We start from the raw sequence: 288,358 nt of genomic DNA on the forward strand, positions 1-288,358 counted from the left end.
GGGAGCACATCCTGCATTGTGGGTATTATATAACCATCACAGAGTTGCTGGATCTTATGAATGATGTATTTGCCACCCACCCTACTCCACTTGAATTAGTTATGTACTATGATCAAGCGATCAGAAAAATGAGACTTAAAACCAGCAATAACTCTTATGCTTTTTATACCCATGGTGAGTTAGCCTATATTTTGTGAATGCTACCTGGGTCCTCTGTTAAAAAAACACCCTTCCCAGCTGATATTACCAGAGGGTTCAATTTGCTGTATGTCTACAAGGACATTGCAGAACATCAGCTTGCCAGGGACTTTTCGGTTCCTTTACTGCTCTGCCTCCCTGTCCATGGGAGCAACAACAAGTATGTCACCATCACATATGACAAGCCGCATTATGTCCCCACGAGTCAGCACTACATTGACACAATCAGCATTGAAATAAAGATGGATCAAAATAAACACGTTTCATTTCACTTTGGTAAGGTGATCGTTAAGCTTTACCTATGTCCCCAGAAGACTTTGAGATTTTAAAATAAGTAAAAGCACGATGGTGATGGTAAAAAACTATGGGGAGCCTAACTTGTACAGAAATTATTATAAAGCCCAGGCCAGGTATGGTCTTCCCAGATATTTAGAAAAGCTGTTCTGCTTTTCAGAAGGGGTCTGGAGATTATTAAGCCCTACACTAAAAATGCAGCTCAAAACATAGCCAAAGATGTGATCGGTCATGTCTCCCAAGCTGTTCTGGATAAGGTGGTCAAGCCAGCAAAGCAGGAGGGGTCCAGCCTCATGTATATTCAAAGAAGGAGCCTTAAAAGAAAAAGAGACGCACCACGCTCCAGACGTACAGGACCTCCTCAGCCCCTTAAAAGGAAGAGGCTAAGTCAATGGGGCAGGCATACATGAAAGACCAAGAAGCAGCCTGGGAGAAAGAAGGAGCACTTTCCTGGAGGAAACAGAAATATATTTTAATCTCCATGGCCTTTGTTCACTGCGGGTCTCAAGAATGCACCAAATCCAAACTGGATGTTTTTCAAAATAGCCCCTACACAGACCAGCATTGAGAAAAGCCTGTATGTTGGGATCCCCCCACTCTCAGCTATTACCAAGTCTGGACCCATTGTCTTCTTCATTGCTGGAAATAGTGAAGATTACATGGATTTGAACAACATGCTGCTGTACCTTTGCTGCAAGATTGTAAAAGCAGACAGAGCCAGTCTTGATGCTGGGGCAGCTGTGGGTCTGGTGAATTACCCGCTGGCCTCTGTCTTCAGTCAGCTGGATGTCACTTTGGGAGATAGACTCGTAAGCCAGAGCAACAACTGTTACCCTTACCAAGCCTTCATTAAATCAGTCCTCAACTACAGCGATGACACCCTTGCCACCCAATTATCTGCCGACTTGTTTTACAAAGATACCCCATGACATCATGAAACAGTTGCACAGGATGGCTATAATCACGGGTTTTGGAGACGGGCAAACCTGACAGACCAGAGCAAAAAGATAGATTTGCTTGGCCATCTCCATAGCGATTTGTTTTTTTCTAGAAAAACTGTTGCTGAATGGCATGGACGTGAAAATTAAACTGACACGCAGTAAAGATGCCTTCTGCTTGATGGGGGCCACTGTGGCTGGCCAATGCAAACTAAAAATCACATCCATCTCACTTTTTGTGAAAAAAGTGAAGGTAGCCCCAGGCATCCGACTGGGCCACATGGAGGCCTTGTGTACAGCCAACGCTAAATACCCCATAGACTGCGTGGGTATGAAAGTGTTTAGCGTTCCTGCCAGCAGCTGTCAGCAATCAGGAGAATCTGTTTCTGGGGCAGCTGCACAAACTCATTGTCGTCAGGTTCGTGGGTAATTATGCCTTTAGTGGGAATTATGCTATGAATCCCTTTAACTTTAAACATTACAATATTAATTTTGTTGCCCTCTACATCGATGGAGAACAAACCCTGACAAAACCCCTACAACCAGATTTTGAGACTGGTAACAGCATGAGAGAACACATGCAGCTCTGGGCCCTGATAATCAGCTGTGAGGAGTTTGCCTTGGGGTACACCTTGTTTGCCTTTGACCTGTCTCCTGACCAGAAGTGTGCTGGTCATTATTCGCTGATTAAAACCGGGAACCTGAGAGCAGAAATATGCTTTGCTGACACTTTGCCCACCACAGTTAACATGATCGTGTATGGGGTCTTTGACACCATTATAGAAATAAATCAGAGGAGAAACGTCCTCTTTGACCACATGTGAAGATGGACACCGAACAGCTCACCAGGGTTTTGTCCTCAGACCCTTATACCAAAGAGACTTTCTTAGATGTTTTCCCCTGCGACTGGCTTCCTAAGAGTTGACTGTCTCAAGGGCCCCTGAGCTTGGTGGTCAACATGCACCCGCATAATCAACCCGGAGAACACTGGCTGGCTGTCTACCTGGAGGATCGGAACCGCAGGGAGTTTTTTGACTTGTACGGTCACCCCTCAAACAGCGCTCTCTTTCCTCAAAGCATTACGTTCTTTTTAAACAAGAATGCTGCCGACACTGCTTTTCAAATGAAATGGTTGCAAGACCCCCAAACTGTTGCCTGCAGATACCACTGTGTATTTTTCCTGCACCACTGTAGCAAGGGGCTATCATTTGAACAGATTTTTTAATTGTATTATTCCGACGATTTAGTACAAAATGATAGGATGGCAATGCAGTTTGTAAAAAGTAAATATAAAACTTTCCGTGTGGCTGGGCCTGCTCAAAACATGTTTCAACATCCCAGACATGCATTTCTTGCTATGACTTTCACGAACGCTTTGTCTAAATAAAACACTCAGTTGATTCTGTGTAAATAAAGCTGTTGCTGTTTAAACATTTGTGTGTGTGTGTGTTTTCATTTAAAAAATCCTCAGTAGCAAAATTTGTAGCAGTATAGAATAGTTTAATTCAAGTGTAAAACTTTACATGGAGAGCCAGCGGCTTTTAGAGACAGTTTTTTTGCTTCTTAGGCAGTGCTGTTGGTGTTTCTTGGTCTGAGGCAGATGCTTTCAGGTGTTCCAGATGATCATGATTCATGGTGTTGCCCATAACAGAAGATGGTACGTTCAGCTCAGCCATGGCTTTCATAAAGATGTCCCAACCTTTAGGCAGACATTTACTAGACCTGGCGTGAGTCTGAAAGGTTCCCCGAACTAAGTCAAGCATGTTGGAACCCTTGACAGGCATTCCCTTGTAGACAAAGCCCCCTCGATCATCCCAAGAAGAAATATCCTTGTGCTGGATCAGCTTGGTGAGCAACGCTTTAGCACTTTTCCTGTATTGTGTATACACATTATCCGACACTTCCTGAATGACGGGGTCGTAGCTCATTGGGGTTTCTAGGGGGTTTCCAGCTTCTAGGAGGGTCTGTTCTGACAGAAACAGGGTTAATTTCCCTCTGTCCAGATCACCCTGCTTTACATAGGTCAGGTATTTCTGAAGCACAGTGGCATACAGTTTAGCTTTATCACGTTCTGCTAAACCCAGCCTTAGGAGAATATCCCTCATTTCAGCATCCAATAAGCGGGTTGCCTCAGTTCTGATATTTTCCTGAGGTTGTGGGGGAGCCCTTAATTGCTCCAGCTGATGTCTGGGCCCCAGGTCCTTTTTTTCTGTGTGCCCCATTGCTGGTTAGTCAAAAGCCCCATAATTAGAGGGAGAGCAAAACTTAACAGAGGGCCGATAAATCCCCCAGACTGTTTCACCGGCTGTTTATTTTTTTTAAGAGACAATCTTTTGTTACTTAGCTTTTTTATGATCCTGTGTCTCTTTTTCAGCATATGAATTTGATGCGGTGTCAAAGGGATGTTTCCTTCTAAGGTGTTCAGAGCAATTTCTGAAATGGCCGCTACTAAATCGTCAGAGGCCAAGCAGAGTATATCCTTTCTCTGCTGTGGGGAGGATTGAAGAAGCAGTTTTAAGAGAGCCAAATTTCTGTTTACATGGTTAAACATGTTTCCCTTCCACCGGTTTGAGAGCTAAGAAGAGGCCACTGCTACATTATTTCTTTTTATTAGCACCCACTGTTTTTTTTAAAGTATAAGCAGCAGGTTATTCAGGAGGAAAAAACCCAGTTTATCTAAAAGCATCCAGGGTAGAATCATTTAAATCTACCACCAGATACCCATAAGGTGTTTTAGCGGCATCCTCAAAAGCTTCTAGAAAGAATTGGGCTTTACCCGGGTACATCTCCCGTGCCAGGAACACCATCTGAAGTTTATCCTTGGGGTTTTTAAACAAAACCATGTATTTTGTGTTAAGGGCAATGGTGCAGCTCTTTTTCCCTTGACAGAAAATGTTTTGAACTATATACATAATGCTAAGATTTCGATGATGCACGTACTTGGTAAAGGCTTTCTTGATTTTGCCGCTGTCACAAGCAGAGTCCATCAAAACATCTACCACAACCATATTTATTTTATTAGGAGTAAATAAACAGTCGTCATTGAGACTGTCTGGTAGACCCTCCACAAATTTGATAAAAGGATATTTACAAAACAGTTCTTCATACAAAGGCTGCCAACAGCTATAGCACCACGCAATTGTCTCAGGCATAACAGACAACGTTCTATCAGCATGATCCAAAAGGTTTTCTATAAAGTAACTTTTACCAAAGTTGCTAGGGCCTGCCAAAATCATAGAAAAAGGGTGCTTCCAGTGCATATCCATGTTCAAAAACCATAGGGGAGACTGTTAAAGTTTTCTGTGAGGGCCCTTTTGTCATAAATGACTTTCTGCATTTTTCCCCAGGCTTTGGTTTCTATCATCCACTTGCTTTTGTTCCTGACAATAGAGTGCTGTTGTATCACAATTGTTTTAGGGGTGTCCCCAGTGGGGTTTGCCCCATAATCTAGGACAAGATCTCTCAAGGTTTCAAAGTTGACTTTTTCATAGTTGGCCACATTCAGGGTAATTCCTTTGACCTTCAAGTAAACCTTTCCCCTGGACAACTTGGACCCGCAGGTTTTCAGACCGGCCAATGCAAACTCCGTGATGTGTTCATCTGGTGGGATTTTGCTGGTGAGCTCACCTAAATAATTGCCTAGAGGGCAGTTCCAATCTCCCTCACGGCTCCCAGATATCATGGAATCCGTGGTGTGGTACAGACACCGGTCTTGCAAGCTGTCTAGCAGCTCGTACAATTCTAAGCATGCATAAATGGTGGTGAAACAGGCTATAAAGATGTTTGTGTTGCCCGAGAGCATGTAACACTCCTTGGCATGCTTTCAAGACACGCAGGCTGTCTCATCATCAATAAGTTGCAAGATGAAATTTCATAGGTGGGGAAAAGAGGTAGCCAAAGAGTTCTTCAGGGTCTCTCACGATGCTGGTGTTGGGCAAGTTGGTTCTCTGGCTGAATTTACCCCACAAAGAATTTAGAAACAATTTTGCTATTTGGCGCTTTGTGGGGTTGGGTTTTATATGCTGTAGATGTAAGGTCACACCTTCTTGAGTACTAAGTATTCCTTCATTTTGTTTAAGGGGTAAAGACTGGTAAAATCATAATAATGTATTTATTCGCTGGGTTTAGTTTGGTAATATAGACAGATGGCATAAGTTCTCCCTTGAAAAAGAGCACCCCTAGGCACCAGTGGAGAAAACAGCTGGGTTCCGCTTAAAAAATCTGCCAGCTCCCCATCCATTTCTACCAGAGCCCTCCACTCATACGCCCAAATGATCCCAACAGTAAACCCCTCTCTCTTGAGATAATCGGTCTTGTGCAATGCCTGGCAATTCAGAAACCCATAGGTGGTCCCTGTCAATAGGTTCTGGTCTTTCTCTATGTAGCAAGTGACACAACTGTGGAAAAAAAATCCGTTAAATTCAAATGCTGTAGGTTCCCCATCAATGTTGGCATAGCCATCTAAAAATTAGGGGCCTACTTGAAATTCCCCACCCTGTAAGGCATGTCGAATTTGAATATTTTCTTTCTCTGAAATGTACATTAGCCACCGGATAGATGGGGTTGAAAACCTCTTTTCTTTCTGTGATAGTTGTCCAGGGGGGAAGCGCTATGGTCTGCAGTTCCAAAAATAAAAACCTGTACATGGCCATACAGATGGGAGGCCAGCATGATATATTGGAAAGGATCTATGCAGCATTCTATGTTTTGGAGTTCACCATCTATTTTCACTTGGTCTACCCGCCGTGTCATTTTCATAATCTCATCCCTGTAGAGGCAGCACACCTCCTTCAACATTTTTACGTCCTGCTGGCAATAATAGGCCAGCTCTTTTTGCATGTCAAAGGTCTTATTGTGGTTATCCTGATACCACTCTAAAAACTGTTCTCTCTCACTGGACATCGTATTTTCAACACCGTAGTACCTTTAGGACAGGCCCCACATAATTTTGGTTTTATGTTGTGTTAAAAAAATGTGGGAAATAACCTTTGCATCCTTCAAACCCCATTGCCTGTGGAAGCCTGCTAAGTTTCATTGGCAAAAAGTTTAAAGAATCTATGAAATGGATGCCTAGCCTGTTCACTTCTATGCACATGAGTTTACTGCCCTGGGTGATTAGCTTCATGCCCATTTTTTCCTTCAATAACTGGCTAACAGCTAAATAGCCATCATAGCCTTTGGTGTTGTGAGCTATGAAGGTGTAATCCTTAAACTTTTTATCCATAAAGACCTTAATAAAATCAGACAGATACTCTTTGCCCTTAAACCCCCAAGTGCTTTCTGGCTTTTTGGGTTTAGCTTTACAAGCCTTTTGGGGGTTTTTGCCTGCGGCTTTCTAAGGTTTTTTTCCCCCTGTCTTTAGCTCCTTTGCAAAAATGTAGTTGGGCACATGCATCCCCGTCTCCTGCACACATAAAAAAATGTACCCCTCGCCTTCTTCAGGCTTTTTAATTGGGCGCATAAAGCACCAGTGCTTGTTTACATCTGTGATTTTCCCATAACACTCTTTGCACTGCCTCCCTTTGCACTCGTGCTTTTTGTTCACATAAGATTTACACTAACCGCACAGAGTTTTAGTCAGACATTTGATCCGCTTTTCAGAGGCCAGGGCCATGTGCTTTTTAAAGCACTCTTGGAATGACAGAACAGCTTACAATTAGGGCACCTCTGTGTCTTGCCCATGTTTTCAGCACAGTTTGGGCTCAGGCAGAGACGACATTGGGACCTGCATGCATGGCTATGGCTGTATAACATCTGACATATATCACAATAATTTCTCATGCCAAACACCTTTTTCACATCCAAAATACCATAATAATGTTCACCATGCAGCAAAAGAAAACAGGTGTTGGGCTATCTGGGTGTCCCCTGTGTTTTAAATAAACTCCACCCATTTTTTTCTTTATGCATTATTATATGAATGTTAACCTGTTCAAGGTCTTCAAACAAAGGTACTTGGTAGCGCATAACCTTTTGATATATAGACGTGCCTAATTTCCTGTACAGTTCTTTGGCACCATCTACCAGTTCGGTATCTGTGGCCCCTCTACATTTTGTAACAGCCAATAGACTGCCTGCAAAGTACAGGTTAGTATCATAGGTATTCAGGTCGATTAAATACTTCTTCTTTTTAGCAATGATCTGGGAATAGAGCTTATGGCTCTATCTTATGGCTATGGCTTCCTCTGCCCATGCCTCACAATGACCACAACCAGCTGAAGTGTCAAATCAAGCAATATTTCTCTCTGGCCTTGTAACAGGTTACTGATCCACTCTAAAAACAGATCTGGGATCATCTGGTTTAAATAAATAGATCAAGAGTATAAACAGTTTGCCATGCTATCTGCCTGAATACATAACTGGGCATAGTCACTGGCCGTGAATCTCTGGCGGAGTTCTACTACAATTTCTTCTACCCCTCTGCTTATGGCTTTGAATGCTACGTGTAATGGCACATGCTCCAGATTCACAAAAAGGAACTCCTCTGTGTACCTCATGCCCCCAAACCTGGCTGCAGACCACTCTTGCCTTCTCACCCACACCATATGTACATCTGGTAAAACATCCTCGGCTGACTCAGGAGGCTGGGGGGCATTTGAGGGGTCCTCGAAAGTGCCTTCTACACCAGATTCACTAGTCCAGCTCTCTGACTCTTCAGGTCTTGGTGAAGGGCCAGGCCTGGGAAGCCGGGGAACATTTGAGGGGCCCTCTAAAAGTCTTCCTAAATCATATTCTCCATCCTATCTCTCTGGCTTCATGGGTCCTGGTGGAGGGTCAGGCCTGGGAGGAGCCTTCTATAGTGCCATTACTAGGGGATCTCTTATTTTTTCTCAACCAGTGTTTAGCCTTCCCCATGCTCCTCTTTAACCAGGCCCTTACTTTTCTCCCCGCGGGCCACTTGCTAGTTAGCCATCCATTCTTACCCCAGGGTTTACCATGACTCCCCCTCTTATGATCCATGCCACAACTGCTGTCCAAGTTACAGACTACCTCATCTCTGAATAAAATTTACCCTTTTGCTCTAGTAGTAATCATGATCTTTCAAAGCACTCTGCACAAACTTTCTGAGATGTGTACGCCTGCCATCACCACCCCAAAACCTACCCTCTTTTTTTCACAATAAACATGATCTTTCAAAAAAGGAGAAAGACTCTACTCTTTCTCTAAAATGTGTGAGCAACCAGTCCTTGGTTGCTTATTCATGGGGCCCAGATCACCTCTTTTGGGGGTATAAATCCTTGTGTTTTTACATATGGTTTTCTCAGAGGTAGGTGGCGTGTTTTCCTCTGAGGAACCATGCCCTTCTGTTCTGTCCTGATGGTCTTCTGATCCTTGGGTGTTATGATCTGCAGGCTGAGCATTTCTGTGGGGTTTTTTTAATGTGTTTTTAGAGGTCTCCGCCCTGGCCCCCACTCTTCTTTGGGAGTGTTGCATGTGATCCCTTAGGAAATATAAAATTTACATCTCAGCATTGAGAATTCATTTTCCTCCACACTACAAATTTAAAATTTACTTAACCCCACCCTTTATATTCACATTCATGGTGGGGAGGGGAACTAATTCATACATACACAACTTCTCCTCCCACAAGAAACATAAAGTTTCAAAAGCTGATTTCAGAAAATTTACCTTTTACTACTGGATAAAAACATGAATGTATGTGTTTGTTCTGCTTTTTTACTTTAGAAGAAGAGGTTCTGTTTGAAAACAAACAGTTATGAACAGTTGTTATAACTTAGTGTGCTTATATTAACACAGCCACAAATAACCCACCATTTTAAAATAATTTTTACTTTGCTGTAGTAAAATTCCATGTGGCTTTCCCACTAGATAAGCTTCTGTAATATAAATGAAATGATACAATAAGTATGTCCTCTATATTAAAAATTAAATAATACAGTCAGGAAAATAGTGTATGTATGAAGTAAAATATAACTTTTAAAACAGAGTCACCACTAAAAGATAACTTCAACCCTTTAGTCTTAAAATATGTAGAGATCTGAATACACAGGTCAGCTTTTTTGCTGTCTGGTTTATATTTACAATACACATCCCCCCACCCCATACCATACAAAACCTGTAAGGATATATATTTTTAAATCAGTCTTTATTTCCATCAAAAAGTTTTACAATATTTACTAGTTTATTTTGTTAACCCTTCTCCTAAGAAGGTTTTTTTTTACAATTTCTAGTAACCATTAAGTCTCATTGGCTTTATCTTTACAACCCCCCCCCCCACATATGTATGTGATTAGAGATCCAAGACACTAAAGCAAATGCTAATCTACCCAGCTGAAAACTGTTGATGTGCTTTACCAGGCCCTCACCTCCCAACAAAATAGCAAAAGATGTAAACCCTGTTTTAAACTGTTTTTCCTAAACCGCTCTCCTAAGCAGGGTTTTATAATTTCTAGTGCCAATTAAGCATTCAATATGGGATATGAGAGGTTTATCTTCCTCAGTGATCAAATCATAAAGAGCAGCATTAGGATTTTCTGCAGAATACACAGCATTTAGAGGCTCTCTAATCTGAAGTAAATGTTTCTTAGTAATTCTGAGAATGTTCCTGGCAAACCCAATGGCTATAACAGCATTGAAAATGCCATCAAGACATATTTCCTGGCAAAGTTCCTGAATTGTTTGATTTATGTCTTCATCTAACCAGGTAACACAATCTTGAGAATCGCCCTGGTCATGAATGCAACCCCAAGGAAACATGCAGAAGAGACTTCATGAAGATTTTACTTTCTTGATGTGAAACAGGACCTGATGATTCAATGCCTACTTGTCTTCTAAACTCTTCAGCCTCATCTGGTCTTTGTTCTCTGCAGAAACATACACTTCCTTCTGGTGTCAGCTGTATGGGTGTACTGGTGAGCAGGTTTTCTGGAGGCATTAAAAAGGCTTCATCTAACTGCAAAGGAGTTCAAATAAAAGCCTTAGTTAGCTGCTGTTTAATCAGTCCTTAGCTACTTCCAAACACACTTGTGCTATGAAGTGAACCCATACCACCATCAAAATCTAAGTGCCCCCCACAACCACATTTCAAGTCTCTTACTAGCCTCTCTTCTTCCACAATGACCTCTACTTTGCATGCACGCTCTGGCACAAAGATACCATCTTCCAAATTCTCAATGTCTGCTTTGGGGGCCTGGGCCTGCTCCATTTGCCTGTTCACTGGGGTTTCCTGAACAAGGTCAGGCATCTCAAAGAGTCTTTGGGCTAGGGGGCTGCCCTCCTCCTCAAAACTATTTCTACAATAATGCTTTCTATGTAGCCATCTAATAAGTCTTGGAGTTGTGGTGAGGAGACTTACAGGCATTGTGAAAGAATCCATATCTGCCCCTGCTTGCCTTAGCATGGTCTCAGACAAACAGAGGGCTTGCTTGGGAAAGCAGATAGACCTGGTGGGCTTGCAGTCTAAGCCCCACCCCTCCACTCGCTCCGGTTGGTTTGCAATTGTTCTTGGAGAAGTCTGAGGCCTCTGAAACCCCTGCCAATTGATCAGGGGTGGTGGGGCAGGTTGTTAGAGGGGTCACATTCCCCCACTGCTATCCCATAGGCCATGGCCGTGCCCGGGGGCTAGAGCAGTCTGGGGCCTGATAAGTTATAACTTTACGACGTGGTCGAGGGCGGGTCTTGCAGCATGATGGGGTGGGCTTTGGGGGGCTGCATGGGCTGTCCTTCTGATGTCATGAACCATGTGGTGGTGGTGTCACACACCATGCAACTGGGGTGGGAGATGGAGTTGCTGATGTCACACATTATGTGATTGGGGATGGGGATTGAGTTTGTGATGTCACACACCATGTGACTGGATGGGGTGCATCTTTGTGATGTCACACACCATATAAGGGGGAAGGGGCGGGGTGATGGGAGGGTGGGAGTTCTGGTCCCGCCCACCTGTCACATTTACATTGAAGGGCAATGAGCCTATATACTACTTTAGACATTTGAGTTTAGGTGTAAACAAACAAAAGGCCAGATCCTTATCTCCTACTCCCCTTCCTTCCCTCACCAATTGATGTGAGAAACTCCCCAAGAACACCAGCACCTGGTAGAGCTCTGGCTCCTTTGCCCCTCCTGCATAAGGGACATATCAGTGGTACATAGGGGCAATAGGCAGAATTCACTGCAGGGTCTCAGGCTATGCCATGCTGATACAGGGCTGTGGGGAACTGTTACCTACCAGGTAGAAGAGTTTGGCCAGTTTGATTTAATCTCCATCTGGGCTGGTGTAAAAATTGTCTGAGGATTAGTGGGGGTTGTAATGGGCTTTTTCATGTCTCCTTAGTGTATTCCATAGAGATTGAGTGCAGCAGAGTAACCAGGTAAAAAATGTGTTAATATTGAAGGGAAAAAAAAATCCCTTCATCAAATAGCCTTTGTACTATATTTGTGCTGTTATAACCCCTTAGCCCTCTGTCTTCCATAGAAAAAGCTATATTTCTAACTTAAAACTTTAATTTTTGAAACTAGAAAAAAGTTTTGTTTTTTTTAAATGCCAAGAACATTTAAAAATGGAGAAATATTGATGCCGTCCTTATACATCATAAGGGAGCAGTAAAATTAACAAACATATTTCCCCCTTTGTACACAATGCATACATGCAAAGAGTGTAATTGCTCTGACATAGGATGACAGATGCCTTTTTAATAGCTTTAAAAAGTGAAGGAGAAAAGCTGTTCTAATCTATTATGTCTGTATGATGCTGAAGCCAAGTGAACTAACTGCCCTACGATGCTGAATGAAGCAGTTTTGTTACCTCTGTATCTTAATCATGAAAACTTAAACAGCTGCAATCTTAGCATTTTACATTATCCTTTCATATTGCTAGAATTGTTCTATACCTGTCCATGGAGTGCTGCATAATGCAACACTGACAACTTGTCCAGTTTTCATCTATCTTTTTCTCTCTTGGGTCAGTCCTGTAAAGTTGACTTTTTTGGGATTATATATCATAATTCATGATTGATAATGTTACATATGTAAAACTCTCTTGAAGCTGTGTTTCAAAGTGCATGGGTCAAGTCACCAGCTGCTAGAATATTCAGTTTAAATTTCCTACAATTTGCAGTTTACGAGGAGATGCCCATTAATTATGATGTCAATTTGTTCATGTTACGCATGTCTCTGTAAAATAGACACCCATACATATACCATAGGTGTTGCTAAGCAGCAGTATATTATTAGCCCACCTTTAGAAAAACTACTCCATATTCTCTTGTTCTAATACATTCCATTAAAAGATCCCTCCCTGCTCTTTATGGTATGTCACTGTTCCACATCAGGCCCTTGGCACATAAATCCTTAGGGGCATGAGTCTTTTATTTGTTTGACACTGCTTGCATCTATTAAATATAATAAGCATATTTACAGCTAGACCTTACAAAAGCTAATCATTATCCTGTTACAATGCAGCTCCAAAAAATCCTCTCCTTCAAAGCAGCAATGAATACTCTCTTGGTTTATTATAATCTGTAACACAGTAGTGTTAATCTGGGGGCGTGTGTACATGATGCATGCATGCACATCCTATGTATGTATATGTATAAGTACGTGTGTAGTGATCATTGTATGAATTAATACAATAACTGGTATGTTAGTTCCCTCCCTTGGCACCTTCCCATACTTTGCATCTTGCCAGGGGAGGGGGAGGGGTGTGCTGGGTGCTGCCAACCCCACATGGCACACTGTGGCACCTCTCTGCCCCTCACCTCAGCTTGCTCTCTGTGCCTGCTCCCAGGAGCGGGGAGGCGAGGGCAGCAGTACCGCTCAGTCAGGGAGTGGGGCAGGCAGCTGCCACCGCCCCACACAGACGTGCAACTGGCTGCAGGAAAGCAGAGCAGAGCGCAGCAGCAGTGGTACAGTGGCGGCCACCTCATGCAACCCCCCCACCCTCACCCCTGCCAGCCAGCTGGGCTGTGTGTGTGTGGCCTGCAGAGGCTCAGCTGGCTGGCACCCCCCTGGCTCTGCTCCTGGAAGTGGGCACAGAGAGTGAGGTGAGGTGGGGGGTAGGGAGGCGCCACAGCATGCTGTGTGGGGCTGGCAGCACCCAGCCTGCTCCTGCCCCTCCTTCGGTAAGAAGCAACGTATGGGAAGGTGTTGAGGGATACACCGCCGCCATGCCCCAGGGTGCGCTCTGTCCCTGCCTGCACATACCCCCCATTCTCTCCCCCCATTCTCAATCTGGCCCCCCCTAGCCCCTTCTCTTTCCCCCATCTTGCCCCTTTCCCCCACACACACTTACCTTCTGAGGTGTGTGTATCTGTCTGTTCCTGCATGTGTGTGTCTGTGTGTGACTGTGTGTCTGTCTGTGCCTGCATGTCTGTGTGAGTGCCTACATGTGTCTGTACCTGCATGTTTGTGTCTATGTCTGCGCCTGCATGTGTCTGCATGTGTGTGTCTATGTGTGTGTGTCTGTGCCTACGTGTGTGTGCCTGTGCCTGCATGTGTGTGTCTGTGCCTGCATGTGTGCCTATGTGTCTGTGAGGCTTGGGGCTGTTGTGGGGGGAGTGAGGGGCACCAGCAGGGCTGAGGAGGGGGCTCTGAGGGGCCTTTAATTTTAATCATGGATTTGGAGGGGGGTTTCAGAGAATTTGCGCTTTTTTATCAGTGAAAACCAGGATCCCTGTTAATGAGTTTTGGTGAGCTGTGAAGCGCCGCAAGCAGTTGTGACTGGCGAACTCAGACTGGTGGGGTAGTGGAGCAGGCCACGGGAGCGGCAGGGGGGGTTGCAGCTGGTTGGCAGTGGTGGGGGTGCAGAACATTTACAGCTGGCTGGGAGCGGGGAGGTTTGCAGCCTCCCCACTACCAGCTGGAGTGCCTGGCCAGCTGCAACACCCCCACCCCCACTTCCAGCCAGTTGCAAACCCCATCCCACTGCTGACTAGCTGCAAACCACCCCCCGACCACCACCACTCCTGTGGGATGCTCCATCACCCCACCAGTCTGAGTTCTCCAGCCACGCCTGGCCGCAAGGGTAGCCCCAACCCTTGACAGGTACCCTGCCCGCTAGTTGCCATTTGGGACTGGAAGTCCTCCTGATCTTTGCCACTGGAAGTCCCTCCCTTTGCCCCAAAAGTACTCCTTTTGAGAAGCAGGGGGTTGCCATCTTGGACCTTGAAAACCCCCCAAATCATATACAAGAAAATCAACTGTAACTTATTTTAATTTAATTTAAAAATATTTTTGTCCTGATTGATGTGTGTTTGCATAGTGTATGTAGAGGGGATTGCATAATAGCTCAAAATACAGTCTTACTTTTGTATATTGTATGTGCAGGGGGTGGGAAAGGGGGTGTATGGGGCGATGTAGTTGGGCAGTAGGAGTGTGTGTGTGTGGCGGGGTGTGGGAGTGTGTGTGGGGTGTGGGATGGGTTTGGGTATGGGTGGAGGTATGGTGGGGGTGGGGTCTGTGGGAGGGTGTAAGTGTGTGTGTGTGGGGGGGGGGGTGTCCTCAGTGTACGAGTCCCTGGAGCCACATGTGGTGGCAATGATTGGGGCTAGCCCTGCCTGACCCCATAGTGTGCAGCTCCCCATGTTCCCACCCCAGTCCCTGGCCGCAGGTGGCAGCAGCATGTGGGGCAAGCCCCACCTAGCCTCACAATACACAGCTCCCATTCAAGTCCCTGGCTGCACAGGGTGGCAGCATGAGGGCCAGCCCCATAGTGCTTCTGCCCGAGTCCCTGGCCTTATGCGGTGGCAGTATGCAGGGCCAACATGACCCAACCCCATGGTACGCACCTTCCTACAATCCAGCCCAGGTCCCTGGCCCCACATGGTGGCAGCATGTGGGGCCAGCCTGGCTTGGCCCTGTAGCGCACAGCTCCCCATGCTCCCAGCTCCTTTTCCTCCAACCAGAGACCCTGGCCCTGGGCCTGGCCCAGTGGGGCCTTACCTGAATTCCCACTCTTGCAAGGAGGGAGGCTGAGAACAGCCACGGGGTGGCCAGGCAAAATCTCTGTCAGGCAGAAGCTTCTGGTCTCCAGCACCCCCTGGCTTGGGGCTGGGGTGGGGGGGGTTGCTTAGCAACCTGAGCTGCCCCTCCTGCATGGAGGCAGTAGCTTGCTGTGGGGCAGCTGAGGGCTAGAGCCTGTGGTCATTCTTTCGGCTTACGGAAGAGCCCCATGGGCTGGATGGAATCACCTAGTGGACTGGATCTGACCTACGGGCCGTATTTTTCCCACCCCTGACTGATTCTGTCACACAAGGTTAGGCCCCAAGACCCTTGCAGGGACAGTAGTAAGGTTGTTAGTTCTTTACTGTACATAGTTTATATAAGTTCTTGTAGATAAAGTGTTTCATATCACAAGCCTCATCAAGATACTATCAGTAGCTCACTTGTTGCTGGAGGCACAAGCTCCAGTGCTCAGCCAGGAGCTGTGAGAGGGTTAACACAAGACTCCATCCATTTGGTTTGCTGAGCAGACACCAGTGGCAGCTGCATGGTACGCACAGTGTCTCCAGGAGTGCTCCTTCTCTAGCAAACAAAATGGCTTCCCCATTTGGGGAGGGGGGAGGGCGGTATTTTGGGGGAGAGATCATGTTATATATAAGAAAAATATGGTATAAAATGCTTCAAATTCTACCTTCCAGCCTCATTTCAATCACTTTTAATTTACAGCACAGCAGCACAGTTCCTTCCCAGGAAGAGCATCTCAAAATTTGCCAGAGCCAATGCTGCTGCAGCTCTCCACTGTTTGGGGGTGAAGGGTGGTGAGCAAGGATCCTTCCATCCCTTTTGGCCACGTTTCCCTTCGGAGAACAGCGGAGTTGAAACTGCATAGCCTTGTTGCCATCTAAACCCCAAGTTTCTGTTCAGTACTGGGAGAGGGAATGAGCATACATTTGTCAGCAACTCATTTATTGCATTCCTAGTGGGAGCAGAGAATGGACACTTATCATTTCCGCATCCTCCCATCGGCACCAGTGTTTGACCAAGTAGTGCTGTGAGAAATGGCCATCAGAGAGGTGTGTCCCATCATCCAGGATGTGCTGACAACACAGTACCTCTGTCTCTCCACAAGAGATCATAGACAGATTTGCTTTTCTAAGGGTTCCACACTGCATCAGATGATGCCTCTGCACATCTTGAAAATAATAGCGCAAACTAGTACTGAACTGATTTCCTACAGTTAGGTGTTTCTATCTTCTGTCATCTGAGAAATAGTTGGTGATTGAACTGCAGAACTGGCCTCATCTTTGTTTCAAAACTCCTAGGGCAGGAGTGGGCTAGGCACACAGCTCTAAAACTCTGCCTTCAGCATTCAAATATTTGAATGGGTGAGTCACATTGCTGAACAGCCAGTAGCACCTCCTGCACTGCATCTTCCACTGTGGAATTGCCTAAGCTAAACTGGCTGGTGAACCAGAGACGGAATAGCTAGGGCATTGGTTATGAACATATGGCTGTACATGGCACTCTGTTCCAGTCCACAAAGGAGCTGAACAACTCCAAGAATTTGTGGGAGGCCTTAACTCTGTGGCATTAGGAGCGCAGCATGCACTGGACTCCAGGGTTGTGCAAAATTTCACCAGCTGTTTCATTACGATGCTGTTTCAACTTGTTTTGAGCTCAAAACACCAAGATCAAAATGAAATGAAGGGCTTCGAAACAGCCTCAAAACAAAACAAGGGCAGTCAAAACTTTCCAAAACTTTTGAAATGTTTCAAGTTTCAAAGCTGAAGCTGGACTTGCCTGCAGGAAAACAGAAAGTAAGGAGAAGGAGGGGGAAGAGGGGGGAAGGACACAGTGAGGATGTGCCTTAACACACATGCTGGAAAAGAAGCTCCTGCAGGTAAGGAAAGAAAGGCTCTATCACAATTTGGCTGCCTGAGATGCTGCTGATGCCACTGTGCTAGTGCTCACTACGTTATTATTTTACCTGTTGTCATTTAAAGTGGTAGACTGGCCTGAGACTGTAAGAGAGGAGGAAGCCTCATTGGGGCACACTGCCATGTCATATAGAGGCCCCAGCACAAGTGAGGCCGCGCCTTACACACACACACACACACACACACACACACACACATCACGAGTTTTGCTTGTCAGCAGCTTGAGGTGCAGTTTTCCAGAAACCCCTGCACCTATCTCTTTGAAAGCTGGCAGGCTTCATGGCCTCAGCAGGGACTACGATGCCTGCAGTTTTCACCCCCCAGTGCCTTCACACTTACAAGTGACATGAGTTTTGCTTTCAGGACTTTGAGGTACAGTTTCCCAGAAACCCCTGCATCTATCTCCTTGAAACATGGCAGGCTTCATGCCCTGAGAAGGGGCTACCATACCTGCTGTTTTCATCTAAATCTTCCCTAAAATGACAAAGTTATAGACAGGTTTGTGCTTCCCCATTATAGCCTATGAGCTAAACAGCAAAACAGTGTCGAGAAAACGAAATGGAACAGTGCTTTCAAAACTAAACAAAACTTGAAAGGAAGTGATGTCCTGTTGAAACGGTGAAAGGGACATCTAAATGAAATGGTGCTGTTTTGCACAGCCTTACTGGACTCACCTATGCTACTGGATTAGGAGCCAGAGGGCAAGCAGGCGGCAGGGGTGCATTATGGACTGGAAGTGAAATTGATGAGACTTTGGCAATGGAAAATGAGCAGTTGGACTGGGGCTCTGCATTCCAAGAACAAGGGAGGAGGGAGAGGAGGGGAGTCCCCTGGGGGTGTGGTCAGTGTTTTCAGTGAAATCAGTGTTTTCAGCTGTCCTTAGGAACCTTTAGAAATTGGGTCCTTGCAAAGCATGCTGGGATCACTGCACACCAGTCCTTTGCCTGTGGAGTACTGGCAGTACATGCTGTTACCACACTGGCACTGCAGATGACTAGGCAGGTGAAAACCTATATACACATTTCATGCTATGTTTTGTGGCACAGCAAATTTTCTAGAAATTATTGATGCTTCAAATGTCAGTCTGTCCATATTCTAAGTCCCTCTTTTCCAAAATTTTGTCTAATATGCATGACCAGGAAACTGCTGTATACTACTACTACTACTACTACTAAAGACATGCTGATTATTGCTCAGAGTTCTGCCCTTTCCTAGTGGTTTAATATTTTCACATTATTTTAGCATAAACTGAACTTTAAGAGTGTGCACAGACATTTGGGAAGGTTAGGGGGAGGTTAAAATTGGCCACCTGATCTAAGGTAAGTCGGGATGGAGGGGAGTGCTAGTGGGGGTACTTGAGGAGATTGGGGGAGGCAAGTGAGGTTTGTGGGGGGGTTTGGGGAGAATGAGTGGGCAAGTGGGTCCATGAGGGGGCTTCTGGCAATCAGGGGCAAGTGGGACCTTTGGGGGGCTTGTTTGCCTCGAAGTCTAGTGGGGGCCAATGGGAGATTGGTGGGGTCCAGAAGGATTTGGCAGGGGAGAAAGTGGGGATCCATGGGGGAGGGGGAGTGGGAGGATGGGGGGCTCTCTCCCCCCCTAGGATCAGGGGATATTTTTAGCCCTGTGACCCACCCCGCCTTCAGATGAACAACCTCCCCTGGCAAACCAACCCCCCCAATCCCTCTTGCCCCTCCCCCCATCCTGACTTATTCTCCAGCTCCTGGCACCAGCAAATGCCAGTAAAACCAACACCCGGAGCAGCTTGTTTGGTGAGCTTCGGGGGGGGGGGGTGCTGGCTAATTCATATGGGGGGTTGTCCATCTGGGAATGGGACAAGAAGCTGGGGGCCTAAGAATAGCCCAGTGCCATGGGTGGAGGTAGCAAAAGCGTAGCCGTGGGGTTGGCACCAGTGGCTGGACTTTCCTAGCCCCAAGGCTGTGCTGGGAACTGTACAAAACTTAAACTAAATCAGTCTCACCAGACCCAATCTAGGTTAGACTACCTCCAACTAGATCTAAGTTAACTTAGATCAGGACAGCCATTTTTAGTGATCTAACCAACCTATACTCCTGTACAGTTCACACTTAAATTGACTTAATGCATGTGTGGTATGGCAGAAGGCACAATTGTGTGGAGTGCCATTAGAACCCATCTTGCCTTAACCTGCATGTGTAGAGGGGCCAGAAGTGTGATTTTATTCCACCCTCTTCAGGTTTCTGAAAAACTGTTCATGTGAAATGTTGGTGGATCCTTCTCTCCTTGCTGTATTTTTGTGACTTAATTTTAAGGTTAAGGTGATAGCACATTACAAAATAATACAGGTGGCTGGTGCTGCCTTAGTCAAGGGTGGCACATGCCCCCCCTGCAACCAGTCCCACTGACCAGGAGGTCGGGGGGAGACCTGTGGCTGATCCTTCCGACTGGGGGGAATCCCCCCTGGGTGATCCCACAATGGCCGATTACTGCAGCCACTTTAGGGAGTAGCTGTGGTTGCTTCTGGGAGCAAGCACCAGCCGATCACTGCAGTCACTCCCAGAGCAGCTGCAGCCACTTCCGGAACTGGCTGCAGTGATCAAAGCAATTGGCCAGCGCTTGCAGCCAGGGCACCAGCGCTCCCGCCTGTATTTCATCCCCATCAGGAAAAAAGGAGGATTAAGCAATCAGGTACAATTAGTTCCAATTAAAACAATTTTGCAGCTGTGAAAGGAGACATTTTTTGTTTCAAGGGACTCTTTCCTCCCAGTATACTTAGTGAGAATCTGGTAAATGGCAAAAAAAAGAGGCTGAAAAATTACAAACCTTGTTCTTGTTTAGCACGGTTAATTTTAATATTTGTAGTTTGCACTGCAGATCTGAACAGATATTAAAAAACCTCCAATTCACTTGAATTTACAGGAGATAATGTCGCACTGTTAGTGTTAGCGGTCCTCATCCCATCTGTTTTCCTTCCATGAAGAAAAGGTGTTTGTTTATACTGAGATAAAGAGTTGGTGTTGATGTCAAATATGAAAAAGAAAGTTATTTTAGAAAGTAACTTTCAGTGGAAGACTATATTTGAAGGATTTAAAGGTCTGATCTTCAAAGAGACTTGAAGATTTCATTCCTTATGTGGGCATTGTTTTGCATGGACAGCATTTAGGCAGCCAGCTACCTAATTTTCTGGTGCTACTGGGTAGACAAACATTTAAATGCTTCGAATTCACAATAACATTCCAGATGCAAGTAGCTGCAGGTTTGAAATTGGAACTGTAATGTTCAATATTTTGAGATTCAAATGCTAAGTGCATGTCCATGCCATATGGCAAGTGCACTTTGGAAGCCCACAGGGAAGCATAACATATCTGTTCTGTGTACACTATCCCCTGGAATGGATGCTGTTGGGACTGTTTATGCATTTTGCATTTGATAATTTTGGCTAGAAAGCAGAAATAACCCTGGCACTGGGGTCAGAAGCCAAGACTGCTCCCTGCATAGAAGTGCATTCCTCACAAAGCACAGGCAGAAGTTATATTTGTCACATGACTGGCCCCCTGAAAGTGCTCTACAACCATGGCGTGACACGTGTATGGCTGCACAGTGCTTTAAAAGTGTCTGATCACTTGATAAATTAACTGTCATCTAATGCGGGATCAGATGAAGGCTCTCTGAAGTGGGGTGCCTTAGGGAAGTTCTGTTCCCTAGGGTCAATCCTTTGCACAATCAGGGCTGGGTTGATGCAGCTCAGCCCTGCCCCTGGTGCTGTCTGCAGGAAGGGAGGGGAAACTAGCTGCAGGCTGGGCTTAGCCTGGCCTGAGCTGGAGGGGAGATGGATTGGAAACCCCTTCCCCCCACCCCCCATGGCTCTCCTCTTCAGCTCAGGCTGGGCAAATTCCAACCTGAAGCTCACTCCCCCTCCCTTCCTGCACACGGCACAGGAGCTGGGGGGGGAAGGGGGCGGGGGGAGCAGGACAGGGCTAGGAGGGAGAGGCTGCAGGCAGGCTCCTTTTGCTTGATTGGCTCCAAAGTGGAGTTTCCTCCCCCTCCATCCCCACCCAACATGCAAATGTCTGTTGTGTCAGGGGGGCCACTCTAGCTCATGGTGCTTTATGTAAAAGCACCATGAGTTAAAGCAGGGACAAATGCATCTGTCAGCACCTATAGAGCTACAGAAGTACAATCCCTCTTGCTTGTTCTCATCCATGTACCTAACCCTCTTGGCTACCCAGTGGCTCAGCTCTACCAGGAGAGGTGGACTAGACTATAGCCTAGTGATTAGGGACATTTCCTGGCAGCTGTGAGATGTGGGCCTTAAAAAAACAAAGAACCTGAAAACTGCAATGTGGGATAGAATGCACATAATTGCAGAGATGCTTGAATATTTTAAATTGTCCACAATATTTGAGGAAACCATGTCTGTTAAGTGTAACATTAGAATGACGCTCACATAGAATTCTGAAAGAATGTAATTCTATTAAGCACAAAAATGACTATATGAAAAATTTAAGCCAGTTGATTATACTTACTCTTTTGTAGGTACTGATCTAGCCTTAATTGAATGGTATTCTTTTTATTGGCTAGGTTTAGGTAGGAGAACACTTATATAGGGAATAAGAACAGGCAAATGAATATTAATTAGAGTAGCAACTATTGGAACATTTTTATCTTTTTTTTTTTTACCTTAGGTAAGTTTTTTAAAATTTTAGTCAAGTCATAGAGTTTAAAACGCAGGAATTGCCCGCTTGCAAGTGTACCTGGTTAGTGCTATTTAGAGATTTAGTTTTGAAACTAGAAAAGAAGGTCCTTTCCCTAACAGGATGGCTACCTGTTAGATGCTTTTTTAAGACTTTAGGATTTAGCAATTTTAAGATTACCTTGCTCTCAAATTTTGATAAGATTGTTATGCCTTGAAATAAACTGTGCATTATATAAATTGCAGTTATTAGCTTGATCTGATTTATCTGTATTGTTTGGTCATTTATGTTTTTTCTACCTTCTATTGAATATACTATTTAAAAATAGGTATTCATATGTTGTGAGTATTTAAGTTCATGGTAACAGCTCTTCAAAACTTTCTTAGTTTTCAGAATCCATCTGGGGGTCAACACCATACAGAAACCTGGTGCTGCAACTTGTGCAGTCAGGAAGGACATATGCTTCCGTTGTTGGCTTGGAAATGGTATTTAAAGGTCTGTTTTTGGGAATTGACTCATAGGTATAGATATATGCATTAGAAAGGGCTCAAGTTAGGCAGCAGGGGTTATTTGATTTCTAAGAAGCCTGGGTTTCACACATACAGTTTCTCCAGCCTTAGAGGCAGACAGGCTGTCTAACACAACAAGGCCAACAAGGACACACAGCCTGGGAACCAAGGCAGTATGTACCATACTGCCCATAACATGAGATTTCATAGATTCATACATTCATAGGTGTTAGGGTCGGAAGGGACCTCAATAGATCATTGAGTCCGACCCCCTGCATAGGCAGGAAAGAGTGCTGGGTTTAGATGACCCCAGCTAGATGCCTATCTAACCTTCTCTTGAAGACCTCTAGGGTAGGGGAGAGCACCATCTCCCTTGGGAGCCCGTTCCAGACCTTGGCCACTCGAACTGTGAAGAAGTTCTTCCTAATGTCTAGTCTAAATCTGCTCTCTGCTAGCTTGTGGCCATTATTTCTTGTAATCCCCGGGGGCGCCTTGGTGAATAAAACCTCACCAATTCCCTTCTGTGCCCCCATGATGAACTTTTAGGCAGCCACAAGGTCGCCTCTCAACCTTCTCTTGTGGAGGCTGAAAAGGTCCAGGGTCTTTACTCTCTCCTCGTAGGGCTTGGCCTGCAAGTCCTTAACCATATGAGTGGCCCTTCTCTGGACCCTCTTCAGGTTACCCGCATCCCTCTTGAATTGCGGCGCCCAGAATTGCACGCAGTACTCCAACTGCGGTCTGACCAGTGCCCGATAGAGGGGAAGTATCACCTCCTTGGACCTATTTGTCATGCATCTGCTGATGCATGATAAAGTGCCATTAGCTTTTCTGATGGCTTCGTCACACTGCCGACTCATGTTCATCTTGGAGTCCACTAGGACTCCAAGATCTCTTTCCGCTTCCGTGCCACCCAGCAGGTCATTCCCTAGGCTGTAGGTGTGCTGGACATTTTTCCTCCCTAGGTGCAGCACTTTGCATTTCTCCTTGTTGAACTGCATTCTGTTGTTTTCTGCCACTTGTCCAACCTATCCAGGTCTGCTTGCAGCTGTTCCCTGCCCTCCAGCGTGTCCACTTCTCCCCACAGTTTTGTGTTATCCGCAAACTTGGACAGAGTACACTTCACTCCCTCGTCCAAGTCGCTGATGAAGACATTAAAGAGTATCGGTCCAAGGACCGAGCCCTGCGGGACCCCACTGCCCACACCCTTCCAGATCGAAACCGACCCATCCACCATGACTCTCTGGGTGCGACCCTCTAGCCAATTCGCCACCCACCAGACTGTGTAGTCATCCAAGTCACAGCCTCTTAACTTCTTCACCAGTATGGTGTGGGATACCGTATCGAAGGCCTTCCTGAAGTCTAAGTATATGACATCCACCCCTACTCCTGTGTCCAGGCATTTCGTAACCTGGTCATAAAAAGAGACTAGATTAGTCAGGCATGATCTGCCTGCTACGAACCCGTGCTGGTTTCCCCTCAGCATAATTTGTCCTGCCAGGCTCTCGCAAATGTAAGCCTTGATAATTTTTTCAAAAATAAGTGACCCCAGCTATCAAGGTCCCAGAGTGAGGGACCTGAGTCCTGGTTTTGGGGGAACAGACCAAATTAGGAGATGACCTGGAAGGCTATGTGGATGTGTGACCACGGAGAGACAACCAACCAGAGATAGCCACAGGAAAAGAGTCATCAGGAGGGAAGGAGAATACAAAAACAGTGACTTGAGATTAACAAATGGTCCCTACCTTTGTCTTCTCCCTCCCTTTGTCCCACCCCAGGTTCCTCCTCTCTGTCCCTCCTTTTGTCCCATCCCTCCCCATCCTTCTCCCTGAGAGGGGTCCCCATACCCATTCCCTGGGAAGGTCCCTGAGGCCACCATGGGCAGAGGGTACACACCAGCAGCCCATCTCATGCACCCCACTGAAGGGGGGTGTGAGACTCAGCATCCCACCTCTGGAATGCTGACATCTGATACCTAAGAGAAAGAGCCTCAGAGTGAAGTCCGTGTCCTGACCAGATGTATTTTGACTCTGATGACAGCCCTAGGATTAGGTAGATATATAGAACTGCTTGATAATTTGTACTGCTTCTTTTCTGCTATCACTGTGTATCAATAAATTTGTCTGTTATCAAATAGAAAGGTCATGGTTGGTCTGAGGGTGGCCCCCCTTCCCAGAACAAGGTCTCTGGGTCCTAAATCCAGAGTGCCCCAAATCATTTGCAAATACAGTGAAAGAAAGGAAAGCAGGCCAGAGCCATCAGGAGAAAAGGCAGAAAGACAAGGGGAATGGGTCCTAGGATAAAAGGGATGACAAATTTGAACCACGATCAGGTGGGGGTCCAGGTGGAGGGGGCATACAGGAAGTTGGGATAATGGAGGAGGAGAGAGCATACAGGGAGTTGGGATGAATTGAAGAGCAAGGAAAGAAGAGAAGTGTGAGGGACAACCAAAAGGGGAGGGGAGTGTAAGGAAACAGACTAAGAAGAAATAGAATGGCAGAGGGGAAAAGGGAGGAGAAAACTAGAGGAATGGCAGGTACAGGAGACAAGGAGCTACCAGAGGATGGCAAGGAGAAGACAGCTCCTGAAAAGTGTGGCCATAAGTCCTTTGAAGAAAGCTCACCCTCACAAAGGCTTGAGTGTACAGATGGGCCTGTGTAAAGGTGAGCAAAATGGGCAGGAGGGAGTCAGGGGGAAGGGATATTCCAGAAAATAGTTAAGACAATAGAAATGAAAATCAAGGTGCCAGAAGTAAAAGGCATGGTAACAGAAACAAGTTATGGGAATGGAGATAAAAGCCAAGGCAATGGAAAGGAAAGCCAGGGGAACAGAAATGGAAGCCACCACAAAAGAAATAGAAGGCAAGGCAACTGGAATAAAAAGCAAGATAATGGGAACAAAGGTCAGGGCAATGGAAACAGAAGGCAACACATCGGGACAATGTAAATGAAAGGTGGGGAAATGAAGGACCAAGAAGGTTGAAGGACCCAGGCTGTTGAGGGGAAAGTGCAGTGACAGGGGATGCTAGGAAAAGGGACTTGTTTAGCCTTTTTTCATTGTTGGTGGGTGCTGATGCTCTTAACAGTAACCTCTGTAAATGTGCAGAGCATTTTGAATCAGTAGAGCTGGGTGGGCATAGGGGCATTCTTGGATGATGTAATGGCAGACGTAATCTACCTCCAAGTGGGTGTGTCTACACGTGCACATTTACTGCTCAGTAACCAAAATTCCTGTGCAGTATGGGTGTATGCATGCCTGTACTGCACAGTAAATATGGTGAGTTATGCCAGCTTGAGTGTAAATTTGATACCTGCATCATGCAGGTATCAAATTTACACCCAATTAGTTACTGTGCACTACCACACATGTAGATGCATTACTGTACAGTAACCCAGGGAGCCTCCCTGCTGGGTCTACCTAGCCACTAGGGGGCTGGTCTGAGTCCAGCCCTGGGGCTCCTGGCTGCCCACCTCTCCTGGCTTCAATTTGGGACTAAAGTTAATCCCAAGGGTTGGCCATGTGGCCAGAGGCTGGAGCTCCCCTTGGTAGCCACAGGGGCACTGACCTGAGACTAAATTTAGTACCGGGTCACCTGCCCATGTAGACACCAGCCTATTCCCACTTACTGCACAGTAATTTACTGCACAGTAAATTTTAGCTGGTGTAAAGACACATGTCTCAAATACCCAATATGTAGTATCTCTGGGGACAGAGACTATTTGGCTTATCAGAAGTGATGGGGCCCTGGCCCTTTCAGTGGTAGGGGAGCAATGAAAATAGAGCAGCAGGGGTCACCATACTGGTAAACAACACCCACTGCCCTCTGTCTTCCCCCATGCCCTGCAAAAAATATAGACTGCTCAGTGGAAGTGAGCCTCAGGCTCTGACTAAACGAGCAGGGCTGTGCGAAACAGCACTGTTCAGATTTGACTTCCATTTTGATGGAACAGTGTTTTGTTTCAAGTTTTGTTTTGTTTCGAAAGCACTGTTCCATTTCATTTCATCAAAACTGTTTCACTGTTATGATTTGCCCTGGATCCCGCACCCTCCTCGGGTTGGCTCGTGTACGGGGCCTGGAGCATATCAGCTCATGTGGGGACCTGCCTCTGCCTCGGGACAGGAGGCTGGTGCTGCCGGCTGTTGATCTTCCTGGTCCTGGGTGCGGGCTGCGCCCAGTGCCTGTCCCAGTCGGCAGCAGCAGCCTCCTGTCATCTGGCAGGCAGATCAGGGGCCCGCACCCTCCAGAGGAGTCTGGCCCAGCCCTGCAGCCCTCCCGGGGGTGCAGGCAGGCCCCCGATCTGCCTGCTGGATGACAGAAGGCTGCTGCTGCCGGCTAGGACTGGTGCTGAAGCCAAGTAACCCTGGCTTAGAAACTCAAAACGTTTCAAAACTTTTCAAACGTTTTGAGTTCCCTTATTTTGTTTCAAAGCTGTTTCGAAGACTTTTGTTTTATTTTGATTTTGCTGTTTTGAGCTCAAAATGCATCAAAACAGCTTCAAAATGAAACACTAGGTGAAATTTCGCACAGCCCTATAAATGAGGTAAATTTCTTCTATGAATGTAAAGAAAAGGGAGAGAGAGAAGCAGCCATGGAGCAGTGGAAGGACTAGTACCTTGTGTTTCTTCTTTGAGAAGTGAGGACTACCTGATTCTTTGTTGCCAGCAGCCCTGAGTGAATTACAGAGCTTTTAGGTTGGAATATGTGAGGTTTGGGTCTTTGAATCGATTACCTAAGGTTAAGGTGTGCTTTTGCTTTTTACTTTGATAGTTTTAGAAGAAGCAGCAGCAGCAGCATATGATGGTGATGATCCCTGGATCCTGTGTTCTTGGTTGCTTGATTCTTGACCCTGCTGGACTCTGGCTTTTTAGAATTTCCCCTTGGATTTGGTAATTTGGACGTGGACACACAAGCTACCCATAAGAGTGAGCCTGTCACTGGGAAGTATAGCTTGTTGTAGGATATTGATTCAGAGGGACAGCAGCTTTGAGGAAGCAGTTTTCTTAACATAGAATCATAGAAAATTAGGGATGGAAGGGACCTCAGGAGGTCATCTAGTTCAAACCCCTGCTCAAGGCAGGACCATCCCCAACTAGGTCATCCCAGCCAAGGCTTTGTCTCGCCAGGTTTTGAAAACCTCCAAGGATGGAGCTTCCACCACCTCTCACGGTAATCTGCTCCAGTGTTTTACTACTGGAACAGATTACTAGTGAGAAAGATTTTCTTTATATCTAACCTAAACTTCTCTTGCTGCTACTTGAGACTGTTGCTCCTTGTTCTGTCATCTGCCACCACTGAGAACACTCAATCTTCATCCTCTTTCAAACTCCCCGGTCAGATAGTTGAAGGGTGTTATTAAGTCCCCTCTCAGTCTCCTCTCCTCTAAATTAAATAAGCCCAGTTCCCTCAGCCTCTCCTCCTATGTCATATGCCCCAGCCCTCTCACCAATCTTGTTGCCCTCTGCTGGACTCTCTCCAATTTGTCCACATCCTTTCTGTCAGTGGTGACATGTAGGGGGTGCACCGGGGTGCACATGCACCTCCTGAGAGTGCTGGTGCACCCCCTGACTGGCTGCACTCATGGCTTAGGTGGTGGGCAGGGGGTGGGGGCAGGCAGGAGTGCTGGTACACCCCTGCGAGTGCCAGCCAGGGAGTGCCCACCACCACTTTTTGAAGCAGCTGCAGTGATTGACCACCTTGTGATTATTGGCTGCAGGGGGACCCCCCCCATTAGTGAGATTGGCTGTGGGGGACCTCCCCCCAGTCAGCGAGGTTGGCCGTTGGCCCCCCCCCAGTTGCTGATTGGTTGCTGGGGGGGCATGTGCCCCCCTGACTAAGGTGGCAGCACTTGCCTATGCTTTCTGTAGTGCGGGGTCCCAAAACCGAATACACTATATGTTCTGTGAATATAGTCTATGAACACAGCATGATATTCCTGTAATTCTGGTGTTTATGTTTAATTAGGACCCAAAGATTGGTTGTGGCTATAGGAGTGGTTTGGAGCCATGGGTGTGCCTGACAGACACCCAGTAGGAAGTCCCCTAATGAGGGTCAGGAACAGGAGCCAGGGTCCCAGAGCAGGTGACAGGGGCCCATAAGCACATGAGTGCAAGATAGGGCTGGGACCCAAAAGCTGAGGTCCTGGGCTAGGGGGCCCAGCTACAGAAGGGGCTGAAGCCAGAGAGGTGGAAGCCCCCCAAAAGGTATGAGGCTTGAGGGGCTAAGTGCAGAGTCAGGGAGCCAAGCCCCTCCCAACACTGACTGACATTTGCAAGGCATGGGTATGTCTATGGGGGTGGTTGGAAGTCATGATTACTTCCCCTAAGGCACAACTGAGGCTGCCCCACATAGGAGACCCACCCCACGGAGTTTGGAGCAGAGAAGTTCCAAGGACTGTACCCAGAGGAGAGGCACCTAGGAAGAGGCTACTCCAACCTCTGGAGGCAGCCTCCCCAGTTAAAAAAACCCTAAAATCAAGTTGTGGCAGGTGAGAGATAAGTGGTATGGGGAGGCTGAGGAGTATGGGCAGGCAGGTCTGTCACACAGTGGCTATATTGTACCCACTGGAACAGAGAATCTATTTCTTGCTGCATAAGACTGTCATAAAAGAAGTTCCTGAAGAGGGACAGGGCTGAGGAGGTGGCAGAGATTACAATTTGATGACATATAATTCCTGGATGACCTGGATAACACTGGCCTTTCATAATTCCATCCCATGTCTTCTTGTAAAACAAATTACTAAAAATTGGGGGGGGGGGGGGAGGAATAAAGGTTTCTGAAGATCAAACCTGTGACTTCTGGTAGAGATTCAGCTAGGAAGTCATGGTAGTAGGAGCAGACTTATTTTAACTGTTTGGTTGTTTTTTGGTAATAGATACAAGATATTTCTCTTATGAGGTTACCTGAGATCCTGTGCAACAGCAAGCAAATTGATTGTCTGGATCTCTGTAAATAAGTCAGATAGACAACCACAAGATTATTTTTATAATAACTTCTGCAGCAAAATACCATACATCTATATCTGCTGTACCCACAGAGATGTTTTATCAACAACCCAGTCTCTGTCACCATTACCTAGGTGAGTGATTTTATTAGCATAGCTATGGAGCCACATAGTGAAGGAGCTCTCCTAAATATCACATGTGCAAATGAAAGAGTACTTCTTAACACCAGACCACACATCTTATCCTTTTCCTTCTGGAAATGTCAGAGTACAGCTTCCCAACTGTTCCCAAGGTCATGTAAAGAGGATTTCCTGTGGGGTTAGCCTCTGCTCTGTGGACTGCGACCTTGTAGTGGTAGAGAAAATTGCATGTTCCAGTGATCATCAGAGCTATCTTGTCTGCAGTCTTGCATTTCTGGCAGGGTCACCCATAGGAAACAGGCCTAAGAGGAGGTTCCAGACAAATTATGGTCCAACCCTAAGTCCTCAATGGCGGATTGGGTAGAAGATGATGTCAGGATCTCAATGGCTGTAAAGTCAGCAGAAGGCTGCAACATGATGGAAATCTCCAGTCATCAAGAACCAGCTGTCGAGAATCAGAGCAGCTGCCGGCAACTGCTTTCTGACTCCCACCGGAGCAGTAAAACTTTCGCCTTAACAGGCAGGTGAAATGGAGTGAAATTAACCAGGCACAGACGCGTGTTGGTTACAGGAGATTGTTTACTTACGTCGCCCAGATAGCGACGTGCGACGCAGGCTGAGCCTTTGTTCCGTTACAGTTGCTTCGATTACAGTCAAGCGCGTATGGGTTCGGGTTACAGTTCAGCAATGACGAACGTGGCGCCGGAATGAGCTATCGGGCCTTCAGGGCTTTACTACGTCAAGATTAACGATGACGGGGAGTCATTAGTGGTTGATCAGTTCACCAAGTCACTCTGGTGATGAGCTCAGGTTTCTCCTCAGAGATTTCCCCAGAGTTCTCCGACTTGGGCGGAAGCTGCTAAACTATTTACGGAGGTATCTAACGGAGGTATCCAATGATGGGCTGCTAAGTGGAATCTTTAATTTTTGGCAAAGCAGCAGTTCTTTGTGCTACCAGGTTGCAAGGTGGTGGGTCAGGTTTTCTGTCTGTTACATGCGAGGGGCCTACACTTGTTTCTTGACCAATTATATACAGTTTTCTCTCGGGTTTTATTTCAGCTGGCCAATTACTTACAGTTCTCCGCCAGGGTTTTGTTTCAGGAGTTTCTGGCAAGGATTTCTTTTAACCCTTAATTGACTACTGTGTGCGAAGTGAGGATGATCTGAATGGTATCTCTTGCTAGTGACATGGGCACCAATTAATTGGGTTGTGACACCAGCTTGTCAGTCAACTTACAGAGCTCCCTGTGGGCATCAGTAAATTTCTTATGACCCTCTGACTTAAGCTCAGCGGCAACCAGTTTGCCACCATCATCAGTATATATGCCCCGACGCTCAGTGCTAACAGTGATGTCAGTTCTATTCCAGCCTTGACCATGATCTGTATAATGCTCACAAAGAGGACGAGATCATTCTCCTTGGTCACTTCAGAGTTCCAGGTCACACCTGACTCTGGTGCTGAAGTGGCATCAATGGTAAGGAAGGAGCAGCAAAAGCCAATTTCAGTGGCATCCTTGTCCTGAGCAAGCATGTAGAGCAGGGTCTTGTTATCACAAGCAACATCTTCTGACAGAGTGACAAATACAAGACCACCTGCAGGCACCCTTGGTCTAAGCACTGGCACTGCCTCAGCTATATTATTGTTAAAGCCCATGATCAGAAGGATGACAGTATCACACAAGCCATGTAAGAAACTGATAACTGATGGACAGATAACTTCTTCCCAGATCCATTATAAACATCCAGCTTGCTCCAAAACACTAAAAACAGCCAAAAGCAAAGTGAAGGTTTTTTAACATCAGATCTCTTCAAGACCTGAAGGTCTACAAGGATCTCCCCAAAAAACTCCCTGCCCTGCCCACAAAGGCAACATCGAGGAACTCTGGAAGGGGTTTAAAACTGCCATCCGTATGGCCTGTGCTGAAACCATTGGTCATATCACCCATTGACACCATGACTGTCCCCCACCTGATGGAAAGCAACACCAAGATCCAAGCCCTCCTTGACCAGAAGAAAAGGTCCTATTCTATTACACCTCATCTCAGAAGTAGGAAACATATCAGCTCCTCAAAGCCAAAGTTCAAAGGATCAAAAACCAGTGGTAGCAACATAAAGCCAAGGAGTCAGCTCTATGTTGGCAAACGTGATATGCAGTTTTTTCGAGGCAAAAAAAATATTTAGAGTACAACCTCCCTGTCACGGTGGGGTCCTATAGGAGGGACATGATCTCCTTAAGGCCCTCTCTCCGTGCCAATTCGGCCCAAGGGCACCCTCTATTCTCAGCCGCCACGTCTTTGATGTTCAGTAGGTTCAGGAGGCTGCCTTGCGTCTCCTTGGGCACGTAAACTCCTGGACCCCTCGCGGGTCTTATCTTGCACCCATGGGTGCCTTGGGGCACCCTAGCCTTATGGGCTATGCGTGGCTCCTACCAACCCCTAATACCACGCCCCAAACCTCGCTGATGTACTGGACGTTGGTCTGTCAAAATCAACTCGCCCGTTCTCCCGGGCCTTCTCTGTTGTACTGCCCCCTCCCGAGCTCTCCGAGCCCAGTTGGGGCCTTCCTGCAATGTTGCCCCACTTCTCTGGGGTCTTCTCTACAATAACCTAGCCCGCTCCAGGACTTGCTTCCAAGTCTCCAGCCCTCTAGGCCCACCGCACTGCTACCCTCTCTTATGCGGGCTCAACGCACTGCTATCCCCTTTAGCTGGGGTCCACCGCAGCACCTTACCCCTGTCTGAGGTCTACCGCTGTGCTAGCCTTCAACCGGGCTTGCTACGCCCGTCTTGGGCTTCTCAATAAGGCGCTTCCCTTTCTTCGGGGTTCGCCACACCCACCTTGGGCTTCTCAATAGTCCCCCCTTTCTCTGGGACTCTATACGCCTGCACCGGGCTCCCCAATAATAATGCCGCCCCCTCTCTGGGGCTGGCTGTGCCCATGCTGGGCTCCATAATAGTGCCGCCCCCTCTCTGGGGCTCGCTGTGCCCACGCTGGGCTTCTCTAAAGTGCGCTCCCCCCTTCCTGAGGCTCACCACACCCACGCTCGGGCTTCCTAGTAGTGCCTCCTCCTGGGGCTCGTCGTGCCCGCGCTGGGGCTTCTCAAAATGCCCCTCTCTGGGGCTGGGGTCTACGCACCCCGTAAGTTGCGCCCTTACTGGCGCCGGGGTCCTCACACTCTCTTGTGAGTCCCCGATGAGGCCTCCTCCAACCCCTAATAGCCTCACCCAAACCACCGGTGTAATATCACAAACACAACTTCAAGCCTCCTGGCTATAACTCAAACACAACCTAAAGCCGCCTGGCTATAACTGAACATCGTTGCTTAACTCCGCTCGAGCGGTACTTGCTGTTAGGCTTCTCTCCGCATCCTAACTCCAGGAGCTCCTGTCCCTCTGGCTGCTGGCAGGGAACTCCTAGCCTGGCCTTGACTCTAGGCTTTATAGGAGCCAGGCCCTGCCCCCTACAGGCAGCTGACTCTTATTAGTTGCCCTGGCAACCCACAGCTGTACTCATTATTGCTGCTAGGGCTTTTCCCCAGCGGTTTTCCTCTCTCTAGGAGCGGGGCAGGGAGGTGCGCTGCAACACTCACAGTCTGGAAAGAGCATTTGAATTGCTCCTGAACCATGAGTTCTTCCAACACCCTGAAAAGGGATTCCGCACCCACCCTCCTATCCTAGAAGAATTCTGGTGTGTCATCAAGGAAACCTAGAAAACAAGGCCACTAGGTCAGATGGCATATCTGCTCAAATCTTCAAGGCTGGTGTTGAGGAAGTGGTACTGAGGCTTTTCAGATTTGGAACACAGAGATCCCTGGGGACATGAGGAATGCCAACATCATGACTACCTTCAAGAAAAGATACGTCTGTGTGCAGGAACTACTGAGGTATTGCTTTCCTTTCCGCAGCAGGGAAAATCCTTACCCATGTTCTCCTGAGGTATCTCCTATCTCTTGCTGAAGAAGTCCTGCCAAAATCTCAATGTAGTTTTAAAACATCCCACAGGGCAATTGAGAATTGACACAAGCTTTGTCAAGGTCCAAGAAAAGTTTCAAGAACAACATCTGGACCTGTAAATAGTTTTCATTGACCTAAGTCCTTTGACTGTCAATCGCAAATCCTAGTGGGAAGTACTGGCCAAATTTGGATTCCCTTTAAAACATTTCAAGGTCTGGAGGTTTCTCCATTGACCTAATGACTGCTACTGTTTCTTTTTAGTAAATCCAAGACAGATCCATTTGTCATCTGAATGGAGGTCAAGCAAAGATGTGTCATCACCTAAATTCTGTTCTCCATTTTTTTCCTGTAATCTTGGTGCTTTTCAAGGACTGCCTTCCTTCCAGAATTGATTTGAATACTGAATGAGGGGCTCCTGAATCTGGAACACTTTCACTTAAAAACCAACGTATTCAAAGCAACCATCCTTGCCCTTCAATATGCTGACAACTCTGCCATCCTACCACACGTTGAGGAAAACCTTCAGACCGTGTGGGATCTCTTTGCAGAAGTCTTCTGAACTTTGGGCCTCTCTCTAAGCATCGGAAAGACTGAAATACTCTGTCAGCATGCTCCAGGCTATGAATACCATCAAGCGAGATTCTGGAGCATAGGTGGTGGAAGACTGGGGCTAATGGGTCTCAGCCCCCTCAAACGCGGATCAGCAGGCAGGACCACAAGGCAGACCGGCCGTGGGCTCCAGGTGGCTTCAGCAGGGGTGGGGAGTGGCATGCGCATAGCCACAATTGCAGCCCAGCATGTGGATCACTGGATGCCCAGCACTGCAGGCAAATACCAGTTGATTCTATGAAGGGGTTGGGAGGCTGATTGAGGCCCCTGTGGTGAGGGTGGGAGTGGGGCACGGGTAGGGGCAGGGGCTGGGGTGAATGGGGCCCTGGCTTGGTCAGGTGGTAGGACAATCAGAGCTGGTGTGGTTTTTCTAGGGGTGCATGGGGGCTCCTGCCACTGTGCACAGCCCGGCAGAGGCCCAGGAAGCATGTGCCCTCCCCGATCTGTGTGCAGGGCGGAGGCAGCTGCCACTCTGTGCTGTGCTTTGCACCCTGCTGCAGCTGGCCTGGGAGTAATGTGATGCTATGTGCCTGCTACCACTAGGCTGCGCTGTGCCCCTGGCTGCCTGGAAGCGGGATGCTTGTGTGGGTCCAGAGGCAGCTGCAGTGGGGCACAGAGTGCAACATGCAGTGGCAACTGCCTCTGCCCCAGTGGTGACACGTAGGGAGTGCATGGGGGTGCACATATACCCCCTGAGAGCGCTGGTGCACCCCCTGACAGTCTGCATTCCCTGCTTAGGTGACAGGTAAAGGGGCAGGCGGGAGTGCCTGTGCCCCCCATGAGAGCACTGACTGGGGAGTGGGAGCACTGGATGTCCCCCCTGGGAGTGTTGCAAGCTTGGCTGTGGAGGGGGGAGCCCAGTCAGCAAGATTGATTGCAGGGGGCCCCCCTGGTTGCTGACTGGTCACTGGGGAGGCATGTGCCCCCCTCGATTAAGGTGGCACCAGTCTCCCATGCTTTGCCCCATGCACAGATTGGGGTGGCATATGCCCTCCTGGCCCCACTGGGGTGCGCACAGAGGTGGGAACCCCCCTGCACCCTTTGACGAGCCATCTTGGCTCTGATTGTCCCACCACCTGGCCTGGCTGGGGCCCCAGCCCTTGCCCCTGTCCCTCCGTGTGCCCCGCTCCCTCCCTCACCACAGCGGGGGCCTCAATCTGCTCTCCTCATGCCCCTTCGCCCTCCCCCCACTCCTTCCCCCACAGACTTACATGCTGATGGGGAGCACACCTAGCACCCCCAAATAATTTTTTCTCCCCCTGCTTATGCTCTGGAGGTAGTCAATTTATAAAATTTATATCTGAAGAGATACTTGAAGGAGAAAAGAGACACAGAGCATTTTCATCCCAAAGTCAGACTTAGCAGAAAATAGTTGTCATAAACATACTATAATGTTGCAAGGTGCATTTGTTCCACTAATATGTAAACTCTTTACCAAGGTTTTTAGTATACTATTGCATATCTCCTATTCCTTCCATAAAAGGTTTTCTAGCTCTTCTTGCTGTTCTCAGTTCCTGAACCCTCCTACAAAATAATCATGGTTTGTTTGTTTTATTTTTTTAAGTGTGCCAAGATTGAGTCATAAAAGTCTTCTTTTCTTGAGATGCACTAATTAATGACTTACAAAGAAGAAGACTGAGGACGTGGAGGAGGAGTAATCGATGTTTGTATCCGGTGGCATTCGGGTTCAATTATACCACTGGAATTTGAAGCAGCAATGTTTTAAAGCAGTTATTCAGTGCTACACATGTCATTTATTCTGGAGTAAAGACTGCCAGCAATCTAAGCACTTATTACCATAACAGTATCCCTTTTACTTTTAAGATTAGGTTTTACTTCTTGAAGCAAGAGATGCAGATAATTGTTAATTAACAGCAACTGACAACAATGGCATAGCATCTAGATTCTGCTTTAATACTTATATATTGCTGTAGTCATGTCATTGCTGTTTAAGAGGCAGTGTACCTTACTGGAATCATACTGAGGCAAACTTGGCATATTCCTTACTTTAAATTTCAACTTATATCTTCCTAAATAGATGATGAGAGATTCTCACTCTCATTGTTTAAGAATCATGCAGTTGCTTTTAGCCAAATTACTAAAGGACAAGTATTTTCTTACGTCTACGTGAAATAGAAAATCTTGGGTATTATCCAAGAATGCTAAACTCTGAACCTTCATGTCACAACCCAAAGGTGTGATTTTTGTTTTTGTGTGTGCTTTGGCACCACTGAATTATTTTCCCGCCGTTTGAAGCTTTCTTTGCAGGGTGCATTTCTTCTTTGCAGCATAGAAATGCACGTTGCAAGGAGTTTCCGCCATTTGTATTTAAATTCGAGCCCCATTATTGGTTGTTTTTAAATTATTCCCACGTGGTGGCTAGCGATTGGCTTGCTAGCCATATAAGAGGCTTGGGTGGTTTCCGCCCAAGTCGGAGAACTTTGAAAATGCTGCAGAGTGCCTCTACAGAGATTTGACCTGAGGCTGCTGATCGATAGACTGATCACCTATCAATTCTTCTCCCCGTCGCCGAGCGCAATCCTCGACGTATCCCTCTTCCCTGCGCGCAAACAAGGATCCACGGAGCCTCGACAACTCCGTGAGAGTGAGAGTTTTGTCCGAGTCCTCAAACGGGGATTTAAGCGGAGCTTTATCTGGGAAACTTTCCAGCCTACACTGCGACCATCTACGGTGTAAATAAACAATCTTGAATCAACCACTAAGCGTCTGTGCCTAATTCTAGCGTGTCGCCTGCTTTCTCTGACCCAGCGTATCCGGGCTGCTGGCCACAGCCCGCGGCATGAAAAAAGGGCCCCGGATCGCTCCCGGCCCGCACACTTCATTGTTTCTCTAGTTTTGTATACAACCTTCTCACTCTACCATGCAAACATAATTTTTCAGAGTAGACCCTATTTATTGGATACCTAATAGCCTATTCTTTACACTCCTTGTTCAATGAGAGTGAAGGAATTAAAAGAAATAAGTAATTTAAGTTATTCAAGCCTGTAGGCTTTGTTTTGAACTCTACTGTCTGTTTATTCTATTTTTTATAATAGGTTATACAAATAGACCAACATTGTCATGCATCTAAAAATAAAAATATGAAACAAAAACATTTTTTTTAATGTTTTCCTTTACAATTTATGTACCTCACACACCATTCCTACTACCTGGCATTGCTTAAGAAGTGAGGGATCCTTTACCAATGGCTAAGGCAATAATAAGGTGAATCAAGTATTAAGTAACTCTATTTTCTGTTATGCTGTCTGGTACAAGTACATCCAGGACACTTGTGTATGTGAAAAGACTCTTCTCAGGACAGAGAACTTTAAAGAACCTGACTCTAGGAGACAGTGATCTGGATTGTATTTGGATAGGAAATCACTTTCTGTGCTCAGCAACTGGACAGTTCAGGTGAAAGAAAGAAAGAAATGCTGAGATGGAAGCTTCTTGAAAACAGAGTATAGAAAAGCACGTGGGAAAAGAAACCACTTTCCAGGTACAAATGACTAGAAGAGGGACATGCAGTCAGAAGCTTCTGACTAAAGGGAATATGCAAGAAGCAAATATATTTTGTGGGGGGGATATATTTTATTGGACCAATTATATAGTTGGGATAGAGCTAGGCAAGCTTTTGAATGCAAGACATTCTTCTTCAGATCTAAGAAGTAAAAACCAGCATAACATAATAAAATACAGTTGGAAGATGGGAAAAGAAATTCATCACAGCCCATGAAATGGGAGGCGTGTTTTTCTCACCTTTTGTGTGTGGGAAAAATTCAGGAATCAGGTGGGTTATAATGTGCCGTAAAACCACTATATGTGTTAAATCCTTGTTTCTTAGTGTCTATCCAGCGTATGAATTTTTGCTCCCAAGTTTACCTTTTAAAGGTGTTAGGTAGATTTTCCTTGAGCATGAGGATAGGGAAAGGGAAGAGGTCAGAAAAGGAGTGGTTGTTCTGTGAGAAATGTGCTCCAAATGGTTCATGTGCATCTCTGTCCTTTATATTTTTTCTGTGAGAGTTCATTCTGATGTGTAGTTTCTGTTTAGTTTCACCCACATACTTTCCAATAGGGCATCTGGTACTTTTTTATGTACGTGTACTTGTGGAATTCATGGCCATAGAAGGTGATGGAGACAGATTGCACAACCAGGTTCAAAAAAGGGAGAAGATAAATTCACGGATGATAGATTTATTAATGGCTATTAAACAGAATGGTTGAAGATGTTTTTCTCTGGCATCTCTGAACCAGTAATAGTGGATGCCAGTGAGGGAACTGAATAGGGGATAGATCACTCTAGAGCAGGGATGGGCAATTATTTGGGCTGGAGAGCCACTTAGAGAGTTCTGGTGAGCTGTAGTGGGCCAGGTCAGCACCACCCCTTTCCCCCAAGCCAGGTCAACACTCCTGCCACCCAATAGCTCACCAAAACTCCCTAAGTGGCTCTTCTCTGCACTGGGCCAGGTGGCTGGGATGGGGCCACGTGTGGGCAGGAGCAGCATCTGGGAGCGGGATGGGTGGACAGGTCCAGGATCACAGGGCCATGACAATGCAAAGCCAGGGCCTGGGGCAGAGTCACGATCTGCCCCCCAAACACCCCTGTGACAGGTGCTGGTTCCTTCTGGGTGCCACCACTGCCAGCCCCGCTGCCCAGGCACACCAACCCACCCTCCCCATACCCACTACCAAGGGCAGGACCCATGTGGGCAGGGTGCAGTTTTTGGATGGGATGGGGCTATGGCCAGGGGCATGTTGGGAGAAGATTGTGGCTCTGCCCTGGTCCCCAGCCCCATGCTGTCACTGTCTTGCGATCCCAAGGTCTCCATGGAGGCCAGCCAGGACCAATGTGGGAAGGCCATGTGGCCAAGTGGATGGGATGGGGCCACAGGCAGGGAGCTGTGTCCAGGAGCAGGATGGATGAGCCGGGCTGGGACCTTGGGTTGGTAACAATGTGAAGCTGGCACCTGGGGCAGAGCCATGATCTGCCTCCTGCATGCCCCTGCCCATGAAACTGGCACCCATTACAGGGCCATGTGGGTAGCAGGTGGTGGATTGCAGCTCTGCCTTGGCCGCAGCCCCACATTATCACTGCCTCATGATCCTGGCCCCACCCACCCATCCCACCCCCAGATGCTGTTCCCCACCTGCCTGCAGCCTCATCCCATCTTTCCAGTTGTGTACCCTGTCCATGCAGGTCCCACCTCTTGTGGTGGGTGAGGGTCAGACAGGCTGGTGTGCCTGGGCAGTGGGGCCAGGTCTGGCGGCAGTGGCACCCAGGAGCTGCTACCAGGGCTGCCAGGAAGTGAGTCCAGCCACTGTGCTGTCCCAGCCTCGCTGTGTGTTGGGGCAGCAGGACTACAGCCCAGGCTGCCCACATGCCTGAACTGGATGGGACAGAAAGACCTGCTGTGGGCTGGACAAAATCCCTTTGCGGGCTGCTTTTTGCCCTCTACTATTCTAGACGTATCAATTCAGTGCTCTCCCACTGTAGCATCCACTTCTGCCGCTGTCAGAGACAGGATACTGGATTAGATGGACCATTTGTCTGACCCAGTATGGCACTTCTGTTCTTATTGGATCAGATATATTACATTTTGGAAAGGCACATGGCAGGAACCATGGATTCTGATAATTTCATTATGGGGGTGCTGGTTGTAGTAGCAATAGAGGTGTTGTTGACAGGTCAAGCACTTCTTACTAAGACAAGGCTGTCTGTTGGCCATAAAAAGGGAATAGACACAGTAGCACTTTAGCTGAGTTTGTGCAATTAGAGTCATATACGAAGCTAAACATGTTTGCCATCTATTCCAAAGCAAACAGAACTAGTAAACACATTATGAATAACAGAAAAACAAGTTTTATGTATACTTTTGAAAAGATGGCTTTATTTTACAGCAGGATAACTATCATTATATTGTTAAATCTTAGTGAAGGCAAGTAGTTTTTACTAGGATCTAGCAAGGCAGGTCAATAGTACACACCTTTTGTGTGGGTGACTACCTACTTTAAGCACAGTAAAATTACAGTGCCTTGTTTACACTAAGATTTTTTTGTGGTGGAATAGATAATGCACATACTTCACCCATAGTAAACATGTGTCATCTTTTTAGCAGTAAACACTTGGCCGGTGGGGGAGGGGGCGGGCGGTTCTTTGATGCTAAAAAAAGGGTGTGGGGGTGGAATTCTTCAATGCTAAAAGAAGCATCAAAGGGCCCAATTCTGCTTTCGGAGGGAGGGCGAGCTGCTGGTGGGCCAGGCAGCCCTGAGCTGCTGGAGGGCCTTGTCCTTCCCTCTGTGGTGGCGGTTAAAAAGAATAGCTATACAGTTTTAACTGGAATTACAATTGTGCATTTGTGGGTTATATAAATTTATATGCTAAAAGTTGGTCGGGCCATGGCCTGGGTGGCCCACCCCGTTCCGCGACCTATATGCGGAGGGGCTGGCTGGGGTGCGAGGATGCTCTAGTGTGGGGCTAACCAGCAGGCAGCCCGCGCACTGAAACACCCTCATGCCTCACCCAGCCCCATCAGTGTTTAGATGTGTGTTGCTGTGCAGTAAATAGCGCTGTCACAGAATAGTACTTGAATTTTCAAGTACTAACCTACAGTGCTGTCTATTAGTTTTCTGTGACCTAAAAAGGCTGTTCGTGTAGACTTGGAGACTTTAGTGCAGAGCTAATTAGGCAGTTCTGCAGTAAATATCTTGTGTAAATGCAACTCCTGTTATGGTCTCACTAATCACAGAATCTTAGACAAAGGGCTGGAAAGACCTCAGGCAATCATCTAATCCAGCAGTTGACACCCATTTTAGGCTGCAGACCAGAGTGACTCAATTCAGGTCAAAGCCAGGTGGGTGCTAGGATCCAGCCGCCACTGCTACTTTTCCCTGTGGTGACTGAGGAGAGTATCTGTAGCTGGCATTTCTCCCCATGGCAGCAGGCAAAATCAACTACTGCCAAAGCCTCCTGTTGCTGAATGCTGAAACCCTGCATCCATAAGCCAGATCAAATGGCTCTGTGGGTTAGATCTGGCCTGCAGGCTGTAGGTTCCTGATCACTGATATAATCCAAATCCTACCCATTGCTCAGGACAGGAACTTCCCTGTCTACATCAGCTTTACTGCATGTTTATCTAACCTGAACTGTAACAATTTCCAATGATGGATATTCCACAACTTTTTTACATTACTTGTTCCAATACTTATGCAGTCTCATAGGGGGCCCATACACGAACAGTGAGACTGCTCCAATGCGCTGTAATTAATCGATTAATCGAGTCTGCTGGAGCGTGGTAATTACCGTGTTTCAGAAAACTCCAGTGTCTCATGTATCAGCCTCCACATGCTTAAAAATGGCTGCCAGGGGTGCTTTAACTAAAGCTTGTTCAATGAACGCCCGCCACCATTTTTAAGCATGGGAACACTGATAACTGAGATGCTGTAGGCTCTTTAATTAGATCAACTCTCAGAGCCACTCTAATTAAGGCATTTCCCCCCACCCCCCCCACTCCCATAGCATGTGTATAAATGCCCTTAGTTGAAAAGTTTTTCCTGATACCCATCTACTTTTCCTGTCCCCAGTGTACACTGAGACTAGCTCATGGATAGATCTAGGATTTTGAAAAAATGGGTGCACATCGTGTGGTGTATTATCACATATAACCCAGTGCATATTTTTATCCAGTTAAAAAGAAACTAGAAGATTTAGTAATAAGCTCATGGCCTAAGCCTGTATTATCTGGTTTAAGATAGGAGCAAAAACAATCATAAATGTATCGGGATGTGCATGGATTTAGTAATAATTTATTATGGATAAAAGCCATAACAAATTAGGCAAAAAAAAATCAAAATATGTTGTTTCATTAGTCGTGTAGCTGTCAGAATTAAATGCCTATCTCTCTTCTCAGATTCATAAAACATAATCTAGCTTTCTTGAGCGTTTTGACAGTGCAGCCAATACTTCAGTGAAAGTTATTTCCACACCTCTGTTAATGTTTTTAGCTAGAGTTAAAAACAGTCTGCAGGGCCATGACATAGGAGCTACCTTACCAGTAGCTGCCAACAGAATGCAGAGATACAGAATAAAGGTTAATTTGGTTAGTTGAGCATTAAGACCATTTAAAAGGGGAGAGGACCATTAACACCCATGGAATGAAGAGTTTAGAAGGAGCCAGGTAGGTTATCATGAGTCATGAAGTGACTCCTTCACTGCTGCTTGAATAGAAATCCTGCTGCCACTGCCAGGCAGTTGGTTTTAAACTTTGAGTAGACCTGGAATCAAGGTGGGGCTCAACTGCACCACTGCGCACCCTTGGATCTGCTCCTGGAGTAGTTGATCACCATAATTTTTTTAATGCCCCCTTTTAAATTTGAAAACTGTTATCAAATCCCACCTCAGTCATTTCCTCTATAGACTAAATAATCCCCTTTCTCCCAATCTTTCCTTATATATCATTTGCTAGGGCTCTAATAAGGTTTGTTGCTTGCCATTGGCTGCTTTCCAATTTTCCCACATCTTTCTTGAAGGACAGTGCCCAAAAATGTGGACATGCTGTGTCTGGAGGCAGTTCTTTCTTTCTATCTAGTATACTTGGTACAAGGATTATGTTTGTTGAGTTAGGTACAGAATTGTAAAGGAAGTTTATGTTCAGTTTACCTAACATTCTACAAGCGCTTGTCTACATGGGGAAGGTAATACTTAGTAAGCTAGGGTGTGAATTTAAAGCACAATAGTTACTCCGCACTCACTCCTTATGTGTACACTTTCTCTGAAATTCTTACCAGTAGAGAAATAGCCTCAGAGCTGAAGCGTGCATGCATTCCAGTCCCCTGGCTGGAGAGCTATGCGGATGAGCTCTCTAGCCAGGAGGCACTAGAGCACTGCTCCCTGAGCTATCTCTGCCCTTATGGGAGTATATTGCCTAAAAGCCTGTTCTCTCCCTTGCCTGGGAAGGAAGCAGGCTGTCAATAGGCAGCCCCTTGGGTTTTAAATCACCTAATGTGCATCTAGATTGACAACCCCCACAGTTCCTGGATCCAGCTCCCTGGCTTTTAAATCATCATGTGTGTCACCCAGCTGAGCAGCACCTGCAGCATTTAAAGTCTGTGAGGACATGAATCGGAGCATGGGGTTGGCATTTAAGCCTGATGTCTGGGAGCTGGGGCCAGGATTGCTTTCCCTTTCCATGGGCTTTGAGATCTCTGCCTACACCACTCAGCCGGGCAGTGGAGGCAGCACCTAAAGCTCAGGGGACCAGAGACCTGGGACAGAGATTGCTTTCCTGTCTCTAGTTCCTGGGCCTGTGAGCTTTTCAGTCCCTGAACCCAACACCCAACTGGGTGGCAGAGAGGCATTTAAAGCCTGGAGGTTGGGAACAGATGCAGGGAGATGTGGCTGGGCTGGGGTGGGGTGGGGTGGGGTGGGGTAGAACTCTCCAGTGACTCCAGAAGGCCTTCAGCCCTAGTTGTATCTGCTTCCCCCTACTGTACACCTTGAACCATAGGAGTGCACTGGGCAGGGGCTCTTTTCCCACAGTGGCAACACTTCTGAGGCTCCAGAAGAGCTTATGGCCCATCCCTTGAAGAGAGGGAGGGAGGGAAAGCTGTGGGATACTGGATGTCCTCAACACCTGAGAGAAGTGTACAGCCATTCAAGTTAGTGCAGGAGGGAAGAGTTCTTCTTGGTTGGAAGAGGTAGACATTTCTTCCAAAAGAACTATGTTAATTACACAAGGAAGCCCTTGAACAGCTGTACCCTCTCTTTTTGTGTGGGAAGATTTTCTCCTAGACAAATATAGTGCTTGTATGTGGCCTTAGACAAGCTTTTGGATACAATGTATTCTTCTTAGGTCTATTATGAATTATAAGTTTTTGTTTATATCATGATATTGGACAACATGGGAACAAGAAAATAAATCTTTGTACAATTACTATTAGATAGGGCGAGACTGATATGCCAATAATGTCATAACAGGGGACCCAACCAGTTCCAAAATCCACATGCTAAGACAATTGAGGAAAGCCACATGAAGGAAGCTGCATGTACATAACAGCAAACCTGAAAAAGAAAGGATTTTAAAAGCAGTGTTTAGAATAAAATTGCTTGAACAATGGGATGTTTTCCTTTTGCTAAACAATATGTACAGTATAAATAGCATAAGTCTGACTGTGACCATATGTTCGCTATGCAGCTTTACCTTCTATTGGTTCCTGTGCTTAAGTTGTTATCTTATCTTGTACTCAAAGCCATCAAAGATCTGCCATGTTGGGTTTTGTCCATGCCATAAAAAATTATAATCATGCTAATAATACCACATTAAATAAAATTTATTTACTCTAGCACAGCTGTAAAGCATACTACATGAAGCATCTCACATGAAGATCTTTGTCTTTCATCAATTGTTCCAAATTGACCAGTTTCTCAATGAATTTGAAATTGTAAGTTCATAAAAGGAAAGGGAAGGGGGAAATCAAATGGCCTAGAAATGAAGAAAGGTACCCTATATAATTTATAAATCTGTAGAAGTAGCAAGAGTAAGTATTAAATCTGGGTTGACAAACATTATATCTTTGTCTTCAAGTACCACAATAAATTGCAATAATTCAGACTACAATCATGATCAAACTCTTTTTTTCCTCATACAACAGACATAGCAAGAAAAATTTTTATACTGGGAAAATTTTTTATAACCTAAGCTATCCCCTTTCATCCCATTCACTTAAAAGAACTTCCACATCTAGAAAATAGGTTAGCTTTAGTTGTCATGTGTTTAATAACCTTTTAAAATGACATGTCTAGAACTCATTAAAGTATCTTGGTGACAGTGAAAAAGGAAACACAAGTGTTTGTGGGATGGAGTATACAAAGCAGCTATAGACAAAATATCCATTAAAACCTTTCTTTAGAGATGCACCAAGAAGGACATGATTTCACCTGCATCAGTTATCTATGCTTCTGCTGGAATGACTATCTATGCATCTAGAACAATGGCAGGCAAAATCCTGCTTGCAGCAGACTCCATTTCCCAGCAGCCCCTGCCTGTGTCACTGCCTCTGGTTTCCATGGAAACTGCTGCAGCAGCCAGGCTGTGAAAGCATGGGGCCAGAGTTTCCATGGAGACCAGCCCCAGGAGTCCTGGCAGGTCATGTGGCTGGGCAGGGAGCTGCTTCAGTGATGGGATCTTGCAACGTAGCCTGGAACTGGGGCAGAGCTGTGATCTGGTGCCCATATGCCCCAGGCAGGGGTGTACAGGCAGTGGATCATGGCTGTACCCCAGATCCAGGACGTACTGTCACCACTGCAAGATCCCAGCCCTGGCCATGGAGCAGCTCCCTGCTCTGCTGTGTGCCCTGCCAGTGCTGCTGGGGCTGGCCACCATGGAAACCCTGGCCCCGCGCTGCTGGAGTCTCTTTGGAAACTGTCTGCAGTGACATGGGCAGGGGCTGCTCGTAAATGGAGTCCAGCCACTGGCTGGATCCACCATTTTGCCCACCCCAGGCCAGAAACAGAGATCTTTTCTGCATGAATATTTGAATGCCTTGCTTGATCATGGGTTTTGGGAAAGTCTAATAAAGAATAAGATTAACTATTATAACTGTTATTATTATTATTATTATACTATTATTATAATAATAGTTATAATAGTTAATCTTATTCTTTAATAATGCTGTGACTGGTCCCAGGAGAAGTAAAAAATCAAGTTCAGTACTTTCTTGAAGAGCCTTTTCTCTAGGTTGAAGGTGAATAGTGACCCACGTTACCAGGAATGGCTGTGTTTACTCACCAGTAACTAGCAATATTTATTCATTTATTTATTGCTGAAAAATTACCATCCACCAGCTCCTCTGTTTGCCAATGAATATTCTATGACTGAGATAACACAAACAAGTTAAACAAATAGCATGAGAACGATCTTCCGAGGTCCCTTCCAGCCCTAATGTCTATGCAATCTCTGATGAACACTAGGCAGCAATGGGTGTCTGGCTAAAGACAGCATTGGCCAAGGGTTGGATACATGCTGAACTACGGAGACAGCAGGAAAGTGAGGAGAAATACTGGTGATCAATGTTACTTCAAATTGCTAAGTTTACCACATTCACACTGAAATGAAGACTGGCATTGAACAACATGAACACAGTATAGGTGTGTCCAAAAATAGCAACTGTCTTGACAGCGTTCAACCCATTTGTTGCACATTTCACAGGGGGGCATATCGAGCACCTGCAGAAACTGCTGGTGGGGATGGCCTTGAGAGGGGGGGGCGTACCACCCTCCCCGTGCTCCTCCTATCAGTTGCCTATGCTACAAGCCATACCTAGTACATTCACTGAATCTTCAAGTATCAATTACTGTCTCAAAGCAATTAATTCCTTTGGCATGGTGCAGATTTATACTTTTGTAGCTGGATTTATGAAGTGGTGGAACAAATGGAAAGTCTAACCATCACCAAGAAAAGGCAAGTCCAAAGAATAAAGACCCAGTCACTGACTAAATTGCATTCTCATGAAGACCATGAGGGGTCTATATTTAAATTATAGTAGTTTTTGCAACACAGTAAATCTGTCTGTTGCTGCTGCTGAATGAACAGAAACTAGGCTGGCTGCCAGGACATTAGCTAAAGCACTAAGCTGCCTCAGAACAGCCTTTTACATGAAAGCTGTGCAGCAGAATGCTGCAGAGATTCCAGTAGTGCAATACCTTTCTCTAAAGTACAGTACGTGAAAGGATTGGAGACTTGCTGTTACCATGTTCTTGGTGTAGAAGATTTTCCTGGATCTGATAAGAGGTCAATTGGATGATATTAAAAGGGTAGCAAAAGGCACAATGCCAGATGTGGCCCAGAAGCATACCATTAAGGGTACCAGAGATGGCTGGAGATCCCTACTGATGATTAACTGATGACTGACATGGTCTTTAGTGGTTCACAAGAAGTTTGGGTTGAGTCATTCCCTGGATAACTGACCAGGTTCATGCTTCACTGCAGACAAGTCAAGCAGCTCGGTGAAGATCGTTGGAGGATTTTGCATTCCTGCAGGCTGCTGATCATGATGCAACACAACTGCAACTCAACATGGATGCGGTGTCAGCAGGCAGCTGCAGAATTTTGATACAAACAACATGGGTAATTGAGTTCTTGATTCCCTATTGCATCCTGATGCCAAGCAATGTGTGCAAGTACAAATGAGATATAAAGCAAAAACGCTTAGTTGAACTGATAACTTTCAGAGTAATCACTCAGAATATTATGAACTTTGTCAGTGATAGTCTGAAGAGAGCATTCCTTTGAATGTGTGAAAATGGACTTTCTAAAGAACTGCCTCAAATAAAAAATGCTGCAGAACAATATCTTGCCATACTCTCTAAGAGGATAAGGATGCTAACTAAATTATAATGTGTTTATAATGCATTATGCATTTCTAAATTATAATCTATATATTTACCACACACAGATCAGTGCTGATTTTTACATGTCTGAAATGGCCCGAAGCTCTTTATATACTTTTTTTTTTGCATTTTACTGCATGGACCCAGAGGTATATATATTTTTATATCTACACAATATAATGCATCATTTTGTTTCCCATTCCTACAAAGGTTTGAATATAATTATGACTACTGTGGGAAAGCTAATTATTGATATGCCTGGAAATGACATGTAAAATGTCATGTAGGCTGCAGCATTTAGTTTAACAAATTACACAGAGTGGGTACGCTGGGCAATGTGTAAACATGGGTATGTAGGGTGCCCAGTATCTTTTAATGCAGTTGCTTTTAGAGATTAGTTAACTAGCTTTTACCCATCATAGAGCAGAGGCATAGCTACATCTAGATCATTATCAAAAGGTATCTCCCATGCATTTGAGCTTTGCTGGATGTCCCTTTTTCACGTTCTCCTACATGTCAGGGTGTTTTTAAACCTCCCTCAGAGGCATGGGGTGTTGGCTACAGCCAAGGTTGGGGACTTTGACTTGGGTGTGCCATTCTGCTACGACAAAAGTCGGAGGTTCCTGGCCAGATGGTCTTGTCCCTACTCCCTGGGTCAGACCCATCGCTATATTTGGGGTCAGGGAAGGAATTTTATCCCATGGTCAACTTGGTACCAACTGTGAAGGGTTTTGCCTTCCTCTGTGGCCCCTCTACCCATGAGCAAATATTGACAACATGTCATAGGAGCATGAATGACTGGTGCCTCCTGAGACTGGGGGGAAACAATTTGTGGGTGGCGGCAAGTGGTGGCATCGGCTGTGGGCAGGGGAGGAGTGGTGAGTGGTGACCGCCTGCAGAAGCCAGCAGCGGTGGTCAAAATCAGGGGGGCACATGACCCCTAGGCATTGCCTATGCATAGGAGCAAGACCCTGGCTGTCATAGGTCCCCTGCTTCACCTGTGCAAGGTCAGGGCACTGGGCCTGTGTTGCCTCAGGCTTGACAGTAATCTTTTGCAGAGCTAACTAGTTTGAATGGGATGGTTTGGAGAAGACTGATCCTGCCTCAGGCAGGGGCCTTGCCCACCCCACTGTGTCAAAAATCACGAGACAAACTTAGAAATCAAGAGATTTGGAGTGTAAATCATGAGATGCTATTTTTGAAGAGTGTGTGTGTGGGGGGGGCATTATTTGTGGAGGTGTGTGGGCGTGGGGGGGGTTGGAGCCCGGGGAAAGGGGGTCCCTGCACAGCTTGGCAGCGTGCAGGGTACTGCAGGTCAGGAGTGAGGGGCAGCAGGGTGGGAGTGAGGGACGGACACAGACACGCACACACACAGGTAGCCGCCCGCGGCGCCAGTGCACTTTGGGGCCCCATTCACCCCAGCCCCACTCCCGCCCTCACTGTGCGGCCTCGATCTGCCCCCCTGCACCCTCCCCGCCTGGGCTCTCTCTACCAGAACATCACGAGTCCGAGGGAATCCACATGGAAATCGGGACTTCCCTGGTTTTTCCATGCGAGGTTGAGGTCCCTCCCCGCTTCTCTGGGGTGCGGGACTTGCATGCCACTGCCCAGCCTCAGAAACCCCCTGGAGCGGACTTTCCCGCCCTTCCTCCCTTCCCTTCGCCGCCTTTCAGCTCGCGGGGCGGCTGCATTTCAGCGACTGCCTGGTCGTGCCCGGCTTCGCCGTCCGAGGAGAGGCGCGGGTCTGCTTCCCGCGTCCCGCCCCGCCAGCCCGGGGCGCCGGTGCAGAGGCGGGGAAGGGGCGTCCCGCTCCCGCCCCCGGGATCCCCCCGCCCCGGGGACGCCCCGCCCCCCCCGCTCGCAGTCACGCGCGGCCCCTGCCCCGCGGTGACGTCACCGCCCCGTGCCCGCCTCGCGCGCCTGGCTCAGTCTGCGTGTGCAGCCCCGTCCCGTCCTGTCCCGTCCCGCCCGGGCAGAGCAGAGCAGAGCAGAGCAGAGCCGCGGCGGCGCCGCCCATGCTCGGGCCGGGGAAGCCGTCGGGGGTCGGGGACATGGCGTCCGTGGGGGACTTCCGCGTGCTGAGCGCCAGCGTCCCGGCCACGCGCGTGGAGGTGTCCGTGTCCTGCAGGTGAGCGCGGAGCGGGCGGCTCGGCCCCGGGCGGCGCCGCCAGCTCCTGGGCTCGGCCGGGGCGAGGGTCCTGCGGGCGGGCGGCTCCTGCCCGCTGGCAGCAATGGCTCTTTCTGCTGGGAAGTGCTTTAAAGTTTCCTGGCAGCGGCTCGCGGGGCGGCTTCCTCCTCTCCTGGCGGCTGCAGCCCCTGCGGGAGGCGGCTGCGTTTGCTCCGTGCCAGGAGCGGAGGAGGGAGGGCGCTTTGTCCCTGGGGCTGGTTTCCTCCAGGCTCCCTCTTCCCGCAGTACACCGCGACCTCCTGGCGGACGGCGCTCAGCGGCCCCTGGAGGGGCGATAGCGCGGGCTTGAAACCTCAGTCCTCATGTTTGGAGAAACTTCAGGCTGGCCTGGCAGAGGTGCGCGCCTTCCGCCGGCGAGTCGGGCCGTGTGTCCGCGCAGTGGGAAGAAGCTCGGTCGGGGCGGGGGGGGGGGTCGTCGCAAAACTGGCTTTCATTCTCACGGCTGTTCGGCTGCAGGGCACCTGCTCTGTCAAATGTTCGTAACGGCATCCATGGGAGGGTGCCAAGGAAATTCCCTGCTAATCCTGACGGCAAACGGAACTCTGGGGTGGCAGCAAACCCGTCAGAAGTTAAAAAGAATAACTTTAGGGCACTGGGTTAATGATTAACACCATTATGACTCCTCTGTACTGACATTTATTGGCTAAAACTGCCTAAAGTAAATAGAATTCCAGGATAAAAGACACAAGTGTGAATTGGGAAGATACTTAAAATACTTCTAAAAATATTGCTTTGTAATTAGGAACTGCATTGGTTTTTTGAAAGTGCCTTTACCTGACATATTTAGAGTAAAATACCTTGCATGACACTATCACTTCCTACTTCCTTAGAGTTGTGGAACCAGTCTGATAACTAGTTTATCATACTGATTTACACATAACAGAACAGTAGTTTGTGTGTGTTTTCAATCCCATCCATCTGGTGTCTCCATTTTAGCATATCGAGTAACTGGTGTGTTAATCTACTTCCACTTTGCTCATGTGGTGCTAGGAGGCTGCCAGTAGAGGCAGTGTGCTCCATTCTTTAAATTAACAGACTAGGAGTCAAGACACCCCGTTCTATTCCTGATTGCTCATTAAATCATTGCGTGGTCCTAGTCAGGTTGAAGTGATGGGGTGACCAGGTTAGTTTATCTCTGTTTGTTCAGCCTTCCATCTATAAATTGGGGCCCTTGATACTGCTATGCACATATTGCTTATTTGTGCAAAATTTAATTTGTTTTTAAAATGGTGATGGATGTCAGATAGCATTTTTTTGGCATTTGTTTTCAGGAAGCTTTTAAAAAGTAGATACTACCTCCTACCCACTTTCTAAATATAAAATGTCAGTACAGACATAAATCAAGTGCTGTGCAACTGTTTAGTATCGAACAATTAAGGAAAAGTTCAGAGCAGCTATGGGTCTGATAGAACACAATGTATGTGTAGAAGTTGAGGTACCAGATGTTTCCCCATTGTACATGTTTAAAAGGAGTATTGTAAAATTCTTTGGGGAACAGTGTTCATTTCCACATACATAGCACACAATTCACTGTAGCATCTAGGTGCAGAATTTTAGTTGTCTGCTAAGGGTGGGGTGCAAGGCATGTGTCATTAATTTATGCTATAAAAATGTCCTCTCTGCTTCAAATTCTGGCAGAGAGCAACTGGCACTTCTCTGATAGGATTTCAGGTTAGATCCTCAGGGTGGATCTTCTCTACTTTAACCTAGTTACAAGATACACTTTCTTCATTCCAAAAATCATTGGGTGTGCTTCTGCATGACACCTGGATTAGAAACCAGGGTTTATGCCCAGTACTCTTGACATCTGGGTGAGATGTGCTAAGCAGTAATCTAGTGCAGTGCGGAGCTAGCCTTTTTTGACAGATGTCCCCCAGATTAGTTTACACTTTCCCCAAGTGCCATTCCAAACTCCTTCCCCTTCCTAATCTGCTTTCTGTTCCTGCTCTGGGTTCCTTGCCTGATCTGCTGCTCTGCCTTCTGCTTCCTGCCCTATCTGTTACTTCCTGATCTGTAACGTACCACACACAGGTTTCCTGTGCCACTCGTGATGCTTACGGTTCAGGTTGACCACCTCTGCTCAAGTGTATGGCTTGTCACAGCTTCATTCCATATGCAGGAAGGAAGCAATGGCTGATGCTGTATGCTTATTTGGCTTCCAGATGCCTATACCCTGATAATCCAGCAGGTCCAAGCTTCATACTGAGGTCCTCTGATATGGGAACCAAGGCCCTTCTACACATTACAGGTATTGTGCAATAAACTAATTAATTGTGCATTTACCTTAAGACCCACTACATGTGCAAAGTAGCTATCACATGATGGAAAGTTCCAACCAGCTGTAAAGTTAGACCTAAAAAATGTGTAGTGTATAGCTGGTTGCTATCGAGCGTTAATTTGCATGTGTAGCAGGATCTTCTCTGTAGTTGGGAGCCCATCAGCTGACAGGGCTCCCAGCTGCAAGGGTGCGTCATGCCCAGCATGAAACCCCTGAGCCTTGGGGTTTGTGTCTGCTGTGATTCCCCAAGGCTTGGGCAGGGGTGTGAAGCCACTGGCCCACATAGGGCTCTTGGTCCCAGCACCTCAAGAATCAGTTACAGGACTCTTGGTCCTGGCTGCGCATGGTCCCCACAGCTGGGAGCTTCCTCAGCAAAGCAGGCTCCCAGCCATTGGAGCCTGCTTCTTGCCAGTACAGGGGGTGCCCAGAACTGGGCTCCCCCTATGCCGGCTGATCCCACAGTTGCACCTCTTGTCATGTGCTTATGGCATGGCAAGAGGCTGAACTGCATGGATCACGCATTAGATCCAGTTGCACCTTTACTTGCATGTGTAGAGGGGGCCCAAGAGGTACTTTCTCACTGTGATTTCTGTGCCTTGTTGTAGCATTAGTCTGACTTGGTAATCTTATTGGACTGAATCTTTCACTGGCATTGACTAACACTGTTGGTACTGGTTAAGTCTAGACTATCCTTAAAGACTAGATAAGGGGTGTTTATTAATAGTTCAGTATCCTGGATGATGATATGGAAGTGCACACCTCAGCACCTACTCCTCACTTGACACCACTGCCCTCTGCACTGATTTTTTTTGTGTTTTAATGGAAAAACTCAGATATGGGCTTTTTAAATGAGAGAATTAATAATTTTTTTTTCCCTTTTAGTAAGAGAATTTGGGATTTTTCAACAGAGACTATCAGGTTCCCTGGTTATAACCACCAGGCTAGAGAGAGAAACCATTTGTATTTTGTGCCTCAGAGAATATGTAAGTGTTCTGTCTTCAGCAAGAGAGACTAAGGGACACCATCCCAGAATACGTATCAGTGGGCAAATCTACATGTGCCTCCCACAACGCAGTTGTTACTGCACCATCATTTAGCGCCTGCTTTAGGAAGTACTAAATGATGGCTTACTGCACCATCCCAGTGGCGCAGTTATGTAATGGCTACATTGCTGTAGCAGCGTGCTATAGTGAGGTAGCTTGTCACTGCAGCAACGTGGCATCAATGTCACGGTTTGCCTGCCGATGCTATATCACTAGCGACAAGCTGCGTCATTATGGTGACATAGTGTCCCATGTAGATGTGCCCAATGTGTTGCTTAAGGCACTCTTGTGGGAGATAATGGGTCCTGTTCTCCTCAAGCAGAGGGGAATTGAGCCTGGATCCCCTCTACATCCTTAGCTCATGTCCACTAAGATACTAGATGAAATGGGGAATATCTTTTCCTACAGTCTTTTTTTTTTAAATCTAGTGCTTCATGTGCTTTGCCTATGTTACAAAGAAAAGAAAATGCCTGGAAAATAAATGTTCTGTTCCATAGTAACAAAAAAACACCTTGTTCAAAGTTGGTGGGGGTTGATAAATATTTTGGAGCCTTGGAATGGGAGACCCACAAACAAGTCATTTCTGTTTCAGTCGGAATTTATTTTTTAAAATTCTTTCTTTTCTTTTTTTCTTTTTCTTTTCTGGGGGCAGGGTTCAGCTGTTGAAAAGAGAAATCTGTTATTCATATGCTCCTGTTTCCCAAGGCTGCTAGCACCATTGGCCTTAGCAGTTTATATCACAACATCTTCCCGTTTGAACATAAGATCCTAGAACCAGTGGGCTTTGAGTTGTCATGTTCTGAAAGTGGGCATGCCTATCAAAGAGATCAACTTTCAAATATGATTTTTTTAACAACCTGGATGCTGGGAGAACAGGGACAGTGTTCCAGACTGGTACTTTTTTTCTGTTCTACCCCTCATGATGCAAATAATAACAGAGACTTGGTGGGAGCTCACATGACTGGAGCAGTGTCATGGATGGGTACAAACTGTTCAGATAGAACAGGGAGGGGAGAAGAGGAGGAATTGTGCTTTATGTAAAAGAGCCGTATGATTGCTCAGAGCTCCAGAATGAAACTGGAGACAGGCCCATTGAGAGTCTCTGGGTTAGAGTTGGAAGGGAGAGCAACAAAGGTGATGTCATGGTGGGGGTCTGCTATAGACCCACAGGCCTGGAGGATGTGGTGGATAAGGCTTTCTTCAAACAGCTAGTGGAAGTTTCCTGGTTCTGATGGGGGACCTCATTCACCCTGGCATCTGCTGGGAGAGCAATACAACAGTGTGCAAGCAATCCAGGAAGCTTTTGGAGAGAATTTGGCACAACTTCCTGGTACAAGTGCTGGAGCGACCAACTAGGAGCTGTGTTCTTCTTGACCTGCTGCTCACAAGCAAGGCAGAATTGGTGGGGAATGTAACTGTGGATGACAACTTGGGCAGCAGTGACTATGTGATGATTGAGTTCAGGGTCCTGAGGAAAGGAAAGATGGAGAGCAGCAGAGTAAGGACTCTGGACTTCAGAAAAACAGACTTTGACTTGCTAAGGCAGTGACTCCCAACTGTTTTTTTGCTGCGAGCCTAAATCTAGGTTGTGACCCCTGTTTCTGACTCACTCATGCCTGGCACCAGCCAGGCTGGGATCGTGGCGGGCAGCGGCGGCAATAGCCATATGGGGCCATGCACCGAGAGAGCCCTGAAGGCAGGAGGAGCAGAGCGAGGGACAGAATCCCCGTGACCCTGATTTGGGTCACTCCCCGAGGTTGTGCTAAGGGAATTCATGGGCAGGATCCCCTGGGAAGCCAGTCTGAGGGGGAGAGGAGTCCAGGAGAGCTGGCTGTACTTGAAAGAAGCCTTATTGAGAGTGCAGGAACAAACCATCCTGATACGCAGGAAGACTAGCAAGTATGGCAGAAGACCAGCTTGGCTTAGCAGGGAACTCTTCAGTAAACTAAATCACAAAAAGGAAGCTTATAAGAAGTGGAAATTTGGAAAGATAACTAGGGAAGAATATAAGAGCATTGCTCGGGCATGCAGGGATGAAATCAGGAAGGACAAAGCACAATTGTAGTTGCAGCTAGCAAGGGATGTGAAAGTATGGGTCCCTTACTGAATGGGGGAGGCAACCTTGTGGCAGAGGATGCAAAAAAGGCTGAAGTGCTCAATGCCTGTTTCACCTCAGTCTTCACAGGCAAGGTCAGCTCTCAGACTACTGCACTGGGCAGTACAGTTTAGGGAGGAGGTGAGCAGCCCTCGCTGGTGAACGAGCAGACTAGGGACTATTTAGAAAAGCTGTATGTTTACAAGTCTATGGGGCTGGATGGGGTGCACCCGAGGGTGTTAAGGGAGTTGGCTGTTGTGACTGCAAAGCTACTGGGCATCATCTTTAAAAACTCATGGCGATCAGGAGAGGTCCTGAATGATTGGAAAAGGGTGAATGTAGTGCCCATATTTAAGAAAAGTAAAAAGGAGGATCCAGGGAACTACAGACGAGACAGCTTCACCTCAGTCCCTGGAAAAATCATGTAGCAGATCCTCAAGGAATCCATTTCTAAGCACTTGGGTGAGAAAAAGGTGATTAGAAACAGTCAGCATGGATTCACCAGAGGCAAGTCATGCCTGACCAACCTGATTGCCTTCTGTGAGGACATGACTGGCTCTGTGGATGTGGGGAGACCGGTGGATGTGGTGTACCTTGATTTTTAGCAAGGCTTTTGATACAGTCTCCCACAGCATTCTCTCAGGCAAGCTAAGAAAGTATGGGCTGGATGAATGGACTGTAAGGTGGACAGAAAACTGGCTGAAGCATTGGGCTTAGAGAGTAGTAATCAATGGCTTAATGTGTAGTTGGCTGGCAGTATCAAGTGGAGTGCCCCAGGGGTCGGTCCTGGGGCCGGTTTTGTTCAATATCTTCATCAGTGACCTGGAAGATGGCATAGAGTGCACCCTCAGCAAGTTTGTGATTCTATGAAATCAACTCAACACTGTTGAATTCAATGCTGCTGCTGCCCACCTCTTTCTGAATAGGTTAGTGGTTGGAGCACTTGCCTAGAAGGCATGAGATCTTGGTTTTAAGCCTCCATGAGATGGAGGAGTCATTGAAGAAGTGAGAGGTGTGGGTTCAAATCACCTCCTAAGGTGATTTGAACCCACACCTCTCACTTCTTCAATTACTCTTCCCCTCCCAATCACCACACTACAGAATGGGCCAGGGGAAGATGCTCTCCAATCCTTGCGTGGAAGCTGAACCAAGAATGAGAGTCAGGGGGCAGGAAAGCTCTTGTGAAAACTACTGCAACCTCAGTTACTTGTCTAAAGCTGGTTCTCCTGGCAGAGGTATGCTAAAACAACTGTTTTCTATTCATTGTAACCAGACACTGGTCCTTACATTTGTTATTTCCCTGATTCTCGGTTTGGAGAAAGTGATGCTGCAATATACATTTTAGTAAAGAACTTAATCATGCCCACCCTTAATCATGCCCACTGTTCATCTGGTGGGGAAATTTCCAACAAGCAGGAATATACATGGCCCTTGAAGAAAAGTGTCCTTTGCTTTTTATGATTTGTCTCCCTGTATTGCGCCTTCCCACTTGGAGTTCTTTATAAAATCAGCAATATGAACTTAAAGGAACAGGAACTGAGGCAGTACAGAGGATGGCATTCCTTGCAGAGTAGGGCAATAGTCTCTCACACAAGACTATTTGTATATCTTGTAATGGGTATAAATTTGCAGGACTCCAAAGTCAGAAACCAGAGGTCCCATCTCCCAAAACTTGAAATGGGTAGAGATGATCCTGAACAACAGTCACTGAGGGCTAACCTCTTGATTTCTTTTAAGGAAAGGATGATAAGCTCATGGTAAGAGGGGAGGAGTGAAGAGAAAAATGTGTGAGTGCTGTAGAGAAAAGTGCCTTGGCCATAGTCTTCATGAACCCCTGAAGAATCCATTGCTTGCAGTCTCTTTCTCTCTCTCTCTTTTCCCCCCCATCTTGTCTGAGCTTTTATTTTCTCATTTAAAGTTCCAGACTTTTAAGTGTTACAATTAAATTTTTAGTAGGTAAATATCTTGTATAATGTCTTATATATAAAATAAATAAATTTTTTCAACAATTTTATTGTCAGCCCTTCAGAATAATGTCTCCATATCGTATTAACTTGTAAAGGTTGCCTTTATAAAGTGACAGAATGAGACAGAAATGTAACCAGAAAGTGCGTCCATGGCAAGAAGACAGTGGCATTTCAAGCAAAAACCTGTGTCTCTGGTGGACACAAAACTACAAGGAGCCACTGAACAGGCCAGATAATGAAATATTTAGACAGGCCAAAAATAGACTTCTTCACCTCTGTGTTAGCAAGCAAACCCTTCTCTAAACATCAAGAAGAGTAACTGGTAGATTTCTCTCAGGTCAGCTTGGAAAGGGTACTTTTTGCTTTGTTCCTACTATGTTTTAATACCCAAATTATCATAATGTGTGCCCTAGAAGTAACTAAGAAAATCATAGTTTTCTAATCTTCTTTGTCCTTGGCCGACTGATTTTCTTTCAGGTAGATTTGCCCTCAAGAAATAGGCCTAAACTGTAAATAGGACCAAGGTACTGAAAACCTAGTTTGTAACCTGATACTCTCATCCATGTGGTGTGAGAGGGGTTATCACAGGGGTGGGCAGTTGTTTTTGGCTGGTGGGCCACGTGGGCAGTTCTGGAGAGCTGTCATGGGCCAGTTAACACCCCCCCTCCGCAACAGCCAGGAGCCTTGCGGCTTCTCCCTGCCACCGGAGCCCAGCAGCAGCTGGGTGCACAGCCCCAACCCACCCCACACCCGCTCTGGACTCACCTTGGCCATAGTGGGCCAGCCAGGACCCATGTGCACAGCCCCCACCCCTGCCTTGTCACACCCCACTCCTGCTGCGGACTGGCCTGCTCACGGTGAGCAGTAACAGTGGCCAGGCAGAAGCTGCTGCTGAGCATGGGGAAAAAGCGGTAGCCTCTCCCTTGTTGTTGGGGCTCTTCTTGCTGTGGCTGCCCAGAGCCCACGCTGTCCTGCAGGTCCTCTCCACTGCCACTGCTGCCCTGTTGGGTGGCCTGGAGGCAGCACTGGTGGTAGCGATGGCAGAGAGGAGCCACAGGGTAGACTTGGTGCAGGCTCTGGGGGGCTGCAGCAAGAAGGGCCTAGCAGCGGTGAGGAGGACAAGGCCACTTTTCTCATGCACCCAACAGTGCCTTCTGCCTGGCTGCCACTGCTGCTGCCACCGTTTATCATGGGTGGGTGAGTCTGGAGCAGGTATGGGGTAGCCCAGGGTCAGGGGTGTGTATGTGGGTCCTGGTGATTTTTTTTGGAGTGGGTGCGGGGTGGGCTGAGGCTGAGTGCCTGGGTCCCTGCCAGTCTCCCTGGGGCCAGAGCTTTGGCTGGCGCCAGTGGCAGCCAAAAGGAGCTGCTACCACCTTGGCTGCCTAGAACTGGAGTACAGCTGTGGAGCCACCCCAGCCCTGCCATGCACCTGGGCCAGATGGTGCCTGGGCCAGGTGGAACTCAGGGACCCAACGGGGGCCTGATTAACTCGCTCCCTGGACCCGATCTGGCCTGTGGGCTGTATTTTGCCGATCCCTAGGTTATCAGCTGTGATAGTATATTCTGTTCCTGATATCCATTGCTGTCTCTCCATGAATTCGAGTTCCGTTTCATAGACAGATGTGAAAATTAGCCCATAGAAAGGAACAGAAATTGAAAAGTGTAGCTCACTCATGTTCTCAAGCTTCATCCAGATAACTGCCCTTGTGTCTTGGCTGTCGCTCTAAAAAGCCAAGTGTCTTCACTTAGCAGATTCTTTGATTCCGGTCTTTTCTTATCTATTGAGATGAATATTTAAAGGAATTCCAAGACTTGCTAGAAGGTTTATCTGTGTGCTATGGAGGCTGAACACAGTATCATATAATCATAGAAAAATAAGGCTGGAAGGGGCCTCAGGAAGTCATAGTTCAGTGGTTCTCAACCTTTATTGTACCAGGACCCGTTTGTAAACATTGATGGCCAGTTCCAGCCCAGTAAATAGTTTAAGTAGAAAGCAGCCCTCTGGCCCTCCTGGTGCCTCTCACCCCCAGGCCTCAGCTCCCCAGTGTGTGGGGTTGGGGGGGCCCTCAAGCAGCCCCTTGCAGGCTGGAACTCTGCCAGCTTGCTAGGGAAAACACAGGGTTTCCCACATTTCTCTCCTGTAAAGAAGTCAAAGCAGGAACATCTCTGTCCATACCATTCCATTCAAGTCTTTGTCCAACCTGTTCTTAAAAACTTGCAACAATGCAGATTTTACAGCATCTCTAGGTAATTTGGTTCAATGCTTAAATACCACCAGACTAAGACCATTCTTCCTAATATCCATCATAAATTTCCCTTATTTCACGTTGAGACGATTACTACTTGTCTGTGCTCTCTGGACTCTGAATCATTTGCCATCTTTTTTTATAGCAACTCATCACGTAATGGAAGTTTGTTATTAAATCCTCCCATGGTCTTTTCTTCTCCAGACTTAAATAATCCCAGTTCTTTCAGCTTTTTCTTTTCCCCCCCTTTTTTTCCTATTTTTCTACTTCTTTTTTGGATACAGTACTCCAGGTGAGACCTCATCAGTGCTGAACATAGTAGAAGAATTATTTCTGTGCACCCCCTGTGCACGCCTAGAAGAGGTATTACGTTAGTTGGACCCGGCTCACCCAACGTCTGTATAGATTGGGCGTTTTAGTGATGGGGTTCTGGTGCTTTTATCTAATAGCTGATTGAATTGGCTTCAGATAAAAGCACCAAAAAGCCCTGCTGAAGTGCCCAATCTATACAGGCATTGGGTGAGCCAGGACCAACTAACACACTGCTTCTTCCGGTAAAGCATGTTTTTTTTTTTCCACATCTGTCAGCAGGCAAATAGTCTTTTATTTGGGTGGAGGAAAAATGTAAGTTTAGACTTGGTAAAGGGCATTCTTGTGCTTTTATGCAGAAGAAGTTAGGGCTATCTGTTCTTGGGAAATAGTGGCAGGACTCTGAGAGGCTAGGTTGTAACCCAGTGTGCAAGAAAAATGACTTGTCTTTTTCTTCTGTCTTCAAATAATATGGTCAGTTTTTCTTATTTAATTCTTTTCTCCTATGTAATAAATTGGCTTGTTGATATTCCATACTAGCTCATTCTTTGGAAGGGGAGACCCAAAATTCTTTCACAACCAAAAGAAAAGCTACCTGGAGCTGGCAGAGGTCTCCCTGCTGCAGCTGTAGGGTCTGGCATGAAGGCAGTGGAGCTGAGGCTTGCAGTGATAAGGAGTTATCCCAGGGCAAACCTTGGCCTGTTCCTTTGAACAAGCAGTGGGGCGTCAGGGAGAAACTTGGGGTTCCCAGGAGTTCCCTGTAGACAGGTTTGTGATTATCACTTTTGTAAATATAGGTCTAGAAGTATCTCAGATTGGGCACTAATCATTCAGATGTTCAACTTTAGTGGATACTTATGCAAAATTTGGCTTAAATCTCTATATTTTAATTTTATGTCTGTAAAATAAGATTCGTTCTTTTGTGTATAAGGAATGATTTGAGGAGAAACTCAATAATGGGTGAAAGGCATGTGGATGCTAGAGTGATAAGCACAATAGAAAAGCTTGTCAAGGCAATACAATTTTGCATAGTGTGCGTGGGAACCAGGTATTAAATGAAGAGGATAAAAAAAAGTTTTAAGCAGCTATTTTAATCCCTAGGCACCATTCACAATGCACATTGAATAAGGCTAGAGGTTCTGTGGAAAAAAATAGTATGCAATCATGTAAGTAAAAACTGTACAAGACAAGTGCCTACTTATAAGAAAGCAGAATTATGTAGCATGGGTAACATTTGTATTTTGGTATTTCATAGTATGTGTGTTTATTTCTCCAAAAAAAAAAAATTAATGCTTTTTTTTTTTTTTTTTTTTTTTTTTTACTGTAATTTAGATGAAAGTGAGTGAAAATTATTGGTAAACCAATCCTCCTGAAGTTTTATTGAAAAATTATTACAGTTTGCTTTCACAGCTGTTTTAAAACTATTCATACATTTTTTTCTCAAGTTCAGTTATATTTTTCTTAACCAGAGTAGACCAAGAATGAGTAAAATGTTTATTCTTATAGTTACCTAACTAACCTTCACCAACTTTCCTGATGCAAAAGGTATCATGAAGTATTTTACAGCTGCACTGCCCTCTAGGGACTGAATCAAATTCAACCCAAATGGCATTCAAGCTCTTACAAATAATTTTCAGGGAAAATGTACGATTTCCTTGAAATGTAAGAGAAGGATTCTTTACATGTAAAATCAGTATTTAGTGAGTATAAGGGGAATATTTAAATGACTGATGGAATGTTGGGGGGCATTAGCAGTAATGAAGAGCCCTGAAATATTAGTGGATTGGAGTAAAAGAAATAATGTGACATTTTAATAGTACAGAGTACAAACTCATGCACCGAGGACTATTGCCAAGATGCTTTACTATAAACTACAGGAGCTTATGAAATGGAGGTATCGAAGGAGGGACAGTATCTCAGTGTAGCAGTTGAGTACAGGATGACATTGAGCTGCCAGTATGATATAGTTGTGATAAAGGCTAATGCAAATCTAGGAGGTCTTAGGTTGAGGTACTTTTAATGGAAACCAGGAAGTTTTTAGTATCATTGGGAATGCCTTATTGTGATGTTGGGCACAGCTTTATGGACAATTTTGGTCCCAAAGATGAACTTAAATTGGAACAAAAACAGAGCAAAGCTGTTAAGATGACCTGGAAGAATGGAGAGCTTGGTAGATGGTGAAAGAACTTGGCTTGCTCTGTTTGTTTGTTTGTTTGTTTGTTTGTTTGTTTGTTTTAAGTTCCTAACTCTTGAATGTTTGACTTTTGTAACTTTGATAGTCCTTATATTCGTGATTCTTATTCAGGGTGCCTTGAGATCCTTTCAAGGGTGCTGCTGGCTGTTGTGCAGTGTTAGGTGTGCAAACATGATTCATAAGATAAACCCAGAGATTTCAAATAGAAGTCCATAGTGTTAAAAACATTCTGACTTGTGGTCTTTCTGAGTTTTTTGCAACACAAGAATTACTCTAATATTTTTCTGTAGTGGAAAAAAAGCAAGTAAAAACTAAGAGCTGGCATTTTCTCAGGGCTTCAGTCTAAAAAAGTTGAGAATCACTGCTTTAAATGATGTACATCTGTGCATATGTACTTACAGAACCCCTGTCCCCCACACAAAATAGCATTTCCTAGAGAATATTGAAACACACTTTCTAATATGTAAACCTGTGTAGAAGACAGTATGGCAGTATAGTTTGAATATGTTAGCTTTAGAGAGATTAGAATGGTGAAAAAGTCTAAGTTAATTTTGGCTTGGTATGTCTAAAAAATGTCTCTTGCCTTAAGTACACGTAGGCCAGTCACAATGATCAGCAGCACCCAAGCTTTGCTTAAGATGTATTTGACAGGGAATGGTGGGAAATTATTACTCTTTTATAAGCATACTTGGGTATGTAAGTGCCAGGAAGGGAGAATTATTTACTTTAAAGGATATTACTGTTATAAAACCAAATGGGTAAAAATTAGTCATGAATAAAATTTAAACCAGAAATTTAGAAGGTTTTTAACCACCAGATGGGTGAAGTTTTATGTAGATTCCCAGTCACGACAATAGGGGCAAGGAAACAAATAGCTGCAAGATTGAGGTATTTGTACCCCAAAGCCTGCAAAGAACAATTTTTCCAACTATTTAGTTGGTCTAATAAAAGTTATCACAGTTACCCAAAGAACCTTCTCTGCCAGACTGAGGTAGTTGAATTTATGGAAGGGTGTTACGTAGATTACAAGTAACCTTGTCGGTAGGCTACTGATAAGAGAAACAGAAGCAGTCTACAGCCGAACCTTTTATTTACTTGCACTTTAAAACAAAAACAAACATTTATCCCAAAGTCCATCTGGCTGCCTGTGACAGCACAGCATAGATTCATAGATGTTAGGGTCGGAAGGGACCTCAATAGATCATCGAGTCCGACCCCCTGCATAGGCAGGAAAGAGTGCTGGGTTTAGATGACCCCAGCTAGATGCCTATCTAACCTCCTCTTGAAGACCCCCAGGGTAGGGGAGAGCACCACCTCCCTTGGGAGCCCATTCCAGACCTTGGCCACTCGAACTGTGAAGAAGTTTCTCCTAATGTCCAGTCTAAATCTGCTCTCTGCTAGCTTGTGGCCATTATTTCGTGTAACCCCCGTGGGCACCTTGGTGAATAAAACCTCACCAATTCCCTTCTGTGCCCCCGTGATGATCTTATAGGCAGCCACAAGGTCGCCTCTCAACCTTCTCTTGCAGAGGCTAAAAAGGTCCAGGTTCTCTAGTCTCTCCTCATAGGGCTTGGCCTCCAAGCCCTTAACCATACGAGTGGCCCTTCTCTGGACCCTCTCCAGGTTATCCACATCTCTCTTGAAGTGCGGCACCCAGAATTGCACGCAGTACTCCAACTGCGGTCTGACCAGCGCCCGATAGAGGGGAAGTATCACCTCCTTGGATCTATTCGTCATGCATCTGCTGATGCACGATAAAGTGCCATTAGCTTTTCTGATGGCTTCGTCACACTGCCAACTCATGTTCATCTTGAAGTCCACTAGGACTCCAAGATCCCTTTCTGCTTCCGTGCCACCAAGCAGGTCATTTCCTAGGCAGTAGGTATGCTGGACATTTTTCCTCCCTAGGTGCAGCACTTTGCACTTCTCCTTGTTGAATTGCAACTCATCTATACTGGCTGAAGAGACTCAAGAGGTGGGAGGAGGGCAGCATACAGATTAGCAGCAGGTCTTCTTGAATTTTCTGAGTTCTCCAGGTTTCCTTACGGCCTATACCCAATATTTATAGATGGCTGGTTTTAATATTCTAATAAATGATCTTTAGTTTTATTTAATTTTTTTTGTTTCATTGACACTTTTGGAACTGGACTGAATCAGATCTCTTGTGAACTTGGGTGGTGTCAATCAGTTGGGATTTATATCCTTGAGAAAGTAAAAGGGAGGGCTTCTTATCTCCTTTCCTTCTCCATTGTGGAATGCTGTTCAGCACTGGTCTGTTTCTTCTTTACCTTAGAAGTTAGAAAGTTTGACAGGGAATGGTAGAAAATTAGGAAGTTTAATAGTTTAATACATTGATGATGTGTAGGGGGTGTACATGGGTGCATGTGCACCCCCTGAGATTGGTGGTGCACCCACTGCAAAAAGCACTACCAATGCTGCTGGTGCGCATGCGGGCAGTCGTCACTTGCTGCCCCCCTCCCTTGCCGCTGACACTGGGGGTGGTTCCCAATCACTGCTGGCTGCCTCCGCTCCCGGCGGGTGGTGCCTGTGGGTGGTCGCCGGCTGCTGGTCAGCACTTGCCACCTCCCCCTCCCTCCCTCCCCTCCCCCCAGCTGCCAACAGCACCATGGCTGCCTGTGGGAGCTCGCTGCTGCCAGCACCGCTGCCACCCTTGGGAGCTCACCGTGCCCCCCTACCCTCCAGGGGTACGCAGCGTTCATGGTCAAATACATTTGGTTACATCAGTCGCTACTATTAATATTTTAAGGTTAAAGCTATGATATTGTATTTGGACTGTATCTTCCTTTATAATAATGTCTCCTTTCAGCCCTTGTGCTTTGTTTAATTATAGCTCATTACTGGTTTATTTAGACATTAGTTAGATGGCTTCCTTTACTTTGCTGACCAAGCTAGTTGCCACACCTACAAAGGTTCATGCTGTGGTCACTCAGAAACAGGCTCTGGGGCTTTCAGCTTAGCCACACTTCTGCAGCTTAGCCTAGGCCCCTTGAAAATGGCCAAGGCTGACAACAAGGGGTAGTATGATATCATAGGAATGATCTGCTATGTTAGATATTTAAAGCTTGTAGCATGAAGCCCATTCTGAATTCAGTTCCATTCCTTTGTTCATCTTACTTCCTCTTTAGTTTTTAGAATGCTGATAGTATCTGTACTGTGTTATATTATATTAATCCTATGCTTCAGGATGGATGTTGGTAAGATTTTTTTTCTACCTTTAATACATCAGTTAGCTTCTCATACTTTTGCTTTCCTCTGAAGCATTAGATATCAGCTGAGCTAGATGGGAGATTGGCTGTGGTATGCTGGTGCTTTCAGGTTGAGGAACCTGTCAGAGACCTGACTGGTAGGTCTTTCTCATGCACCTAGAGTTAAACCAATTGTCAGGTTTAGAATCAGGATGGTATTTTTCCCCAGGTCAGATAGGCCTAGGAGCGGTTTTTGCATTCCTTCATCACATGGAGGAAGTTAACTTGGTAAGATGTAGGCATGTTTGCTTAACAAAACAAAACAACAAAAAACCCCACAGTATGGCATAGTCTGAAAGTATTGGTCTCTAACTTTAGTGTCTTCTGCTTTTCTCCTGTGGTTCATTGTAATCTTTTAGGTTTGAGGGGTTTATTTGTACTAAAGATCGTAAGTTTGTCATGAGATATTTAGGGGGTGTATTGCATCTGAAGCTTATGGGAGAGCAGGTACTTGTGGATTCTTTTAGAGATTAAACACTGATTATATGGGTCTATTCCAGTCCCCTGCAATCATAAGAAACCAAGTGGTCCCTTCCAGTCTTATGAATATGTAGCTTGAAAAAGGATGGGCCAAATGGCGCATTTGGGTGATTGTTTAATGCAATCTGAGAAGCTGCAGAAATTGAGGGCTCTCACTTGCCATGATGGAGTAAATGTAATGCTCTGTTTCATGTGTTCAGTTAAAATCCGAGAGTGCCATGCTCTTCAGAGATTGAAGTTTGGTGTGTAGAGCATTACTCCAAAATTTGTATTTAAAAGAAAGCAAATGTAAGTTAAAATAAATATTTCCTTTCTAATCTAGGTCAATGTTTATTAATCCATGAATAATGCATGTATTACCCTTAATCCATACAAAACAAAATAGGCTTCAGTGATTTTTATTTTCTCCTTACCACAATGACTAACTGAATCAGTGAATACTGTAAGACTTAAGGTCAGACTTAATCATGCATGATGATAACTTCAAATTTTAGGCAAAACCTAATAAAAGAATAGAATAATAGAACAATTTTGGGAAGTAAAGTAAGCTATATACACACATTTCATTGTTTGGATGATGAAATCTACTCTAAGCTTCAAATAGTTCTCAGTGAATTAAATGATAATATTCAGCAAGCTAAATACAGCTCACTAGGGTTTTTCCTCAGCATATGATGATGTGTGGAGAGGGGACCTGGGGGATCTATCGTATTCATTGTACAGAAAATGAAATCTTTATTCTTTTACTGTAAAGTGCCCTGAGCCTTTGTTGGGAAGAGCAACATATACATCTAATGAATATAAATATAGCCAGGTGCCTTTAACCCACCTCACACATTTTGTAACTGGAACTTCACGTGTCTAAACCATGTGGTATTCCTGGTAGGCCTCAGTCTTATACCAAGTGTGGTGGGTAGATTCCTTTATCTTCCTCTCAGACTTTTAACCCAGGTCTATAAGCATATAACACTTTATCTCAAGGTTCAGTAAAAACCAGCCAGCTCTTCTAAGGATTGTTTAACTATAACAAGTATTAGCTCCAGGCCTTTGCTAACAAAAGGGAACTTTCCTGCTTCCAAGTGAGATGATTCAGATAACTTCTTCCCTAACAAAGCCAGAGAGCTCTTGGTTTAATTGATTAATTTCATGCAGGATATTTGATCCATAGCTTAACCTTCTGCTATGGTTGATTTTTGCCTCCCTTCCCTCATATCATGTATAAATATGATGTTAAAACAGCTAGTATTTGGCATAATCTAGTGCAGTGGTTCTCAACCTTATTTGTACCCTTTTGTCTCGACCTGCTGCCTCCTATCCCCAGGCCCTAGCCCCCCAGTGTGTGGGGTGAGGAGGGGGGCATGAGGGGCCCCAAGCAGCACCTTGCAGGCTGGAATTCTGACAGCTTGCAAAGGGAAAAGCCCCAGTTTCCCACATTTTTCTCTTTTAAAGGAGAATCCATTTTTAAATTGTGTTTGCATCCCTTTCATATATTCTTGCGACCGACTTTTGGGTCATGACCCACAGGTTGAGAAATGCTGATCTAGTGCATTGCAAAAGGGCAGGAGAAAAGGTCTTTAAAAGTATTTGTTTAATTTGGTTCTCCGAATCTTGAGAGGGATGGTTTACTAGCATATAGGGATGGCCAACCTGTGGCACAGTTGGCATGGGCAGCCTTTGTGTGTGGCACATGGCAGATCAGCGAGGGGGCAAGTTGCAGAAAGGAGAGGAGTAGATTAGTCAGGGAGTCCAGGGCACAGAGTAGAAAGAGCAGCAGATTTGGAAGGGGCAATGATCAGGGTGGCACTTAGTGGGCACAGGTCTTAATTTGTGGCACCGGCAAAAAAGATTGGCCTGCACTGGAGCGACATCTGGAAAGAAAAAGTATATTGGAGAGAAGGAAATCTTACATGCAAGTTTGCGTGCTATATGTTTGTTACCAGTTCTTTACATTTAAAGTTGTTCAGCTTTCTAATATAGTTTTTAAAATGTTTCTCACCACTGCGGACAAGGTTCTTTGGGTAAATCTGATATCTTTTATTGGATCAACTCAAGCAGTTGGAAAAATTCTTCTTAAGTTTTCAGGTACATTTACCCTTCATCAGGTTGATGAAGTGTCTGCAGACCAACACAGCTCTCATCTCTTCTGCCTTGTTCTCCTTTTCTTTTTAAAATCTTTTCTGTCTTTCATATATTGTATTTTCCTGCATAAAATATGCAACTGTTTCCCCCAAATCAAGTCCCTGCCCCAAAAATTGGGTGCATGCATTAAGTGGGGAAGCTGATTTTCTGCTCTGGGTTGGAAGCATCCAGGTTTATTCCTGCTCCACAGTGCAGCAGTTGAGGGAGTCAGTTGACTTTGTTCTTCACTCCACAGGTATTAATGATTGTCTCTCCTTTTTAATGTTCTTGATGACTAATAAAGCTAACTTTTCCAAAGGCAATTTTGCTGCCTGTTAACTGCTCCTGGTATTTCTTATTTTATAGCTTCTTTAGCTCAGACTCTAGCTCTTTAGCACAGACCCTATAGCTCTTCAGAATAATAGATCCACCCATGAAGACCAGTCTTCAGCAGCAGCTAGGGCTTCAGTTTTAGTTATGCAGGAAAGGGAGGGAGATTCAGCTGAAGATTAGACTCTGTCCCTACTCTGTGCACACATCTACATGAGACGCTTGATGCACAGTAGCCTAATAACACTTTACAGTAGTGTGCCAGGCAAAAACCATAATATGCTACTGCTCAGTAGTATTAGGCTACTGCACAGTGTGTCACTAGAAAACCATGCATTGGCGCTACTGTGCAGTAATTGTTGTTACTGTACATTTACTTAGAACTTTATTAAGCAAGTATAATGAACATGTAGACACACCCAGTGTACCCATAGTTCTTGGGGGGTGGGATCTTTTTTTATTTATTTTTCCTTTCAAAAACAAGGTGCATATTGTATCTGGGGACATATCACATGTCAGAAAATGTAGCAGCTTTCTTGCATGTATCATCATCAGGGACCTGCCTAAATCACAGTGAGATTAAGGGATTTTTTGTGAGTTACTTGCTGGACATGGAGCCAATTTTGTGGTCTTTTCAAGGTGAGCCACCCCTCCCTCTTCACCACTGATTGGCCAAGGGTCCCTAGCAATCCTACCCTTTGCCACTGATTGACTGAGAGGCCAGTCATTCATCTTCAGACTACAGTATTGCGTCTGGCTTCTTAAAAGATGGCGCTGCAACTCTTTCACTTTCTTGGGTGGCGCCTTCACTAAGTCTACTTCACTAGCTCAGCATTTTAATAGCTCTCTCTCTCAAGCCATGTGTTCTATGGTTGCAGGGATTCCTGCACTTTCTTTGTGTTCTAGGAAGCTTTTTGGGGGAGGGGGGTGTGATTCCACACAAAATTGCGTGAAACACCATTTTTCACAGTGATAGTGTAACCTGCCGTTTTTTTACGGATTGTGCAAAAATTGCAAAACTGTGATTTAAGTAAGTCCTGAATCATAATATATATTTCATTTTCACTCTCCTTTCCTTTCTTCCCCTCCCTTCCTTCTTAATAGTATTCTGTCCTAGCTTTCAGTGTCTCTTACTTTTGTTTTGTCACCTTTATTTATTTAGTTATTATTTTACTTCTAAACACATTGTCTGTTTCCTTTTCCAAGTTCTTTTTGTCTGTCTCTTACTTCTAGGTCTGTTTCACTTTCCATCAGTCACATCCTTTCCTTTGTCACCAGCCCCTTGGACCAATTCTGTTTCTTTTTCTTTCTTCCCTGGTAGCCCTAGTTCTCTTCCCATCAGCTTGTTTTGATTTTCCTTTAAATGAATCACTGTGGCTTCCCCATTTCATGCAGTATTTACATCACTCCTTCACTCAGTTTGCCATATCCCAGGAGTATGTAGTATAACCTGTAAATTCTGAGATGAGGCCCCTAGTTCACTCTTCTTCACTGGGAAAGGAAAGGAAAGCATGAGTGGATGATGTCTGGCTTCTCCCCACTTAACACTAGGGTCAACAGACTTCCCTATGTCACTTCCTGGGTTAAGGTGTATCAGGATTACAGGAGAAGAAGTTGGAGGGAGCATGCCAACATATCCAGTCGTGATATTCCCCTGCTAGTATTTTTCTTCCTGACCGTGCAAAGTATCCCCCATTGTACATTCCCCCACTGTACACTTGTCCATAATGCTCTGATCTTTAAAGGCTAAACTGCTTCATAGGATCAGGCTGATACTACTATCCAGAAAATCAGTGTTGATCAACAGCAGCGGTGGCAGAAGCTATTTTGGTTGGGTTTATTGATTTTTTTGCCATTGTTGCAAATTTTCAAGGGCTAGATGAAGGAAAATTGATAAGTGTTATTTTCTGTTAATGAGTTTTTGATTTGTTTGTGACAAAAAATAAATCCTTGGAAACGGGAAGTTATTCTCTGTGTTTTAGGTTTAAACATACTTTATGTTTAATTGAGGTAGCAGTAGAGGAATGGCTAGAACAGGAAGTCAGTAATGGACTGTAGAGCCTTCATCTCCAATTTGCTTGTTCACATGTGATTCATTAGTGAATTGGACACCCGATCATACTGTGGTAATGAGTTTTGCCTCACTCTCTTGTAGTGTGACCATCTTTGCACTGTCATGAATACTGTTTGGCATATTTGGCTACGTTGAAGACTTCTAAGATTCCAGTCAATGTTGAGATCGAATTACTTTTAGAAGTGGTCTGTCTAGATTGGGAATTGGGACAATGACAGGATAGTCAAACACTGCTGCTTTATGCTGTACCTGTTTGGTGAAAAAGTAGAGGATAGGGGGAGTGGATTGGCCCGGAGCAGCCTTTTGGGCACAGTCTCTCTCGCCTTCTGAAACCAAACTAAATGGGATAGAACCTGACCCACCCTGCTAACTGCCACAGCTCAACCCTCTCTCCTTACTTACGCCTCTGAGTTTCTTTAGATTAATATTAGAATCTTTGACTTCAGTGTATTTTGAGCCTGTGCACAGCAGGTATCCTGGTAATAGCTCCATCAGATGGTGCAACTTCTGTGCTGCTTCCAAGTGAGTTCTCTGCTGGAATGCTTGCTGTGAGTAAAGAAATGTTGGCTGTTCAACTCAGGATGACTTACATGCATGCAGATGTGTTTAAAAAACAACCACATTTTAAAAAGTTGCAGTAAATGCATTTGATTCTTTCACATGCCACAAAAAGAAGCTGCTGACGGGTCTGTAAACTGACTTAAATGCTTGTTCAACTGCTTTCAATAGTCTTATAGTAATACACGTATGTCTGGTTTTATGGTGACAGACCTAGATATACCTCCTGCCCCACACTTCTTGCCTCCCCCTCCGAAAAAGAAACACAATCCTTCCCTTTTTTTTGAATAAATGAAAGTACAAGTTGATCAGTCTCTCAAAAAATCAATTTAGCAAGATTCTTGAAAAATATAGTGATGTGTTTTTTGTTTGTTTTTTCTCATTAGGTGTTGTGGTTTTCAGAACAGTTTGTAATTAAATTATTTCTGTTCCTGTGGTATGGAACCTAACATTTAAAAATGTATATATTTGGTGCTCCAGCCTCTTTCCTCTTCGTGGTATTTGGGTGTAGAAACCCCATTTTAGATTGGGGGTGGGCAAAATGTGGCCTGCCAGGCCATTCTATCTGGCCTGTGGGGCCCCTAAAAAATTTAGAAAATTTATCTGTCCCTGGCTGCCTTGTCATGTGGCCCTCGATGGCTTGCCAAAACTCAGTAAGTGGCCCTCCGCCCAAAATAATTGCCCGCCTCCGTTTTAGATGCATCAGAGCTGTGACAAATTTAAGAGGATGTTAGTGTTGGTTGATCTGGAGTGAATTGGATACATATGAAAACTGGAGGAAAACAAACTATGGCCCTTATGTAACTTCAGTAAAACTATTTAAATTATTTATGTTTTGACTTCTAATGTACACTTTCAATACTGTTTTCTTTAATGAGATTACTTGTATCTGTCTCTTAGCAGAAGTGTCATTTATGTTTCTTTCTTTGACAGAAACCTGTTGGACAGAGACACATTTTCAAAATCTGATCCGAGTAAGTAAAAATTATTTTATTGCTGGGTTATGTAAATGTGAGGTAAATATACAAAGGTATTCAGTTATAACAATTCAATCTATTTCTACCAAGGAGGCAAATCAGTATATTGCTAGGTTATATATGTATAGGTTTTGTGATGTAGACCAGGGATTTTCAACCTTTTTTAACACGTGTACCCTTTTGGTCTCAAAGTTTCAGCTCATGTACTGTACCCCTTTATTTTTTTTTCTTGTTTTTAAGCGGGGAGGGGGCCAGATTGTGGCCTCCGCAGTGAGGGAGAGATGGGGGCTGGGGCAGATGCTGCATAGGCAGAGGGAGAAAAAGTTATTTGGGGGGCTGAGGATGCACGCACACCTCCATCAGGTAAGTCTGTGGGGGAAGGGTTGGGGCAGATCAAGGCCCTCGCAGTGAGGGAGCAAGGCACAGGCAGGAGCAGGGGCTGAGATGAATGGGGCCTGGCTGGGGCCCCACTCACCGCAGCCCCTGCTCCTGCCCCGCATTCTCCCTTACTGTGGGGCCTTGATCTGTCTCCCCGCCCCCTCCCCCGCCATGGTGGGGAGGGAGGGAGTGGGGCTGCAGCTGGGGATTGAAACCCCCTGGGTCTGGGTCATGGGACAATCAGAGGCCGGCAGCTTGTCCAGGGACTGGGGGGGTTCCCACTGCTGCGCGTGCTGCAGGGGAGCCAAGAGGGGGCATGTGCTGGGGCAGGAACTGCATAGCCAGAGCACGGTGCGGGCACGGGGAGTGGGGTGGTGGGAGGGGCTGCAGCCACCCCAAAATTCACCACAGCCCCACCCAATACCCTCACCGGGAACAACCCCGCACTGCTCCGTCCTTAGCCTGCAGCGAACGTGCTGGGGGAGATGTCACCGCACCCATGCCCACCTGCCTGTGATTGCCCCCTACAACCTTTCTAAGTACCCCCCCAACAACCCCCGATTTAGACAGTTATCTGTTAGGAACTGGACGCAGGATACTAAATAGTCATTATCTGATAAGGTTTGATCACCACTGATGTCACCAGTATTTTTTTTTCAACCAGTTACATCAACTTTAAAGGCTCTGTATCCCATTGTCAGTTGAGCTGTTGAGCTGTCGTGTTCCCTTGAAGGGTTGTTGGTTTGCCGGAAATTAAGTGAATTCAGAAATCAATCTCTCTCTCAACAAATGATATAGGGATTTTTGTTTAAATTTCTTCCTACTCTTCCTAATGCTGTAATCTTAAATCTAAGCCAAAATATGAAGAATAAAATCAAATGGAATGCAAATCTGTGTTAAATTGAAATGCCTTTGGGTACTGGGCAGCATGGCATATGTTGTTTTTTTTTGTGTGTGGGTTGATGGGAAGCCCCCAAAGCCATGATTTTTTTGGGCGCTTGCCATAGTAGAAAAAGATAGTACACCTCCATCATCACCCTAACCACAAGTTAGTGTAAATTGCAGCTAGGTAGAGAACCAACTTTTAATAATAAACAGTCAGTAGGTTCTCATGCTTCCAGACATAAACTTGATAGGATCTACTTCAGCTTAAAGTACTGATATTTTTTCCAGCATATCTTTTGGCATATGCTTCCTGACAGTGTGGAACTAGATTTGATGTACCACAAAGATTTGGGGGTTTTTTTGTTAGCGTTCAGCAGAAGGCCTTATAGGTACTCTGAGTACTTTTTAGGTATCTGTTAGCTCATACAAAAACCCATACAGTACTCAGTTTCTTAGAACTGTATACAGTTTTCTTTTTTAAAACAATCTTCCCATGAAGGCACCAACTCCTATGTGAATTTTATTTTGAGTGGAGATTGGCTCTTGCTGAAATTGGAAACTGCCTTCCATGTGCAGATATCAACTTGAGCAGCAAGAAAAAAATACTGTCAGTTATTTTTGTCAATGTATATGCAAAAATAAACACAGATTTAAAGGTGTGTATAAACATCCTGTAATGTTGAGCAAGGAATAGTGTCTCCAACATCGACGTGTGCGGTTGTATGTGTTAAGCCGTTTCCAACAGGACGGCTCTGCCTGCTTGATTATCGGAGCAAGCAGAGGAGGAGTCAGGTGTTGCTTATAAAGGGCTGAGAGTGCTGCTGGAGGGAGACTGGCTCCTGCAGCTAGCTCTGAATTAATGACATTGAAGGTTTGGGCTTTTTATCCCTGAGAGAGGCTGGAGGGAAATACCTGGGAGCTGTTACCCAAGATTAGTAGAAACAATAGGCTTTTGGTGTGGTTGCTTCTGTTGCTGTTTTGGGGTTCTAAGTGTGAAGAATAAAATGATGCCTAAGAAGAGATTTAAGTACGGCAGTGAATCCTCTGTAGAGGAAAGTAAAAGCTACTTGCTGACACCACAGGACATACAGTTCTACCTAATCCTGGATTTGCAGGATTCATATTATCTTATTGCCTGTTTTGGTAAAAGGAAGATTGTAAAATGTCGCCTTTGAGGATTAACTGACTCTTCAGCAAAGCAACTGTTATTTATGCTCTGAACATTGTAGTTACTTGGGTCCCCAAAGGAGTAAATCTAGGATTTCAATAGCGGTTCTCCCAAACGGTTTTTAAAGCTAAGCAAAAAGCAGGATGTTTACACAGGGCAGTATATAATAACATGTAATGAGAGGTTTACCGAGGAAGAAAGGTTTTGAGTTGAGCTGTTTAAGTAATTTTCTGTGGGGCCTATTTGAGTGTGGGTCAAACAAGTGTCAAGTAAGTGGGGTCTCTGTGCAAGGGAAGCACAGCTGGAGGGGGCTTGGTAAGCTCACTGCCCAACACGATGGAGGGGTGCTTGTGCTGCATGCACAGCAGGGATGGCAGGAGTATAAGGGGCTTGTGGCAGAGCAGGGTGTGGTAGGAGCCTGGGAGCTTGTCTGTGTGGCAGCAGCAGCTGGGGACTCATCTGTTAGGGACAAGCTTGTGCTGCTCACACAGCAGGGAGGTTGCATATGATTCCCCACAGCATGTGCCCCATATGATGTGTAGCCTGGTGCCTGTGACTGGTGCGGCATGTGGCCCCCAGCCACTCTGAAGTTGGACAATCTTAAACCATCAGGAAACAAACTGTATCTTAGAGGAAATGTAACTGATGATTATGGCACCATTCTGTAGGTCTTAAATTCCTACCCAAGTCTATTAACTTTATTTATTGAAGCTACTGGAGAATATAATAGCATACTCAGTTCTTGAGAATTTTTTCTTTCATAAGAGGCTCCTACAGATGTTTCAGTTTTGTCTTCAGGCTGGGCTGGCCTTGTGGGTGCCACATGGTTTGGTGGTCCACAGCTTCCCCCGCCCTCATCTTCCCCTCCCGCTGACGAGCCTAGTTTAAAGCCCGCCAGAGGAGATCCGCCAACCTAGAAGAAAACACACGCTTACCTTTGGGGGACAGGTGAAGCCCATCCCAACTGAGCATGTCCCTCGTCGTGATGTGCGGGTCGTTGTCCAGGAAGCCGAAGCCTGCCTCGAGACACCACTGCCGAAGCCGCCAGTTGGTCTCTGATGCAGTTCTCATGCCGTCTTCCGCGTCCGTTCACTGGTAGGATGGAAGAGAATACCACCTGTGCACCGAACTCCCTCAGCACGCTGCCCAGAGCACTGTAGTCCGCCATCAGGTGATCGGGGGTTCTCCTGGCCGCATCATTAGTACCCACGTGGACTAGGACCATGGGGTAGTAATCGGTGGTCTTGATCCTGGCCTGGATTACTTCCTTCACATCCCAAATCTTTGCTCCGGGCAGGCAGTATACCTCTCATGCTGAGGGGTCCTGGCGACAGATGGGCCCTTCTGTACCTCTCAGGATGGAGTTGCCTATGACGAGCACTCGTCGCCTCCTCCTCTGGGTCTGCTTGGGTCTCTTGTCCTGTTCAGAGTGTGGAGAATGTGGTGTTGCTTCCTGCCCAAGGGTTTCCTCCTCTCCTTCCATCTCCTGCAGGGTCTCCAGGGCCTCGTACCTGTTCTCCAGTCGGACTGGAGGAACTGGTATCTGTTCGCTGTGAGCAGCTCTGGTCCTGGAGGTGACCATCTGCCACTCTGCTGTGGAGGGCATTCCCCGGGCTGCTTCTTCCTTCGGTGCCTGGTCCTGCAGGGAAAGGAAATAACTGTCAATTTCATCCTCCGCCTCCCTGTTCCCCCTCAGCCTGCTAACCTCCTCCCGGAGCTCCCTCACCTGTGCCTCCAGAGCCCTAAGAGGGGCACCTGCCGGACAGGTGTGGGGGCCCCCAATCTCTGCCCCCCCCCGGCCCTGCTGGGGATCCCCCGCAGGCCAGGAGGTAGGGGGACATCAGCTCCCCCATGGGCTCGGTCTGGGTGGAGGCCTCAGACCAGCCCCGGGTAGGCTTAGCCCCCTGGGCAGAGGCCCTAGCAGCACTCCTCATCGACACCATTCTATAAGCTGCTGTTCGTAGATCTGTCTGGTGTCTACGCCCTACCCCTACAGGAGTCTCTCTCCTGGCCCTTTCTGCCCACCTGCCGGCGCGAACGCCTGCGCAAATGCCGGCGCGCTCTTACAGAGCGCGCCTGTTTGCGCACTCTGTTCGCGTTGAGCGGCTTGGGAGCGCAGCTCCCTACCGGCTCAACTATATGAGACCTGGGGGGCTTCCCCTCCGGATCTGGCTCAGCTGTGCCGGGTCCCTCTGCCCCACTTACCTTTGGGGAATCAGCTGTTGCTGCCCCTGCTGCCGATTCCTCTGCCGCTGCTGCTGCCGCCGCCTCTGGTCAGTCAGTTGGTAAAGTTGGTAAAGGGGCACACGTGCATGCAGGACACACGTGTGCCTGGCTCCTCTCCTTCCCACTGCTGGTTCCCGAGTTTCTCTCACTGGACCTTTCTGCCTAGGTCCATTGTGCCGGAACTGACTTCTGGGCTCCAGCTGTTGTCTTGTCTTTATCAGTCTGGGCCTCCAGCCTTGGTCTCAACTGCTCAAGGGCTATGGTTTCAGCCTCTCAGCATGGGCCCTTGGTCCTTTTTCTGTGCCTCTCAGACTTCTGGCTCTCTTGGGCTTTAGGACCCTGGCCCCATCCTGATTCTCAGCCCTCTCAGGCAATGGTCTTTTCTGACCTAGGCTCTGACCCCTTCCTGGTCAACGTCTATTCACATGCTGAGCTTGGCCCCTGGCAAGACTCACCACAAACACTTGTCCCTCAGGCACCACTGGGACCTCCATCCTACCCTGTTAATCCCGTTCCCTCCTCTGGTTTAAACTATACTAAAGGGGTAAGCCCTCCAGGTGTAACTAAACATTTATATCTTCTGCAAGCTCTCAGCTCTTTCCTTTTAGTCTGTAGGGTAGCGGGTCCCCAGGTAGTCTCCTAGCTACAGTCATCATAGAGTAGCTCTTCCCCTGGCAGCTTGCATGGACAAACTGCCTGCTTGGCGAAACCCTGAGCTTATATGCTACCTAAGCTCAGCTCTCTTCCCTCCAGCCCCCACAGGTGTTGTCTTTTGGGCTGGCTAGCTGACCTCCAGAGCAGCTTACAGTTGTGGAGCTAGGAGCTATACCCTTGCTCCCTGGTACTACTGCAATTCAACTGGCTTTGCAGTAAGCCCTCTGCTGTCCCAAGCAGTCTCTGCCGTATTGTATTACTGCAGAGCAGCAAGCTCTGTAGGAAGCATTGCCAGCCTAAAGCACCTAAGAGTAGCAGAAGAACAGGCTGCTTAAGGAGCAGACTATCCTATCTGGAGCTCTCATTACTGCTGGTGTTCCCTTAAAGTAACGGGGAACCTCGGGCTCCTTGTTAGGGTTCTCCGTCTCTCAGCCCTCTAGCAGACACTGCCATCCGTCATGCCACTGCGACTCATCTTGCCCCCACTCTTCTCCCCTTTCCCTTGGGCAGCTTTTTAATACCTGGCCACAAAGATTCAGATATCTTCTGAAGATATATTCTTGTATATAGTAATGTTGGCAGGAGTGGTGAGAAGCCCTATGAGCCAGATCCAGAGGTGTGATCTCAATCTACCAGAAGCCCTTCAGTGTGGATCCTGGCCCATGAGGAACCCCATAGTCCTGATTTAGCCCATTGTCATTTGACTTTGACACCCCTGCTTTAGGCAACCCTGTAATGGTTTTTTTTTAGCTATTTCACCATCTGTTCCTATATTTGTTTTTCATCCAACCTACTTGTTTATTCCTCTTAATGTGTTCCTCCTTTTTGGGACAGTCTGAAGATAAACTAGTTAATGTTTGAGTTTCTAAGATGGAGGCTATGAAATTATGCACTTACGTGACTTTGAACATATCACCTGGTTAGTTGGTGGCAAAATCAGAAAAAACAAGGCAGAAATACTGATTCCCTATCCTCTGTTCTAATCTCCAACCCATGTTTACTCTCAAAATAATTATGCTGGCTCTGCAGTAGTACATAACTAATGAGCTGTTTCCAGACCTGTATTGCTATCTTATGGTATAATCTGAGGAGTAACATTTCTCATAAACACAGTTATGATATAAGTTCTTTTCTCATAATCTTCTCCTTTCTTCCCTTAATAAAATGTTTTAACACATTGATCCTTCATGGTCCTTCTTCTGTGCTTATGGAAGTTTCTGCTTCCACCTTTTTCATTCCATTTTTCACTATGATCTACTGCAGACATAGCATGGAGCAAAAAATATTTCTTTGCAACATAAAGAAAATCCAATTTAGAGATTGTGTGATCCTGTTTCCACTGAAGTCAGCATAATGGCTTTCTTTAACTTCAGAAGTGGGATTTTATTCTTTGGTGTTCAAAACTCAACCATCTGTCCCTAATTGGGTGGGACAGTCCTGGAATGGGAACCTCAAGTTCTGGTCCTGGGCTGCATGACTCTGGGACAGCATTTGTCCTGGATTCTCAATATCGTGTGGGGATCCAGGTTTCCCTTTGCAAGCTGGCAGCATTCTAGCCTGCCTGGGGCTGCTGGGAGCAAGATGCAGGGGCCTTCACATGCATGTGCGCACCTACACACATGGATGTGGCTGGGAATACAGCCAGGCAGTGTGGAGAGCAGCTCCCTGCAGGTAAGTCTATGTGGGAGGGGAGGAGTCATGGAGGTATGCAGATCAAGGTCTCTGTAGTGAGGGAGAGAGTGGGGCAGGGGCTGGGGATGCTGCCCAGCTGGGGTGGTGCATGGAGCCTGGGGTCAGAGTGGGGAGCAAGATGGAGTTGCAGGTGGCTTGACTGGGGAGGGGGGAATAGCTCCCTGCTGTTGCATGCGCCCCATTGGGGGGCATAGAGTGGCACATGCCCCTCAGATTTGTGCATGGGGCAGGGCAAATCTGGGCTGCCCACTGTAGGCTTGGGGTCCCTGCCCTGCTGCCTTTCTCTTGGGAACCCCATGCCAGCAACGTGCCCCCTGCTCACCCAGCAGCAATGGGGGCAGTGGCAGTGTGGCGTTTTGCCCCCTACTGTTGTTGGGCAGGCAGGGGGTGCATGGCCAGTGTGGGGTTCCCGGGTGGGAAGAAGGCAGGGAGAGGAGCCTTGAGCCTGCAATGGGCAGCCCTCATCCACTCCTACTCTGCTCATCTCTGGTCTGTCTTTTTGGGGTTTATATGAGAAATTTCTTGGAGTAGAAAAGTTTGTTTCTTTGTTTCCAACAAAAATTATAGCATATCTCTGTAACTTAGAAGGGTGTCTGCATTAGGGATAGATTGCTTTTCAGTTGCTGGCTTCAGTTTATTTCAAGATTGTAGTGCATATTCTAGTTAATTTGTAAAGCTCTTTGATGCAGATGAGTTCCCTAAATTCAGTGTATATGGGATAACTTTTACTGTATGCAGTAGTGCACACAAGGCCCAATTCCAATCCTTCTTCCTTTGTGATTCTTTCTCTCAACTGGTTAAGAGTATACAAAGTAACGTGTAGAAATTATTTGCGAAGCTGAGGAGTCTGTTACAAGAAGCAGAATTATGCTGTAAATGCAGTTAGGAACAGCTCATAAACACACAAAAACCTCACTTCTGTTTATTTTTTCTTCCTCCTTTTTTAATTTGCTGGATTGTTTTACATTGCTGAGACAACATAAACTATTTTAAACAAATTTTATGTTTATGGGAATCTTAGTTAAAAAGTTATAAATATTAAACATTGCATCACTTATGTGTTATTTATAGTAGAATAGAGATTCCATCTACCCTGGGGTGGGCAAAATGGGGCCTGTAGGCCAGATCCGGCCCACGGAGGGACTTTGTCCAGCCCATGGTGGGTCCCTCTATCCTGCCTGGCCCAGGCACTGTCTGGCCCATGATATGTCCCACTGCCCCCTGGATATGCAGTGGGGTTGGGTGGCTCCGTGGCTGGATTGCCTTACTAGGTAGCCCAGGCAGCAGTGGCTCTTTCTGGCTGCTGCTGTCACTGGCCCCAGCCCTGTGGTACTGGCAAGGACCCACGTGCACAGCCTGAACCTCAGCCCATCTTGTACCCACTCCAGACTCAGTAGAGCAGACCAGCTCCAGACCAGCCAGAACCTGCACGCACAGCCCCAACCCCAGCCTGCCCTGCTCCTGCTCCAGACTTGCCTGCCCATGTTGAGCAGCAGGAGCAGTGGTAGCGGCTGGGTAGAAGCTGGTGCTCCGCATAAGGGGGAAAAGCAGCCTCTCCCCTTTGCCACTGCTGGACCCTTCTTCCTGCAGCCATCTGGATCCCATGCCTGGGCTGCCCTGCAGCTCCTTTGTGCTGCCACTGCTGCCCTGCTGGGTGGCCCAGAGACAGCGCTAACAGCGGTGGAGAGGAGCTGCTGGGCAGCCCAGGCATGGGCTCCAGGCAGCTGCAGAAAGAAGGGCCCAGCAGTGGTGAAGGGCAGGGGTCGCTTTTCTCCTGTGCTGAGCAGCAGCAGCTGCCTGGCCACTGGTGCTGCTCAGCGTAGGCGGGTGGTCTGGAACAGGCCCGGGCGGCCATTTCTTTCTCTTTAATTCTCTCCTATCCTGAAGGCAGTGTGATTTATTTTAGGGTAATTATGTTTAGATTAACTAGGATATTCAGACTGTTATTTCCACTTGATTTTAATGAAGCCATGCTTTTATCCAATTTTACATCTGAGGAGTGTCAAGAGGTCCAGTAGTGTCACAGCCCATTTTTTAACTATCCTTTTTCTGAGCTCCGTATTGCAAGGACTAGACCATATTGTCTGCTATCTCGATACATATCTTAAGAATTAAGTGCAAGTGTTTTTATATGTGTTGTCCTAGTTAGTAATTTCAACTGAAATATAAGATATTACAAAATATATTTGTTTAAATTTAAGGTTGTTTAAATGACGAAACATTTTTTCTTTTCACAGTCTGTGTTTTATATACACAAGGTATAGGAAGCAAAGAATGGAGAGAGGTAAGTTTTATGTGTTTTTTTTTCCCCTTAATTATTTTAATTAGTGCTGGTTGGCTTGCCAGTCTCATATAGCTCCCAAGGGTTTAACTTACAGCCCCCGGGCTCCCACTCTGAGTACTGTGTCCCATTCCTTCTGCTTCCTATCCCTGACAATGGGGGCAGAGTGATACAGCCAACGTTGACGAAGGGTCTTGTGGGGGACCTGGTGACTGCATAGCTTGGGAGTGCCAGCACACTGAAGTGATGCTTGGGAGCATATGTAGTGCAGTGGGGACAGGGGGGTGCTGGCACTATGCATGGGGGGCATTGGGGTGCCCACTGAGTGGTGTGGTGGTGGGAGGGAATCACATGGCATGGTGTGGCATGCAGCCCCTACCCACTCAGAAGTTGGGTACAGTTCTGGAGCATCTCATTAATTTCAGTGGACTATACTAAATATGTTAGAGGTCTCTAAACAGTTTCTAGAGGACAGATGTATTGTTATGCCCTTCTGGGCATTGTTATTAAATAAAATGTGTTCGCTTACCTTCCTGGACACAACAGAGAGATATTGTTGGAAAACTGTAAGGAAGCAAAAATACTTGTGTTATGCCTGCTCACCAGTTAAAGGATTTGATTTTTCAGGACCAACAATCTACAGTCCTGAACCCTAAACCAGTGATGGTTGATGGCAGGGGTGGTATGACAGAGGCTGGATCATGCTAGACATGCCCTGTTTCTATTCTCTCCCTCTAAAGTACTTACTGCTTGCCACTATTGGTGACAAAGTACTGGCTAGGTAGACCATTGGTTTATATTTTGGAAATATTTTGGGTAAAAATTAGTAAATGATAACTACACATTATATTTTGAAATATACCACTATTACCAATAATACTATACTCCTTCTGGGACTAATCTGTAGGTTCCTGGCTAAAGGGTGTTACTCCTACACTTAGGGTCAGACTAATTGATTGCCCCATGTGGGATCAGGAAGGAATTTTACCTTGCTGTCAGATTGGTATGGACTGTAGGCTATTGTTGTCCCCCTGCCTTACCTGTGGCAGGTTAGGGTGCTAGGCCTTGTTGTGTGACAGGGTTGACTGTATAGTGTTATTAATAGTTTAGACAAGGATTTGTGTGGGATAGGGATGATCCTCCCTCAGGCAGAGGCTTGGATTAAATGATCTCTGGAGGTCCCATCCAGGCCTACTTTACTATTATTCTTTGATTCTTCGGTCCATTTGATAGTGACCCATTGGAAGCTCTAAGATGTTTTTGATCTAGCAGGGGAATTGTACAAGTCTGTCAATTAGCCTAAGATCTCCATAATGCTTTTCATCATTAGTTTCTTTCAGAATTGGTGAAGCTCTACTGTGTTATTGTGAAAGGCCATTATATCGTCTTATTTAAACCCTGAATCACTAAAGAATTACTTGTTCAATTTACAGTCATCCTCTTCCCTTAGTTAGCTAAACAGAAATGTTTAGATCAGATGTTACTTCATTGATAGTAGGCACCAGAATTATTGTCAAAAGCCTTGAATCATGAGGAATCCCCTACCTCAGTTTGGTTGTTTCTTTTATGCTAAATTCAGGATCATTGTCTTGAGCAGGGGTTGGGAAGATGAGCTACAGGCTTTTAAGAGCAGTTCTGCCTTTGCACTGAAGTAGGGCTTTCCTGAGGCTATCTTTCTTGCCCTATCCCTTAACTATAGCACCACCTCTACCAATGACCACTTTTCCCTTGTTAGTTCAAATTCTGACTATTCCTAAACATCAGGCTCCACCCTTTGCATCTCTCCAGTTCCAGTTCCTTCCCATCCTTCATTCCAACCTCCATCCAAAAACTTGTTGCCCACTGCCAGTTGATTTTACCACCCATTGCCAGTTCTCCACCCCCTCTGCTCACTCGCTGCTGTTTCTAAGGGAGGTTGATGACTTCTAAGGGAGTTTTAAGGGATGTATCTGTCTAGTGTTGTAGCCATCTTAACTGTTTTACAATAAAGTTTTAGCTGTATCCTACTTTTTTGTAACATAGAGACTTTTTTATGTTTTACTTGTATTCTGGGGCTGAAGGGTAAAAGGAATTGTAGAAAATCAGGGCTGGAAGGGACCTTAGGAGGTCATCTAGTTCAACCTCCTACTCAAAGTAGGACTAGCCCCAAATGTAATCCCAGTCAAGGCTTTGTCTTGCCGAGCCTAAAAACCTCTAAGGATGAAGATTTCACAACCTCTCTGTATAGCCTGTTCCCATGATTTACCTCCTCATGAGAGAGTTTTTCCTAAGTTCCTAACCTAAACTTCTCTTGCTGCAACTTGAGACCGATGCTCCTTATTCTGTCATTTGCCACCACTGAGAATAGTATAGCTTCATCCCCTTTGTGTAAACATCCTTTAGACGGTTGAAGGCTGTTATTAAATCCCCTCTGTCTTCTCTTCTCTACTTCCACTTCCCTCAGTGTCTCCTCATCCATCCTGTTCCCCAGGCCACTAACTGTTTTCATTGCCCTCTGCTGGACTCTCTCCAGTTTATACACATCCTTTCTGTAGTGGTGGGGGGCTCAAATCTGGATACAGTACTCAAGATGTGGCCTCGCCAGTACCGGAGAGAGAGAATAATCACTTCCCTCGATCTGCTGGCAACACTTTTACTAGCGCAGCCCAGTATGCTGTTAGCCTTATTTGCAACAAGAGCACACTCTTGGCACATATGCAGCTTTATGTCCACTGTAACCCCCAGGTCCTTTTCTGCAGAGCTGCTTCTTAGCCAGTCAGTCTCCAGCCTGTACTGATGCGTGAGATTATTCCATCCTAAATGCAGAACTCTGCACCTGCAGTTACCGAGCATCATGACATCTCTTTTGGTCCAGTCTTCCAATTTGTGTCTGTCTCTCTGAATCCTAGCCCTACCCTCCAGCATATCTACTTCTCCACCCAGTGTGGTATTATTTGCAAACTTAGTGAGGGTGCACTCCATCCCATATTCCTGATAGTTGGTGAAAATACAGAACAAAACTAGCCCCAGGACCAGCCCCAGGGGCACTCCACTTGATATGAGTTTCCAACTAGACATCAAGTCATTGATTACTCCTCTTTGACCCGAACAATCCAGCCACTTTTCTATCCACTTTGCAGTCCATTCAAGATGCTCCTTATTCAAGCAGTAGTGTGATTCATATACATTGCTGGGTCAGATTTGGGCTCATCAAAGGGGCAGTGGAGAGATGTCCAGCACAAAATGACACTATGAAAACTCTGCATCTGCTCTTTAGAGGATGGGTCATATGCTTGGCGCTCAACCCCACAGAGGCAAGACTGGAGGGGAAGCCAGAGTAACCACCTGATGAAGGGGCTGCAAAGTATTGTAGGATTCTGCTGACTGACAGCTAACCTACACTAGAGTAGAGATGAAGACACGCTTCACTTATGCCAATACATCTTGAATAGATTTTCAATCAGTAATAATCACACCTCAGTTGAACCTCACAAGCTATAACACTGTCAACAGATTGGGCAAAGCTATAATTTAGAGCTCCACCTCATCTATCTCTGACCCACATATACACGTTTAAGTCAACCAGTTCAAATGTCCATGTGCTCTTCGACATGGAAAGATCAAAAAAATATTGGGGTTTTTTTGTGTCCATATGGTTTTTAGTAAGGAGTCATTTCATCCCATCCTAATGGGTCACACAGACCTTTTAAATTAAATTTATCCTGATGTTGTCTAGCACTATGAGCCCAGTAACTAGGCAAATGTATCTTTTAAATTGCACCCACCAAATTTGTATTGACTTGAGCTGCATTCATTGAAGAATGTGTGTATATATAGACAGTTCACTTTTTTGCCTATGATCTCTTTTTAATCATTGGCCAGTTGAGGACCAGAATAGCCACTATAAGGGCCAGAATGGCCAAGTGTGCAGTGTTAGACAGAGTGGTGGGGACACAGAATTGAAACATCAGTAGCCTCTTCTCCTGGAGTTCTGCAGAAAGGGATTAAGTGTCTGGAACTATAGAGTGTCTTTGCATGTGCTCTCAGCAGCTGCTGTGATTAAAGTGCCCACAGCATCTCTGTGAACAGTGTCCCTGTGCTTCAAAATGGCTAAATTAACTAAAGCTTGCTTAATGAGCTTTAGAAATTACTTAAATCATTGCAGCTGCATGCAATGCTGTGATCTCCAGACAGGGGGTGCAACAGAACTCTCCCCCCAACCCCACTGGGACTGCAACCCCGGCCTCCCAAGGTTTGCCCATTTTCCCCCTCTGCCTCACCCAGAGGACATGTACATCTGTATGACTTGTGCTTTCATGCGCTTCGGAAGTATCTGAATGCTTCCAGTGTCATGTCTGTCTGCACCCACAAGTTTTCTAGGGGTGCTGCTCCCAAGAGTGTGAAACCATGCAGAAAAGAAACTTGAACTAGTTACATATGGTAAGAAGTAACTTCTTTTTTAAGTGGATAAAATCAGATGTTTAGTTCAATTTGTTCTGTAGGATGAGCTTAGTTTACAAAGATGCTGTGAAAGTTATGAATAGAAGAGTTTCACTAATCCCATCCAGTCTTTTTCAATTAAACTCTCACATAGAAGGTCAAATCCTGGAAAATATATAGGGTCATTACAAATGAGATCTGTCATGTTTGTCCAAGGCATTCATAAATAAATTACTCCAGCCACAAGCGTGGGAAGAAATGTTGCCAGACTTGCAGGCAAAAAATATATTGTAAACATAAGATAAAACTATATATGTATTGGCACTAACAGATTCAACAGAAAGTAACTTTAGATTCACACGTGCATATTCAGCACATTGATGTATATCTTTAGTTTCCACTACAATTTTCATTACCTTCATTCCAGCAGCTACAGAAATGCGGAGATCTCAGATGAGTTTATTAATCCTGCTGTATGATAACAGAAACATACTTTTTTAGCTATTTATAATTTGGACAGTAAACAGTTCGGGAACCTGTACTATTCATTCCTTTGGTTTTGCATCTATGTTCCTCTGTCCAGGTATGTCTGCCCTTTTTTGACTAGTTGTCCATATGGATTTTATTTGTGGTCATGTACAAGATCAGATTTTTTTTTTTTTGGATAGCCACCGTGAGACTTTAAATGATTTGTTTATTAGTTTAGATAGTATAGCTGCTTTCCAATTAAACAGACTTTAAAATGAACATGGATAGAGACCTGTTAGTATTATGAGCTTCCCATTTTAGAAACTTCCCTCTAACTCCCTTCTGCCCAAAGCAGAGTCTTCAGGTTTCAAAACCTGCCTTTGTTTTGATGCAGTTACTTTGCTGCACAACTACTAGAGGTGTTTTGAGGAAGAACTTATCCCTGATAGGTTTCAATTTTGCATTCTTTTTCAGAAAGATCTCATGAGTTAAGAGCTGGTGCTGTGAGCTGTGATTCAGTGGTAAGCTCTAGATCTGTGCGAAATGAAAAGAATTCACTTTGGATTTGGCAATTCGGAGAGACAGTGATTCATTTTGGCGATTCAAATCACTGTCCCGATTCAATTCGACTGAATCCGAATCTGAAGATATTTGGTGCTGAATCTTATTCAGCCATAGACTATATAGGCAGGCAGTGCTGGCGGGAGCAGCTGGGGGACCAGCTGGAAGAGCCCCAGCTTGAGCCGGCAGGTCCCTTGACTACCCCCCTCCCCTGCTGGGGCGAGGCAGACAGTGCTGGCAGCCCCCGGAGAAGCTGCAGGAGCTGGGGGGAATGATCAGGAAGCTGGGGGATTGAAATGGGAACTGGGGAATAACAAGGAATCCCCAGCTCCTGGTTCAGACCCCCAGCTCCCAATCATTCCCCCAAGCCTCCACAGCTTTTCCTGGGGCTGCCAGCACTGCCTGCCTCACCCTGGCAGGGGGGCAGCTGGATGAGCTGCAACTTGAGCTGGCAGCCCGGGGAGAAGCTGTGGGATGTAGGGAAATGATTAGGGAACTGGGGGGGAATGATTGGGGGCTAGGGGAGTGAACAAGGGCTTCCCCCCAGTTCCTGGTTAAATCCCCTAGCTCCGTCATCATTTCCCCAGCCCCCACAGCTTCTCTCAGGGCTGCCAACACCACCTGCCTCGCCCTGGTGGGGGAGCAGCCGAGGGAGCTGCAGCTTCTCCCAGGGCTGCTGGCTCAATCTGGGGCTCGTCCAGGTACTCCCCCGGGTGCTCCCACCATCACCGCCTAGTGCAGGGGTAGGCAACATTTTTTGACTGGAGTGCTGAAGAAACCACAATGTCTACCTTGGAAGGTGCCGGAGTGCTGACATGCTGTAGCCCGGAGCAGCTGTTTGCAGTCTCCTGGCTGCAGCCGGCCCACAGAGCCCAGTCTGCTTGCAGCAGGGCTTGCAGCCTCCTAGCCACCTGCTGGGAGCAGCCTGGGCTCTGTGGCTGGCAGCAGCTGCTTACAGCCCAGGCTGGCGGTGGTGTGCTGAGCAAAATGGCCTTGTGTACCATGCTCGGCACGTATGCCAGGGGTTGCTGACCCCTGGCCTAGTGCCTGCCTATCCAGTCTATGGCCGAATCTCTGTGAATTGATTTGGAGGCTTCTGATTTGATTTGGAGAGATTAACGGGTCTCCCAATTTGATCCAGATTTGGAGGTTTGGCTGCTGAATTGGGCTGAATCTCCTCCAAATTGAATTGGCTACCGAAGCATCACACAGCCCTAGTAAGCTCGCAGGCTCACTCATCAAAAGTGTTAGTTTTTGAGACTGACAGATATACTAAGCCCTCCTGAAGAGCTGAGACATAAATTAAACTTTTCAGTGCCTATGAGACAAGAATATATGTGCCATAGTCAAAAGGTAGTTAACAGCCTAAGAAAGGTGACTATGAAAGCAATATCTGTCTACTGGCTATAACTGAGCCCCACTTTTCCCAGCACTGACCCTTGTGCTACCCATTACTCTGAAACCCAGCATCTTACTTCTGAGTATCCCCATGTAATTATCATAATCACATGCAGGAACCATTTGCAGGAGCTGAGACATTAGTACTTGTCTCCCTCTCCTTGGGCAGAAGGCTTGCAGGATCGGCTTAGAACACTAGGAAAGGTAGCTCTGCCTCTGGAAAAGGCATATTCCTTTTCATCTTCAGGTTTACATCAAAGGGAATCCTTTTCTGCTAACTCTTCTCATTCATGGGTATGATTATGTGAATTCACAAGGAACTGAAGAAATGGTTCTTTGAGCATAACATTTCATTGGTCTTTCAAGGAATAGCCAGTCTTTGCAGGTTCCCACCAATCCAACTTTTATATGGTCATCAGTCATAACTTCTAGGGGAGCCTCTTCAAGCTAACATTCACTTAAAGAGTTGGATTCCCTTCCCTTAAGAGAAATTTGATCTTTCCAGTTGGATCACATAGTGCAGTCACAGTTCTTAAAGAATTGGGAAACGGAAGTCAGAGGCCACATTTACACGAGCTACTGTGCAGTCATTACTGCACATTTATTTAGTACTTGTGTAAACAGGTACTAAATAAATGTGCAGTAACCAGAATTATTCTGCAATAGCGCCAGTGACTGCTTTTTTATGACAATACTGTGCAGTAGCCTAATTCTACTATGTAGTAGCATCATGTCATGGTTTTTGCCATGCGATGCTGCTGCACAGTAGTATTGGGCTACTGCAGTCAGTGTTTCATGTAGATTTCATAGATTTCATAGACGTTAGGGCTGGAAGGGACCTCGGAAGATCATTGAGTCCAGCCCCCTGCCCCAGGGGCAGGAAGTCAGCTGGGGTCATAGGATCCCAGCAAAATAAACATCCAAATTTCTCTTGAAGGCGTTCAAAGTAGGTGCTTGAACCATCTCCAGTAATAGGCTATTCTAGACCTTGGGGGCTCAGACAGTAAAGAAGTTCTTCCTTATGTCCAGCCTGAAATGGTCTTGGAGGAGTTTATAACCGTTTGACCTTGTCAACCCTTGGGGCGCTCTGGTCAACAAATGCTCCCCCAGATCGTAGTGATCACCCACTATAAACTTATAGGTAGCCATCAGATCGCCCCTGAGGCTGCACTTTTCCAGGTTGAAGAGTCCCATAGCTCTCAGCCTCTCATAATAAGGTCTGTTTTCCTGACCTCTAATCATGCACTTGGCTCTTCTCTGAACTCTCTCAAGCTTCTCCACATCCTTTTTGAATTGTGGAGCCCAAAACTGAACACAGTACTCCAGCTGCGGCTTCACCAAGGCTCAGTACAATGGGAGAATGACATCCTGGGATTTGCTTGAGAAGCATTTATGGATGAAAGCCAGTGTTTTGTTCACTTTACTAGCTGCAGCATCACACTGAAGGCTCATGTTCATCTTGTGGTCAATCATGACCCCCAAGACCCTTTTGTCTGTAGTGCTAGCCAGCATAGCGCTGCTGAGCCTATAAGCATGCTGCAGGTTTTTCTTCCCACGGTGGAGAACCTTGCATTTTTCAGTGTTAAACACCATCAGGTTCTTGTCCACCCATTTCCTGAGCCTGTCAAGGTCAGCCTGGATCACCCTCCTGTCTTCCGGTGTGGACAGTGTGGTGTCGTCGGCGAATTTGGCCAGTCCGCCTCTGACACCAATGTCCACATCATTAATGAAGATGTTGAATAATGTAGGTCCAAGGACAGAGCCTTGAGGTACCCCACTGGTTACAGGGCACCACAACGATTGACTTGTGTCAACCACCACCCTCTGGGTCTGACCACAGAGCCAATTCCCCAGCCAGCAGATCATGGTGGACCCAAGGCCGCAGTTGGCCAGTTTTGCTGAGAGGTGATCGTGGGATACCAGATCAAAGTTTTTTTTTAAAGTCGGGATATATGACATCAAGCTCCTCTCCCTTGTCCAGGTGATATGTCACCTGGTCGTAAAAGGAAATAAGATTGGTCAAGCAAGACCTACCTGCAACAACCCGTGCTGGATATTTTCAGGATGTTGCCATCGGCCAGTCCGTTAAGAATGACCATTTTGATAATCTTTTCTAAGACCTTCTCTGGGATAGAGGTCAGGCTGATGGGCCTGTAGTTTGCCAGATCCACTTTCCTCCCTTTCTTGAAGATAGGCACCACATTGGCCTTCTTCCAGTCTTCGGGCATTTCGCCAGAGCGCCAAGAATTCTCAAAGATCCCTGCCAGGGGCTGAGCTATGATGCTAGCCAGCTCCCTGGGGACTGCCAGGGCCGGCTGACTTTAAGGTGTCCAGCCTCTCAAGGTGTTCCTTCATGAGGTCAGCATTGATGGAGGGCAAGGAATCTCCCTCACCTGGGCCTCCCTGTCCCGTAATGGGCAGGGGCGTCCCTTGGGACTGGTGAAAGACCAACACAAAGTACCCATTTAGGAAGTTGGCTTTTTCCTGGGCGTTGGTTGTCAGTTGTCCTGTCTGGTTTAGCAAGGGTGCAATGTTGCCCTTGCTTCTCCTCCAGCTCTCCACATATCTAAAAAGGACTTTTTATTATCCTTGATACTTGTAGCCAGTTGAAGTTCCTTCTCAGCCTTGGCTTTCGTGGTTCGCTTCCTGCTGGTCTGGATCAGTGCAGAATATTCCTCCTTGGAGGTGGATCCATTCTCCATCCTTTGTAGATCTTTCTTTTTAGATGGAGGAGGTCTGCTAGTTCCCTGCAGAGCCAAGGGGGCTGCTGTGCCCTTTTGCTCCCCTTCCTCCGAGACGGAATAGACTTAGCTTGTGCATCCAGGATCGCTCCCTTGAGGAGCAACCGCTCTTCCTGAACTCCCCTCCCCTTGGGGTTGTGGTCCCTTAGGGCCTCGCCAACAAGTCTCCTGAGCTTGTCAAAGTCAGCTTTCCTGAAGTCGAGGATTTCTGTATTGCTGACCGACTTGCCAGTAGTATGGCGGATGGTGAAGGTGATCCGCTCATGGTCACTGTCACCCAGCTTCCCTTTGATTGTTAGGTTGCTGATTAGGTTGTGCCTGGTTGCCAGTACCAGGTCGAGTGCACTTTATCTCTCGTTGGCCCATAGACTTATTGTGTCAGATAGAGCTCATCCACACATGAGGAAGCTTTGCGACTGTTCGGATTTGGCCGAGCACTCTTCCCTCGAGATGTCCGTGTAGTTAAAGTCTCCCATGACAACCATGGACCGGGAGCATGCAGCCTCAGCCAATTCCCTGGCGAACTCCTGGTCAAGCTCTTGATCCTGCGTAGGAGGTCTGTAGTAGACTCCCACGATTGTGCCCCCTGTGCCGTGTTCCCCACACATTTTAACCCAGAGGGTCTCCAGTCATCCACCTTGGACACCAATGTTGGCCTGCAGGGACGCATATCTCTCCTTGACAGAGAGAGCTACACTCCCTCCCCTTTTATCCACTCGATCTCTCCTGTACAGAGTATAGCCATCTATACCTGTGGCCCAGTCATGGGTGGAGTCCCACCACGTCTCTGTTATCCCTATGACATCATAGTTATTTGTGTTAAGCAGGAGGACAAGTTCCTCCTGTTTATTCCCCAAGCTCCTAGCATTTGTGTACAAGCAGGCAAGTGTCCCTTTTGGGGTCCTTGCCTTGCCTACAGATCATTCCAGGGCTGGGCCAGGGGTGGACTCCCTTAAGTGCCTTGGCCTGCTGGCTTTGCAAGGGTTGCTCAGTGGGCAAGCAGTGGCAGTAGTCCCCCCATTCACCAGCGGGCTTAGTTTAAAGCCTGGTGGAGCAGGTCAGCCAGTCTGGCTGAGAAGAGCTTCCTCCCCAGTGGAGAGAGGTGGAGGCTGTCCCTTCCCAGCAGCTCACTGCCTCTCACCAAAGAGCAGACTGTGGTCATGGAAGCCAGAGCCTTCACAGTGACACCAGTGCCGCAGTCTTTGGTTTACTACATTGATCCTCCTCTTCCTCCTCAGGCAGTAGCCCAAAACTGGGAGTATCGAGGAAAACACCACCTGTGCCTCCAACGCCTTAAGCCCCACTCCCAAATCCCTGTAGTGCTTCATGACCCAGCAGGGATTGCTCCAAGCTGTGTCATTCGTGCCCTCATGGATAAGGAGCTTAGGGTAGTGGTCAGTGGGCTGGAGGAGCTCAGGGATCTTCTCCACGATGTCTCAGATACAGGCTCCCAGGAAGCAGCAGACTTCCCGGTCTAAGAGGTCGTGGCGGCAGATTGCCCCCTCAGTCCCCCTCAGGATGGAGTCTCTCACGACAGACACTTTGCGTTTTGTCTTAGGGAGAGCAGGGGCGGTAGCTACAGTTGAGCCTGTGTTGCCTGCAGGAGCTGGCAGCTTGGCAGGCTCTTTTGGGGCTGCAAGAGGCTCATACCTGTTGCAAAGCTGCAGTGGGGTGGGGACCTTGGTGTGGTGGGCCTTGGGGCCCTTGACCACCTTGGTCCATCCCCTTGGCTGGACAAAATGGGAGGTCCCCAAGTCCTCCCTTGTCCTGAAGGGTGACCATAGTCTACCCTCCGCCTCCTAGGGGAGAAGGGCCTAGCAGTCTATCTCCCATTCACCATCCCTGATGGCACGCAGTCTCTAGACTGTGGCCTGGAGCTCCTCCGGCTGGCGTGCCAGAGACCCCAAAAAGGAGCAGACCTCACAAGGAGAGGTGGCCATGCTCCTGGACCCCAGAGCCTGAAAAAGTGACAGGCAGCCCCCGCAGCCGAGAGCCAGAGGCTCCGTCTGCCTGGAGCCCGGAACCAGGGGCTCCGTCTGGGTGGAGGCCTCTGAGGCATCAGGGGTGGGCCGCAGACTCCGAGGGGACCCTCGGGTTGTGGCTCATGTCCATCTGCATGGTGCCACTGGGAGGCTGGCTGCAGCTGGGACTGCCTTCCCTAGGGTGTACAGGCATGGTCTCGGTCCCTCCCGCTCACCCTCCTGCGCAAACTCCACGCTAACTCATGCTGGGCAGACAAGCACACCTGTTTGCACGGCCTGTTCACAAGGCTCTGGTCATGTGGCTCCCTGGGGCGCTGTGCCAAGTAGGGGCCGGGGCAGGGCGAGACGATCCTTGGCCCCACTTAGCTGGCTCGTCTCTGCTGTCTGGGGTTAACCCCCTCCCACCACAGGTCCTGCTTACCTCCGGCTGTGCTGGAGGTTGGCGGGGTGCTCCATGGCTGCTGGGGGGCTTCGGGGAGTGGGGGCATAACGGGCTTGCACCCACGCATCTCTCGCTGCTCCCAGAGCCTGATGCGGCCAAAGAGGATTAACATGCAAGAACAACTCATCACTTGTATATCATACTTTGACTGAGGTAGTAATTTCTTTCATACCTTGCTCAATAACTGACTTAAAAGCTTCCCAAGATTTGATAAAATGCATGGCTAGAGTGCATAGCTCCTAGAGGAGGAGAGCAAGATAAGGAGTACAATTATATTGTATAAAATATCATGGTCTTCCTATCTTCCCTCCCCATCACAATTCTTTACGTGCCCATTTCATGATATTGTTGGAACATGGAATGGACCTCCTCCTTCTGCAGCTTGGAGCAGTAAAGATACAGCGTGTAGTGTGCCCTGGCCTTGTGCATAGATCTGGGGGTCACGGGTCCCCACTGTCCTCCTGGGAATGCATGCTGCAGCAGGGAGCTTCCCTTGCCCATGCCCGCAGCAGGCACGCGGGGGGGAGCCAGCTCTGCCCTCTGCTCCATTGCAGCAGCTACTGCCTTCTGTCAGGGGCAGGAGGCTGTAGACCCAGGACCCTGGCCCCATAACCCTGGCAGCTGGGGGCCCCTTTGGCAGAGCTGGGGGGCAGGGGCTGTGGGTGGGGGGCAAAGGGCATGAGTGGGGCTGGGGGGTTGGAGGGGGAGTAAGGGGCATGAGCAGGGCTGAGGGAGCTGTGGGGGGGGGGGAGTGAGGGGCACCAGCAGGGCTGTGGGGACTGTGAGGGGGAGTGAGGGGCACTAGCAGGGCCAGGGGGGTGAGGGGCAGGGCAGGATGGGGCTGTATGGGCCTTTAATTTGAATAACAGATTTGGGTTTTTTTCAGAAAATGTGATTTTTTTTTGTTTTGTTTTTTTTTCTTAATCGGGGAAAACCAGGATCCCTGGTTATCGCCACATTAAAGCCTTGAGATTCCTCTGTACTTTATCTGTTTATGCACCTGGCATTCAGGAAATAACTTAGATTCCTAAAATTAACAGTGGTAAACCTATCTTTGCTCTCGGTCAAAGCATGGTTCTTAGGAGCTTCTACCTGAGCTTATCTACCACAAAAAGCACCCAAAATAATAATATTCAAAAATAATTTGAAGATGACACCAAGCTGAGTGGAGTTGTAGAAACTGTGAAGGGTTGGATTAACATACAGATCCTTAGAAAAACTGGAGAAATTGTCTGAAATTAATCAAATGAAATTCAGTAAGAACAAAAGCAGAGTCCTGCACAGAGCAACCATATGTACAAATGCAGACTAGCGAATGACTGGCCTAAGCAACAGTATTGCAGAAAAGGACCTGGAAGTTATAGAATGTTCCTTTTGCCCCCTCCCCCCAACCAAAAAAAACAACAAAAAACAGGCCAGAAATAAGAGAAATAGGTGTTTGTAGGTAAAGAGGTCAAACAGTCTTCTACTCTATTCAGCATTCACCTGGAGCACTGCTTCCAGTTTTTGGCAGGAAAGATGCAGGCAAATAAGTTTGGTGGAAAGCAGAAAAATGATTAGAGAAGACCTGGGTTTATTTAGCTTGGAAAAGAGAAGACCCGGGGAGGTATTTGCTGTCTTCAAATACCTGACAGGCAATTATAAAGAAGGTAGCAATCAACTCTTCATAGATTTCATAGACATTGGGGCTAGAAGGGACCTCGTGAGATCATCGGGTCTAGCCCCCTGTGCAAAGGGCAGGAAGTCAGCTGGGGTCAGATGACCTGAGCAAGATAATCATCCAAACACTTCTTGAACATGTCCAAAGTAAGTGCTTGCACCACTTCTGGGTGGAACCTATTCTAGACTCTGGAGACTTGGACAGTAAAGAAGTTTTTCCTTATGTCCAGTCTAAAATGGTCTTCCAGCAGTTTGTTGGACCTTGTCTTCCCTTGGGGTTCTCTGGTGAACAGATGTTCTCCCAGTTCCTGATGCACACCCCTTATATACTTATAGGCTGCCACCAAGTTCCCCCTGAGCCTATGCTTTTCCAAGTTGAAGAGTCCCATGCTTCTCAGTCTTTCCTCATAAGGCCTGCTTTCTTGACCTCTGATCATGCGCGTGGCTCTCCTCTGGACTCTCTTAAGCTTCTCCACGTCCTTTCTAAAGTGTGGAGCCCAGAACTAGACGCAGTACTCCAGCTGCAGCCTCGCCAAGGCCAAATTAAACAGGAGGATGACATCTTGGGTCTTCCTTGAGATGCATCAATAGATTTTATTTGTTTTGCTGGCTGCAGCATATTCATCTTGTGGTCAGTCATGAGCCCCAAGTCTCTTTTGGTTGTAGTGCTGGTGAATGTAGCACTGCTGAGCCTATAGGTATGATGTGGGTTCTTTCTCCTGAGGTAGAGCACCTTGCATTTCTCTATGTTGAAAGTCATCAGGTTTTGATCTGCACACCTTGTGAGCCCGTTTAGGTCATCCTGAATTCCCAGCTTATCCTCCAGTGAGACTGTGCTTCCCCATAATTTGGTGTCATCCACAAACTCAGCCAGTCTGCTTCTGACATGAATCCAGGTCAGTTATAAATATATTAAAGAGTACTGGTCCAAGTACTGAACCTGAGGGATGCCACTGGTCACCATACGCCATGTTGACTCTGTTCCATTGACTATCATTCCCTGGGTCCAACCACGGAGCCAGTTCCCCAGCCATCAGGCCATAAGGTTGTCAAAGCCACAGTTTCCCAATTTTGTCATGAGGACATCATGGGAGACCAAATCAAAGGCTTTTTGAAATCCAAGTAAATGACATCAGCTTCTCCTCCCCTGTCTAGGTGACGTGTCACCTGGTCATAGAAGGAGAATGAGGTTGGTCAGGCATGACCTACCCGTAATAAAGCCAAGTTGGCTGTCTCTCAGGATGGCACCTTCTATTAGCCTGTTGTTGATGGATTCTTTAATAATTTTTTTCCATGATCTTTCCAGGGCTTGAGGTCAAACTGATTGGCCTGTAGTTCCCTAGATCTTCCATCCTTCCTTTTTTGAAGATAGGCACCACATTGGCCCTCTTCCAATCTTTAGGAACCTCTCCCGAGTGCCACAAATTCTCAGAGATCCTTGCCATAGGTTATGCTATGATGTCAGCCAACTCTTTTAGCACTCTTGGGTACATTTCAGTAGGGCCTGCTGACTTATGGATGTCCAGCCTCTCAAAGGTGTTCCCTTCTCCTACAGCCACAGGGGAAAAGACTAGGAATAGCAATTTTAAATGATGACAAGGGAAATTTATATTCAATCTTGGGAAGAACTTTCTCACTATGAGGGTGATTAAGCATTACATGGAGAGAGTGTGGAATCTCCATCCTTGGAAATTTTTAAGAGCAGGTGAGACAAACACTTGGGTTTAGACAGGGATAATCCTGTTTTGAGCAAGGGACTGAACCAGATCTTCTGAGGTCCCTTTCAGCTCTATTCTGCTGTGATTTTTGTGAACATGCTCATTACAAAGGAATGTTTTAATCTTGAGTGTACCCTTAAAGCACCTTAGAACCATAGCTTTTTTGAGAATGTTAGGAAGTGCAGAGCTGGCTGATCTGCCCTTTCTGTGAGTTTGAGGTCTTCCTGCATTTTGGATTGGGTAGAATCCATCCTGTCCTTCTTCTCTTATAAGTCTTGTTTCACTAGGGTGGTGGTTGGCCTTCTGAACAAGGCAGTGTCCTGTTCTTGGGGAAGGTTTGTATCTCCATTGCCAGGTGCTCAACTGAAAAAGTTCAATCCCTTCCTATAGTCACATTTCTCCCATCTGCAGGAATCCATGAAGAAACGATATTAGTCCCTAAGGGTGAGGGGCATCTGAGCCATTCAGAGTTAATAGCCAGTTTTAATAACTTCTCAATGTCAAGCTCCTTTTCTGGCAAGTCAGGACGGCAGTTTGTAATGCACTACTTGGTATAGACTATCTCCAGGCAAGTTTTGATATGTTCAAAATGTAGTTCATAACTTGATATAGACAACCCACTCTGTCATACCATGTTGGCTTCCGGTTTTGTTTTTCTTTCTTTTTGTTTTGTTTTTTATACAAATTCTGCAAATAACCCATTTGAAGGAGGGAAAAATATGAAACGGAAGAAAACCTTTACTGTTCTATAATTTATATTTTATATTTTTAGACTTTGTAAATTGGGAGCTGCATGAACAGTTTCTTCTTCAAGTAAAAAATGTAAATTTCTGTTTTTATCTCAAAAGCAGGGTCAGATCCTTCCTGTGGGGAGGAAGGAAAAAATGCCCATTTTGCAGAGGTAGAAGGAAGGAGAATCTCATTTTTAGCAAATGAACCAATAGAATACAGGGAAGAGAAACAGTGGATAATGCTGGAGTCATATATTTCTTATGCCTGAAAATGAATTATTTGGGGAGAAATAATTATTAATTTTTCAGCTACAGGAGCTGCCCTTTGCTAGGGTTACATTGTATACAACAGAAAACATGCTACTTTGTAGGCATGTCTACACGGGACACTTACTGCTAATTAGCCTAATAACACAGGAGTAGCATGGTGGTGAAAAACCTTGCTAATAGCTTACTATGCACTGTTATTAGGCTAATGCACGGTAAGCATCACAAAATAACTGCACTGGTGCTACTGCGCAGTAACTCTAGTTACTGTGCATTCAGTTAGTACTTTATTAAGCAATTACTAACGAAATGTGCAGTATCTAAGGTACATTAATGAACATGTAGATGTGCCCTGTTTGTATCTGAATGGGTGGATTTCTAACAACACCCCTCCCCCAGGTTATTTAGAAATGTATTCTAATCTTTTCATGTGGACATCATCAGCGTATTGATTATTTCTGTTCTAGGAGAGATCTGTGGCACATCCTACATCATGCTTTTTATATGCTGCTGTCTCTTGAATTGCACACTGCTGATGTAGATATATAGGATCGTATTCTTGCTATAAGCTATTATTTTTCTTTTTCAGTTTGGAAGAACAGAAGTAATTGATAATACATTAAATCCAGATTTTGTAAGAAAATTCATAATGGACTACTTTTTTGAAGAAAGAGAAAACCTACGATTTGATTTGTAAGTTAATTAACACACTTCTGATTCTAATGTCAATAGCATTGTGAATACATATTGATGTTTTGTTAAGATATGGATTACTTACTCCGGAAGAGGTAGTGCCTCTCTTAATGTGGAATAGATTTGTATGGTTAGTGTGAAGACACTTTTTGTTTAATCTTCCTGAATTATGTGAAATGATAATCTACTAAGAGTGACTGTGAGGATTTAGTGGATGTTTCTTAGTTCAAAGTGTGGTTTTGTTTTTATATATCTTTTTTAAGATTGGAGTTGTGGAAAAAAATAATTTATTGCTATGAAACTATAATGTGTACTTTATAGGATATTCACAAAAGGGGTGAAGTAGGTACTCCATGTGTAAGTTATCTCCCAAGTTTTTTATTTTTAATCAAAATGAGAATTATTCCACCCACCAATATAAGTATATATCTGTATGACTAAATTGGTTCAGAATTTTATATTGAAGATTGAGAAGTGGGTGGTGTTTAACATTTGCTCCAAATAGTTCTCCTTCTGTCAGTAGAAGAAGTTCAGCTTCTTATATTTCCCACCACTATTTAGGAATATACAACCAGAAGGGATGTCCTGTGTCATCAAGTCTAATGCCCTGCTCTTGCAGTGAATCGCATCATGTAATCCCTTTCATAAGCTCAATGAGCAAACTAGTTTGCTTTTTTGCACTGCCCTACTCCTTCTGGAGGAGGCTGTTCCAGAATTTCAAGCCTGTGGTTAGAAACCTTCTAATTTACAGCCTAAATGTATTCATGGCCATTTTATAGCCATTTGCTCTTATGCCAGTAATTGTCCTTTAGAGTAAATAGCTCTTATCCTACTGCTGTGTTTACCCCCTGATGTGTTTATAGAAAGCAACTATGTAACCCTTCTGCCAGGCTATGATGGCAGTAACAGCAGCCAAGTTCAATTTCAGGGATTTTACACAAATTTTCTCTCTTGGCTTGAGCTGCCACCCAGAAACCTAGGGAAATAAAAGCTTCCTGGAGTGGAGATAGACTTCCCTACTCACAAACAATATTATACTATAACAGGGTTTATTGAAGAGGAAGGTAAATGAGACAAACAAACAATCTTAGGAAACCGTTAATAGTCAGTAGGAGCTCATGTTAGCTATCACAGAAGAATGCAGGAAATCCTGGCAGACCTTGATTGAGTCAACTGATATGATGCATAATAGTAAAAGGACATGAGTCACAATCCATAAACTAAGTGACCACCCACGAAAGGTAGATCACTATCACAATGTCACAACTAACCAAATTGCTCGCTAGATGCTTCTCAATAGAAAAAGTCCAAAAACCAAAACCAAACAAAAACTCAGACTGGAAAGATACAAGTGTCCCAAAGATCTGGGTTTTATAAGCCCCTGCTGGTGAATGATGTTATTAATGCACTAAACACTAGAAAAGGAGTCAGCCTTGATGGCATACTTACTGAATGAAACAAGCAATTTCTAGAAGTGCACCAATATATTGGTTGCCTATTGGATCAGGACTGATAAAAGGGGAAATGACATTAGTAGCTATCAGCTTTTTTTGGCTGCTGTAGCCAGTAATGCTTACTGATATTTATGCCTTCTGGCTAGTGCCCTGGATGCCTGGTTTCCCTCTCTCCCATGGGGCTAGGGCCCCTGGTTGCCTGGGTTCCTTTGGGAATTGGTGGGTTTCCCTGTGCAGACGGGCAGCATTCTAGCCTGCCAAGAGGTTTTGCTTGGGGATGCTGTGAGCGAGAGACTCAGGAGACACTGTGTGCATGTGTGCAGCTACAAATCGAGGCCCCCACGGTGAGGGAGGGAGTGGGGTAGGGGCTGGGGGTGCTGCCCAGCCAAGGCGGTGCATGGGACTCTGGCCTGGGGCAGGAAGCAGGACACAGCTATGGGTGGCTCATTTAGGGGGAAGGGGAATGGCTCCCTGTGGCTGCACACAGCTCTGGGAGAGGCATGGAGGCACATGTGCTCCCCCCAGTTATTTGCATGGGGTGGATGCGGGTTGCTTGCTGTGGGCTTGGGACTGTGATCTGCTGCTGCCCTTGCTCCAGGAGCTCTGTGCTGGCTGTTCACCTCCTGCCCACCTGGCAGCAGTGGGGGTGGTAAGCAGAGATGTAGGACAGAAAATTTTCCAGTACTTTATTTTTCCATGGGAAAATTTCCATTTTTAAGAATTCATTGTTTCATAAAATTCATTAGTAACAATGAATGAATGCCAATACAATATTAAGCAAGCTTGGCAGTATCAAAGTTGTAATTAATGTTTTTCATGCGATTATTCCTAGGAAGTGTGAGAGAGAGCACATATATGTTTTATTGATTTGTAAACAGGAGGGTAAATACACTCACATAATTTGATTTTTGGTTGATTATTATGAATTCACATAATTGACTGTGCAGGTCAAATCAAAACCAAATGAATGCACTGCTAAGCTTGTTTCTATTTCTTAAAATCTCTGGCTTCTGGAGAATCAGTCAGAAGCACAATTAGTGAAGAAGATGTAGTGTAATGAAGTTGCCCTTGCCCATAGACTCATTGGTAAAACCATACTTCAGGGAAAGAGAATGTGGTTCAAGTAGTTGTGAATCAGATTTGCCTCAATCTGATTCTGAAATGGAAATAATAAGTAGTGCAAGTGATTCTACAGATAGTGACAGTGAAACTGGAGGTGCTGCAATGACCTCAGTGTAAGAGAGTTAAACTGTGTTGAAGTAGATGAGAGGACAATCATGGCATATCGTGCACAGTTCTTCGGGTGTGCTAAAATTAGTGTGTCAACAGTTTTCAGTGCCTTCATTTTTTTTCCTTAAATTTAAACAAACAATGTAAGGAAAGCACATGCTATTGTGTTTTTTCTTTACATTTTTACAAGTATTCCAATAAAGATAATTTCTTTCCACATAAAGATTTGAACTTGTTTGAATATAACATTTAAACCACATTAAGTATGCTGTATTTCTTTTTTTTCCTAATCAAATATTTCAGTTCAAATACTTGTGGCTATTGGGACACAAAATTAACATGGGGGTACTTTTTTAGTTTTGTCTACTAAATATAAGTCAAATAAACATGCTAAATCGGATCAGGCTCTATTTAGGGCATTGGAAAATTTTCCAATTCAGAATTTTCTGGAAAACCCACATCTCTGGCAGTAAGTTGTGCCTCCTGCTGCCGAGTGGGCAGGGGACATGCAGCCGGCACGGGGTTCTCAGGGCAACAGAAGCAGGGCAGAGAACCATACACACAGGGCAGAGGGCCCTGAGCCTGCAGTGAGCAGCCCGCATCCACCCTCGCCCCACTTGGCTCTGCTCTGGCCATTAGGAGGGGGGTGGGGCACTTTAATTAGAGTAAAAGATAAAAAGTATCAGCATCCCCATGCTTAAGAATGGTAGCGGTGGTGCTTGAACCAGAGCTCATTCAACAAGCTTTAGTTCCAGTGCCCCTACTGCCATTTTTAAGTGCTGGGAGGCTGATGCATGTGATGCCGGAGGCTGCTGGAACACAGCAAAAAAAAAAAAATAAAAGTGTATTTATGTCATTAGTTTAAAATGCCTTACATTATTACTAAATATTGCTTATTGAATTGGCATCAGCCAAAATGGTTGCTTAATAATCAGCTTTCAGTATCAGTCAGGAAAATCTTGGTGCACCCGTAGCCATTTGGACTCGAGACTGGAGAACGGCTCCTCAGCCTATACAACTCAGGCATAGCCAGTCAAAAAATTCTAAAGATATGGTGACTTGCTCAAGTTGTGGTACTTCTAAAGCCAGAGAAAGATCCATCTGACCTAAAGAGCTTCAGACCTTTCTCTCTTGCTATGCCACACATACAGATTATATGAACGACTGATACTGAACCAAGTTGACCCATATGTGGATAAACACCTAATCCCCAAACAGGATGTCTTTCACTTTGGAAAATTTATAGTGAGCCAGCTGCTTAACCTGACTCAACATACTGAGGGCAGTTTTGAAAGAGGCCAAATCACCAGAGCTGTCTTCGTGGATATAACAGCCACCTATGATACAATTAACTACTGATGACTCTTCCACAGACCCTGGGAATAACACAAAATCTAAGCCTTACAGAGCTGATACAAACCTGGATTGAAAACAGACTTTTTTGTCAAACTAGACGGGAAACGAAGCAGATGGAGGAGACAGATTAATGGCCTCCCCCAGGGAAGTGTACTTGCACCACTGTTATATAACATTTACACGAATGACCAACCTATTGATTTAGAAACAAAATGTTTCATCTGTGCAGACAACCTGTGCAAGCCCAAAACACTGGCTTTGACCATGTTGAAAAATGCCTAAGCGAGGCACTAATTGGCCTAATCTCATACTATATTGAAAACTAATTATGTGCTAACCAGTGAAAAGACAATTAGGTGCCTTCCATCTGAAAAACCATAAGGCCAACTGCCAGCTCAACATTACATGGTTTGGGACCCCACTATCCCACTGCCCAAATCCAGTTTACCTTGGAGTCACTCTCCATTGAATCCTCTCATACAAAGAACACATTGTGAAGACAAAAGCAAAGATGAGCACTTGGAAAAACATTTTGTATAAGCTTACCAGCTCAAAATGGGGAGCTAGCCTCTTCAGGCATGAAGATCTTGGATCAACCTCTTCAATCACCTCTGGACTGCCCTGTTTGCTGAAAGACCTTTGTATGGAGGGACTGCTGCCACCACTGATGTTGTTGCCAGGTAGTTTAAGTAGGAGAAGGCTGCTGATGTGCTGAAAGTTAAAGACATGGGTCAAGCCTATGTTACAAAATTCCTGTTCCCAGGTGGGAATGTGGAGCTGCCCCAATGTTGATCCTGCAGATCAAGCATGGGGCTACTCTGTCCTGAACCGAGGGCTGCACCTAATCCTAAATGGTTTCTAGACCTGGGACTGTCAGGGCTGGGGATGACAAATAGCTGATTTGGTTTTTTTCAACCCCAGGTCCAGTTCCAGCTGCATGTATACAGGTAGACAGGTTGTAGCTGTATTGATCTACAGGCAAAAAGAATAAGATATCACCTCTGTCACGAGTTCTGATTCCTTTCACCTGCTTGCATAATTTTTTAAGTCTTATGACCCTAGAATCAAAGAGCTTCTCCTGTGCCAATATATACCCCAGATTTCTGTAACCTGTCATTTTTAAAAGTGCCCACAAAGGCTGCAGGGCAAGGCAGGAAAGACTTGCAGGCTTGGGTAGTGCCATGCTCCTGGTCGGGGGAGGACTAATAGCTCATTTTCAGCATTAGGACCAGGGCTGTCCTGTCATCCCCCACATCCCTCCATCCCCATCTGCAACATGTTCATTTTATGGTGCCATACAAACAAGCCACAAATACATTCCACATATTTTGTGGGACATTTTTGTGGCTGGCTTGCTGCTTTACGTTGCCATAAATTGGCTGAACATGTAGCACTATTATTATTTATGGCACAATTAACATAATCATATTATAATTCTAACTTGTGCTAGGGCCCCAACTAACATTTTAATATAGTTTTAATTTATATTATTGTAGATAATTTATATTAATAAAATAATCTGTATTGGAATATACAACATTAATATGTTTCTTGTTTTAATGAAGTTGTTTTTTATGTGCAGCAAATAACTCTTTGAGTGTCTGTTTTATGAATCTGTGTAGTAGTTCTGTAGTATCTTGTTTTTAAACATGTCAAAATAAATAAATTTTAAGGGGTTGCTATAAATACTTGGTTTTATATATTATATAGGCTTTACCTTCCTCAAAACTTTACAGTGTTTAGCAGTTCCAAAAGTGCATTAATGGACATGACTAACATCTGTAATTTGTGCCTCTTTTTTTTTTTTTTTTTTTTTGTCCCAGGAAGGAAATTGGGTGTACAGTTTTGGGTTTCTGTTCTGTAGGATTCTTTTTGGCATGTTGTATTTTTATGTTAGCAAATGCAAGGTTGAAAAAGTGCATTCTCCACTTGGGTTACAGTGATAGATTTGTGATGGCTTTCAGATTCTGTAGGAGTTCATTCCCAGTGTTTATCTTAGGCTGGAAAAAGACATCATGTTTCCTTGCCTTTGTGCCCACCACAGAAACTTATTGCAGCAAAAAGGCCAAGCAAACAGATGTTGCTTCACCTTGTTGTGCTACAAACTGTGGCTGCAACACATTTATTAGTTCTTACTGTGTAAGAACATTATTTACTATCTCTCCAAGATAGTAAATAAAATCTTTTAAAAGACAAGGATTTTCTTTAGTAAAAATAGCTCATTTGTACTCTTCTCTGTAAAAAAAAAAAAAAAAAAAAAAAAAAATTGGAAGGGAAGATGATTTCTTCTATGTGAAAGTTTTCTACGGAAAAATTATATTTCTTTTATTTCAAATTTTGCTCTTATTGTATAAACTTGTGAAATTAACTTAAGTCTGTGGAAAAACAGTCTATAACTGGTAGGCAACAAAATTATTGGGTCATACTGTTAAAATTTTGTGCAAAGGTTGTTAAAATGTTTGTTTAAAATTGGAACAAATGTTTACATTACATTCTGTCTGACCCAGTAATTTTAAGGTATTGTACTGATTCAAGACCAGAGGGTATTATCGAATTTCCATAATGTAGTATTCTAATCTTATTTAAAGTTAGTGCTAGCATTTTATTATTCTAGAGCAGCGCTATGCATGGAGGCTCATGGGATACATATGGCCCATGAAAGATTAACTTGCAGTTCATGGGCTCTTGCCCAGGCACTGCTCCCCTGCAGTGCTCCTGCTGTAGCTGCCCATGGGATCTCCAAGTTCCTCCTCCTTCCTCCAGCTTCTACTTCCTGGTCTTATCCCTGACAGGGGGGTCCACAACCTGCTTGTTACGGGGACCCCAGGGCTAGGGACAGACATTACACATAAACCGGTTTAAGTGATCAGAAACTGGTTTAAACTTGTAACAGAACAGATAGTCAGTGCACATAAACCAATTTAAGAACGGTTGAAACCAGTTTGAAATAAACCTCGTTGAATGTAGTATCAGACTTAACTGATCTGGGTCAAACTGGTTTATGCAATGTCTGTCCCAGACCCCTTGCCGGTTTAAGATAAACCAGACTCCCCCAGCATCCCAGCATGCTCTCTGGGCTGGGTGGGACTGCCTGCTCCATGGCAGGCAGCTCCGGCAGGAACTCCCCTCTGCTTCTTGGCTGCAGCTCTGGCAGGAACTACAGGCCACTTCCCTCCTCCCCATCACCACTCCCTGCTAAGCAGGAATTCCCCCCTCCCCTCTGCCTTGCGGGGAGGTATCTGTGTATTACCCAGCAGACCACATGCTGGCTAAGGTCTGTGCTGAATCAACAGGTAGCTGGTAATGTCCCCCTGTTGTTTTCTTAATGGGTTGCTAAACACTGGGTTAAGGGTGATAAACACTGTTATCAATTTCCTGCTGGGCTAATTGGAGTGCCCTGCTGGAGGCTGGCCACATCATGCCTTAGCTCAGTGCTGTGCAAGAGAAGGGAGAGGTGCTCTATCGCCCCCTGGCTTCTAGCCTGAGCCAATGCAGGCATATGCCTGCATTTCTGGGATGTCTGTCTGGCTACAAAACTGATTTAGCCTGGCTAGGTTAGACTAACCTGAAAAAAGTGAATCAATTCAGGCTCAGGCTTTTTTGAATGTCTGTGCCTAGCCCAGCTGTTCAAAAACTGGAGACTGCCTTTCTAGAGCAGTGGTGCCTAGCCTTCTGGCCCTGTGGACCAGATGATTGATGCAGGGCTGGTTCACAAGCTAGATCCCTTACCACCCTGATCTGGCCACATGCCAGCCTGATCTTTTTGCAGACTTGGATCTGGCTGCATATTGGTGTGCAGGGCCACAGAGCTCCTCGTGGGTCTAGAAATCCGGCAGCAGGGGAGCAGCCATTATCACTGCTACCACATTCTCGCCACAAAATGTCCAGACCTTTTTAAGAGCCCCACAGTCCAAATTTGGCCTGTAGTTTGGGGATTGTTAGCACCCGCGCTCTGGATCAATGGTAGCAGAAATCTCATGCTTAGTGTGACCTTTATGGTACATAATTTTGGTTTAAATTCATATGGCTGTTTGAGAAACAAAAAAGCTTTCTTTGCTTCTACCATAATGTCTGCAGGATCTTGCACTAAGGGACTGGTCTCTGTGTTTGATAGCTGGGTGAATCTGCATTTTTTCACAGTGAAGCATTTTCATGTTACTTTATGGGCAAATCAGATTTGGATTGAGCTTTCTACTATTAGTGGAAGCAAGTGTGTGTGTGAGGGTCAACAGTGTGCGCCCTCTGCTTGAGTTTGTCACTCTTGTATACTGAGGGGCTAGGGTGATTTTTAAGGCCAGGACCTTCAAGTTAGACCATGTATCCTTTCTGGCTGAATGAAGTAGCAGGTCTAAACTATTGTGAGGTACATCTTCAGGAAACCAGCTGCTTACACTGACCATCTGGATAACTATAATTTCTATCTCATTTCTGATTTTTAGGCAAGGTTACTGAGAAAGCTGTGGCAAGATAAAATCTGACAATGTCTTGATTCTTCAGATTTCCTATACCACATTTATATGAACATGTTTGTGGAAGTTAATGAGCTGTACATAAACAGGATATAGATAGTGGAAGTAATTGTATTCCTATCAAAGGACAGGAAGCAAGCCGTTACAGGCAACTGTTACGCTTGCATGACTCTGTAGCACTACAGGCAGCACTGTAACTAAAGGGAGCTGACAGAAGCACTAAGTCAGGGGGCTGACTTAGATGTTGGGGGGAGCGTATGGGGAGGCCCAGCAAAAATAGCAGCCACTACACTGATGATCTGTCCACTGCCATCAAAGGCTGCCCAACCGCAGCTGCTTCCCCATACACCACTTTGGCCCCAAGTACAGAACTGTGCAGTTATATACCTGGATACAAGTGTGGAAGAACCACTTAAACTTTAACTGGGCTTCATCCAGAGTCAGAATTTGGGCAGTTTGACACCACAGGTTCATGCAGATTTTAATAGCTTATATCAGCTGTTCTGAACTTCTGAGCAGCAGCTCCTCCTCCCTACCTGCCTTTTAAAACAGCCTAAATGTCTCCAACCATTTGGGTTGGTCTAATAAAAGATATCAAATTCACCCAAGGAACCTTATCTGCCTATATCCTTAGACCAACACAGCTACAACCTAAACCCCTGCAGACCCACAGATGACACCTTGCTCTGTCTTTATTGCGATTGATCCATTTGGGACAGTAGGATGAATTGGTGTTAGATATTTAATGGAGTGTGCTCCTAGATGCCTAGCTCACAGCTCTGGCCAAGAGTACTTTTTCCATCATGGGTTGGGTGAAGCTGGTAAGAATGACTTTCACCCTTCATTTAAGATAGCTGTAAGAAATGGGCTTCTTTATGAAACAGTGTCCTCCAGCCCAAACATACATGTCAATACCCAAAACAAATGCAGGGCTCTTCAGGAATTTGAAATTTTGTGGAAGAGGGTGTGGATGGGTATAGTTCTGTATTAGAGGACATGTGTATCTGAAGAAAAAACAAAGAAACAGACAAGGAACAGAAAGCCAGACTTGAAAAACACTGAGAGCATGACTGTAGGAAAAGTCCCACTGATTTTGGGCCAAGCACTGGTTAAAAGGGGCTTAGAGCTGTGAGTTGGGTCTGTTCTTTCTGTGTTTAGGGAAAAAGGACTTGGCATATTTTATGTTAAGGAATAGGAATGCATCGGAGACCTGACTTAGTTATCAGTTTCTCCTCCTAATGGAAACAATTAGGAGGGCTGTGAATTTTGACTAACTGTTGCAGCTTGTCTGGAGTGAGCAGTGGGTGTTCTCATTATCCCAGATGACAAGGAAGTTCATCCAACCCAGTTTGACTACTTTAAGGACACAACAGTTTGCTGATGCAGGCTGCTGACTGTTGACTTGTTACAAAAGATCCTCAGTATTGTTCTGTTACAGTAGAGGTAGATTTCTCAGAGGCTGGGGCGCCTGGCAAAATGAGGGCCCAGGGTGCCTTCACTCCTGGCAATAAATAGTAAGGTCTTATGCCAGCCAGGTCCTGTGAACCCAAAGGAGTGGAGTTAGGTGCAAGTCAGAGGCAGCTCCTTACAGCACTGTGGGGGTTAGGAAGTAGAGCACGTTGGGAGTGCTTCCAGAGCGTTAACCAACTTCCTGTTATGTTCTGCTCAAGTGTACAAATGTAACATGAATGTTTCACAATGTTGTCCTTCACAGTTCTTTCTGCAGGATTTTTAGGTTCATTTTTAGGTGGAATAGCTCTTTTCAAAGTGTTTCTTTGCCTGTGTCAGTCTGTACCCTTACGGTGTACCCTCAAGAAGCCCCACGGTCCAGATCTGGCCCACCAATCCAAATGAGATGGACAGCCCCTAGGGCCATAGTCAGAAATTAGGAGATCATGCTGTACAACCAGAACGAGATGGTCCCTGCTTTAGAAAGTTTAGTATCTAATCTACTTAGACTGAAACCATTAGGTTTTCTTTTTTTCTTTTTAAATATGAATCAAAATGAAGTTTTAAAATAGGATTTAAAGGCATTATTCTTATACTGCATGAGCTTTCAAACCCTCCTTAATAATAAAACAAAAATATTATTTTAGTAATCTGCCATAAGACTGCAGAATTATAACAGTTTTTGTCACCTTTTTGTCTGTGTAAAAGAACAAAAATAATCCTTATTTTGGCCATTTACACTTGTGTGTAAAATATTTTGAATAGTTAGAATGCATCTTTTTATTTTCTAAACCTCTTGGTTCAGAGATGATACCTTTTTATTTTAGAGTTTTGTATTTCCTTTTGTCTCAGACCAATAAGGCTACCAAATACTTCTTTTCATTTTCTTCATTTTAATGGATTTTATGTTTAAAAAATGTACAACATTTAAATACTGTAATTAAAAACTAAACAAAACACCGCTTAAATGTAAATGATTTTGTATTAAAATAGGAATGAGACTGATTAGGTCTTTATTGTCTCTGATTTAAATGAACCTGTTCATTAAGACTCTTCTTAATCTAATTTAACAGATAGAAGAATAAATTTAGTTTCTGGCAGGGGGTAAGAAAGATGTCAAAAGGTGTGCACAGATAACACATTTTTGTTGATATAATCAGCATTACACTAGTGTAAAATGCAGCAAATAGATGCCACTAATCCATAATTTTGCCCAGTATTCTTGAGAGTTATCCTTTAAAGAATTAAGACTGGTCTCCATGGATGTAAGGATGGATACCAGTGATTCTCAAACTTCTGAGACTCAGGGCACCCCTTGGAAAATGTCAGCTCATAGCTTTTACTTTTTTTTTTACTACAGACAAATAATAGAGCAGTTCTTTTGTTGCAAAGAGCTCAGGAAGACTGCAGTAGGGTAGAATGTTATTAACACTATAGATTCTTGTTTGAAATGTCTGGGTTTATCTTGTGAATCATGTGTAGATAATTGTCTACCTACTGTATGTACTCAATTAGAAAATGAGATTCCCCCCTATTTAATATAGGGGGAAAGTCCCTCACCTTACAATTGAGCACAAGGTGGAGGGCAGCAAGCAGGCTGCGGCTGTAGTTTGGGCCCCAACCCAGGGTTGGGGTTGGAAGTGGAGCCACAGCTGCTGCCTGCCATGTTCCCCCCACCCCTGCTGCCCCTGCATGCCCAGAGCCCCCAGTCTCCCTACCATGCCACTTCTTTCTCCCTCTCCCTCTGCCATACTTCTCCTTACCTTTACTCTGTGCTGGCAAGCTCCATCCCTGCTGCAGCCCACCCCATAGCAGTGGTGCAGAGCTGGCACTGCTGTTTTGGGCCAGCCCCACAGCAGCAGAACAAAAGCCAAGAGCCAACAAACCAGAAGCCCAAGACTCAAATGGGGTCACAAGATTAGGAGTACGTGAGTCAAGTCAAGGTCATAAACCCAAGTATCAGTCAGTCTGTGGTATCAAGCTAGGGGTTAAGTTGGGTTCACGGCTGAGGCAAGTTGTTGGTTGAGATGGGAGGTTTAGGGCAGGAATGGAGCAATCCAGAACACGAGTAGGCTGCATGGGACCCAGTATAGGGGCAGGGAGGAACTAGACAAGATTCAGAGGTTGGAGCAAGGCAGAGGTTCAGGCTAGGAAGAGGGGAAGCAGGAAGCAGATGAGGGAACAAGAAATCAGGATGAGATGTCAAGAAGCAAGCGTGTTGGAGCTAGACAGGAGGGAAATCTGTTTGGTTGAGAGCCAACAGAGCACTGCCAGGACTGCTGCTTACATGTAGCAGCTACAACCAAGTACTTTATTGGGGTCCAGCTGAGGGCACTCAGGCAGCAGGCAGCTAGGGCCATCTGGGGGCTTGTCTGCCTGTCTGCTGCCTTGATTCCTGACAGCTATCCTTGCATGAGCTCCAGGTTTGTTGGTAGAAGACTACTGTAAATTACACTGGATGGGGTATGTGGTCACCTGTCCCTACCCAAAATGTTGGGGACTGAAAGGTAAAGTAAACAAATAAATGTCAGGTTCTTTCAGTTGCTATATAGCTTAATCAAGGAATGCCTGAAAATTAATGATGCACACACACCTTCAAATAATCTGTGAGAATCATGGAGTCATAGAATCATAGAAATTAAAGTCTGGAAGGGACCTTGAAAGATTGAGTCCAACATACCTGCTCTTGGCAGTAATACTGCTAAGATCAAATGATCCCAGCGAGGTGTCCAGTCTCCTCTTGAAGACTTCCAAGGTTGGGGACTGAATCACCTCCTTGGGAAGTCTGTTCCAGATTCTGGTCACCCTTACCATAAAGAAGTTCTTTCTTACCTCCAACCTGAAACCATCCTCTAACAGTTTATGGCCACTGCTCCTTGTCCACCCCTAGGGCACCCTAGTGAACAGTCTTTCTCCCAGCTGCCAATATTCAACCCTTACATACTTACAGATAGCCACCAAGTCCCCCTTCAGTCTTCTCTTCCCAGTTCCAGATCCCGTAGTCTTTCCTCATAAAGTTTGTCCTCCAGACCCTTAATCATTCTTATGGCCCTTCTCTGGACCCTTTCAAGATTCTCCACATCTTATTTGAAGTGCAGTGCCCAGAACTGAACACAGCACTCCAGCTGGGGTCTCACCAACACCAACTAGAAAGGAAATCCCTTCCTTAACCCTGCTTGCGATGCATCAGCTAATGCATCCCAGTATGCTATTAGCTCTGTTAACTATAGCATTGCACTGGCGGCTCATGTTCATCCTGTGATCACCCACAACCCCAAGGTCCCTTTCAAGCCATTGTGCTGGCCAGGACATCTCCTTCTAACCTATAGTCATGTCACTGGTTATTTCTCCCCAGATGAAGCACTTTGCATTTATCCTCATTGAACTGCATCTGGTTCCACTCTGCCCACCTTTCTAGGTGGTACAGGTGTGCTTGGATCCACATCCCATCCCCTAGCATGACTGCTTTTCCCCATAACTTAGTATCGTCTGCAGACTTGGCCAGCATGCTTTCCACATCCTCATCTAAATTGATGATAAAGATGTTGAATAGCCCAGGGCCCAGAACCAAACCTTGCGGGACACTACTGGCCACTTCCCGCCAAGATAATACAGACCCATCCACCAACACTCTTTGGGTTTGACCCCCTAGCCAGTTCCCAACCCACCTGACCATGGACTCTGCCAGCCCACAAACCCCCCTCCCCATTTTTTTTATAAGAGCATCATGGGAGACCACATCAAAGGCCATTTTAAAATCTAAATTATGACATCAATCAATATGAATTCTCCTAGGTTTGCTCTCCAGGTAGAGAAACTTATCCAGAGCTGCATGTACAGTTATTCAAATGCTGAGGTCCTGAAGAGTGGGGAGTGTGCAGTGTTGATATTGTGCAGCCAGGGAGGGCAACCTGGTGTGTACATCTCAGTGTGCTCTGCTGGCTTGCTTAGTCTGCCTGGTGACAGAGGGCAACAGCGCATAGGGCAGCCCTGATTGGCTGACCCAGACTGCCCATGGCCTGCCTGTGTTTCCCTGCAGCACAATACAGTGATTGTGAAGGGGCATGTTCTGCTCCCTGCTGGAGCAGCAAAGTCCAGCAAGTGATGCACTGTCTCCTTGTGGGTAGTGGGGGGTTGCTGCAGGACTATGCTCTCTTCTGAGAGAAGCCACAGCATGTGCAGATGTTTGCTTTCCCAGGAGAAACTCTCCTGGGAACGATTTAACCCTGACTGTTCCCAGATTATTTTTCTCCTGGAGCAGCCATTCTTACTCTGGGACAAAAAGTCTGAACATCTATATATACGTATGGTTTCTCTTGGGAGAGCAGTGATTCTCCCAGGAAAAGCTGAGTATCTGTACAAGGCTTAACTAAACTTTTATAGAAAAAAAAGATCCTTTATGTGTAGTTTTAGTATTATTCATAATCCCACGTCAAGTATCCTGTGTTACTTTATAGCCTTTATTCACGGGCAAATTCAGGAGGAGGGGGCTGGGGGCAGTCATTCCCCCTCCTCCCCTGCTTTTTCCCCTCAGTTTGGTTGTGTTGTGCAGGTGGAGTGAGTTTTCTGAGCTCACCAACTTGTCAGCTTGTCTTTTGCTGGAACTGATGCTTTGGTGCAGCTCCAAAGGTGTGAGGGTGGCATGTGGTGAATGCTGTTGCTGCCAGTTGCTCTCCCTATTCCCATGTCTTCTGCTAAATTTAGCAACATGGGAAAAGGAGGCAGGTGGTAGTGGAACTCACTTCTCGGTTCCCAGAACTGTGCAGCTCCACCTGCTGTAGCATATCCAGCAAAATCTGCGCTTACATGCCAGTGATCTGAGAGCGCTCATTGCACATGTGCAGCACAGTCAAAGTGGGGTTTGACTGAACCTCCCACACCGTCCTCTTGGATCTTCACATGCAACACAGCATAGATGAAGGGGGGTATCATCACACACACTCTGGGTCTGTGCCCTCCCTGCATTCATTGTTTAATAAAATGACTAGGAGTGAATTCCAGTAGTCAAATGGCTCATGTTGTAGAGTGATTCTTTATTCCAGGGATTTTAGGGTTGGGGGAAACTTTGTTTGGGTATAATATTCATTCTTTACTTATGAGGATTCTATTGAAATATATTATTTTTGCCCATTCGTTTTGTGTATGTGAATAAACTAAAGTGCCCATTTGTTTATTGTGTTTGACTCCAGCATTTGGAAGTAACTTCTTTCTTTCTTTTTTTTTCTTAGATATGATGTTGATTCAAAGAGCCCCAACCTATCAAAGCATGTAAGTAAATCCTTGTCACTGCATTCTACTTGCTAGGAAGATTTTTGGATTCTGACTACTATATTATATGTATAAACTTTGTTAAAAAATAACATCTTGTAATGAATAAGCTATGCTATTGAACAAAATATTAATGGCATTGACTTAGTGTCAAATGCATCAAACGTGGGTATTGTGCTGTGTTGTGGTTTTTGATATGCATAACTCTTAGTTTTACTGTAATGACCAAATGTGGCTCACAAAGCCATCACACTTGGTCCATGGGGCTCCCCACAGGTGAGGAAATTTGGTGGTGGGGGAGCAGTGGCCACTCTCGCCTGCTAAATTGCTAAACTTCAAGCCCTGAGCACCCAGCAGAGCCAGGCCATGCCCCCTTTCCCCCCATGGGGCCAGGTTGAGGCTGGGCCACGTTCCCTTCCCCCCTTGAGGCTGGGTCACAACCTCGTTACTCTAGGGGGCCAGGTTGGGGCCAGGCCTCATGTCCTTTCCCCCTCTTGGGGCTGGGCTGACTGAAAACTCCTATTCCGTCTGCAGGGTCAGGCTCAGGCTGGGCTGCTCTCCACCGTCGTCAGACTGGTCAGATTGTGGCTGCCAACCCAGCCCTGGGCACTGGATCAGGATTACCATCCAGTTCACGGTTGGACCAGACACTGCCCACCCATCCTGCCAGGGAAAAAGTTTGAGCACCACTGGGCTGGGCAGTTCTGGTGCACTAGGCTGTGGTCACCTTACTTCTGTTACTTTGACATCCTGCCATAAAATGATGATCAGGACTTCCATCTAGAACTCAAGTAACTGCACCTGACAGTGTGGATACTGCCATATTTACTTGACTCTAAGATGACCCCAAATTTAAGAAAACACCCCACTAATTAGATTCTGCATATGGAAAATTTATACATTGGTTATACCTTTCCAAGTATAGAATCTAATTATTATAGAGTTGTCTTAAATTGTCCCCTACCCCCACCCCAGAACTGCTACAGCAGGGAAAGCGAAGGCTGTTGGGAGGAGGTGGTTTAGTAGCCTTCCTGCCCCTTCTTTCCCCCACAGCCTTCCCACTCCACACAGTTCCTTCCCCCTTGCTTTTTACTGTCAAATGCTGGCCAGGCTCTATTGCCTTTCATGTCACAAAGTATAGCACATGTAAGTGCAGCCCCTGCCAGGCCACATATCAGTATCAGTGCTACAGACTGGCTGGGCAGGGGATGGAGTTTTCATGCACTCTGTGCCCAGGAAGGGAATCCAGTCTGAGACGCAGCTGAGCTGTACCTGATAGTAAGCAAGGGGAAAGGAGCAGGGAGAAATTTTAGAGGGCAAGTGGGGGTGGGGGTGCTGTGGGTCTGATTCTGGCCCCAGCCTGAGCTCAGGACCACAGTCAGAGCTGCAGGAGCCACCAACCCCCCACTTGACCCCTCCACTCCCCTCCCCATTTTGTATGTGAATCTAAGATGAGGGGCTTTTCCCCCCATGCTGAGTGGGGGCGGGGGTGGGGCTTATCTTAGATTCAAATGAATATGGTGCCTTTGTGCGTGCTGTCTACAGAGGAGAGAACTGCTTGGCAGCCGTTCTGGACATCCCACTACAGAAGAGGAAGCTGTGTATGAGACAATCCAGCTTTGCGTTTCCAATAAAGGACTGACCTGCATGTATCTCAGAGAACTCTCTTATCAGTTGGATTTCAATTTAGTGCTCACTAGGATTAATGGGACCTCTGGTAGAGCCCATGACAAGCTACTGCTTCCAACTCCTTTCAGTGAAGATGGTCTTTCTAATGATCATTGGTGAGAAGGACAGGGAATTAGGAATTACAGATACTTATTACACAGATTACATAGACATCAGGGCTGGAAGGAACCTCACGAGATTGGGTCCAGCCCCCTGCCCAAAGGGCAGGAAGTCAGCTGGGGTCAGATGACCCCAGCAAGATAATCATCCAAACACTTCTTGAACATGTCCAAAGTAGGTGCTTGCAGCACTTCTGTGGGGAGTCTATTCCAGACTATGGAGACTTGGACAGTAAAGAAGTTTTTCCTTATGTCAAGCCTAAAACAGTTTTCCAGCAGTTTGTGACCATTGGACCTTGTTTTCCCTTGCGGTGCCCTGGTGAACAGCTGTTCTCCCAGTTCCTGATGCACACCCCTTATATGCTTAGGCTGCCACCAAGTCACCCTGAGCCTTTGCTTCTCCAGGCTGAAGAGTCCCATGCCTCTCCTCATAAGGCTTCTCTTGACCTCTGATCATGCGCATGGCTCTCCTCTGGACTCTCTCAAGCTTCTCCACATCCTTTATAAAGTGTGGAGCCCAGAATTGGATGCGGTACTCCAACTACAGCTTCACCAAGGCTGAGTAAAGCGGGAGTATGACTTCTTGGGTTTTGCTTGAGATGCATTGGTAGATGCAAGCCAAGAGTTTTATTTGCTGCAGCATCGTATTGGTGGCTCATATTCATCTTGTTGTCAATCGTGACCCCCAAGTCTCTTGGTCTTGGTGCTAGTGAAGCACTGCTGAACCTATAAGTATGATGTGGGTTTTTTCTCCTGAGGTGGAGCACCTTGCATTTCTCTTATGTCATTAGGTTTTGATCTGCCCACCTTGTGAGCCTGTTTAGGTCAGCCTGATTCCCCAGCCTATCCTCCAGCGAGACTGCGCTTCCCCATAATTTGGTGTCATCTGCAAACTTATCCAGATAAGCGACATGTTCCACTTATCCTTGTCGAAGATCACTGATATCTTCCACAAGGATAAGTGGTATCTGAGGCCCCACTCTAGGTTTTGCCTAAAGTTTCATAGTTTGATAGTAGCTAGGGCCAGGAGGGACCTGATCTAGCCTGACCCCCTGCCACAGGCAGGAATGAATGCTGGGTTCACAAGACCCCAGACAGGTGATTATCCAACCTCCTCTTGAATTTGTCCAAGGGGCGAGGACCACTTTCCTGGGAAGTTGGTTCCAGATTTTGGTCACCCTAACTGTAAAATATTGCCTTCTGATCTCTAACCTAAACCTATTCTCCATCAGCTTATGACCATTGTTCTTTATCACCCCAGGTGGTGCTGGGGAGAAAAGGGCTCTGCCTATTTGCTGTTGATCTCCCCTGATGAGTTTGTAGGCAGCCACCAGGTCCCCCCTCAGCCTCCTCTTGCTGAGTCTGAACAGGGTCAGGTCCTTCAGTCTCTCCTCGTAGGGCCTGTCCTGCTGCCCTCTCACCAAGTGAGTGGCCCTCCTCTGAACCCTCTCCAGGCTGGCCACATCCCTTTTGAAGTGCGGTGCCCAGTACTGGACGCAGTACTCCAACTGTGGCCTGACCAAAGTTGTTCTGGACTTTATTAGACAGCCTGCATGCTTTTCAGTCTTTCTTTCTGAAATTGCACTCTTTAGCAGATGAAGCAAAACTGAATACCTTGGATATGGTTAGAGTGTTGTCCTTTTGCCTGAGTATGTGAAAGAGGTAAGTATAACTTTTTTTTTCCCATGAGGACATTGAAATGTAGGAAGAGAGACTTAAACTATGGCCATGGACTAGCCCTAGCATTACATTTGTGCTGAGACAAGAGCCTCTCTTCCACCACAAAAAGAAAGTATTTGGCTATTCAAGGGCTTTCTTGCAGAAAGAAACTGGGTCTTCCGCAAGAAAGTTATACATCTTCCCACGAGGAAGATGTCTCAATTCCTGCTGTAATATGAACACACACTGTATACTTCTCTCAGGTATTGAGGACCCTTGGTATCCCACAGTCCTCTGCTCTCCCTTCCTCCAATCTAGGAAAAAGAAGGAAAAAAAACCACTGGTTCCCTGACAACCTATTTGCCAAGGACTGAAAGAGCCCTGTGAGGACCCTGCTGATTTGTGGAAGGAGGGGAGTTATCCCACATCTGGAACTCTCTCCAGCCCTGACAAATCTGCCCCCAATGCCATCCTGTGCACTCCTCTGGGTTGATGCAGAGCAGAGGAAGGGGCAGAGCTCTTTTCCAGCAATGAGAATCCACCTCCCCAGGTCCTGTTTGTCAATCAGGGAACAGTGGTGGGGAATATTTTCCCCAGGGCTGGAACCCTTCCTTGCCTATCTAGAATCCTAGAAAATTAGGGTTGGAAGAGACCTCAGGAAGTCATCTAGTCCAACCCACTGCTCAAAGCAGGACCTCATCTCCAGCTAGATAATCTCAGCCAAGGCTCTGTCCAGCTGGGTCTTAAAAACATCCAAGGATGGAGATTGCACCACCTCTCTGGGTAACCTGTTCCAGTGTTTTACTACCCTCCTAGTGAGAAAATTCTTCCTAACATCTAACCACATCCTGGCCAACATGGAGGAGATCGCCTTCTACCATGGCCACAAGGTAGGGCAGCCTGGCACCAGCCCCTGCTGCTGATAGGGCAGATAGGATCTGCTGGCCATCAGCTCCCACCCTCACCCCAGCGGCTTGAATTCCTCTGACACCGAAGCCTGTTTACGGTTCTCTCTGGCTTTGGAAAAAAAACAGTACCCAGCACTGCAACAGCTTTGTAGGATCCCCTCTGGTCCTGTTCCTGGCTCTGAGCTGCACCACAGCTCTTTCATTCTCCCTAAGAGGATGCTTCAAACGGAGCTTCTCCTAATGCCTTCTGTTTTTAACCCTGGCAGGCTCTTCTCATTCATTCTTTTTCATTTCATAGCAAATGAGGGTTGGGAGGGACCTCAGGAGGTCATCTAGTCCAACCCCCCTGCTCAAAGGTGGAGCATCCCTGACTAGATCATCCCAGCCAAAGCTTTGTTTAGCCGGGTCTTAAAACCCCCAAGGATGGAGCTTGCACCACCTCTCTGGGTAACCTGTTCCAGTGTTTTACTACTCTCCTAGTGAGAAAATTCTTCCTAATATCTAACCTAAACTTCCCTTGCTGTAACTTGAGACCGTTGCTCCTTGTTCTGTTATCTGCCACCAGTGACAACAGTGTAGCTCCATCCTCTTTCGAACCTCCCTTCAGATCATTGAAGACTGCTGCTAAATCCCCTCTCAGTCTCCTCTTCTCTAGGCTAAATAAGCCCAGTTTCCTCAGCCTCTCCTCATTTTTGTTGTCCTCCCCTGGACTGTCTTCAGTTTGTCCACATCCTTTCTGTAGTGGGGGGCCTAAAATTGAACACAATTTATGGAAGTTGCTGTTGCCAACTGCTTCTTGACAGCTTGCCCCCCTGTTGGAAAGGGTAGACTATCAATCAATGGGCTTTCCTTCCTAAGTATAGGCATTGTAGTGTCTCTTGGTTGGAGAGCTCGCCTGTGTATCTCCAGCTCCCAAACTATTTTTCTAGTGCTAGAAATTTGTATGAAACCCTGTCCATGTCCTCTGTCTTTGCTGCAGGTGGTCAACCTTGGAACTGAACTCATTTGAACCTCCTAAACATAGTCTTACAAGGACAAAGAATGGTCTTTCTAGGTTGTTCCACAGCTGTCTGGTCCAACCTCTTCATAGGATTTTGGTAAAGGAAATTGTTGAGGGCAAAGAGTGTCAGTCATTTCACAAAGCTTAGAGGTAGATCTCTTCCTCAGTCTTTGTTCATAGAAAGAAGACTAGATCACTATTTGCCTCTTATGTTAAGAAGATCCTGTGGCCCAGCTGGAGTAGGGGAGCACAGTACTTACTAATGGTACCAATATCCAAAGCTATTTATAGCAAATGTGGATACTAGGGCTCTTGGTAAAAAGATACCTACAGCATGAGGAAGGCTGGTACCGACTGCCACTCCTATAGTGACACAATCTATATTGTGCATGTTGAATAAGTAGCTGTTAGCTTAAAATTATGCTCCAGAATTCTTGTTTAGGCACCTGTCTGATTTTTCGTTGGCACCCAAGCAAAAACCAGTTGCCATTGATGGCAAAATGTGGTGACAAGCTTAAAAGCCCATGGAGCTTTCTGGTTCATTGCCCACAGAACCCAATTTGCCCTCTCTATGGAGAGTAACTTGTGTTTGTTTCTAGAGAAATCGTGTATATGTGAATGTTTTTTGTAGTATGTGTCTAGTTTTTAAAAAAAAATTATTGTTACATATTGCTACATTAACTTTAGATATTTTGCAGGATATTGTTTATGGAATAATCATGAGAGTTGTCAGGCATGTGCAGTTCCCCTTGAAATGAACTGGAAATTCATTAAAGGGATTTCTGAAAGTTTAACAGCTTTTTAAGATCAGGCTATTATTTCTGTTTAGTTATGTGTTTGTTATGCATGGATATTTTAGGGACTATTTACCTTTGTATGTCTTTTGCATCATTAAAAGATATAAAAATTGTTATTCCTATACATCAGTGTTTTTAAGATTTTTTTAAAGCATTTTAAATATTGCTTTTAATTACTATTTACTTGGGTATGTATTTGTTGTATTCCTCAGTAGTGTCATCAATGTCTAATTCTTATCCCATTGATGAGAACAGCATCCATCTGTTGTTTTCTGTCTACATTATTTATTTTTTGAGCGAATTATGGTGATATAGGTCTTAATTTATCATTTTGTAACATAACAGGTGTGGTATCTCTCTTCTTCTGTTGGATATTATTTTGGGAAATATATGCTGCATAATCTATGCCATTGGCCATGGCTGTGCAAAGCAGGACCCAATCCCCAACTAGATAATCCGTGCAGATAGCAGAACAAGGAGCAATGGTCTCAAGTTGCAGCAAGGGAAGTTTAGGTTAGATATTAGGAAGAATTTTCTCACTAGGAGGGTAGTAAAACACTGGAACAAGTTACCCAGAGAGGTGGTGCAATCTGTCCTTGGATGTTTTTAAGACCCATCTGGACAAAGCCTTGGCTGAGATTATCTAGCACAGCTCCACACTTTAGCCATCTCGTGTGCCAGCCAGCCCCTCTACTTCCCAACACCACCACCCAGAGTCTGGGGCTGACCCCATGAGCCTGCTAACAGCCCATGCCTGCTTCACCCCAGCTCAAACTGCTGCTGTCCTGGTCATACATTTAGACGCTGCATTCTGGAGCAGTTAACTCCAGCTCAAACTGCTCTAGAGTTTATTGCGTCACATTCATTTCACATGCAGATGCACCCAAGGTTTTTGAAAGGCAGAATGAAGAAAAACTCTTTCCCTGTATTAAGTAACTGAGTAGCAGCATCTAGGGAACAGAGCCTGCTCATTGTTCTGCTTTCTGTGGATCACTTGCAGACTTTATTTGCTCTCATGTCCATCATTTATTCCAACATATCCATCATTTGAAGGAATGCTTTCCAGGAGTTTAAGTCCTAGTTTTTTAAATAATGCATATCCTACATCATTGCTTGCTTGTTGGTTTTTTATTTTCCATTTTCATTGACTCCTGAGAGGTTGTACAGAATCCAAGTCAATGTAGAATTTTCTACATTATGCCCCAGTTTAGTAAATGGGATTCTAATGGTAATGGATTCCCTCTCCTTCTTCCCCTCTCCAAAAAAAAAAAAGGGGGGGGGGGCAGTCATCTTCCCCCTCAGTTATGCTAATGTTCAGCAGCATATATGTGCATATGTAGGTCATTAGCAGAAAACAGAGGTTAAATATATTCTGTGAAGTCCAGCATAACAAGAGAGCAAAATCGCTTTCATGAGAGACATACTGAAGTTTTACAACTTTGTCGTATATTGCTTTGCAGGATTTTTTGGGACAAGTATTCTGCACTCTTGGAGAGATAGTTGGATCACAGGGAAGCAGATTGGAAAAGTCAATAGCGTAAGTATATTATTTTGTCTTGGATAAATACTTGCTGCTTCATGAGATGAGGTCACTTCTGTTAAAGTATTGAGGTGTCTTACTGACTTCTTGGCAAAAATTTAATTGACATGCCAAATAATTATTTCTTTATAGGTTTTTATTATTTTATTTGATATTTCAGGTAGTTATAAAACGGATTGATTTAGTTAAAGAAATCTTAGCCTTCTTTTTTTTTTCTTCCAACTGTGGTTTTTTGTGTTGGTTTTTGTTTTTTGGGGGGTTTTTTTGAGTGTGTTCTTAGCAACTGTGACAACCCTCAGGCTGTGGCCCTTAAGTACACTATTGTGCCGTGCTGAGATTAGCACAGCTCACTTTCTCAACTGCCTGGAGAGGACTGTTCTCACCTGCCATGTCTCATTTAAGTTGTTACGAGCCCTTAATTTGGTTGAGCAGCATTTCTTGCTAGTGCTTTCCCATATCCCAGGGCATTAACAGTAGTAGGCCTCATACCACCATAATGCATAACTTCGGTCTCAGCTGCCTCCTCTCCAGCTGCCTAGCCTTTTGGCAAGGCCTTTTATATATGCCCAGGAGGAAGCATGGTTCCTGTGCTCTGTCTGTGTCCTTAAAGGTATGTGACCCCTTTATAATAGGGGTAATGGGTCCCCTATTACAGCAACATTGTGTTCACTCTTCAGGACTATAACCTTTTTTCTCATCACTGTCAGTGTAGGTTTGGGAAAGAGCAGAACATTTTTATTATGGTCTTAACCTTGTTGGTAAGATAAATAGATAGCTTTCTAGTTCTGTCTGTAATTTAGCACCACTATTTGACTCAGGTGATTGTAGGATTTTGTACTCTAGTCAACCTCTGCATTTGTATTTGTGGGTTTTATAATGAAGTAGATTAGTTTGTTTCCCTGTGGAAACAATACATCTAGATCTTATCTTTCTCTGAGAATGCTAAAGTGTGTTCTATTTTGTCCTTCTTGTTACCTCCAGTTACAGCCTGGCTATGCCTAAAATTCAGCCATGGTTTGAAATGTAGATGGGGTATATACATGTCGCTGATGTCAGTTTGTATTTACTTTTTAATATCTTCCAAGGAAAATTGTTGTTATATTCTGCAGTGTTTAAAAGTTGTCTTCGGCTAAGTATGGTGATCTTTATGTGCTATGTATAAATAAAATAAAGGTTGTGGTGTTTATGAATTTGAGTAAATGTCAGTGAGAGGAACAGTAGTCACGAAGCTCATCTAAGGGCATGTGTAGATGAAACGGGGGCCCTAAATTTGAAGTGGCGGGTTTTTAAAAGCACCGCTTCAATTTAGGTCCAATTAAAACCCTGTGTCGTGCACACACCTCGCCTCTCTGGTGGCAAAGAGGGGAGGACGAGCTGCCAGTGGGCAGAGCGGTCCCTGGGCTGTGTAGAGGGCTGGTGTTTCCCTCCGCGGCAGCCCCCCAGGCGGTACCTGCCCTCCAGCACCCAGCTTGGGTGGTCCTGGGGGACACTGCAGCCATGGAGGGATGCATCAGGGTCCCATGCAGCTCAGGCAGGCAGGCTCGGGGGGGGGGGGAATCAGGCTCGCCATTTTTTGGGTGGAGCCTGCCTTCCTGGGCTGCTGTCAGGCTTCCTGCAGGGTCTTCTGCAGAGCCGCAGAGCTGCACAGAGCCCGGTGCTTCGCTCTGCGGCTGTAGGCGTAGCAAACCAAAACTCCTCCTTAGAGTTTTAGTTTGCACCTCAAGTCATTTAAGGTGCATTACGCCACCAAATTTCCTACAGCGGCTGGAATTGATATGAAGTGTGTTGCTGAGGCGTGCAAACACTGACACCATTAAAGCAGTGCAAAAGCATTTAGCCCGCTTTAAAGTGTCGTGCATACACGCCCCTCGTTTTGTCTATACACAGCCTAAGAAACTACTAGGTTTAACAGATGCTTACTAAAGATTCCATACAAGCAACATTAGATGAACAGAGAACTCCTCAACCTCAAATTTTGAATGTGTTTTCTCCAGAACACAAGATATTGTATATAAATCTTTCCAGTGAAACTTACTTGTTGCATAATGGTTCCATTGCTTGTTTCCTTTAGAGGATGAGTTGATCCACTTCTCTAACTTTATGGCACTTAGCTCAGCAGGATACCTTTCCAAGTTTTACAAGTAAATAATCCTTTCAGTTAATAACCATGTTGTCATACTAGCTCCAAATTTTTATTTAGCTTATTTTAATAAAAGTATATTATGAGTTATATGGACTGGTGAAAACAGAGAGGACATTTTTGGTTAGTAGCAATGGTTTTATTCAGTCTAAAGCATCTCCCAAAATAAATCTGTTTTGTAAGAAGTAAATGGGCATCTAGAAATTCAGCATCTTGTAAAATTGATCAACTAGAGCAGGAGTGTCTAACTCACCTGTCCCTGCAGGCTGAATGAATGGTACGGGCCCAGTTCGCTGGCTGGATCAGGCCCACACTAGCCCTGCATGCCAGATCCAGTGTGTGTCCCAGAATGACCTAAGCAGGCACTACATACAGCATGGCCTTGGCATGGATGGACTGGGCACCACGTGTGGCCTGGTCCTGGACTGAACACGGTGTCCACTGGCCATGCTAGATCCATGCTGTTCCTGGCCCATTGGCTACAGTATATATCCACTCCATGCCAGATCCAGCACGTGCCCTGGAGTGGGTGGTGGGTGCCTTGGGGTGGCTGGCTTGGGATTGCACTGCACAGTGCAATCCCAGTATACTTCACACAGTGCCTGATCGGGCTGCTCTGGGACATGCACTGGAGTAGGTGCTGCATGCGGTGCATTCCAAAGCAACCGGAGCATGCATCCCATGCCACTTGTGGGTCCATCTGGTGGACTCTGCATGCTGTCTGTGGGTCCACTCAAAACCCACAGGCAGCACTGGGGGCTGGATAATAAGGCTCCAACGGGCTATATTTTTGACAACATTGAACTAGATCTTTGTCAGAGCTAGAAGGCAGCTTTGTTGAAGCTAGTGGTGGATTTTGGTTATATAATTTGTTTCAAAATATTAATTTCTCTTTAAATACTTTTTTGTACAGATTGATGGGGGAAGATGAGAGTTATATATACTTCAGTAGGAGTGGTGTGAGGGGAAACTTCTAACAGAAGTTGTGTTCTACAACACAGACAGAAGCAGACAAAACAGTAGCTTAGCTATATTACTTCTATGTAATGAAGTCCCTGAATCAGGTCCTGTGGCTACTTTAATCTACTTGCAGTTTTGGGATGGAGCCAGACCTCTTAGAGAATGTTAATACTACAAACAAGGCATGACTGTTAGGTATATCTGAGTGAGCTTTAAACAAGTTTATCTCAGGCATTGATAATAGTGTAACCTAGTTAGCATGTTACTCAGTATATGAGACACTGAGTAAAAATTCAAGCAATTTGGCCATGTGGAGTTCTATGCTGGCACAGCTCCACATTGCTATTGGTACTCAAACATAGGCAGTTTAAAACTAAGTTGGGTATGTCTATATGAACTATAGTTACACCTTTTTGAGAGCAGTGTAGATGTAACCAGTCACTGGAAACTGAGGAAACTACATCTTGGTTTCTTACAAGGTTTTATCCGACTTTGCAGTAGTATTCTGGGGCAAAGATGACCATTGCCATCTTTGAGAGCCGCAAAAGGGGTCCATATAGGGAGAGTAGACAACCTCTTTGAGGACAGATCACTCACAATTCAAAATTTCTCTGCCCAATTTTACTAATGCAACATGGAGACAAGGCAGAAAAGACCAAACTATAGTACTCTGCTGATTCCTGTAAGAATTTGGACAATAGCAACCCCACAAAAGGCATTCTCCCTCCTTTAAGATGGAAGGCCAGCTGTCAAACAATTAGTATAATGTATTAAAAACCAGAGAACAAATAGGCTCTTCAAGAAGCTCTTTTTGCTCTTGAATAGTGTATTTTTAGATTTTAGTTCAGAGTGTTCATATTCAATACGAGTTTGGTTTTAGTATATATTATTGTGTAGTAAGCCATGTTTGAAAACTTTAAGCAGGAACAGAAGATAATGACCCAATTCCTTTGCTTGGTTAGTTGTTAAAGACACTTCACATGAGCGGTAGTCTACAATATATTTTAATTTGTTTGTGTAGGTGCAATACAAGGTGCTGACCTTAATCTTAGTCTCTATATGTTTTGTTGTCTGTATTACCTACACATTGCTTACCTTACCATGTGCCACCCATGATTTAAATACCTGTTGTTGTGCTATGGCTAATAACTTGGACATTTTCAAAAGCTTGGGAGGCTGTTGGTAGGATGCGTATTGGAGTACAGACCTTATAGTTAATTAAAACTTGCTCCAGTGTTGGCCTTAAAGCCCTAGTTCAAATTCCAAGGTAAGCAAAATATGTTTACTTAAGATGTCACCTGAGGGGAATAGTTAGGAGAGCATGCTTTACTATTATTCAGGTAACTGGTAATGTAACTGGTAAGTTGTTTTTATGCCAGATCACTGTGATTATGAAGGTTGTTTTTTTCAATACACGTAGTTGTTGTTAGCATAAAGTTAAGAATAAAAAATTGTATCCCCCAAAACAAGTTTTTAAAATGATATTTTAGGGTTTTAGGTCTCTCTGATTTTCATACCAATCCATTTCATTTGTAAATAAGAGTTAGCTTTTCTGTCAACCCACTCCCCAAGGAGACATCCAGATGCTACAAGGAGTGCTTTGCACAGGTACCTGAGTTTTTTCTGCACATGCCATGTTTGGAACCAGAAGTGATACCGTTGCATTAATATGGCAGAGCACCCTGACAGATTAGCTCTGATGAGAAGCACCACCACACTAACACAGCTATGCTGTTGTTGGCTATAGAGCTAGTGTGGGTATCCTTGCACAGTGATGCCTTGCACTGTATAAATACCATTTCATGAGCTAGTATGTACACAGTTAGGTTGGCATATCTCTGCAGCTGCTTTCTGCCTTGCAGAAATACTGAGAAACAAGCCAGGTCCATTCACATTAATATCAATTTTAAAAGGTTCTAGAGGTTAAATGATGTCTTCAACTGAATTGCACAGATACCATTGAAGATAATGAGTTTGTATGGGTATACATTTTTAGCAGCTTTCTGTTTTATTTTTATTCCTGTCAACATGTATTTTATTTATAACACCTAACACTTGAGAGGCGATAGGATCCAGCCCATAATAGGTATTTTTTGTGATTCTGGTGGCTTTGGAATAGGTACAATGGCACAGTTCTGCTTGATGTCTTAAGGCAAAGGTAGTGCCAAGGATCACTGCTCTGATTTCCTCAGCCCCTCTCTGCATTCTGCAGCCTAAGCCATTGTCATGTAGCTGCTTTTTGGCATGCAGCAATGCTTTTCTGAGCAAGAACAAGACAGAGTCTGAGAGGGGGCTGATTGTGATCTGAGCATATGCCAAAAAACATTAGTATGACAGTTTTTCAATATGCGAAAGCAAATGGCTACAGTGTGATTTCACAGCAGTTTCCCTAGCATTGTCCAACATGGTATAAACACGCCTATTAATATCTTATGGATAGAATTCTCCGAGAAAATTTTCTCTATTGCATTTAAGTTGAAAACTCAATTGAAATTCAAAAAAGGAATCCTTTAAAAAGTGGAAGTGGGTCATAGTTAGGGACCTCCCAAAATCAAGGAGGCATGTGGCCAATTCTACAGACTGATCGCAAGGCTAGCTGCCACTTTTTCAGGCTTGTAGTGGTGCAGTCTCCCCATGCCTCTGGCTGAAAAGCCCTGGTGGCCCCACCTCTCACCACTGATTGATTGAGAGGGCTGCCTGTCAGGTGGTCCTACCCCTAACCACTGATTGGCTGAGAAGGCTGTCCATCATGCATCCCCATCCCTTGCTGCTGATTGGCAGAGGGGGCAGGGCCATACGACAGGCAGCCCTATTAGCCAGTTAGCAGTGAGGGGTGGAGCTGGCTGCCATTTTGGCTGCTCCTCTTCCCCTTTCCCATCCCAGCTGCCACTGACTTCCACTGAGGAGCTAGCATTATATTTTCAGTAAGTTTGAGGAGTTTTTTGGTTTTTCTCTGCAAATTTCATGGACATTTCCTAATTTTGTGGATAATGCCTGACTTCGTGATTTCTGTGAAATTGCAAATTGAGTAGGTCCCTAGTTATAGTACTAGGGAAGAGTATAGAAATGCTGCACAGGCATGCAGGGAGAAAATTAGGAAATCCAAGGTATGATTTGAGTTGCAACGGACAAGAGAAATAAAAGACAATAAGAAGGGATTTTACAAGTATGTCAAAAGTAAGAGAAAAACCAAAAAAACCAGGTCTCTTATGGAGTGCAGAAAGCAGTCTAGTTACATATGAGGCAGAGAAGGCTGAAGTGTGTTTAATGCCTTCTTTACTTCAGTCTTCGCAAACAGGGGCAGCTACCAGATGATGAGTGCAGTTGGCTAGAAATAGGGAAGGAGACAAAATATCTAGAGCAATGAAAGCACAAGTTAGGGATTACTTGGAGAAACTTCAAGTTTGCCTCCAAGTTGGTAGGGCCAGATGGGATGCACCCTAAGTTACGGAATGAGGTAATTTCAGAGCCATTGGCCATCTTTCTTTGACAACTTGTGGAGGATGGGTGAAGTCCTGGATGATTGAAGAAAGGCAAATATTGTGCCCATCTTTTAAGAAGGGGAAGAAGAAAGATCTGAAGAACTGCGGACCGCTCCTGAGTACCCACTGAGGCTATCTCAAGTACCCCCAGGGGTATGCATACCCCTGGTTGAAAACCCCTGGTGTAGATGAAAGGTGGATACGTAAGTGGTTGGATCATCAGGCTTAGTAAGTAGTCATCAGTGGCTCAATGCCTAGTTGGGAGGAGGGATCAAGTGGGGGTTCCCCAGGGGCTTGTTTTGGGTCCATTGTTGTTCAATATCTTCATTAATAATTTGGATGATGGGATTGAGTGCACACTTAAGAAATTTGCAGATGGTACCAAGTTGGATAGATTTGCAGATATTGTGGAGAGCAGCACTAGGATCCAGAATGATCTGGATAGACTGAAAGATGGTCTGAGATCAATCAGATGAGATTCTACAAGGACAAATGCACTTGGGATGGAATAATTACATTCACAAATACAGACTGGGGAATGACTGGCTAGGTTGCACTAGTTCAGAGAAAGACTTGGGGGTTACAGTGGGTCATAACCTGAATATGAGTCAACAGTGTGCTCTTGTTGCATAAAAAGAGAAAGGGGAAAAAAAGCCAACAGCATACTGGGTTGTATTAACAGGAATGTTACTTGCAAACCAGAGCAGGTGATTGGAAAGAGTCCCATGCAGAGTGACAGAAATGATTAGTTGCCTGGGAGGTAATAGTTATGAGGAACATCTGAAAGACCTAGGGTTGATGGAGGATTGAGATGGGGTTTTCTGGACGGTTGTAGGGGACAGGACTAGGAGCTATGGCCTCAAATTGCAGTAGAGGAAGTTTAGGTTGGAGATTAGGAGCAGTGTTTTAATTATGAGAGTGGTCAAGAAATTATGGAATCTCCATCCTTGGAAATTTTTATGAGCAGGCTAGACAGATTTGGCTGGGGTGATTTTAGTCAGGGATGTTCCTGCCTTGAGCAAGGACTGTACTAAATGACCTTTATGAAATTCCTTCCAGTCCTACTTTTCTGTGATACTTAAGATCATAGTATTGGAGATGTAACACAGCTATTTTTCATGATTATAAAGGTACAAAATGCAGGAAACTTTTGAAAGTATTTTTTACATCTGTTCTTTGACCCCTAATTTAGAATTATGTTATGAATGTTGATATTATTAATCTCTCATTGAATTAAGTAGATTTAAGAATAGCTGCAGTCAGACTGGCCAGAGTTCAAACTGATTAGAAAACCCAGGACATGGCAGAAGGGGTTGTTTAGTTTATATTATTACTTCAACATAATGTCCATTTATGTACATTATAGTAGAAGCCAGAAAGCCCTGGATTCTGTTTGGCCACTTCATAATATGCTCTTTGCAACTGTCATTAAGTGAAGCTTGGAGAGAAGTTTGAAAGTTGAAATCAGGTATGGAGAGAGTCCATACTGAGACCTTTTTCCAAAGAGAATTTTCTCATGTGATCACAAAGTACTTTGATGGTCTCTTGATTTAATTTTTGATCTCTCTCTAATTTAAGCATACATTGAGACGAGACGGTAGCTAAGTAGGTTTAAAATAACTGTCTTCTGCAATGCTCCAAAATGTAACAACCTTGGAAGCATTTTTTCATGCAGTTAAGATGGAATGATCTTAATTAATGATCCTGAACGTGCACTAAAACCCTTTACCCAATCAACCCAGTGTTCTGGTTTTATTTAAGTGTGTGTCCTTGATACTGTTGATAGATAACTATGCATATAATTTTGTACTTGCGTCATCTACCCAGAAAGTTAACTCTAACTATTTTACCAAAGGCGATTTAGCCATTATAGCTTGATTCCAGAATGTTCAGTTTCAGACATGCGTTATCCCCCTTTTATTATTCCTCTGCCAACCATTTTGCTTCCAGTGCTTTGCTGCCTCGCAGCATTAAGGAGTGCAGATGGTACTACCTGAGGTGGTAGTGTCAGGATCTCCCACATTTGACTACTGGCAAATAGATTTAGCACTCCAGAAAGATTCCCCACTGAATTTCCTCGTGGCTGTCAGCCAACATCTCCAGATAGTAAGTTTGATGACCTTCACTGTAGCCATACTGTGATGTGTACCAATCTTTGTTCCCTTGCCCTTGATAGCCAGTCTCAACTCTGCTCCTTCTACTGGGCTTGGTGTATAATTACTTATAATAACTGGGTATTAGATACCATCCATGACGCGTACATGATCCAGTTTTTGATCAGGTCACCCCATCCTTCTATCCCTCCTTTCTAGTTTACTGACCAGTTTCAAAGAAGAGTCCTTCTAGAAGAAGGAGGCTGTGAGGCGGTTCCACTGGAACTGCAAGGGAAAGCATGGTACTTCTGCTACTTCCTGATCCTAAAGAAAATTGACAGTCCAAAACACATCTGTGAGAACCTCAACAAGTTAATAAGAACATTAAACTTCAGTATGTTCATTTTAGGGAGCAGTATTCCTTCCTTATTCAGGGAGATTGATAGGCAGCTTTCAGCTTAGGCTCGCTTTCAAATGGCAAATACAGAAGGACAAGAATCTGTAAATTTAGCATATTTTTGGTTTCTTCCAGGCCAGTAAGTCTTTATGATGCTTTATGATTGTTGCTACACACATCAGAATACAAGATATGCTTGCCTGCATTTTCATGAATAGCTACTAAAGGCCAACTGACCTCAGACCTCAACTCAGCAACATATATGCAGTTTCTTACATCCCTCTTTTTTGACTGTTAAATCATCTAGAAAAAATCCTCACTTCAATCCACAGAAAGGATTGCCTTATTGGAACTGTCCTGGACTCCATTCAGGCCAGATCTTTTCTTCCAGAAGAGGGATTTCAGTATCTGGGACTGATGATCTTGGGGGAATAACTGGTAGGGAACACATAATTACTCCTAAAATTATTAAACCCAGCTATCTTTACAAACCACATCACACTATTTTCTCATTTGAACTAGAGATCCATACCTACAGGCTCAGGAACTCCCTTCTTGTCAGTGCAGAGGCAGAAAAGGATCTTGGAGTCATTATTGATGCCAAAATGAATATGGGCCGACAGTGTGGGGACGCGGTCAGGAAGGCCAACTGTACTTTGTCATGCATCCACAGATGCATCTCAAGCAGGTCCAAGGAGGTGATCCTCCCCCTCTATGCGACAGTGTTCAGGCCGCAGTTGGAGTACTGCGTCCAGTTCTGGGCGCGGCACTTCAGGAGGGATGTGGACAACGTGGAGAGGGTCCAGAGGCGGGCCACTCGCATGATCAGGAGTCAGCAGGGCAGGCCCTACGAGGAGAGGCTATGGGACCTGAGCCTGTTCAGCCTCCAAAAGAGAAGGCTGAGGGGGGACCTAGTGGCTATTTACAAACTAGTCAGGGGGGACCAGCAGGCATTGGGGGAGTCCCTGTTCCCCTGAGCACTACCAGGAGTGACTAGAAATAACGGCCACAAGCTGGCAGTGGGTAGATTCAGGCTAGACATCAGGAGGTGCTACTTCACTGTCAGGGCGGCTAGGATCTGGAGCCAACTTTCAAGAGAAGTGGTGCTGGCTCCTACCCTGGGGGTCTTTAAGAGGAGGCTGGATGAACACCTTGCTGGGGTGATTTGACCCCAGTACTCTTTCCTGCCATGGCAGGAGGTCGGACTTGATCTGCTCAGGTCCCTTCCGACCCTACCAACTATGAAACTATATGCAACCTAGAGAAAAGACTTGCCATTCTCTCCATGAGTGCTCCAGTGCCTGTGCTTTTAGGAGATTAGGAGCAATGTCTTCAGAGGAAGCGGGTACCTTGTGCTGTATCTTCCCATACTCATCACTTACAGAATATACTCCACTTGTTTTGTTCATGGAGGAATTCAAATTTCAGGTGCCTTATTTACAACTCTGGGGCCTTCTTAATTGGTTTTTAATATCTTTTTTATATCTGTTCATTTCTCTGCATATATTTTCCTAGTTGGAAACATTGTGGTAGGGTGCTGCTAAATTGAACCCAGGTATAATTAAAAACTTTTTGAAAGGAAACAGCTGTCCTCTTTACACATTGTTGATTTTTTTACACAAACCATTGATACCAATGGTTTTCCTGATCTTTTAGAGAGACCACAGAGCATTCTTAGAAAATTCAAAGCTAGATAATTTTGGATCAAAAGAAAAAAGTAGGTGAAAGTAAAAATAATATTCAGCTGCTGTCATGTATGTTTTCCCATTATTTGAGATGTACAGGCTCATGCTTTCTAGCATAAATGTATCACTGACTGGATTAGACAGAATGATATAGTCCAACACATCTTTTTGTTAATCATCTATGCCAGGAATCTGTGTGTACTTTCACATTCTGTAAAACAACGTATTATCTCATTAAGTTCATGGATTATGTGTATTAAAAGTAATTTTTACTTTTATAGCTATTGTATAAAATATAATGGTAGAAATGTTATGTAACTCTGTGTTCCAGAGTACATGAGTTCTCTAAAAATGTTACCATCTTTTGGATGGTTTTTGAAGTTTTGTCCAAATTTCTGATAAAACAGTATAGCTTTTCAGAATTCTGAAATGTAACTTTTTACTGTTTCTCTTTGTTTAGGGTAAGATGTGGAATGATTGAAATGGTCAATCCCATCCTATCAGAAGATTTTTGCTATTTCTTTCCTAATTTATACATTTAAACTAATGTTTATAAACTAATTAAAGGAGCATAAGTAAATTTGCTATCATTGCCAAAATACTTCTCTACTTTCTTTGAAGCTTATACTTTGTTTTTTTTACTCCAGTCCTTGCACAGGGCTGATGGAAGAAAAACTAAACCTTTCTATTGCAAGATTCCCATTATACAATTTAAATTGCAAGAGAAACCCTGTAAGATCAAGATATTGTTTAGCAGTCCAGTCAGCTGTGGCACATTTGAAAGCTCAGCCTGAGTTAGCACTGTCTTTTCTCTTGGAGGATCTTGACCTCGTGCAGGGGTTCTCAATCCCTGGACCGCGGCCCAGTGCTGGGCCGCAGCGGGCCAGGTGCTGGTCTGCAGCATAGTTGGCTGCTGGACTGGAAGTGGCCATGTACCGGCAAACCATGGCCCCATAGAGCCTGGCGTAGAGGTTGCGGCTCCTTCTCCAGGACCCGTGGCAGCGTAGGGTTTGGCCCATCTCCCCCACCCAGGGGGGTGGGCCTGGGGGGTATCCTTACCCGTCTGCTGGCCGGAAAGTCTGTCCGTGGTCAGCTGTGACTGCTGGGCCGCAGTTTGCTGCGCCACGGCCACTTCCAGGCTGCGGTTTGCCAGGCCATGGCATAAAAACTTTGGGAACCCCTGACCTAATGCTTTATGTGTAATTCTAGTCATGAATCACCTACCTCATTGATCTTTCATTGTGATAAGACATTGAACATTTTAGCCATGGAATTCTGGCTGCTGCCTTGAGAAGGTTGTTTTACCGTTATCCATCTTTTGCTAAATTATATGAAATCCTTCTAAAGTGCATAATCATTTTTTGTTGCAGAGGAATTCCAGGGAAGAAATGTGGAACCATCATCGTGACCGCAGAAGAACTGGGCTGTTGCAGGGTAAGTGAATTTATATATTGTTTGTTTAAAACAAATGTTTCTTTGCTGCCATCCTGATCCATACACCAACTTTGTAAGAACTTGCCTGTATAGAGGGCAAAAGAAATAGGAGCATAATTAAGTATAGGAAATTATAAAACAATTCAGTATTTATTGCTTTCTTGTCTTTTATTTTTTGTGTCAATGTTAACCCAAAAGAAAAAAGCAAAGGGCAGTTTGGAGCACAAAAAATTCATGGCTTGCTTTTAAGGCACCTTTTATAGTTCCCCTAAATAAATCAGTGAATTGCATGTTGGTCTCATACTTCCGAAATTTTAGCACCGTTTAACTCGCTGGTGACCAGCCTATGGCCACAAGTGGCATGGACAGCCAGTGTGTTTGTTACACAATGGATCAGGGGTCATTGCTGGCTCAGAGGTTTGACCACATAAGAGCTACAGAGATAGGCACTGTCAGGTTATGTTGCCACGTCCCGGTTGTGACATCAGTCAGCAGCATTGGGTGACTGTGATAGGTGATTACCAAAGTAGCGCAATCTCATATTTAGGTAATTTGTGGCATGCTTAGCCACCATTGGTTTAACTTTACAAGTTATGGTACTTTGGAGTTGTATGGAGAGCAGCAAATAAAAAAAAAAAATCTTTTGACAAATTAACCTTAATTCAAAATTTGTCTATTTTTATTCTGTGGAAAAAAATAAGGAAAAATGATAGTTAATAAAATATGTTAGTTTCTAGCTCATCGGAGAGGAATCACTCCAAAAGAGGGGTAGATGCCAAATTATCTAAATATGGAGTACAAACTAAAGTAGTCAGATCTAAAAACCTGGTGTGTGCCATTATGAAGGACAGAAGGAAGACCCAATGTCCATAATCTCAGAAGGGCAAGTGGTGATCAACACAGTCCTACAGCCTGCACTGCCAATGTGAGTGCCAGATCCATGGTATCACCAGTGGCTATGTGCTGATCATCATGATTGCAGGAGGTAGGTTTTCCTATGCATGTCAAAGTTACAGTGGAAGTTCTCCCATTTAAGGGAACTGAGCTGTTTAGCTACTCAACTGATGTGACCCTGAAAGAGAATATGCTGAAAGAGCAGATTATTGCTGCTAATCCCAAATTTGGTAAAGGCAGGAAATCTCCAGTTCCTCAATTTCACAGTCTGAATGCTGATTGAATCTCTCAGGTAGAACAAGAATATTCTAGCCAAGTCAGAGACATCCTTATCTATTGTAGGAAGGACTTGGTATATGTACCATACTTGAAGCGGTTTGGGTTCTAGTCCTGGAATCAGGCAAGAAATAATAACCAGGCCAGGTCTACCATTCCAGAAATACTAAATTAGCTTCTTGATTTAAAGAATAATGACATTTCCGTTAGTTTAGCTAAGGTGATGTTCTGGCAGTAAATTTTGACCACCTGACAGCCTGACATACTTTAATGGCCTGTTCAGGATCTCCCCTCGGATGAAGAACCTGATCCTGCACAATGAAACTAAAGCTTGTTAGTTTTTTTGTAGATCTGAAAGTTGTGATGGGCTAAAAGAGTCCAATAGTTGGTTATTCAAAATGGACCTTAAAATGAAATCGCAAAGCTTCTGCCTTACTAGAACTTGTTCGTCTCTCTGTAGGACAAGCTACTTTAAAATGCAGATAGGCCTAAAGTATTATACAAAGTTTGCATTGTTTTTGGGTGCCCATCAGCATCCAAATCTAGTGGCTGTTGCAGGTTTTTTATTTCTCAAGTGTCCCCTACACATTTATACTCTTGATGCATGAAGTGCAGACTGGTGGAACCTTTTGAATGGCAGTGCCCACTGGAAGTGCTCTTGCGCATCCTGCCTCTATTGATACCATTCAGAACACAGGGCTATTATATTTATATTTATATTTACATATATATTTTTTTTAATTGGCTCAGAGGGGGAGGACACCAATCACCTCAGTTTCTCCCAAGCATAGGAAGTCAGCCAGATTTTTTAATCTATTGCTGTTTACCCTTGAGCAAAAGATTAAGATTTTGTTTTAAAGAAACTGTTTTCATGCCCCCTCAAATAAATTATTTCACATGTTTCTAGGAGAAAGGGGACTTGCAGTTGCTAAACCCAGTTTACCTCATCCCTTTAATTTATAGGGAGGTTTTAGGCGAGATATTCAGACCAAGAGAAGTAAAATCATTGCATCCCAGAAAACGGAACTTTAGAGCCCTAAGGAGCTGGAACAGCTTACGTAGTAACCAAGACATGATTCCAATTCACTTTGCTCTTTCTGATTGAGTGTCTAGCTTCCTAGATTCTCTAGGTAGTTACTGTGTTCTTCCATTCTAAGTATTAGTGAGTGACAGCACAGTAATATCTGTGCAAGAATCCAGTATTGTTTACTCAACCATTGCCAAAAAACAGGGAGAACTGGACCAAATCCAGGTTACTATATCTGAAGAGGAGGTGCCTACAATTTTTGCTGACAAGGCACATTATACTGAATGTAGTGAGAATTTTTATGCAATTAGCACTACCTAGAGGTGGATTCTTGTTTCTTGTGGGTTCTTGATAAATTCATTCTAATGTCTTTGGAGGAGGAGCTGCAGTCAAATGCTTTTCATACTAGGTCATCTCTGCTTCTGTAATGGGCAGGGAATACTGAGTTTAAATTATGCACAATGTAGTATGCTCTCATTTCTCTTGCACCTTAATTTAACAGTTTCCTGAAGCACAGGCTAGGGCTAGGACTAGAACTTTGTAGTTTTGAAACACAATACTTTTCATAAAGTGTTACAGACAGTTAAACTTTGGGCTATTTCATGTAAATTATTGCATGTTACATTACATTACAAATTATTACATTAAAATTATTAAAATATCTACATGAGTAGATGTTAATGGTTCTCAGTTGACTGCCTAATGCAGAAAACATTGCAGTAATATAAAAAATAGTGAAAACATAGTAAATAATGTTCAGAATACCGTGATTTACTTATAAACAAGAGTTATTAGGTGGAAACAGCCTCTTTCGCTGAGGGCTAAACTGCTATGGGTTAGCTTCCACTTGCTGCTAGCTAAGAGAGTACACATAGGCAGCTACCTTGGAGCAGTTGTTTCACAGTAAAGCCCCACACTGTTTGTTACCTGGTGGTACATTTTTTATATGCCATACCCTGCATTTACTATAAATTGTCATGGACTTTCATAAAAATAAAGTGGCCCTTTGTCTACACCCAATGAGCATGTCCAGATGTACGTAGACGTTTGGTTCCCCAGGGACAAGTAGCAGCGGCGCACCTTGTGCCACCACTTCTTGTCCCCAGGGAATGTCTGTGCCACGCATGCTTTGGTGCGCAGCAAGTTGCCCCGGGTGATGTAGGGGAGGCTGGGGCCAGCACTGTGCTGGCCCCAGTAGCCTTACCTGGGGTCCTGGGGGCCTCCTGGAGCTGCAGCCACTGCGATCCTGCCAGGCGGAGCCTGGCTGGCAACTGCAGTGCAGCTCCGAGTAGCCCAGCTCCACTGTTTAGGGGTGCATGCTGCCTGAGCATGCACTGCTTCAGGGTTTTTTGACCCCTGGCTATCCAGGGGTTAAAAAAAAAAAACACAGGGGAAAAAAATGGAGCAGAGCACACTTGGGCAGTGTGCCCTTGCAGCACAGAGAACTGCGGTCTGTGCGGTATGTGGCACTGCAGATGTGTTTGTAGCAGTCTGTGGTCTGACTTGCACATGTCGTCATCATCAGTAGTGTAACAATGGATGGGTAAGAGGGGGATAAGCTCCAGGTGCTGCCTAAAGAGGGAGGGATGGGGAGAAAGGCAGAATGGAGCTGGGGGGGGAGGGGGTGGGGCTCACTTTACTGTCTTCCTCCCCCTTTACCAACCTACAACTTCCATGCAGTAGCTCCAGCTTTGGGAGTGGGGAGGGCAGAGCAGAAGCAACAGGGTTCCTGGCACCTGTCTGGCAGTGGCATATGATACAGAGACAGTAGCTGGCAGGAGTGGTGCTGTGGTGGAGAGGTGTCACCACGTCCTTTTTTGCTTCTAAAACACAGTTTTTAAATGCCTTTTGACATTGGTTGGCAGCAAAAGATGGAAGTGATACCTCCCCCCACAGTGTCCTTGCCCTATGCACCGCCACTGCTTCAGGATTCGGAATTTGTCAGTTAAGACTCTGATTACCATATTAAAAACCTGTAGACTCCCCACTTGAAGCTGTTTTCTATACTTTCACATTCTTTTTTGTATCTGGCATTTAAGTCAGACGCACACAGTTTGATAAGGCATTACTGCAATCTTTGTTTATCTAATAGGTAGACAGTCCCATCATGCAGAGACAGGAATAGTGCTTTATTGAGCTGTCATGGGTTGAACTTGGTGTTGAAATAAAGGTCACTCACCTGTAATCAAAGTATTTTGAGGTGAACTGTGCACATTCACACTCCCTGCATCCCCATCTTTGAATCCTCATATCAATTTTGGACCTGAAGACACTGAAAGGTCCTTCCAAGTGTGTGGAACCACTGTGGTTCTGAGTATGTGTTAAAGGTTTCACCAGTTCTGCTGTCTGCATATGCCAATAATGTGAATGTGCAGAAATCATCTCAAAGATCAATATTCATCGCTTTTTTTTGCTTTTTTTTGTGTGTTTGAATGCTTGTTTTGGTTGTCTAATTTTTGCAGCTGTCATGGTGAATTTAATTTATGCATTAGTTTCTGTATTATCCATGGTTTCTTTCAGGATTCTGTACTGATGCAATTTTGTGCAAACAAATTAGACAAGAAGGACTTCTTTGGGAAATCTGATCCATTCCTAGTATTTTACAGAAGCAATGAAGATGGCAGGTAGATGACTTTATATTTTTGCTGTTGCTGTACAATAGACAATGTTTTTAGTTCTTTCTATGTGCTGTTAGATATATTTTTTAAATTTTTCTGATACTTGTCAAAATACTAAGTTGCGTGTCATTTCATAACCCTATATCACTGAGCTGTTAAAATAAATGAGATTCTAAGCAAATTTTCCTCCAATTGATTATGCCATAACTGTGTAGGAATAAGGCTGCTATTTTAATGAAAATTAATTCTGCAACTAGGGAATCTAAAATCTAAATGAGTATATACAAAGCTCTGTGAAAACACTGAATAACTGGAATAACTGAAAACTGAATAACATGGAATTTGTTACTATAGAAAATAAATAATATAGCATATTTGAACACAATTAGTTCATAGAAGAAAAACATCTGCCTAATATACTAATGCACAAAAATGATTTAAAGAACTCCTTCACACCACAAAAATATATTTTACCTTTTTACTCTGCCCAAATGAAAGAGAACGTATGAACAGATTTTCAGAACGTCAGTATATAAATATTTTTCAGATGTGCTCATCTCCTACATTTTATGCTCTAAGTCTGTTACAATACATTAATTTCTGTTCTGTGTCTTTATAAGCTCCTTTAACTCCTCTACTAGCAGTTAACCTGTTATGTAGTTCTTTTGGAAACTGGTCATCTTTTTCTACACAAGTGCATGGTAGACTGTCTAAGGAAGCTGTGGAGCTGATGAGGAATGGGTTGGACAGGAATTGGTCCGGGATGATTTAGGCATAATGGTATAGACCCACCCCACACTGCTGATCTGGCCCATAGGGCCAGGTGATTTTGACACCCCTGGTTTAAGCTGTTTAGACAATTTTATAAATAGTTCATTTTATGAAGAGTCCATATTATAATTTAGCATAGCACAAAAATAAATCATTTTTATACATTTAAAAGTATTTTTATTCTGAAGCATCTTTATATTGAAGCAGTGTTTATCAGTGTTATGCATTTTTTAAATATTACTTTATGTAAGGTAATTGTAGTAATTGATGCATAATAGACCCTAAAGGGATATTGATAATAGGCTCTCACTCTTAAGGAATGTCAATAGAGTTGCCCAAAGCTTAACATCTATGGATATCTGTAGTTATAAGCTCTAGTCTTGTACATACATATCAACAGGAAGCTGCTTTGGACAAGTAAGATTACACAATCTCTGTTAGAATTTTTCCAGGGCTCTGGCAGATGTTCATTTAATAAGGCAATGGAATCTGACCCCGATCCCAACAATCACATTTCCTGCCATGCCATATGTGCATGGCAGCAGGCATAATTGTGAGGATCAGGGAACAGATCATAATCATGCGACTGCCAGCACAGGGAAACCTGGGCATGGGTTTGTAAGTGTCCGCTGGCCTGGCAGCTGCAAATCTATGGGCTCCTGTGCCAGGGTCCTAGGATCAGAAAGCTATCCCTGATCCTGGGTTCCCAGTGTGCCAGGATGTCTAAAAATCACATGTGCAGCTGGATTGCACACACAGTTTTTAGAAGTCCTGGCATGCAAGGACCCTAGGACTGGGGAGACTCTAACTCTAGGGACCTGATGCATCAGGATGTCTAAAAACCATGCATGTACCTGGGCTGAACATGAGGTGCTTAAAAGTCCTGGTGTGCCAGGATACCTTAAAAAATAAAAAAACCCAAAAACACCTTGTGTGCAGCCCGTTTTCAGATATCCTGAGCCTCTGATCCTGGGCTCTGAGCATGCTGGGACTTTTAAAATCCACATGTGCAGCCCAGCCTGCAGGCTTGGCTTTTAACTTGCTTCATGGAGAGAAACTTATTTGCCTCCCATCCTGATCCCACGCAGTATTTGCACAAGGCGAAGGGAAGCCAGCTTAGGAAGTTGACTGGTCCATCCTTTCCTGGGAGCTAAGGGATAAGCTGGGAAGTGTGCTGGGTTGCAGGAAACTCCAACATTTACAGGGACCTGGCTTTTTAAAGGACCTTATTCTGCAGCCTCCACATGGGCTAAATGACAAGGCAGGAAAGACTGCTATGGGCAGCTTTGGTATCTGCTCACCCGGCAGCCCGTTTTTGGCACTGGGACCAAGGTTGTCCTAGTCCTGATGCTAAACCCAGTCCCAGTGTAGATGCTGACAGTCAGCTGATTATTGGCATCAGGATAGAAACAAGCCACATGTTTGGTTCATGGCACTATACAAACCAGCCATGAAGATGTTCCATATTTTTTGTAGAATAAGTTTGTGGCTGATTTGCCACTTTAGAATACTAAAATTGGATGAACGTGTGGCACTACTACTATTGAAATAAATGTAATGTGCCGGGGGACAGTATACAAACAGAACAGTGGAATGAGAGGATGAGAACTGGTAAAACTACGGTGATAAGACCATGTTTCACAGCTGTTGTTTAGGTTTTTTTGCTTTTCTTGGTTAAGAAGTAAATACTTTCACCAGAGGTGTAACAGGACTGTTCTGTACCCTGGGCAAATGCAGCTGGCCAGCAGGTGCTATTTTTGCACCCCATCCCCTAAACTGGCACCTGGGATTGCTGCCCTGGTTCAGCCCCCATTGGATACAGTGTTGATTTTCACATATGTAGTATGGAAATCCTTTCCTGACAGGAGGACTAAGGTTCATAGTTTTTTGTTCGTTTCTTCATGCTGCCTACATGCGCAATCTGCAAAACAGTCAAGAGTTCTTAATGTTATTCTAGTTCTTGGGGGTTACAGTAGTTGCCAATTCTACCTAAATTTATTTGATCCCAATACATATCATACTTACCTATAATTCCATTTCCAAGCTAATTATAGCAGAGCTGTCCTAATAGGAATGATCAAATGATGCCATGTGTGCAACTAAACAAGCTTTGAAGCCAGTTGGCTTCACTATAACTTATAAGCAGTCTGACATTCTAAATATTCTGTTTCCTTGTACTTCCCTTGGCCTGTTCAATTTAAAATCTTTCTGAATTTGGAAAAACACATGGTTCAGAAAAATGATCTGGGTCGGAGTAATGGTTCCATATAAATCTTTTAGGTTAGTTATGTGGTGAAGGGGATTTCTAGCAAGTAGGACAATACAAATCTAGAAAAAAATGAACTCTCTCAATTGTATCCTCTGCAACCAGTCAAAGTATACCAAGGACTCGCCCTTACCATGCTTGAGCTTTGCTTTTTATTTTAGCAGTGGTTCAGTTGGATAAACATGGAAATCATGAATTAACTCAAATGAAAGTTCATGAATTCCAAAGTTCACTTTTGTAGTTAGGCAAAATTTCCCTAGCCCCATATGTCACTGCAGTTCATTCTTTATGTGATTATAGAATCTTAAAAATTAAATCCTTTTAACTGAACTAGAATGATGATGAGAATATTTTATTTTGAATGTTGAATATTTGTACAGAACTTTTACTCTGTTTAATAACAAGTTTTGGGGGTTTTGTTTTGTTTTGTTTTGTTTTTAGTTTTACAATTTGTCACAAGACAGAAGTTATAAAAAATACACTAAATCCAGTATGGCAGGCATTCAAGATTTCTGTCAGAGCACTCTGTAACGGAGACTATGACAGGTAAGATAATCATCTCTGCACAGAAAACTTTTTAAGTAAGAGCGATGCTAATTCTTAAATTTTAGTTGGGCTATTTTCATTTTAGAAGGAGTAAAATTGGTTCAAAAAGAAAGAGTAAAATTAAAGAAATTGATTCAGTTAAATCTACATCTGCATCATTTGCTTATATTTTAACACAGTTCCTTAGTTAAGAGAAGTAAAAGAGGCAACAAACATGCTTTACAAATAAGTGAATGAAACAAAATATGCTATGAAAATGAAAGTTCTAAACTCACAACATATATCATTAGCAATCCACCGCTCCCCAAACTATTAGCCTGGTTATTCTGTTCCCAGCTCTGATCCTGGTATCCTGAGGTTTGAGGGTACAAGGAAAGAGGGTTTTTTTTTCTCCCTGAGACTATGGACTCCAGTCTCCTATTCTTCAGTTGTTTTAGGAAGCATCTCCTAATTGTGACTAGGGATAATGTAAGTAGCCCTCTCCCCACCCCCCTCCCCCCTTGAGGGGGCAAGAAGCCAATAGGATTATTTTATATCCTTCTGTTCTCTGTCAAAAAAAATAGCCACTCTCTATGCATGAGGAGCCAAATGAGAAAAAGGGGAGAGGTACAAGTCTAAGAAAAAGAGGTTTTCTTTCTTTGCTTTTAGCATAAATACATAAAGCTCTTCCACCTCTGAGTTGGTAGATATCAGATATTCACCATATTTAGCCAGGATTTTGCTTTGGGCTGTCTACAGTGATATCCAGATCTTCTTCCTGAGTAGTTACATTAATTTAACGAATACGAAGTGTGGAATGGTAGTACCTGATTGCTTCCAGTATGTATTGTCTTGCATTTGTCAACACTGAATTCAGTCCGCCATGACTTCCTTAGATCCTTTTGATAGGTTTTTTTCTCTAATTTAAAGTCCTAAATAATTTTGTTTTTGGTAAACTTATTACATCACCATCCAAGCCCCTTTTCAGATGAACTGGAAGCTTGCTCCATAGTTCTGAGTTTGGATCTGTATGATTTAATATCTCAGAACTATGGAGCAAGCTTCCATTAACTGTTTGTAGTGTTACTCTGAGAAATGTGGTATTAAGAATTCCTAAATTCTGTAATTTGGTATGATTTGTGTTTTGGACTTTGACACTGCTCTCTTTCCCTTAATCAAGTGTAAAAAGTAAAACTTTGTCTTTTAATGACAATTTAGTAAGTTACCTTTATTTGAATCATCTGTTGTTAAATTAAAATGTGTTGTACTATAATAAACTTAATTATAAATCAAGGCTGATATAGCTTATGTTGAAGAGGCTCATGTTTTTAGGCCAAGCCCTGGAATCTAATGACGTATTTCATAAGGAAGTATTCATTCTTCGTAAACCAGACTGCTAAACTGTCTGACTTTCCAAAGCACATACTTATAAAAGCTTGCAACATGTTCTTCAAAGCTTAAGTATATTTTATTTTTGTGTAAACAGACATTTTAGTAAGGTGTGTTTTATATGTGATTTTTTTGACAGAACAATTAAGATAGAGGTGTATGATTGGGATAGAGATGGAAGGTAAGCTGTTTTCTTATATGAATCGTTTTCATGATTTCTAATCATGATGTTTGTATGAGGTATAAATATATATAAAAGAATAAACTGTTTATGTTCATACAAGCCGTCTAGAGTTCTCTAGTTCTCATTAATCTTAATGGCTATTTTGCTTTTGTTTCAAAAAAGTAATGTACATCTGCTTAACTTTTTCCCTAATTCACTTGTATCCTTTTATATTATGTATTATATTACATATTATTTTGTTTTAAAGTTGGATAAAATGTTTTAACATTTTATAAGTTTGGCTTGGGAAATTATTTTGATAGAAGAATTATCAACTTCTAAAGGCAAGAGTATTTTTCTTCTAATGTAAAGAAAATTGTTCAGTATCTTTTTTGTTACTGATCACTTTAAAATTGCTTTAAATTGAAATTTTAAATTTCATTTATTTGAATTGTTACAGCTCAAACTGTTTATTACCACCCCAAAATTACCTGAAAACCTGGAGAACTAAATATATTTAAAGAATTTGAACTGTATTAAATAGTTAGTAATTATTGTTGTATCTATTTGCAATGGTTAAATTGTCAGAGGGAAGAGTATTTATAAAGCGGATCAAGAAATATGTTTCTCCTTCAAGAACTTTGAATAAAACCCAAATATTTTTGCTTTCATTGAGTCTTTTTCTCCAAAAGTTATAGTTTTGCTGGGGAAAAAACCCAAAACAGGAAAAATTATTTTCAGCCAAAATCTTTGTGTGTTTATTCGTAAAAATTGGCATTTTCTATGAACATTTGTAAAGATAAAAAAAGTAGTAACAATATTTTTCATTTGCATTTTTTTAGTCAAATTACAATTTTTCATTTTAATTTTGAAGAACGATTGGCAAACATTCCTTTTTGAATGAAAAACTTCAGCAAACTAAACAGATTCTTCATTGCTCATAGCCTTGCTGCCTGGAGGCTATAATCATGTATCTGGATGTCATTTAGCTTAATCTTACAACTTGTGCTATTCCATCAGAAGTTTGTCTTCACTATCCTGCTGTTTCTTGCTTCATTTTTTCCATGGTACTAACAAAACTTTAAGAATAACACTCCTATTCCCTTCCATTCTGGCCCAGTTTTCTGCTGTTCACCTGAATTCTTTCCCTAGAGATGGTGGTTGTTGCTGTTGTCATGTAATGGACTTCAAGTTGGGTTCACAGCTAACATGCATGTGATACAAAGTATGGTGCATATATTTTGTCCACTTCCCTTATGATTTGGTCCCCACATTTGAATAAGCCTCTTCTCAAAGTCATTTTGTTTACTTTGTTTCATTGCTTAGTGCTTGGCCTGTAACAAGGCCTTTGATAGTTTATTTCTGTTTTTCCAGCTGGTAGTTACCCAGGTTTATGTAGGTCCTTGAAGTGTTGAGGTGAAAGCCAGATTGTTTTTTGTCTTTTTTTATCCTTCACATTCTACTTTCTTTCATTGGAGTTACTTTCTTTGTGCTATATCTTCTGACAGTATGTTTCCAAAATGTCAGTAGTTTTGTCACTGCTAGATCTCTCTGAAATTTCAATTAAAACATTTCCTACAGTGGAATGGCTAGCTTGTACTTTCTGTATAGTATGTCTTTTAATCCTCATGTTGGAATATGGAAAAGTGTATGATTTGTATTTTCCTACACATTTCTTTTGTATAAGATGCATGAGTGGTATACTTTATATTTAGGGACCTACTGAAATTGAGGAGGCAGGCAGCCAATTTTGCAGTCAAATGGTGGGGCTGGCCACCATTTTTGCAGGCTTATTGCAGTGGGGCCCTGCTACACCTCTGATTGGCCAAGGAGCCCTGGTGGCCCCTCCCCTTGCCGCTGGTTAGTCTAGAGGGCTGTCTGTTATGCAGCCCCACTCCTTGGTGTTGATTGGCTGGAAGGGCTGTCCGTTGTGCGGCCCCACCCTCACTGCTGATTGGCCAAGAGGGCTAGGCTGATATAACAGGCAGCCCTCTTGGCCAATCAGCAGTGAGGGGTAGGGGTGGCCACCATGTTGGTTGCTTCTCTTCACACTGGCAGCTCCCTGCCCCTTCCTTGCAGGCTGCACAGCCCAGCTGCAGTGGCCATGAGGACCACTGGCTCCCACTGGGAGCCAGCATTTTATTTTTAGTTAGGTTTTTTTTGTGGATTTTGCAGACATTGCCTGATTTCATGGACAGTACCCAATTTTGTGATTTCTACAGAATTATGAATTAAGTAAGCCCCTATCTATATTTCTTTTTATACCTGGTAAAAGAAGTAAACCTCTCATGGTAGATGGGGAAAGTCATGCAATGTCTATTTTTAAGTTTGGCGCACACTCTGAAATTAAATGATTGTTAGCTATTTGTCATTCCTGAGTCCTGTCTTTTAACCAATTATTTTCCCATCTGTTTTTTTCTAAAGCTACCCATTCCATTTTTGCAACCCAGCTAAAGCAAAGTTACCTTACTTCTTCTGCCAGGTCATATCTTCATTGCTAATTATCTCAAACAGATTCAGTTTTATTTTCCTGGTTCTCTGCTTTTGTTCTTTCAGTTCTGTTCTGATTTTATAAACAGTTATTTTCATCATATGTTGTCTTTCAGCATATGACTCCTGCTTATACAAAATCATCCCACTTGCTAAGGCATTCTTTGTCCAGGCAAAATAATGTATTTACCAATTAAAATCAGTATTGCAAAATTAACTAAGTTATATTAGAAAGCTGGCTCTCCATCGTCATACAGACTATGCTCTGATTTACTTTTCCTCTATTCCCTTGCAAATCCAGAAAGATTTGCTTTACCAAGGAAAATGACCTCGATGATATTAATATTTGAGCCTATGATGTAAATTTCTTTGCTAGATATTAAAATTAAAAACTGAAGTTGCACACTAGGCTTTCATAAAAATTAGCTATGCTGTCCAATATTCTCAGAAATCTAAAATTAATAAAAACCATGAAACTTGAAGAAGATAATAAATCTGAATACTTGTCAGGCTGAAGCACAGACTGACAATTTCTGTTATTCCTAAAATGCTATGGGGCTTAAGGAGTCAATGTCAACTCAGACCTGGTTGCATACACCCATTCAAATAATAGGAGAGAATTGTACCAAGTTTGTTGTCCTCAAAGAGAAATTTACCCAGAGCTGCATGTACAGATATTTGAAAGCTGAGGCCCCGAAGAGTGGAGAGCTTGGAGCTGAGCATGAAGGGAAGAAGGGAGGGCATGTTCCAAACTTCCTTAGTCTGTTCCCAGGTTATTTTTTCTCCTGAAGCAGCCATTTTTACTCTGGGAGAAAAAGCCTGAACATGTGCACACCCATGGTTTCTCTTAGGAAAGCGATGGCTCTTTTAGGAAACATTGAATGTTTCCTTCAAGGCTTTTGTCTTATACATGCTAAGTGTCTCTTATTCTCACACCTAAATCTAAATAGCTATAAAGTTTTAGGAGCTAAAAACCAGGAATGAAGACTATTTCTAAAATATTTTCTTCTGTGTTTTTTCTCTCCCTTTACTACCTATTTTGGTTATGGGGGGCGGGGGAGAAGCAGGGAGCAGCAGAGCACTATCATTTTATACATGATATTCTGCACGGAGAAAGCGACTTAGGTTAGCCTTTCATCTTGTGCATTGTGTTCTCATTACACAGTTAGGCAATTTCCCTTTGCTGTGTAAACCACTACTACATTTCAATGGTTGTTGCCCACTTCTTTAAGGTAAGTGCAGAGTGGCATGGGGCAATATTCAGAAAAGCTTTGTGAGAGATCTTTCTGGATAAGGCAGTGCTCACCTACTTAATATATAATGTATTCTGCAGTCTGGCCTGTAGCATTCACAAATGAATTATTATTTGTTCAGGGATCTTGATCTCGTTTTCTTGTTTCTTTTCCAACAAGCCTTGCTCTGGGAAAGGGGGAAAAAAGCTAACCAGCTTATCTGATTGAGCTTCTTACTGCCAGTGTCACAAATTATATTACATGTTTGAAAAAGTATGTATTTTTAGGTTCTCCTTCATTTTGAAGTAGTTTTTAATTAGTATACCAAAATATGCACCACATTAACACATTTTCTAAATCTATAAGCATTCCTTTGTCACAAGTAATTACACTGTAACAGAAATTGAAACACTTGTTATGCTTTATGCACTATGGTGCTATTTTACATGATAGAGCAAAAATACATTTTGTATTTACAATTTCTGTTTCAAACTAATACGTTTTTCCATCTTTGTCTCATTCCACCATTGGTGCTACTAATGTAATGAACACTTTCTTCTATGTATTTTCTGAATCAAAGACAGTGCCTTAACATGGGAGTACATGTGTATTAATCCATGGGTTCAGCTATCGCAAAAGGAATTAAGTCTCGTTGTATCTGCACAGGAGATTGTTGAACCCTTAATCCCTTCCCCACTCACTGGTTTGTAACTGATACTTATTTCCCACTTTTCCCAAGTTTTAGCTCATTAGACTGATAATAAAATTATACATTTCTTTTAAAATGTTTGAGGTATTTTAAGGTTTTTGTTTTTATAGACCATTAGAAAATGGCAGATCTAAGAAGTCTGGATTCAAATAAAACATTTTATCTTTCAAAAGATGTCAGTCACCAGTTGGAACATATAATATCTAACTTGTCTTGACAAGGGTCATTAATTATGGAATTGCTGACAATCATATATCTGGTTAGGGTGTCACAGCAGGCATTGCACGAGAGTGAAAGTCTGATCACATAGTACTTTTGTATCTCTCTACATAGACGGTCTTCCTCAAATGCAAAAGCTGGGGAAGAGAAAGATCCTCAAAACTATAGACTTATGAATACTGTTAATATTAAATGCCCTCTTCCTCTCTTTCCTAAGAGAAAGATGTATTTTCAGCACTCAGAGTAAGTGCCAGTGGAAGTATTGATCTTCCAAAACAAATCTTGCATTACGGAGTGCTTCAGATCCAGGCTTACATGATAGTTGATGGACTTCTAAAACCTAAGGGTCAACACACACAGGTCTCTCAGTTCTGAGAGAGAGATGTATTCTACTGTTTATTCCAGTACCCTTATTTGCCTGGTGACCCTAATTGAGCACTGGGAAACAAATCCTTTCAACCTCAGGTCTTAGAAGGAACCCATACCAATGCCTAATCTATTGGCACAAGAACAGATTGATTTCCAGTACTACTATGGATCTGCTTGATACTTAGATTAGTGAGTCAAGTTTTTCTGCAGGCATGCCACAAATTACCCCTATGTCCTCCCTGGCTAGATCCAGATGTGTAGGCACATGTGGTTTATGGCACCACAGACATCTTTGCTGTGCCACAAACTGCACGTGTTGCACATTAAACTGTGGATGGCACTTCTAATTAGTACCCCTGAGGGCCACTCTCATCCCCTTTCTCTGCCTAATCTGCCACTCTGCTTTGTGCTCCCTGCCCTATCTACCACTGTCTGCTCCCTGATCTGATGCATGCTACACACAGCGAATGCAGATGCCACTTGTGGCCTGTGTGCTAGAAACTCCCCAGAAACACTAGCAGCACCCTGATTTGAAGGCTTTTACCTTTTCTTGGATTGTTAAATTGTGCCCCTTTTCAAGTTTAGGACGTGAGAGCTCCACTTGGGGAGCTCCTCCATCCTCATTGTGCATTTATTTCAGTGCTGCAACACCCAAAGATAATATAGGAGATCATCTTTGGTCTTTATGGAACTTGTGTCCCATGGCCTGTGTAGTTCCACATGCCTTCTTGAAGGATATGGTTGCCATTTTAAGAATATTGAAAGAAAGAAGCTGTCATTTTTAAAAGAACTAGGGGTACACCAATAGAGATTTCGGGGGCTGATACCAATAGCTTCTATTTAAGGAGGCGTATTGGCTGATACTGATCCTATTTCTGATACAGCTGCCTCCAGCTTTTAAAACTTGTAATTCTTGTAAGAACTTTTCTTGTTACCCCTCACCTGCCTTGCTAGCTGCAATTCTGCTTGCTCTTTGGCCTTCCTGATTTCATCCTGGCGTGCCCAAACAATACTCTTTTACTCATCCTTAGTAGTTTGTCCAAATTTCCACTTCTTGTAAGCTTCCTTTTTGTGTTTTAGCTCATTGAAGAGTTCCCTGCTAAACCAGACTAGTTTTCTGCCATACTTGCTAGTCTTCTTGAACATCTGCATGGTTTGTTCCTGCACTCTCAGTAAGGTTTCTTTAAAGTACAGCCAGCTCTCCTGGACTCCTTTTACCCTCAGACCAGCCTCCGAGGGGATCATGCCCATCAGTTCCCTGAGTGAAATGAAGTCTGATTTTCTGAAATCTACTCTAAGGTCCTTACTCTGCTGCTCTCCTTCCTTTCTTTCCTCATGATCCTGAACTCAGTCATGTCATGGTTCCTGCTGCTCAAGCTGCCGTTCATTTCTACATTCCCCACTAATTTTTCCCTGTTTATGAGCAGCACATTGAGAATAGCATGGCTCGTAGATGACCTTTCAAACACTTGCATCAGGAAGTTGTCCCTAACATTCTCCAAAAACTTCCTGGATTGCCTGTGCACTGCTGTATTGCCCTCCTAACAGATGTCAGGGTGATTGAAGTCTGCCATGAGAACCCAAGGCTTCTGATCTGGTAACCCAAGGTGATCTGGTAACCTTCACTAATTGAAGAAAGCCGCATCCTCCACGTCTGATGGTCTATAGCAAACACCCACCATGACGTCACACTTGTTGCTCTGACCCTAATCCAAAAACTTTCAACAGACCTATATCCAGTTTCATACTGGAGCTCTGAGCAGCCATACGACTCTTTTACATCAAGCGCAACTCCTCCTCCTCTTCTTCCCTGCCTGTCCTTCCTGAACAGTTTATACCCATCCATTACAGTACCCCAGTCATACGAGCTCCCACCAAGTCTCTGTTATTCCAATCATGTCATAGTTCCAGGACTGTGCAAGGACTTCCAGTCCTTCCTGTTTGTTTCCTTGGTTCCATGCATTTGTGTACAAACATCTGAGGTATCTAGCTGATTGCTCTACTTTCTGAGGAAAACTGAGAAGGCTTCCCCTGTTGACCCCTCTTGCTTGCACTTCCTCCAGGTCACCTGCTTGCCCACTTACTTCAGAGCTTTGGTCTTCATCCTCCAGTGAACCTAGTTTAAAGCCTTCCTTACTAGGTTAGCAAGCCTGTCTGCAAAGATGCCTTTCCGTTTCTTTATCAGGTGGATCCCATCTCTTCCTAGCAATCCTTTTTGGAACAACAAAACCCTGAGCCCTGTAGTGACTTTTGATCTGCTCATGGTCACCCCTGCCGGTATCTTTGGTGCCCACAAGCAGCATGGGGTAGTAGTCAGAGGGCTGGATGAGTCTCAGTAATCCTTCTGTGACAGCTCAGATTCAGGGTCTGGACAAGCAGCAGACCTCCTGAGACAACAGGTCAGGCCAACAGCTGGATGCCTTCACCCCCCACAGAAGGGAGTCTTCAAGTACCACCACCCGTTCCTTCCTTTTGGTTGCGGTGGTCTCAATCCTCCCGATCTTGGGGAAGCCTGGCCTTCCACCAGTGGAATGTACTCCTCCTCCTCTCTTGCTAGGGCTCCAGATCCGCTCTCCAGGCAAATCCATGTTGCCCAGTTCATGTTCCATTAACATGTGGCCACTCCCCGCAGATGAACAGCCTAAGTTGCTGCCCTTCAGCAGGCCAAGATGCAGTGTCCCATCCCCCACCCTTCTGTGCTATGTGGATAAACTTTTTACCCCCAAGACTCTACTGCCCAGAGGGCAGTTTTGGCACCAACCTAACTCTCCTTCTTGCACCCAGGTGTGTGACCTTTCTGCACCCAGGTGTGTGACCTTTCCACACCCAGGTGTGTGACCTCTTGTAAACAGGCTGCAGAGCACATTTCAGCTAGTCAGGTCACAGGACATAGGTGGGTCCAAAAGCATAGTCTCTGCGAGGGTGAGGGGGCAGACGATGTAGGGGACTGGATCAAGTCCCCGTGAGCTGGGACTTCCTTCACAAGGCAGGGACAGTAGCTACCCCAAAACCCCCTTCCCTCACCACTCCCACCTCCCAGCCACACCAGGAAGCACAACTGCCCCCCCCAATCCCAAATCCCAGTTTATTAAGACATGAAACCTTCTTTAATTTACTTCCCCTTTATTTCTTTTTAATTTTTTTTTTTTTTTACTTTTTATTTTATCCTTCAGTGGCTAGCTGACTGCTGAAGGGTGTGACTGCTCAAAACTCAAGCTACCACTAACATTGATCAACACTTGAGCAGCTCAAAGTACAAATTGTAACAAGGTCCTAACTGAGAGAAGTTTTGTGGGGGAGTGCAAAAGCAGCCATTGCCAGAGTGGAAGCTGATTGTGTCACTGGGATCAGCACAACAGGAGCCTGTGCTGCCTGGGAACTTCATAGCTGCCCCTGATGTGAAGCTGTGGCGCTATGCCTCTGCTACTGTTTTCCCCTTAGGTGGTGGTAAAATGGGTGGAGATCCTTTAAATAATATTTTCCAGGTTGTGTAGGTGTTTTTTGATTTTTGTTTTGTTGATAAAGGTAGGATTTTACTAAAGTGAAATGTGTATTTCTGATGTATTTTGTGTTGTTTGGAAGTAAATCTAGAAACGCTGTCATTGAAAAATCTTTAACCTTGCTCCTCTCACAATATAAAACTTTCTCTAAATTTATATTTAAGTATTTAACGGGAAGTTAAGTACTTAAGGGAAATTTAGGTTAGATATTAGGAAGAACTTTGTTACTAGGAGGGTAGTAAAACACTGAAACAGGTTATGGACTCTCTGTCCTTGGAGGTTTTTAAGGCCCAGTTAGACAAAGCCTTGGGTGGGATGATCTATTGGGAATGGTCCTGCTTTGAGCAGGGAGTTGAACTAGATGACTTCCTGAGGTCCCTTCCAACCTTAATTTCTATGATTCTGATTTATACTCCGATTAGGAATTTGCAGTATTTTAAGTATAATTTATGTAGGTAACTAAATCATAAGATTTTTAAAAATTCCATTTCAAATTATAGGTCACCCATGCCCATTAATGTTGTAGAAGGTATTTTCTTGACCCCCTGTATAACTTCCATGCTCAGGGGATTTCAGCGCAATGAAGTGAATAGCTTCTGTGGGCCCTGGCAGATGTGGGGAGAAAAATAAAAAAATGCACTTTACAGGAAGTAGCAGCACGTTACTTTGACCCAGCTCCGCAGCTTCTATGTAAATTGGGTGCTTCAGCGGGGCTTTTTGGTGCTTTTATCTAATAGCTGATTGAATCAGCTATTAGATAAAAGTGCCAAAAAAGCCCCGCTGAAGTGCCCAATCTATACAGACACTGGAAAAGCCAGTTGCAACTGATGCACTGCCTCTTCTGGGCATGTGCTGGACTTGGCATGGGAGCATGCCAAGTTTAAAGTAAAATGCTGTTTTGTTTTGTTTTTTGTTTTGTTTTGTTTTGTTTTTATCGACGTCTGCGAGCAGCTTGTGAGGCCACTGTTTTACCTCTGAAGCTGGGACAAGGAATAAGAGGAGTCTTGGCTTTACCCCTTTGGTGTAACAACCAACTCAACAGAACATAGGAGTGGGTTTTTTTTCTTGCCTTTATTTGGAATTGGTTCTCCGGAGTTGGTTTGCAGTCTAGTCCTTAATTTTATGTTGAAGTAATATGAACAGAAAGATTCAATCAAATCTACTCAGAATTATAATTTGGGGAGAAAGAGTAATGAACATGCATTTATCTGTAAATCAACAGAATTGTACAGTTGTTTTCTTTTTTCCTCATTTCTTTCTCAGATGTAAATTCATATATCAGCCATTTTTTATTTCCATTAATATACAAAGCATACCTTCAAAGTAGTTTGTCCTTCATGTATTGATATGAAAACTTTTCTTCTAGCCATGATTTCATCGGAGAATTCACAACAAGTTATAGAGAATTGTCTAGAGGGCAATCACAGTTCAATGTATATGAGGTAACCATTTTGAATATTTTTAAAATTATTTTGAGGAAACTGATATAATGTTTGAAATTGAATTAATGTTTCCATTTTGGCCTATCAAATTGAGCAAACTTAAGAATCGACTCAAAGTTGTGCTATTATAAAAAAAAAACAAACCCAAAACACCAAAAAACAGAAACTAAAAAGACTGGTTCAGAAATGTTTTTAAAAGCCATTATTTTTTGCACAAGAGCAATATCATCAGTCCTGTTCTGATAAAATTAACAAGAATTATTTTTCTTTTGTTTGATAGTTCTATTTTTGTTTATTATTGTTTTCTATACAAGAGTTTTAATGAGTGTGCATAGCAAATAGAGCACCCCTAAAATGCCCAGATTAATTAAAAATGGTGTGACCTTTGTAACCTCAATTTAGTATTTTATATCAGTTTTTACACTAGATGTGGTATGTCCCATAACACTTTGGAAACCACCATATAAAAAGTGTCTTAATTTCTGGAATTTGATGTGTACATTTCAGGAGTGGGCAGAGCATACATCTTGTCATCATTTCAAGACTTGATGTGGAGACTGTAGCCACTCCCAATTGTGGGCCATCAAATGGTCCCAGCACAAAGGGCACCTACACACATGCCTGACACCTCCAGCAGCCTCAGTGTCTCATGTATTCAGCATCCATGAGCTTCAGAATGGCAGTGTGGGCACTTTAACTAAAGCTTGTTGAACTAAAGCTTGCTGAATACACAAGATGCTGCGGGTGCTTTAATTAGAGCGGCTTCCAAAAGCTGCTGTAATTAAAGCGCCCACCTTGGAGCACATGTAAAGATGCCCAAAGAATCTAAAAGGGGCTTTTGAGCTGTTCATTGTAAGAATATTCATGACACCCTTACTTTACATAGAAAAGTTTTTAGTAGTCCTTTTTGGGGTCTAGAGTTGTGGAGCCTTCTGTGATAACGTTAGGTAGCACAATGTTGTGTGGGGTTTATTATGCAAGTTAAAGAGCCAAGAACATTAGGTCCATTTGTGTCCTGAAGTATCAACAGTGTCTCTTTTTACTCATTATAATGGAGTCTGTCCTTTTTGTTATGTATGGGTTAGTATATTCCCAAACATTTATATGAGAAACATTTAATTAGCAAATAGCTTATGATAAGAAGGGTTCTCGGAATTCTATTTTGAATTCATGTGCATGATGAGTGTTTGCATTCAAATTTTGGCAGAGTTTTTGGAAAGAGGAGTTATCCACTAATTGGGGAGAAGATGCAGTATCATATGATCCAAATAGCCAATTATGGAACATGAATAATGAATCACAATAAGTGACTATCAAAAGCAATAATGGAGACAAGTGTTTTATGAGCAATCCATAAGCTGAATTTTAGACCTCAGAAGTGTGGTGGTCTGTGGGTTTTTTGTTGTTTTTTTGGGGGGGGGCAGTTTCCCTGTAAAATCTAGTAATGGATAATATGTGAATAATAAAAGAGGGTAACTACCTTTAGCATTTTTTTTGCTGCATATAACTAATGCTACCAAACAGATGTCAAAACAGGCTTAGACCTATAAGTAAGAAGAGGGAAGGATAAACTTTGAGAGAGAGAAATTAATCAACATTTGAGATTTTACAATTAAACAAAACCCAACCAAACAGGAAAAAGTGGTGGGATTTCTGGGGGTGGCTTTATGAAGCTGTCTACTTACTTTATGCATGAATAGTGAAGGAGGGTCCAGTTCTATGCTGCAGTAATGCTACAAAGGACATAGAAGAGGCAACCCAGTAATTCAGGAAAACAATGTCCCCAAGCCACATTTGTGCCACCCACTTTTACAGCCAGAGTCCTGCTTGATGTACTCTCAGCAGTCTCCCTGGGCTCCTTATAGCAATGTGTAGTATAGAAAGGTCTGATCTTGGCAATTGCCTAGGGCATAAGACCTACCTGCTTCTATGATAGGAGTTTTCTCTTGACAATTTACGGTGACTTTTTTAAACCTTCTATGCAGTGCAGATGGGAGAAGAACCTCCCAGTGGGGGATGGCTCTTTTGGACCTACAGATTGAATTAAGACAAAAAATTGAAGTATCTGAGAGGGTACCTATTATTCTGGCTTTGGAGTGAATAATACAATATAATCCCTTATAACAAACCCCAGCTTTTAACAGTCCCAATGGCAGGTACTGAGATTTTTATTATGATGTTGCAGCAGAGATCTTATTAAATGAACTTTATTATTCCCAGTCCCATAAGGTTTTGTAACAATGAAGCTGAAGTTTTAAATTCATTCCAATAGATGTTTGTTTGTTTGTTTTAACCACATTCAGTAGCTCATATGGATTCTAGGCTAGTAAATGGGTATAGAACTAGAACTCTTGAGGATTAAACAAATCCTGTTTTCTTTGCAAATTTAATTGAACTTGAGTGAAAAAATGGGAAGAAAAGTAAAATATTAACCAGCATATCTGTGTGTGCTGGTTAATAGTTTACTTTTCTTCCTTCCTATTTTTTACGTCTGAGTGGTCATATATCACAAAAGTGGGAAATTTAATTAAGTGTTTGCTGATGGCATACAAAAATTAATTTTGGAGTATATCTTTCTTCCCTGCCCTCTTTATGGGCAAAATCTTCCAATATATTACAGTGTATTAATTAAGATTTTCAGAATGAACATTGTCATTCCTTGTCATTCACAGAACATGTTGGTTTTATACAAAAATACTTGGCTGTGCACCATATGGATTCCACTTTAATAGTTGTCTGTTAGGAGATAAGTTGATAAACTTCATTAATAAAATAATGGTTTGCAGCCACTTCCATGTGCCACTTTGAAAATGTATTCCTGCTTCTCCCAGAGTGTTCCTACTGACTGACATTAATGAGTGGATATATTTAGAAGGGAAACTGGTTTTCTGGTTTGTTTTATATTTGACTAACAACATTTTTATACATTACTGTCCAGCATCTCTTTAGTTACTTACTACTTCTTGAGAAAAAAGGGTTTTTTTGTGGTATCTTTTAGTGAGTCCACTGTATAGTAGGGGTGCACCAATAAAGATTTTCTTGGCCGATACTGATAGCCATTAACCAGCCATATCGGCTGATACCAATCCATAACTGATTTACAAGAATGCATCCAGGCAGTGGGGACAGTAATACTGTACAGGTAAGTCTGTGGAGGGAAGGGGCTGGGGACTGGAAAGATTGAAGTCCCCACAGTGAGGGAGGGAGAGGGGCTAGAGCTGGGGGCACTGCCCAGCCAAGGCAGTGAATAGGATCTGGGGCCAGTGTGGGGAGTGGGACAGAGCAGTGGTCAGCTTGTCCAGGAGATCAGCGTCCCAGCACTTAAAAATGGTGATGGGGGCATGTGGCAGGGCACCTTTGGTGCCTGCCACTTTAAGGGCAGAAAACAGGCAGCAGCCAGGTGCCTGATGAGGGTAGCCATTTTGAACCCAGGGATATAAGCTGGGCTTCAGTTTGCTGCAAGAGGAAGGAGGTAACATCAGGCTGAGAGGCTGCTCCGGCCATAGTCAGGAAGTAAGGGCAGGGGCTATGGGGAAGAGATGACCCCTTGTCCTGAGTATGATGTAAAACTGTACCCTGCCGGGGAAGGGTGGTCTGGCGATGCTCCTAGTGGCGTGGGAGCCCCCAAGAAATGCCAGGCCAGTTACCTCCCTGGTGAAAGGCAGGCTGGGGCACCTTATAACTCCAGCCCTGCATCCCTGGTGGTGTTCTAACAAGCACGGGGAGCCCAGAACTCATTAAGGAGCCCTGAGGCAGAGCTCAGGCCAGAGGAGAGACCTGGGACCGTGCCCAGGTGGTAGCTAAGCCTGAAGCCTGGTGAGGCCGGTTGGGATGAGTGTGGCCCCTGAGCAAGGGCAGTATGAAAGAGGCTGGGTGAGAGCCAGCGGAGTGAGTGGGACCCTGTTGAGAGGGGGTGGCATATGAATGGTCTTCTGGGGCTGTAGAAAGAGCTACAATTGTGCCCAGTTTGCCCTGGCCATAGGCCAGAGAAGTAACGCCAGAGTAACATCTGCGAGGCATGGGACCCATGGAGGGGAGGTCGGAGCGGGTATTAGGCCCTTGTCAGCAGGGCGAGCAATGGGTCGCCTCCCGCCTTATTAACAACTCTCATATTTTTCCATCAAGGCATGGCAAGCGAGCAAAGCTGGCAGTTACCCCAGGAGCAGGGCTGCCAGTAAAGACCTGATGAGGAGGCCACCCTGTTACAAGGCACTTGAACTAAAGCACGTCAAATGAGCTTTAGTTCCAAGTGCTGCCACCACTATTTTTAAGTGTCAGGACACTTTTAACTGGAGTGGAGCCAAGCAGGGCAAGGGTGGGTGCAGGCTGCCTGTTGTGGGCTCAGGGCTCTCTGTTCTGCTCCCTTTGCCCCGGGAGCTCCATGTTGCCTGCATGTCCCCTGCCCACCTGATAGCAGGAAGTACAACTTGCTTCCCCCACTGCTGCTGGGCAGGCACGGGTGCATGGCCAGCATGGGGCCCCCAGAGCAATGGCAGCAGAGCGGAGAGCCCCAAGCCCAAGCAGGCAGCCCGTACCCATCCAGTGCACAAATCTGGGGGGGGGGCACATGACCCCCCAGTGTCTCCCCTGGGGGGTGCATGCAGCAATGAGGAGTCTCCCTCTCCCTCCTTGCGCCCCTGGATGCATCGCCCATGGCTCCATCCTGCTCCTGGCCCCAGGTCCCTTTCAGCGCCATGGCTGGCCAACGCCTCTAGCCCCAGCCCCTGTCTCGTTCTCTCCCTCACCATGGGGGCCCCAGCCAGAAGGCATATTGTATTTATTGGTGACATCATTGGCTACACCAGCCAAAAACAAAAAAGCTGATAGCTGATAATTTTTTATTTTCCTTTTATTGGTGCCAGTCTGATATGGCACCAATTTCTCGATGCACCTCTACTACATAGTTGTAAAAGAAGCTTGATAGTCTTTCAGGCACATATTGCTCTTCCTCACGTCTGGGCAAGAAGCAGATTTAGCTTAAGTTCAATAGCAGGTAGAACAAAAGCCTATGTTACTCCAAACATAAATGAAAGCAAACTTCTTAAAGAAATGAAGAAGAACTCTAAAGTAGAAGCAAAAACATCTTACAAGGAGTGTCTGTAAAGCAAGAAAAGTGGAGTTGAAAAGGTAATCTGATTAGTGGAAGAGCAAAATTATTCAAGAAGAAAAAAATTATTACTTGCGGAGTGAAAGAGACATTAGCAGACACTGCAGGCAGACAGTGGGTGTGTCTACACAAGATGGTTAATGCCTGTTGGACTAATTGTACTGCACATTAGCGCAGCTGGCAGAAATCATGCTAATGCGCAGTAGATTAGTCCATTACACATTAAGCATCACACAAAAAGTGTTCATGTGCGCTAACGCACAGTAGCGCCAATTACAGTACATTAATTTAGTACCTGTTATTACAGGTACTACACTTAATGCATCATAATTACAGCACATTAATGAACACATAGACGTGCCCACTAGACTGTTGCCCTGTGGGGTCAGGCCAACTCTCAGGATCTCACCATTGCGCTGTTAGACAGGCGGGTGTGACATAATTGCATATACAAACACACAAATCAATTAGGTGCATACACACACATACACACATGCACTACCAGCTTAGGCATGTACACATCCAAACCAGCCTAGGCACATGCATACCTATCACCAATTCAAGCACATACACACTAAAAATTAGACAAAAATCAATTGTCAATACCTGCACACTCAGTACAAATACACAGATCACTAATTCATATATCATGCACACAGTGATACACACACACAACCCACCTACACATAGGTAAGTTCCTAACTTGGATGGTACGGTATATATGTGTGGCCTTGGGGTACCTGGAATACTTGGGGGAAAGTTAAGGTGAGAGAGAGAAAGTTAAAGTGTAGGGAGTGTAATTTGCCAGAACCAGGATTAGAACCGGTGGGCTAGAGAGAAGTTGACTGAGGAACTGAGGCTTGGGTTTATTTAAGATCAAGTGGCCCCAGGGTTACTGGAGGTCACTGGTGCAAGGGAAAGAAAAAACCCAAAAAAACCAGCCTGGTGGCAAGGAGGAGACAGCCAGGAAAGAGAGAGAGACAGAAACCTGGGAGCTTGGGACTGAAAACTGAGGCAGACAGCTGAGTTATTGGCGGGGGAGATAAGTGGTGGCAAGGAGGAGACAGCCAGGCCAAAACTGAGGCAGAAACCTCGTTGTTCAGGGGAAAAGGAAAAGGCAGTGGGGATAAGACGGTGGCAAAGAGACAGGGGGTTTGGAGGCAGAGAGGAGTTCAGGACAGGTGTTGGAGGTGGCAATGAGCCAGAAGCAGGAGAGGGAGAAATGAGGCAGAAGTTAGAGGGGCGAGGAGCAGAGATTGGAGCAGGGCCAAACCATAGTAAAGCAAAACCCAACTTAGGGGTCCAAATAAAGTTTTATTACACAGAGAACATGCTACACAGCCCCATGACGTTATTGGTTCACACATGCATGTGCACGCACGTGTGTAAACACGCACACACTCGCAATGGCAGCAGGAGAAAGAGACTCAGTGGAAGGGCTGGAGTCCAGGTAGGGAAGAGAAGCAGAGTCCAAGTCCTTGGTTGAAGAGGGGGTGAGGGGTGATAGCTACCTATCCAGGCTGGAAAGGGGTCCTTGTCCAGTAGGTGTTGTCCAGAGCGGGATCTCCAGCAGGGCCTCTGGGTGGATAGGTGGTGTGGCATGGTGCTGGTCCAGATGGAGAGGGCATCCCAAGGAGTCAGTCTTCATTACCCCTTTTATGGGGCAGACTACCTCTGATCCCCTGTGGGGAGGACCTGTCCCTGCAAAGTCAGTTTTGTTCTAGAGGGCTCCAGGTGTTCTTACTGAACATGTGCAGCCTTGACACAATGGTGGGTTGCCTCATCTTTTGTTTCTTGAATGCTGAAGGTGGTTTCAAGGGTTGGGTCGTTGGTCCAGGTATTGGTGTTGATGGTTCGGTCATTCAAAGGGAGCTGTTTTTAGGCCTACTGCCATTGTCTCTCAAGCACCCGCATTCATCCCCATTCATTCAGGAACCAAGCTACATAGGAGGGGTAGGTATGAGTCTTGGGTTACACAACCGGGCCTGGGGACAGGATGGAGACTTGACAAACAAAATGGAAACTTGACGTGACTTATGCTAACTTACATACATAGGCCTAAATCATATAGTACCAGTAAAACAGTAATATGGAACAGTAAAAATCAATATAAACATAATAATTATACAATATAAAGAAGGAGAAAAAGCAAAACAAACACAACTGCTACCAAAATAAAATGCTGAAGCTTATCCTATGCCTTAGTTCACTTACTTATGTATAGGGAATAGAGAGGGAGAGACAAAGTCAGAAATGGTTGGGAAAGGGGAGGGAATGCATTTTTAAAAAAAAATAAAGGAAAGAAAAACTGGGGTTTTTGCTATAAGACCATAAAGCTATTGTCTGTGTTTAGTCAATGTTTTTAGTGTTTAGCAATGTTACGAATTTTTGTTTCCTGGCCCAGCTACTGAAGATGTCTTGTATATTTCCTGTGAGCATGAAAATTGTGAAGTCAGAAAGAGAACAATTGTTGTGTGAAAAATGTTCTCTTATCAGTGTTTGTGTATCTGTCCTTTATATTGGTCCTGTTAGAGTTCATTTGGCTTGTGCGGTCTTTGTCTAGTTCACCCACATAGCTTTCTTGAGGGCATTTGGTGCATACCAAATTTTGCAATAGATGTGTAGGATCCATGGAGTTTGATGGCTTTGTTGTGGGGGAGGTTGATCATCGTAGTAGTAGAGAGGTATTGACAGGTTTTGAATTTATTGATGAAGGGTTGTGTCATATCTGTTGTCTGTTAATTACTGGCAAGTTGGGCCAGGTTCAGGGGCTATTTGAAGGCCAGCAGGTGTGGGAAGGTGGGATAGGGTTTTTCCCAAGATCTTTTTTTTTTGAGTATAGGCTGTAATTGTTTGATCCATGTTATATGTTCCAGTGTAGGATGGTATGTAACAACCAGGAAAACGTTCTGAAAAATGGTTCATTCATTTCTCAGAATGACCTCTATCAAAAATACAATAGGTAGTTTCACCCATGTTAAGAAATCATTGTATTTAGAACTCTAGTACCAGCTTGCTTTGGAAACGCCATCTCCATGAAGAACTAGAGAATATGCCATCCTCACAAAGTCCCTATATACTGGCCAGACAATACATTTCTACCATCCTTGTAGAGCAACTGAGCAAGCTCCAAGCAGGGCAGCCAGGTACTCATGTCAGTATTTGTACTCATAGCAGAAAATACTCATAGCAGTATTTGCTTTGTAGTGGCTCCTCATAACCACCAGAGGCTGCTGTTGTGCCAAGCACCAGAACTGGGAGCAAGGAGATCCTTTCCTGCTGTCCCAAGTAGAATGGAGAAGAGTGAAGAAACAAATCTAGGCATGATGAGGCAGGGGGCTGAGAGATAATGGATTATAAGTGGGAAGGACATTGGCATAAAGCTTAGCAGAGTGAAGAAACAAGACTTCCAGGGCCTAGTTTGAAGAAGTGATCAAACTCTGAGGTGCAAGTGATGTCAGCGGGTGCTGAACTCTGACCAAATAAAATACTATAAAATGCCAAGTTCTCTGAAAAACAGTCATGGGCATCTCAGATGGGACATCTACAATTGATGCTCATTATTTGCTTTAATCTCTGCTCTTCATTCCTTATTTGTATATTGCAACTAATATCAGGTTAGGTACTGGGTTATTGTGAAGCTAAATTCAGTTTTTCTGAAACATGCATGTGCCCCTGTGGTAGGGACCACAAGTGAATTGTATGCCTGATATATTTAGCATGTACCTGGATAGACTACTTCAAAGCATCTTAACAATTTTCAGTATGTCAGATACATAAGAAATGATTTCTGTTGGTTTTATTTACTCTTCCAGGTGATAAATCTGAAGAAAAAAGGAAAAAAGAAAAAGTATATTAATTCTGGAACAGTAAGTGAATATTTTTTATAGTAATTGTCCTTCCCAACTTGAACTCCTTCCCAGCTTGAACTCCTTCAAATAAAAAGTATTCAGGCTACAATTTGACAGTGTAAGAGCAATACCATCTTTGAAAAATGTAATATTAAACATTTCCTAGAACAGTTTTTTTTTCTTTCCCTTTTCTGTGATTACATAACTGATGTCTACAAAATCTTTATTGGAAATGTAACATTGAGTTCTCTGGGAGTTCAGAATTAGGCATAGCACAGTAAAAGCCAAAAGTGCAGAGTTGTTGGGCTGGACAATATTGATTTTTATTTGACATCTGAAAGATATTTGGTTTTTAAGAATTTGTATAAATTTGTGTTTATTCATTTGTGTTCCGAGAAATGAACAAAACAGGGATGGAGTGATCATGCCTGCAATGGTTTAACAAGGAAGACTCTAGGTCTTTAATTTTGGGGTAGGAAGAAAGTTAAGAAATGCAGTGACTACACTTTTTAATAGTGTTGTTCTTTTTATTCATTAAAGTACAAGCTGATATCTAATGTTGTTTATTTTCTAATAATGCAGGAGCCCATTTTTTCTCAGTTATGCTCAGTTTGATCTATTATAAAATCTGCAATGCTGATGTAATGTTCAGGCATCCAGGAAAATCAAGAATAAATATAATGGTCGAGAATTTCCATTTCACAAAGTTGAACCAAAATACCAATTTGAGCCCTAATTTTACAAATACACATTGCTTATTTGGACTTATATGAGCAGCCCCCGTAAAGTGGCAGGACTATTTGTGCAGAATTGCAGCCTTGAAGTAAAAAATCCTCACTTTCAGGTTCTTTTTATGATTTTGTTTATAAACAGAGCAAGTGCCATTTGTCTTCTCTATATATATTTGTAAACTATTCAGAATAGGCTAAACCAGCAAGTCTAGTACTTTATAAGGATTTTATTCAGTGAACAATTACCTTTCATGTTGGCATTTTGTTAGTATTCATGTTGGCATATGGGTAGGTTTTAATATGCTACTGCAAAGTGGTAGTATGCTGCACCAATGTATTGGGCATTGAAGGAAACAAATTGTTATTTTAAATCAATATTAAAAGTAGAAATAGAATTTGATTATGAAGCTTTGTTAAGGGCCACTCTCTAAAAAGAAAAAGTATAGTTATTTTATATGTCTGTTTCCATCCTGGCTTTCAAAAAAGAGTCTCCTTGTATTTGTGCAACCAGATTATTCTAATACCTGTTTCTGTATGCCTTCATACTTTGCAAACAACTATGAATGTACTTTTTTATGAAAAGCTGATGGTGTATGGGTGGGGGAGGCTGTCTTATTACTGCATCTAAAATGATAATATTTAATTTATGAAGTACATCCAAGCAAACTATTACTAGCCTCTAGAATTTAGTTCACAAAAGGAAAATAAGCCTATAGCTTTCATATTCTCAGATCACCAAAGTTCAGAGATGACGTATATCAAAGCAAGTGGAAGAGAAAGGTAGCTAGTGCTGTAGCAGGAGTGATCTTCTGAATACTGATTTTATACAATAAAGATTTTGTGATGTTTTCTGTTGTTGTTGTCTTGGAGGTAAAGAAAAAGTTGCTTGCCTCTGCTGTAAGCTTCTGTGTCTCAGTCACTAAGATTTGTTTTGCCTAGTTAATTTAAGCTGTCTTCACTGAAAGGCATCCCTTATTGTGAGGAGACTTCATATTACTTCATAAATAAAAGGAAACAGATTTAGACTTAGGATACTGAACGCCAGTGAAGAAGAAAGTGCTCAAGCTTTAAGCTTGACATTGATAGGCAGGGAACTAAATAACTTAAAATATAACATTTCCTGTTCTATACATTTTTAATTCATTGGGTTTTTTTATTCTTGACTGAAGTCATTACCCAAAGATCTCTTATTTTACTTTAAAATGTGAAGTGATCTGTAATATATGTAGGTAATTTTAATATAGTTTGTAAATTATGGTTGAAGTTCTTGTGTAATGGGAGTTTTAACATTTGACATTACTGTGCAACTTGCAGTGACAGTGATTCCCACCAGATTTATTTTCTGTCTCATGTGAAGCAACATTCCCTGAAGTTCTCTCTCATCCCGCCCTCTTTCACTTTAGAATAAGAACCAAGTCGTTAAAATTATTTATCTCATGATAAGTCTCGATCTTTCCACAAGATATTTATTGGAAATATTTGATGAACATATTTCTCCTTTGATCCCTAATAATGGGAGAAATATCTTAACTATTAGCTTCTAAAAATGTTGTACATGACTTTTTTTTGAAACTTGTGTTTCATTTGAAGAATGACAATTCATGACTAATTCTCTTTTATTTATTTATAGGTAACATTGCTTTCCTTCCTAATCGAAACAGAAGTTTCATTTCTTGATTATATTAAAGGCGGGTAAGTGATTAATTGTGCTGTCAGTATATAATTCACTAAGAGCTGGTTATTATCTCTAAAAAGATATCTCTTGTCACAAAAGGTAAGAACTTATAGAAATAACTGCCTACCTGCATAGAAAATTGTATTTGTGGTTTGGCTTAGCTTTTTTAAATATGCACATTCTTGTGTCTTAGTAATAAAGAAGGCAATACTGAAAAAGTGCATCTTGCCCTTGTGGCAGAAGGCAATGTTGTCTTTAGCTATTAGTTCCCATGAAAGTTGATTCCACAGTTTCTAGTATGAAAGCTGTGTTGCCTACACAGACAAGTTCCAGTGTCCCTATGGAGCTGAGTAGTTGATCAAAGTCTTCATCATGAAGGTTTAGGTAGCTTCTTTAAATATTCTGGGCCCAGATTATTGAGCATTTAAAAAATAAGAACAAGACCTTGAACTTTTCTCAGTATTCCATATGAAGCTGCTGTAGAGAGCAGAAGCTGGGTTTGATGCTCTGAGAAGAGGTACATCAGTGATGCCTGATACTTAGGCTACAACACTCCCTAAAGATAGGCATCTTTCCCCAAGAAAGTGATCCAAATAGATGAGGTACTTATGCTCTCTAAACAGTCAAGGAGCTGTTATCTATAATCTCCCTTGAGGTATTTGAAAACTGTTACCATATCCCTCCTGAGTCTTCTCTTCTCCAGACCAAATAACCCTTTTTCTTTCAGCTTTTTTCAGAAGTCGTGCTTCCCATGCTTCTAATCATTCCTCTTGCTGTCTACTGGATTCTTTCCAATCTGTCCACATCCTTCTTGAAGCAAACTGTTCTAGAATTCTTGCTATAACTACTTGTAGTGCACCTATCTTGCTGGAAAATATTTCATATTCCTCTTCAGATTCAGACTACAAAAGGAAAAACATCTTCCCTTGCCAGGTGCACCAGGGCATTACTCTGTGGCCATAGATGTATGTCTAACAATGCTCATTGGACTTTAAAAGCACAGGTGACCCTCCCCCCACTGCTATTCTGTGTGGGTGTGGGAGTGTGTGCATGCGCATGCGCTGGCAACCCCCACTACAGCACCATGTGCGGGCGGCCTCTCCCACCACTACATTGTATGTATATGCTGGCAACCCCCACCCACCACTACCATGTGCATGGATGGGTGCCCCACTACCCTGAGTTCACTGGCCATGGGAATTGCTGTTGTCCCATGCTGTAGACTCCCCAATTCAGTAAGGGACCCACACTTTCCCAGATCCTCCTCTTGCTACCAACATCCTTACAGAAATCCTTCTTGTTACCCTTCACATCCCTTGCTAGCTACAACTCCAATTGCACTTTGGCCTGCATGCCTGAGCAGTGCTCTTATATTCTTCCCTAGTTATTTGTCCAAGTTGCCACTTCTTATATGCTCCTTTTTTAATTTAGTTTACTGAAGAGTTCCCTACGAAGCCAAACTGGTCTTCTGCCATACTTGCTAGTCTTCCTGCACATCAGGATAGTTGGCTTCTTTGAAGCACAGCCAGCTCTCCTGAACTCCTCCCACTCAGTCTGGCTTTTCTTGGGATCCTGCCCATTAATTCCCTGAGTGAGTCAGTCTGCTTTTCTGAAGTCCAGGGTCCTCACTCTGCTGCTCTCCATCCTCTCTTTCCTCAGGATCCTGAACTCAATCATCTAATGGTCACTGCTGCCCAAGCTGCCAACCATTACTACATTACCCCCAATTCTTCCCTGTTTGTGAGCAGCATGTCAAGAAGACCATGGACCCTAGTTGGCTTCTCCAGCACTTGCACCAAGAAGTTGTCCCCAACACTCTCCAAAAACTTCCTGGATTGCTTGTGCACTGCTGTATTGCCCTCCCAGCAGATGTCAGGGTGATTGAAGTCCCCCATGAAAACCAGGGCTAGCTTTTTGAAGAAAGCCTCATCCACCACTTCCTCCTGATCTGAATGTCTAGAGCAGATGCCCACCACATCACCCTTGTTGCTCTCCCCTCCGACCCTAACTTAGAGACTCTCAACCGGCCTGTCTCCAGTTTCATGCTGGAGCTCTGAGCAATCATATGGGTCTTTTACATAAAGTGCAACTCCTCCTCCTCTTCTCCCCTACCTGTCCTTCCTGAACTGTTTGTACCCATGCATGACAGTGCTCCAGTTATGCAAGCTATCCCACCAAGTCTGTTATTCCAGTCACATCCTAGTTTCATAACTGTGCAAGGACTTCCAGTTCTTCCAGCTTGTTTCCCAGGCTCTGTGGAAGAAAGCTGTGTGCTAGTACTGTAGACTAGGGCTGTGCAAAATGGACCATATTCGATTTGGATTCAGCCCGAATCAGGAACAGTGATTTGATTAATTGATTCCGATAACTGTTCCAATTCGATTCGGCCAAATCTGAAGATTCGATGCTGAGTCAGAGAATCAGTGATTCAGCCATAGACACAGCTTTAAATGTTTTTTCTACATACCTCAAAGTACCAGCTTGTGAACGCTGCGATGGTGGAGTGGATGGAGCATCCCACAGGAGTGTGGGGGGCCCCCCTGCATGCTCAGCAACGAACCCAGAAGTAGACTGGAAGTACTGGTCCACTTCTGGGCCTGCCATCGAGCGTGCAGGGGGACCCCTCTGCAACCCCCCAGCTCAGCGATCAGCCTTGGGGGGACGCCGGGTGCCCCCAGTCCCAAGAGGCACCAGTCATCAAGCTGAAGGGGGCATGGGAGGGGGGCCCCGTGCACTCCTCAGTGGACCGGAAGTGCTTCTGGTCCACTTCCAGGTCTGCTGCCGAGTGCGCTGTGGACCACCGCCGCACTCCTGTGGGACACTTCATCTCCCCCAGCATCTCAACATTCATGAGCCCCTTGGTACGTTGAGGTATGTAGAAAAAACATTTAAAGCTGTGTCTATGTCCAAATTATCGAATATTTCTGAATCTCTCTGAATCGATTCGGAGGGTTCTGATTCGATTTGGAGAAATTAAAGGGTCTCCTGATTTGATTTGGATTTCGAGATTTGGCTACTGAATTGAGCTGAATCTCTGCCGAATCAAATTGGCGACCGAAGCTTCATGCAGCCCTACTGTAGGCTGTCCAGGAATCTCATGGCAGTATTCTGAGAGGGAAAAAAACCCCCAAATCCTTAATTTCTGTAAATGATTTTTTTTTCTTTTCAAATATAATATACAATATAATTCTAATCCTTAGTCTTAAGACTAAAGGCTAGAATTATTTTCCTCCTTCACCCAGTATAATTTCATTATTTTAGCTTTAGTCCAGAGTGCAGGTTTGTCCCTCTTATTCATCACTCTTTTTTTCTGTATAGTAACATGTCAACAAATTGTAGTGTGTCAGCTTCATGTTCTCTCTCATTTAGTTAGCTTAAGGGAAAAAAGGGTGATCCTGCAGCAAATGGAATATTGGCTATTTAAAGGTAGATATTGATACAGTGCTGCATATTCAAAACTTACTTAAAATTGATTGGAGATGGTTAGGGCTAGCATTCATATAATGGAATACTTGACAGATCCTAACTAACAAATGGGAACTAAAATATTAAGTCCCTGCTTCCATGCAGTTTTGTTTTGAATTCTTTCATCTAACTGGATGTGCCATGCTAAATGTTAATATTATTGTCTTTTTTTAAAGAGTCTTGGATAAGATACTAATTTCTCTCATGGCTTTCTTTTTTTAGCTCACTCCCCCTTGCACTCTTTGCTATACTACTTAACAATGGATTGTATAATGGACTTGGGTGCAGAGATTTTTATTGCATATCAGTAAAGTTATCAAATCTTCGTATCTGGGTTTGTTTGCTATCATAAATCCATTAATTTGTTTTTAATTGGACACTTAATTACATAATGCTTCCCACTTTTAAGTAGTCAGTTTATTAAAAATAAACATCTGATTAAAATTTGATTTATTCTTCTTTGCCTGATCTTATGTGGTGAATTGCAATCTACATTCTTATCCGAAAAACTTCAGAAAGTATAAAATACCTTTGAAGTGTGGGGAGTATGGCCTGGGAATTAGATAATGGCTGAGATGGGAATGCCCCTGTTTCTTCGAATGACCCAAGTTAAGTTGGCAAGTAGAATTAAATGGAACATGGCCCTAGGAGTTAGGAAACCCAAAGCAGACTTTTGTGCTAAAGTTTCTAGTTCATATGGTTATAAAACAATCCTTCTAAACCCAAGGACAAATGCAAATTGATGCCAGGGTATGTCTGTGTGTGGAAATATCTTAAAACAGCTCTGAGAGATAGAACAATCTAATTTATCTCAGTATGGTATTGACTCTGAGGCATAAGGATAATTTTTTCGATATCAGCATTGTTGTCTATTGATCATTTAATAAAAAAAAAATATTGAAACAGTCTACAATGAAGCAACTACTTGCTGAAAAAGTTTGTGAGCATGAGAAATCAGGAATAAAGCCACCTTCCCATTACAAAATTAACCATACCTTCACTTGCTCAAAAAGGTGAAGAGTAAGGAAGAAACACTTTCCTGCCCCAACTGCCTCCAGGTTGCTCCAAACCTACCAGGGAATCAGAAACTCTAAATGTCCACTGTTCAAATTGACCTGTGTTAGATGTATTTGTCATCCATAGTTTCAATTATCTGCATGTATGAAATGAGGAAACAGAGACTTTGATGCCACTACTGTGTAATTATGGGGGTTTAGCTGCTTATCCTGTCATATTTCTGTGGCCTTAGTGTATAATTGTAAGAAATGAGATGAAATTAAGAAAAGGAACATGTAGTGCTATTAGAAAAGATTTTTATGGTGGCTGTTAGACAAAGGAACAGTCTTCAGAGGGCCGTCATATAATTTCTATTAATTGAAATTGTTAGGATTAGATGGAATGAAACATAATGCACAATGAGATTGCATAGATGATCTAATATGTGGTTCCTACATCGAAGAGCTAAGGTTCTATTATACCATTAGGAGATATGTAATTGTTTTATTACATGAAAGCAGGAAAATAGACACAATTACACCATTTCAAAAGAGAATGTTTTTCAGGGTTTCCTTCGAAGCATTAGGATCTTTATAAAGATTCAAATATTAAACTTGGATGATTTATATGATAATTTCAGTTGGAGATGATAAAATCTTGAAATATATTTATTTGAGATTTCAAAGTCCCAGTCTATAATAGGTCTTGAACTGCATTGTAAACCTTGTCTTCAGGTCTATATTATGTAATATCAAGGGTTGTTTTTTTTTTTTTTCTATAAACTAAAAAGTTTACTATTCGTGGTAGGTCATTTGAAATCATAAGTCTGCATTACAGATTCTTTATGAACATAGTACAAGTAGAATTTTATAGGCTAAATCATATTTTGCCTCCTTTCAACTCTTCTGTTTTGTTCAGCCAAGAACATCTTTTCTAGGCAGTTGCTTACAGTACATAAAGATGACTGGAAGGCTGAAATTAATATTGTAAACAATATTTGGAAGTACAAACAATTATGGCTGAAACTTTTAAAAATCATACCATGCGTTTCTGTAGTTATTAGGACTGTGCAAAGCTTCAGTCACTGATTCAATTCGGCAGAGATTTGTCCCCATTTGGTGGCTGAATCTCCAAATTGAATCAGGAGGCCCTTTAATCTCTCTGAATCGAATCGGAATTCTCCAAATCGATTCGGAAAGATTCAGTGATTCAGACATAGACATAGTTTTAAATGTTTTTTTTCTCCCAGAAGCGGCTGCAGCAATCCACCATTGTGGGATTGACCGTGGGGGTCCCTCCACACAGTGAGATCACCTGTGGGGGCACGTGCCCCACCTAAGACGGCACCAGTCACCCATGACTGAACACATGCTCATTTTGGCAGCAGTTTAATTATAGACAGTGTATTTGATGAGGTTTCCTTGTATGTGGTTACAAAATGAGGGTTTTTTCCCCTCATGCTTCTTGTGGGGGGAGGGGGCGATTCTCGTCTTGCAGTTGAATAAATATAGTATAATCTGTGAATATGAACTACAGTATATTTGCTGATATTCTACAACTTAGCTGACTTCTGCTATCACAAATTAAGATTTTTAATATGAAAATATACAACAAATGTGAAACAAAATATTGGAGTCAGGCTTCAAAAATTTGGTTGACAACAACTAATCAAAAGACTTATTACAAGCTAGCTTTTTATTTGCAGTATTGTGGCACTCATCAATATTCCATGCCTTATGCTTCACTGAAAGCTGTTAAGATGCTTTCATTCTTATTTTTCCACTTTCTTGGCCTAAGTGCATTTCTTTCACACTGAACAACCAATTGAGTTCTGTTGGGCTCCTGAGTGTACAACAAATACTAAGTCTGACCTTGAATCTGAAAGAAACTAATAATGTTATGCATGTGCAGACCTGAGATTGTGCGTGTTCCCATAGCTTAAACTGCTTCTCAAAGAACAGTATAAATACTGCTTGTAATACTCTCTTCATTTTGCTTGACATTTGCCAGTAAGGCCCTGTTTTCATTTCCCTTTAACTTTTCCAATATTATCTGTTTGGGTTAAAATTTTACATGCTGAATGTCTCTTGAATTTTCTGGAAAATTTTCAGACAAAACGGTTCGTTCATTTCTAATAATGAGATGAGGGGGAAATGAATTGTTTTGCCCATTTTAGAAAAGGTCTGCAGTTTGTTTTTTGGGTTTTTTTAACAAATCCAGTGCCCCTGTTCTTTAGAACAAGGATTTGAAAGTTGGCTGAACTGTGACTTCTGAATCAGGGCTTTGGCTTTTGCTGCACCTATGTAAATTGGCCTAAATTTGCCCAAGTTAAGCTTTTGGGAAAATAATCATTCTTTACATGTGCTTATTAGAGACTTCTTAGATTTTAAGAGCTATAATTTCTGAAGTGTCTATCCTCAGTGAACAGCCCTAGACCTCTCATGGCTCCCATATGTGACCAGAATGTGCAGTGACTTACTATGGTTAATTCTCCTTGCATTTGTTAATACTGATCAGATTGTGTTATAGTCACAGAGGCACTGAGCTTTCCCCATTCTAGTCCAAGATTACAGAGGAAGTTGAATTTTTTTGTCATGGCTTTCCCAGGTGTTATAAGCTGGGACTGAAAAGAATAGATTAGAACAAGGCATCAGACAAGACCATCCCTGGAGGAAAAAAGAAGGTTGTGACTGGCTGCACAAGAGTACTGGGAGCGGTGGTAGAAACTGGAACGGGAATGTGGGAAAGAGGAAGCTAGGGACTGGAAACCAGGCAAGGAGGAGCTGAAACTGGGACTGGTTGAGCTGAGAGATTGCAACTTGAGAGCCTGTGAGCAGAATGCAGGAGCAGAGAGGGAAAGACCAGAAAAAGAAATGGAATGAGAGTAGACAACTGGAACAAGCTGAACAAGGCCCTGGGACAAGGACTGAGTGTTGGGAGAAATGGAATTCAGGGGAAACACCTAACAGTGAGTTGCATTGTGTTTTAAAAATCAGGATTGTCTGGATAGAGAGATTGGAACAAAATTACAAGGGATTGGGGTAGGGGGAGGGACCTGGGGAAGAAGCCAGAAGGGTTCAGGGGGCTGACAGTGTATGAAGAGCCTGTGGAAGGAGATGAGGAAGCAGTCTGAAAGCTACTGTCTGAGACTAGGGATCAGGAATTGGGACAGGAGTGGTAAAAGTGGGACTAGCTGGTCAAACAATTTAGAACCAAGGGGATATAGTTTGGGAGGGCAAGTAGGAAGGGAGAGGGTAAGACCGTCTGGTCAGGGACACTTGGACAAAGAAACAGGGTTGGGGAAACAGAACTAGAACTAGGATGGTTTCGCAGAGGAGTATAGCAAGTGTCAGACTTTTGGGGATTGGGCAAAAGAGTTTGCCCATTAGGTCATGCTTTCTCCAGAACCTGGAATGAATCTTCATAAAGACATTATAATCGTTCCTCTAACAGTAGCAAACGTGGGTGAAACATCAGTAGTGTGTGACTTTTTCCCCTACTAATGCTGATCCGTAGAAAGGATAATAACCTACTATTGTTAACAGTTACTCTATTAGTTTAAGTGGCAGAAACCTGTACCTTAAATCTGAAGGTTTCAACCTGCTGATGAACCATGTTCAAATTAATATGCTTGGACATGACAGCATTTCTAGGGGGGGTTCAGTTTTCTTGTTTAAAAATGTGTTAAAATAATATTATTAAGATTGCAAAGTTGGGCACTCAGAAATTAGGAACCTTAATTCTGGCTTAGAATGTAATTTATATAATTAAAGGCTATATCATGATGCATCTGCACAAACAGACTAAATTAAGCTTGCCTCTACAGACATCCATTACGATAAAGTCTTGAACTACACGATCACATACTATTTTTTCCCCGGGTCTCCTGTTTCATTTAGTGTACTGGATGAAATTGCATAGAGGATGAATCAGAGTTATGTAGTAAACTGCTGTCTAAAGATTCCTGCTTTATTTGAGAATAAAGGGAGGAATTTGGGAGGAATGTGGTAAATGAGGTACAGGATTGAAGTTAGAGAATAAGGATAGTTTTAAGAACCTGGCTTGGTACTACTTGGTGCAATTGGGTATAGATTGGCATGACCTTCTGTCGTTTCTAGCAGTGGATCTATTGGGAGCATTTCCAGACACCGACTTCCTGTCTGAGCCTTTCATTGGGAAGTGGGACTTAGAAATTCAATATGCCACCAGGTCAGCAGAGATGATTTTACCTGTTCTGAACCTCCCCAGTTAGTTCCTTACACACGGGCCCTCAGAGTTCCACTGATGTGAGTGCCTTAGACTTCTAATGTAGTTCTTTGAAAGAATGTTTTGGGAAAACAAGAATTCAAGAAAGGCTTAGGAAAGGACATAGAAATTAAATTCCTTTGTGCCAGTCTACTTGCATTCAAAGGTTGGGTGAGCACTTTAATTTGTTGTGTGTCTGCTGTTCTTCAAAAAAGCAGCCAGGTCATCATCATCTCCATCTTTAAGAGAGAAACATCTTACAACCGACGTTACTTTTTTTGTAAATATGTCATGCATCCTTTGTAGGGTTAGCTCACGCAAAACAACAGGAAAAATATACCAGTGGACTTCAAACCAGTGTGTGTGTTGTGTCCTCTTCTAATCTAGAATACCTTTTTGCTTAATGTTAAAAGACTATTACTGATGCCCCTGCCAAGTCATGGTGAAGTGCCATAATAATGCTATTGTACCACTGTAACATATACCAGTGTACAAAACTGACATGTTATTCTCATGTTAACAACATGCCTCATGTCCAGAAGTTGTACTTGTCTTTATTCATTTTAAATTAAATAATAGACTTTTTATACTTTTTAAAAGAAAAATTTAGGTCAAGTTTAAAAAAAATGGAAGGAACAAGACAGCTAACCTGAAAGCTGTCTTGTTCCTTGCTAAGTTTAAGTAATTTAATCAGGTATCTAAATGTGGTTACAGGAACTTTAGTTTTAGGCACCTGTTTTTAAAAAGAATTGACCTTCATGATGGGTAATATTAAGAACTGAAACTGCAGGATAAATTGTAGGTGGTCTTGGTCCTGTATACTTCTTAGCACACCTAAAATAAAGAATGGTAATTGCTTTGTGTAGTAAAGTTAGATTATGTGTAAAACATTTTTATTTGTTAATAAAGACAAATAGTGAGTAATAATGAAACTGGACAATGCTAAGAATACATCAGTTAGATTTACTTAAAAAGCAACTTTGCCTGATCAATTGCAAGAAATATATAGTCAGTGCCTGTCAAACAGGTTTGAGAGGTTTGTTTTCTGCCCTCAGGTATTATTACCATGTAGCATTCCAAAAAAAGTCATAAAAATGAATATACTATTCACTCTGGTTGCTTTCTAAAATGTTCCTATCCAGTATTTTCACAACTATCTTTAAAATTACTAAGTTCCCATACAATTTTTTTTATTATGCTATAACAAATCACTTGGACATATTCACCATTGAACCTGGGGTATGATGGAGCTTTCTCTCCTAATAACCTTCTTAAAGTGATACACATGCTTATAATTGCGTGCATACTTTTAAAACTCCCTGCACTTCCGGATCTACTCTTTGGTATTAAGTGGTTTGGTGGGGGCATATACATTTTCTGTCCAAATAAGACTTTACTAAATATAGTCAAAGTAAATTGCTACATCTGACTGATATATATATATTTTTTTATCATCAGTTGCTATATGTGAAGATGTAAATGTACATCTTCACTGACTGCCTGTCTTGCAACCATACCAGCTCAGCCTCTGGCCTCTTTACTATTCATTCCATCCAGGAAGAGCACACGCCACCTGCAGAGACTTCCTCAGCCTGACTAAGGGTTTTTAAACCCGAAAGCTTGCCAAGAAATTTTTTTTTCCAACTATTTAAGTTGCTCTAACAAAAGATTCCAGATTCACCCAAGGAACCTTGTCTGCCTACATCAGACACACATTTTTTTCCAGGTTTTTATTTTTGCTGCAATCAATTACCCTTTTCTTTTAAAGGATATTTGGGGCAGTGTATAACTGGGTTTGTAGCTTTCATCTAATTATTTATCCAGTCTTTCTTAGAATCAGATTCAGACCTGAATGTTGCAGCTGCACACTATCGAAATGCAACAGGCCATAGAAAAGTATATGAAATCACAAGGCCAAACTATCTTTGCATCATTCTTCCTTCTGTTCTAGCCTTTGATAATGGTATTTTTGTGGTCATGCATACATAATCTGAAATGACAGGTAAAGTAACATTAAGTAAAATGAAACATGATTTATTGATAAATATTTAAAGTGGCCTACATTTTAAGTTGCTGAAAATAAACCAAGTTATTGGTTTTACTTCTTATTTTACTTTCTCCATAGAAAATACTTTAAAGTAAACCCAGATGAATATGAAAGGATAACTAGGATTTCTATCCATTTTGGTCACTAATCTCATGGAATTTGTTTTTGATGTCAAATGGGCACAGGTTGTGGCAAACATTTCTTCATGGGTGAAAGCCATAGACTTCCATGCTGTGAAATCCTACTATACATATAATACTTAAATAAAAAAATGTCATCTCAGTAGTTACCTCTTCAAGTAACTGAAATAATCACCTCCCAAGAGCAACCTGCCATGTCCAGCATTTTCTGTGAGACTAAGGAATGCAGAAGGCAGTCTAGTTAGGGATGAGGCAGAGAAGGTAGTATCTTTTTTACTTCAGTCTTCACAAATAGGGACAGCTACCAGATAAATGTAGTTGGCAGCAGAGATATGGAAGGATAAAAAAAAAAAAAAGCCTAAAGCAGTGCAAGAACAGGTTAAAGATTACTTAAAAAGCTACAAGTTGGCAGGACCAGATAGGATGTACCCTTGGGTACTGAAGGAATTGGCTGAGGTAATTTCAGAGCCTTTGTTTATAATCTTTGAGAATTCATGGAGGATGGTTGACATCCCAGATCATTGGAAAAGGGCAAATATAGTGTCCATCTTTAAGAAAGGGAAGGAGGAGGATCTGGGGAACTGAATACCAGTCAGCCTGATCTCAGTTCCCAGAAAGGTCATGGAGCAGGTCTTCAAGGAATCTATTGTAAAGCAACAAGAAGAGAACAAGATGATCGGGAACAGCCAGGTATGGATCCAGCAAGAACAAGTCATGCCAACCTGATTTCCCTCAGTGACAAGGTGATAGGTTCTGTGGAGGGGGAAGAGCAGTGGATGTGACATACCCTGACTTTAGCAAGGCTTTTCACATGGCTTCCCTTGATGTTCTCATTAACAAGCTAAGGAAATAGAGTAGATTAAAGTACTGAAAGGTGGACGCACAAGTAGCCGGATCATCAGGCTCAGCAAGTAGTCACCAATGGCACCATGTCTAGTTGGGAGGAGGGATCAAGTGGGGGTTCCCCAGGGGCCTCTTCTGGGTCCCTTTTTATTCAACACCTTCATTAATAATTTGGATCATGGGATTGAGTGCACATATAAGAAATTTGCTGATGGTACAAAGTTGGGTAGCGTTGCAGACATTGTGGAGCGTAGGGCTATGATTCAGAATGATCTGGACAGACTGGAAGATGGTCTGTAATCCATCCGATGAGATTCAACAAGGACAAATGTACTTGGGATGGAATAATTACATGCACAAATACAGACTAGTCAACCTAGGAAACAATTGCCTAGGTTGCAGTACTTTAGAGAGAGACGTGGGGGTTATAATGGGCCATAACCTGAATATGAGTCAACGGTGTATTCTTGTTGCAGGAAAAAAAAATTAGAAAAGAAAAAGGAAAGAAAAGAAAAAAAACCCAGCAACATACTGGATTGTATTAACAAGAATGTTATTCGTAGATCAGGGGAAGTGATTGGAAAGAGTCCAGCACAGAGCAACAAAAATGATTAGGGACCTGGGAAGCAAGACTTATGTGGAAAGGCTGAAAGAGCTATACTTAGTCTGGAAAAGAAAAGACTGAGGAAGTATTTGAAGACTTAGCTAATCCTTCAAGAGCAATTATAGAGAGGGTAGAAATAGGTATTTCTCAATGGTCATACAAGACAGGATTGGGAGCAATGGCCTCAAGCTGCAGCAGAGGAAAGTTAGGTTGGAGATTAGGAGGAGCTTTCTGACTATGATGAAATATAAACTAGATGAAGGTACTGTAGCACTGATATGTAACTGGTTAGATTGTTGTGCTCAACATGTAATCACTGGCTCAATGTCCAGCTCAGAGAAAGATTCAAGTGGGGTTCCCCTGGGGTCTGTCCTGGATTCAGTATTGTTCAGCATCTTTGTTAATTATTTGGACAGTGGGGATTGATTGCATGCTCAGTAAATTAATGAATGACAATGAACTGGGGAGAGTTGCAGACACTGTGGAGGGCAGGGTGAGGAGTCATAATGACTTGAATAGACTGGATAAAGGCCAAGGTAAAGTCATGCACTTGGAATGGGATAACTGCATGAACAAATGCAGACTGGGGAATGATTGCCTAAGCTTCAGTACTGTAGAGAAGGATCTGGGATTACAGTAGACCACAAGCTAAATATGAGGCAACAGAATGCTCTTGTTGCAAAATCAAAAAGGAAAAAAAGACAACATCATACTTGGTTGTGATAACTGGAAGGTCATGCGCAAATCAAGGGAAGTGATTCTTCCACTCTATTTGACACTGGTGAGGCCTCACCTGGAGTACTCAGTCCAGTTTTGGGCCCCACACTGCAAAAAGAATGTGGATCGTTTGGAAGGAGTCCAGCACTGAGCAAGAAAAATGATTAAGGGACGGGGAGGCAAGACTTATGAAGAAAGGCTGAAAGAGCTAGAATTATAGTCTTGAGAAGAGAGTCTGAAGAGGGATTTGGTGCAGTCTTCAATTACTTGAAGGGTGATCATAGAGAAGATGGAGATGGATTTTTCTGTGGCCAAAGCAGACAGGACTAGTTGTAGTGGCTTTAAACTGCAGTAGGGGAAACTTAAAATGGAGATTAGGAAGGACTCTCCAATTATGAAGGTAGTCAAGTACTGGAACAAGCTTCCTGGAAAACTTGCAGAATCTCCATCCCCAGAAACTCAAAAGCAGGTTAGATAGATACTTGGCTGGGATGGTTTAGTCAAAGCTGATCCTGCTTTGAGCAGGAGGCTGGATTAGATGACCTTGTGAGGTTCCTTCCAGCCCTGCTTTCATATAATCCTAATATGTGCAGTCTCATAGCAGTCCAGCTATATTGAGCAGGAACTTGAGGAGGGATGTGATGCATTTGGTTATCTGTGTAGAAGGCTATCTTCAAGCTAATGCAAGCACTTTAACCTGCTTGGAATCTGGAACCATCTCAGTGGTTACCTCTACTACCTCCCTGACATTGATCTCTCAGCAGTATTTAATTCAATCGGATTTGGTCTCTGTGTGATTTGTTAATGTCTCAAGAAGATACTCATCTAAAAACCATTTGCAGCACCAGAAACTAGATTATTTGTAGTTTTCCTGAACTATTATGTAGGGATACTGGTTTATTTACTTCTGTCTCCTTGTCTTCCTGTCCTTCAGTCTTTCTACTTTCTTCTTCCACAACTTCCTTTCCACAACCATCCTTTCAAGCTGGCCATGAAGGATTGTTCACTTTAACAGTTAACCCTCTTCGTCAGTATCCCCTTCCTCCAAAAGCTTATAGGTATGCTGTCCCGAGGCTTCATAGTCAACCCTGATCCAAACATGTTCTATTTGAAAGCTCTGTGATTGCACAGTTTGAGTTTTTAGATGAAAAGGGAAAACTTCCTTGAATAGTGACTTGAATACATATGGGGCAAAGTTTGGAACAATGATGAAAGCAAGGGGCCGTGAGGCTCCATCTTATTTCCTCTTTTTGTTGCAATTGGTACATATCAAATGACAGTATTGGATGTAGTACCAGATATTTGGCAGTTTATTAGTGGTATCAGATATTAGCATGCATTCTAATATAATAAAGGGCTTCATCCGTCTGTCTGTCTGTCCATAACACTCTTGGAGCACTCTGACTGGCTACTGAAACAACCAATCAGAGTGTTGCAACAGCGTAATGGACAGGAGGCAGTGGCGGAGCACCACCGCGATGACGAAGATGGAGTGTGGGGGGTGAAGCCAGCACCGCTGCCCCAGCCCTCCACCCCCAGCCCTGTTCCTTAGAGGCGGCAGTGGTGCGGGGTGCTGATGGAGGGGATGGCAGGGCAAGCTTCCTCCCCACCCGCTCCTGGGAGGTGGGGGGTTAGGGTTAGCAAGCTGCTCCCCCCGCCCTGACATTCTTGATAGGCAATTTACTAATAATCTTATAAGAGAGTAGAGAAATTATTGGTCCATTTCAAGAAACTAGAACCTCTTGGAATCGCAACTTGGTCAGACCTTTTCTTAATTTTTTTTAAAGTTAGTAGATTCTGTTATTCATTCTAGTTGGCAGTTCATTGTTGTAAAATGATGTGATAAGTTTCAATAGTTACCATTTCTCAGTGATTTCTATCTGTTCTGCGTGCAAGCAGAATGATGATTTTTGTTCTAAATGTGGGCCCCTGGCCTTTGAATCTCAAGCTGAATTCTTTCTATATGTTGTAATTGCCACTAATGAAAGTTAGATTGACCATGTTATACTGTCAATTATACATGCGCAGCTCCGTTTCAATGATCTTTCTAGGAGCTTTTTAGACTCTTAAGCAATTTTCTTAATACTCAGAAGTTTGCCTTCAGATTTCTTTTTCATTGTTACTGTAAGTCCCAGAGAGATTTTGTTAAAATGAAAGTTCCACAGTGCCTGAGAAAACTGATCATAATTGATACTGAAATGACATGCACATTGATGTTAATGCTTTGTTCCATCACAGTGAATGTTCATTTGACTTTAGGACTCTCCTAGACTTGTCCTATGTCCTAGTCAGGAAGTCACCTGATGTTCTCTTCATCCACTCTTCAAGTGTTGCAGTGTATATGCAAGTGCCATCTCAAATGTTGCAATTACGTGTTCTGCCTAGCTCAGTGATTTGAACTGAGGCCTTTTAATCGTTGTGAGCCCCTACCCTATTACAGGAACAAAGAGCAAGTGAGAGCCATACACAGTGTATGGTATATGGAGTTAATGGTATAAAATTAAATGGTTAATTTCAACCGAAGCCTTGGTGAAAGAGATTTTCCAACTAAAAATCCTTCTAGTGTGATAATCCAGCTGCCTATGTGGTGGGAGGGGAGACTTTGTAATTTATAGGTAAAAACAGGATCCTTCAATAATAATAAATATTCAGTTGCTGTTTAAAAGACAAACAAATGTACAGGGAGTTCAATTTGAATTTTGGATTGATACTTGTTTCCCCCAGAAATATATTCCAAAATAAATTTTAATTTTGGATTGATGCTTTTTTCCCTAGAAACATTGTATATTATTCCACTAATATCTGCTAACATGTATATTATCTTTCTTGTTTATTTGTTCACAGAAGTTAAAATTAACAAGGGTTGGTTTTTTTTTTTGGTTGGTTGTTTTACAGGACCCAAATCAATTTCACAGTAGCTATTGATTTCACAGCATCAAATGGTAAGTTTTCAAATGTAGCTTCTTGTAAAATGAGGTGTGATATTTAGTTTGAGAGCATGTTTTTGAGTACTGTGTACATATTTATATACATTTATTTTGTGGCTTAATGGATCATTATTCATAATCTTGCAGTGCCTGCTGGCATCAATTGTGATCAGAGCTCAGTTGTGTAAGGCACTGAACAGAGTGAGCGAGTTCCTGCCCTGAAAAGCCTATATTCTAAATAGACAAGATAAAGTATTGGGAGGAAGACCGATAATTCACAAGCAAAGTGTTCAGTGTGGCAAGCTGTAATTATGTACTTGTGCAATTGATTTTGGGTTTCTTTTTTAATCATTTTGATGGAGTATAGTTGGGAGAGAATTAACTAAACATCAAGACGTCAAAGTGAGGGAGAGCACAGAAGTATGTAATTCTAGGTTGAATGAGTCTGAAGTGAAAGACTCCTGAGAAAGGAGTGGGATGGAGGAGACTGCCAAGCTGAAGAAAATTTTCAAGATTGATTCTGTATTAAGCAGTCAAACACTGATGATGCTTTCAATGGCTGAAGGTCTATGTTACAGCTACTTGCTGATTGAGTCAGTTGGTGTCTCTTACCAACCACTGAAGTTTGGAAGAAGTAAGCTGCTGGGGTAGAGAAGACAAACTGCCTGGATTCTGGTGCCATTGAAGGGTGGCACGTTTCCCCTGCATTTCTAGTCATAACTGAATATCAGCCCCCTTTGCTCCCTTCTTTATTCATAAATCTATACAATTCCTCTCATGAATACAGTGCTGTACTTAATTGTTGCTCAGGAGACATAGGATACATGTTTAAAGCCACACTTTGCTTAATTTGTTTTTATTAGTTTTAACTTGACTTCAGTGCCCAGTATGTAAAATGATCATATTTTTTTATTGAGCAATATACATATGAAAAGTAAGTAAGTAACCAAATACTCGATCCTTTTACTTGAACTAGTACTGTCAAACAGTTTGAATAAAATTATTAAACCACACCAAACTAGGATAGTCTATAAAAAAAAAAATAAAAAAAAAATTCTATAGACCTGGTTCAAATTCAGTAGGTTACATGCCAGTTTCTCTAAATAATACTATTTGACTTCAAATGTTTGTATATGCTATATTAAAAGTTTAACTGGATTCCAGCAGACTATTACTTCTCTCCCTTACATGTCCTAGAGAACATCCCTTGTCTGATACTTTGCAGTGTATGGTATGTTTAGTGAGAGAGGTCCAGTGCCTTACCATTTTCTCACTTCAGCCTGGGGATTGTTGCTCCTTGTCCTGGAGCTTTCAAGAATAAAATGCCTTCCTAAGCAGTAAGCTGTATTGGGAGCCGACTAATCCAGACTGACCGATTCCATCTTACATGTCTATCGAAAGTACCTACCTTTTCTCCCCAGGAAGGACTGTTGACATGTGGAAACTATTGTTCTATTGAATTGCATTCCCAGCTGAATTGGTAGTAAGGTAAATGTGATCTTTGTTTCAACAGGTAACCCTTCACAGCCCACTTCACTGCACTATATGAACCCATACCAACTGAATGCTTACGGCATGGCACTGAAGGCAGTAGGTGAAATCATTCAAGACTACGATACTGACAAAATGTTTCCAGCTCTTGGTTTTGGGGCTAGGCTGCCTCCAGATGGAAGGGTATCCCATGAATTTGCTCTGGTAAGAAAATACAAAGGAATTAAGCACTTTTATAACTATTCTACCATAGCCCCCTCTACACATTAGAGGTACCACACAATTAACTGGTTCTTTCACAGTTACCTTGAGAACAGGTACACATGCAGTGTTTATCATGCCATAAAACAATTCAACCTGCTATAAAGTTAGACCTGGAAAATGTGTACTAACTTTATAACTGGTTGCTATTGAGCTTTCATTTGCAAATGTAGCAGGGTTTCCCCTGCAGCTGTGAGCCCCATCAGCTGACAAGACTCCCAGCAGCAGGGATGCACCATGCCCAGCCCAAGCTACAATTAAGGGAACTCTCAGCCCCAGCAGTTGCTGACTCTGAGTCCTGTCAGGACCTAAAGCCCTGCAGCTGCAGACACGGAGTACCAGCAGCATGCCTTCCAATGCCGGGACCCAGCCAGGTCCTGGCAGCTGCAGGGCACAGCTGCAAACTCCCAGTTCCAGAGGTTTATGGAGCCCCTGGGTGCTGTGAGATTGCATCTGCTGGTTTCACATGCCCCAGAGGGTGGGAGGTCATAACAGCCATGATCTTCCAGCCCTGGGGGCTTTACCTGTAGCTGTATGTGGGGTGCCACTGTGGCTGAAGCCTCTGCAAGTCAGGGGGCAAGGAGTGTGAGGGGGCTTCCAGATGTAGGAGTTTGCTTCTTGCTGGTAGAGGGGGAGCCCAAAATCAAGCTCTTCCTGTACCAGCAATAAGGCATGCTGGGTTCTGATACATGAGCCACACAATTACACCTCCTGCCATGCACGTATGGCATAGCAGGAAGCGCAATTGTTTGAAATACGCATTAGACCTGCCCTTTACATGTAGAGGGGTCCTGTGTCTAACGAAGATTGGTTTTGTAGTTTTGCATATATGAATTCCTTTTAATATGGTAAATTTTGAGTACTGTAACACAGGGATGTCAAAGATATATGAAGCCTTATAACATGGCCTATAGTGCTATCTGTGGATTTGGATTGGACTTGCATACCACATGTGGTGTCCCTCAGTTGGCCTCAGTCCTATGCACTACACATAGTGGACTGGGCCAGTTCAAGGCATGTGCTGCATGGGGCCAGTCTGTGGGCCCAGTCAAGTCTTGCACCACTTGTGGCCCACAGGGCCTGATGAGTTTGACATCCCTGCTGTAATGAGTTTGCAGTTTTGTCTGCGGTATATTTTTATAGTTGGAACATACAGGCAATAAAACAGCAGAAAATATATCACCTGCTGGAACAATTAGCTTTCAGGAGGAAATCAACTTCCATGATCCAAAGGCTCTAGGAGTCCTCTTCCCCACCAAGTTATTGACAGGCAGTCAGATAGCCATGGTTGTTTAAATACAAAAGAGCAAGGAAAGGGAATCTTCCTTGGACTTAGCTGCAGCAGTTTGAGTCACAGGTGAAATGCTTCCAGGCCTTCATTTTGAGGATATACTGAATTGAGGATATACCTTTCTTCTCTCCAACTTGTGAGGAGCCAAGTGTCTCTATTATGACAGATGATCACATTAGACTAGACTAAATGGCCCTAGAAATAATTTAATAGGATGTAAGAGAAAATGAATGAACCACATTTATAAATTGTCATGCTGCTGGCTAGATTTTTAAATTTGCACATTTACCTGATACTGTGTTTGAGTGGAATGTAATAAAACTTACTGCATTTTATGTAGTCCAGAGAGCTTTAGCTAATTGATTTTAATACTAGTTTCTTGTTGGGTAATTTTTTCCCCTGGGCAGCACTTTTCAAATCAGTAAACTTAGGGCAGGTTCCAGTTTTATGTGCCTAAATGGGAGTTACCCAGCCACATAACTGCTATTTTTGGCACTTACAGATAATTTTGGATTCTCTTATGCCTATTGGCAAAATAGAATTGCCTGCCCATGTAGGGGGCTCCCCTGTCCTGCTTCCGTGCCCAATGCTCTAACCATCAGGCTACAGGCTAGTCCTGTTTCCAGCCGTTCTCTTGAAGCTGAGTCACTGCACCTTGCATTTATTATTCATTAGGTAAAACAGATGAACAGCACTGCAAAAGTTTGTCCCACTAGGAACAAGAACCCAAGCTGTAATCCAGGACTGCATCCCATCCAGGAAATCACGTATCTCATTTGCCGTGTCTATATGAGATGCTTATTGCACAGTATCATTGTGTGGCACGAACCATGACACAATGCTACTGCAAAGTACTAATGAACTACTGTGTAGTCGACATCACCAAGAAGCCATGTGGGGATGCTGCTGCTCAGTAATGCTGGTTACCACTCAGTCATTTAGTAGTTGGGTATGCAAGTACTAAATGACTGCGCAGTAGCAACTGCACAGTTAGTGCCTCATGCAGATGCGGCCACTGAGTCTCTGCCTTGTTCCCTTTCTTGGCTATACATGTGTCCTCTCTTGCCTGCTCATAGGGCCAGCTTTAATAGGAGGTGGGAGAGGGCCCTACATAATACCTAAGATGTGGCTTGATGATTAAAGAATTACACTAAAAAGCATAAGGTGCAGGTTCAAACTTCCCCTGGGGGAGGAGGTTTGGTATCTCTGGCTCCTTTTCCCTGGATAAGTGCTCTAACTTCTGTACTAAAACATGGGAGGGTCCCTTTCCTTCTCCCCTCCAATATTAGTGCAACTACAATATTGCAGTTGCCTAACCTTATGTGTATATTGTGGCAAGTGTATAGCACCACATACCTCCCCAGAGTACAGCCTACTGAGCATGCTTAGTAGACCTGTATACATACGTAATGGCACTTTTCCAGCTGCGTAGTTGCAATTTGGGATTCTGCCTTCAGTATATGCTTAGACTGCAGTTGAAGGTGTGATTACAGCATGTGGTAGGCATGCTCACATTAGCTTTAATCTAGTTACTCTGCAGCAGGAAAGCAAGGTGACATGGCCTCACCATGGGCTATACTTACCTGAGTGGATACATACTGTGATTCCTAGCCAAAGTCCATGCTGTTATGTCTTCATATTGTTAGCTAAATTAAAGCTAGCATTAGGTTTCCTTGCATCAGCTGCAGTTACACACCCTAAGTGCAATGTAGATATATCCTTGGTTGTCAGTTTTCCAAGAACCACACGCATAAACAGTTTAAAGTTTTATAAATTAAATTTGACAACAGACGTTCCGTTCATGTACTGAATACAGCAAAGTCTTGAAAGCAACTGACCTAGAACAGTATTGGGGCAAACAGTTATTAAATAGCACAGTGAAATCACTAAAAATCCCTGTTACATTTGTTTGTCATTATTACATTTTTTTTCTATATTTCTAATGCATTTTTCACACTTTAAATAATTCCCCAAAGAGTAAGTAGTAGATTTTTTGAGGCAGTCCTGTTAATACTTCCTACTATTTTTAGTTTGTCTTGAAAAGGACTAGTTTAAATATCCAAAGCAATTAATTGCTCAGAAGTCTTTCTTTGAGATTTCTTTTAGGTCACTTTACTCGGTGGTAACCAAGAGAAACATATGTGCAGCATTATTTATTTAAAATGCCAAAATGTAGTTCTTTGAGGTATAACTGGAAAAAGTGCAGACTCAATAAAGGAGCTTTCAATTATTTATCTTAAAAATAAAACATAACAAAAATACAATCTCAAATGTATTTACACTACTTTTGGTAACCCTGGAGGAGAGAGAGAGACTGTCCAGATGGCTGCTCCAAGTGTCTGTTAGTATTTCTGAAGTTCAGCTATTTTCTCAGTGGCATTAAGGATTTTTTGGATAGCACGGGAGGTCTTTGGATGGGTTTTTTTGTTTTAATCATTTCCAGGATTCTGTTTTTGTATTTGACCTTATTATTCAATTAAGATTTCCCTTTTAATTCAATTTCTTTTAATACTTTAATACTGTTTGCAGGTTAGTTTATAATGTTCAATATTCTTTTTCTTCTTTACATCATGTAAATTACAGCATCTCTAGAGTGCAAAAATAGCTTTAAAAGAGTGAAATATGATTCCTCTACATCCAGCAAGTATAGCCCATAAACTCTTTGCTTAAATCAGATGCATTTCATTTCATATACTTCAGGATTTACAATTGTGTGTGTGTACACCCGTGCACTAGACTATATGAAAAGCTGCGAGTGGGCCCTCTCCTTCTGTTAGGAGTGTGCTGACTATATCACCTGGATAGAGCTTCTCTGGGGATTTAGGAACACAACGACTAGTTTGTGAATCCCAAATGGCTTTAGGTAGGATCTAAACATTAAAATATACATCTCGTTCAAAATGGCAGGTGTACCAAGCATGCACAGTTGCTGTCTTTTGCTGTCCATTCTGATGAAAGTGCTTGAATACATAGAGCTGCACTGAAACTCTGAGATAGGACTTTCCGAAATCATACATTAGGACAAAGAAATATCAATATCAAACTTGACTTAAAACACAACTAGACCAAATAAATCCCTTTTTGAATCCTGGACTAGTTGTTTGGCAGTAGTACTGCTTTACCATCTTGACTGAGGACTGTAAGTAATTGAAACACCAACTAGTAAAATCAACTCTAGTTTGCAAGTAAAATAAAATCTCCTGTAACTGCTAGACTTGAAGTTTAATTTGGAACCTTGACCTGGGGTTTTATTTATTTATCTGTAATACAATATTAAATTGGCACCTCATTGTACTGTGTGTTAGAGACATGTAAAAAAACTGTTCATAGAGCTTAGAGTTGTATGAGCAAGAAGACCCAACCAGTTCAGTATAGTGAAACCACAGGTCCCTTTTCTCATCTTTATGAGTTAAGTCCAACCAGACTCAGGATCAGTTTGCTCATGCAGAGCAGAATACTAAACAAGCCTCCCTTCAACTAGCACTTTATCCATACATCGGAATATGGCAATCATATTTTTCCTTATTTTTAAAAAAATAAGAAATTAAGTAACAAAATACTCTGAAGCATGGATCATAATATGATTACCTATTGGTTTAATGTCTCAAATGCCCAAACAGTTCAGTTAAATACTCTCTTACCTCTTTCGCGGAATTGTCTGATACTGCTTATGTGATATTTGCTTCATAGTATTTCAGTTATTCATCTTTTCTAATTTTCCTTGGTTTTGTTTAGAATGGAAACCCTCAAAATCCCTACTGTCATGGAATTGATGGTGTGATGGAAGCATATTACAGGAGTCTAAAATCTGTACAGCTTTATGGACCAACAAATTTTGCTCCTGTAATTAATCATGTAGCAAGGTAAGTATCACAATAGTGGTTCTGGAAAAACCAGATGGATTCGCATATTGCCAATATAACTTTTATTTGAAAAATATTAATAGCAATGTTATGATAACTAAATGTATGATTTTTCAATCTTATCATGAAATAGTTAAACTCAGAAGTTAATTTTCTGCTCTCATGCAAGCCATGTAGTGTCTCCTTATATTTTGTTTGTCAGATATAGTAATTCAGAATTTTCTTATCATACTATTACACAAATCCATAGTGTTCCCACATCTTGAATACTGTATACAGTTCTGGTCTTTGAATCTCAAAAAGGATGTAGTAGAATTGGAAAAGGAACAGAGAAGGGCAACCAAAATGCTCAGGGGTATGGAGCAGTTGCCATACCAGGAGAAACTAAGAAGGCTAAGATTCTTTAGTTTGGGAAGGAGCAGGCCGATGGAGGATATGATAATGGTCTATAAAACCATTAAGAATGGGGACAAAGTGAACAGGGAATTGATATTCACTGACATGCAGAATACGCAGTAGGAGGCACGTTTAAACTTAACATGAGGAAGTATTTTTATGCAACACATAGTTAACTTGTGGAAATCATTGCACAGGTGGCTGAAGCAGATAGCTTAGCCAAATTCTAAAATGGACTAGACAAACTCAAGGAGAATAGGTCTATTAGTAATGGCTTGAATTTGCAGTGAAGTAGGTTTAGGTTGGATATGAGGAAAAGCTTCTTCAGTTTGTGAGGCATAGCGAGGCAGTGGAATAGACTGCCTAGGAAAGTTGTGGACACTCCATCACAGGCAGTGTTCAAGGAGAGGTTGGACACCCACTGGTTGGGGATGATTTGATATAGCTATGCCTATGTTCTACTATGGGTATTTTTGGTGCTTCTGAGCTTTACTGGTTATCCCTGCCCCCCATTTCTGCTACATGTTAGGATGTTTTTAAGCCTCCCTCAGCGGGATTGGGTATTGGCTGAAGCCAAGGCTGGGGATTTTGACTGGCATGTGCCGTTGTTCCTGCTGGGATGAAAACCTGAGGTTCCTGCCTAAAGGGTCTTGCCTCTCTGCTCAGGATCAGACTGATTGGTATATTTGGGGTCAGAAAGGAATTTTACTCTATGGTCAGATTGGTATGGACTGTGGGGGGTTTGCTTTCTTCTGTAGCAGGGTGGGGGACGGGTGGCCTACCTAGGATTTCTTGAATGTATATTAAGAACCTTTTACAGAAGCAGGATATTGGGTGCCGTGGTTCTCCTGCTTTACCTGTGGCAAGTTACAGTGTTACGTTTTGTGTTGTGTCGGGGTTGACAGTAGTCTTTCAAAAAGTTTATATTAAAAAAGTTTCAAAAATGGATCATCCTTCCTCAGGCAGGGTGTTGCACTAGATGACTCTGGAGGTCCCTTCCAGCCTTACTTCTCTCTGATTTTAATGATTTCTATTAATAGCTCTTAAACTGAATAGTTGGAAATGTTCCCTATGGCTTTTCTAAACCAATATTGGTGGATGCTGAGGAGAGTGATGAATAGGGGATAGATCACTCTAGATAGATCTGATTCAGTTCTCTCTCTCTAAAGCATCGACTTGTGCCATCATCTCAGACAGGATGCTGGGCCGTATGGACCATGGATATATCCCAGTATGGCACTTACTGTTGTTAACCTTCCATACAGTAACAATAGAGATCCTTATCTCATCAGTTGCACTTGGTATCTCTGAAAAAGGTCTCCTGTGTGCCATAATTTAGCCTTATATAAGGAAGACTGATCCTTGTCTGAGCCCATTTGTGTCACTCCTGCAACACAAAGACCTTAGAAATCTTTTGGAGGTGGCAGCTGCAGATTCTCTGGCTGTGCTAAACCTTCCTTAGTGTAGTGGATTTGGAAGGGAGTGTGGCTGAGACTATGTTGTGATTTTACTGTACCTGCCCTAGAAAGTATAAGGACTTCCACACTTCATTAAAGCCAGCATAATTTAGAATAGACCTTGATCTGTTCTGCCTCTCCATGGATTGCCACACTTTGCATACCTCGATAGCCATCTCAAAAAAGGCCAGCATTAATGAGGAAATCCAGTATAGGATCCAATATGCCAACTCTGCCTTCGGGAGACTGAACCATCGTGTGTTCAACGATTGTAGCATCAGGACTTGGACAAAACTCCTACTATATAAGGCTGTGTTAACTCCAACTTTTCTCTGTGTCTGTGAAGCTCGGATGACCTACAGGGACCACCTGTAAAGCCTGGAATGCCTTCACCAGCATTATGCCTGGAAGATCCTTGGCATAAAGTGGAAGGATCAAAGCGCAAATGCCAATGTCACCATTGACGTTACCACCACCAGTATGGAAGTGATGATCATTCAGCATCAGCTGTGGTGGACGGGGCATTGTGTGCACATGCCTGTGTGTGTTTACCAAAATAACTGCTATAGTCCGAATTCAACCAAGGACAAAAGGACACCTGGAGGCCAGAGGAAACATTTCAAGGATACTCTCGAAGTGAACATCAAGAAATGTAGCATTGACATCACAGATTGGGAAGAACTAGCCTGGGACAAGGCTACATGGCGATGCCTTGTGAGAGACAGTATATTTTACTCTAGGGTGAGATGGTTTTCCTCAGAGGCAAAAAAATGACAAGAAAAACAACAGAAGCTGAAAAAAAGGAAACAAGATCCAGAAACCTGTGGTCCAACTCTCTATTTAGCTACTACATGTGGCATCTGTCAGAGTTTGTGGCTCTAGGATCAGCCTTCTTAACCATCAACATACTCATCTGTAACTCTTTACTTGACCCCTGGGAATGATCATCCTCGACCATGAGGTATCGCTGCTGCTGTTGATCTCTTCGGGTTTTATACCAAGGAACAGATGAACATAAAAGTGGATTATAGTGAAAGAAAAAAATGAGAGAGAGAGAATGAAAAAGTAAATAAAATGAAATAAAATGTAGACGTTTTGTTTTATTCAATGACAGAAAAGAAAAAAGGTACAAAAAAGGAGAAATCAAAAACTGAAAAAATTATATCTTTGAAAATGTAAAGAAGCTGAACATTTTTCATGCAAGGTTTTTCAACTTTTAGTACCTACGTGTGGAGCATTGTGCCTCTTGGCAATGAAATGTGAAAAGTTTTGATGAAGAGCCTTTCACCTTTCCTTCTTTCTACTCTTCCTTATGGAAGATTCTGACTTTATAATTGAGGAAGTGGCCCACATGTTCCTCCGTTTTTTCTTAGCTGCTAAAGGAGCAGAGAACTTAGATTATATTCAGTTTCTTCAATGCTTCCCTCATCTGTTTTTTCACCTATCTGGCCTATTTTTATTTTTAGTTAGTTTGTCAATTGGTCATCTTTTCTCCATATAAAAAAGGAAAAACGGTTCCATCTAGCATGGGTATCGTCTGCAGGAGGTTTTAATGAGCTAAATTCTTCTTGAAATTAAAAAAAAAGAGAGAGGTTGAAAAGCGGATCATATATGTGCAGGAGTAGTAGGGTGTTTATTACGTTATTTCTGTACAATTTTCTCTTATCCTTCTTTTGCAAACATTTTTCCATTTTGAAAAAAATCTACTTGATAAATTGCCACCACATTAAGTCATATATAGTAATGAAATCTTTATTCCTTCTCTCCAAAACTACCTACAGGGCAAATATACCAGAGGAGTATTCTGCTGAGAATCTGATATATGCTTTAGAGTAAGCATTAGAGAAGTACTTTATATATCTAAAATGGTATTTAAGCATGCCTAAGGCACCTGAATTCAAATATGTAACTTAGGAATTCTCAACTCAAATTAATTTAGCACCTCTATTTCAGACTACAAGGTACTTTAACTGCTTAAACTTAGACTCCTGCTTATATACAGAGGAGCTGCAGTCTGAGCAGGTAGGCACCTAAGAACTTGTGATCCAAATACAAGGCAGAGTGCGTTCTATATTTTGTTTTACATCCCAGAAGGAACCCTATCAATCAGGCATGTTTGTGTATGTGTAGCACCTACTGGCAGCATTGAGTTAAGTTCAAAGCACAACAATAATATACATTATATTAAAAAGCTAGTGGTTAGAGTACTCAGCTAGAAATTGGAAGAACCGGATTGAAACCTGCCTTTCCCATTTCCCAGGAGAGTACCAGGGAATTCCTAGGTTGGCTGAAGCTGGGTCACTGAAACCAACAATGCAAGATCATTGGGCCAGAATGAGAATAAGCAAGAAGGAGCTTGTCTCTGTACCCTAGAGCCTCTGTACCCTTTTTTCGGAAAAAGATGAAAAATCAGGGGTCTAGTTCCTGGACTGCTTGTTCTGTTTTATATTACATAGTCATTGGATTAAAAACAGAACTCCAGAGAGAATAAGATCAGAATAAAATTGGTATAGCGAATATATAATGTTTTGTGAGTCCCTTCCCCCCTTCCCACTTCTTTCCTCCCTAGTATTTTTTTGAATACCTTGCCCCAGCTGATGCTGATGTCCAGTGATATTTTTTTCTTACTGAGATTTACTCCACAGATTTCATCAGTACTGATGAACTGATTGGCTGTTGAAATACAACCTTATTTGTTTTCTTCATCATTATCTCTTAAGCTTGGAAGAATTCATGCATATTTCATAGACATTAGGGCTGGAAGGGACCTTGCAAGATCATCAGGTCCAGCCCACTGCCCAAGGGCAGGAAGTCAGTTGTGGTCAGATCACCCCAGCAAGATAAGCATCCAAGCATTTCTCAAAGGTATCTAGAATAGGTGCCTGCATATTATTAAAAGAAATACAAGTTCCAGGTTTTTTAAAGTTTCTTTTAGAGATTTAGTGGTGGCGTATTCTCATCCCTTCATTTATTTTCTTGGATTCTGCCTTGATGCATTCCAGAATCCTTCCTGTCATTACTTACAGCTAATCACTAAAGATAGCAGTAGTGTTGGCACTTCATAAAAGTCAACTAAATAATGCTCTGGCATTTAGAAAAGACCAAGTAGCTGCAAGTAAGTGTTTAGGATAAATACCAGACTTGAAGAACTGTGGAGGCCTACAAATAAAGAAGAACAGATTCTGAGGCTAGTTATCAAAGGAGAAAAACTGCTTTTTGACTTCTTTTGTTTGGGGTAAACCCTGCTATCCACCCAAGGGTCTACTGGAAAGAAGCTAAGCTCTGCAAAAGCATTGTTACCTTATTGTGCGGAAACTACTGTATATAGTGCTTTATATATTAACTTGAATAGTACCCCTGGCTGCTGGCCAGAGTACAGGTCACTGACTAGCATAGCATTTTGCATGGCAACTGCATCATACTGTTCTTGTTGACACTGTTACTACTGTTCATTCTGCTATCTAAGAAACAGTTAATTTTGTATCCTGTGTTACTGTGTACACCTCAAGGTAGCTCTCCCACAGTCTTTGCAGATCATGTAGAGACTAGCTAATTTCATTTTTCCTGGGCACATCTACCCAAGATGCTTTAATGCACAGTAGAGCAAATTACTGCACAGTAAGTGCCACCGTCAACACAGGCAGATGCTTACTGCACAGTAATTTGCTCTACTCACCAGTTAATTTGCTACCTGCAAATGCAAGTAGCAAATGAACTGCTGAATAATTATTGCACAGTAAGGTATGTGTAGATGGCTGACCAGGAGCAAATTTGCCCAGACAGCAGGGTGTGGGAGATGCTCCCTGCCCCCAGGAGATGCCTGATACCAGGGCAGGGACAATGTCCTCCTCCCCTGGCAGCATGGAGCTCCCAGGCCCTGCTCCACAATCATGATCATGAAGCGGGGACTGGGAGCTCCATACTGTCAGGGCAGGGGGACATTTTCACTATCCAGGCTCTAGTGGAGCCCACCCTGGCAGCCAGGAGCTTCCTGCACAGGGAGAGTTCCCTGCCCAACCTGAAACTGGCTGGGACCTGCCCCAGACCAGGAACAGTTCCTGGTCAGCCCCAGGCGTCATGGGGAAGTCTGCATGTGCAGCCTGGAGCTGGCTGGGGACTGTCCCATTTTGGGCAATTCCCTGCCAGCTCCAGGATGCATGTGCAGACTTCCCCACACAGCCCAGGGCTGGCCAGGAACTGTTCCAGTCTAAGGCAGGTCCCAACCCAGCAGCTTTTCCCCTACCCCATGCCCTGATTGAGGCATGGATTGGGGCTTGGAAAGAGTTGTGGAGAGAGGAGCGGATCCCTGGCCCAATCCGCTGGTGGGGCAGCTAGCAACGAGACCCTGCCCAGCTGGGCGCTTGATGCTAGCTGCCCCCCTCTTCCCCACCGGTAGATCAGGGCAGGGAACTGGGTCCTTCCCCTCCCTCACAGCTCTTTCCAAGCCCTGTGCCCCCAAATGAGGGTCTAGGGCTGGGAGCTCCCTGCTGCCAGGGCAGGGAGACATTGTCACCACCCAGGCTTCAGTGGTGGAGCCACCCTGGCAGCATGCAGCTCCCGGGGGCAGGGAGCAATGTCCTACCCCCTGCCAGGAGCCAGCTGTCTTCTGGCCCCGTGCTCCCTGCCAGCCCCTAGGCCAAGCATCCAAGGGTAGCCTAGAGCTGCTGCAGGGGGGCAGAGCAGGGTGGGAGCAGCCCTCTCTGAATTGCTCCCATTGAGAGCATATCTGCTCCCAAATGCACTCGTATAGACACTTGCCCAGGGTGAGTTTACTGGAGAGTAAATTACTCTAAAGTAAACTCATCCCGCAACATTTGCATGCATAGGTGCACCCCCTCTGTCATATAACAAATTGTTGCAAAACTCACAAATACTTCCAAGTAGTTATCAAGATGTTCACACCATATGCACATTCCTAATTATTCTTTATTGTTCCACAGTGCTTCCAGCCCATAGTGGTATTTCCTACTCATATGCTAGCAAAATCCTCCTCAGTTTTAGTCATTTCTGTCTTTACTTTTAGAGATCTAATACAGACTCTCAGTTTTACCTTAGTCTTTGCTGGTTATAACTTTAAAGTATAGATTCTCATATTAATCTGTTTGTTTAAAGTTTTTGGCTTTTAAGTGCTATTAATATTTTGGGATTTTTTTTATTTTTTTAGATATGCTTCTTCAGTAAAAGATGGCTCCCAGTATTTTGTTCTTCTCATAATTACAGATGGAGTTATTTCAGACATGGCTCAAACTAAAGAGTCCATAGTTAACGTAAGTACTCTTTAAACTTTCTATAAGGCCAAAGCAGTGTTTTTCTACGTCTGAATATTTTAGACAATAAGCTAGTATCCTAAATTAACTGCTCTTCCTTGACAATAAAAATAATTATGCATACAAACCCATGGAAACCAAAAGTTGAATCTCAATCAGCTTTAGTAAATCTCTGCTCTGAGGAAATTTGCTGTTTAGCTAGTGCTGTACAGTGCTGCTCAGCCTACAGCCTGGAGGCAAGATGACACTTATTGGTATGTCAGTATGGGCTCTAGATAGAGCCACTGCTTTTGTGCAGCTCCAGAGCGTAGGAGTGAACACTGCTGCTCGTTCCCCCTTTTCCCTTTTGCTACTGAATTCATTGGTTTTGGAGGGGGAGGTGAACAAAGTATAGCAGGTTCCTCCCCTGGGCTCCAGAGCTGTGTGAAAGTGGTCACTCTGGTGAGTAATTTCTGAGGAGAGGATGGAAGATAGGTATTGTCCTCAGAGCATTTTAAGTTTAGCCATCCTGAGGAGAAAAGCATTAGAGCTGATGAAGCAATTAATGGACATTTAGCTGAAAATCTTTTAAAAAATCCTGTGAAAGCTCTTCTTCAAGGGAACACTAGGAGCCTGCCATGTGTGTTGTATGGAGACAAAGGATTCTCGACAGTTCTTCCTTAAACGAGTCCTAAATCCAAGTTTGCCTCCATTTTCCATGGAAACAGGGAATTGCCCATATTAGATTTTCCCATCAGCTTTCTCAAGACTTAATACAACTGTTGGTCCATTTGAAAAAAATAGAACTGCAGGCTAACATCCAGTATTTTTTCTAAATATTTGTTGTTTAGAATTCAGTTAGGATTTGGACAGGAAAAAATTCACCTTCCCATAAGAGTAGGGGGACCTCATGTCCTGGTTTGGCTGGGACAGTCCCTGATTTCAGAGGCCAGTCCCAGCAAAAATTAAAATGAGCCTCCCAGGTGTGGGTCACAGGGCAGGGATGTAGAGCAGCATGAGTTGTGAAAATAGGAAGCCCTAGTAGACGGAAAAATTGTCCTAAAATAGGTTAGCTTGATTAGTGGAATGACCATTAAAAAGAGGAGATGAATGTGAAGTAAAGAACTATGGGTCATTAACTTCCTTAGCTGCCTGAATAGTAATACCAGAGCTGCACCACCCTGCCCTGCCTCTGCCTGCAGCAGCACTGCTGACTTCGGAGGGGAGGGACAGACAGGGTCCCAGATTTCACATTGTCCCATATGGTCACCCTACATAAGAGTATCTTCAAGCTACCTTATCTCAGGCTGCATTACCTTCAAAGACAATGCTCTCAAGTTCTAGCAGAGAAGTGATGTTTGCTTTTCTGAGATTCTCCGAGACTGAGATTCTCTCAAAAACGTCCAGTTCTTAAAGTTTTTCTTATAATTGAGTTTCCCAAGTCTGAGTAGATTTCTTCATTTTTTAAGGGGTGTGTCTGGATTGGCTCTTGTCTGTAGATAAGATGTCTCAGAAAGTAGATGCTTGCAGTAGTTGGGGAAGTCAACGAAGGATTTTCAACAGAACTCATTCGTTATACTGGGGATGCATTAATTCTTTCTCCAGAGTAATTCATTTCTTCCATTCACGCTGCCAAGAATTTGTTCTTTAATTCCAGATGTTTCAAAAAGGGCACAAGATTCTTTGCAACACAAAAAGCAAGAAACAATTACATGCCCAGCACTCTCATGTTCATAAGAAGGTCATTATTTCCATATAGAATACTGGAATCCATTGTTGCATCATTTTCTTCAAGCAGCTTCAGCTTCAGAAGATAAAAGTGAAAGTTGAAGATCTACTGGAGACATGATCAAAAGTGTCGTCCAGAAATAATTTAGCTGCTGATAAACGAGCAGTATATCATATACAGAATATAACCTTTGGGGTTACATAGCATCTACACAGATTTTCATAAATGCCATCTGATCCCTCTCTTCAAAAGAAAGAGATGTGTTGTCTACCTTTTGATGGATGGATGGACATTTCATGGCCCACTATCCACTATCAAAAACCTTAAGAAACCTAGTTTTGAGAACTCATAGAAGGGACATTTTCAGCCCTTACAATATTTCAATGCTTAAGCTTTCATACAAAACAAACTTTATTTCTCAAAAGAGAAATGGAAGAACATAGTACCTAGCTTTCCAAATATTAGATCATCTCTAAGATAACATCAGATCTTGGACTATGCTAACTTGGACTAACTATGCTTTCTCCACATCCAGCTAGCAATTGCCAAACATCTATATATGAAGATCTTGGTTCAGATCCAGTATTTACATTTCTTGTTAAATTCATGTCAATTTAGTTTCGTGATTTTTGAGTGCAGGAAAAGCCGGTCATCAGTACAGACACTTGGCATAGCATAAACATATCTGGATTCTTATCTGATTTGGAAGGGGTGTGTGTAACAGGATGCTTAGTGCACTTGCCACTGTAAGAGGAGAAGTTATCTGAGGCAGCTTCCAGGTGGTGAGGGAGGGGCTAATAAGAGGATCACCTGACCAGAAGAAGGCTTTAGCTATATAAGCCCAGCTCTGTGAGCCAGAAGGAGAGGAGCTTCTGGCAGCATGGCTCCTTAAAGAACTAGGAAATAGGGGAAAGCACTCTGCAGGCCTGGGAACAAAGGGGTATCAGCTGGGGCAGAGAGGGAATGGTTTCATGCAGGCAAGTGGGCCTTTATTTTATGTTAGTGCTCTTTTTTGAGTTACAAGCCTTGAGCCCTGCTCGACACAGGCTCAAGGCAAACCCAGAAAGTTCCCCCAGCCCAGATTGGGGCTGAGGGTAGGAACAGTGGGTCCAGGAGCCTAAAGAGGGACTGAGAGGGGGTCCAGAGGGTCCAGGAACCTAGATAGAGATTGAGAGGGGGAGCAGGAGGCCCAAGAGCTCAGAAAGAGGAGAGGATTGAGAGACCCAGAAGGTCTGAGAGTCCAGAGAAAGGCAGAGTGATGGGAACATCGGAAGTGGTAACATCTGTGAGGCTTGGGGCATGGTGTAGGGACAGACAGAGCCACGCAATTGGCCCTTAAGGAAACAGTGCCCTGGAGAGGCATAGACAGACTGGGTGGGGCCAGTAATCTTGTGTATTGAATAGAGACAAGTGGGGTCCAGGAGGGACCATCTGGTGACTTGAACAAATTAAGACTCGCTCTAAGGCCCATGGGCTGCCTCCCTTCCCTAATTTTTATTAAGAACAAGTTGTGGCTGGAGAGTAATTTAGAGAGGGCCATCGTAGAGCTTGAGCCAGGCAGGAAACAGATGGCCACCAGGGGGCATCATAGCTGCCCCTGGGGCCCAGTCCTGCAGTTTTCCACAAGAGAAAATATGCATTATACTCCACGTCATGCAGTAGACCATAAATCTTGTTTGTCTATTTTCAGGATATGATCAAACTATGAACAGAAGCTTTTGCTCTGTTCCTTGAGGCTTTACAGCAGGAAGAAAAGGCAGCTGACACAGCAAGTGGCACACTTAAAACCAAGGGAATGCAGTCTAGATCAGATGGCTTTGGGTTCATGATAAGCAACGTTGGGAGCCTGTTAAGGAACCTGTCTGTATTTGTCTAGTTGGAAAGTAAAGAACAGGTTATTGCTTGAGGCATGCTCTAGCTCTCATCTTGGGATTGAGTAAAAAACATCCTTTGTCTTTCTTACCTCAACCACTAAGGGTGGCTTAGGTAAAGAATATCACGAAGGAAGAGGCCATTGTCTAATAATCTCTTGGGTTCTCAATTCTATTTTAGTTGTAACTGGACTGTCTCATGTTCCCATTATATAAACACAAAACTCAAGGCAGCAGGGATCAACATCTATTTTTTCAGTATATGCCAGCCAAGCTCTGGTAGCCATCACTAAGATACAGTCCAACTTCATCTCCAGGCACTAATAGGATTAGTTCTTTCCTAGACACAGAGGGTGCCTGTACATGAGCATGGAGGCTGCTTCAATGCTCTGTAATTACAGTGCATCTGAGCAGACTCGATTAATTGAGTCTGTTAGAGTGTGGCAATTACCACACTCCATTAGCCTCCCACGTGTTGTATATTAACACCCTATGCTTCAAAATGGTGGTGGGAGTACTTGAGCTAATGAGCTTTAATTTAAGCATCCATGCCAGCATCTGGAAGTGCAGGGACACTGATACATGAGAGAGTGCAGTGCTTTAAATAGAGCGGCTCTTGGGCTCAGTCCTCGGCCCCACACTGTTTAACATCTTCATCAGCGACTTGGATGAGGGGGTGGAAAACACGCTGTCCACATTTGCTGATGACACTAAGATGCGGAGTGAGGTGGACACACTTGAAGGGAGAGAGAGGCTGGAACTAGATTTAGACAGACTACAAAAGTGGGCAGATGAGAATAGGATGGGGTTCAACGTAGATAAATGCAGGGTGTGCTGCACCTTGGGAGAAGGAATCCACAGCACACATACAGGCTGGGGAGTTCCCTTCTTGAAAGCACAGAGGTGGAAAGGGATCTTGGAGTCATTATTGAGTCCAAAATGAACATGAGCCGCTAATGCCAGACTGCAGCCAGCACAGCCAGCCTTACCTTGTCATGCAGCCAAAGGTGCACCTCAAGCCAGTCCAGAGAAGTGATATTCCCCCTCTGTGCGACTTTGGTCAGGCTGCAGTTGGAGTACTGTGTCCAGTACTGGGCACCACACTTCAAAAGGGATGTGGCCAGCCTGGAGAGGGTTCAGAGGAGGGCCACCCACTTACTGAGAGGGCAGCAAGACAGGCCGTATGAGGAGAGACTGAGGGACCTGAACCTGTTCAGCCTCAGCAAGAGGAAGCTGAGGGGGGACCTGGTGTCTGCCTACAAACTCATCAGGGGAGATCAACAGCAAATAGGCAGAGCTCTTTTCTCCCCAGCACCACCTGGGGTGACAAGGAACAATGGTAATGGGATGGAGAATAGGTTTAGGTTAGAGATTAGAAGGCAATATTTTACAGTTAGGGTGGCCAAAATCTGGAACCAACCTCCCAGAGAAGTGGTCCTCGCCCCTGCCTTGGGCAAATTCAAGAGGAGGTTGGGCGATCACCTGTCTGGGGTCTTGTGAACCCAGCATTCATTCCTGCCTGTGGCAGGGGTCAGGCTAGATGATCTGTTCAGGTCCCTCCTGACCCTAGCTACTATGAAACTATAAGAGGTGGTGCAGGGCCCCCAAAGCCTTATCCCCAAATATGGGACTGGGTGGAGGTAGTGTGGAACCCAGTGGAGCCCAATATCTGTATACGGGACCAGGCAGGGGCACTGGGACTTCCAGGACCCAGTCCAACCCATGGACCAGCTCCATACCTCTCATGTGGCCTTCAGGGTCAAAAGGTTGAGTAACCCTGGTATAGAGTCTTCTAGGCTCTACCTCAGTATGTTTTCAGCATGTGGGGTTAGAACTGAAACAAAGTGTTCAGTGAACAGACTGACTACATAACAATTTCATCTTACTACTGTCAACTTCCTGGTCTAGTTTAAGTTCATAGAATCCACTTTGCACATTTCATCCTTAATAGCATGCATAAGGTTCCTACTTATAAAGAAACATTTCCTACTTACATTCAGGAAAGCTGCTTTTATCCAGCTCTGTTCTATGCACAATATTATGAGTTATGACGAGTGAGAAATGACCTTGGTGTATATAAAAAAAAAAAAAAAAAAAAAAAGCATTTGTGTTTACTGAGGAAGAAAAAATTCTACATTGGGAGAGAGAAAATCATTTTAAAAGCATACTAGCTTGTTTGCATGCAATTGTTGTTATTAAGGTTTAACTGAAGAAGAGTTGAGAATAGGCATAAAATTTACATCTATGATTATAGCCAATATGTAGGTCCTGCATAGAATGACCGAAAGGTTTGTAGTTCAAAAGTATGTCCCAGTAAAGAACAGATGTTAAGCATGATATTTGCTTGATTTTTTTTTTTTAATTATTATTGCTATGTTCCTCCAGATAGCTAGTTCTAGGTTCTTAAACTAGCAGATGTTCTGCCCTTGACATTATCCTTATAGATTTACAAGTATTTTGTTTAGTGAAAGCCAAATATCATCATCTGTGTATGTTAAAAATAAGCAGAGGAGAGAGGGTAAAGTTGTCTGTACTTTGTAAAAACTTTAACTGTTTTACAATTTTATTTTGTACTTATCCAGATTTCTTTTTTCTGTGCAACTTAGCTGCTTGATTCAATTAACATTTCTTTCATAAAAGAAATGAAATTATTATTTCCTAGTCTCCAAGAACAGAAACAATCTATATTTAAAGATATAAGAAGCCGTTTGGTTTGAACTAGCAACATGCTGGGTGCATCTACATGTGGCCATATGGCGCCATTGTTACTATGTTGTCATTTAGTACTACTTTTTGGATAGCCCGTAATAACCTGTACTGCACCATCCCAGCCACACGGTTATTTTTAGCTGCACGTCGCTGTAGCAGCACACTATAATGAAGGCAGTGCATTGCTATGGCAGCATAGCTGCAGCATCATGGTTTTTGCCCATTGATAGTACGTCGCTATAGCACATTGCTATGGCAATGTAGTGTCACATGTAGATGCGCCCAGTAGCTTGAAATCTGTGTTCTTTACTGAACTTTCTAATTAAGGGTTAGGCTCTGTTACTGGGTGCAACATTTGCATCTTTAATTGCAGTCACTTAATAAACAAGTGTAGGAAACTTGTCTAATTCTATTTGTGTACTCTTGTCATTGCCCAAATAGTACTTACTGCATTTAACATTTTACTTGAGAGACTTCATGGAGAAAAAACAAAACAAAAATTGAAACAAAATGATTTATTGTGTCGTTCTCTTTCTTCAAGATTGGTTACACAGCTGAAATTAGGAATCTTCCTTGGAAAATTTTCCTGCCTCAACAAAATAAATTATATGCATTTTTAATCAAATTATTGTTCAAGTCAGCATAACTTTTGCAGACTATACTTTGTATTAAATCTATTTTTCTCTCTCTTCTGAAGGCCTCAAAGCTTCCAATGTCAATAATTATAGTAGGGGTAGGACCAGCAGAGTTTGATGGTAAGTGTTCTAGTTTAATAGACTTTTTTTTTTAATGCTCTCTTGGCTTACATCTTACAACGTACGGCTCTTCAAACAATTCTGCACTTTAAAATAGCAGCACAAGATTAAACAAACTGTGACCAGTGGTGATGCTTCCAATGGGCATAATGACTGACATCTGAGTGCGCTTATAAACTAGTTTATAGAGTCGTATTGCCTTACGGCCCCTGGCAGACATTCAGTTAAAAGCTGAATCATGATCCCAGCTATTGCACCTCCTGCCATTCTATACATGTATGATGGGAATCACGATTATGGGATCAGATCCCAGTAGTGCCATATTGCTGGTACAAGGGGAGCCTGGGATCATGATGCTGGGCTTGCCCTAAACCACCAGGCTGAGTGCCCTGCCCGCCACAGCTGGGAGTGCCAGTCATCTGACTGGCGCTCCCAGCTGTAAGAGCACATGGAGCCTTTGAAACTAGCCACATATTCAGTTCATGGTATGATGGAAACCAGCCACAAAGTTGTTATACATTATTTGTGTAATAACTATATGACTTATTCCCTATTTTATGATGCCAGTAATTGAATTGAACATTGGCTGGTTTAATCACTGGTTAATCATGTCTTAATTATGATGCCTGCAAAGGGCTTAAAAACTATGCAAATCAAAGAACATATCCAAGCTCTACTTTTATGATGCTCCCAGCGGTGTTGTCATTTGCAATTATATTATTGACTCTTAATCTGGGATGAGCCTGAGATCAAGACTATTGAAAGCTTAGCATAGTACAAACAAAAGAACTAAAATTATTTGAAATGTTTTCTACTTGAGATATAGACCACTTGCGTGAGACTACCCTATTCTCCATTTGGTAATGCTGTGTTGTGGGGCAGGTATCCATTACATGTTGTATTAGCTTTTAAAAATATATATTTTTCTAACATCCTACTTTTTGGTATTGCTTGCTCATTTCACTTCCTGAAACCAAGCCAAATATTACTAGAGCCAATAATCTTCAGAAAGGCACTTGGGAAAATATATACAACATATTTTTGTCTTGATATCTATTTGATTTTCCTCCTTTGGGAAAAAGCCCAGGACCAAAAATCATTTAATTTTTACAGAAAAGAGTAAAAAAAATTATGAAAGAAGTCTTCTAAAGCAGTAGCATGATATAATACAACCAGTGATTAAGTAGTTAAAGTTTTTATAATTGCATGAAGTCCTTAGAGAAAGAGACCAACCCTAGCATTTAGGTCTAGGACATAACATAATGAAGCAGCAGAAAACTTCCTGGCAAAAAGAGAAGAGTTGAAAAAATATAAGGACAAATAGAATAAGCACAAGCTTCACTCATGTATGGTATCCAGAATTACATAAACCCATGTTTTCATCAAAGCACTACAACACACATTATACATTTTGTTAACCACTCATGCACAAGGTGCTATAGCTCTTGAAGTGAACTTCCTGAGCATCTTTACGTATGCTTTGCGGGTAGGAGGAGGGGGCACTTGAATTAAAGCAGCTCCAAGAGTATCTTATGTATTCAGCATCCAGTGCTTCAAAATGGGGGGGGGGGCACACTTTAACTAAAACTCATTTAATGCACCCCCTGCCGCCATTCAGGGACGCTGAATATATGAGATGCAGAGGCTGCTGTGGTGTGCTGATTAGCACACCCCAGCAGACTTGATTGAGTCTACTCCAACATGCTGTAATAAGAGAATGTTGGAACAATGTCCCTGCACATCTACAGACACCCCCTGATTCTGGATGGTACTGGTGGCTAAATTGAAAGGAAGACTCCTTTATCGTAGTAGTGAAGAACACTAATACGCCCCTAGTATAACAGCTTTTCTAGGAAAAGTACATAAGAGGGGTCCAAAGTCCCTAAACTTGGGGAAGAAAAAGTAGAAAAGAGTTTCAATAAATCTTGTGCTTATTGCCAGCCAGCTGATTAAATTTGAAGAGATTTTGTCCTTGCAAAACAGTTACAGAAAGACTCCTAAAAATAAAAGTTAAAGCTCAGTGTGAAAAGTGGTAACATACAGGGGTTGGACTGATCACAAAAGGAAACAACTTGCTTTCCCAAGTGGACAGCTCCTGCCTAACTTATATCTTTACAGTTACAGCTTTAGCCAATTACTGGAAAGGAAAGAGAGCAGTGCTGTAGCGAGGGGGGAGGGGAGGAGTGGGGTGACTGCCCCAGACACCAAAGGAAAGGGGCATCAACAGGTGCTGCCCAGCTGGGGCAGGGCACAGGATGGAGCCGCGAGCGGCTCATTTGGGGGGGGGGTGAGGATGGGGGGAGGGCAGCTCCCACTGCTGTGTGCACTCCCAGGTAAGCATGGGGAGGGCATGTACCTCCCAAATCTGTGCATGGGGCAAGGGCAGGCTACCACTACGGGCTTTGCCCTGGGCACCAAATTTCCTTGCAAATGTACTTAAAAGAGAGGCAAGTGCTTCCCCTGGGTCCTAAAGAGAGTGAGATCATGTCCTCAGAATTGCATTAGTTTGTTGAGCCACTTCACAGGCTAGCCCTGCACAATGTCTCCTGGTAATGGAGAGAGACAGTGGGACAGTCCAACCTGGAAGTGGGGGTGGTGCAGCACCCCAGTTTAAGAATTACTGGCCTACATAAACTCAATGAGAAACTACAAAGCTGTAATTCAGTGAGTAACACAAAGATGACAATATTTTTAGTCATAAAAGACATGGAGGGTGCTGGCAGAAGCTCACAAAAGGGGAAATTATTATAGAATATGGTAACTTTTCATATTCCTAAGCTTTCATAATGTGACCCAGTACAGAAGAAAAAGCATTTACTATGATCAAAAAGGATCTGATCAATTTTGGCACCTCTGCCTTAGTCTTGTTGTTGGCTAAACTCCAGATGATACATCACTGATTTTTACAGTGATATCTTCAGCTGTGAAACTGTTGGACAAAAAGAAAGTGAGAGAAAAATGCTATGAGGGATAAGAAGCAATGGATTTGGTATGTAGAACCCTTATTACCCCATAATGAGAAAATTTGGCTTCACTTTATATTCCAGATAGAGTTTGCAGGGGTGATATTTATGTAAAAAAAGAAAAAGAAATTTATTTTTAAACCTGTTTGTACTTGCTTAAAATATCCGAGAAAAAGTGTCATATCTATTTTACAGCCACTTTTGGAAGCAAAACTTTAGCCTTTCTAGTACTAGAAATGTAAATTATGATTATGTTTCATAGTTTCATAGTTGTTATGTTGTATTAATGTGCTTTAGGCAAAAGGCAGGGTGAGGTGGCACCTTAGAGAATAATGTGCTCTAGGTACTCATATGCTAAACAGTTATGTTATGTCAAAAACTACATAAACACTGAACAAATTGCTTGCCCGAAGCACAGTGTGATCAGTTTTCTGTAATAATTTTAAAAGCTTTTTACTACTGGGTAATGGCAGTTTTTCCACTTCCAGATACAAATTTGAGTTACATTTGCCACATGCAGTGCCAAATAATAACTTCCATAAGCTTAGCCTATAAGAAAAGTCATCTTTGTCTAAGAAAATTGGAGAATTGTTTGTGAAATACATTTCATTAGACCTAACATGCAATTAATTGGGCACATATTGGGATGGAGTTTGGATATCTACAGGCTCTCCATGCCAGGGTTTATTTTGTGCTAAACTAACCAAAGCTAAAAATGCAAGTAACATATGGTATCGGCATAAGAGAATGGAAATTAACTGTTGTATATGATACATTTGGATAATGAAGAGTCTTAAGAGGTAACTTTTAATCTAATAGAAAAATGTTGTCATCCCTCACAGAATTCAAAGAATCTAAGACTTTGTTTTCCATAACTTAGATTTGTTGTATGAGTGAAGTAATAAGTGAATACATTAATTTTTTCTCTTTTTTAAGCTATGGAAGAATTGGATGGTGATGAAATCAGAATTTCTTCAAGAGGAAAATATGCAGAAAGGGATATTGTGCAGGTGAGAGGCAAAAAATACTTTTAATATTAATTGGTAAGACTTCAAATGATCAAAATAGGCCTGCTTTATGTTGAATTCCTTCCTTTTCCATGTTCCTGAATAGTAGTTCATCAGTCAGCCACATAAGATCCTTCTTGTGAAATACTGGTAACAAACCAAAATCTCCCTACTGTAATATACAATTTCTTGTCAGAGTAGGGTATTGTAGATTCCCTAACTGACCAGAAAAGTTTTAAAACTTTATTAACAAAATGTTAAAATTATAGTTTATTTTATGACTTTGATAGAGTTGGAAGACAATACAGGACCCCACACATTGTAGCTACATAGGTACAAATTGACATATAATGATGCAATCTAAGACATGCAATTAGTTATTCAGCCTTCATTAAACCAGGGTAAAGTGGTTAGGAAGTTTCAATGAAGTGCTGTAGAAAGACAAGAGATAGGACCCCACACATTATAACCATGTTGGTACGTTTGTAACCTAGGGAATGAATAGTTACTGGCTTTAGCTTGCAGTGTACAATTGCTGGGGTGGGGAATATACAAAGGCCTTAGTCTTTGCAAATCTGTGGTACTATGGGAAACAGGGAGGCGGAGGTGTCAGTTTGCTTCACCACTCTCACTTGCAGCATATTGTTTCAGCAGGTGCTCCTTATACTTGCAGAGACCAGGAGTGTATTCATTGTAGATGTTCCTTGATCACAGGATATCATGAGTTACTTACCAGTTTTAAGTAGCAGTGGGGTATTCTTCAGAATCTCAGGATGCTCTTGTTGATCAGGCCCCATGCCCCAAGTGCCCTGTGATCTTTATCAAGAAGCCTAATGATTTATATACCTGTCTTATAGAGCATTATGGCACCTATACACGTGCCAGAAGTCTATTTCAACGCATGCTAATTATCATGCATTGGAGCAGACTCCATTAATCGAGCATGTTAATGGAGCATGTTAATTAATGTGCTCCAGCAGCTTCTATGTTCATCTATGTAGTATCTTAGCACTTCAAAATGGCAGCAGGGGTGCTCGAACTAAAGCTTATCAAATGAGCTTCAGTTCAAGTGTCTCCACCACCATTTTGAAGTGTGGGACACTGAATACAAAAGATGCTGTGGACACTTTAATTAGAGCGGCTCTTGGAGCCACTTTAATTAAAACACCCCTCCTCCACCTCAGAGCACATGTATAGACACTCTTAGATTGACTCCAGGTGGAAGCTGAATTGGTTGCCCTTTGGTCCTTTGCCTGTGTGCTGCACTTGTATTACTTATTTCCCTAAAGGAAAATTAGGAACTTTTGTGGTAGACATGAATACATGGCTTAACCAGTTTGATAAATTTAAAATGTAATCCCTTCTAAATACTTGTTTGGGATATCTCAGAACTCCTGTAACCCATCATTTGGCCAATTTAGACTGAGATCTTAACCATCAGATGCTGTATTGAAAGTGATACTTTTGGTTTTGTGACTGGAAATGAATATGTCCAAGTTAAACACAACCTTACCATCAACTTAGCCTATCAACATCTGTGTACTCCAGATGCGTGTACTGTTTTCTTGTCTAAAACTGTGGAGTACCAGTAATGTTAGGTGCACACCTGGCAACCAACTTTGAGGGAAACACTGATTCCCCAAAAAAGAAAAGCAAGGGGGAAACTAAACATTTCACAGCTAAGAAATGGAACTGAATTCTAGAGACTCTTGTTTATTGGACTGTTGCTTAATATAATTCAGCAGCAAATCAGATCAGGGGTGTATTAAATCACCGATTGATTGATTGATTGATTGATTGATTGATTGATTGATTGATTGATTGATTGTCCAAAGCAATCAATCCAGTAAATTGGACAAATTGTGCAGTCATTCTTTTGCCAACACTGACAGCATCCAGAACTGATGCCCATACATTTCTAACATAATGTTTGCTTTATAGCAATAAACTTTGCACTGTGACTCGGCAGGTGCTTGTTCAATCCGTATGCTTTGGGAGTATTCCAACATCCATTTGTTTTGGAGAGAACTTAATTCCATGATTAATAGTGCAATAATTAAGAATAAACTTGTATCACAAACCAGGCATGTACAGTTAGCTCTTGTAGATACTAATATGAAAACTTTGGCTCAGTGGTGGACTAGTAACTGCTAAGTTATGCCTGCATAACGCTATATAACTAGTGTTTATACAGGTGTTGATATCCAAAAAGTGCCTATTAGTTTAAGATTGGTGCACAGACATAGTGAGGCTGACCACTTAGAAGGAACTGCATACTAGTAATAGAATTGTCCAAGATAAGTTCTGGGACATACATGATGCTTCCTTGGAAAGATCTGAATAATTTATGTTACCACCACTCACTTCACTGCCTCTCTGCCCAGCTTCCTTTCATATCCATCCATTTTCCTCTTTGTCCTTTCTCCTTTTTTGTTAACATCTTCTCTTATTTCTCTTATTGCCGAACTCCTATTTTTTTTTCCTTAGTCCATTACTTCTTCTTTCCATATCTAAGATAAGGATAAGACGGAATGAGTTTATAAACAGATGTTATCAGTGTGTAATATGCATAAAGAAAATGATCTGTGTTAAATATTTTTACTGTATGTACGTAATGATTTTTACATTATACTAAAGGTCAGGTTGTAAGTAATTAATTTTATGAGGAGCTTGTTTTAGTTTTTTTATATCTTTTGTAATAAACCAGAAGTTCTGCAGGATCTTACATCAACTTGAAAAAAAATTGTTTTTTTAAATGAACTTAATCAATACAAACTATGATGTTAGTAAATCAGCCTTTCTTTTATTTTGAATGTTTAATATAAATTAACACAGATGCATATAGTAGCTGTATAATACATGTTTTATTGTATGTTTCCCATTCATTTTCAGTTATGTTGGCAGTTTCAAAATTTATAATGCTTACCAGCAATAGTGAAAGTGTCATTGGGGAAGCTGTGATTTTTGGAATTGGGAAAGTGAGACAGGTAGTTTGGAATTATGGTTGTCCTAGGTAAAAATACCATGTTTTTTTCATTTAAGAGTGAAATATTTCTCCTAAAAATGGCCTGTATCTTTAACTTAAATTCCTAAAGAAGAGCAGGAGGATCATCTCTTATTTACCACAGAGATTGCATTTTTGTAAATAAATTCATGTTTCATGAGTCAAAAAATGTGAGTGCATCTTAAATTCAGGGGTGTTTTATATTCACTGGAATATAACATGAACAATTAAACTGCTTCCACTGACATCCTTTTTAAGGTTTTACAGGTAGAGTTTGATTGAAATGAGTGGGATGACTCGTATCACAAAGAGCTGTTATTGCAGGCTGTCTGCATGCTCAGGAAGACAACCCTGTGTTAGTTGGGTTTTTTTCTTCACACAGTCAAGGCTCTCCTTTTATAACAAAAAGGCTAGAAAACATTTTTTTGAACTAAAAGATTGGATACACTAGCACAGTTCTGAAGCAAAAGTGTAGCGGTTGCCCTAAATACTCTGGCAATGTTTTATTATGTAATGGGAACTGTGTATTAGTTCTCCTCAGGCTCTCCTATGTTACTTTTACCATTCAAGTCAAAGGACCCATTGAGAGCCCCCTAACAGGACATGGCAAGGCACAGTGGAAAGATGAACAGTGACGTGGAGAAGGAAAGACTGAAGAGCCAGGAGTGAGGAGAAGAGGGTAAAGAGACATAGGGAGAAGGAGAGAAGGGAGAAGACAGAGATGTGTCTTGGTTCTATAGTTTCATATAACAAATTTCCACAGCTTCTACCAACAGTTTAGTTGAAACAGTAATAGCGCTGGTGAGAGAGGATGTTTTCCCAACAATATGACATTGAAGCAGAAACGAGAAAAAGGAAGAAAGAAAGAAACACCCTATCTATACACAGAAGTATATGATAAGAGACAGGCAAAGAACGGAAAATTGGCTTTGAAATGATAAATATTATCTTGAATTGCACTCAGAAGGGAATAAGGAACTACTGTAATGTACACCATGCTATATTTAGCAGGCATGTTGCTGCATTTTCATGCATTTAAAATACTTTGCAGCTGTAATGATTCTTAAAAGCTGGCAACCAACCCAATGTGCCTTTTAGAAAAAACAGCATTTCATTGTATATTTAATTGAATAGTTTTATAAAAGCAAGTCAGCTTTATCCTTTCAGATTTCTATACACTATATAAAGGTCATGCTGGACGTAAAGGATTTGACATTTGTCATATGTTGTTTGGCTGTCCTACCTACTATATCTTTCTGTAGGTATTTAGCTAAAAAGATATTAGCTACTTAGATTTGGATTGTAGCAAAGTTCTAAACTAAACACATTAATAGAAATCATGAAAGAATGAGTTTTGTTAAAATATTTCTGATACTCCAAGAACACCAAGGAAATAAAAAGCGTGTTCATTAGATATTGTTCTTTGTGTCTTAACAGTGAGGGTGGGATTAACTTTCAGTTTACTGTATTTTCACAAGTCTATCATTTGGCAAAAAAAAAAAAAATATTAGTACACTTTGTTTACCAGTATCTAAAAGTATATTAATTTAACAACATTTAATATTCTGTCTATGCAGTATGGCACTCTGAGTAGAGAGAACCTCCCTAGTCATTGTATGACTTGTACAGAAGGGCACATCTAGTGCATCCTTGATCACTACAGTGCTATGATGGTACCGGTGGAGAAGGACTATCTCTTTCCTAACTACTACTGTGTGGCACAGCATCCCTCCATCCCCAATTTTGCAGCCATTCCTTTGCCAATACTGACTGATGCCCATGCATTCCTAATGCCATATTTGCATTATAGCTGATTATTGTGTGCCTGTCTTATGCAGCAGCCATTCCATTTATGTGCTGTAGAAAATAATAAAGGATATTCCTGACAAGCCTGAAGGTTCTAAAATACTGCATTTTCTTGCATACCATATGCTCCCAAATAAGAGGCAAAGATGTTTCCAGAGTTAGGGCTACATAAAGCTGAACTGAGCATAACCTTCAGTTTGCTCACCCTCTCTTTACTATTCAGGCAAAAGTTACAGATTTTTTAACCCTTTCATGTTTCAACTATCAGCAGCTCTTGGCTGCTCAGGCAAAAGCTGAACTTGTAGCTGCTGTTGCAGACTGGACTCCATGGGCAGATCTAGAATTTTGAAAAGAGTTTAAAGCATTCTACAAAGCTATGAAGTAGGAGGAGAGAGGCCAGAAATAGCTAACAGACTGCAAAATTGGTGAACACAGGATAGATTAATTAGTGGGACATGAAGACCATTAAAAATGGAGTGAATTGGAAGAATCAGATTGACTATAATGACCCATGAAGTCAATTGGGTCCCTCAGTACTACCTGAATAGAAGTGCCACTTCTGCTTCCAAACAGCTGATTTTTGGGTGCAGCAGGAATCAAAGGAGAGTGTGACTGTACCACCCCCTGCCCTGACTGATCTGCCCTAGCTGGACTCCACCCTTCCCTCCATGCAGCTGCTGGAGGGAAGAAAAGAAAAAGCAGCAGCAGCAGCCATCTTATGGCATTCCTATGCTTCTATTTGGGGCAGAATGTCTGTTTCCCTGCTTACATCGCACACCCCAACTTTGGGAGACTAATATTTGGAGAAAAGGTACATGTGGCATGTGAGTAACTATGGTAGAAAAAGCTTTTTAATGCTATGAACAGTATTAGAGTGCAAATGTACTTGTGTTTGTACTTTTACTCACTCCCCCAGAAGCAGGAAAAAGTGTGAAAGAAACACAATTTTAATACAATACTAACTTGGTTAAAAGAGATAAATGATCACGGCTATTTCTGATGCATTATACAGTTACATAATCTTATTTGTATCATTTTAACCTCAGTGCATAAAACATATTTCACATAAACATTTTGCTGGTTAGCTTTTAAGTTTTGATCTAAAGTTACTAAAGATTGATCTAAAGTTACAAAAAAATATAAATTGCCAATATGAATAGAAGGTGATGGGGAAAATGTGCATGAGTGTTGTGAGAATGAATCATAGCCCTTTAGAATTAACTACTGTGCCAAAAAGATAGTTTGGAAATCCATACTGTGGCCATTAATGCAAGATGCTGAAGCAGGAGCAGGATATTGCCCACACCTGATAAAAATAAATGGACTTGGCAGCTAATGCTATGATTTGATTTCTTGAAAGCATCTAAAAGTCAAACTCATTTCAAACTGATCTTAAAGCTAAAAGTCATTTATTAGACATCATCATTCACATTATATATGCATCTTGACCTTTGAACTGCTCCTCTCTCCACTATGTTTAATACTATTAGGAGTGGGTGGGTTCTTCCTGTGCCTATACATTGCTATTGAACTAACTTGTTATAATTAAAATATCAGTCATGCCCATCAAGCCATTTCTGAGAGACCTATAATCTGATAACATTTCTAGAAAGAAGATGTATTTAATAAGCTATTATTGGTACAAACAAAACCCAGAGGTCAGCAATGAATTTACTTCCAGGAACCTTACAGGAATTACAGCAGGTAGACAATAGTAAAATTCTAACAGGAACTCAAATACATGCACTTCACATGAGATCTAGCTCCAGCATAAGAGTGATCCCTTCATGTTCTGTTCTGTGATTCTCCAGTGACTCTGCTTGTTCGCCATTCCATTGTAGCTATCGTATTCAACTTCAGAGGGGCAAAGCCCTTAATGGGAGGAAGCGTGTCATTGTAACTAATGAATTCCTCCAGAGACTGTTTTTCATATTCTTTGAAGATTTCATCTCTTGATATCTAGGAATCAACCATTTTGGAGAGAATTAGCATCCCTCAGTTGAGATAACACGTTACCGCAATGTAACATGCAAGCAAACCAATGTTTTGGCTACTCACCACGTGGATTGCTTCCACCTGCTGCTGACCTCTTTGCATTTACATTTATCTAACAATGTTTGCTATCTTGAAAAGATGTGAATCCTTCTGCTTGACACAAAATATGTCTTTATTTGGCATTACAGATGAGCTGTCAACTGGCAGGTGGTCTCTGGTAGTCTATCAAAGTTGTTCCTGGATTGGGTTATTTGCTTATTTCTCAGAATTCTTCTATCATGGCTTTTGAAAAAATATGTGCAAGTTTCAGCAGCTATTCAGTCCTACAAAACCTTGATTATAGGACAACAGGTGTGCTCAACTGAGTCTACAGTTATATAAGCTGTCTGAAGCAATTTCTGATTTTCAGCTGGGTTAGTCAACCAGCTTTCTTTTGATGAACAAAATGGTTGTCCTGCAGATTAGATTCCAGCTTCTTCAAATATGTTTTCAGGCTTTTGGAAATTTGGCTCAATGTAAATAGTCAAGCATAGTTAAAATAAATGACAGCATCGCTACATTGTTTCACAAGTACAGGATCAGCAAGTACTCTTCAAAGATGACATGGGAAGAGTTTGTGGGTTTTTTTAATTAACTTTGAGCCGTTAATATTGCTGCTATGAAAGCGACCTGAAATGCTGTTGGGTTTGATTTGCTTTCATGTTTCAATCTTTTCTTCATCATATTTGCTGGCGGGCTTCTTGAGGGCCTTGTAAGAGCTGTACTGTAAGTTCCCACTTTAGCATTTGCCTAATTTCCAAAAGCTGGATCCCTCTTTAGAAAAATGAGATCAAGTCACTTCCTGTTAGGGGTGTGTGAAGCAGGCAGTATTCGATTTTGATTCAGCCTGATTTGGGGGACAGCGATTTGATTCGCTGATTCGGATCATTGTCCCGGTTTGATTCGGCCGAATCTGAATCTGAAGGTTCGATTCTGATTTGGAGAGTCAGCAATTTGGTCACAGACACAGCTTTATTTGTTTTTTCTACATACCTTGAGGTACCAGGCACGGTTTATGAACACTGAGATGGTAAGTACTTCTGGTCCACTTCTGGGTCTGCCGCCAAGCGTGCAGGAGGCCCCCCGCGCACTCCCATGGAATGCTCCATCTGCCCCACCATCTCAGCATTCACAAGCCGCATCTGGTACCTTGAGGTATGTAGGAAAAACATATAAAGCTGTGCCTATGGCTGAATCGTCGAATCTCTCCTAATCAAATCAGAGGCTTCTGATTCGATTTGGAGAGATTAATGGGTCTCCTGATTCAATTCTGATTCAGAGATTCAGCTGCCGAATCAGGCCGAATCTCTTCTGAATCAAATCAGCAACCGAAGCTTCACACAGCCCTACTGCCTTTAACTCCACCATGCAGTAACAAATATATCCCTTTCAGTACAGGCCTCTTCCTAGACCGCCAGCTAGTCCTCTACACCCCACAGTGGTGCGCACACACATTGCTTTGTGAAATGCTGCTTTAATTTATGGGATGAAGATTTTCAACTTTGAAAAACCCAATTGCCATCATGTTCATTAGCAATGAAAAATACATTTTAACAAAAATCCCCTGGGCTTTCGTACAGTATAAATTGGAATCTTTTTTTTTCCATCTCTGCTGCTTAGCATTCTTCCGTTTCCTTTCTCCTATAATACGTTCTCCTTAGCTTTTCTGTTGTGATAGAGGTTTTCAAGGTTAACCAAAGAAAAAGAATGAAAAGGAGCGTGTACTCTTTTCTGTGTTTTAATTTTTTTTTTTCTTTGAAAATTATCTTTAAAGCTGTTTCTGCTTATACTCCCTTTGGCTCTTACCACCCTGGAAGGACTATTCAGATTATTGTTTTGCATCAGTGGAATATGCATCAGACCAAATACTCAAAATTGTCTAAGAACATGCATATGTTCTTGTGGAATGAAAAAGTTTCTTACCTTTATCTCATCCCCAGGTAGGAAACTGGAAATGTAGGTGTTGTATGGTAGAGTGCAACTGATGGTCTAAATTCTCAAGGCTGGTCTGTTCATTTTTTTTGGAGTTCAGGGAGCAAAAAAAGGGCCAATGACAGGTGTCCTTTGTGCAAAGGAATTCTCCACCGGTAATAAAGCTGATAGAAGCAGTTCCTCATATAGGGATATGTTGTTGTTCATCCTTTGTGGGTGAAGACAACCACATCCAGCGGTGGGGAGGAAGAAGAGCGAGAAGAAATGGGAGAGAGAAAAGGAGAAAAAAAGGAGGAGAGAGAGAGAAGAAAGAGAAAAGAGCGGGGTGGAGGCTAGGTCGCGTGGGTACGTAGGTGACTTATAAGCCCAATCTTTGTCTTAAACAATCTGCTGCAACAGGGGCAGGAAAGCGATGAGGACTAGGTACGGGAGGTTTTTGTTTTCCTGGCCATGCATTTTTTTCATTGTTTTTGCCATGAGTTGCTGTTCAAAGGCTAGTGCACCACTCTGGATTGATGACCAGAACCATATTGATAGAGATATACTATGAAAATAAAACAGTATATTTGGACCAAGGTATAGCAGTGTTGCAGTACACAGTTCTCAACAACATTAGAAGAATTTAACTGTTCTAGTTAATCCCGGAGTTGAACACTGTTTGGGAACTGGAAGTGCCCCCGTGGTTTTTACCCTTTTCATACTAACCAGAGCTTTAGCAACAAGGAAGTTGACCCACTGGTGTGAAAAGGACATAGTAATGGCTAAACGATGCCACACTGCAGCCACTTCCTGAATGTGGACAATACTGAAAAAATATCCTCCCAAGTAGTGTCTGTAAATGTGATATTTATAGGGTACAATAGAGCACTGTACTAGCTGCTTTTAGTTTTGTAATTGGGCAATGACTACTGATCAATAAGGGCTTTTTATTTTTACTGTCATATATTTAGGTAATATACAGAAAACATTCCAGCGTGATTGTTTTGAAATGAAGTGGTAAATGGAAAAAAGCTAGCAGTTTATAATTAAAATTTTGACATGATAATTAAATGTGTTACCATGAAACACAATATGAGCTAGTAATATGTTAGCTTATTTCAATATCTCCTTTTGGCTTATGTCCAATGCTAGACAGCATGCATTGTCAATATTATCTAATAATGTCCTTCAGAATAGTCAGGAAGGGAAGAGAGATTAATATAGAAATCTAATAAATAAGTAATGCTGCTACTAGAGAATAAACATTCAGTGGCTTCCTATAAGAAATTACCTAGACCAGCTTAATTGCTTTACTTGTAGTACCTCTTCAGTGAAAAAAGATATCCTTACCTGCTTGAGGCAGCCATGGCTTAACAAGTTTGGAGTATTATAAAAGGTTTGCAGTCATTTCTACTATCTGCTACATTTTTTACAAGTACAACACCTATACAATATGCAGTAAATTTAATATTCATTCTTGAAAGTTATCAATCTGAAGATTTTTTGTATGCAAATCTCATATGTCATACAGCTTGTTTGATATGTGCACATGGCATATATATCATGCCACATGCATACATATTATATATATATGTCTCTTTTTATTTTGTAGTTTGTGCCATTCCGGGATTATGTTGACAGAAGTGGAAACCACATATTAAGTATGGCCAGACTTGCTAAAGATGTCTTAGCTGAGGTCCCAGACCAGTTTCTCTCTTACATGAGGGTCAGAGGAATCAAGCCGTCACCTGCACCACCTCCATATACACCCCCTATTCACATGTTACAGACTCAAATATGACTGCTCCAAATGCTCAACATTTATTACAAACCATGTAGAGCTGCTGAGTCAGAGTTTCAGTCTTGGTGCACTTCAAGCAACCAGTGAATTATTACTATTGTCTCTGGATGCAGTAGTAGCTTGTGATGGGTTCCTGGAGCAAAAGAAATTTTCTTCATATACCAAAATACTCAATATAGTTGCATGAGCAACTGAAAAGCTTTTAAATGCTAGGATCAAAATGCTGATGTTCTTTCTGAGTCTTATTTTTTTCTGACAGAAAAGATACTTTTTCATTTATTCGTTCGGGGAAAGCACAAGTCACAGTTTCAACTCAGAAGATATTGTCCTCCCTGACTACTGTGTGTTTATAACTGGAATGCTATTCCTCTGTATCAATGTTTACATGTTACTACTTTTTAAATTTCAGTACTTTTATAATTCTTCTTAAGAATAAAAGTTTGGAATATTGAATCATTGTCTTCTAGCCTGCAATAGCTATAGCCACCAGAGAAGCAATATCTCTTTGAATGATTATCCAAACAAATACAAGAGAAAATCTGTGAAAAGGACAGATTACATGCATGCTTTCTCAGTAACTGAATGGCCTCTCTCTTAAGTGTTGAGTAATCAATTCGTTTATCACAATTTAAAACAGTATTTGAAAATAAGTTCTCAAGATATGAGTATTGAAATTATATTTGACTTACCAATAATGCCAAACCTCAAGAAGAGGCATATGTATTTTTCAGAGATACTCTAATTTATAAATTTACATAAGTTTACATTTTATAAACTGGTAACGATAACATGCTTAAAAATGAGAACTATTACATAAAGAAAATTACCTCAAGTCAAACATTTTCAAGTCCCATAGCTGGCTGACTTAAGTTTATTAGGATCATATCATATTCTATTTAAGAGCATTAGCACTTTTGTATCATATAAATCTTTTCAAGTGATTACACCAGAAATTTTATAATTAACCATTTTAAAGCTATTTAAAATACATTGGTGTCACCATTGTGTAGATTACCCATTCAAAGGGATGCTGGCTCTTAATATTAAGTCTACTGATGCCAACTAATCACATTGCCATTCTGGGTAATCAGTTATAATACTTCATGAATTAACTAGTTTAAAAATGGCACGGCCATGTTGCTTTGTGCACAACAACTTTGTGTACTGGACTACCCAAATGTTTTATTATATGCTTGTTCGTATCTAATTATAAAATGTTTTTGCATGTACAGTTTTTACAGAAAATACAGTTTGAGTTTGTGTCAGATACGTTTTATTTAGAACAAATGGCCTTAAATCTCACAGAATTCTTGGAAATGATTGTGAATTGCCTTCAAACACTGTTAAACTGAAAAAAAAAGTTTTAATTTTTGTGTCAATATGGTAACTGCCTTGTAATGTAACTTTTTTTCTTTGCATATAACCAGTTTACTACCTTGTTCATTACTATTCCATGTTGTACTATACAGTATTAAATTAAGGTGCATTTTTTAAGCATGCGAAGAGGTTTTTTTGCTGGAAAACATATCTGCAGTATCAATGGCATATAACTGTAAATGCAGAATCTTCCATTTTTAAATGTATTAAAACTCCTTAAAATGAATATCTCATGTTGGAAATTACTTTTTCCAGGTAACTATTCTGTTACGATAAACGGCTTTTTGGTAAGAAGAAATATTGTTTTAATTTTATTTCAGAATATTTTTTACATAAATATGAAGTTTACTTTTCTCACCAAAAATGTGTGTGTGTTTTAGTGGATTTGTGTTGTGCGAACAGAATTTGATACCTGGTAACTACTAATATTAATGACAGTGCTTCTTAAAAATGAGATTCAGTCTATTGAGTTTTCCCAACTATGTTCTGATTTTAAAATGTTCAAAACTTCCATGGAATCAATAAGCACTTGAAAAAACAATTAAAACAAAACAATATTTTTATAATGGTATATCTGAAGTGCTGAAGTGCTAAAGAACCAGCAAGTGTGGCTCAGGGTCCCTCTCTATTTGGGACAGTAAGGTCTCTGAACAGTCAGCTTCGGTTAATGTTCCTGCATAGAAGGAACCCAGAGCTTTAGCAGCCAGCTTCCCCCTGAACTACATAGTGACTTGTACTGACCCAAGGAGACACCCAATCTGGTGTAAAGAAAGGAGTTCAGGGGAATTGAGAGTTTCTGAGAGAGGCATTATGACAGTCAGATCTCTAGGGTTACATTTGTACCAGAGCCAATGCTTCTTTCAGTCTGCAGACCAAGCCACTACTTCCCATTCTTTTGTTCCCTGTTCCTACAGTCACTCATTTCTTCATATCTTATTCTTTCGTGTAGTTCTTAAGACTGTGAGTTGATTTGCTTTGGCTGATCTCAGACTGAAACCAGAAAGGGAAAGGTTTAAGATACTGATTTAACAGCTTAGTTGGACTTGAATAACACTTTTTATAAGTCTAGAAAATAATGTTAACATATAATTTGATGTAGTTAGTAATATGTCTTGTTAAAAATGGCAGAAGGCAGGGTAGATTTGCACCTTATAGACTGACTAAATCAGTGATGTATAGCAGAAGCTTTCATGAGCCCAAGCTCACTTCATCAGATGCTGTGGAAAATTTTCACTGCTAGAAATGGTTCTGGGAGAGGGAGTAGTGTAGATGTAGTCTGTAGTTGCCTCCACTCCCCTGCTCCTTGTATCTTCCCAAGACAGGGATGGTCCCAGTTTGGAGAAAGTGTGGACTGCTCCAGTCCTCCCATTCCAGAGAGGATCGGAGCAGCAAGGCAAAGCCCACTGCCTGCTTCTCACACTGTGAACTTGGGTGTGGAAAGCAGGCCAGGTGACTTGCAGTGCTGCTCTCTCTGTTCAGCTTCTGGTTCTGGGGAGCCAAGGGGACAGACTAGTGGGGCAAAGCCTCTACATGCTCCATGTGCCTGGGACTCTAGTGTGAAGAGTAGGTGGAGGCTTTGCCCTGCTACCCCAGGGAGAGTCTCCCTGAGCCCAGTTCCCCACCAATTTCCCCTGCACCTTCACCCCAACACTGCTGCTCAGCAGTGTGGCAGGGATGACCATTTAAAACCCAGTGCAGCTGGGAGCTGGGCTCTGGGAGGCTTTCCCCAGCCTGGTTCCCCATTAGCCTGCTTCCCCTTACTGCCCAGCTGAGCAGTGTGTAGGGAAAGGGAAGCTGACTGGGCAGGGAACCCAGCTAGGGGAAAGCCCTTGTGCATGTGTCCAGATGTGCGTGGATGTTTGGTTCCCTGGGAACAAATAGCAGCAGCACACCTTGCACTGCCACTTCTTGTCCCCAAGGAACGCCTGTGCCACACGTGCTTTGGCATGTGGCAGTTTGCACCAGGTGGCAAAGGGGAGGCTGGAGCCAGCATTGGATATCCAGGGTTTTCAAAAAAATACGGAGCAGCACACACTCGGGCAGCATGCCCTTAGAGCATGGAGAACTCCAGACTGTGCGGTATGTGGCGCTGCAAACATGTTTGCAACACCACATACCGCACGACTGCGCTCATCTGGATGTGCCCTACAAGTCTGGTTCCCAGCTGACCAGCGAGGGGAAGACGAGAAAAAGCAGGTAGGGGCAACATTATTCCCTGCGCTTGGTTCCTGATTCCAGGGAGCTGGGCAGAGGGAGCAGTGTGGCAAAGCCCCTGCCAGCTTCTTGCATTGGAAACTAGTGTTAGAAGCAGGTGGGAAGCAGCTCACAGCTACACCTCCCCTCCTGGCCTATGGAATGGGCAGGAATAACTGTCCCCTGGTAATTCTCCGGATGGGTGACCCTGGTCTTGGCAAGGCATAGGAACCTTTCCCCTGGCTCCGCTTCTGGTCCCAATGAGGAGTTAAACCAGGGAAAGATGTGCATACATTCAGTTTCCTGGGAGAAACTGATGAAATAAAGGGTGTCTGAGTTATTTTTCTCCTGGAGTGGCCATTTTTGCTCTGGGAGAATAGGCCTGAAGATCTGCATACTTATTATTTCTACCAGGAGCATGGCAGTGCTCCCAGGAGAGTGAACTTCTGTACATAGCCAAACAGAAGAACTGAAAAGTGGAAGGAAAAGATTATAAGAAAATATTCTCGACTGAAACACACTGTTTCTTCATGGGTCAGTTTGTAGAGAATTCTCCTGTTTTCGTCATCTTTTCCCTCTTTTGAGGCAGTGTGGCTCTTGAACTTGACTCATCTTTTCAACCATTCTTAGCTTCAAACTGTTAATAGTTAATAATTTTTCCAAAAAAAGTAAACTACACGTAATTTTACTTATGGTTCTACTGAGAAACAAGAATTGTGGAACAAACAGCAGCTTAAGCTTCCTTTCCAAGGTTCCTTTTGCTGAATTTTCCCACAGGATCTTCTATGCTTTTTCCTGACTTTCCTTTGTGATCCAGGGAACTGCAGCCAATTATCTTATCCTGCAAACTGTGTCTACCACAAAGACATCAGAACACAACAGCTCTGTGCAGAGTTCTCACTCCACTTCACCACCTACATCCTGCTCTGATCTTGCTTGTAGACGGCAGGAAAAAGATGCTGATGTTTTAAGGGGGCTCTTAATTTGTAGATGTGAGAGGAGTGTTTAAGCAACTTTATGAGCTATAATACAACTATCTCAGAGACTGAAACAGTCCAGCACAGAAAGCCAATCAGCTTGTTACAGCACAGAGAGCCAATCAGCAGATGGTCTTGACAGACGTTCCAGAAATCCTGTGAACACCTGAAGTTCCTGGGAAGGAGTGAAATGGAAGAAGTATGATTTGTTTGATGGTTTTTTTTAATGAATTAACTTCAGAGTTGGGAGAGATGTTAGGCGAGCTAGTGAGACAACTAATATAAATGTTCATGTCTGTCTAATATCTTAAGTTGCTGAAGAAAAAACTTGACTTGAAAATAGCATTTCGACTTCAGGAATGGAGTGATGAGGATGATAGGGTGAGATCAGAAGTTACAGTTAAACCTGGTTAAGGACTCTAATGTGAAGGATCGCCCATGCACACTCATTAATAAATGCTTAATTCCCTCTTAAAATTATGCCATTTAACGTGAGGATTTTCTTTGAGCTGTGCTAATGAGCTTGACTTGGACTAACTTCTAATTGGAGATCAAATGACCAATTCACAGTCCTCCAATATCCCAGGAGGCACTATTCCCAGGTGGACTAGCTGTCCTCTGGGGCTCCTAAAACCCCCACCTTGAAGTGACTGCCTGGACAGTGAAGCAGCAGCTGCGGGGGGGAGGGAACGTGGCAAGCGGGCCAAGGGGAGGTGAGGAGCTGCCAGGCTGCTGAGATCCCGGGCTACACACACATGCTCAGTACACACAACACAGCACAGCAGAGAGCAGAATGCGCACAAGAGGCGACGAAGACGTGTGTGTGTTCACACAGGGTGTCTCTGACTGCTGCCCAGCAACAATGGGAGAGGAGCAGAGCTCCCTGCCTGGTCCTGGGCTCTGCTGCACCCCCTCCCCACCCCCCCCCACAGTCAGGGACAGCCCCTCCCCTGCTGCTGTCCCCATGCTCCAGGGCAAAGGTAAGTCTGGGGATGGGAGTGTGTGCCATGCTGTGTTGTACATGCTATACCGCAAGTGAGGGTGTTGCTGCTAAAGAACCAGCAAGTGTGGCTCAGGGTCCCTCTCTATTTGGGATAGTAAGGTCTCTGAACAGTCAGCTTTGGTTAATGTTCCTGCATAGAAGGAACCCAGAGCTTTAGCAGCTAGCTTCCTCCTGAACTACATAGTGACTTGTACTGACCCAAGGAGACACCCAATCTGGTGTAAAGAAAGGAGTTCAGGGGAATTGACGATTTCTGAGAGGCATTATTAAGAGCATAATAATGAATCATGCCAGTGCAGAGGAACAAGACGTGTAACAAGACAAAGGCAACATGCTCTGGTTGCCAGATATATCAAAATATATCATGCAAAAAAACGTGAAAATAAGAACAGAGTACCTGTCTTTAGAACAGAGGAAAAAGAGACTTTGGGGAATCAGAGACTGGTCAGGTTTACTTTATGACCAGGAAAGATGCTGGAGCATGTGATTAAAGAAGCCATTTTAAGTGTCAAGACAATAATAAAGTGACAAGAAAGAGTCAGCAACAATTTGTCAAAAATGGATGGTGTCAGACTGAGCTAATGGCCTTTTCTGACAGGTTATCCATGCTTAGTGGCTGGGAGAAGCAGTAGATGTGATATATCTTAAATAAGGCTTTTGGCAGTAGACTACGTGACCCAAGCAAATTACAGAATCTTTACAGGCATATATGAGGCAAATATTTATACAAATATACAGGCATATGTAAGTCAAATGAGATAAATTCATAGCTGGTTGGGAAGCTGTACTTGAAGGATAGTTATCGATGATGACGACGGAGTTTCACGTCCGTACTGAAGTAGAAGAATTTCACAAACGTGAGTGGCACACATGGAAACTCAGACTGAAGCGAAAGCTGCTGATAGGATTTCACGGGGACAAATCAGAATGCCCATCACTTGTAGGCTGCTTTGTGCTCCTCACACGTCTCGCTATGCATTTTAAAGTGGTTAGTGGCAACATTACAAATCTGCCACGGGCTTGCTCTGTCATGAATAAGCTCTTTCCATCTGTTGTGGTGGGCCTGGCATGTGGCCCAAGATTACAGAGAATGTCAGTGACATTTTTTTACTATTTATGCTGTTCTCCCTGCAAGCTGGTACCTTCCTTTAGTGGACCACAAAATTTGCCCTTAGGAATTCTCAGGTCCCCATATGAATAAGGCATACTGACAACCACTACACTGTTTGATATGTGCCAATAAATCTGGTGTTGGGGCTCTTGTCCTACCATGTAACCTTGCACACTGAGGTTTAACCAGACACTGTCTTGGGAGTGAGATCAGTTGTGCTGAGGGTTCTCTGGTTGCAGATGCGTGCCCCAAATTGCAGGGGGGGATTCCTGTGGGAGATTATCTGCAAACCCATAGGGGTTCCCTCCTCTGCACTTGCACTGTTTCATGCTGCTGCCCTATGTCTGCAAGGTGGGAACCTCTCAGCATTCTCCGGCTTGCAGATGTGCACCCTGGGAATCCCCCTTAGAGGACTGGGCCCCTCGACACTTACAGACGTGCACCCTGGGAATTCCCCTCAGGGCAAAGTGGGAAACTAGGCTTCTGTGCCTTGCGCCTGCAATGGAATTCCCAGGGTGCACATCTACACACATGCAGTAGGGAAGCCTATGGGGCTCCCTCCTCCATGCCTGCAGCATCAGGCCCCTGAAGTCCTGGGAATGCCTGTCTAAGGCAGCTGGAGACCACAGGCAGCCCCACAATCCCGTGCCATAATCAAACAGCTGTATGCTGCAAAAAAGCAGCAAAAACTACAAATTGTGACTGTGTAAGGGGCTCTCTGCCCCATTTCTAAGATGAGGAGGGAGCCCAGGGCCCACTGGCCAGCACAGCCCTTTGAACAGACTTAATGGGAAAAGGGGACCTTAAATAAGATGGCTGCCCACCCCAGGTGTATGCCGTGATTGGCAGGTCTGGGGTAGAAGTAGAGGGTCATGTGACCCAGGAGGAGGTGCACAAGCCCAGGGCTTGGCCCAGAAGGGCCAGTCTGGCTATAGGAGGCAGAGCTCTGGGGAGGAGCTAGTCTAGCCTGCCTGGAAGAAAGGGCTTTGTGCTACAGAAGTGTGGAAGAAACCCTGTGCTGCAAGTGACATGAGTTACATACTTCAAACCTTTTGTATTTGTCCTACAAGGGAGCTGGTATTTGGCAAGCTGTATGTTTGGGAGCAGATAATCATACCTTGGAGATGTATGTTTGAACTGGATGATCAGAGTGGTTGTAAGGCAGGGGTGGGCAAAATGCGGCCAGGATACGGCCCGTTAGGCCATTCTATCCGGCCCATGGGGCCCCTAAAAAGTTTAGAAAATTATTATTTATCTGCCCCTGTCATGTGGCCCTCGATGGCTTGCCAAAACTCAGTAAGCAGCCCTCCACCTGAAATAATTGCCCACCCCTGTTATATGGGGATGATTAGAGGCCACTGGGGTGCAGCAAGCATGGGCATCCAGTTTAAAGCATTCCTTAGTGGGGAGGGTGGGGGGAGTGCTGACCCAGGCCATGACAGCTCACTCAAACTCCCTAAGTGGCCCTCTGGTCAAGATAATTGCCCACTCCTGTCTTATAGAAACCCTTGAGCCTTATGACTTAATTGCAGTATGTTGTGTGTGACAGGAGTGCTGTGAGCATGGCTTTGAAAGGTGTTACGTTTAGTGCTGAGACAAGCAGCGTGACAGCATTTCAAAAACAGAGCTTTGAGTGGGGAAATCTCTCCATCAGTCATGGGCTTCTGTGGCAGTATGCATCCCCAATAAACAAAACGTGTCCCTCGACTTGAGGATGTTTGTTAATAGCTGGGTGGACACACCTCTGGTAGTGCAGGTCCTGAGAGTACTTCCATTGTCCTTAGGCTGATTGTGAAACCAAAGTAATTGGCTACATGAGCAAGACGATCAGTGAAGAACTAAATGTCATCAGTTGAGTGGGCTGCCAGCACACAGTCATCTGCACGTTGTAGCTCTCCACTGAGCAAGTCTGCCCCTTTCATATGAAAGGTTGCAGACTGAACAACTACCTTTCAGTGGCAAACTGAAGAAATACTCTTCTGTCAGTGTCACAAAATGCCTCTCAGCACAGCTGAAAAAAAGGAGGCAGAGCATAGCCTTGATTGGTGCTGGCCGTGAGTGGAAAGGGTCGAAAGTTATTACTGTGCGCGCCGGGTCTGACCCCGGGTCGCTTTCATCGCTCTGCACGCGGGCTGTAGCCAGCAGCCCGGGCAGGCCGGGTCGGAGAGGGCGGGCGCCGAGCTAGAATTAGGCACAGACACGTAACGGTTGATTTTAAGATTATTTTACTTACACCGAGATGGTTGTGGTGTAGGCTGAGAACTTGCTTGAGTTGCGGTTACAACAAAAAACACGAACACACGTGGAGGTTGCTAGGCTCCACGCAGACAGAACACGAACAATCACGTGGAGGTTGCTAGGCTCCACGCAGACAAACTCCGGATGTCCAGGACAAGCGCGCATTAAACTCGTCGTTACGTCTTATAGTAGGCTCCGTTCGAAGACGGGAAGAGGTGGGCGATGGATCAGGCCACCAAACTCCTCTGAGCGACACACAGGGTTTCTATTATCCTGCTGCGCACACCCAGAGTCCCCACGAGATGGATGCGGAGTCCTCTTCGGCTTGGGCGGAAACTGCTCAAGCCTCTTATACGGCTAGCAGGCCAATCGCTAGCCGCCACGTGTGAATAATTTAGAACTAGCCAATTGCAGGGCACGAATTTGCATACGACGAGCGGGAAACCTTTGCACCGTGCATTTCTGCGCTGCAAAAGAAATTCACCCTGCAAAGATCACTGCAAAGTGGCGGGAACACTTCCCTGCACGCGGGTTCTCTGCGCAGCAGAACTCCTCCGTGCAACGAAGTTGCAAACCCACGGGGATAATTCTTAGTGCCGAAGCGCACACGAAAAAAATCAGACCTTTGGGTCATGACAATTACTAGTCTTTTGCTAGTGTGGGAGGAACCATCAAGTGGGAGTCCCATGCGGATCATCTGTCCAGGGCCTGGTTCCATTCAGCATTTTAACCAATGACTTGAACCCTCCAATAGGAAGTAGGAGAATCTATGGATGTCACAAAGCTGAGAGATCCACAAGCACTTTAGAGGACAGGATCAGACTCTAAAGTGATCCTGATGCACTGGAGAAATAACCTGAAATCAATAAGAATTTAATTGAAATTATGGCACTTAAGAAGACCAAGAAAAACAAGTGCCCAAATGCCAAATGAAGGAAACCTGGCTAGGCAGCACTGTTGTAAGCAGGATCTGGGACTTGCTGCAGACCATCAGCTGAATATATATTAACTATGCAACAATGTGGCAAAAAGGGGCAAATATCATTCAGGAGGCTTGAGAAGAAAACTAGAACATAGCTGGGAAGAACAACAGAATCCTAGCACTGGAAGGGACCTTGACTCGTCTAGTCTAACCCTCAGCGCAGGTGCAGAAGTTAGTTTTCTTGAACCGGTCTAGCTCAAGGCCCAGCCAGTCTCTTGGAAACCATCAAGAAAAAGAGATGGCAAACTTCCCTTTTGTACAAAATAGTGTACAGAGTTTTCTTGAGCTTTTGGGCCAGATCCAGTTGCACTTAGTAGGTCCCCAAGTAAACTTAGGAGTTTAAATGTCAGTATGTTCCACCCTATCAAGTCCTAAAAATCCACTGATGATGGTATTTGATAAGTGCATAGGCAAGATTACATGCTAAAGTCCCTGCAGGAGCAGAAAACTCAATTAAATGATGCTTCTGTCTCTAGTGGATCTCGTTAGTGTAATGGCCTAGCAGGCAGACAGAGAAAACTGAGGTTCCCTTTTTGTCTTCTCGAGCGAGACCATGGACTGCACTATGAACAGCGACAAACTGAAAATGGAGGGGGAAAAAAAAAATTGCTGCCTGTACAGAATATTTCTCAGCAAGCAACTGTAACATTTATGGGGATGCCAAAACCTCCTATCACCAAAGCAGTGTGAAGGAGGAGGAAGGGAGAGTCCCCACACATCCATTAGAGCAGGGCTGTCTGACTGGTGGACCAAAGCAGTAAACCTGCAGCCCAGGGACCACTCCCCCATTGCTTTTGCTGCTGCTGTCTGGGATCTCATAGGCTTCTGCCCCTGTAGGATGGAGGGACCTGTAAGTCCTGCATGGTGTGGATGCCCTATGGGCGTGCAGTCCATCTGCCCCAGCCACTTGGAACCAGGGCAGCCCTGAATTCAAGGAAACTTTCAAATGAAGGGCTGAGGGCAGGGCCAAGTGCACACTTGGAGCCACTTCCAAAAGGGAAGGTCAACTGCTCTGTCTTCTGCAGCAGCTGTGATGCTGTAAATGTTCTCACACTTGATCCTGCAGTGGTGTAAGGGTAACAAAACCTCTCCACCATCCGCCTTGCTTCAGCCAGAGTCAAAGCTGAGGTGATTTACCTCGCATCTCACTGAGGGTCCTGTACACACTGACCACTCCTTTTCTCCTTTTGATGCAAAGGTGCATTTGCATCCAAAAAAGGCCATGGGGCACATGGAAGCAAATCAAGGGGATAAACAAGCCTTGTTGCTATTTAGTTTTAAAGGCATGAGCCAATAAGACCTATAAACACATCTACATGAGACACTTTACTACACAGTAAGTGTCCACATCTATACATGCACATGCTTACTCTGCACTAATTTGCTCTACTCATGAGTAAATTTGCTTCTTGTATTTGCAGGTAGTGAATTTTCTCATGAGTAGTTACTGCACAGTAGTGCATGTAGGTGCTGACCAGCAGCAAATTTGCTCTATACCTGCCCCAGCCCCATGCCCTTAAGAGCCTGCAGGGATGCCAGGGCTCAAGGGTACATGCTGGCAGCCTGTGGCCATTGCTGGCCACTGTATCCCCCAGCACAGGCTGCAGGGCAGCAGCTGCTGCAGCCTGCTCACACCCTGGCACTGTAGTGCCGCACAGCTGCTAGGGCCATGTTGTCCAGTTCTGCACAGTACTGCAGGCCCCTGCCAGGCCTGGCAGCACCCAAGGCCACCTGGAGCCATTTTGTGGCTACCAGGTCCCATGGTAGCTGGCCACAGGCAACTTGCAGCAGCCAAGTTGTCTGGCATGACCTTGCTGCACGCCTCCCAGTCCTGCACCATGCTGCTGTGCTAGGTGCTGCAGGCAGCTGCACAGGCATGGCAGCACTGAGACTCCCATGCAGAGGCCCGAGCCATCAAAGGAGCCAAACTGGTATCCTCCCCAATGCCACACGCTGCCTCCTGGGGCTGCAACTGGTCCCAAGAGGAGACTGCAGACCTGACTGTGCTGTGGGGTGGTCTGAGGTCCTCATGCAGTTTGCACAGGGCAGGCACTCCAATACACATTTGCAAGAGGCTGTCAGGTCACATGCAGGAGCACTGGAATGACTGATTGGTACACCAGTGCCCCAGAGGTCAAGGCCTTGTGAGCACAGTGGGTCACTCGCACCTACCACAACTGCCGGTTGGGGGCTGCCTGCAAGTCCATATACTTTATGTGGCAACTGGACCAGATCCTTGGACCCAAGGACCCTGGCCACAGTTGTCCCAGCTACTCAAGCCCAGGCAGCCTGCCTGAACCTCTGCTGAGGCCTGGTACCCACAGTGACATGTGACCAGGGGAAGGCTGCCCAACCCACTAGGAGACTGTTCCACTGAGCTCCCTACCCCCAGCATCATCCAGCAGCTCTGGGAACCTGGGCCTCCACCAGCTGAGAGCTCAGCCCTGCCCATGAGGCCAGGCCAGCCATAGCACTGCTGGCTGTCAGCTGTTCAGCTTCTTTCCACAGGGGACCCCTGCCTGGGAAGCCAGATGCTGTGCTCCAGGATACCACTCACCACCAGAGACCACCAACCTAGGTTGCTGTGCATGCCAACCTCACACTAGCGCCAGTTGGCAGACAGGATGGTGGCTCAGGGTCACTGCCAGACTTAGCTGGGGCCCTGCAGATGTGTCAGGTCAGGCAGTGGCAGAGCCAGGACTGCACTCTTCTGCTCTACCACCTGGTTACTGCGGCCAAGGAGCACCTGGCTGACTTGTGGGCTTGGCGGGTGGAGGATGTCACCCAACCAGATGCCTGGTGGGCAGAGGATGTTACCCAGTGGGATATTTGGCAGGAAGAGGATGTGGCTCATGAGAAGACATGGGAAGAGAAGGATCGGTAGTAGGACCGGATGGACCAGGAGTTCAGGGAGAGACTCCTGGCCCTGAAGAAATGACACACAGGCCCTGGAGCAGCAGGCTGTCTGGGTAGCCAGGGCAGTGGAAGCCATGGAGGAGAATTCCTGGGTGCTGGACACTGTCATGGCCCTGATGGTTGCCTTTGTGCCACCTGCTGTCTAGTCCCCAGCTGCAGCCCCACCTGCCCCCTGGCAGCTGACCACTGCCCAGCTCCCCTGTGGGCGCCCCTGTGGGCCTGGGTAGAGTGTAGCACTACTATCACCAGCCAGAAGCCCCTGCCCTGGCCTCTGCCCCAGGTCCCCTACCATCCAGCACACCCTCCTGGGACCAGTTTTGCTGCTTACCCCAGCTCCATGTGGCTACAGATCAGGAGCTGCCCACAGTAAGGCCATACCATGCATGGGCCCTTCTAGCCCTGGCTGCAGGAAGGGGAGCTGGCCACACTGGGATAGCAGCGTCTGCCATCACCCCTGGGCAAGCCCCATTCCCACTGGGCTTGCTGCAGCATGCATACCCACAGGGGAGTGGCCACAGGCTGGGGTGCTGGCACCTGTCCCTGGGCTTTGTCCCCCTAGATGCCCCAACATTATGCCCCCGGCCAGAAAAGAAGCTGGGCAGGGAGCAGTGCATGGGGCTCTTTTGCAAATGGCTGCTGGCCACAGGTAGCTGTGACAAGAGCCTCCAGCTCTCCCTGGTGGCAGCAGGGACCCAGTGCAGGGCCTCAGGGAATGTGAGCAGTTTGCTGCTAGAAGCAGCAAATCTGCTCCCATATCCCTGCATGTGTAGACGTATTCCTGGGAGAGTTTATTCTAGAGTAAACTGCTCCCAGATTATTTGTACATATAGACACACCCATCCTGAGTCAGTGTGCATGTCTACACATGCAAATGCTGATTTGTTGCTCCTGGCAGCAGTCTGCTTCCACACTCTCTGGCCCTACTCTGCTCCCCTGTAGCAGCCAGGGGAAGCTGGGGGAGCTTGAGTGCTAGCCCAGGGGCTGGCAGGGAGCATGGGACCAGGAGACAGCTGTCTCTTGGTGAAGGCTGAGGGATTTCTCACTGCTTGTGGGAACTGCCTGCTGCTGGAGCAGGCTCAGGTGGGGACAATGTCTCCGTGCCCTGGCTCCACAACTGGGCGAAGGGGGCTTGGAAAGAGCTGCATGGGAGGGGCAGGTCCCAGCCCTCTGCCTTGATCTGCTAGCAGTGAGCCCCCAGCTGAGCTGGGACCTACCCCTCCCCCACAGCTCTTTCCAAGCCTGGTGCCTCAATCACCTGATTGGGCATGGGGCTGGGAAAAATCTGCAGGGATGAGAACTGCCTCTGACCAGGACAGTCCCCAGCCAGCCCTGGGATGCCTGGGGAAGTCTGCATGTGCAGCCCAGAGCTGGCTGGGGACTGCCTGAAATGGGACAGCCACTTCCAGGATGCATATGCAGGCTTCCCTGTGCAGTGATGGGCTAGCTGGGAACTGTCCTGGTCTGAAGCAGGTCCCAGCCAGCTCCAGTCTGGGCCAGGAACTCACCTCATGCAGGGAGCATCCAGCCCACAATCAACGAGCTGGGGCTGAAAATAATCGCCTAGCCCCCAGTCCCCGATCGTGATCACAAAGCAGGGGCTGGGAACTGCCTGCTGCTGGGGCAGTAGGACATTGTCCCCATCCAGGCTCCTGGAGGCATGGAGCAATCTCTTACCCCCTGAGGCCCAGTTGACCAGGAGCAAATTTGGTCAGCTGTTTATATGTGCAGTAGTGCACAGTAATTACTCTGCAGTTAATTTGCTACTTCCATTTTCAGGTAGCAAATTAACTACTAAGTAGAGCAAATTATTGTGCAGTATGGGTCAGCACGTGTAGACTGTGATGCTTACTATGCAGTAATTAGCTCTGCTGCACAGTAAAGTGTCTCATGTAGACACTCCCAGTAGTAACGTAATGTGGTGCTGTTTCCTTTCATTCCTCTGCCCTTCTGTTCTCAAAAGGCTCTCTTCAGCCTGCATGACATCAGTGTTTAAATGCTCTTGCTTGATTCAGTTTCAAAAATGCTCTTGCTTGATTCACAGCTGGAATTTTTCCCCTGAATAGTGACACTACGTATGCAGAAAGCTGCAAAAGTCTGGGGAAAGCACATTCTGCGCTTAAGGCAGTGCTTCTCTCTGCTTGTCTAATAAGCAAGCTCTGCTGAGTACTTGTCTAAATACGATTCCTGCCGGTAAAACTGAACCGTACCAAGGAAAAGAACATCTGACAGGGTAGGACATGTGATAGTGGGGGGGGGGGGGGCAGGTCTGGGATAAAACTTCTTAGATTCTATTGTGCATTTAAATTACTGTCTGTGTGACAGGGGGCCATCCTGAGGCCAGTTCAATCATTGGCCTGCCCACCTGTTTAAGGCAGTCTGCACACCTAACTTACCTTTGTTGTATATAAGAAAAGTTATTTCTAGGTGAGAGGCTGCTCATATTAATGCCCTGATGCCAAGGGTGTAATATATGGGTACAACTTCCTTCATTATGTCCCATGCCTCACAGGTGGCATCCAAATCACTACCCACTATTACTCCCCTGGCCCCTCAACTGGACTGTACTCGGGCTCTGGCCCAACTTGGCCTCAGGTGTCCTCAGACATGCCTGGGCTTCATGCCCCCTCACTGGGGTCTCAACTCTGGCTACTCCGGCCAGCCCATGTGCAGTCCTTTAGGCCCCCTAAAACCCTACTCCACACAGCTGCTGGTTCTCAATCTTCCCCCTCACTGCGGCTTCTGGGCCTTATGGCTTTTGGGTCTGAGGAGTCCATCAGCATACCTGGGCTCCCAATTCAGCCTACGGCCAATTCAGGCCTCAGGTGTCTGTTGACGTACCTGAGCCCTGCCTCAGGCCCCACTCAATGGGCCTTGGCCCTGTGTTTTTCTCTTAGGGTGTGCTCCCCCAGCCCTTCCCCTTCATGGGGTCACCCACAAGGCAGGAGGGCTGAGGCTTTCCAGCATCCCATACTCGCTTTTCACTAGGGAGGCACAGGTGTGGCATGTCTGGAGACTGCCCTGCCACAAGCAGCCCCACCACACCATCCAATCGCAGCAGGGTGTAGTTTCAGGTCAGGCCTCAGGACCAGGAGCCTCCTCCATCCTCATAGTTCCTATGCTTGACATCCAGGTGTTCTGGGAGCAGTAGTACTCTGGCTAGGAGATATTCATCTTTTGGCTTCCCAGTTGCAATTGGCTAGCCCTGCTCCCTGGGCCTGGTCTTATACCCATGCTGCCCAGCCCTCCATCAATCAGGTGGCCTCCTGACTGCCATGTGACCATCTGATTAGGCCTGCTCCCACCTGCAGGCTGGTCTGCAGCCTGCACAAACCCTTCATGTGGCAGGCACCCAAAGGTGCCCTGCCACAGTCTGCTAGGGGGTCAAGGCTGGAGTGAAAAGCTTGAGGTAGGGAGACTAGGTTGTTTAACTTTCACCCTATCAGGAGAATAAGGTGCCTCAAAACAGAAAATATTCTGCATGCTGCGTGGGAGCTGCCTAAAGTTAGCCACTAAGGAATGGCAAGCACAGAGGTATGTCTGAAGGCTCACTTCTCTCCAGAATTTAGGTCAGTGGTTCTCAACTTTCGCAGAATCACAGCACTCTTTGGAAAATGCCTGCTCTTATAGTTCACTCTTTTTTTTTTTTGTGACTACAGAAAAATAATAGAGCAATTCTTCTGCTGCAAAGAACTCAAAGACCACAGAAGGTCAGAATGCTTGTGACACCATGGATTCCTATTTAAAATCTTTGGGTTTATCTTCTGAATTGTGTGTAGATGTTTGTACACCTAACAGTGCTAATACTGAGCAGCACTCTTAAAAGGATCTTGTGGCATCCTGGTTGCAAGTCACCAGGGGAGCATCTACACATGTCTGTATGGTGCTTTTATTATTGCACCGTCATTTAGTACTTCCTTTTGGATGCATATGGTTATTTTTGGCCACTACATCACCATAGCAATGCGCTATAATGAAGGAGCACATTTCTATGGTGACATAGCGGCAGCATCACGGTTTTTGCCAAGAGACACTACAGCACTGTAGCACGTCACTATGGCGCCGTAGCATCTTGTGTAGACACACCCTGGTTTAGGTACTTAGGGGCACAGGCCAGTCAGGATGCTTATGCCAGAATGAGCTCCTGAGGTGAGAAATCAGCAGCTACTCTTGAAAAGAGCTCAGCCAGGGCTCACTTCTTTTCTTTTAAAATGAGTCAAGGCTGAGGTTGGTGCCAACTGCCCAGTTTTAGGTAATAGTCTCATGGTTAAAGTAGCATGTGGCAAATGAAAGACCTGGTTATAAGCCTACCTCAGTGGCCACATATACACAAGATGCTGACTGTGCAGTCATTACTGCAGTCATTTAGTACTTGTATAAACAAATACTAAATATCTGCACAGGAACCAGAGTTACTGCACAGTAGTGTCACCAAATGACCTTTTTCATGACACTGACTGTGCAGTAGCCTAAGAGAACTGCGCAGTAGTGTCATTCACACTTCCTGCCATGCAGTGTTACTGCGCAGTAGTCACGGGCTACTGCACAGTCAGTGTCTTGTGTAGACACGGCCAGTGAGACTATTTTAATCTCTCTGTGCCTCAGTTCTCCATCTCTAAAATGGCAATAATGAAAATCGATGTACCTAATTTTTGGTGTAGTCAGTCAGTTATTTTTTACATGCCATTAAATGAACTAAACTCACCATCACTTGTGTTTCTTTGATTGTTAATGTACAACTGTTTCAGCACAAATGTAGTAATGAATGTAAATTTGTAGGACAACAAATACTCCCCCCAGCTCCCCACTCCTCCCAGTCTTCTTTTAGAGGGAATAAAGTGGTGTGTGCTGTTAGATGATGGAACACCACAGTAACAAGCTGTTCCTTTAGTAATGCGCGCTGATGTTTCCCTTAGGTGTCTAGTTCACTCACTGTTAATGGAGAATTTAAGCCTCTTGATGAAAGGAACACAGAAATATTTTTAGATGTGGTAGAACAGGACTATAAACTTGATCAGATGTTTTCAAGTCTGTACTTTTCACCTGCATTCTGTGCAGTTTCTAAGTTAAAAGCTGCTTTTTCATTAACGGAAAATGTGTCTATGGTGCAGACTGCACTTTTGCTATTGCCAGTAACCATCCACAAAGCCAATGGTTTGATGCTCAGCTGTTGTTTTACAGAGATTTACACTTTATAACCAGGCAATTCTTTGACAGGACAAATTGACATCCACCTTACATTAAATTCTTCTGGGTTGCTTCCATCTCAACATGCCCAATACCTCTGCACCTTTCTGTAACATATATATGTCCCCTGTGTGCAGCAGTTTGCAACCTTTTCACAAAGCTAAGGAGCAAACATAACATGGACAGTCATGTTATGTTCTGTATTATGGTGGAATTGCATCTGATGATAAACTTAATTCCCATGTGTTTCAGCTGTGTTGTGCACTCCAAGGAATTTACATTTCAGCCCATAAATCCATTTCTTTTTTTCAAATATCATAAATAGAAATCAATTGCCCACTGCAATCTCTTCTGAGGGAATTTCTCTTATCTTGCTAAGCCTCTTGGCCAAGTACAAATAGGAGGCATTTGATGATACAGGAGAGTGAGGAAAATCTTCCGGCTACAATCTTCCATTATTCAGGAGCTTCTCTCCGCTGCATTCAAGTATCTCCTTGTGCCCTGGAAAAATCAGGAAGAAAATAAATTCACATTTTTGTGTGTGCCTGGAATGTTTTTCAAGTGATTTCTGTGACAGTGTTAAATGGCTAACAGTAAGGAGATATTTTAAAGCATGATAGATTAAATGTTGTACCCTTACTATAGTACTTAAGTACTATATCTGTATCAGAATATCTGCCTATTATATAGTTCTCCAAAACAACATCACACTTTCTAAAACATGTTGCTATTATAATTTAAATTCATTATACAGGAATAGGAAAAAGAGGACTATTAAAAAAACTACTCTGCTTTCACTGTCCTTCAGATACTTAAATATTTCTTTGAATCTTCCCTTTATTTCAGATGTAAATGAAAACAGTTACAAATGTATACAGTTGAATGCATTTCCTGTCAGACTTTTCATCTCTTTATATCAGAGGTAGATTAAGATTCATTGGGGCCCTGGCCAAAAAATTGGAGGCCCCCCATGCTCCATTATAAACATGGAAGTATCAAAAAGCATTAATAAATAAACCTGTTAAATGTTTGCACAGTGCATTAATAAATAAAGCACAACACACACTGTCAAAATTAACTACTTAATTTTGCCCCACACAAAATTGAATAAAACAACTGCCTTAGAAAAATTACTCAGCTGCATGGGATCGCCATAAATGTATAACAACATGAAAGGAATGATGTTTTAGCTTAGTGGTCATGTAGACTGTTTGACTTCTTCCAACTATTTCCCTTTTCACTGTGAGCCTCATTTTTACTTTGCATTATTATCACTGTAGTGTTTCCCTTTGGCCTTTTATCTCCCTGCCTTCTCACCCCTCACTTCCCTGCTTTAGCCCTTGTTTTCCTATTTCTACTTATTTATATTTTCACTGCATCCTCTCACACTTTTAGGCAGCAGGCAGACAGACTTGAACAAACCGGGTGCAGCCAGCCTGTCCCATGCATAAATCTGGGAAGCACATGCCCCCCCCGCCTCCCCTGGCCTGGGGTACACACAGCAACAGGGAGCTGCCCCTCCTGCCCCCCTCCCCTCCCCTGGATAAGCTGCCTGCCTGCACCTCCGCTCTGCTCCCTGCCCTAGGCGTGCACCACCCTGGCTGGGACTGGGCAGCGTGGTGGCCCCAGCCCCATCCCACACTGTGGGGGCTTCAATTTTCCCCCACTTCCCCAAGCCCCGTTTTCTCTTCTACAAATGTATTGCCATGCAGGAAGTGGGCTGTGCAACCCTGCTCTCTGCTGGCTGAATGCCTATGGCCAGCCTGCATATGCACATATGCATGCCTAGGGTTACCATATTTCCAGGTCCAAAAAAGAGGACACCTGGGGGGCAGGGGGAATATGATGGGGAGGGGACAGTGACATGCCAGTGCCCTGGCCCTGCCCATTCTGTTGCCCCTCACTGACAAGCGACAGCCCCCGCCAGCCCTGCTGCTGCCCCTCATTCCAGACCCACTGACCCCCAGCCCTGCCAGTTCCCCTCACTCCCAAACAGCAGTATCCTGCCCCCCACCCCTTCCTGGTGCCCCTCACTCCCGACCCACAGCCCCCTGGCACTGCCAGTGACCCAATCCACAGTCACCTGTCCCATCCCCCGTGCCCCTCACTCCTGATCCGCAGCAACCTGTCCCCCTCCCAGCCCTGCTGGTGCCCCTCACTCCTGACCCACAGCCCCTGCCCCCCCCCCCCCCAGCGCTGCCGGAGTCCCACACTATGGGGCCACAGCCTCTGCCCCACAGCCCTGCTGGTGCCCCTCACTCCCAACCTGCTGACTTGGGGATGACATCTACTCACTGACTTGTGTTACTTGGTGAGGCATGGGAACCACATATTGCACTAAAAGCATGGCAATCACGTTATGCCAAGCTATAGGAAATTGTAACAGTCAAGCCAGAGGGCCATGCCAGCCAGTCTATCCTTGCCAGCCATACAAGAAACTTGTGTTTTTCAGCTGTAAGGACATCCAGAAATAGTGAACAGCCCAAGGCCAGAACCTAGTCCACTTAAGATACCCAACTAAAACACACATGGCTTCTAGATATCCATAAACCTGAGTCCAAAGCCATTGTGATTGATGGAAGATTTTCCATAGACTTCCACAGACTGTGGCTCAGGTCCCTGCCTCTAAGGCAATGGTGCTCAATCTTTTTCTTCTGTTTTTTTTTTTCCTTACAAGTGGGCCAAACCTTACAATCCAAAAAATGGGTCTGAGACCAGGAAAAGAGCAAGTGGGGGGAGGGAGCATGTGGTCATACCTGCTTTGGCTGGGTGGCACATGCTGAGATGTCAGCATGGCACCAGTATGTCAGCTGCATGGGTAAAATGAGTGAGCAGCAGCATTCAGGTCCATGGGGCCATGTGAAACCAGCATCTCTGGCCAGAGCCTGTGATGACATGACCGTGCATAGATAGCTCCAGCAGGAGCCACACTGACATTTGGATGAGCTCATGCTAGTGGGCCATAGAAGAACCACCTCTTTTCTATACGGATAGCTATGCTACCCCTGCCCCCACCCCAGGTGCCAGGAAGCACGCCCTGCCCACCTGCTCTCTAACACCAAGTAACAAACCTGAAAATTAGGCAGAGAAGCTGCTCTGGGGGGAACACCCCTCCACCTCAACTGCTCGCAAGTGCTCAGGCTCCAATGTGCAGTGTGGCAGCACCTCTATGACTAAAGGCTAGATGAGGCAGGGTGGGGGCTCTGCCTGTTGCTGTAAGACATAGCAATGCTGCAATGTAAATAGAGTACATAGGGCCAAAGGCCTGTGGCTGAAGAGCTTGTTTTAAGTAGGCCTCACTTAAAGTCTCCTGAGTGAAAAACAGTGGTGAGCAAGGGGTAAAGTGTAGTTAATGTTAAGCCCAGGTCCAAGGAGGCACAATTGGGCCCCCATGCATGGACAGAACAGGAGATGTGCTGGAGCATTTGGAAGATGTAAAGCACTAACTGTTGCACAAGCCTGCCACAGCCTGGCCACATTTCCTTTGGAGCAGTAAGCAGAAGTGAGTATGAAGTGGCAGGAGGCACTTAGATTTGGGGGGGGGGGAACCATGGGAGGTTTGCCTTCCTCTGTAACAGGAGGCATGGCCCATCCCTCTTCCTTGGCTCTCTCAAACATATTTTTAAGAACCCTTCCAGCAGCAAGACATTGTCCCTCTGCTTTACCCATGGCAGGTTAGGATGCTATGCCTTTATCTCTGCTAATAGGCTGGTATAGGATGGTTTAGATAGGGATGATCCTCTGGTGGGGGTGGGAGCTGGCTTCGTTGATGTCCAGAGGTCCCTTCAGCCCTTGTTTTCTATGAGTCTACAATCCAGTGTGTGCAAACCATCCTTGGTTGGGGAAATCTAAAATGGGCAACTTGTATATATGTAACTTTGTGGTATAAAGGACACAGATTGGCATTTTAGGAAGCCCAAAGTGGGGGGAAAGGATTGGATGACACCTGTATGCTACCCTTCACCTGCTCCAGGCATTTCTGTGACATCCTTCCCAGAGCAAATAATTTCCATTTGCTGTGATAACCTAGAGCTTTGAGCTTCTAATAATGCAGTGTAAACAAGTTATCTGCTCTAACTGGCTTCCCCCCAGCAGGCTGCTGTTCACATAACATGTGAAATCCAAGGACCCTAGGATTAGCTCAATTATAACTATCCCAGCACTCAAAAACATCCAGGGTAGAGCGAGCCTTGAGCTCTGATCTCAGATCTCAGCCTGGCTTATGCCATTTATCCAATAATGATTTAATATGAAATGCATAAATAGGATTTGGAGCACACTGCAGAGTCAGACGCCCTCTTTCTTTGTCTTCAGCTGATTCTTGCATGCCTTTCTACCAGCAGTTTAACTTCAACAGTCAGGGTAAAGGGGACTTTCTGGCTTGTTGAGTCTGTAGTTAGGAATTAGGGCCCTGTCAGGCCCAGTAGGTAATGTGGATTCAACCTCTCATCGCAAGGTGGGGGAAAAGACCAAGAACCCAGGTTTTCCATTTCCCAGCCAAATTCCCTAATTCCAAGCCTATGGGAGAGATGGGGATTATATTCCTCCATTACCCAGGTAAGCATCTCTACTAGGTGCAATAGCATCCCAAAATAATGGAGGCATGCAACGTGCACCCATGAGTCCAGACAGTTCTGTGCATAATATTTATTATGGACTGCCTGTAGACGACTTCTTGCATGCCCTGAGGTACACCTGTGCTCCGCAGGATGCATATGGAAATAACAGGGGAGCTGTATACCTTGCTGGACAGAGTAGACCACTCTCTTGAGATAAGATTAATGCATTTTGGTCATGTGCCTGTGTGGGCTCAGAGATCTAGCAGGTGGCATAGGATCTGGGCCCAAGTGTTAGCAGAGGCCTGGAAAAGCAAAGAAAAATTATTGGGAATGCTATCAATAAATGCACACTATGACTTAAGTATATGGTATTCCTCTTTATTAATAGGTATGATAACCAAAGTACAGGCCATCTAGCTGGGACTTCCTGGATGCACCTTTTGGTTGACTGGGTTTGCAAAGTGAGCTCATTGGGAGCACAGAGTAAGAGTGTTCTCCAGGAGTGAAGGCCTGAAATTAAGCAATCTGCTCTCTGAAGAAAATGTATCACTCTGTTCAACATCTGGCCCTCAGCCAGAGCTGGGAATTTTCAAACTGAGAGCGTATTAACATAAATTAACACAAACTGAGAGTCAGAAGCAATGGCCCAGCCAGTGCCTAGGGACTCAGTGCTACATAAACTCAGCAAATGAAACTAACCCTACAGTGCTGCAGATCAGTGCAGCAGTGCCTTACGTCACTGGACCACATTCACAATCGAAAATAGAAATGTACACTTTATGGTGACCTACCATCGGGTAAAAGAATTAACATGTTAATACAGAAGCCGTTTCAGTGGAATTTAACCTGAGAGGTTAACTTGGCAGTTTAAAGCTCAATTCAATGGTCAATAAAATCTGCACAGCTGGAGCAAATATTCCCACGACAGTTGGTTGGTGGGGTTTTTTGGAATGAATACCTAACCTTGTCATGAAAAGATCCAGTACTGAGACCCACCAGCCCTACCTTTAGGGCACTAATAGAGCCGTAATTCCATGAGGCACTGAAACACTTACTCATGTCACTGGTACAGAGAGTCCTGGGTCTCATATTTGAGTTTCATCAATAAAACCAGTGGCCTGAAGCAGCATTAGCCTCTATTTTGTGAAGTCATTTGCACAGGTGTAGGTGACTGCACAAGCTTTAGGGAAACAAAATATCAAACTAGAGAGCAATGTATTCTTGCTTTGCCATTCCACAAAGGCAAAATTTCTGATGGGGACACAGAGCTCACTGAAATTCCCCATGAGGAAGTCCAGCTGAGAAGCACACTGCCAACAAGCCATGACCACCCAAATGCAGATCACAACTTGCAAACGTAAATGAAAAAATCAGAGGAATTTAAAGACAGGCTCAACAGGGATATGACACTGAAAAATGTGTCTGGAAGCAGAGCAATCACAGAAAGAGATGAAGATCTGACACACTAGGCAGTGCATCACCACAGAGGAAACTTCTGAAGAAAATGTAGTAAAATGAAATTAGTAAAAGTGCCATGTTCATTGGAGTTTAGGTGACTGGTTTTTCACACCAAAAGGCAACACTGTCGTTCCATTCACATCCCTTCTCTTATGACTGGCTGCTGTTGTTTGAACAAACACTTACCTGGTGTTCGTGTGGGGTTAGTTGGCTTCCTCAGTGGTCCCCTCATTAATTAGCTAGTTAATTGTATAAGTACCTGGAAACCAGCTACACGTGCGAAGTAGCTCTCACACAATAAAAGATCCAACTAGCTGTAAGTTAGACCTTGAAAACATGTACTAACTTTATAGCTGGTTGCTATCCAGTTTTAATTTCCACATGTAGCAGGGTCTCCCCTGCTGCTGGGAGCTCTGTCAGCTGACAGGGCTCCCAACCTCAGGGGTTCACCATGCTCAGTGAAAAATCTCTGAAAATTTGGAGCCCTAGGGATTGCAGCAGCTTTGATCCCCAGGGTCCAGGGGTGTATGAAACCCCCAAGGCCAGAGGATTGCCACAGGATGATCCACCCATCCCAGGGTGCAGGAAACCCCTGGTGCCAGAAGATCACCATGATCCTGAGGCCCCAAGTGGTTTCGCTGCATCCCTGGGATGGAGGATCACTGCAGTGGGGTGGAGCCACTGCTGGGAGCCCCACAACTGGGGTGCATGGGTTCTGCTTCTTGCCAGTGCAAGAGAAACGCAGGGTCAGGCTCTCCCTGAGCCGACAATAAGGTGCGATGGGATCTAATGCACAATCCCACAATCTTGCCTCCTGCCATGCATGTGTGGCATGGCAGAAGGTGCGACTGTGTGCATCGCACATTAGATCCCATTACAACTTTACCTGCACATGTAGAGGGGGCAGTGTCTCATCACAAGCACACATGACTACTTTTGTTTTAAAGGCCGACTCTTTGGTTAGATTCTGAACAAATCTTTCTCAGTATAAATTTGGATCTCCTCCTCATATAGCTTTATCACACCAAGTAGCACAAGTAGTACACTTCAAACTGGTGTAATGCGGAACAGATATATGCATTAGGGTTGAACAGTGGGAGGGAGGCTGCCAACATTCATCTCTCCATTTTAATTCTTTCTATTTCTTTCCTTATTCTTAAGCCCCATCCAAACCCATTGTTTTCTCTTCCTCTGCTAATGATGATGGTATATGAGTGACCAGAGTTTTGGGTGGGATTTTATATAAATAAGAGTAAAGAAAGATGCCAGGGATGGGGAACAGGTGAGTGATCAGACATTCACACAGGTGCATACATACACACAGGCGCACACATGCATGCATGCATGTGCATACATACACTTACATCATACAGTCATGTAGATTTTGACTTTGTTCTTTCTCAATCCTGTTTTATTTTAATGTTAAAATTACTTTTTGATTAAATATGTTGTTTTTTGTCTTTCGTGTGTGGAATTTTTAACATATTGGTTCTATTTTAGAGGCTTAATAAATTATAAATGTGCTTGTACTATAAGCCAGTGGAAAAATGCAAGAATTTTAGAACTAGTTGTGCCTCTAAAGATGCCCTTCTGTGCAAACCCAGCCACAGTTTTCTGCACACTAAGTTCTCTTTGTAAACAAGCACTAAAGGTTAAATAATTCTTTTATTTGCAGAGGCTCAGATGTCTTCCTCTGTGTCTCTACCTATATGTGTTATAAATCAGCTGCATTGGTTTGTCTGGTTTGGGAGTTTTTTTCATTCAGCTTTTCTAAATGAAAAAGGAAGCTGCATGTGGTCCCTGCACTCATAACATGCAACAGATGTATCAGCTTTGGAAATGTTCCCCCACACCATATGACTAAGACCAGGAAATGCAGATCAGTCTTCATGGCATTTCTAGGCATCATGTCCTTTCTACAGAGACATCCCTGCACCTGCAGTCTGGAGCACCTCCACTTGCCTTGAGCCCTGCTCTGCCACATGTGCATCAGTCCTTTCTCTGGCAGGAGCCGGTGCACTGTGTGTACTGTGCTGTACAGGGAGGTGGAAATTCCAAACCATGTTCTCAAGATATTTCTCTTTCTCTCTTTCCCTCTCCCCCTCCCAACTTTCTTATCTTTATAGAGATTGAATCATCATGTAAAAAAGAAAGTTCATCCTACAGACAATCTGTTCCAGAAAGACGTAATAACCCTCCATACCCAGAGCACTTGACTGTACTTAGACTCAGCAAGATAATGGGTGCTGCTACTGTTCAAGGCCAGGGTAGAACGCACTGTTTTGGAGAAGGCATTTGGTTTCCCGCATTAGTTCCATCTGAAATGGAAGGGAAGGGAAGAAATCCTGCTGGGAAGGCCCATCAGCTCAGCCACTCATGGAAGAACAGTCAGCAAGAAGGAACATATACACGTCTTGCCCCTATGAAGAATGCTGCATTCTTAGGCATTAATGGAGGCCATTCAGAAGATGAAGATGCTGTGTAGAGTAGACAAATGCAAGGGCTGCCAAAAATCCGGGCTGTAGGCATGTTAACAAAAAGCATTAGACAAAGAGGGATAGCTCTTTATTGTCCAGGCAACAGAAGAACCTCTACAGCTTATAAATTGAGAGGCAGCACTAGCAATTTCCTCCTGAAAGCCTGCATGCTGCAAAGCACTGAGCTACAGAGGTATTAAACATAGGGCTAAAATCAGCTTCCAGCAACTCCATGGCAGCCTGGAAATGCCACAGGTAATGGATAATTCCACAGTAGGTCTACTAGAAGGGAGGAAACCTTCCTGCCTTCATAATTTGCTTCTCCTAGTTTTAAGAACAAGCAAACCAGTTCCAATCAAGGCCCCAGAATAATTGTTCTAGGTTATTTGTTTACAAAGTGAGCAAGGACTTGTGGGCAGAGATCAGGACTAGGAGCCAGGAGAGCCAAGTTCTCATTCTGACACTGCCAGAGAGGCGTCTCCAAGGAATTTGAGCTTTGTGTCATGCTCTTGGGAGCTCAACGAGGGAGGAGAGAAGATGCCATTTCTGTGGAACTGGAAAGTCACCTTTTAAATTGAACCCTCCCCAGATGAGGTGACTTTAGGAAAAGTAAAATCAAAATTAAAACAAACACACACACATACATACACCCCTCCCAAACCAGCCTAGTGAGTACACAATCTGGCCTGATGGCTTTTTCCCATTCATATAACTTTAGTAAAACTCAGGGCCTTCTGCTCATGTCAGGGAGAAGCTAAATGTTCAAAAAATTCAGGCCACAGGTATAAGTTGGGGACTTAGGTACCATTGGCCCTTCAGGTACCTATAAGGATACACTGGGGGTTTGTGGATCATGTACTTTGGTGCCTAAACTTCCACTGAAGTCCCACTTTAAGCACCTAAATCTTTGTGTGGAACTGGGCCACAAACCTAGGTTTATTATGTCGCAAAGCCTAAGTTCCTTTGAGGAGCTAGACCCTTGTGATTAGTTCACTTCATGCTACTAAGAATTAACTGTATGTTCCAGGTGTTCCCTTACCCTTAGACACCTGCTTCACAGAGGAAGTCCTTTAGAAACACCTATCTAAAACCAGAATGAAGCCAGACCAGAGTCAGGTCCATAGCATTCTTTGAAAAGTGATGTTTCCTGAGCACAAAAAAATTATTACTCAGAGCTTTGTGGCTGAGACAATTGAAGGAAATGCAATTATGATCCAATCAGGAAGTAAAAGCCAAATTCCAAATGGTTCAGAGTAGACAAGAAGCAAAGCAATGCTCCTTAAGTGCTTTTGAAACTACTGCAGTTCAAATTTCTCTTCACACTGAACGTCGGACACCAGACAAAGAGACTGCCTAGATAGTTGGCTTCCAATTAAGTGGTTTCCTTAGTAACAATAACCATGTGAAAATTTTCTCATAGGCTCAAGCACCTCCTCTCCTCAGTAAGGAATTGCTCTTTGCTGTGACAAGCTATTTTCCCTGGAGCTTTGCAGCATATAGCAACACTGCTTCCACACACATCCTTTCTAACATGTTTAACTGCCTTAACCTCACACTTCTTCTTTAACTGTGCCTGACAAGACTAGATTTCTACAAAACATGATGGCTTTGGTGATCCTTGGAACCTGTGGAAATATTACTTTGGGATTCTATGCACACCCAAGTTCCACTTGGAGGTTGTGGTTGCTTCAGAATCCAGAAACATCAAATAAACCTCAACCACATCTGATTTTCATCTGGCTCCATGACAAGCCCACATGACCCCACACATGTAACATGACATCTCTGGGCCCTTCTGCTTTATGAACTTCAGCTAATTTTTTAACAAAACAAATCTAAGCTTCAAGTCTATAATGTGGCTTGAAACCTGAGGCCAAGACGAAATGAACACTATCTAAGAGTTAAGTGAACTCTGTTCTTCTGTGGCTGGCTGGCCAGTGGCAGCCCGGCTTGATGGCTTGAGCCAATCAGAAGAAGGCAGGAGGAATGCTTGCCCCACCCTGACCTAGAGGCAAGGTAAAGAAGAGGACCTGAGGGGGAACTAACCCTTCAGGCATTATCATCAGTCTGTTTCCAATTTGGGGGCGGAGCCTCCAGAGGGGATAAAAGCCCGTGTGCCCAGCACACAGGCAGCTTCAACAAGGGACAATGAAGAGGGCTGCAGAAGAGCTGGTGGAGCTGACCAGCAGGGCAGAGCAGTTGCCCCAGAAGTGCCCAGAAGATGCCTCCACTGAGCAGGAAGCCACAAGCAGCTGCATCCCAGCCCCACCGTAGAGAGAGCCTCTTGACTCAAAGCTAAAAAGGAGGTGCACACCCAATGGAAGGGAGGGGCCATCACCAGGGAGAACTATATATCCATTGCTTGGGATTGTAGAGGGGCAGTTAGGAAGGCCAAGGCAGAGATGGAAATGGAACTAGCTACCCGGATCAAGGATAACAAGAAATCCTTTTTTAAATACATAGGGGGTAAAAAGAAGGTTCCAGGAAACGTGGGGCCTCTGCAGGACATGCTAGGAAATCTGGTGGTCTCACCAGATGGCAAAGCTAACCTATTTAACAATTTCTTTGCCTCCATATTTCTGAGCAGGAACTAAGTCATCCCCCCCCACCAGGATCCCCGATGGTTCCAGGGTCAGAGAGGGTCAGAAAGGACCTAGTCAGGGAACTTCTGGTGGGACTGGCCGTGTTCAAATTAGCAGGTCCTGATGATCTCCACCCAAGAGTGCTGAGGGAATTACAGAGGACAATGCGGGACCCCTGGCACAGCTTTATTAGCACTCATGGTGCTCTGGTGAGGTGCCAGAGGACTAGAAAAGGGCCAATGTGGTTCCCATTTTCAAAAAAGGAAGGAAGGAGGACCCAGGAAATTATAGGCCTGTTAGTCTTACCTGGGGAAGCTCTTTGAGAAAATTATCCAGGTGCACGTCTGCGAGGGGCAAGCAGGGGAGTGTATGCTTAGGGGCAACCAACATGGGTTCATTAGAGGCAGGTCCTGTCAGACCAACCTGGTGGCCTTCTATGACCAGGTCACAAAATCCTTGGATGCAGGGGTCGCGGTGGATGTAGTCTTTCTGGATTTTAGGAAGGCCTTTGACACTGTCTCTCACCCCATTCTCATTAAAAAATTAGGAGATTGTGGTATCAATGCCTACATAGTCAGATGGGCTGCCAATTGGCTGGAGGGTCACACCCAGAGAGTGGTGGTGGATGGGTCATTTTCAACCTGGAGGGATGTGAGCAGTGGGGTCCCCCAGGGCTCGGTCCTCAGGCCTGCACTGTTCAACATCTCCATCAGCAACTTGGACGAGGGGGTGAAAAGCACCTTGTTCAAATTCGCAGATGACACTAAGATGTGGGGAGAAGTGGGCATGCTAGAAGGGAGGGACAGGCTGCAATTGGATCTGGACAGGTTACAGGGGTGGGCGGATGAGAATAAGAAGAGATTCAATACCGACAAGTGCAGGGTACTGCACCTAGGTAGAAAAAACCAGCAGCATACCTACAGGCTGGGGAACTCCCTTCTTGTCAGCACAGAGGCAGAAAAGGATCTTGGAGTCATTTTAGACTCCAAGATGAACGTGGGCCGCCAACGTGGGGATGCAGTCAGGAAGGCCAACCGCACCTTGTTATGCATCCAGAGATGCATCACGAGCAGGTCCAAGGAAGTGATCCTCCCCCTCTATGTGACACTGGTCAGGCCACAGTTGAAGTACTGCATCCAGTTCTGGGCGCCGCACTTCAGGAGGGATGTGGCCAGCATCAAGAGGGTCCAGAGGAGGGCCACTTGCATGATCAGGGGGCAGCAGGGCAGGCCATATGAGGAGAAGCTACGAGACCTGAACCTGTTCAGCCTCCACAAGAGAAGACTGAGAGGGGATCTGGTGACAGGGAGGGGAACTGGCTAAGGGAGACCAGCAGGCAATGGGAGAGTCCCTGTTCCCCTGAGCACTACTGGGAGTAACAAGGTATAACGGCCATAAGCTGACTGAGAGTAGATTCAGGCTAGATATCAGAAGGCACTACTTCACAGTCAGGGTGGCGAGGATCTGGAACCAACTTCCAAGGGAAGCGGTGCTCGCTCCTACCCTGGGAGGTCTTTAAAAGGAGCCTAGATAGACACCTTGCTGGGGTCGTTTGCCCCTAGCATCCTTTCCTGCCCATGGCAGGAGGTCAGACTTGATGATCCGCTCAGGTCTCTTCTGACCCTACCAACTATGAAACGATGAGCTGCAGCGTCAATGCACAGATCAGTAACCCCCACATTTGTTAAGGGTGGTTTCCATGGTTACGGGGTCCCTCCTCTCCATGGTCTAGGGGAGGGTGATGGCGTTCCTTTAAAGTAGCAGGTTCCTTCCCCTTGGTGCCATTTCTTCTTTGGGCACAGCTGCTGTGTCATTGTTGTGTTCTGGTTCCTCGTGTTGTTGGGATTTTCATTGTAAACTGGCGTCTTTAATGTTGGATTATGAGAGAATTGTAAACTGCTCTATTTAGCCTGCTAGCAGGGTCTGCTAGCATAACCCCGGCTCTGTACCTGAATTTATTGTATTGGTTATGTGACGGGCTAGCTGGCAATGACCTAGCCCAGGGGTTTTGAAAGGGCAAAAGATGATTGGAGGACTTGGGATTCCCTTTCCTCACCAATCTGGTAATGATTTGGCCCAGGAGTTTTGAAGGGGTAAAGGATGATTGGAGAACTTGGGATTCCCTTTCCTCACCAATCAGGCCCCAGAGACTCACCCCTCATGTCCCCTGATTGGCTCCTTGGGTCACCTGGAGGGGGTTAAAAGGGGCAGCACAGCTGACTCAGGGAAGAGACCAGCGAGGGACCATGAGGAAGGAGCTGGCAAGAGCTGAGCCAGCGGGGTGGAAGTAGTTGCCCTAGAAGAGCCTGAAGGAGCAGGACCTGCAGGCAGCAGTTGGGCCCTCAGCAGCACGGTGTGCGGCCGGCAGGAGAGGCTTCCTGCTGGACTCCAGGATCCCCTATGAGAGGCTGTGGCCAGCAGGAAAGGCTTCCCCACTCCAGTAAGGATCTGAGCAGCGACCTGAGGAGTTTCCAGCTTGGCTTCCAGTTCCTCCAATCAGAGACCAGGAAGCTCATCATGAGGCTCAAGTAGCAGTGGCGGCTGTGTGGCAGTGTTTCTACCTACCACATGAGTGTTCTGAGTTCAAGTCCCAACTTTGGTGACTTGGGGTGAATAGGCTAACAAGGAAAAATTTGTCTTGCAGTGGAAAGCGACCTTTGTGTTTTCTCCCCTTCTCCCCTTCCAGATATCTAGGCCCTATATTTCTTTGTCCTTTGACATTTTGTATTTTGTGCCTTTTTATATATCCCCAACCAGTATTGTTTGCTCTGCTGTTTGTGTGTTTTATTTTGTTAACCCTGTCTTTTGTCAATGATTGTAAGTGTCTAACCTTTGTTGAATCCTGCCCCCTTGGGGCACTGTAGTGTCCACTATACCCTCTGATTATGACTGTTATGTTCCCAGTATTATTCCCTCATTAAAAGGTATATGGTTAAGTCCCCAGTGGTGGTCTGGCTGTGCTCTATAGGGGGAGGAGAGTCCCTACACCTCCCACAGCGCTTGTGCACCTGCTTTGATCCCTTCAGTTGGAGAGGGGGTACCTTTTGTGTATCGGTATCTCATTTGATGTAATAATTGTGCATGTTCTGTTATTGTTCCATCACTGCTAGATGTTCCTTTGTTGATTTGCTGCCTAACCTGTGCTTTATTACTGAGTGTCCCCATGCTTGCTGCCTGGAGGGCCCTGATGTGGGCAGGGGCTGCATACTAACCGTAAGGCCACAAAGGATTCAGGCCTGTGCCTGAGTTCAGGGTTGACAAGAGTTGTTGTCTTTGTAAACATGTATTTGTAAATAGCATGTGTGTATGTATATGTTTATAAGATTTATGTAATGTTGTATAACTAAACCTGTAAATAGTTAAGTATCACTGAGTGTCCCTGGTATCTGCTCTGCTATGTAAGGAAAGGAGCTGAGGTGGTCTGCAGCCAGGTCATCATGCTCACACAGCATACATGCACCTGCTGACACCCCTTCAATTGAAGAGGGGCACCAGCCGCATACCACCTGGGTTACACTTCACAGGAAGATTTTTCAAGGCAAATGGAATTTAGGTGCCTACCTCAAGCCTGATCTCAGGCCATTACTAAGCTGCAAGTAGAGCACTTATTCTGGGGGCTGAGAGTCAGGCAACCACTCACAATGTACAGTGAAGTTGATGCTCGAGAATCATTGACTCAATGCTGGTAACACTGGCTTCAGCAAGGATGCTGGCATATGTGCAGTGATCTTCCCATTTGATGTAGAGGATTTTCCAGAGGCACTGTTGGTGATACCTTTCCAGGCTCGAGGTAGTGACAGTAGGTCACCCACATTTCATATCCTTAGAGCAGGGTGGTGATGATGACTGGATTATAGACCTGGATCTTGGTGCCTTTCTGGAGATCATAATAAATAAAGACACACTGAAGCAATTTCCCAAGGGAGGCACTTATGCACTAGATTCTGTCCTAAATCTCCTCATCAGTGTTCAGTCTCTGAGAGAGGTGGTTGCCAAGGTAGAGAAAGTGCTCAACTACCTCCAGGGTCTTTCTCTCGATGGTAATTTGGGGAGGGGAAACATGTTCATGGCATAGGGAAGGCTGATAGAGCGCTTTAGTCTTCTTGATGTTGAGAGAGAAGCCCAAAGTTTGGTAGGCTTCTCCAAAGAGATCCAGTACTGTCTGGAGATTTTCCTCAGTGTGCACAAGGATGGTGCAGTTCTCAATATACTGACAGTCAAGGATGGCTGTTTTGAGTGCTTTGGTCTTTGAGCGAAAACATCCCAGATTTGAAGAGCCCTCCATCCATTCAGTAGTCAATGTCAATTCCAGAAGGAAATCAGTCCTTAATGAGAACCAGGATGACTGTAAAGACTGGAGAACAGAGATGGGGAGATGATGCATTTGTGCTTGACCCCAGTTCAGATGACAAATGGATCTGTCTCCAATCTGCTACAAAGAACAGTTGAATCATCTGGTCATGGAGAAGCCTCAGGATCTTGATGTATTTTTCAGTACTTCCAAATCTGGCCAGTACTTTCTATAAGTCTTCATGACTGATGGAATCAAAGGCTTTAGTTAAGGTCAATGAAGACTGGGAACAACATCAGGACCTGTATCTAACACTTTTCTTGGACCTGGTGGGCAACAAAGAAGATGTCAATTGGCCCACAGGATAGTCTGAAACCACACTGAGGTTATGGCAGGACTTCCTCAGCAAGAGGTACAAGACAGTTCAGGAAGATGTGGGCAAGGATTTTCCCTGCTGAGAAAGGGGGGCAACACCATGATAACACCCACAAGCAGAAAGATCTCCTTTCTTCAAGATAGTCATGATGCTGGCATTCCTCAGGTTCCCAGAGATCTTTGTTGTTCCAAATTCAAAGAATAAATTTGTGCAATCTCAGCACCAGTTCTTTATCATAAGCCTTGTACATTTCAGCAGGTAAGCCACCTAGTCCAGGAGCCTCGTTGTTCTTAGTTTCCTTGATGGCATGCCAAACATACTCTAGGATACAAGGGATGATGAGGGAACCCCTTTCACGGTGTTGGGAGAAAGACTCTATGAGCTTGTCCAGATGAGCATACTCATGCATTTTCCAGGGGACAAACAGAAGCAGTACATAGTTGTGGCGCTGCTACTTATCCCTGGCGAACGCCCCTGTATGTGTGCTCTGGCTCATGGCAAATTGCCCTGGGTTGGGTAGGGGAGGCTGCCCCCTGCAATCTTACTTGAGGTCCTGAGGCTGCAGTGGCAGTGATCTGGATGTGCAGAGCCTGGGCAGCAGCTGGATAGTGGCTCTGATTGGTCAGCCTCCAGTTTTGGGCGCTGCATGTTGCCACCATGTACACTGCCCTGCTTTTTTTTTCCCCCCCCTTTTTTTGATGTGGGGAATTCCTGGTATCCAATTTTGCCTTCATGCTGCAAATATTATCATATCCACATGCACTACATGCATTTTGCAAGGCTTCAAAAGCCTTTTGAGATGCCACAAAGCACCTGTGCACACTTGTCTGGAAGTGCCCTATGGTTGTATCCATCACAATTGACTCATGGTTCAGAGGTGCCTCAAAGTGTTCTTTCTATCTAGCTTGGATAGATTCATTGTCCTTAAGGAGCACTGGGTCATCCTGTGATTGCAGGAAAGTAAGGCCATGGGAAGTTGGGCAGTAGATGGATTTTTTTGCTTTCAAAAATTATGCATGTCATGTTTCTCAGCATAGAGACAGATCTCTACAGCTTTATCTTACCACCACTAATTTTTGATTTGCCAGATCCTCTTTGATCTTTGGCCTTGAGGAATTTATATTTCTCCTTCTTCTGAGATGAGGTGTCATCTTGCCAGGCAGAATTAACTCTTCTCTTTTGATTGAGGCTGGCATAGATCTTGGCATCAGTCTCATCAAACCAGTCTTGGTGTTGCTGTGGTACGGCCAATGGATTCAGCACAGACCACATGGAAGGCAGTTTTAAACCCCTTCTACAGTTCCTCAATATTGCCTTCATTTGTGGACAGGGTAGACAGCTTTTCATGGAGACACTTGGAGATCCTTAAAGACATTAAAGTCTTGAACAGATTTGATGTTGAGAGTCCTTCACATTGCTTTTGACTGTTTTGGGTGTTCTGGAGCAAGCTGGATGTTCATAATGGATCTGACAAGATAACAATCTGTCCAGCAGTAATTGGCTCCTGTCATGGCTCATGTGATGCAGACATCCATTCAATCATGGGCTCTAACAATAAAATAGTTGAGGAGGTGCCAGTGCTTAGGATGAGTGTGTCTCCAGGTGGTCTTGTATTTGTCACTCTCTCTGAAGATGGTGTTCATGATGAGAAGATCGTACTGGTCTCTGCACTCTGCTCCAGCCACAGCAGCTGCTGCCCCCCATGGGTGCTGCTGCGGGGAGCGGGGGGCTGTGGGCCCTGGGGCACCTGGCAGGGATGTGGGTGGGGAATGAGGGGAGCCTGGGATGGTGGGGGGTTGCAGGTTGGAAGCAGGAGCCATGCTGAGGAAATGGGGTCATAAATGGTGTCACACTGAGGAAAAGTTTGGGAAGCACTAAATTAGGGCGTGTGCACTGATTGTGGTGGCATGCTGGTTGTGACAGAGCTTAAGATGGAGGTTCATAAGACATTTGTTAATGCCAACAGAATGCTTCATAAGTTGACTGAGAAGCTGATTCTTGATGGCAAAACTGATGCCATGAATGCATCTGTCCTGGTCTGGTTTCCTCTTCCAGAAGAAGGTGTAGCCACCACCCTCTTTCCTCAGCTGACCCTTGCCCAGTCATCTTGTCTCATTCAGAGCGACAATGTTGAGGTATCTCACTAGTTTCCTGGAGACAAGAGCAGTTTTTCTTTCTGGTTGTTCTTGGCCTCGTTTATCCATCAAAGGAAGAACAGTTCACGCTGCAAAAATCATTGTCGTCTTATGATGTTTTTGACCACAGAGAGAGTGATCCTGCTGGATGTGGCTATCCAGCAAGGAGCAGGTAAGACAGCCTAGCTTTAGGGCACTTTTTCTAGCCCCTTCCCCATGCAGAGGGGATCCTGAATAGTCATGGTAGCAGCTGCCAAAATACAGCCCTGTCTCAACCCAGAAGCAAGATGGCCAGCAGGCTACCACTGCCTGCATGCAGATTCATGGCTGGAGACTGCCAGATTCATTAGACCTGTCTCCATCACTATTGCTCTACTGCTCCAGGACTTTTGGAGGTTGGTACAGTAGAGCATGTTGTTTCCTGTGGTGGAAGCACGCATGAGTCTGTTTAACATGTGGAAGCTAATTCACACAAACAGCAACTACATGATCTTGACAAGGTGATCTAGGCCTACTGGCAAGGGAGAACCTCTCGGTGACAGGAGACCTCCATCTTGCTGGAGCCTTCTTCTGTCTTTACAGCCCCTGAGATCCTGACATCTTCTTCCACCTGACCCACTGTTGAGGACTTTGGGTTGTATGGTGGTTTGTCTGGAACCTCCCCTCAGGCCTGTTCACCATGGGTGACCCTGCCAGGAGTGTAAAACTGCAGGTGACATAGCTCTGAGGATCACTGGGACACACAAACCTCTCTACCACTACCAGGTCCCAGTCCATGGAGAGGTCATCAAGTTTTATCCCTTGCTGGAAGAGCAAAGTAAGGATGAGAATGGGGAGGTGGAAGGAAGCAAAGAAACTGTGTCTGATAGATAGGCTCAGCAGTTCATAAACTGGGTCTGAGGTAACTTAGGCAAGGTTTGCTGTGCAGCTGATTTCAGAGGTCTCACTAAAGACTAGGCATCACTGCTTGGCTCAAAACAGCTGGCAATATTATTTTCAAGTGCCTAAAAATGTCAGGGAGGGGAAGGGCAGCTTATTTTTTCTTTTATTCTAGTGCTTAAGGACCCCAGTCATAGGCCTGAATCCCAACATGTTAGGCATTGTAAAAACACAAAACAAAGAGTGGTCTTTACTTAGAGCAAAGTACACATGTTGGGAGAAAATGAAGTGGGAGGTATCTGTATGTGGTAGGGGAGTAAATGCATTCCTTCTTCCTAGAGCTTTTCCATGGAATGGTCTTTCCCAATACTTACCTATGCCCTAGAAATCTGAGTGTGACTGTCCCTCTTATGCTGAGTGAAGGAGGCTTCAAGATTTCTTTGATTAATGGCTTGACAAAGGCCAACAAAATCATCTTCAGCTTGCTTAGAGACTCTCATGCAAGAAGCCTGAGCTCAGATAGAATCAGTAATTTACAATGCTCTGGCACTCTGGCACCGAAGTGAATGAAGGGAAGTGTTGAATTGCTGTCAATGCCTGTTGAATGGGAAACATGCAGAGCTCCAAAAGAGGCTATCTTTGTACCAGTAGCTTTTTGAATTAGACATAATTGTGAACAGACCTTTTCTCTTATGAATCTGAACAAACCGCAGCACAATGCAGACTCAAATCTGCACCTTCAAAGATGAACCTGGATATAGAAAGGCTGGATTCACAGCAGCAATGCCAAAGGTCCATTCATGGGTGGATCTAGGATTTTGAAAACAGGGCTGTAAATGGTGTGGTGCATACATAACACAGCAGATGTTTTTCCAGTTAAAAAGAAACTATAAACTTTACTAGTATGCCAGGGGCCTAGAGCTGGATTATTCAGTTTATGATCAAAGCAAAAACAAACAAACTTTATTGGAATCTGAATTAATTTGCTAGATCATATATTATGTATAAAAACACAATAAACTAGGCAAATTTAAATCAAAAGATGCTATTTTGTTAGTCCTGATGTCATTAGAATTATTTGTATATCTCTTTTTAAGAATCACGAACAAAATCTAGCCTTCTTGAGCATCTTGAGAGCACAACCAATGCTTCACTAAAAGTTATTTCCACACCTGAGTTTATGTTCACTTGAGTTAACATTTCTACATCTGAGTTTATGTTTCTAGCTAGAGTTAAAAACAGTCTACAGGGTTGTGAAAAAGAAACTACATTACCAGGAGTGGTTAACAGACAACAGAATTTCAAAAGAAAAGATTAATGAGACCACAGAAGACCGGGAAAAGGGCCATTAACACCAGTAGAATGAAGATTTTAGAAGAAATCAAGTAAATTATAATGAGCCATGAAGCTGACTCCCTCACTGCTGCCTGAATAGAAATGAAACTTGGAAACAAAATAGGGTGCAACTGCACCACTGCACCCCACTGTACCCACCCCTATTCCCATTGAGACTCCATCCCCTGAAGAACATATTTTGTCTAGGTCAGCAGTTCCCAAACTGTGGTATATGTCCCACCAGTGGCACACAGACAACCTATGAGTGGTATGCAGAAGGCCATTGGGAGGGACCACATGTACATCAAGCCCAGCCACAGCTTGCAGCACATAGCCTGCTGCATAAGGCCAGGAACACAGCACTGCATGTGGAGCAGCACCCAGCAGGTAAATGTGTTGGGGGGAAAGGAGTGGCAGATCGAGGCCCCCACGGTGAAGGAAGGAATGGGACAGAGGCAGAGGCAGGGGCAGGGGCAGGGGCTGGGGTAAATGGGGTGGGAGCAGGTGGTGGGATGGTCAGAGCCTGGGTGGCTCATCCAGGGATGTAGGGGAGGGAGGAGGGAGCTCCCCACCATTGTGCACACCCCAGGGGAGTCATGCGGGGCATGTGCCTCCCCTGGATCTGTGCATGGGGCGGAGTCAGGCTTCCCACTGCATACCGGGTTCCGCACCCTGCTACTGCTGCCTCAGGAGCCTCATACAATGCCACATGCCTTCCATGCGCTGGCTGCACTGTGTCCTCTGCTGGCCCAGTGGTGGAAGGCACATGACATCCCACGCAGTTCTGGAGGCAGCAGCAGTGGGGTGCAGAGCCCAGCACGCAGTGGGCAGCCCACCTCCACCCTGTTCACAAGTCCAGGGGGCACATGCCAGCCTGAGCTGCCTCCAGAGCCATGCAGGATTCCACGTGCCTTCCACCGCAAGGTGGTCAGGGGACGCAGTGCAGCCAGTGCGCAAAAGGCACATGGCATCCTGCATGACTCTGGAGGCAATGGCAGTACGGCACAGCCCAGAACATGGTGGGCAGCCCGCTGCTCCTCAGAGCTTTTCTCCCTACAGCAGGGCCTGCATAAGAGGATGCATAGTGGCCTGGGCCTTTCCAGGGGCACAGTGGGGGACTCCCGCTACTGTGCACACCCCAGGGCAGGCATGGGGGGGGGCACATGCCCCCTGGATTTCTACACTAGGAGTCCTTTTGCGATGGAGGCAGGCAGCCCGCTGCATGCTGGGCTTTGGGTTCTGTGTCCTGCTACTGCTAACTCTGGACGTGCACGGGATGCCACGTGCCTTCTGCCACTGGGCGGACAGGGGATGCAGTGCAGCCAGCACATGGAAGACACCTGGAATCCCATGCAGCTTTCAAGTCAGCAGTATCGGGGCACAGAGCCCAGCATGCAACAGGCAGCCCGCCTCTGCCCCACTCACAAATCCAGGGGGCATGTGACCTCCATGCCTCCCTGAGGGTGCATGCAATGGTGGGGAGCTGCGCCTCCACCCCCAGTGCTCCTGGACAAGCCTCCTGTGGCTCACACACACATCCACAGCTCCCCACACCTTCACAAACTCTGCCCCCACATACAAATCCCACCCTCACCCCTCAACCATACAGAGTACCTGCATAATTTTGAGTTGTTCGCTGTGTGATTAAAATCACAATTCATTGCTACTAATTTTTTAATCGCACAACTAATCGTGATCAATTTTTTTAATTTTAACTGTTTTATATGGCTACCAGAACTGATAAAACAAAGCGTTATGATTACTAAAGGTTTTGATGTTGTTTTAATACATAGTCTGTTACCTATGTGTATGAACATGTGTTGGTCATACTTAAAGCTGTAGTGTTTTAAATTGGTGGTATGCAGTCTTTCAGAGTTTGGGAACTGCTGGTCTAAGTAGTTAGAGAAGTAATTCACACATATATAGAGCTCTACTGGTTCTTTGTTTGATACTTAATACTTCATTATCCTCTGAAACTGTTCACTTGACTTCGAATCCCTGAGGATCTTGATTTACTCTGTAGACAAGTTCTAAATAATGCACATATAATTCAGTTAATGCTTATCTATGGCAAATAAGTGGCAGGGTATTTTCTTCTGGCCCAAACTCCCCACCTTACCCTGCGTGTTATCAAGCAGATGATTTCTGCAGACAGTGTTAAAAACCCCTTAAGTGCTGTGTAGTATCTGAAGGAATTACAAAAACTTCTTACAAACTGCATGCACTCATCAAGCCCTGCTCTTAATTACATTGCTGCTGATATGAACTAATTCCTTTGGATTCACTGGAATGATTGAATTTACACCACTTTATCTAGGTATAGGTTTTTGACTTAACATTTTAAAATTGTATACAGCAAAAACACTCAGCAAGTAGGTGCCAGCAAGAAGAATCTTATCTTCCCCTCATTACTCATTAGTTAGAGCAGGGCTGGATAAATTCTATGCAGCTAGGGAGCATGTGTCCCTTGGGCCATTCACCACACAGGCCACACCCCACCAGGGTGCAAGCTGTGTGGGCTGCATGCCATGCAGCATGCCCTCCTACCCTGCATGGTGGGCATTCTGCCACTCCAGCCCCCACTTGCTGTGCCACATGATACAGTGGGTATCCCCCACTGTGCTGTTTTGCATTGGTGCCCCTGTGCCATGCCCTGCCCCATACTGAGCGACACCATGCAAGGGGCCTTGTCCACCCTGAGCTGCAGGCTCCCAGGGCTGTGCCACCCTCCCCCAAGGGGTGGCACAGGGCAGGCAGAAGAAGTTGGAGGAGGGCAGGGGAGACATTGTCCCTAGCTGCAGTAGCAGGGGAATGATGAAACTAGTGATGCTCAGACCAGGAGCCCAGGACAGTAAGTAAACCCCTTGTGGGCTGGAAGTGACCTGTGGACATCCTTAAGTTAGAGGCATAGGCTGCTCCTAGTGTAAAAAATGGCAGCATTCCTGTTCAGCTGGAATCCTGTTGGACTTGGAAGTACTGATCTTGCAACAATTCAAGTAGATTCCTGTACCTGAAAAAAGTCCCAGTGACAGGCCAATTGGACGGTGGGTGAGGGGTGCAGTTGTCCCGATCAGAGTCAACTTCAAGGTTGGGCCTCCAGGCTAGAAACTGCTCAGGGCAGGAAAGAACCTGCTTTCCTTTGTGCCATCCACAGCAGAAACCAGCCCAATACCCAGATAGGCCACAATCCCAACTCACATCACGTGCTTCTTGGTGGGAGCAGGAGAAAGGGGACCTGAAAATGTAACCACACTATATCTTGCAGGAGCCCAGAATGAGAGCTGACAATCACCTATGAAGAGGATTTTTTGTGGGAATTCCAGCATGAAGTTCCCATGCACGTATAGCTTGCACTGATTGGGCCTGGAAGTCAGATATTATGATCATGTTGGCTTTCCCTGGCTAATGGGCCTTGAAGTTTGCATCCTGGAAATTTTGTTTAACTATAGAGAAGCTTTTTCCCCCTGTGATGTGAAACAGTTCAGACTTACACTGCCAAGTGCTGGTATACCACATCCAATGTTTAGAGCAACAGATTTACTTTCCTCTACAGATAACAGACTATTCTAAAGACAGATGGTATCTTTTCCAACTCAGTGGACTATAGATGGTTCATCACTGCTTTCATAGCAGCCATCAACATCAAAACCTGTAGATTACATTAGATCAGTAATAATGTATATACATGATGCTACTTCACTGTAGCAATGTACTACAGTGACATGGTATCCATGGGCATCTACAAATGACCAGCAGCTACTTCACTGTAGCAACGCGCTCCCCCAGTTTAGCGTGCTGCTACAGTGAAGCAGCTGCTAAATAAAAACATGTACCAAGCATACGGTGCAGTACAGGCAGTAACTGTGCCATGGTTTAGTACTTCCAGAAGGAAGCACTAAATCATGGTGCAGCAACAACATCACCATAGCAACATGTGTAGATGCACTCAATCAGTAGTAATCAATAGATCAGCTCTTCAGTGCAAGGAAAACTAAAGCCTAATGGTAAGTTTGAGATGAATGGCATAATATTGTACATAAATACCCTCCTATTTCCAGGATGACTCTCCTAGTAATAGAAGAGATTCAGTAAGTAGCCTTAAGTATATGAGAGGCTCCAATCACAAGCTTTCAACACCCTGCAGCCAATGAAAATGTGCTCCCACAGTGTAGCCAGTGTTGCAGGTGAGTGGGCTGGTTCCTCTTGCATAAAACAGCACAGAAAGGAGAAGACGTTGAATTCATCCAGCTGTGGACAGACATAGACCTCCTAGATGTATGTACATTGAAGGCCACAATATCAGCAAAACAGAAAATGAAATAGGCATGACAGCTGGTCATGCTCTCAGGGAAGATTAAGGCTGTAGATATCTACATTGCAGGGGTCACCCCTGCAGAGCTTTCAGTGCTGCATTTCCAGTTTTGGCACATGTTAATAGGAGCAGGCAGGTGGGACACCAAGAGCACCAGGGATGCTGTATAGATATACCCAGTAAGGTATTCAGTGTCAGGCTTTCAGGGTGGAAGGCTCAAGCACTGGGCTAAATAGCACTTCTCTTTTTTCATAGAGATGGTTCTCAGCTGTGTGGATGGTAAGGGAACAGACTGGTATTCCCAAGCCTCTGATATGAATTTACCCTGAGATTATCTTGAAAGTAGCCCCAGGGGAGAGATCATAGAAGTAGGGTCGGAAGGGACCTTGTAGATCTTCAAGTCCGACCCCCTGCCTGGGCAGGAGGGAAACTGGGCTCAAATGACCCCAGCCATGTAGGCATCGAGCCGCTTCTTAAAGATCCCCAGAGTAGGAGCCAGCAACACTTCCCTTGGAAGTTGGTTCCAGATCCTAGTCGCCCTAACTGTGAAGTAGTTCCTACGGATGTCTAATCTAAACCTACTCTCCAACAACTTGTGGCCGTTATTTCTTGTTATCCCGGAGGGCGCTGGGGGAAACAAGGTCTCCCCCAAACCCTTCTGGTCCCCCCTAGTGAGTTTATAGATGGTCACAAGGTCCCCCCTCAGCCTTCTCTTGTGAAGGCTGAACGGGTTCAGGTCCCGTAGCCTCTCATTGTAGGGTCTGCCCTGCTGTCCCTGGATCATGCGGGTGGCCCTCCTCTGGACCCTCTCAATGTTGTCCACATCCCTCTTGAAGTGGGGCGCCCAGAACTGGACACAGTACTCCAGCTGTGGTCTGACCAGTGTTGCGTAGAGGGGGAGGATCACCTCCTTAGCCCTACTTGAGATGCACCTGTGGATGCACGATAGGGTCCGGTTAGCCCTGCCGACCATGACCTCGCATTGTTGGCCCATGTTCATCTTGGAGTCAATGATGACTCCAAGATCCCTTTCTGCCTCCGTGCTCTCAAGAAGGGAGTTTCCCATCTTATAAGTGTGCTGCCGGTTACTACTGCCCAAGTGCAGCACCCTGCACTTGTCTGTATTGAAACGCATCCTGTTTTTGTCAGCCCACCCTTGCAACCTATCCAGGTCTTTCTGCAGTCTTTCCCTCCCTACTAGCGTGCCCACCTCACCCCAGATTTTGGTATCATCAGCGAATTTGAACAGGTTGCTTTTCACCCCATCGTCCAAATCACCGATAAAGAAATTGAACAGCGTGGGCCCAAGGATCGAGCCCTGGGGGACTCCACTGCCCACTTCCCCCCAGGTTGAATATGACCCATCCACCACCACCCTCTGAGTACAACCCTTCAGCCAATTAGCAATCCATCTGATAATGAAGCTGAACCTACAAAAAAATTCCTGGTACATCTTTCCTGGGCTGTAGCACTGCTAGGGCTTATTTATAGGGTGACCATATGTCCTAGATTAGCCAGAACAGTCCTGGATTTCAGAGGCCAATTCTGGCCTCGGTGAAAATTAAATCAAGTGTCCTGGGAAAGCGGCATAGGGCAGAGAGAAGGAGCAGCAGGAGCTGTGAAACAGGAAGTCCTAGCAGACAGCAAAAGTGCCCTAATATGTTAGCTTGATTAAGGAATGACCATTAAAAGGGGATTGTTAACACTTGTGAAGAAAACAATGGGTTATTAACAGGCCATTGACTCCTTCACTGCCTGAATAGTAATACCAGTGGTGCCTTGCCCTGGCCTCTGCCTGCAGCAGTGGGGAGCTGGGGGACAGGAGAAGGGTGGCAGCATCCTGGATTTCACATTATCCCATTTACTTATTGAGTAAATGAGTTGTCTTGATTTCAGACAGAGGGCTTTGGTATATACATGTGCCAACATGACATAGTTCTGATCTTTATTCTCTGCCTTGTCCCCTAGCGGCATTTGAATTTCAACAAGGGGTAAAGCAATCCCTGTCCTGGAAATGACTTGCCTCCATTTCAGTGCTGTTAAAAGCCACAGAAAGTTTCTATAAAGCACTCTGAGAGTCACTCAGAACAGAAATGTGAAATCATTATTTCCTAAACATAGAAGGGATCAGGAAATGTCAGGAAAACATTATGAAGAGACAGAAGTTGTGGTGCTAATGGAAGAAAATTGCTTTCCCTTCAAGAACCTGAGCTCTTCTAATGTTCATCAGACCTGCTAATTTGTGCAGGCAAAACTGAAAATATCTTTACTTCTTTTGTGACAGAGAGACTCAAGGGAGAGAGCAAAAGGGTTAAGCCAGCAGCAGCACACAAAGTAATGGCATCAACAGAGCTTGTCAGACTCCTCCTTAGAAGAATGCATTGCTGCAATGGTTGCTGCGAGAATGTTCACACACTGTGGAAGTAACCACACATCTCTGAGAATTTAGTATCATATTCCATTTTTTCCCACTCTGACCTTTCTTTCCAAGGTGCTGATTGCCTAGCTTCTCCTCTATCTTTGTTCACAGTCACTTTAGGCACAGACAGAAGTGCCGCTCCCCAATCTAACTCATGGCGCTTCACAGAAAGTGCCATGAGTTAGACTGATTTTGAGGACCCAATAGACATTAGCTGTTGGGTCAGGAGGGTGGTGGAATCAAGCCTTAATTTGGAGCCAATCCAGCAGCAGAGGCTGCATGTTGGCAGCCTTTTCCCCTAGCTCCACCCCCCTCTCCCAGCTCTGGTGCTGGTCTCAGGATTGGCAGGGAGGGAGCTCCAGCTGCTGTTTGCTCAACCTGCACTGGAGCGGGGCTGGATGGATTGGAGCCTCCTGTCTCAGGGGGCTCTAATCCACCTGCTCCCATTCCAATGCAGGCTGGGTAAACACCAGTCTGAGCTTCCTCCCTTCCTTTCTCCCCACCTCCCATCCTGAGAAAGCACTGGGGGCAGGGCTTGGCTGCAGCAGCCCAGCTGCCAGAGCAGACACAAGTAAATGAAGGCTTTGGAGTGCTTTTGTTTGAACCCTCATACAATGAGGGTTAATTTGTCACACCGTTGGAGCACTCTGCAGCTGTGCTCTTCTGTTAGGGCATGGCTATAGAGTGCTTTCAAGGGACCAATTGTGCAACAAATGTAATTTCTGTTCGCACCTTTTGTTTCAGATTCACTCCACCCAAGCATTCTTATAAATAAAACTCTACCACATGCACAAAAAGCCATGCAAGAGAGTATGGATTTTGCAACCCTTAATCTGTTCTCCTTTTCCTCTCATGTGTTCAGTTGCAGCTAGTGCCATCTCAAACTCTACTTGAACATTGCTTAATACATTGGAGTCCATATTCAAGAACAATATCTGCTCTCTCACCTGGAGGCTTGAATCCCACAGCTGCAAAGTCAATGGATTTGTTGAATAGAAGCTTGGCTTTGAAGAACGAGCTGCAGTATTGCTGAGCAATTCCAGTTAAACCAAAAAGAAAATATTAGCTTGCTTGGCCACCTAAGAGCACTGTTCTATAAAACACAGTGTTGATTCCAGAGGCATTAAGCAAGTGAATTGATTGTTCTGCTCAGAATGAGAACAAGTAATATTCTTCTTAATATAAATGGCTTTGCTTCAGAGAAATACAGGCTATCATTACTATCCTTTACCAACTGAAAGAACCACATAACAATAGTCAGAAACAAAAAGAGCATAATACAAATGCTAGCAAAAGTTTTGTGCCCATGTTTGCTTTTCCCTTTTTAGATTTTAAATCTTATATCAACAACTGCTTATGATCCTATAGAATAGGTGAAACAATTCTTATGGATGGATGAAGGGACACCACTTCACGGAAAAGCTTGGATTGTACCTCTTGAGAATAGGCTCTGAAACACAGCAAGCCTCACAGGTAAATTACTGCAGAGTAGGGATATCCACTCTATGCAAAAGAAGGCTTAGAACACTGTTACCTTGCTGCAAATAAAATCAAGTCTTTCAGTGAGTGATAGTGATGAATCTTTCCACAAGACTTTATCAAGCATGATGCTAAAAATTCTGCAGCTTTGGAAAGGAAGAAGGGGAGGAAAAGCTGAAAGAAGTATATACTGAGTGGCAGAATCTTAGAGAGTATGAACTAGAGGCTCTGAACAGCAGGGGCATTTTAAAAGTAGCTACATATCTCTCCTCATAACTGAAATAGACATGTTGCCTCTAGGCAGATATAAGTCCTACTAGCACTAGGGGTTGAAGAACAAACTTGGGAAGAGATAGCATATGCAAGTGCCTGCTCTCCAAGGAATGTGCTGGTACTTATATTTCCCTATCTTCACTAAAAACATCTTCCAAATCCACTCTAGAATTGCATTGTTCCAGTAAGCCTCTCTAGGAAGCATCCGGAGATTTGCATTAGCAGCAGAGGAAGTATTTAACACTTGATGTGATGCTATCTGGGTACCTTCTTGCAGGTGATAAAGGTCCCTTTCTTTCTTTAAATGTGCTGTTCAGACTGATAGAAGAAAATCCATTTTTATATTCAAAGGATTTTAGTGGTGGTGGTCAGATTAAGAAGTATGGTAAAAAAAGATATTTAAAAAACCAAGCACCCAAGAGGTCTCTCAGTACCATTTAGGAGCAACAGTGCATCAATGCCACTCTAGCTGTGGTCTAGTGCTACAGAGGAAGCAAAACCAAACCAAACCAAACCATCCCAACAAAATAAATAGCTGAATTCAAACTAAAAAGAAAAGAAAAATAGGCTATAAGTAATCAGGTAAGGGAGTACAACATTTCTTCCTGATCCTTGCAGGTGACCAGAAAATCTATGGAGCATGGGAGCACTTGACCCCTCATGCATAGACAAGCAACCTACATGGAGATTGTTTCCTTACAGCCTCCACATAGTAATAACAAACGTGATGCTGTAGGTACAACATGCTCTGATTACTACTGCAGGAATCCCTGTGCTATCATATTAGCCTTTTATTTATCTCCATCTTGAAGGAATTCAGGTTCCTTGCTCTCACTATGTTGCTTGGAAGACCATTCCAGAATGTAATTTTCCTAATTGTTAGAAACTTTCTTTTAATTTTCAGTCTACATTTATTCATATGTACTTAGTAGCCATTTGGCCTTGTACTAATACAATGCTTCTATTTCAAAGGCTGTACTCCTTCCCTAATATTCACACCCCATATGTGTTTATAAAGAACAAACATAACACTTCTCAAACTTCATTTTGCTAAGCTGAACAAGGCAACCTCTTTTAATCTTCTCTTATCCTACTAGCTTGTCTCTGCATCAGCTCCTATTTAATTTTTTTTTTTTTTAACATAAATGACCAGAACTATTCTAAATGGGTTCTCACCAATGCCAGATACACTGGTACTTAGATTGCCCTATCTTCATTAAAAACATCTTGCCAAATCCACTCTAGAATTACATTAACCTTTTTAATGATCACACTGTTGGCTGATGACCAATCTATGATCAGCCAATATACCCAGATCTCTTTATTCCTCCATGTCTTCCAAACTATGATCCCCCCTCTCTTAGAGATAAAGCTGTTGGTATTAGTTCCTAAGTGTATGAGTTGTCATTCCATACTATTAAGCCTCATACTAAGCCTCAGGTGGCACCAACTATGGTGCTAAAGGAGAGCACTGCACGTGTAGACAGTGAACTGTTAGCAACTAGCAAAAATGAGGATAACACAGCTAATACATTGCCCCTGGAAAGAAAGACACTTACATGAGACTGGAAATCTGACAGAGATGCCATTGGCTTGCCCCAGAACTCCCCAACAAAGGCCACATGGAGAATATAATACTTCTGATGTTCTGTATGTTGGATGTGAACTCTGACTGAATGACAAAAAAAGTAGGGATTATAGCTGTCCACTTAGGAGAGATGCTATTTGCAATCATTAAGGGGGTAAAAAGTGGAGAGGAAAAGTATATACACAAGCATGAACACAGACAGGTTCATAATGGGCAGGTCTACACATGCACATTTACTGCACAGTAACCAAAATTACTGTGCAGTACAGGTGCATGTATACACATGCACACCCATACTATGCAGTAAATATGGTGACTTACACTGACTTGAGCATAAATTTGATACCTACATCATGCTGTAACTATAGTCCCAAGTCAGTCCACACACAGCGTTAATATCCTTTAACACCTGCATGTGTATACTCCAGACTATTCCTGCTTACTGAGCAGTAATTTACTGTGCAGTAAATTTAAGCCAGCATAAATGCATGTGTAGACATGCCCACTGAGTGCTACAGCTGCACCAGAGGACTGAAAGTGCTCACTGACAGCCTATATACCTCTGCAAAAGCTACTGTCTCTGCAAAGGATATTGGTGCACACAGCTCTGCCCTACCAGTGTGGTAATGCTAGGTCACCTTCAATAGATATAACTGAAAAAACACAGAAAGATAGGAGCTAGACCAAGAGTAAACAGAGCTATCTGTGCAGGCCATTGTCTGTGCAGCAAAGCCCAGAAGGTTTCCCCCAAGTAACACTTAGTGCATAGATTTACTGTTAGATTTCTAAGGGCAAAACAGAATGCCCAGCAGGAGGCAGCAATGCATGGTGTGGTTGTGGGGATGGGGCCCAGGTGGTCCCAAAAGCAGCAATGTATGGCATGGTTACTAGTTTGCTGACTTCCAGAGCAAAAAAGGAACATGAAGCAGAATATTACAAATTCTCCTGTTGGTGTGTGGCAGGCTTGCCGGCAGTAGCCCAGTTTGCTGGCTCAGAAGGGCTCCTAGTGATTGGTGGGAATCAGGTGATGGCAGGGGAGAGGCTTGCCCCGCCCCTACCCAGGTGTGAGGCAAAGAGCCAGACCTGAGAGGGGACTAACCCCCTCCCTCTCCAATTGGTCCTTTTGCAATCTGGGAGCAGAGCTCTGGAGGAAATAAAAAGGCAGCGTGCCTGGCACATGGGCAGCAGTGATGAGGGACAAAGAAGAGGGCAAAGAAGAGCTGGCAGAGTTGGCCAGTGGGGCAGAGTGGTTGCCCCAGAAGAGCCCGAAGAGACTCGCTGGATGGGGAGCAGCAAGTGGTTGCATCTCCCAGCCCTGCCGCGAAGGAGTGCAGCATCGATGCACAGCCAGTGCACAGAGGATCCAGAAGGGACCAAGACCTTGGGAGCAGCATGAAGTGGCTTGGGTCTCCAACCCCTGGGACGAGGCCAGGAACATGGTGCACAGGTTGGTGCATGGAGGGTCCAGGAGGGTCTGAGACCCTGGGAGCTGCAGGCAGTGGCTCAGGTCTCCAACCCCAGCATTAGGCCAGGAATTCCAGTGCGCAGGTCAGTGCATGGAGTGTCTGGGAGTGAACCGAGACCCCGGAGCCACATGAGGTGGCTAGGGTCCCCAACCACTGGCACGGGGCCAGGTACATGTCAGTGTTCCCTCTAAGCTGTGTGGCATGTGCAGCCATGCAGGCATGCCTGGCAGTGTGGCATGAGCATGCCTGCACAGCCATGCACACCACACAGCTTACAGGAGACACTGGTACACGGTGCACAGGTGGTGCATGGATGGCCTGGGAGCAGACCGAAACTCGAGCTGCATGAGGCAGCTAGGGTCTCCAACCCCTTGCATGAGCCAGGGCCATTGGTGCACAGGATGGTGCACAGGGCCCAGAGAGGGCCTGAGGCTGGAAGGGCTTCGAGAAAGTAAGGATTCCCTGCTGAGGGAGGAGACAGCTCAGCTGAAGGAACAGGAAGGCCTTGTTAGGTTGGGAGTTACCAGGGAGAGGGTTTCCCACAGGGGAGGAGAGATTTCTCCCAATTGTTTGTGGCTAACAGCTGGAGGGGAAGTCCCAGAGGGGAGGACTCCCAGGTTGTGAGGTCCCCCTCATAAGTGATTCAAAACAGGGTCACAGGGGCCCATAGGGCATGGAGAAACTTTTCCCTCTTCTTATCCTTAGGGTCACTGTTATTATATCAGGGTAACACAGGCTACCCTTTGTTTTCTTGGGAATCTAAGTATGGGCATACTTGCTCTGCATCTTGTATTTTGTAAATCCTGTGCCTCATATGTTGAAGCCTCTGCCTTATAGCTTTTGGGCGCAGTCACCCTTTTTCAGGCATCTTCCAGAGTGCACAGCTCGCCTTACAAAACACCTTCCATAGACAAGCCTACGAAATTCACTTCATAAATCTATTGGATACAAAAAATCATGGACTCAACATGGACATTATGATGACCACAGGGAAACCAATCAACAATGCCTGGCATGAAGAAAGAATGCAAAAGGAGGGATTTCAAGGCGGCCATGGACGGAGGGCATACCACCAGCCTATCTCACCCACTCCACTGGGGCCCTGCACCTCCCCTTGTGGGCCTCAGCCCTCAATCTCTACGCTGCTGACATCTCACATTCAAGAAAGAACCACAGAGTGAAGTTTGCATACTGGCCAGACAGACATACCTTCCCTCTGTGACAGCTTTAGGAACTGGTAGATAAGGGAAGTTGTTTGTTTGCCTGCATTACTCTTATCTGCTATCACTGTGTATCAATAAAACTTGCCTATTATTGCATGGAAGAAGTCGTGGTCAGTCTGCACCCAGGTATCTGGGTCATGAATCCAGTGCCAAAGAAGAGAAGGACCAACATTTAGTTTTTGAATCAACATCTCTGTCCCTGTAGAATATTAAGAATATAACGGTGTCAACAATCTTTATTTTAACTGTTTAATGACATGAATACCAAGCTAGCTGCATCAAGTGGGCTATTTTACAGGTAAAGACAAGATTATCACTGCAGTTTCTGGGGCCTGAACATTGGAGAGTTTATGACGGTTATGAATGCAGGTCAGAAGAGAACACTATTAAACCCCTGACTGACTGACCTAGGACTGTTGAGGCAAATGGTAACATACTAAATTTGAGAATAAGTTAGTGGAAGAAAGATTACTCGGTGGGACAAATGAGGCTGCAGAGGTAATAGAGTCAATTCCTTCCTACTGACGGAATGAAATTGAATACAACACCAATTCCCCAAAGAAATAACAATGTGCCTGGAAACCGTGAAAAGAATATTAAGGTAAGAAGGTTTTTGAGTTGGTATGAACCTAGCACTCTTCTTGGGAGAAACAGTTGTAGAATAAGGCCCCCTACATATTGTATGTTGTCCAAATCTATATATATTCCTACTGGCAAGGCAAAAATCACTGGAGTTGAAAGACAGATGGTATTAAATAAAGTTGAGTGAATAGTGGAAAAGTTTTCTTGATTATTCATATGAATTCTTCAGTGAATTTCAATTTCCCATGGTCAGGACCCTTACCAGAATGAATATTTGAGCCAAAAAAATACAGGTCACAATATATATGAAGGATCTAGTTATAAAAATAGATAAATGATTAAGAGATGTTTTGATAAATGGTTAAATCAATTCTTATAGGGAGCAGCAGAGCAGTAGTTTGTATGTATCTACCTCTAACATTTGCTGATTTAATATATACAAGTTGTGGCGGGCCAGTAGGGTACACTCCTGCATTGAGCTACCCACTGCACTGTGTCCAACCACCTTCCAGGCTCCGAGTACCTCTTTGGGGGTGCCTCACATCTGGCTGACCCCCTTCCTGGAGCACACCTACAAGTCTGGGGGTAAAGCTGCCACCACCCAGGGTCTGGATTGATCTTGGACCTGTGCTCTCTGGGAAACACAGGCCTAGTAGTCCTTAAGGGTACTTGACCCACTGCAAGAACTTGGGGTGCTCCCCTCAGTCTGAAGCACAAATAGTAGTCTCCCTTAGTCAGCTGAACCAAGGGGACCACAAGGCATAATCTAGACCCTCTCCCAATAAGTCTCCCATGCTAGGTACAAAGGAGAACTGTACTGGTTACAAGGGGTAGGTTTGGAATAGGGTACAGGGTAGAGCAATATCAGAGAAATACCTTAGAGCAAACAGTGGCATGGTATAACACTGAATTATATAAAGTCTTTTTTCTACAGAGGAGACATTTTTACTAGTGTGAATTTTTTGCTTTTTTATAAACGGCCCAACAAAGCACAATTCTTGCCCACAATAACCTTTGCTTGGTGCCTGAATTTAAACATTCTCTTGTTGAATTAAGTAAATAATAAATATATGCAATGCCTCTCAGCTGAACCACTGATTATATATTTGAATGCTGAACAGTGCAAAGTAAATTAAAAATATACAGAAGAACCAAATATGAAAAAAGTGATCATTATTAAAAGGGAAGATCTGACACACCATGAGGGAAAAACCTTTCGTTTGGAAGGAAAAAGTAGGGGGTTTACAGATGAGGTGAATGGGGAACAAGACTTCATAGATATTAGGGCAGGAAGGGACCTCAGAAGATCTTCGAGTCCAGCCCCCTACCCCAGGGGCAGGAAGTCAGCTGGGGTCATAGGATCCCAGCAAGATAAATATCCAAATTTCTCTTGAAGGTGTTCAAAGTAGGTACTTGAACCACCTCTGGCGGCAGTCTATTCCAAACCGTGGGGCCTCAGACAGTAAAGAAGTTCTTCCTTATGTCCAGCCTGAAACAGTCACGGAGGAGTTTGTGACCATTTGACTTCGTCATCCCTTGGAGCGCTCTGGTGAACAGACATTCCCCCAGACCCTGGTGAACACCCCGATAAACTTATAGGCAGCCATCAGATCACCCCTGAGCCTGCTCTTTTCCAGGCTGAAGAGTCCCATAGCCCTCAGCCTCTCATCATAAAGTCTGTTTTCCTGACCTCTGATCATATGCGTGGCTCTCCTCTGCACTCTCTCAAGCTTCTCCACATCCTTTTTGAATTGTGGAGCCCAAACTGGACACAGTACTCCAGCTGCGGCCTCACCAAGGCCAAGTACAATGGGAGAATGACATCCTGGGATTTGCTTGAGAAGCATCTATGGATGCAAGCCAGTGTTTTGCTTGCTTTACTAGCTGCATCATCACACTGAAGGCTCATAGTCATCTTGTGGTCAATCATGACCCCCAAGTCCCTTTCGACTTAGTGCTAGCCAGCATAGCACTGCTGAGCCTATAAGGATGCTGCAGGTTTTTCTTCCCAAGGTGGAGAACCTTGTATTTTTTGGTGTTAAACACCATCAGGTTCTTGTCCGCCCATTTCTGATCCTGAGTCTGTCAAGGTCAGCCTGGATCGCCCTCCTATCCTCAGGTGTGGACGCTTTACCCCAGAGTTTGGTGTCGTCAGCAAACTTGGCCAGTCTGCTTCTAACTCCAATGTCCACATCATTAATGAAGATGTTGAATAGTGTAGGCCCAAGGACAGAGCCTTGAGGGACCCCACTGGTCACAGTACACCATGACGATTGACTTCCATCAACCACCACCCTCTGGGTCCTACCGTGGAGCCAATTCCCCAGCCAGCAGATCGTGGTGAGGCCAAGGCTGCAGTTGGCCAGTTTTGCTAAGAGGTGATCATTGGATACCAGATTGAAGGGTTTTTTAAAGTCAAGATATATGAAATCAATCTTTTCTCCCTTGTCCATGTGATAGATCACCTGGTTGTAAAAGGAAATGAGATTGGTCAAGCAAGACCTACCCGCAACAAACCTCTGCTGGCTATCCCTCAGGATGTTGCCATTGGCCAGTCTGTTAAGAATGGCCTCTTCGATAATCTTTTCTAAGACCTTCCCTGGGATAGAGGCCAGGCTGATGGGCCTGTAGTTTGCCAGAGTTTTTCCTCCCTTTCTTGAAGATAGGCACCACATTGGCCTTCTTCCAATCTTCGGGCACTTCACCAGAGCGCCAGGAGTTCTCAAAGATCCGTGCCAGGGGCTGAGCTATTATATTTGCCAGCTCCTTGAGAATTCTGGGATGTAAGCTGTCAGGGCTGATTGACTTGAAGGTATCTAGCCTCTCAAGGTGTTCCTTCACGAGGTCAGCATTGATGAAGGGTAAGGAATCTCCCTCACCCAGATGTTCCTGTCCCGTAATGGACAGAGGCATCCCTTGGGACTGGTGAAAGAATGACACAAAATACCCATTCAGCAAGTTGGCTTTTTCCTGGGTGTCAGTTGTCCCATCTGGTTCAGCAGGGGTCCAATGTTGCCCTTGCTTTTCCCCCAGCTCCCCACATATCTAAAAAAAGGACTTTTTATTGTCCTTTATACCTGTAGCTAGTTGGAGTTCAGTCACAGCCTTGGCTTTCCTGGTTCACTCCCTGCAGGTCCAGACCAGTGCAGAATATTCCTCCTTGGAGGTGGATCCAGTCCTCCATCCTTTGTAGGTCTTTCTTTTTAGCCTCAGGAGGTCCGCTAGTTCCCTGCAGAGCCAAGGGGGCTGCTGTGCCCTTTTGCTGCCTTTCGTCCAAGATAGGATAGACTTTGCTTGTGCATCCAGGATCACTCCCTTGAGGAGCAACCACTCATCCTGAACTCCCCTCCCCTTTGGGTCATGGTCCCTTAGGGCCTCATTGACAAGCCTTCTGAGCTTGTTAAAGTCAGCTTTCCTGAAGTCGAGGACTTCTGTATTACTGACTGAGTTGCCAGCTGTATGGCGGATGGTGAAGGTGATCAGCTCATGGTCACTGTCACCCAGCTTCCCTTCGATCATTAGGTTGCTGATTAGGTCATCCCCCGTTGCCAGTACCAGGTCAAGCAGCACTTTACCTCTCATCGGCCCATAGACTTTTTGAGTCAGATAGAGCTCATCCATGCATGAGAGAAAGCTTTGCAACTGCTCTGATTTGGCCAAGCACTCTTCCCACGAGAGGTCTCGGTAGCTGAAGTCTCCCATAACAACCATGCACAGGGAGCGTGCAGCCTCAGCCAATTCCCTGGCAAACTCTTGGTCAAGCTCTTGATCCTGGGTAGGAGGTCTGTAGTAGACTCCTATCATTGTGTCTCCTGTGCCGTGTTCCCCATGGATTTTAACCCAGAGGGTCTCCAGCCGTCCATCCTGGTTGTCAATGTCGGCTTGCAGGGATGCGTAGCGTTCTTTCACATAGAGACCTACACCCCTGCCCCTTCTGTCCACTTGATCTCTCCTGTACTGGGTATAGCCATCTATACCTGTGGCCCAGTCATTGGTGGAGTCCCACCAGGTCTCCGTTATCCCTATGACATCATAGTTATTTGTGTTAGCAAGAAGACAAGTTCCTCCTGTTTATTCCCCAAGCTCCTAGCATTTGTGTACAGGCAGCCAAATGTCCCTTTTGGGGCCCTTGCCTTGCCTACAGATCATTCCAGGGCTGGGCCAGGGGTGGACTCCCTTAAGTGCCTTGGCCTGCTGGCTTTGCAAGGGTTGCTCAGTGGGCAAGCAGTGGCGGTAGTCCCCCCATCCACCAGCGGGCTTAGTTTAAAGCCTGGTGGAGCAGGTCAGCCAGTCTGGCTGAGAAGAGCTTCCTCCCCAGTGGAGAGAAGTGGAGGCTGTCCCTTCCCAGCAGCTCACTGCCTCTCTTGTAGCAGAAAGCCCCCTTTTCCTCTTGCCTCCCCTCTTTGGATATGTTTCTCTTCTTCTACCTTTTCTTCTTTCCTCTTTCTTTTACTAGAAGATAAGGAATTGTGTTTTAAAGTTTATATGTGTGTATTTTGTATCTCCCCTTGTATTTTGTTATTTTTATGTATTTGTGTGCCATGGCATTACTCTTGTAGTTTATATTTTATACTCTTCACCTTTTAACTAAATGTGTTTAGTTTCAGAAGTTATACATTGTAACAATGTTAACAAGGGCATGAATCAAACTGCCGCTTCCCTGTATCAGGCGGGTGCCTGAAAGAGTGAGTGAATCAGTGATTGAATGTGTAACACAGTAGCAGGCAGCAACTAACACCTAGGGAAACCACAGATCAACCAATGGAAAAAATCAATGGGAGACCATGCAGCAACCGGGAATTCTCTAAACTTCACTGTTCAAGGGCTAGAAGCCCCGGTCTGAGTTAATCAGCACCGGGGACCAACTTTTGGGGCTGAATATCTCCAGATCGACCGCTCCCAGAGCCCTATTCAAAATTCATCAACGGACTCCCAAACCTGCATGTACATGACGGCAGACTCCAGCACCTGTGGGATAGGTATACCCGACTCTTGTAACTCGCTACTGTGTGGGTGGGTGTGTGTGTGTGTGGGGACCGGCCCCAAGGTTTATGATTTGACTTCATTACAGTGTTTCAATACACCTAATAAACCAGAATTTTAAGGATCCCGAGTTGGTAAGTGTTGGCTACAAATGTCCAAAGAGCAGGCTGTGGTCATGGAAGCCAAAGTCTTGATGATGACACCAGCGCCGCAGTCTTTGGTTTACTACCTTGATCCTCCTCTTCCTCCTCAGCCAGTAGCCCAAAACTGGGAGGATCGAGGAAAACACCACCTGTGCCCCCAACCCCTTAAGCCCCACTCCCAAATCCCTGTAGTGCTTCATGACCCGACTGGGATTGCTCCAAGCCGTGTCATTCATGCCCACATGGATAAGGAGCATAGGGTAGTGGTCAGTGGGCCGGAGGAGCTCAGGGATCTTCTCCGCAATGTCTCAGATACAGGCTCCCAGGAAGCAGCAGACTTCCCAGGCTAAGGGGTCGGGGTGGCAGATTGCCCCCTCAGTCCCCCTCAGGATGGAGTCTCCCACGACAAACACTTTGTGTTTTGTCTTAGGGAGAGCGGGGGTGGTAGCTACAGTCAAGCCTGTGTTGCTTGCAGGAGCTGGCAGCTTAGCAGGCTCTGCTGGGGCTGCAAGATGCTCATACCTGAAACCATGGGCTCCATCTGGGTGGAGGCCTCTGAGGTGCCAGAGAGGGAGGCCACAGACTCTAAGGGGACTCTTGGGGTGTGGCGCATGCCCATCTGCATGATGCCGCTGGTAGGCCAGCTACAGCTGGGACTACCTTCCCTAGGGTGCACTGGCAGGGCCTTGGGCCCTCCCGCTCACCCTCCTGCACAAACTCTCGCACTAACTCACACACTGTGCAGACAAGCAGCATGCCTGTTTGCGTGGCCTGTTTGTGAGGCTCCAGTCATGTGGTTCCCTGGGGGGCTGAGCCAAGTAGGAGCCAGGGTGAGGTGAGACCCTCCTCGGCTCCACTCAGCCACCTCCTTGCAGCTGTCTGAGGTTAACCCCCTCCCACCGCAGGCCCTGCTTACCTCCAGCTGTGCTGGGGGTCAGTGGGGTGCTCTGCGGCTGCTGGGGAGGCTCGGGGAAGTGGGGGAGCAGCAGGCTTGCACCCGCACATCTCTCGCCGCTCCTGGAGACTGACTGGGTTTTTTGCCTTTGGCAGGCCCTTTTAAACTGTATGCATGTACAGTGGGCCCGCTGCCGGAACCGCGCTGCTCCCAGGCTACAGGGGATCCTACCCGGGATTTGAGGGACCCTCCCCCACTGGAGAGGGACCCTCTGTCCCTTGATAGAGCAAGTGGTCTGAAGTTACACAGTTTTCATATCCTAAAGGCCCCTTAGGCCTAGGGCCCTATGACAAGGTGGAAGCTATGTCCACAAAACCCCAACTTCTTGTAATATACCAGACAATTTCATAGCTCGGGGTATCAGGGATCTCTCCTGGAAAGTGAGAGATATGGTTTTGAATCCCCCAGGTTACGGAGGCCTTACAATCCAGGTCTCTCATTTCAAGGTAAATACTCTAAGCTAGGCTGATATACAGAAGGCTTCCACCACTGTGTCTTTGAATGAAAATGACTTTAGCTTCTGGGCTTTGTGCTAACACAATGCTGTTAGTGTCCTTTAAGCATGCTTTAAACACTTCTGTTGTGTCAGGCCCTGTGGGGAACTCAAGGCATTGATCCACCTAGTTTCTGGATCCAAATGGAGCTCAGGTAAGAACTAGGGGCATCTATACACATAGGTTTTTGTTCTGCAATATGCCAGAGATCTACTGCTTTGAAGCGGACTCAATCGAGTCTGCTCTGCACACGAGCCGAGGCGAACTGTGCTGCACCACATGCAGTTGTATAAGTGGCAAAATGCACGTCAGCATGCAGAAAATGGCAGCAGTGCACTTTTGAACTAAAGCATCTCTAATGTCTTTTAATTAAAAAATGCACCGCCACCATTTTCTCAGTGCTGATGTGTATTTCGCCGCTTATACAACTGCAAGTGTTGCAGCGCTGGGTGCTTTTCAAAGCACCTGGTGCTACAGCGCTTGCATGTATAAAAATGTCCTAGGTTACTAGCTGCTCAGATCAGGGGAGTTCTGGGCAGACACATAAGTTCAGGAACTTAGAGAACTTTCAGGCCAAAATAAAGAGCGCAAAGTGAGTTTTAGAAGGCACCAGGTTTAACCAGCTGCTGAGCAGGGCTTTTCCAGATCTCAGTTTTGGATCTAGGTTTGTTCTTAGGTGCCTAAATCCTCTTTGGGATCTAACCCTTGACCCCTAAGCACTTTTTTTGGATTTAGACTTAAGCCTGTTTGTGCATCTAGCTTTGAACATCTAAGTTAAGCCTGAATCCAACCAAAAATACCATTGGGCTAGAGATGGAAAGACTTTACACAAGCATTTATTGAGGGGCCTACATAGTGCAGGATGCAGTCAGGGGTGCCAGGACAGCAGGATGAGTAAGGGATCCCTGGAAGGGGGCTAGGCAGCATAGTGTAAAAGCGGAGTTGCCAACCCAAAAAATGTGTTTTTCACTGCAAACTTATTACTGAGAACCAAGCCTTTCTACTTTTTTACTATGATTGATGTTAAACCCCTAAATTTGAACCTACCCCTTCTAACTGAGGTCTGGCAGCAGGGAATGGCTTGGAAGAGGAGTTAAATTTATGTTATGTAAAACATATATCAGTAAAAATATATCAGTAAGAAAGTTTGGCTGTCAGTAAGGAGCTTGCAGACTATCAGTACAAAAATGTTCTTGAGTTGGCACCCTTTCTACAGCCATTCTGATTCCAACAGGAAAGGGAACATCAGATACTAATTTGTTTCTTAGAAGAGTGCCCTGCTGTAATGGTTGCCATGAGAATTTTCCTACACTGGAAAGAACCAAAGATCTCTGTAGAATTTAGCAACTGGCAGCACATGCTGTTTCCATTTACTTAGGTGGGTTAAACAGGCCTGAAGATCTGTTTCTGTTACTGCTGTTTTTATTTTATATCCTGCCTCACTTCCTATTTCTACTCTGTTCTGATCTCCTGTTATCCCCTCTCATAAAAGCCTAGGTGAATATATTGTGTTATCAGGTACCCTTCTGATGTAATTTCTGTATAGGATTGTGCAAAATTAAAACCTAACCAGACCCTCAAGTATTAGAGAAAGATTAAGGCCCTGGACTGGGATGCTGGAGTCCTGGGTCCAGTCCTTATCTTTGTCAAAGAGATTAAGGGTCACCTTGGATACTTATGTAGCAGAATGAAGCAACGGCAATCTCTATGGCAGAGGGAGATGAAAAAGAAGTCTTTCTAGAAAAAAAAGTGATATGGTTACATGGCAAAGGGGTTTATTGCTTGTCTAACTGAATGTTAGACAGCTTAAGACATTCTGAAATGCTGGGAAAGTAGCTTTGATTTTTTTTTCCATTACAACACTTTTTTCCATTCCATTCATAACCAAGTGTAAAGAGGATACGCCTTGGCAGATATAAAGCTATGAAGGAACAAATCTGCTTAACTTATTCTAAACCATTTCTACTAAGGCATTAATAACTACTTAGTTGTGAATAGCATTATTTTTCAAATGCGGAACTGCTAACGTACTCTGTGGAAGAGCTGATTTATTTTTTTCTTCTGGATAGGTCATGTCTTGATCAATGTTTTCTGTTCACTTTCAATCAGTTTGATTTTTCACCCTCAGTAGCTGACAAATATCTGCTTTTACACCTAAACTGTTTTTACAACTAAGATTTCAATTATAATAAGCCTGCCTAGGGCGTGGACATACGCAACACATTTATAGTCCGTACTTATACCCATGCAAACAGAGAGGAGACACAACACATAGCCCTACACCGCTGTAACTTTCTACAATCCATTGCAGAATTATTTTGAGGAGAAAAACAACAAAATAAATATAGCAGTATAAGCTATACCAGTATGTGTCATGTGTGAATGCAGGGAACTGGACTCAATAGACTACAATGCCCTTTCCAGTCTCACATTCTGATGATGAAAACCACGGAGATCAAAAGGAGTTGGATCAGGCCCTTGGAATGCCAAAGGACCTTTGCCGGTCACCAGGTGGGGTCAACAAGGAATTTTCTTCCCCTCATGAATGTTTCTGGCTTCTGCCAGCAGTAGGAAGATCACCTTCTTCCAAAGTACTGGGATGCTGGCCACAGCTAAAACAAGATATTTTAATGGGTAAACTGATTTTCCTACTGGTGCTTAGGAAATCCAGAAGACTTGAAGGTCCTGCTCTTCTACTCAGGGTCATACCAACTGCAAAATTTAAAGTCAGGAGTACATTTTTCCTTCCTGTCAAACTGGCACAGGCTCTGCTGTGGGGCATGGTCCCTTTCCTAGGATCTTCTGAGCCTATGTTAGCCACCTACTTCCATAGCCTTGCAGTGGGAGGGTGGGAATGGTGGCTTTAGAAATCCAATAAATAAAAAAGAAAAAATACTCCCCCCACAAAAAACAAACAAACGTGCTATTAGCCTTGGTCCCAGGAACTCCTAGGAGAAATTCTGTGGTTAGTGTTATGTAGATCAGTTTATCAAAATGGGCTCTCCTGCCCTTAAAACCTATGCATCTGTGAAAACTCCACTGTGTGGAAGACTTACTTCAAAGGCTTTATTAGGAATGGAAAGGGCCCGATCTTGTTCTCATCAAAGTCAATGGTAAAACTTCTCCCAGCTTCACTGAGAGCAGGACAGGACTCAGTACCCATCATTCCCCACCCACTTTGTTAAATGTCTTCAGTGGCTGAATTAAGCCCAAGTAACACATATAGGATTAATGGTTCAGGTGTAAAGCAGTGGGAGGCCAGAAGGACAAAGACATCTTTTCACAATTTCAATTATATATATAAAAAAAAACAAACCCCAAAACATTTTCCAAGTATTTTTAACACTCAATGAAATTAAGAAGGTTTTTGATGGTAGCTGGGACAGGTTCATAGAGTCCAGCCTATGGACTAAGAATAGGCTGTCACTGGGTGCATTTACATGAGATGCTTTACTGCAGAGTTGACTAATTAGCACCACAGTAAAGTGTCACTGTCTACACGTGCAGCACTGTTAGGCCAGACAGAGTAAACTAATTAACTCTGCTATAGTATAGTACTGCCCGACATAAGAACTATCCTGCGGCAGAGTTATTTAGTCCACCACAATGCATGTGTAAACAGTGACTGGGGCTGGCTGTGACAAGAGGGTGATACACTGTGGGGGCTGCCTGACAGCTTGCCCTGCACTGTAGCACACTCATGTCCCAACAAGCCCTTCTGCAGCAGGTTGAGCTGGGGGGGAGTAGCTGCATGCTGGCAGGCTCATGCGCTGGGCCCCCTGACAGCTGGGGCTGCTCTGCCCTGGCTCAATGTGCTGCATTCCTGGGTGCACATGTAAACACTGTCCCTGGGAGCAAGAAACTCCAGCACAAACTATGCCAGAGTTTATTGTATCACATTAATATCACATGTAGACATGCCCACTAAAAACTAGTGAGAGATGAATATAACATGACAGAGCAAAGTACCTTATCCTATATTTTTCCACTGCCAATATTTGGGTTTTTAAAAGGGATTTATAAGCATTCTGAGTTCTTGTATTTCAAAGGAAATGGAACATGTTTTTTATTATCTGTCTGTTATCTGTTATGATATTTACAACAAAAGAAAAGGAGTTTTCTTCAACGACAGCAAATCTACCCAGTGAATGGAAGAAAAAGCTTGTTTTGACTAGTAATCTGAGTAAACCTGACATGCAAATCATAGAGAGAATGTAAAGGCAAAACAACAAAAGACCATTTTTACAACATGGCTTATTTAAAACACACACAAGAAGGACACTTTAAATGTCACTGCTAAAAAGAGCAATTACTTTTCTTTTCAATGGGTTCAGTTTTCTAAAATAACTTTTCAAATAACTAATGATGCAACTATTAGCTTTCCCACCATGCCAGCATAGTTACTTGGCTAATTGTCTGCAACTATTCAAGATTTACATGAAAATAACATCTTCTAGCAAAATTGTAACTGAAATGCAGCCATATGGAGCACTGTGAAAGACTAACTAGACTTTACTGTAGAACTTAAAAAAAATCCAGCTCATTTCCAATGCAATAACTGAGAACTAACAGCAAAACCTTATAAATGAAACATCCAGGTTCAGCTAGAATCAGAGAATTCTATGCTTTTCATTTCCAAAATGTTAGGTATCCAAAGAATTAAGGAAATCAAGATGTTGTATAATCCTGATGTATTGATTTTACATCTATGTTTTTATTCCCAATTAAAGAAGAATCTGAAGTATCTGAGGAACCACATGCATATATTATCTTAGTGCAAAAAGAGGTGCCATACCAGGCCTATTCAAAACAATGAGTCCCACACCCTTCTGATATAATCCAGTTAGTTTCACTGTAATCAGCCACTAGAATATTTAGCTCTCCAGTTTTAGATTTTGTTTCAAAAGATTCTGCCCAATCCCACCACAATTCTAATATTACCAACTATTTACTTCACTATATTATGAGACCAGCTAGAAAGCTAGGAGCTGCCTAGGGTCATTATCCTGGCAAAGTAGTTGTATACGGATACAGAGCTATCCTGGGACACTGAAGTTAATGGTAAAAGGCACTATGGTATAGTGGACCAATAGCAAGAAGGATGTTGATGACCAACAGATTTCTTTTAAAATTTGTAAAGTTGGAGTCAGATTTGGGAGGAGGTCATGCTATCCTATCTTGATTCCAACCACAGTCCCACAATAGAATAGTAACTAGATCGTTCTGCTCAAGCAATGATTAGCAAAAGTGCTAACACTAATGACATTTGAATGTATCTCATTATATTTCAGAATCATTGTACAATTAATGCAACAAGATGGTTTTCCTTTATGTTTTCTTTTGCTTCTTTCCTACCATCACTTTTACCAAGCACATGGATTTTATACACAAAACCTGAAGAGAACATGGGAGAAAAAGAAGCATCTAGATAGGCATCTAGCTGGGGTTAGATAGGCACCTTGCTGGGGTCATCTAGACCCAGCACTCTTTCCTGCCTATGCAGGGGGTCGGACTCGATGATCTATTGAGGTCCCTTCTGACCCTAGAATCTATGAATCTAAACCTTCTCTGAACCTGCATCAGGGTTGTCCAGTTTCTAAGTGGCTGGGGGATGCAAGCCCTGTGGGCTGCACCAGAGGAGTCTCATGCTCCACAGTCTGCACGAGAAGGGGTAATGGGCCCCTGGGCCACAGAGCACATAGCTGCCCTCTCTCCCTCTGCTGCACTGCACACTTGAACCTCCCACTGCAGCACATGCCCATACAGGTCCTGGCCCACACCGCTGCAATGACCCCGCATGGACACCCCCCACCAAGGCAGGAGGGAAGTGACCCTGGAGACTCCAGAGGCTGTTGCAGTTGGAGCAATAGGGGGAGTGCAAGCCAGGTGGAAACCTGGGGGCTGCAGTTTAACCGGTTGGACAGCCCTGAGATAGACAGAACCCAGTCACTTTATATTTTACGTACAAGTAACTGGTTCTTATTAGAGTCCAAATCTGCTCCAGGTGACCTTAGGGTTTTGTGACATGGCCTCTGGGAGAAAACCATGCCGGATGCTGGTAGGTCAGTACTCAAGTTCTACCCCTCACCCACACAAACAGTCTCCACAGGACACAGCACTGAGAATCATACATGTAGACCACTGTTTACTGTGTCCTCCATATTTGCTTCTCAAGTATAAACATATAAAACAGAGGGCCAATCTTCTCTAGGGAATCCTACAGTAGTAGAGGTATATTTAAACAAGCTGTCCAATCCCCAACATTTTGTTCTAAATGAAAGCTACACAATCCATGTATATTACTGGGATCTAAATTACTTGCATAACTGAATGGTTGGTTGAGTGTTAATTGGGAATGTTCACAAAATACATCCACTGAATCCACAGGGGTAGGAAAAAAAAACAAAATCAAAAATGTTAGGATGTACAGGTTTCCCTTGCTTGATGCAGGTTCTGTATGTGCAAATTTGTTCTTATGCAATGACCCTTTTTATATAAAAAATTGTTATATATGAGGTAAATTCACTCTTAGCGATAGGTGTGGTGGAAACCTGCAGTAGGCTGCTTTGTATGGTGAATTGTGGGCATGACGCACACCAATATATAGTCTCCTGTGTGGATCTGTGCTCCTCACTCATCTGCAACAAGTGTTTCTGTAGTTGTCATCCCCATTATGATAGAGCCCTGTGCTTGTGTGTACCATCTGCTGTTGGTGAGTACCAAAATTGTCTTGTAAAAGTGGTAGAAATGGTTCTGGGGGTCAGTACAGTTGAGGTCTTGGAATGTATCCCTATTTTTTACATTGTAAAGTGGGTTCCCTTTATGCGAATTCAAGTTATGTGCCGTTTTCCAGGAAGACATGTACAACATAAAGTGAGGAAAACCTGTACAAAGAAAAGAACAATCGATTCATAGGGTCAAAAAAGTCAGAGATAGACATCCAGGACTACTGTAACTATTTGGTTTTCTCTCCTGTGTAATATAGGTCATAGGACTTTCCAGAAGTAATTCTTGTTTGAACTACAGCACATCTTTTTAGGGGGGAAAAACATTCAATTTTGGTTTAACAACTGCCAGTAACAGAGAATCCCCCACAGATCTTAACTAGAAGTGTCTATTCTAATCATCCAATCTGACTTTCTGGATAACAACACCCGGAGTATTTCACCAGTTTAGAAAGATCTTAATCTAAAGATTTCAGTCAACAGAGAACCCACAAGACCCCTAGACAAGTTAATTAAGCTGCCTGTTAAATTCTAAATTAGTCTAGCTTCAGCTTTCAGGCACTGGACCTCTGTTGTAAGACAGTTCAAAGATGCACTCTCATCTGGAGTATTGTGTTCAGTTCTGCTCACTTTATCTCAAAAATACAATTGGTTCTCAGTACAGCCATGCTGAAACTGTTGTATAAGAAAAAGTTGGAACTGTTTAGTTCAGAAATAAACCAAATAAAAGGGATATTAAATAATAGAGAGCAAGAGTAAATTGGGGTTTCTATTCACCTTTTTTATATTAAAAGAACAGGATGGACTGTCAGGGCAACTAAAAGGCAACACATTTAAAAGTGACAAAAGGAAATTTACAGGATACACAATAGATCTTTGTAACTCACCGCCACGTATATTAGCAAGGCCCTGATGCACAAAAGGGCTTAGGTTGGAATTTAGACATCTAAGTCAGTCCCAAAGTATGATCTTCTAAACCAGGGGCAGGCAATTATTTTGGGTGGAGAGCTGCTTACCAAGTTTTGGCAAGCTGTCGAGGGCCACATGGGTAGCCTCACCCCCTGACAGGTACCCGACCCCCTGGTTGCCATCTTGGGACCGGAAGTCCTGCCCCCTGACCTTTACCACCAGAAGTCCCTCCCCTTGCCCCTGAAGTACTCCTTTCAGCAAGGGGTTTTGCCATCTCAGAACCATAAAAATACCAAATGATATTCTAAAAATTGAACATCTACAACATTAATTAATTTGATTTCAAAAAAATATTTTTGTCCTGATTTACATGCGTTTGTGCGGGGTACACCGAGATGATTACATAATGACTTAAAACGAAGTGTTAATCTTGCATATTGAGCGGGGGGTGGAGGGCATGGGGGAGTATACATTTGTGGGGAGCTGTGGGTATGTGGGGTGTGAGGGAGGGTGTGGGTGTGTGGGGGATTTTGTGGGGGTGTGGAGTGAGGGAGCATGTTGGTGTGTGTGTGTGGATGTGTGGGTTGTTGGTGGATATGGGGTCTGTGGGGGACTGTTTGTGGTAGGAGGGTGGCTGGGGTGTGTGAGAGAGTGTGGATGTGGGAATCTGCATGTGTGGTGGGGTGTGCTTGTGGGACTTGCCCTATGAACACACACTCTTGCTCTCTCCCTCCCGCTCTCACTGCACGCGCGCGCGCGCATGCATGCGCACACACACACACACACACGCTCTGTGCCTCCCTCACACACATACACACCATGCTTCCCTCACTACACTCTCTCTCTCTCTTTCTTTCTCTCTCCCTCCCTCCCTCATTGCACACACACACATGCACACATAGACCCTCCCGCTCCAAGCCTCAGAGCATACACACACACACACACACACACATATAAACACCCCTCCCACTCCTAGTCCTAGGATATGGGTGCGGCCTCATGCCCCCCGTGCCACCCCACCCAGCACTTCAGGGATGCAGCCAAGGGCCACATGGTGCTGGGAGCAGGTATGCAGGGAAGCAGTGAAAGCCGGGGCAGGAAGAGGCTACAGGTGAGGGGGGCAGGCATGGGAGGGGGCTGAGGATGGGGTAGGGCCAGGCCAGCCTTGTTGCTGGCTCCTGCCAGCCCCCCCTGGGTCTTACTACCCCCGGGTCCTGTCATCTTTAACAGGCAGTCAGGAGCAAATAAATATTAATTTTCTAAATTTTTTAGGAGCCCCATGGTCCAGGTAGAATGACCTGGTGGGCCGAATTTGGCCTGCAGGCTGTATTTTGCCCGCACCTGTTCTAAACTCTCCCCTATGCATTTAAGTTTCTATCAATAAGGTTTCCCAGGATATAAAGATCTACCTCTGGTGTGCTCAGAACTGCTTTTATCTTGTCAGGGCTGAGGATTTCAGCATCTGGCTCACACTAAATCCTGAACAGGACCCTGGAACTGGTGTTCCTCTAAGTCCCTGCAGCATTCTCCAAGCACAATTAACACACACAGAAAAACAAAAGGGGTCATAGCTATTGTCTTTTCTAAAGACCTCACTGCTGATGGTATGTTAGGTGGGTTCAGAGAATGCTTCAGGAACTTAGACAGAAGAACACCAGGTCAATATTCCCCACTTTTATGCAACAGGTCACAGGTTACAGCATGTTACCAGGAAGTAGAAGGTGGGGGCTTTAGGCCCACTTCAGTCTGTGGGTTTTAAATCCAGACCTTCCACTTCTCAGGAGGGTGCTATAGGCTCTCTCGAAGAGGGACACTCTTCACCATTGCTGATGAAGCCATGCCTTCATGCAGGAAAGAATTTAAGATCTGTGGAGCCAACATACCAGTGCAAGGGTGACGATGGCTATCTCAGTGAAACCACTCATCTGAGAGTGGAGACATTAATATGGATAACAGCAGCAATTTCAGGTACACTTGGTAGAATTTGTTTTAAAAGTAACAGAAACTCTGGTGCTTCAGTGTACATCCTTGGCACTCATCTGATATGGGAAGTTCCCTCACAGCTTGGTTATTCTATAGCTACCCGTTATGGAGTTTCTTGCATTTACCTGCAACATTTGGTAGTGGATTATGTGTCCTGATCCAGCTGTGTTTTCATATTACTGGCCAACTGCTTCTGGTGTTCATATCTGGCCAGTGACAACATGGTTCTTCATTAATTCTCAAAGTCTGTCCTGGAATTACTGATAGAACTACTTGACTCTCTCTTTCCAGATCAAAGACTTCTGAAATATTTCCTTCAGACAATGTAATGGATCACTGAGCAGACCACTGCCTTATAATGATAACAGTGATGTTGTTTTCTGAGAACCATTGGTGCTCAGATCATGTACTGTATATTTTGTTCTCTCATGACTTTCAGTCTAACCCTTTCAAATACTTATCAGGAAGCAGTGTGCCTTGACTGTAAGACCATTTCATAATCATGGCCATAGATGTCATAAATGTATCTCTTCTGCACAGAGGCTAAAGCCAATTGATCATGAAATTAAGCAAGATTAATGTGATAAATTTCCATAAATAGGATCTTTTGTTAAATTTGGGCACTGTCTCTTTAAATAGAAACACCCCACTAGAATGTTCAGACAATATTACATGAATGCTTTCTAACAGATAGTGAAGACCAGCCGGAGCATTAATTAGTATCAAACCTTCAGAGAAAGCAAACAACCAGGACAGCACAGAAGGTTAAAACTAGGAACCTGATCCTACACTGGCTTCAGGGCCCTCAGCTATCAATTAAGTTAATTAGGCCTCCCGATACTCAGCATCCAGAAGATCAGGCCTTTTGTTCATAAAGCAATTTGCATACCTGTGGCACTGTAGAGGCTGACAATAGTCAGTAACAGCTCCTGGAATCAATCAAGCTATATCTGCACAACTTACATAAAATCAGAACTCATGGCTTTTATATAGTAATAAGTATTCACATGTGTTCTTTCAAGATAGTACAGTTCCATTCGGATATTTTGTGCAGTGTAATTCAAGAAATGGTGTACATGATAGAGAACTATAATGTCATACAATGGGTGTGGATGCAAGCAAACATATATGTTGCACTGGAAGGTGCTGAAACACTTTCTGGATAAAAAACAAGTCAAGAGAGGCCTTTGCTCCTTTCCCCCAGACAGACCGAGAAACGTGGTAACAGACGGACACCCGAATACACATCTGTCATCCCATATAAAGGCAGATCAGTCCTCTGAATGCTCTCCCTCATCCCTGTATTTAATTTAGAAAAAGCCATTCCACTAGCATTCTTGTTTAATGACATAAAGCAATGAGCTGAGGACATGTTGGATTTCTATTACTTCCACTGATCAGAGGGCTGCAAATTGCAACCTCTCCTTCAATAGAATTGTCCCAAGGGAAAGGCAGATAGTGCTTTATTGCTAGCATTGGTCACCCGTAAGAGGGTGATGGACACCTACTATAGTAACCCCAAACCTTTTGGGTGAACATTTCACTAATAGATGTCTCTGCCTCAAACTCCTCCGGCAGCAGCCAGCATGCACCCCAGGAGAATCAAGTGATTGTGAAAAGTTTGAGCTACATAAGCACTGAAAATAAAACCAAACACTTGCACACGGCTTGGCTAAAACTCTCTTCCCTTCTTAGTTATTCATATGCCAATCTCTTCTGATATTATAATCCCACTAGAACCAGTCCTCCAGCTGTCCATACAATATTCCAGTCAACAAATGCCTGACAAGATTTGACATCACTGGATTATGTGTGCATGCATGCACGCGCACACGTGTGCACACACACACACAAGTGGGAAAAAAATGACAGATAAACTTCAGGGTCAAAGAGTGCAAGGTAATGCATGTGGAAGAAAATCACCCCAATGCTAAGTATACAATGCTGGGTTCTGAACTAGCTTTTACAACTCAAAGAAAAGACCTTGGAATAACTGTGAATGATTCAGTGGTGATCAAAAATGCTAATAAAATGTTGGGCATCATTAAGAAAGGAACTGAAAAAATAACTAAGAACATCAGTATGTAACTATACAAATCCATGGTGCACCCACTGTTTGAATACTGTGTGCAGTTCTGTTCTCCACATCTGAAAAGGATGTAGCAGAATTAGAAGAGGTACAGGGAAGGGTAAGGGAAATGATTGGGGCAAAGAGCAGGTGCTATAGCAGGTGAGACAAAGGCTAGGGCTTTTCAGTTTGGAAAGGAGAAGACTGAGGGGGGATGTGACAGGTACACGATCTGGGCTGACCTAAACGTGGCCTGAACACCTGTTCCTGGGGGGCAACTGCCTGCCTACTCGCCTGCCATGCCTTGTTGTTAATTAATTAATTGGTGTTAATTAGCAGGAGGCTGCCCTTGTACTGCCCCGCTGCCAGGGGGTGCTATCTGCGGCTCCGTTTCCTCCCCTACACCGCAGTCCACACCTCACCGATGGAATAGATGTTTCTAATTATGCCCTTTTTGTCCTCTCTGAGCCTCCTCAGTTATGTTGCCTCCTCTCTGGGGCTCCCCAATAATGCCCCCTCCTCTGGGGCTTCTCAGCAACTGCCCCCTCTCTGGGGCTCCCCGGTAGTGCCGCCCCCTCTCCGGGGCTCACCACACCTGCACTGGGGCTTCTCAGTAACTGCCCCCTTCTCTGGGGCTTTTGCCCCCTCTCAGGGCGCTCCTCAATACTGCTGCCCCCTCTCGGGGTCTTCTCTGTCAGGCCACCCTCTCTGGGCTCAACATGTCTGCACTGGGCTTCTCAATAAGGCTGCCCCCTCTCTGGGGCTCACCAGGCCCTCACTGGGGCCTCTCAGTAATGCCCCCTTTCTGGGGATTCTCAACTGCCCTTCTCTAGGGCTGGGGTCTATGCACCCCGAATGCTGTAACCTCACTGGCACTGGGGTCCTCACACTCCTCTGTGAGTTCCCTATGAGGCCTCCTCCAACTCCTAATAGCCTCTCCCAAACCACCAGTTACAAACAACAACATAAATGCTAGCCCTTCGGCTATAACATAAACAGAAGCCAACCAGCCCTACCAGTGACCTTTTAACTCTCAGCAATGCTGGATGCAGCTCCTGTATCAAGTTTCCCCTCTCTCCCAGGGCAGACAGCTCCTTCCTCTTTGGCAGCTGGCAGGGAACTGCCTCTATCCCCAGCCCCTAGGGTTTATAAGGGAGCCAGGCCCTGCCCCTTCTGGTCAGCTGACCTTCCCTGGCAACCCACAACTGGGCTCTTTGGGAGCAGGGCACCTCAGTGCTCTGTGACAGGGGGATATGATAAAGGTCTATGAAATCATGAAAGGAGTGGACAAAATAAATAGTTGTTCGCCAGATCCCAGAACTGAACTAGAGGGTGCTCACCCACTGAAGTTAGTAGGAGACAGGTTTAAAGCTAGTTAAACCTGCATAGTTAATTTGTGGAAATCATTACCGTGGAGGCTGTAGAGGTAACTAGTGTAGCCAGATTCAAAAAGGGACTAGACAAATTCACAGAGGATAGATATATTAATAACTATTAAACAGAACGGTTGGAGATGTTTCCTCTGGCATCTCTAAACCAATGATGGTGGATGATAGGGAGAATAATGAACAGGGGATGGATCACACTACATATACCTGGTTCATATGTTCTCCCTCAAAAGCATGCACAACTCCCCTGATGGAGGCAAGATCCTGGACTAGATAAACCCAGGATGAAACTTCTTATATTCTTAAGAAAAATAAATTCTATGAGAAAGAAGACAAAGTTAATTTTATTTCATAACAAAGCAAAAAATTATATGAACAGTTTATTTCCACTAGAAAAATGCCCTACAAAAGAAAGTAAATGGATTTTGTTGTTGTTTTTCAACTCATTAAAACTGAGTGTAATCAGAAACTTAATCAAAAGAATATTGTGCTTGCAAGATTTGAATTAGAAGGAATTGCCCAGTAGGCAATGCCATGCATTACCCTATTGGCCAATTCCTTCTAATTCAAATCTTGTGGGAGTATATTAGAATATTCTTCCAGGATATATACCAGTAACTTAGTGGCAGCATATTAAGACTTCCAACACTTTTCATATTCTTTTCTGCTTTTACTGGTTTTATTGAACCAGCTTTACACACTAGACTCTTATTTCTGCTATTATTGTTATGCATTTACTTGCACTTTACACATTTTTACATGTCTAATTGTTATTTTGCATCCTAAAAATATTTAGTTGTTGATTGGTCCATCCTTTAGACAATACTGTTACATTTGCACCTTCTATAATAGCAGGTAAGTCTATGGTGTTTGAACTTGCTGAGGGGCACTCAAATTGCTAGTCTTTCAACAAAATGTTTTTGATCAGTTTCTTCCTATAATCCCTCAAGAAAAATTCCTAATCACCAAACCTGCTTGTGTAAAAACAAAGTTTATGTCATGACAGACATACTTGCCCTAGAACCAGCTGAACAGATTGGGTTGTTCTACTCCAGCACAGTTTTGAAAAAAAGGGGCTATGAAAATGCTAATCTAGTCAAGGGCTCTACAATGCAATTTGATATATTTCCAATAAAAATTGGCTGTGTAACTATGTAATGAAATCCCACAGAGCAAAGTATCATGGCAGAAAATAGATACCATAAGGTGAGACATTTTGCCATGGTTACCAACACAAATTACAATAAATACATCTGGCCTTTACCCAAAGGAAATCCATAATGAATCAGAAGAAAATATTTTGAAAGGTGTCAGATAATAGAACCAAAAGCAATTTAATAGTTGTCCTCCAAAATTCACTTTGATCATTATATTGAAGTGTGAAAGCAAAAAATGATTT

The 288,358-nt window shown here is 44.2% G+C and overlaps 1 protein-coding gene across 2 annotated transcripts; it reads left to right on the forward strand.

The window, feature by feature from the left end:
• Positions 1-49,360: 49,360 nt before the first annotated feature.
• CPNE8 (copine 8) lies at positions 49,361-217,499 on the forward strand. 2 transcript variants are annotated; one of them, XM_014606507.3, is made up of 20 exons: positions 49,361-49,597; positions 71,549-71,589; positions 80,833-80,879; positions 97,852-97,955; positions 113,142-113,181; positions 120,793-120,869; positions 133,000-133,063; positions 137,781-137,884; positions 141,357-141,461; positions 142,969-143,010; positions 152,878-152,953; positions 161,876-161,929; positions 164,273-164,334; positions 180,270-180,316; positions 181,815-181,996; positions 187,080-187,207; positions 194,225-194,327; positions 201,313-201,370; positions 204,280-204,359; positions 205,270-205,343. In XM_014606507.3, the coding sequence occupies exons 1-19, from the start codon at positions 49,485-49,487 to the stop codon at positions 204,342-204,344; spliced, it is 1,512 nt and encodes a 503-aa protein (XP_014461993.2). In that variant the 5' UTR covers positions 49,361-49,484; the 3' UTR covers positions 204,345-204,359; positions 205,270-205,343. The 2 variants fall into 2 exon arrangements, with proteins under 2 accessions (XP_014461993.2, XP_006260097.2); XM_006260035.4 differs by lacking the exon at positions 204,280-204,359 and adding an exon at positions 215,708-217,499 and having other exon boundaries at positions 49,363-49,597.
• The last annotated feature ends 70,859 nt before the right edge of the window (positions 217,500-288,358 follow it).

Source organism: Alligator mississippiensis, chromosome 4 (genome assembly GCF_030867095.1).
Source record: "Alligator mississippiensis isolate rAllMis1 chromosome 4, rAllMis1, whole genome shotgun sequence".
Classification (NCBI taxonomy): domain Eukaryota; kingdom Metazoa; phylum Chordata; order Crocodylia; family Alligatoridae; genus Alligator; species Alligator mississippiensis.

Coding starts and splice junctions, on each gene's coding strand:
- CPNE8 (XM_006260035.4), top strand. CDS start 49,485: ATGCTCGGGCCGGGGAAGCCGTCGGGGGTCGGGGACATGGCGTCCGTG. Junction 49,598..71,548: donor GAGGTGTCCGTGTCCTGCAG/GTGAGCGCGGAG, acceptor TTTCTTTGACAG/AAACCTGTTGGACAGAGACA. Junction 137,885..141,356: donor AGAAGCAATGAAGATGGCAG/GTAGATGACTTT, acceptor TTTTGTTTTTAG/TTTTACAATTTGTCACAAGA.